The 243,847-nt window shown below is 39.0% G+C and overlaps 5 protein-coding genes and 1 pseudogene across 11 annotated transcripts in view; 2 read left to right on the top strand and 4 right to left on the bottom strand.

The window, feature by feature from the left end:
- Positions 1-700: 700 nt before the first annotated feature.
- On the bottom strand, positions 701-19,021 carry LOC115260078 (replication factor C subunit 5-like; annotated as a pseudogene).
- Positions 19,022-23,797: 4,776 nt separating this feature from the next.
- On the bottom strand, positions 23,798-211,128 carry LOC109433178 (serine/threonine-protein kinase Genghis Khan). 7 transcript variants are annotated; one of them, XM_062860822.1, is made up of 23 exons: positions 210,427-211,128; positions 142,258-142,295; positions 101,084-101,141; positions 88,669-89,478; positions 68,485-68,858; positions 68,068-68,172; positions 65,991-67,879; positions 65,616-65,930; positions 65,430-65,536; positions 47,412-47,521; positions 46,803-47,123; positions 39,147-39,542; positions 38,969-39,064; positions 37,402-38,104; positions 36,639-36,737; positions 36,467-36,577; positions 36,218-36,403; positions 36,056-36,149; positions 35,846-35,993; positions 35,711-35,780; positions 35,527-35,654; positions 28,181-28,404; positions 23,798-27,848 (listed from the first exon to the last, which is right to left on the bottom strand). In XM_062860822.1, the coding sequence occupies exons 4-22, from the start codon at positions 88,718-88,720 to the stop codon at positions 28,291-28,293; spliced, it is 5,418 nt and encodes a 1,805-aa protein (XP_062716806.1). In that variant the 5' UTR covers positions 88,721-89,478; positions 101,084-101,141; positions 142,258-142,295; positions 210,427-211,128; the 3' UTR covers positions 23,798-27,848; positions 28,181-28,290. The 7 variants fall into 7 exon arrangements, with proteins under 7 accessions (XP_062716806.1, XP_062716805.1, XP_062716807.1 ...); XM_062860821.1 differs by lacking the exon at positions 101,084-101,141 and having other exon boundaries at positions 210,427-210,684; positions 211,063-211,100; XM_062860823.1 differs by lacking the exon at positions 210,427-211,128 and adding an exon at positions 188,582-190,470.
- On the top strand, positions 203,733-208,727 carry LOC134292088 (uncharacterized). The gene is made up of 2 exons (XM_062860827.1): positions 203,733-206,445; positions 206,890-208,727. The coding sequence occupies exons 1-2, from the start codon at positions 205,580-205,582 to the stop codon at positions 207,020-207,022; spliced, it is 999 nt and encodes a 332-aa protein (XP_062716811.1). The 5' UTR covers positions 203,733-205,579; the 3' UTR covers positions 207,023-208,727.
- A 10,377-nt stretch (positions 211,129-221,505) lies between the features above and the next one.
- Positions 221,506-224,465, bottom strand: LOC115260075 (uncharacterized). The gene is made up of 2 exons (XM_029860948.2): positions 223,114-224,465; positions 221,506-222,759 (listed from the first exon to the last, which is right to left on the bottom strand). The coding sequence occupies exons 1-2, from the start codon at positions 223,812-223,814 to the stop codon at positions 221,676-221,678; spliced, it is 1,785 nt and encodes a 594-aa protein (XP_029716808.1). The 5' UTR covers positions 223,815-224,465; the 3' UTR covers positions 221,506-221,675.
- Positions 224,466-238,935: 14,470 nt separating this feature from the next.
- On the top strand, positions 238,936-239,961 carry LOC109433192 (protein aveugle). The gene is made up of 3 exons (XM_029873485.2): positions 238,936-239,094; positions 239,157-239,270; positions 239,758-239,961. Exons 1-3 carry the CDS (start codon positions 239,059-239,061, stop codon positions 239,938-239,940), a joined length of 333 nt encoding a protein of 110 aa, XP_029729345.2. The 5' UTR covers positions 238,936-239,058; the 3' UTR covers positions 239,941-239,961.
- LOC115266883 (uncharacterized) overlaps positions 239,923-243,847 on the bottom strand; it is an 11,064-nt gene continuing 7,139 nt past the window's right edge. The window contains exon 2 of the mRNA XM_029873484.2: positions 239,923-241,119. Within this exon, the coding sequence (XP_029729344.2) occupies positions 240,147-241,119 (973 nt within the window). The 3' untranslated portion in view covers positions 239,923-240,146. The remainder of the gene's footprint in view (positions 241,120-243,847) is intronic.

Raw genomic sequence — 243,847 nt, 5'->3', positions numbered from 1 at the left:
AGTGAAGAAGCAGAGGCGCTCACACCCAACCATTTTTTGGTGCTGAGCTCAAATGGTGTAAAATCTTGCTTCGATGGGGATTCGGCTACAATCCGTAGCCAGTCCGTCGAACTGGTCCGTCGAGAAATCCTGGGGAGATCCTGGGAACTGATCCAACGTCAGCTGGACGCTTTCTGGAAACGCTGGTTGGTGGAATACCTGCCGGTAATTCGTCGGCAGTCGAAGTGGTTCGATGAAACCCGAACCCTAGATGTTGGAGACCTGGTAATGGTAGCGGAGCCGGCAAAGCGGAGCGGATGGGAGCGAGGACGAATCATCCGCACTATCTCGAATCCAGACGGCCGACATCGACAGGCTGTCGTGAAGATTGGGCAGAAAAGTGTGGTGAGACCAGTGTCACGGTTGGCGCTGCTTGACCTCCGAGACAAGAGTGAGACTCCGGAGGACTCCGGACTTCACCGGGGGGAGACTGTCGGCGCAGGAGTCGGCAAGCTGGCAACCCGGCCTATCCACAATTCTGAAGGGGGTGCGACAGCTGTCAAAGCGTCGCTTCATCGCGAGTGACAGACGTCACCAGGGAGATGACGTCTTGTTAACGCTACATCCGGTCATACTTTCTTTTAGTTTGTCACATCGAAGCAGACAGAAGTGAAAAATTAGGCTCTGTTACAGCAGGCAGTAAAGTGAATTAAATTAAAGATTAAGTGCTAGAAGGAGTTCGTTTAATAGTGTTCTGTCCGGGAAAAGCGTGATAACTACACCAGAGAAATTGAATTCGTTGAAATAGTGCGTCGAACGTTGGTGAAATTTGTTCACACCACGGGTGTGCCCGAATAAGGTTAGTCAGGTTTGTCCGCGAGATAGTTAGATGCTAATTGCTTGATTTATCCACGTAGCGTTTAGTCCTGGTCGTGTCTGCAGTCAGTCCGATAAAGTCCTTGATCCGCCGTAGTTACCTGAAAAGAAAGAAAGAGTAAGAAATCATTAATTAGTGTTAATATCAAATAATATCAAAGAATTTTGATCCAGGTTTATAACCCGGGTAGAGGTTAGAACCAAGCCGAGAGGGCGTGGGAGAATAAAAGCCTACCGAATTGTAAGTTAATAATTATATGAACAAATCATTATACTCACCATTGAATTTACATTCTAGTTTGAAGCAATACAAAACCGCTATCAAAACCGACCGCTTCTTAATTCTTTCCGCCCAAACTCCGCTGACACCCTGAAAATCCCTAAAGATTCTCAGAAATTCCCAGTCATCTGGGTATTATTCTAACAAGTATAGAAAATATTCTCAACCATACATAGAAGTGAATAGCTTTATGAAAAATATTTAAATAATCCCTGAAAATCCCTAAAGATTCTCAGAAATTCCTAGTCATCTGGGTTTTATTCTAACAAGTATAGAAAATATTCTCAACCATACATAGAAGTGAATAGCTTTATGAAAAATATTAAAATAATCCCTGAAAATCCCTAAAGATTCTCAGAAATTCCTAGTCATCTGGGTTTTATTCTAACAAGTATAGAAAATATTCTCAACCATACATAGAAGTGAATAGCTTTATGAAAAATATTTAAATAATCCCTGAAAATCCCTAAAGATTCTCAGAAATTCCCAGTCATCTGGGTATTATTCTAACAAGTATAGAAAATATTCTCAACCATACATAGAAGTGAATAGCTTTATGAAAAATATTTAAATAATCCCTGAAAATCCCTAAAGATTCTCAGAAATTCCCAGTCATCTGGGTATTATTCTAACAAGTATAGAAAATATTCTCAACCATACATAGAAGTGAATAGCTTTATGAAAAATATTTAAATAATCCCTGAAAATCCCTAAAGATTCTCAGAAATTCCTAGTCATCTGGGTTTTATTCTAACAAGTATAGAAAATATTCTCAACCATACATAGAAGTGAATAGCTTTATGAAAAATATTTAAATAATCCCTCTGAAAATCCCTAAAGATTCTCAGAAATTCCCAGTCATCTGGGTTTTTTCTAACAAGTATAGAAAATATTCTCAACCATACATAGAAGTGAATCGCTTTATGAAAAATATTTAAATAATCCCTGAAAATCCCTAAAGATTCTCAGAAATTCCCAGTCATCTGGGCATTATTCTAACAAGTATAGAAAATATTCTCAACCATACATAGAAGTGAATAGCTTTATGAAAAATATTTAAATAATCCCTGAAAATCCCTAAAGATTCTCAGAAATTCCCAGTCATCTGGGTTTTTTCTAACAAGTATAGAAAATATTCTCAACCATACATAGAAGTGAATCGCTTTATGAAAAATATTTAAATAATCCCTGAAAATCCCTAAAGATTCTCAGAAATTCCCAGTCATCTGGGTATTATTCTAACAAGTATAGAAAATATTCTCAACCATACATAGAAGTGAATTGAATAGCTTTATGAAAAATATTTAAATAATCCCTGAAAATCCCTAAAGATTCTCAGAAATTCCCAGTCATCTGGGTATTATTCTAACAAGTATAGAAAATATTCTCAACCATACATAGAAGTGAATAGCTTTATGAAAAATATTTAAATAATCCCTGAAAATCCCTAAAGATTCTCAGAAATTCCCAGTCATCTGGGTTTTATTCTAACAAGTATAGAAAATATTTTCAATCATACATAGAAGTGAATAGCTTCACGAAAAATATTTAAATAATCCCTGAAAATCCCTAAAGATTCTCAGAAATTCCCAGTCATCTGGGTTTTTTCTAACAAGTATAGAAAATATTCTCAACCATACATAGAAGTGAATCGCTTTATGAAAAATATTTAAATAATCCCTGAAAATCCCTAAAGATTCTCAGAAATTCCCAGTCATCTGGGTTTTTTCTAACAAGTATAGAAAATATTCTCAACCATACATAGAAGTGAATAGCTTTATGAAAAATATTTAAATAATCCCTGAAAATCCCCAAAGATTCTCAGAAATTCCCAGTCATCTGGGCATTATTCTAACAAGTATAGAAAATATTCTCAATCATACATAGAAGCGAATGGCTTCATGAAAAATATTTAAATAATCCCTGAAAATCCCTAAAGATTCTCAGAAATTCCCAGTCATCTGGGTTTTATTCTAACAAGTATAGAAAATATTTTCAATCATACATAGAAGTGAATAGCTTCACGAAAAATATTTAAATAATCCCTGAAAATCCCTAAAGATTCTCAGAAATTCCCAGTCATCTGGGTTTTTTCTAACAAGTATAGAAAATATTCTCAACCATACATAGAAGTGAATCGCTTTATGAAAAATATTTAAATAATCCCTGAAAATCCCTAAAGATTCTCAGAAATTCCCAGTCATCTGGGTATTATTCTAACAAGTATAGAAAATATTCTCAACCATACATAGAAGTGAATAGCTTTATGAAAAATATTTAAATAATCCCTGAAAATCCCTAAAGATTCTCAGAAATTCCCAGTCATCTGGGTATTATTCTAACAAGTATAGAAAATATTCTCAACCATACATAGAAGTGAATAGCTTTATGAAAAATATTTAAATAATCCCTGAAAATCCCTAAAGATTCTCAGAAATTCCCAGTCATCTGGGTTTTATTCTAACAAGTATAGAAAATATTCTCAACCATACATAGAAGTGAATAGCTTTATGAAAAATATTTAAATAATCCCTGAAAATCCCTAAAGATTCTCAGAAATTCCCAGTCATCTGGGTATTATTCTAACAAGTATAGAAAATATTCTCAACCATACATAGAAGTGAATAGCTTTATGAAAAATATTTAAATAATCCCTGAAAATCCCTAAAGATTCTCAGAAATTCCTAGTCATCTGGGTTTTATTCTAACAAGTATAGAAAATATTCTCAACCATACATAGAAGTGAATAGCTTTATGAAAAATATTTAAATAATCCCTGAAAATCCCTAAAGATTCTCAGAAATTCCCAGTCATCTGGGTTTTTTCTAACAAGTATAGAAAATATTCTCAACCATACATAGAAGTGAATAGCTTTATGAAAAATATTTAAATAATCCCTGAAAATCCCTAAAGATTCTCAGAAATTCCCAGTCATCTGGGTATTATTCTAACAAGTATAGAAAATATTCTCAACCATACATAGAAGTGAATAGCTTTATGAAAAATATTTAAATAATCCCTGAAAATCCCTAAAGATTCTCAGAAATTCCCAGTCATCTGGGTTTTATTCTAACAAGTATAGAAAATATTCTCAACCATACATAGAAGTGAATAGCTTTATGAAAAATATTTAAATAATCCCTGAAAATCCCTAAAGATTCTCAGAAATTCCCAGTCATCTGGGTATTATTCTAACAAGTATAGAAAATATTCTCAACCATACATAGAAGTGAATAGCTTTATGAAAAATATTTAAATAATCCCTGAAAATCCCTAAAGATTCTCAGAAATTCCTAGTCATCTGGGTTTTATTCTAACAAGTATAGAAAATATTCTCAACCATACATAGAAGTGAATAGCTTTATGAAAAATATTTAAATAATCCCTGAAAATCCCTAAAGATTCTCAGAAATTCCCAGTCATCTGGGTTTTTTCTAACAAGTATAGAAAATATTCTCAACCATACATAGAAGTGAATCGCTTTATGAAAAATATTTAAATAATCCCTGAAAATCCCTAAAGATTCTCAGAAATTCCCAGTCATCTGGGTTTTTTCTAACAAGTATAGAAAATATTCTCAACCATACATAGAAGTGAATCGCTTTATGAAAAATATTTAAATAATCCCTGAAAATCCCTAAAGATTCTCAGAAATTCCCAGTCATCTGGGTTTTTTCTAACAAGTATAGAAAATATTCTCAACCATACATAGAAGTGAATCGCTTTATGAAAAATATTTAAATAATCCCTGAAAATCCCTAAAGATTCTCAGAAATTCCCAGTCATCTGGGCATTATTCTAACAAGTATAGAAAATATTCTCAACCATACATAGAAGTGAAAATCTTTATGAAAAATATTTAAATAATCCCTGAAAATCCCTAAAGATTCTCAGAAATTCCCAGTCATCTGGGTTTTTTCTAACAAGTATAGAAAATATTCTCAACCATACATAGAAGTGAATCGCTTTATGAAAAATATTTAAATAATCCCTGAAAATCCCTAAAGATTCTCAGAAATTCCCAGTCATCTGGGTATTATTTTAACAAGTATAGAAAATATTCTCAACCATACATAGAAGTGAATCGCTTTATGAAAAATATTTAAATAATCCCTGAAAATCCCTAAAGATTCTCAGAAATTCCCAGTCATCTGGGCATTATTCTAACAAGTATAGAAAATATTCTCAACCATACATAGAAGTGAAAAGCTTTATGAAAAATATTTAAATAATCCCTGAAAATCCCTAAAGATTCTCAGAAATTCCCAGTCATCTGGGTTTTTTCTAACAAGTATAGAAAATATTCTCAACCATACATAGAAGTGAATCGCTTTATGAAAAATATTTAAATAATCCCTGAAAATCCCTAAAGATTCTCAGAAATTCCCAGTCATCTGGGCATTATTCTAACAAGTATAGAAAATATTCTCAACCATACATAGAAGTGAAAAGCTTTATGAAAAATATTTAAATAATCCCTGAAAATCCCTAAAGATTCTCAGAAATTCCCAGTCATCTGGGTTTTTTCTAACAAGTATAGAAAATATTCTCAACCATACATAGAAGTGAATCGCTTTATGAAAAATATTTAAATAATCCCTGAAAATCCCTAAAGATTCTCAGAAATTCCCAGTCATCTGGGTATTATTCTAACAAGTATAGAAAATATTCTCAACCATACATAGAAGTGAATAGCTTTATGAAAAATATTTAAATAATCCCTGAAAATCCCTAAAGATTCTCAGAAATTCCCAGTCATCTGGGTATTATTCTAACAAGTATAGAAAATATTCTCAACCATACATAGAAGTGAATAGCTTTATGAAAAATATTTAAATAATCCCTGAAAATCCCTAAAGATTCTCAGAAATTCCTAGTCATCTGGGTTTTATTCTAACAAGTATAGAAAATATTCTCAACCATACATAGAAGTGAATCGCTTTATGAAAAATATTTAAATAATCCCTGAAAATCCCTAAAGATTCTCAGAAATTCCCAGTCATCTGGGTATTATTCTAACAAGTATAGAAAATATTCTCAACCATACATAGAAGTGAATAGCTTTATGAAAAATATTTAAATAATCCCTGAAAATCCCTAAAGATTCTCAGAAATTCCCAGTCATCTGGGTTTTTTCTAACAAGTATAGAAAATATTCTCAACCATACATAGAAGTGAATCGCTTTATGAAAAATATTTAAATAATCCCTGAAAATCCCTAAAGATTCTCAGAAATTCCCAGTCATCTGGGCATTATTCTAACAAGTATAGAAAATATTCTCAACCATACATAGAAGTGAATCGCTTTATGAAAAATATTTAAATAATCCCTGAAAATCCCTAAAGATTCTCAGAAATTCCCAGTCATCTGGGTTTTTTTCTAACAAGTATAGAAAATATTCTCAACCATACATAGAAGTGAATAGCTTTATGAAAAATATTTAAATAATCCCTGAAAATCCCTAAAGATTCTCAGAAATTCCCAGTCATCTGGGTATTATTCTAACAAGTATAGAAAATATTCTCAACCATACATAGAAGTGAATCGCTTTATGAAAAATATTTAAATAATCCATGAAAATCCCTAAAGATTCTCAGAAATTCCCAGTCATCTGGGTTTTTTCTAACAAGTATAGAAAATATTCTCAACCATACATAGAAGTGAATCGCTTTATGAAAAATATTTAAATAATCCCTGAAAATCCCTAAAGATTCTCAGAAATTCCCAGTCATCTGGGTATTATTCTAACAAGTATAGAAAATATTCTCAACCATACATAGAAGTGAATAGCTTTATGAAAAGTATTTAAATAATCCATGAAAATCCCTAAAGATTCTCAGAAATTCCCAGTCATCTGGGTATTATTCTAACAAGTATAGAAAATATTCTCAACCATACATAGAAGTGAATCGCTTTATGAAAAATATTTAAATAATCCCTGAAAATCCCTAAAGATTCTCAGAAATTCCCAGTCATCTGGGCATTATTCTAACAAGTATAGAAAATATTCTCAACCATACATAGAAGTGAATCGCTTTATGAAAAATATTTAAATAATCCATGAAAATCCCTAAAGATTCTCAGAAATTCCCAGTCATCTGGGTTTTTTCTAACAAGTATAGAAAATATTCTCAACCATACATAGAAGTGAATCGCTTTATGAAAAATATTTAAATAATCCCTGAAAATCCCTAAAGATTCTCAGAAATTCCCAGTCATCTGGGTTTTTCTAACAAGTATAGAAAATATTCTCAACCATACATAGAAGTGAATAGCTTTATGAAAAATATTTAAATAATCCCTGAAAATCCCTAAAGATTCTCAGAAATTCCCAGTCATCTGGGTTTATTCTAACAAGTATAGAAAATATTCTCAACCATACATAGAAGTGAATCGCTTTATGAAAAATATTTAAATAATCCCTGAAAATCCCTAAAGATTCTCAGAAATTCCCAGTCATCTGGGTTTTATTCTAACAAGTATAGAAAATATTCTCAACCATACATAGAAGTGAATAGCTTTATGAAAAATATTTAAATAATCCCTGAAAATCCCCAAAGATTCTCAGAAATTCCCAGTCATCTGGGCATTATTCTAACAAGTATAGAAAATATTCTCAATCATACATAGAAGCGAATGGCTTCATGAAAAATATTTAAATAATCCCTGAAAATCCCTAAAGATTCTCAGAAATTCCCAGTCATCTGGGTTTTATTCTAACAAGTATAGAAAATATTTTCAATCATACATAGAAGTGAATAGCTTCACGAAAAATATTTAAATAATCCCTGAAAATCCCTAAAGATTCTCAGAAATTCCCAGTCATCTGGGTTTTTTCTAACAAGTATAGAAAATATTCTCAACCATACATAGAAGTGAATCGCTTTATGAAAAATATTTAAATAATCCCTGAAAATCCCTAAAGATTCTCAGAAATTCCCAGTCATCTGGGCATTATTCTAACAAGTATAGAAAATATTCTCAACCATACATAGAAGTGAATCGCTTTATGAAAAATATTTAAATAATCCCTGAAAATCCCTAAAGATTCTCAGAAATTCCCAGTCATCTGGGTTTTTTCTAACAAGTATAGAAAATATTCTCAACCATACATAGAAGTGAAAAGCTTTATGAAAAATATTTAAATAATCCCTGAAAATCCCTAAAGATTCTCAGAAATTCCTAGTCATCTGGGTTTTTTCTAACAAGTATAGAAAATATTCTCAACCATACATAGAAGTGAATAGCTTTATGAAAAATATTTAAATAATCCCTGAAAATCCCTAAAGATTCTCAGAAATTCCCAGTCATCTGGGTATTATTCTAACAAGTATAGAAAATATTCTCAACCATACATAGAAGTGAATAGCTTTATGAAAAATATTTAAATAATCCCTGAAAATCCCTAAAGATTCTCAGAAATTCCCAGTCATCTGGGTTTTATTCTAACAAGTATAGAAAATATTCTCAACCATACATAGAAGTGAATAGCTTTATGAAAAATATTTAAATAATCCCTGAAAATCCCTAAAGATTCTCAGAAATTCCCAGTCATCTGGGTATTATTCTAACAAGTATAGAAAATATTCTCAACCATACATAGAAGTGAATAGCTTTATGAAAAATATTTAAATAATCCCTGAAAATCCCTAAAGATTCTCAGAAATTCCTAGTCATCTGGGTTTTATTCTAACAAGTATAGAAAATATTCTCAACCATACATAGAAGTGAATAGCTTTATGAAAAATATTTAAATAATCCCTGAAAATCCCTAAAGATTCTCAGAAATTCCCAGTCATCTGGGTTTTTTCTAACAAGTATAGAAAATATTCTCAACCATACATAGAAGTGAATCGCTTTATGAAAAATATTTAAATAATCCCTGAAAATCCCTAAAGATTCTCAGAAATTCCCAGTCATCTGGGCATTATTCTAACAAGTATAGAAAATATTCTCAACCATACATAGAAGTGAAAAGCTTTATGAAAAATATTTAAATAATCCCTGAAAATCCCTAAAGATTCTCAGAAATTCCCAGTCATCTGGGTTTTTTCTAACAAGTATAGAAAATATTCTCAACCATACATAGAAGTGAATCGCTTTATGAAAAATATTTAAATAATCCCTGAAAATCCCTAAAGATTCTCAGAAATTCCCAGTCATCTGGGCATTATTCTAACAAGTATAGAAAATATTCTCAACCATACATAGAAGTGAAAAGCTTTATGAAAAATATTTAAATAATCCCTGAAAATCCCTAAAGATTCTCAGAAATTCCCAGTCATCTGGGTTTTTTCTAACAAGTATAGAAAATATTCTCAACCATACATAGAAGTGAATCGCTTTATGAAAAATATTTAAATAATCCCTGAAAATCCCTAAAGATTCTCAGAAATTCCCAGTCATCTGGGTATTATTCTAACAAGTATAGAAAATATTCTCAACCATACATAGAAGTGAATAGCTTTATGAAAAATATTTAAATAATCCCTGAAAATCCCTAAAGATTCTCAGAAATTCCCAGTCATCTGGGTATTATTCTAACAAGTATAGAAAATATTCTCAACCATACATAGAAGTGAATAGCTTTATGAAAAATATTTAAATAATCCCTGAAAATCCCTAAAGATTCTCAGAAATTCCTAGTCATCTGGGTTTTATTCTAACAAGTATAGAAAATATTCTCAACCATACATAGAAGTGAATCGCTTTATGAAAAATATTTAAATAATCCCTGAAAATCCCTAAAGATTCTCAGAAATTCCCAGTCATCTGGGTATTATTCTAACAAGTATAGAAAATATTCTCAACCATACATAGAAGTGAATAGCTTTATGAAAAATATTTAAATAATCCCTGAAAATCCCTAAAGATTCTCAGAAATTCCCAGTCATCTGGGTTTTTTCTAACAAGTATAGAAAATATTCTCAACCATACATAGAAGTGAATCGCTTTATGAAAAATATTTAAATAATCCCTGAAAATCCCTAAAGATTCTCAGAAATTCCCAGTCATCTGGGCATTATTCTAACAAGTATAGAAAATATTCTCAACCATACATAGAAGTGAATCGCTTTATGAAAAATATTTAAATAATCCCTGAAAATCCCTAAAGATTCTCAGAAATTCCCAGTCATCTGGGTTTTTTTCTAACAAGTATAGAAAATATTCTCAACCATACATAGAAGTGAATAGCTTTATGAAAAATATTTAAATAATCCCTGAAAATCCCTAAAGATTCTCAGAAATTCCCAGTCATCTGGGTATTATTCTAACAAGTATAGAAAATATTCTCAACCATACATAGAAGTGAATCGCTTTATGAAAAATATTTAAATAATCCATGAAAATCCCTAAAGATTCTCAGAAATTCCCAGTCATCTGGGTTTTTTCTAACAAGTATAGAAAATATTCTCAACCATACATAGAAGTGAATCGCTTTATGAAAAATATTTAAATAATCCCTGAAAATCCCTAAAGATTCTCAGAAATTCCCAGTCATCTGGGTATTATTCTAACAAGTATAGAAAATATTCTCAACCATACATAGAAGTGAATAGCTTTATGAAAAGTATTTAAATAATCCATGAAAATCCCTAAAGATTCTCAGAAATTCCCAGTCATCTGGGTATTATTCTAACAAGTATAGAAAATATTCTCAACCATACATAGAAGTGAATCGCTTTATGAAAAATATTTAAATAATCCCTGAAAATCCCTAAAGATTCTCAGAAATTCCCAGTCATCTGGGCATTATTCTAACAAGTATAGAAAATATTCTCAACCATACATAGAAGTGAATCGCTTTATGAAAAATATTTAAATAATCCATGAAAATCCCTAAAGATTCGCAGAAATTCCCAGTCATCTGGGTTTTATTCTAACAAGTATAGAAAATATTCTCAACCATACATAGAAGTGAATCGCTTTATGAAAAATATTTAAATAATCCCTGAAAATCCCTAAAGATTCTCAGAAATTCCCAGTCATCTGGGTTTTTTCTAACAAGTATAGAAAATATTCTCATCCATACATAGAAGTGAATCGCTTTATGAAAAATATTTAAATAATCCCTGAAAATCCCTAAAGATTCTCAGAAATTCCCAGTCATCTGGGTATTATTCTAACAAGTATAGAAAATATTCTCAACCATACATAGAAGTGAATCGCTTTATGAAAAATATTTAAATAATCCCTGAAAATCCCTAAAGATTCTCAGAAATTCCCAGTCATCTGGGCATTATTCTAACAAGTATAGAAAATATTCTCAACCATACATAGAAGTGAAAAGCTTTATGAAAAATATTTAAATAATCCCTGAAAATCCCTAAAGATTCTCAGAAATTCCCAGTCATCTGGGTATTATTCTAACAAGTATAGAAAATATTCTCAACCATACATAGAAGTGAATAGCTTTATGAAAAATATTTAAATAATCCATGAAAATCCCTAAAGATTCTCAGAAATTCCCAGTCATCTGGGTATTATTCTAACAAGTATAGAAAATATTCTCAACCATACATAGAAGTGAATCGCTTTATGAAAAATATTTAAATAATCCCTGAAAATCCCTAAAGATTCTCAGAAATTCCCAGTCATCTGGGCATTATTCTAACAAGTATAGAAAATATTCTCAACCATACATAGAAGTGAATCGCTTTATGAAAAATATTTAAATAATCCATGAAAATCCCTAAAGATTCGCAGAAATTCCCAGTCATCTGGGTTTTATTCTAACAAGTATAGAAAATATTCTCAACCATACATAGAAGTGAATCGCTTTATGAAAAATATTTAAATAATCCCTGAAAATCCCTAAAGATTCTCAGAAATTCCCAGTCATCTGGGTATTATTCTAACAAGTATAGAAAATATTCTCAACCATACATAGAAGTGAATAGCTTTATGAAAAATATTTAAATAATCCATGAAAATCCCTAAAGATTCTCAGAAATTCCCAGTCATCTGGGTATTATTCTAACAAGTATAGAAAATATTCTCAACCATACATAGAAGTGAATCGCTTTATGAAAAATATTTAAATAATCCCTGAAAATCCCTAAAGATTCTCAGAAATTCCCAGTCATCTGGGCATTATTCTAACAAGTATAGAAAATATTCTCAACCATACATAGAAGTGAATCGCTTTATGAAAAATATTTAAATAATCCCTGAAAATCCCTAAAGATTCTCAGAAATTCCCAGTCATCTGGGTTTTTTCTAACAAGTATAGAAAATATTCTCAACCATACATAGAAGTGAATCGCTTTATGAAAAATATTTTAATAATCCCTGAAAATCCCCAAAGATTCTCAGAAATTCCCAGTCATCTGGGCATTATTCTAACAAGTATAGAAAATATTCTCAACCATACATAGAAGTGAATAGCTTTATGAAAAATATTTAAATAATCCCTGAAAATCCCTAAAGATTCTCAGAAATTCCCAGTCATCTGGGTATTATTCTAACAAGTATAGAAAATATTCTCAACCATACATAGAAGTGAATAGCTTTATGAAAAATATTTAAATAATCCCTGAAAATCCCTAAAGATTCTCAGAAATTCCCAGTCATCTGGGTATTATTCTAACAAGTATAGAAAATATTCTCAACCATACATAGAAGTGAATCGCTTTATGAAAAATATTTTAATAATCCCTGAAAATCCCTAAAGATTCTCAGAAATTCCCAGTCATCTGGGTATTATTCTAACAAGTATAGAAAATATTCTCAACCATACATAGAAGTGAATCGCTTTATGAAAAATATTTAAATAATCCCTGAAAATCCCTAAAGATTCTCAGAAATTCCCAGTCATCTGGGCATTATTCTAACAAGTATAGAAAATATTCTCAACCATACATAGAAGTGAATCGCTTTATGAAAAATATTTAAATAATCCCTGAAAATCCCTAAAGATTCTCAGAAATTCCCAGTCATCTGGGCATTATTCTAACAAGTATAGAAAATATTCTCAACCATACATAGAAGTGAATAGCTTTATGAAAAATATTTAAATAATCCCTGAAAATCCCTAAAGATTCTCAGAAATTCCCAGTCATCTGGGTATTATTCTAACAAGTATAGAAAATATTCTCAACCATACATAGAAGTGAATCGCTTTATGAAAAATATTTTAATAATCCCTGAAAATCCCTAAAGATTCTCAGAAATTCCCAGTCATCTGGGTATTATTCTAACAAGTATAGAAAATATTCTCAACCATACATAGAAGTGAATAGCTTTATGAAAAATATTTAAATAATCCCTGAAAATCCCTAAAGATTCTCAGAAATTACCAGTCATCTGGGCATTATTCTAACAAGTATAGAAAATATTCTCAACCATACATAGAAGTGAATAGCTTTATGAAAAATATTTAAATAATCCCTGAAAATCCCTAAAGATTCTCAGAAATTCCCAGTCATCTGGGTTTTATTCTAACAAGTATAGAAAATATTCTCAACCATACATAGAAGTGAATCGCTTTATGAAAAATATTTTAATAATCCCTGAAAATCCCTAAAGATTCTCAGAAATTCCCAGTCATCTGGGTATTATTCTAACAAGTATAGAAAATATTCTCAACCATACATAGAAGTGAATAGCTTTATGAAAAATATTTAAATAATCCCTGAAAATCCCTAAAGATTCTCAGAAATTCCCAGTCATCTGGGCATTATTCTAACAAGTATAGAAAATATTCTCAACCATACATAGAAGTGAATAGCTTTATGAAAAATATTTAAATAATCCCTGAAAATCCCTAAAGATTCTCAGAAATTCCCAGTCATCTGGGTATTATTCTAACAAGTATAGAAAATATTCTCAACCATACATAGAAGTGAATCGCTTTATGAAAAATATTTTAATAATCCCTGAAAATCCCTAAAGATTCTCAGAAATTCCCAGTCATCTGGGTATTATTCTAACAAGTATAGAAAATATTCTCAACCATACATAGAAGTGAATCGCTTTATGAAAAATATTTAAATAATCCCTGAAAATCCCAAAAGATTCTCAGAAATTCCCAGTCATCTGGGCATTATTCTAACAAGTATAGAAAATATTCTCAACCATACATAGAAGTGAATAGCTTTATGAAAAATATTTAAATAATCCCTGAAAATCCCTAAAGATTCTCAGAAATTCCCAGTCATCTGGGTATTATTCTAACAAGTATAGAAAATATTCTCAACCATACATAGAAGTGAATCGCTTTATGAAAAATATTTAAATAATCCCTGAAAATCCCTAAAGATTCTCAGAAATTCCCAGTCATCTGGGCATTATTCTAACAAGTATAGAAAATATTCTCAACCATACATAGAAGTGAATAGCTTTATGAAAAATATTTAAATAATCCCTGAAAATCCCTAAAGATTCTCAGAAATTCCCAGTCATCTGGGTATTATTCTAACAAGTATAGAAAATATTCTCAACCATACATAGAAGTGAATCGCTTTATGAAAAATATTTAAATAATCCCTGAAAATCCCTAAAGATTCTCAGAAATTCCCAGTCATCTGGGCATTATTCTAACAAGTATAGAAAATATTCTCAACCATACATAGAAGTGAATAGCTTTATGAAAAATATTTAAATAATCCCTAAACCTAAAGATTCTCAGAAATTCCCAGTCATCTGGGTTTTATTCTAACAAGTATAGAAAATATTCTCAACCATACATAGAAGTGAATCGCTTTATGAAAAATATTTAAATAATCCCTGAAAATCCCTAAAGATTCTCAGAAATTCCCAGTCATCTGGGTATTATTCTAACAAGTATAGAAAATATTCTCAACCATACATAGAAGTGAATAGCTTTATGAAAAATATTTAAATAATCCCTGAAAATCCCTAAAGATTCTCAGAAATTCCCAGTCATCTGGGTATTATTCTAACAAGTATAGAAATTATTCTCAATCATACATAGAAGTGAGTAGCTTCACGAAAAATATTTAACGTACATGAGTACACTCTAATAGTAAGCGTTCCACCAGCTACCGCCTTAAGTTGTTCACTCTCCCCTGGAGACTCGGGTCCTGGCTAGTACTTAGACTACCCGTTGAACTCATGCTCCTGGATGGGGAAGGGGGGCCAAATCAACAGTTACTTCTGTTACTAGAGTTACTAGCTGTTGTTCGGCTAGCCATTTTCTCTGTAGTTCAAGTACGATTCGAGAAACCGTGGAAGTAACGGAGTCCCACTTGACCACCCCCGTACACATCCTTTCAACACGATACATATAGGCATGCAAAATAGTCATTAGCAGAGGAAGCTTTTAGTTAATAACTAAGGAAGGTTCTATTTCTGCTTGATCGAGTAACTGTTATGATGAAAATTTCATTGTCTGCTTTGGGCTTAGGCTTACAGTATTTACTACCATGTGCTATATACGAATGCAACATGGTCTTTGGCATAGAAAGCTTTCATTAAATAACTATGAAGTGCTCATAGAACACCCAGGAAGTAAGCAGGCTTCGTCACAACCGGGACGTAACGCCAATCAGAAAAAAAAATATGTTTACCGCAGTCATATCTCCCGATTACAACTTACGTTGAATATATAACAAAGCCACACTTCGAATTTTCAAAAGCACAAATCTGAAGAACCGAGGGTTGGTTTGCGCTTAAAAGTTGATCGATTGGTCACCACCAGCAGGTCACCAAACGATCAACTTTTCAGCGCAATCTGTCTTTTGATTTCTCATATTTGTGCTCTTGAAAATTCGAGGTGTGGCTTCGTTATATATTCACCTTACATACCCGTAAATACCGGCACCTTCCGCATATCGCCTCCGGCCACTGTCATAAGCGCCATCTTCCCATCCTCTGGCACCTTTATTCCTTCGGCTTCGTTCACGTGCTCCAACCGCGGCAGAATTTGATCCGGCGCCAGGGGCGCAAATCGGAACCTAGTGCAATACGACTGCAGCGCCGGAATGCTCTTGCTCGGGTGTTACAGATAATACATAACCGCACATCTTCCGTGTACTTCTCGGTGGTTCGCCTCAGAGCGTTCTGCACGTCGTTGGTCATGACATCCACTTCGTCCGGATAATCAGCTTGTACCCAACGCTGAAAATCGTCCTCGTCGTTGGCAAAGTTCAGGATCTGATTGCGGACGATGTTGATAACACGATCGTCCGATACATTCAGCTCCGGCACCATCTGATTGTACGATTTCGGTTTGTACAGCTGCTGGGCTCACGCCAGAATCGTACTGGTTTTACCCGCTCCGGGCAAGCCGTAGAACTGCAGATGTGGAAGCCGCTCCTGCTGGATAACTTGTTGACTGTTGGAGCAAACAAAAAACACGAAATTAGGGATCGAAGCGACAATTTGAGGGCGAAGCACTTACTTTTGGAGATGATTATTGACCACAGCTATTGAAAATAAACCTGAGATAGGTATTAAACTATTAAACTGATTCTAACAAATCTAAAAACAAACCGTACTGCGACGAACAACATTTTTTTTTCTTTTTTCATAGCGGTTGGTTGCTAAAGGTTGCTAATTCGATGAGAGTGTAAACAGGCGAAACCAAACGTCAAAAATATAGCCCGGTTGGAAACCATAAAAAAAAGTGCGTGTCTTGGCTAGATTAACCATGGAGGTGTCTAAACTAAGTAGACACGAATAAGACAGGTAGATATGGCGCAGAGCGGGTGACAGCGACAGGCCAGGCACCTGACCGATACACACTCACACACACTGGCGACGACGAGAAGATGTCATTCACGCTAAACGATTTTCACACAGAAACGATTTCCCATGCTTCATATGAATTTCAAGAAAGCAACCCCAACCAGGGAGGGTGCAGGCACGTCAAACACCGACGAACCGACGTGACAGCTAGAACAAATAAATTCAAATTTGTTGTCCCCGACGCCATGATGAAAAATAGCCGAACAGTACCGCCTCCTCTATAACGGTTCGCGTTGTTTTGATAGCTTGACTCCAAACCCCCGTGTATTCATATAGGAAAAGGTTCGCGTCTGAGCTGATTTGACAGAAGGGTTCGCTCGCTTTGCTGGTCGACCGTTAAATTTAGGGGGGACACTTTCGAAACACCACTGTCACGTCGGTTCGTCGGTGCGTCAAACTCGAACAAACTACGCCTACCTAACATGCATCGAGCGGGCCTTCCCAAACAACACACTGCGATTTCGCGGGCCATCCCCATCGACAAAACAAACCGATTTCCAAGCAGGATTCGACCAGGCTTCTGGTCGCATTGCCAGTCACACTAACACACTCGCAAAAGATGAGCAGTAGGCCTACCTCGCCGCATGCGGGTCCCCTGACCCCAAAACACGCAATATCATAAACTAAGCCTTAATATTTAACTATCCAGCTTTTTACGCTGTAGTGAGGGGTGATTCATTTTTGACGGATCTTGCCTACAGCCCTTGCAGCATCACAGTTGCTGAAAATTTCAGTTCACTGCTTCAGATTTGTCAAAAATTTTCACCCGGAATGTTTTCAAAGCTGTTTGAGTAGTGTTTGAGTAGGAACCTTGATTATGATTTAAAATTTCTTTCTTTTCAGGTTCGTGATTATTGTCCATGAGGAAACCTTTGTCATGAGTACAACATTATCCAGCTTTTTACGCTTTGATGAGGGGTGATTCATTTTTGACGGATCTTGCCGACAGCCCTTGCAGCATCAATTCGTTACTGATGTGAACAGAATCCGTCGCATAAATTATTCTATTCTATTGCTCATCTGCACAAGAAAGTTTATTCTTCAAAGAAATTGTGCGCCGGAACTCGTCCACTGGTCAAGCCCCTGCCGAATTCCTGGTGCTGTATGGCTCAGAGAGACTTGACAGACGACCTTAACGAGCGGGCTGTGGTGGTGCCCCTCGTGGGGGACTACCGAGAGCCTTCGCCGTGTTGACTCGGCAAACGTTATTGTGGCGGGGATCCTCGTTGGTTGTTCTTGGCTGGCCGTGGTTTTCCCGCCGTTGTCACCGGATGGTCCGACGGACGAAGCTGTGGCGGCAATATCCACGGTTGAGACACTATATGTAAAAGGTTCCCTACCTATTCTGGCTCTAGGTACTGCGTGCATAGCCTCACAATTTCTTGGGATTAGTGGGGACTGTGAGTAATGTTTTTTATTTCCACCGGGTGCGTCAAAATTCAGAAATGTTATTCGGCAACAGTAAAAAAATGTACAATTAAAAAAAAAACAGCGACCAAGAAGTCTCGAACCAAGAACCTCGTGAATACCAGGCTCGCATGCTGACCACTCAACTATGGACCCAGTTGTTAAGGGTGGGAACAAAATGCACACAATAAGCATTTATGGTGTGACTATCACACTGCCAAAACTTGATTATATTGGTTGTGATGGTAACAATAATGGTAACATCAGGTGAAAATTTTTGACATTTCTGGAGCAGTGAACTGAAAATTTTGGCTGCTGTGATGCTGCAAGGGCTGTCGGCAAGATCCGTCAAAAATGCATCACCCCTCATCAAAGCGTAAAAAGCTGGATAAACCAGCACCCAACGACCCAACTGCATAGCATTCGGAACGTGATTCGGAATATTACTCAGTACCAGTTCCGAAGGGGATCGCCTATGATCAAATTCGGTTTGCAAGCACATTTTATTCTTAATGGATATTGGCCAGCACAAACCATCAATTTTTTTTGCTCTTTCTGCGCAATATGTCTGCCAGTTTAGAATCCGTATATTTGGGTTTCCCAAGGGGTTTTCACAGCTGTTAGAACAACCCATACGGAATTTAGTGTTTCCGTCACGGATCGCCGGCCTAACCTCTAAGGCCAGGTGGTTCGACGACTCCCAATTGATATAGGGCGTGCTGGCGAGGAGGTGAGGGAACAAGGCCACGGGAGTCGACGAAAGCCATTGGCTCACTAGGCCAATGGTCGCTGGCTCGGATGACCACCCAGAGATCTTTACATCTACGAGTATGACCGGCAGATACGGGGTATCGCTCCGATGGCCTAACAGGAGCCACGTGATCGGTTTGGGATCTGCCTTGAGACCTGGTCAATAAAAACTCCAAGGTGGGAGAGGTCGAGCCTTGTTTATTGACGCAGAACACTTAGGTTCTTATTGGAGCAAGTGAACGGATTACACGTCGATGGGACAACTTCTAAAGGTCTCAAAGTCGAATACTTAAAAAAAAAACTACTTGGACACTTTGTCCGAGAACACACTTCGGTAGACCCTTGCTCGTGATTTCGTCGTTGGTTCCCTACTGTCGCTCCCAGCTGTCCGCTTTCTGATCGCCCTTCCCAGCACTAAATTTTGTCGGGTTGTGGGTGCTGCGTTTTCCTGCATCCGCACGCCAGATTGCAGCGGTCGCTCAGCCACCCATCAATTGCGCTGTATGTTTGGAGTGTTAGTTCATCAGCCGCTCACCGATTCAAAGTGTTTGAGCCTACTGTCCCACATCGTAGTAAAAATAACACATTGCGTACGGTAACAATGTTCATATGGGTATGTAATCACGGAACTCAATGCAACCAAAATTCGGGGTTGCCACTGCAACTTTGAGAGAGAACCCAACTATATTTAGTTCTTATTTTCTCAAGATCCAACAGATAGTACTTTCAATTCAGATCCTTAAGACAAAAAGCATTCAAGGTTTCAAATTATAGAAAATGTTTTATTTATTTTTATGGTAACAATGGTAACCTCTAGGTGAAAACTTTTGACAATTCAGGAGCAGTGAACTGAAATTTTCCGCTACTGTGATGCTGCAAGGGCTGTCGGCAAGATCTGTCAAAAACGAATCACCCCTCATCACAGCGTAAAAAGCTGGATTAGGGAATACTATAGTGTCAATCGTAATTAATGGTGTTACAATGCGGCAAACCCGGCAAGCATTTTTACCACCATACCTAAAACCTTTACCGACACGCTTCGGTAATATTCTTTACCTTTGTACTTCTAAAGATATCTACGCGATTTTGCTACCTTCTTTTTGTTATTATGTTTCCAGTTCAAAACCGAATTAGCGACATTTTTTCTTTGACTTCCGCTGCTTTTGCCTTGCGTTAAACACAATGTCGGAAGTGGGGCGCTGTATTGTACACCTGGTGCTCTATACAGCGCCCCACTTCCGACATAGTGTTTAACGCAAGGCAAAAGCAGCGGAAGTCAAAGAAAAAATGTCGCTAATTCGGTTTTGAACTGGAAACATAATATCCTTGAATCTGATCGATGCAAGAAGCAAAAGTAGGGGTGATGGATATTGACCAATCCAAATTCCAGTGTGGTAGTGGTTTGTGTTCAGATTTCCCGTGTTAATCTATCTGTAAACTTTGTAAACATCTTTTGTTCTCACGTATATGGATAGGCTTGCAGTAGGTTTCGTGAGACTTTTTTTGGACAACTCAATATTCATTGCACGAATTAGAATGAATATTTAAAATTTACTATAAAATAAATACACTGATTTTTCATTTGGGCCTAACTGACATTTTCGAGTTCTCTTCATCGATCCTCTCTTTGTGTTATCACAGAATGTGTATTGAGTTTTCCAAAGATTTTTTGGTTGAAATGCGAAGAAGACGACTACATGCTGCTATAGAAACAAAAAGAATAATGATTTTGTTTGTTTTGATCAAGTTATTAGCGAAAGAGAGAGTCGACGAAGAGAAATCGATCAAATCAGTTAGGCCCTTATGAAAAATCATTGTCGAAATATCAACCCTTGCAATGCGAAATGCAGTAATCCACACTGGGGCACATTCGGTGTAGTACTTAGTGGTAATGAGCTAAATGGTGAGAATTATTCTTCGTTTCTGCAATAAAATGGTGCAAAAAGCGTGGGTATTATGATTCTTTGCCTAATTAGATGCTGTTTGAGCAAAACTTTGGATAACTATGTTGTTTTTGTTGCAAGAAATTGGTTTTTCGTATTAAGCATGTGTAAATGCAAATGTACATACAGCACATGCATTTATGTTACACTAGCTGTCCCGGCAAACGTTGTCTTGCCAAGCTGTGGTGGTTTGACAACTGTTGAGCTCATAACGTCACCGCACTCTAGATTGATTTAATTTTAATCATGCTGAATTTGTTCCCGGCTTATAAAAAATCAGTATTTTCACAATTTTCATATCTTTTTAAATGGTTTTCGTAACTTTTTCTGCATATAAACACAGCCACCATGAATACGAATCAATCCCTGCATAAGTCATCCTGATCGGTTCACCCGTTCGTGAGTTTTGTTGCCTCAAAGGGACTTCAAACTCATTTATACTAGCTGTCCCGGCAAACTTTGTCTTGCCATGCTGTGGTGGTTTGACAACTGTTGGGTTCATTGTAGCACGGCACTCTAGATTGGTGTTATTGGGATCGTGTTGATTTTCTTCCCAATTCATAAAAAATCAGGTTTTTATCAATTTTCTTACTTTTTAGATGATTTTTACAACTTTTACTACTTATAAACACAGCCACCATGAATACGAATCAAACCCTGCATGAGTCATCCTGATCGGCTCACCCGTTCGTAAGTTTTGTTGCCTCAAAGGGACTTCAAACTCATTTTTATATATATAGATATAGATGATAGATATAGATTAGTAATGGCTGTCAACGTGCTGCAATATGTGGCACTAATTTGATTTTAGTGGGGCCTTCAATGAGTTAAAGTAACGCAGCATTATATTCACAATTTTAAATATCAATACATAGCAAAATTGATGCATTGATGCACTTATATACGGCTTCGTGGTTACTTGGGGAATAACTCTCGCTGAGACCGGCCCACTATTTACACCTAGAAATGCTTAAGGTGGAGATTTTCTGAAAGTCCTCGCAAAAAAACTAAGGAAAATGCATTTAGTTACTCAAATTGATGGACCCCTCGTTAGTTAGAGCCACAACAATTTTTGCAGACCTCTCGATTTTGGTCAAATGGTACATCATTTAAACCGTCATAACTCGGAAGTTTATTCTAAAACCACCTCAAAATAAAACGTTATTGAAACGTTGGATTTTTGAATCAAAACTTTCGTTTTCACCATTTTCAAATTTTTTAAATATATTGAAGGCTGAGACATTTATCACAGACGAATTACACAGACGATTCGCTGGTTCATCTCATCCCACCCGTTTCAATTTGCCTCGGTGTATCTTATTTTCGGTGTTGATGAAATAGTTCAAGTCAGTAAATGTAAAAAAGACATGCTCTGCTTTTTAGAATGTCTTGAATTGGAACTTAGTATCTAAAAATTGGTATTCTTACGTAAGATGTTCGTAATCGCGATTTGAATTTGTTATGGATCAACGTACAGTCAGGTTTATTTTTACGCGGTTTTCATTTACGCGGCCGCGTAAATGAAAACTCCATACAAAAAAAAATTCATCGGCTTATTTTTGCATGATTCGTCGAGAAATGGTGAGACTTTTTTTACGCGGTTTTTTGGATTTTGAACTGAGTTTTTTTTTACGCGGTACGTATCCCCCGCGTAAAAAAAACCTGACTTCGCCTTTATTCACTTTGCCACTGTTTCCTGGGCTATTTCACTGGTCCAGGACTCATACATCTTCGTGTAAAAAAATAATTGAGAATATCGTCAGGAAAGTAAAATAAACGCGAAAATATGACTCCAAAATGTTGATTTTGTGGAGAATATCTTTAAAAAATCAATAGTCAGTACGAAGCTTGTCAAGAGAGCTAGCTTTTTAAGAAATCTTTGCTAGTTAATTTCTATATGAAGGGATTGAATAACAAAAAATAAAAATCAATTAATGATGTCATCATAATTCCATAACACAATCAAGATAAAAACTTGTTGAGCATACGTGAATTTTTACTTTGTATGTGTTTTTAAGAAGTTCTTATGTGACATTTTTTAGAAAAATACCTAAAAATTAAAATTTTACCAAATAGTAAATCGTGAATAACTCTAAAACGGATAGGAAAAACGCAATGCTGTCTTCAGCAAAGTTTTTCCTCATAAAATTTCCTATCTTTTTATGGAAATTGTTCAAAATTAGCATTAGGTTGAGATACTTTTTATGATGGGTAAAATGCACAGTATATCAAAAAATAACAAATTTTTAGTAAATTCAAAAATTCAGTATCAAAAAGTTACCTGCAAAACATGTCGTTAATTATTTTTCCCAAGAAGTTTGGATCCATATCAAGCTGTGAAAAATATAAAAATAGTGGGTATTGCCAATTTTTGTACGGTAAAAAATATTTGTATGAAATTTATTTCGAAAAAAGGCCATTTTTCAAAAATCTCACCGGGGCGACCTCTAAACGTCATTTCTGAAAGCTGCCGTCATACAAAAGTTTGCTTCTAACACCCTTAGCTATCATTTGCAGGGTGAGCCCCCTAGCATTTCGACCATGTGCAATTTTGGGACAACCTAATCCACAGACATAACTTCATTGTCTGTAACGTGTAAAATAACTTTATGCAACATACACAATAAACTCTAGTCGCTGTAGGTATTACATTCAAAAGTTAATAACAGTTAGGAGAATTTGCCGATTTGTCGATTTAACAAAATATTAAAAGTGTACATTCTGCTCCGGCTGCCCATGAAAAATTTATCTACGTGAATTGACGTAATCTGTAAAAGTTCCTTTATCTTGAGCATTAAAAATAATGATCATATGGCTGTGATATTCACATTTGTGTAACATTCGACCCACTTTTTATCTTTCAGTTTTAGTACTTGTATAATATTAATATATTTTGTCGTGGTAATTTTACAATTAATATAATTTTATAAAACACTAGAATTTCCGGTATATTCTATATACTGCTAATCTTATTTATTAGTGAAGTATATGTTTCCACGTTGTAGTTGTTTTCCTTGTCTTAGCTGTTACCGGTCCTTCCAGTTGTTATACCGGCATTTGCCTTTTTTGTCTAACCTCCTTCCGTCGGAATTTAGATAATTGCTCGCGTGACGCTGTGATTCGACATGAGAGGGTTTTTTTTAATAATTTTATTGTAACATGTCTCGAATATGAGTGAAATGTCACTCGTTAATAACCGTTCCGCATTGTGGTGGTAGCTTTGCTAATAGCAGCGTTTGTAGAAAGTTATTTTGAACTAAAGAAAATGCAGCCATTTACACGAATTACGGAATCGATAAAATATTCTAAAATTTCAGGTTTCAAATTGTGTAATGAAAACAGATTTGCTAGGGTTCAAATAAATTATGTAGCATTAGGTGGTGATGGGATAAATAAATACTTTTTTTTGCCATGGCCGTATCCGCCGTTCAGGCCGTTTGTGATCGGAGGTGGTGCGTTACAAAAGGTATGTTAGTTAGGATAAAATAACTTATGCCTTATTAGAAATAAGCTTAAATCATTTGTGGTTTAAATTGTGAGTGCTTTATACAGTGGTAAAATGTGTGATTCTTTTTACAACGAAGATTCAATGAAATTTAAGTTAATGGTGTACTTAATGCATTAGTAATCTTTTTACATGGTTTTCAGTAGAATTTCTTAGTTTTATATTTCCTACGCGTCTCTTCCGTTTTTCTGTGTATATAATATTAACAAATACAGTAAATCTGTATCGGAAATACTAAATATTGTCTTCAGTTTTTATCTTTTCAACGATATTTTCGTTCACTCATCTTCACGTGGCCAAGAAGCCGAATGGCTAAACCTGTTCAAGCTTGTATCAGTAAGTTCCTTATGTAGAATGATAGTAGATTTGTGTGTGTCTAAAGGTAGCGATAAATTTGATTCTGTGTTTCTTTTCGAATATTGACGGGTGGCTAGCTCCACATGTTTACCACAAATTTAACGCACAAATTATCTGCATTTTTTTTAGTACGGACGACAAGCATTCGTTATGAGAAAGATGAACAATCTACAATGGCTTGACATTACGACTAAATGGTAAAATGACACATTGACAGAGGCTTCTGAAAGCTTTCGGAAGAACTGTCGTTTTTACCTTTCCATCGCCAGCTAAATTCACTATCCAATTTGACTTTCTGTTCACTTCCAGCTTCAATGATGCACATTCTCTTACAAGCAAAAACGATCAATACACAAAAAAGCAAAATCCTCACAAGATGATCAATTAGAGCACAGGGATTAAGGTTCAATCAACAGGTCCTATTTGCTAAATGGTTTTCGTGAGTTGATGGTTAAGATGTATCGAGGTTTCTCCCCTTTGTAGTTAATGGATTTATGTATCTTGTTTACTGTTAAGAACTCGTTGTTTAAGGTGTTACTCATTTGATTATGTTTCATTTTCTGCTGAAGTTGAAATGTTTAAAAGACAATTTAGTTGCTGTGTTAGGAAATGTCTCTCTAAAATTGGAACTGTTGATCTATTCTACCGGTGAAGTTTATAATGGTTTCCTCCCTCATTGAATACCCAATCCTTGCTACGACACAATTTCCACGTTCGTATGCCTACTTATTGATATTGCACAACGATCCTTTCTACGATATCCCCCACATAAATGGCAGAATTTGATTTCCGTGTTCTAATTAGTAATAGTAATTGTTAGTAGTTGTAGGTAATAGTTAGTAGTTTAAGAGTTATTGCAGAGATGAGGACCTTGATTGCGTCCGTTTTCAAAGTAACACAACCGTTTCATAAATAGTATTTTCTTAAGAGAATTTCGGTAAGATTTCCAAGTTCAGTTTTGTATTATCGAAGAGATCAATTAGTTTTCAAAGCTCGCTTTTGCACTAAAATTCAGTAATTTGAATACCGTAAAACGGGGTGAATAGAAACAATGGGGCGAATAGAAACAAATAACTTATTGTAAAAAAGATGGCAATTATGTTTTAAAATTCATCAAAACTTAATTTTATTAGCTTGTTGGATGCTACTAGTGTTTCAATAAACCTTTTTTGAGATGATAATTCCGTTAATTTTTTTGTGAAAATTTTTAAAAGCTAAGTATCGATTTGGAGGTAAAAAAACTCCCGCCATTTAAATTGCGTTTTATCGATTTGGTATGTATTAACAGACTATAGTTATTTATGCAACAAGTTGCAAAATGATGATTTTTTCAGCACGAGTCGTACATTTATCCAACGAGGCTTGCCGAGTTGGATAAATATGACGAGTGCTGAAAAAATCGAGTTTTGCAACGAGTTGCATACAAAATTTTTTGCCATTACGAAAAATACCCATAAGCTATTTTACGAGACGTTCTACCGGTGGGCCGCTCATTGTTATTGTTTACATTTGGTGTTTTTTGTTTTCGCGAAAAGTAGCATAACATGTGATGAGCGCTAATCAGATTTTTGCTGGCAGAGATGTTTCGGTTTCTAATGCGGCATGTATGAATCCCCCGAGCTGTATGATGTCACTAGCAGATGAAAAAAAAACATCCCCACGGTCTACGGATATTAATTATAGTGGGCGGATTGACGCATTTTTGCAGATAAATGAACCCCGTTTATTGAATGGGCCTGTATCACATGTTATGCTAGCGAAAATGTAAATAAATGGGCCCATCGGTTGGACTTCAAAACTGGTAAACATTCAAAAAACAGCTGATTTGAAACGTCTCATAAAATGCCTTATTGAATATGACCTTTTCTAGCTGCACAAACATGTATTCTCAATTTAGTTGGAAATCGAAGTTTTCGACTAGCGGAGTTGGATTTTTCTATAAATCCGTGCGTCGGACCTAACTTCGGAAGTCGTGCGCTGTATAGTAAGCCTGGTCCGCTATACAGCGCACCACTTCCGAAGTTAGGTCCGACGCACGGATTTGGAGGAAAATCCAACTTCGCTAGTCGAAAATTCCGGGTTTCAACTGCACGTACAATATCAGAAGGAACCACGTGCGAGCATCCATGCTTGCCAGCGTAGGTTTTTGTTCGATCAGGTAGGCTGTGATGTAGTAGTTGTCAACAATGCTCGAGCTCCCGGCGTCATACAGTTGTGTGGAGGCGTAAGAAAAAGTCGATTCAGCAAGAGCCTCTACATCTGGTTTGCAATTTGAATCGGGATTGAAATCGTCTCGATCCGGATTCAGCAGATCAGTGGATGTAGAGGTAGTAGCTGAATCTACGGGAGGCGCGGTAGCAAGTGAAAAGTACGTTAGGCCAAAGGTGCCGAAAAGTGCTACTTTTCAGCACTCTTAAGAGTGCCGAAAAGTAGTACTTTTCGGCACACTTGCATCAGCGGTGAAAAGTAGGCCATTTCAACATACTTCAGCCAATTGAAATGTCCTATTTTTCACAACGTAATGGCAAAAAAGTATTTTTCGACATTCGACATTTTTTTCTTCACTAGGTGAATTATAATAATCTAGTGTTAGAGTTTTAATTGAATTAAAAGTTATTTCTGTCTTTAAATTGGAAAAAATATCGAAAATTGTTTAAAGCTGTTTCTATTCGCCCCATTGCGGGGCGAATAGAAACAAGCAACCTTTTTTCAAATAAGTTAACGAAATCAAAATTAGTTTTGAATCCTAATTACAGCAATTAAAGAGGGAGGAGGGACCCAAAGTTAAGACCCTTGCAACTGACTTTATTACGCACGGTTCCAGAGATACTTGCCTAAGTATGCTGGAAGGTGTTTCTATTCGCCCCGTTTTACGGTACTTCTTAGAAATAAAAGTAAGAAAAGGCTTTAAAATAAATATGAAAATTTAAAATCAAAAGCGATGTATGACATGCTAAGAGTATTCCGTTGTAATGTGTTTTGCTTTGTAACAGAGATTAGGAGATACAAACGACACGTAGGTGTAAACTTCAACATTTATTGCGCGCAAACCCCAAAATTTTATTCCCACCTTTGGGTTTCCGCGCCGAAGACCCAGCGCCAGATTCGGCGACAAAGAAAACTGACAGCAGTCGCCGGACAGTTGGCAATCCTGATATTTGACGGCGGCCGCCCGGTAGTCATGGGAGTGGATTGTTGTCACGCAAATAGATCTTTTCGCTGGAAATGCATGTGTATTGAGTTATTGTTGACAGATTTTCTGCAGTGTTAGTGTGAAATTCAGCGATTTTCTGTATCGCGTAGGCTTTCGCTGGAAGAAAACGTCATGTTGTTCAGCGAAGCAAGGAAAATTTTCAGTGTAAAAAGCAATACATGACACTTCAAATACAGAAGCGCGATAAGTGACGTGCAGGGGCGTCATTCGGGTGCTTCCACGCTTCTGGCTCGGCTCAGCTCATCGAAATGAGCCGCATTCTTACCACTAGGAATCGTAGCTGGAACTGAGACGATCATTGGTCGGCGAAGGTGGCGATGAAACCGAGCTGGAATTGTTGCTGGCGACGCTTTGCCGCGACTCGGACTGCATGTCGGCGACCTGAAAGTGAGTGCAGATTTTTAGTAATGTCTACAATAGTATCGCACGGTGTCAAAATTTAGATTATTATCGAACATTCATGTACCTCGGATTTTTCTTCGAAAATGATTAGTATTTGCTCTATATATTCATAATCGGAAAATTAGAAAATATTTCATCGGCGAAAATTTTTCCATACATTTTGTATGGGACGTTTTTTGGGCAAAAATAGTAATTATTAATTTTTAGTATGAGAAATAGCCAAAAACTCAGCTAATTCAAAATTTCCCCGATAGAATATTTTCAAATTTTGCATTTAAACATTATAGCCGAAATTCTAACATTCTATGAAGAAAAATCCGAGGTACATGAAAATTCGATAATAATCGAAATTTTGACACCGTGTATCGTAAAATCTGCCAAACATGACTGTGTGTTTTATTTATGTAGAGGAACTTAGGTATTTTCGGTAGTTTTTTTTTCGTCAGGGTTTGTTTTAATGTATTGAACTCAGTGTTAACCTCGAATCCTTCCCAACTAAACTGAATGGCCATGTTTCAGGCAACTTGACTGACAAAAACTCCTCATGACGAAGAGAACAAACCTGCCGATAATACACAAAGTCACAAAGGCAAAACTTTTCAGGGTAGTCGTGAAACTTAGAAAACGGAAAATTTTCACAGGAAATGGATAAAAGTATTGTGTTGTTCCTTGCTGAGCATGCATCGCTCCTGCATGGGGTGAGTATCGAATCGAACGTGTCCCTCTTCGATGATATGAAACTTGGTTAAACTTTTCCAATTAATTATTTTTACACGATTTTCACCATCCTATCATCTACTAGAAGTCGTTTCAGTTTTGGATGCTTTCTAAATAAATAAAATGCTTGCAACGACTTGTGATTATTGTAGTGAAGAGAGTCGCAAAATCTACAATAGCAACGGATATGCTCAATTAATCTTTGCAACTCCATCCACGATTTGTGCAAGTATTATTTTGCCGTTGGACGTAAAAATGTCACATGTTACATTTCGACATTTTTTTGGTTTTTATGTTAAGCGTAATATTTAGATAGGGTAGCAAACCACTTGGGCAGCGGCCGGTATTTTGGGCACTCTTCGCTTTGGGTGTGAATTGGCTGAGTTATAGCAGAAAAGTGCCCAAAACAGGACCCCTGCCGAGATGGTTCCACTTCCATACGCATTTTTAAAATATTCTGCCAAAATATGAATTTTAATATATTTTGATAGTTGAAATGCAACAAAGTTTATTTTGAAACTTTAAATGTGTTTTTTCTATTGTAACATGTGACATTCATTCATCCGAGGGCAGTAATGATATGCTATGATGTGTTGTGTTAGGAAATAGATAAGAACAGGAGCCCTGTGTAGTGAATAAGATGAGTAGTAGTAGTAGTAGTAGTAGTAGTAGTAGTAGTAGTAGTAGTAGTAGTAGTAGTAGTAGTAGTAGTAGTAGTAGTAGTAGTAGTAGTAGTAGTAGTAGTAGTAGTAGTAGTAGTAGTAGTAGTAGTAGTAGTAGTAGTAGTAGTAGTAGTAGTAGTAGTAGTAGTAGTAGTAGTAGTAGTAGTAGTAGTAGTAGTAGTAGTAGTAGTAGTAGTAGTAGTAGTAGTAGTAGTAGTAGTAGTAGTAGTAGTAGTAGTAGTAGTAGTAGTAGTAGTAGTAGTAGTAGTAGTAGTAGTAGTAGTAGTAGTAGTAGTAGTAGTAGTAGTAGTAGTAGTAGTAGTAGTAGTAGTAGTAGTAGTAGTAGTAGTAGTAGTAGTAGTAGTAGTAGTAGTAGTAGTAGTAGTAGTAGTAGTAGTAGTAGTAGTAGTAGTAGTAGTAGTAGTAGTAGTAGTAGTAGTAGTAGTAGTAGTAGTAGTAGTAGTAGTAGTAGTAGTAGTAGTAGTAGTAGTAGTAGTAGTAGTAGTAGTAGTAGTAGTAGTAGTAGTAGTAGTAGTAGTAGTAGTAGTAGTAGTAGTAGTAGTAGTAGTAGTAGTAGTAGTAGTAGTAGTAGTAGTAGTAGTAGTAGTAGTAGTAGTAGTAGTAGTAGTAGTAGTAGTAGTAGTAGTAGTAGTAGTAGTAGTAGTAGTAGTAGTAGTAGTAGTAGTAGTAGTAGTAGTAGTAGTAGTAGTAGTAGTAGTAGTAGTAGTAGTAGTAGTAGTAGTAGTAGTAGTAGTAGTAGTAGTAGTAGTAGTAGTAGTAGTAGTAGTAGTAGTAGTAGTAGTAGTAGTAGTAGTAGTAGTAGTAGTAGTAGTAGTAGTAGTAGTAGTAGTAGTAGTAGTAGTAGTAGTAGTAGTAGTAGTAGTAGTAGTAGTAGTAGTAGTAGTAGTAGTAGTAGTAGTAGTAGTAGTAGTAGTAGTAGTAGTAGTAGTAGTAGTAGTAGTAGTAGTAGTAGTAGTAGTAGTAGTAGTAGTAGTAGTAGTAGTAGTAGTAGTAGTAGTAGTAGTAGTAGTAGTAGTAGTAGTAGTAGTAGTAGTAGTAGTAGTAGTAGTAGTAGTAGTAGTAGTAGTAGTAGTAGTAGTAGTAGTAGTAGTAGTAGTAGTAGTAGTAGTAGTAGTAGTAGTAGTAGTAGTAGTAGTAGTAGTAGTAGTAGTAGTAGTAGTAGTAGTAGTAGTAGTAGTAGTAGTAGTAGTAGTAGTAGTAGTAGTAGTAGTAGTAGTAGTAGTAGTAGTAGTAGTAGTAGTAGTAGTAGTAGTAGTAGTAGTAGTAGTAGTAGTAGTAGTAGTAGTAGTAGTAGTAGTAGTAGTAGTAGTAGTAGTAGTAGTAGTAGTAGTAGTAGTAGTAGTAGTAGTAGTAGTAGTAGTAGTAGTAGTAGTAGTAGTAGTAGTAGTAGTAGTAGTAGTAGTAGTAGTAGTAGTAGTAGTAGTAGTAGTAGTAGTAGTAGTAGTAGTAGTAGTAGTAGTAGTAGTAGTAGTAGTAGTAGTAGTAGTAGTAGTAGTAGTAGTAGTAGTAGTAGTAGTAGTAGTAGTAGTAGTAGTAGTAGTAGTAGTAGTAGTAGTAGTAGTAGTAGTAGTAGTAGTAGTAGTAGTAGTAGTAGTAGTAGTAGTAGTAGTAGTAGTAGTAGTAGTAGTAGTAGTAGTAGTAGTAGTAGTAGTAGTAGTAGTAGTAGTAGTAGTAGTAGTAGTAGTAGTAGTAGTAGTAGTAGTAGTAGTAGTAGTAGTAGTAGTAGTAGTAGTAGTAGTAGTAGTAGTAGTAGTAGTAGTAGTAGTAGTAGTAGTAGTAGTAGTAGTAGTAGTAGTAGTAGTAGTAGTAGTAGTAGTAGTAGTAGTAGTAGTAGTAGTAGTAGTAGTAGTAGTAGTAGTAGTAGTAGTAGTAGTAGTAGTAGTAGTAGTAGTAGTAGTAGTAGTAGTAGTAGTAGTAGTAGTAGTAGTAGTAGTAGTAGTAGTAGTAGTAGTAGTAGTAGTAGTAGTAGTAGTAGTAGTAGTAGTAGTAGTAGTAGTAGTAGTAGTAGTAGTAGTAGTAGTAGTAGTAGTAGTAGTAGTAGTAGTAGTAGTAGTAGTAGTAGTAGTAGTAGTAGTAGTAGTAGTAGTAGTAGTAGTAGTAGTAGTAGTAGTAGTAGTAGTAGTAGTAGTAGTAGTAGTAGTAGTAGTAGTAGTAGTAGTAGTAGTAGTAGTAGTAGTAGTAGTAGTAGTAGTAGTAGTAGTAGTAGTAGTAGTAGTAGTAGTAGTAGTAGTAGTAGTAGTAGTAGTAGTAGTAGTAGTAGTAGTAGTAGTAGTAGTAGTAGTAGTAGTAGTAGTAGTAGTAGTAGTAGTAGTAGTAGTAGTAGTAGTAGTAGTAGTAGTAGTAGTAGTAGTAGTAGTAGTAGTAGTAGTAGTAGTAGTAGTAGTAGTAGTAGTAGTAGTAGTAGTAGTAGTAGTAGTAGTAGTAGTAGTAGTAGTAGTAGTAGTAGTAGTAGTAGTAGTAGTAGTAGTAGTAGTAGTAGTAGTAGTAGTAGTAGTAGTAGTAGTAGTAGTAGTAGTAGTAGTAGTAGTAGTAGTAGTAGTAGTAGTAGTAGTAGTAGTAGTAGTAGTAGTAGTAGTAGTAGTAGTAGTAGTAGTAGTAGTAGTAGTAGTAGTAGTAGTAGTAGTAGTAGTAGTAGTAGTAGTAGTAGTAGTAGTAGTAGTAGTAGTAGTAGTAGTAGTAGTAGTAGTAGTAGTAGTAGTAGTAGTAGTAGTAGTAGTAGTAGTAGTAGTAGTAGTAGTAGTAGTAGTAGTAGTAGTAGTAGTAGTAGTAGTAGTAGTAGTAGTAGTAGTAGTAGTAGTAGTAGTAGTAGTAGTAGTAGTAGTAGTAGTAGTAGTAGTAGTAGTAGTAGTAGTAGTAGTAGTAGTAGTAGTAGTAGTAGTAGTAGTAGTAGTAGTAGTAGTAGTAGTAGTAGTAGTAGTAGTAGTAGTAGTAGTAGTAGTAGTAGTAGTAGTAGTAGTAGTAGTAGTAGTAGTAGTAGTAGTAGTAGTAGTAGTAGTAGTAGTAGTAGTAGTAGTAGTAGTAGTAGTAGTAGTAGTAGTAGTAGTAGTAGTAGTAGTAGTAGTAGTAGTAGTAGTAGTAGTAGTAGTAGTAGTAGTAGTAGTAGTAGTAGTAGTAGTAGTAGTAGTAGTAGTAGTAGTAGTAGTAGTAGTAGTAGTAGTAGTAGTAGTAGTAGTAGTAGTAGTAGTAGTAGTAGTAGTAGTAGTAGTAGTAGTAGTAGTAGTAGTAGTAGTAGTAGTAGTAGTAGTAGTAGTAGTAGTAGTAGTAGTAGTAGTAGTAGTAGTAGTAGTAGTAGTAGTAGTAGTAGTAGTAGTAGTAGTAGTAGTAGTAGTAGTAGTAGTAGTAGTAGTAGTAGTAGTAGTAGTAGTAGTAGTAGTAGTAGTAGTAGTAGTAGTAGTAGTAGTAGTAGTAGTAGTAGTAGTAGTAGTAGTAGTAGTAGTAGTAGTAGTAGTAGTAGTAGTAGTAGTAGTAGTAGTAGTAGTAGTAGTAGTAGTAGTAGTAGTAGTAAGGATTTCTCCATACATTCCTTCAAGACTTCCGCTAGTGATTGCTCCAATAATTCCATCTGGAATTATTAGAAGTTTTTCTGCGGTTTTTTTTTTCTAGAAATTCTTTCAAAAAATTTTACCAGAGATTATTCAAGAATTATTCCAGGAATTCCTTAAACAATCCTTTAGTAGTCCATCCAAGGATTCCTTCAATTATTCGTCCAGAAATTACTGCAGACATGGATTCCTTCAGATTTTTTTACATACATAAATTCTTAAAAGAATTCGCTAAGAAAAAGCTCTCCTGGGATTTTCTAAGAAATTTCTCGAGATTGCTTCCGGGATTCCTCATGAGGTTTTTTCAAGAATTCCTCCAGAGATTCACTCGGGAATTCCTTCTGTATTTTTACTCCTGGAATTCCTTCAGGAACTCCTCCAGGAATTTATCCAAGACTTCCTTCAGGAACAGTTTAGGGGTTCCCTTAGGAATCCCTCTTGGGATTGCTTATGGCATAGGTTCCCAAACTTTTGGGTGCGGCGATTCCCTTTGGCCAGCAGACGTACTCTTCGCGACCCACCATAGAAATTCTCTCATTTGTTGTCTGTTACAGTAAAATATTCGAATGTCCTTCGCGACCCCCGTGGATGAAGGCTGGCGACCCCCCTGGGGGTCGCGACCCACAGTTTGGGAAACCATGACTTATGGGATTCCATCTGGGGTTTCTTCAGGAATTGCTCTAGCGATTCCTTCAGGAGTTCCTCTACGAACTTTTCTTAGCATTGATTTCTCCATGTATTCTTTCTGCGATTTCTACAATACCTCATCCTGGGATCTCTTCAGGAACCTGTCCTGGAATTCCCTCAGGAATTCCTCCAGTGATTTATTAATTAAGTTATGCTGAAATTCCTCTAAGAACTCTTACTAGGATTTCTCCAGAAATTCTTCCAGATATTCCTCTAGGAATTCCTGCGGGGATTCCTCCAGAAATTCCCTTAAGAATTCCTTTAAAGTTTTCTCTAGGAATTCCTGCAGTGATTCCTCTAGAGATTCCTTCAGGCATTCCTTCAGGAATTCCTTCAAGCAATCGTCTAGGAATTCCTCCAGGGGTTCCTCCAGGGATATCTCATGAAAGTGTTCCAGTGATTCTTCAAGGAATTCCTCCGAGAATTCCTCCAAAGGTTTCTCATGGAATTTATACAAGGATTCTTCAGAAAATTCATCCGGAGTTTCTTTCGGGAATTCCTCTAGACATTTGTCTAGAATTTGTCCAGAAGTTCCTCCAGGAATTGCTGCCAGGGTTCCTGCAGGGATTTCTTCAAGAATTTCTCCATGAATTCCTTCAGAAATTCCTACAAGGATACCTACAGAAATTTATGTCCAAGATCCTTGAGAGATTTCGTCAGTCCTCGAGGGATTCCTCTGGGAATTCTTCCAGGGATTGCTCCAGAAGTCTTAGAGGAATAAACATCCACGATATTTCAAGATTGCTAATCAGCATAGACAAAATGGATGATTAATTTCTGAAATATGTAGACATTTCTTAAGAAAACCTTTGGACGGGTTCCCATTATGTTTTACTGAAGAAATTGTTGAAAGAAACCATGAAGGAAATTCAGGGTTAGTCCTAGAAAGAGTTCGTTATTTCCAAAAGAGCTACTCTAAAAGTATTCCTCAAGTTATTTATCCTGAACTCTCTCTGGAAATTCTCCTGATATTTGCCAAGGCTTTCCAAAGGATTTTTTCCAGAGCTACAAGGCGTTTTATACTGATTTTCGGCATTTATAAGCTGAGAACTCATGACACCATTTAGCTGACTACTCGGCTGGCAAAACTCGGCATTCGTAAACCGAGATTCGGCATTTAAAATTAAGTGAGTACTTATTTTTTTTCATGAAATAATCCTGGAAACGCTCTAGAAGTTTCGGAAAAAGAGAAAGTGAGACATTGGAGGAAAAAAAAATGTTGGAAAAGAGCAAAAATAGTGGCTTTTTTCATCAGAAAGAAATGCTCTTTGGGCTACCGTGAAATCACCTAATTCCAATCACCTCCAAAACAAAACAAATAAGGTGAACGGAATTAGGAACCAAATAAGAATTAGGTGATGTCACGTTATTCAAGTTTCTTTGGTATCTAAATGATGTCCAACCAACGACCCATTTCGTCTGAGTAATTTTTTTTTCAATGGGTATTATCAAGTACAGAGCTTCAACCTTACCTTCAGGACATCCTGCAGGGATGACATACTGCCGAGTGGACTAGGTGATCTTGGTAACGAGGGTGGTTGATCCCGTGGTCGGGCCGGAGCCGTCCGCTTAGCACCTGGGAACGAATTATTGGAACCTTCTTTTAATGGGTGTGAGTGCAGAAACGTTCTGCAGAGAGTTAACATAAATACCAACCATTGTGGGGATGGATCATTGGGCGGGGTGGTGCTCGTGGTGGTGGCGGAGCGTGTCGCATCGTTGAGATCTGCAAGCAATGAACTCAAAGGATGAGAAAAAATGTCTGTTTTAGAGTGTTAGGGAATGCCTTACTCGATGTTGGTTGTTTTGATCCGCCGTTTCTATCGTTGTGGGCAGGTCCAGAAGCCGTTGCTTTTGAATGCCGTCTCCCGGACCCATGTGCGAGATGTGGTTGAAGTTTGTGGGAGCTGAAATCAGCTTCGAGCGGCGATCGGTACTTCTGAAAGTGGGATTGAGGGGTTAGGCTAGCGTGTTTTGATCCAATAGATAGCGTTTACTTACGTTCGTATCGTCCGACTACCCTCGTTGCGCAAAGAAAATCGTTTCGACTTTAGACGTCCCTCACGATCGCATGGCGTTAGATTAAGTAGCTCACCTGTAAAAATTGAAAGAACAAACCTTAGGGTCTCAAACAAAGAATCTTTTCTAAGTTGAACAACTTACGTGTATGCATATTGGCTAGGTAGATAACATGCGCCGCGTCGTTCAGAGTGGTCAACGAGAGGCTGCCATTGTTCATCAGTGGACGGGAACGCTTGAGTCCGATCGATTGAACCCAGTCGGCGGTTTGCGCGTTGAAGATATCGAGATGTGTTTCCGAGTAGACTAGCAGATGACCATCACAATAGGCTGGAAGGTAATTTTGATGTGAATTAGGATTTTATGTCCAAAAACTTATTATTTGGAACTTACTTATATGGGTGGGTACGGCCGGGTACATAATTTCCCGATCACGAGATTTGCGCCCTTGCAAATCTACATAAATGGCTAAGGTTTGGAATACCAATAGATATTCACCATGGGCTGAAATTGAAGAAAAAAGTTCTTGAAAATGGAGTACATATGCTTATGAAAAGAAATTTACCGTTCGATCCTTGCCCAGATTGAATTTCGATAACTCGCCATGCATCGACTCCGGAATACGCAAGGAAATTATTCAACTGGTTCTCCGGATGGACAAGAGCTGCAATATAGATATTGTTATAGCACGTTCTCTCAGTTTTATTTCATAAAGATCATGCTACGTTCCCACGACATGAAACCAACCATTACTAAAATCAATAAAGTTCTAATACCTTAAAACAGGGCGAAAAAACATGTTTCGGCATATAAGAAAGGTAAGGCTTAGCTTAGATTGACTGATATACCAGAACCAGTGCAAGTGCACGATAAATTATTGTAAAAAATGACTAGCAGTGGTAATACACTCTCTCACAGTAATTCAGCTTGTAAAAGATTCGATGGCGTCCTTGCAGTCAGTTAGAAATAAAAAAGAAATATTACTAGGCAGTATTTGCTATTTAGAGACGTTTAATTTTGCGTCCCCATAATGGTTATACAGTAAGGAAGGTTTGTTAGATCACAGGATTCTTTTTGATTTACCGCGACGCGAAATCGGTCATTTGCGAAAAATACATCGCCTTGACAAGGACAAAACACTTGAAGCAAGAGAAGATTAATACACATAATTTCGCACAAAAACTTCTCTTATGCATGGTGGATAGTTTCCATTGGATACTTACTAAATGTACGTATCGTAAACTTGAAATACTGGCATACCTAAATATAAAGTTTTGTTTCTTTTCGGCCCGTTTTACGATACATGGTTGAACTACATGGTTACTTACGCATTGCTTGGGCCTCTCCTTGTAGGCAGTAGGCCGTAAATCCACTTTGATGGCCTATCGCCAGCCGAAGATCGGACAGCATCTGCAAACTCTGCACCGGATACGCAACGGTAAACTCGCACATCTTATGATGCCGACTCCTATTTCGATTGACCACGTACACCACAATCTGCGACGTGTTCTGCCGTTTCAAAGCGATCACTATACAGAACACCGGCTGCGGTCCACGCTCGATAATTCCCGTACACGCTGTTATGCAATTCTTCGATTCCGCCACCTTTATCCACTCCACATCCGTTGCTTCCAGCGCTCGGATTGGCAAAAGCCTCAAATGACGCTGTTTGCCACACAGAATCGCCAGCAACTGCTCTTCCGCGATGTACCACAGTTGGTAGACCTTTTTACTTTCCCCTATCCGGGCGATCTCACTGCGGTCCAAATCCAAACAAAACAGACCGTCTTCCGTACCCAGCAGAATCCGGTCCGGATCGATGATGAGCGCACTCAATGCGCTCCGGATCGCCGACAGGGAGCTATCCAGCACCTCTTTCACGCGGAAAATGGCCGTATTTGGTAGGTTGTTTCGTTTCAGTATTCGATGTAACTCGCTCAGGGCCACCACCCACTTGGCTTTCTCGGATTCGGTATCCGCCAGCATTAGTGTCTGCAGCGATGGGCCACCGTCCATCAGGGAGGTTGTTATCTAAAATAAAGTTGATTTCATGTTGAAATCTTGTCGTTAGGCATAACGTATGGCAATGCAAACATAGTGTTGATATAATGAAATAGGACAAGTATGGATCGGAACGATATGCGGAGAATTTAGGAACTGTCGAACTAATGATGACGAGGCCAAAATGTCCATGAACTTTATAGCGCATTTTTCCGGGGCATAACGTCCGAACATAAAGGTACGTCACAAAGTCCAAAGAAAGAAGGCATATAGGATGTTGACGCACCCAAACTTTCACACGTTATTTCGCAAAAAAAAAAACGCGACTTAACGACCGGGACATTGTGATCCGGCCCCGACGCACAATACTGGGTAACTATCGAAGAACATCAATAGACAATGGGACAGATAGATGAACGGAGCACTTTATTTTGTCGATTAGTAAGAACGTCGATGTTCAAGAATTAACAGAACGGAACATGTGATGACACGCTTGTCAGCAGAAGGGGTTGCTGTACAGTATCATCAGAATTTAGACGAGAGATTAGGAAAGACCAACGAATCAGGCGATCCATCCGAAATATTGACAACATCAACGCAACAGGTACCGGTCAGTGATTCCAACGTGCTGGTTTGGTGTCGTATCATCACCGTGTAACGAACGAGAAGAAACGAATTAGTATCAGCAAGACAGCGTGATTGCTGAAGCGCAAGAAAAATATGGACGCATGAAGGCTGTACGCGGTGAAAGACCTGCGACGCTGAACGTCTGAGAAAATGTGATCTTAGAAGTGATGATATTTGTGTCATTATATGGTAAGTACGTGTTAAGTGTTTCAGAAACATGAGTATCATTAAATCAATAAAATAGTAATCATTTAGTAGTTTCCTTACCTTAAAGATACAAGGAACATCTTTCTTAGCTGCATGAATTACATCGCTCTCCCGAACTCCTGATACGTTGAATTCCGGGTCACGCATATCTAATACCTAAAATATCACGAAAAATATATCAATTAGCGTTGAACGTTGAACGCTTCCAACCATCCTACCATTGCCTCGAGAAACCTACCTGAGTAACGTGAACACTTGGTAATGCACTGCGGTCCGCCGAGATGTCGTACAGAAACAGCTTAAAATCACAAACAACAACAAACTGGCGTACCCAGCCACGCTTGACGGCTCCCAGCTTAGGTACCTTCACGTAGCCCTCGTACGCCGTGCCGATGCCGCGGGTCGGATCGATTCCGAGCGGCCGTTTCGTCTGGTCGGACGGCACCGGGCACTGCGTGGGCACCTTCTGGCAGCAGATCATGTGGCAGGCGAAACCGCACAGCTCGCACACCACGCCCTGCCGGGTCAGGCCAACCATGAGCGAGGTGCAGTGGTTGCACTTGGTGGGACTAGAGAACGTTCGCACCAGGAACTGGTGCACCTTCTGCTTTGGCATCATCACGCTGTGCATGCTCTGTGAATGAAATTAAAAAATATTAAAGTATTAAAGAGCGAAATTCAACAATAAAGTTTCAATGTTAATTTGGATTGTATAAGATTCTCTTGTAAGCCAGAGAGAATTCCGAAAAAAAACTCATCTAGAATGCACAATTGCACACTGTATTTTCATTTCCGAGACCATCAGAAATCAGCATCTAAGAATGAAAACGAAAGGTTTCACTCCCTGTTTGTCACAATGGGGCACGTTCGGCGTGGATCTATGACATTTGGTCGAAAGACATTTAGTCGAATGACGTTTGGTCGAACGGACATTTGGTCGAAAGCCATTTTTCGGAAAAAGAAGCATATGACATTTAGTCGAATGGACAATTCGTCGAATGGACATCTAGTCGAAAGGCACTAACTGATAAAGAGATGTGAGTGGAAAATAATATTATAGATTTCGGTTATCGTCATCTTTATTTATATGTTATTGAACAAGCAAGCCTCGTTGAATAAATGTACGACTCGTGCTGAAAAAAAATCATCATTTTGCAACTTGTTGCATAAATAACCATTTTGGCTCACGTTCAGTTCATATGCAACACTGCGTCAAAGAAAAGCCTATGTTTAAGGACAAACGTCTAGAAATCCCACTTCAACAGTGCATCAGAACTTCAGACGCACAATTCTCAAGAAGCAAGCTTCAAACAACAGTGCTATAAAATGCTGTTTTTGCTCACTTACAATAAGCTTGAAACAAGAAGATCAGGTGCGCTGGTTTTGTTTACGAAGAGATTTGTACGCTCGAAGTCGCGAGTAAGTGCCAAAGTCGGCCATTGTGGCGGCCATTTTGGGATCCTAACCAATCTGTCCTTAAAAGAAGGAAAAATATCCGATGAAAAAGTCGGCAGCAATAACATCCAAATATCAAACGGAAGAACAGCTTGTATTCAAAAGGAGAAATTTCTTCTGAAACATTCAGTAGTTGGTACAGGAAAACGCAATGAAATAAATAAACGTGAAAGAATAGCCTATGTTTCAAAGAAGGAAAAATTCATGATAAAAAGACAGCAGCCATAACATTCAAACATAGTACAAAAACGAATTTTGAAAGAATAGCCTATGTTCAAAAGAAGGAAAAATCATAGATGAAAAAATCACAACCATAATGTCCACTCTTCACTCTCAGCACAAATAATACACTTGAAAGTTGAAAAGAAGGAAAAATAGTAGATGGAAAAGCCAGTATGTTATACACAAAAACGCAATGGAATGGTGAAACTGGAAAGAAGAACCGAAACTTACACTGCACTACAATATTTTTTTGTTTTTTTTTTATGTTTGATATAATTAAACACGATTTAATTGCTATACGACTTAACGTCCGTTCGACCAAACGTACTTTCAACCAAATAAGTTCAGTAACATATAAATTATGATACCGAAATCTATAAAATTGTTTTCCATTCAAAACTCTTCATCAGTTAGTTTCGACCAAATGTCCACTCGACGAATTGTCCATTCGACTAAATGTCACATGCTTCTTCTTCCAAAACATGGGTTTCGACCAAGTGTCCATTCAATCAAATGTCCGTTCGACCAATTGTACTTTCGACCAAATGTCATTCGACCAAACGTCATTCGACCAAATGTCATTCGACGAAATGTCCTAAAGCCAAAATATGAATTACTTAAAAGGTGACCCATCTTGCCCCGCACTTTTTTCACGGCGCAAAATCGATCACTTTTTAAAACGGCTTGTTTAACATCATATTTTGTATTTAATGAACTTTTTATCGACTTTTAGCATAGCTAACTAGTGTATTAAAGAGTAGCGAACGAATGCAAACCAATCCGATTTGTATTTACAAAGTTATGGTGATCCATCCTTAGGCGACCCATCTTGTCCCGCCCCACCCTACTAGATTTGTAGTAATGAGCTGAATTTCAGTATGGTGAGAAGGTCAATTCTCCGTTTCTGCAATGAAATGGTGCAAAAAGCGTGGGTACCGAGATGTCGTTAAAACTTTGCCGAGATCTCGGTAATCCAACTTTTTACCGAGATCTCGGCAAAGTTCACCGAGACTCGGTAATGGTTTACTGAAATCTCGGTAAAAATTTTACTGAGACTCAGTAAATATTTTACCGAGATATCAGCTGTTGGGTTCTCGGTAAACCGTTTACCGAGATCAATTTCTGAATTTAAGTGTGTAGGCAAGGAATCATAATACCCACGCTTTTTACACCATTTTATTGCAAAAACGGAGAATAGGAGGCAATCAGCGAAGTACTAGATTGAAAGTAGTGAACTGGATTTTTGTATGGTGAGATGATCAATTCTCCATTTCTGCAATGAAATGGTGCAAACAGCGTAGGTTATATGATTTATTGGCTAATTTGATGCTATTTGAGCAAAAGTTTGAATAACTGTGTTGTTGTATTATTTTTTTCCTGCAACTTCAACAACACAGTTATCCAAACTTTTGCTCAAACAGCATCAAGTTAGTCAATAAATCATATAACCCACGCTGTTTGCACCATTTCATTGCAGAAATGGAGAACTGATCATCTCGCCATACAAAAATCCAGCTCACTACTTTCAATCTAGTTCTTCACTGATTGCCTCCTATAGGACAGGTCGGTGAAGTACTAGATTTGTAGTAATGAGCTGAATTTTAGTATGGTGAGAAGGTCAATTCTTCGTTTCTGCACTGAAATGGTGCAAAAAGCGTGGGTATTATGATTCGTTGCCTAATTTGATGCTGTTTGAGCAAAACTTTGGGCAACAGTGTTGTTGTTTTCTCCATTTCTTGCAACATAAACAACATAGTTATCAAAAGTTTTGCTCAAACAGCATCAAATTAGGCAACGAATCATAATACCCACGCTTTTTGTACCATTTCATTGCAGAAACAGAGAACTGACCTTCTCACCATACTAAAATTCAGCTCATTACTACAAATCTAGTACATCACCGATCTGTCCTATTCTGAATATTGGTGGCCACTGATCCGAGAAATTCGGATTATTCCGAAATAAAGCCATATTAAGAAAATTAATCTAGACCACTGCACAGTAATCCACGAACCAGATTTACGAGGAAAGATGCATCCAACGCTTTCAAATGAGTTTTTAGGCAAATATAGTCTTCTACAAAGTTGTTCCTAAAAATAAGGCCCTCTTTTCAATATACATGAAAATTAGGGTGGTCCATATTTACGAAGACATTGGAAACCAAACTTTTTTATTTGCAAGAAAAATTAATTCTTAAATTAATTCTTAAAAAATCAGTTTAAAAAAAATGTTATGATGGGTTGGGGCAAACATAAAAAATATCTTTTGCCCGCATTCAAAAGAAGAAATGTTGTTATAAAACATATCAAAAAATTAGGGGGGTGTTTTTTTGTAACACAAGTGAAAATACTTGAAAAATGCCTATTTTTTCTAGAAAATCATCAATATCTTTTGAACGGAATAACGTAGCAACATTCTCAGCGCACGAAAATGCACGTTTTTGGAAGCTCTAAAAGTGGTTCTTAGGCGACTTTAACGAGAAATTTGAAACAACAAAGACAAAGCAAATAAACAAATTTGGTCAAAACAGTTTAAACGCTTTATCTTTTTTGTTTCAAATTTCTCATCAAAGTTGTCTAAGAACCATTTTTAGAGCTTTAAAAAATGCACATTTTCGTGCGCTGAGAATATTGCTACGTCATTCCGTTGAAAAGATATTGATGATTTTCTATAAAAAATGGCACTTTTCAAGTATTTTTCACTTGAGTTACAAAAGTAACACCCCTCTTATTTTTTTATATGTTTTATAACAACATTTCTTCATTTGAATGCGGGCAAAAGACATTTTTTCTGTTCGCCCCAACCCATCATAACACCTTTTTAAAAAACTATGATTTTTTTAAAGAAAAAACGCCTGTTACTATTGAACCAAAAGAGATAACGCCCATCTCAGCGCACGAAACGACGCGTCTTCAAATGCTCTACAAGTGTTTCTTGGGCGACTTTGATGAAAAATCGAAACTGAAAAAGTCAATTTTAAAGCTACATAAAAAGTGTCTTCAGCAAACTTGCTCAAAATTTATAGATCTACAACTTTCCCGAAGAATGTATATAGTTATTCTTGCAAATAGAAAAGTTTGGTTCCCAATTTCTTTGAAAATATGGACCACCCTAATCTTCATGTATATTGAAAAAAGGGCCTTATTTTTAGGAACAACCAAATCATTTGAAGGCCCTGAATGCATCTTTCCTCGTAAATCTGTTGCGTGGACTATTGTGATTGCGACTACCACTGGCCACTGTTTCGGAACATTCGGATTAGGACATGATCGGTGAAGTACTAGATTTGTAGTAATGAGCTGATTTTTTGTATGATGAAAAGGTGAATCCCATTTTTACAATAACTTTTTTGTTTATATTTTTTCGCGAATACAACCTTCAGGACATTTGAAGAGCGAGTAATGACACGCATATTTGTTCTGAGCATTGCATGTTGCTATGTCTTGCCATTCAAATGTGACTAAAAAACAATGATGTCTGAAAATGCATTTATCTCATGGAGTATGTACGATAAAAAGTTCTTTAGGTGACATTCAAAAGGTGATATAAACTATAATGTCAAATTTGGAACAAAAAATTACAAGAACGTTATTTTTTTTCCTAAATTTCAATAAACCGACTGCAACAATTTCTTTAAAAAATAGAAAACCTACATATAATAGCGTCATACTGTCTTCGGCAAAAATATAGGTTTTTACCAACTACAAGTTGAACAAACACGATTTTTTTGGAATCATGATGTTCGGCGTCTGAAAACGGTAATGAAGAAAACAATCCAAGATGGCGTACCAAACTAATGTTACGTCTTACGTCATGAATTTTCAATTCACATTTAGACTCCGAACATCGTTTTATGTCATAGTACATTCATATTGCATGATAAGCTCTGAACTTTATCAAACTGCCGCCGTCCCGGCTTTTTTAATTATCATTTTCAGACTTCGGACTTCTTCCACATAGGGTATGGGGCACGTTCAGTGTAGTACTAGATTTGTAGTAATGAGCTGAATTTTTGTATGGTGAGAAGGTCAATTCTCCGTTTCTGCAATGAAATGGTGCAAAAGGCTAGGGTATTATGATTCCTTGGCTAATTTGATGCTGTTTGAGCAAATCTTTGGATAACTATGTTGTTTATGTTGCAAGAAATGGAGAAAACAACAACACTGTTGCCCAAAGCTTTGCTCAAACAGCATCAAATTAGGCAAGGAATGATTATACCCACGCTTTTTGCACAATTTCATTGCAGAAACGGAGAATTGACCTTCTCACCATACTAAAATTCAGCTCATTACTACAAATCTAGTACTTCACCGATCTGTCCTATTGGTTCCCTTCTTAAGCATGTGGCTCCCATTTTCATCCTACGAAAAACAAAGGATTGAAGCGCTGTTTGTTTTGTTTCTTATTTTGGTATTTTTTGTTAGAAGTGAGCACCCATGAAAACAAAAAGAACGAAATCAATCGGTGCCGTACTCGCTTGTTTTCGAATAGGATGAATATGGGAGCATGCGATTAATGATGGAACACATACCCAATAAAACTCATGGTTTTAGAGCCTTAAACTGAACGAAAGAGTCACCTCCTGCTGAGTGTTGCCCCACCGTATTAGATTTTCTGTTTACTATTTCTCAACACTGGAGATCATCCCCATACTAAATATACTCATATTACAAGGTTTAGAATCCAATTTTCACCATTTCTGGACTCTGTACGGTTATAGAAAAACAGTCGGCGTCTTCCCTATGATCCGCCATCTTGAGTAGATCTGCTATCTTGGATTTTTCGATGATCATTTCTGGACTCTGGGTATTTTACCATACCAAATATACCAATATTGCATAGTTTTAGAGCCTAATGCTTCATAAAACAGTCGCCATCTAAAATTTGGTCTGTCATCTTGGCTTTACTAGTCACTGTTTTTTTTTAAAATCCAAACAACATGCATGAGCCATGAGTATGGTTAAATGGGGCACGTTCGGTGTAGTACTAGATTTGTAGTAATGAGCTGAATTTAAGTATGGTGAGAAGGTTAATTCTCCGTTTCTGCAATGAAATGGTGCAAAAAGCGTGGGTATTATGATTCCTTGTCTAATTTGATGCTGTTTGAGCAAAACTTTTGGATAACTATGTTGTTTATGTTGCAAGAAATGGAGAAAATAACAACACTGTTGCCCGAAAGTTTGCTCAAACAGCATCAAATTAGGCAAGGAATCATAATACCCACGCTTTTTGCACCATTTCATTGCAGAAACGGAGAATTTACCTTCTCACCATACTAAAATTCAGCTCATTACTACAAATACTACTACAAGTACTACAAGTACTTCATCAATCTGTCCTATTGGCGTAATTTGACGTTTCGCATGATACGGCTTTGTTAACCCTATAGTAGAATGTTGGGGTCAATATAACCCAGACAGACTCGCTGAACGTGCACTACGCCATCGGGGCGCGTCTATCTTAACATCCTGGGAGGATTGAGTTTCATTTTTCATCGGAGCACGTGGGTTTAATTTCGCAAATTCATTTTTTTCTTTATCAAAAAAAAAAATGAATTACTGAAAAATCTACAGTTCCGGTGAGATTTGAATTTACGCGCCCCTTATAGGCTAGACAAGTGTTTTTCCAACTAAGCTACCGAGGAAATTAATGACACGGTATTTAAGTTGTATAGGATAATTCAAATATAATCGATCATGCTTCATCATTCCCTCTACTGCACCGCACTAGAGCAAATTACTGTTACTGTAGTAACTGTTGCCTGTCTTAAACCTTGGGCAGTCTCGTGGTATCCGTACCATGGTACAATTATCTAGAAATGAGCTTCATATTGATAATTGTTCTCATTCAAAATAGCGTTGGACAAATTTTCTTGACAACTTGTACCATGGTATGAATACCACCAGTCTGTCCAAGGTATTACAGGCTTCTATTTGTCAGCGACGGTGACTAGAAAGAACAACTGAAACCTGGAAGGCGAATAACGTGCCAAACGCACTCTCTTATATAGGTACAACAACAGATCATTACAGAAGAGATAGAAGCTCAGATTCTCAGTTAAAATAAACTTTTGAAATTCTCGGATTTTCATGCTTCAAACTTTCAAGCACACATAATAGAAACCCCAGTATAGGTATATTAGGTATGAGAAAATAAAATAGAATTATACAATAAAGCTATTTTTGTAATAAAGAAGCTACCATTAAAAGGTACATACCAGCGAGTGATCGCTCAGGTTGCTCTTCGAGCTGGACAGCGAATGGCCTCGGTTATCCTCGACGTCGCCTTCTTCGCTCTCCATCGAGTAGTTGGAATGGTGCATCGGGTGTCCCTGTTGCTGCTGTTGCTGTTGCTGCTGGTTGCCGTAGGTGTGCGACTGCTGTTGAAGGTGTTGCTGCTGCTGTTGTTGCACCTGCTGATGCTGCAACTGTTGATGCAGCGACGACAGGCTCTGGTTATGCTGGTTCATCGGGGTGTTGGTAAGGTTGTTCGATGACGAACTGGTAGATGTTACGTGCTGACTGTTCTGCTGGGACGGCTATGTTTTGTAATTAAAAAAAAATGCGTTAAATGTTTACAGAGTGGATAATATATTTCGATACTATTAGAATAATATCATTTGGAATGCACAAGCTTGTTCAGAACATAAATTTCAACGCAAATTTACTAGGATGGTGTTTGGGGTGAAAGTACATTTTTGTCAAAAACAATTTTGAGGATCCAGTTATGTCTTCCGAAAAGTCGTTGCAATTTATGTATGTTCCAAGCAAACAGTTGTGTAGAAGCACCCATTTTAACCAGTAAAATTAAGCAAAGCATTTCTTACCATATTCACTGCTAGCGTGGAGTTGGTGTGCGTTGTCGAGCCGGAACCATCGCGTGATTCCTTCAGGAAATGGTCCAGATAGGACATCTGCGACGAAGGCCTCTCCAAAACTGCTCGTTCGCGGGAAATTTCGGATAGTTGGAAGAGCCACGCACAGATGCGCAAATTCGACCATTTTTGGTTGTTGTTGTTGATGGTGGTGGTTTTATTTTAGTGAGTAATCGCCGTTAGTCGAATCGGTGTTATTCAACAACAAAGGATGAAGCATTTGGTTTGATTTAGAAGTGATCCGATTGATTGATTGATTGTTGGTTTGGGTGGCGGAGAAATTCGTTCCAATTGGTCGGCCACCACGTGGCGAATGGTGTTTTTTTTGTTGGGATTAGCAACAGCAGCATTATGACAAAACACACGATTGTTTGTGGGCGCGACAGTTTCAGTTTGTTTGTGTGAATATTGTTTGTTTGTTTTATTTTGGTTGGTTTTAGATTGGCACATCACAACAGTAAGAGGGCACGCGCGATTCGCAGATATTGTTTGCGATGAGATTTGTTTGTGGTTTTGTGATTTTGGCATGATAAAACAGAAAGAGAGAGAAAACGCATTTGTTAGAAAAAATGTATGATTAATATTACAGGAGACAATTTTATTGCATGAATAAGGGTTGGGATTTTGACGAACGAGGTAAAGCATCAAAAAATGACCAGTTTTTTTTATGGACTCAATCAAATGATATCATTTAATGGGGAAGCTTTCATTATGAAGCCTTAGGCATCGGGAGCTTTCTTTCATCGCTCAAGCATTAATCGCAATTCGCTGGTTAGCCAAAACGAAGGATTTGAAAATTTTGTTTGAATTCGTTGTCATTAGATTTAACGCAGTATTTGTTTTTTTTTTAATTAGGTATGAAAAATTCATGTTGAATAAGTTATTTCAACTTAAAGCACCTCTGTTTTAAAGTACTTATGATATTGTACATGTACAATGATAAGTAGTTGAAATATAGCATTTTATTTGAGTGGATGACGTATGTGTACTAGAGTTCGCGGAACAATTTAGTGTTTATCCTTAACAATTATACCGTAATGAACAACACTAAAATACAACAAAACAAAGGCTTCTTAAATCTTAAGTGTTGTTTTTTTTTTTTACTTTCGGTTACGATTGTGAATGCTTATATGCAAATGTTTTGAATATCACAAAACAAAATGAAATGCGAGCATTGGCGGCATTAGAAGATGGAAGTTAAGGAATAGTTTTTAAAATTTTCAAAATTGGCTTATCCGAAAATTGATAAAGTTATTTCCAACTAGGAAACCACTCCATCCAGTGTCTGAAGGCACAGCGTCAAAAACGTTGCAGATGTTTCACAAACACTTTACTGAAACTATTCAAGGAATACAATTGGAGATGCATCCTTCAGAAACATTTCCTCAGAAAATCTCACATTCTTGCTTACATTTGTTTTCCGAAATCATTGTAAATTTATTTGAAAATCAAATCAAAATTATTCACATTTTCTTCTTTAAGCTTTATGGGATTTTCTTAAAATTTTTGAATGTATTCCGATGAACTGGAATAATTATGTAGATTTATTAACGTATATAGTGATATATAGTATATGTGATGAAATGTAACATTTTCGACGTTCGAAACTGAACCAAATTTTCCCAACGATTTGGTAATAAAGAAAGCTTTTCGATTTTGTTCCATGTTCTAAATATGCCGCCTATGCAATAGTATTTGTTCAATGTGGAATATGTCTATTGATCTCCGTAATGAAGTAGCATTGCAAAGCGCGTCTTAGCTGATTGTGTCTACGATTTAGTATGTTACATATTCTACACAAAGACTCCTTCACATTGTTTAGCAGACAAACACAAAAATAAAGGAAAACAAAAAACGCCGTTGTCGTTTATTCTCTAACAATTTCACTATATTTTCATCTATCAGGAAAAACAGTAACAATCTTACATCTTTTTGTTTATCTCATTTTGCCAAAATACAATCTCTTTCAAAGCAATAACAATAGGAAGCAATCAGTGAAGTACTAGATTGAAAGTAGTGAGCTGGATTTTTGTATGGTGAGATGATCAATTCTCCGTTTCTGCAATGAAATGGTGCAAACAGCTTGGGTTATATGATTTCTTGCCTAATTTGATGCTGTTTGAGCAAAAGTTTGGGTAACTGTGTTGTTGTATTATTTATTTCTTGCAACTTCAACAACACAGTTACCCAAAGTTTTGCTCAAACAGCATCAAACTAGGCAAGAAATCATATAACCCACGCTGTTTGCAGCATTTCTTTGCAGAAACGGAGAATTGATCATCTCACCATACAAAAATCCAGCTCACTACTTTCAATCTAGTACTTCACTGATTGCTTCCTATTGGAACACAAAATTTTCAATTTTAAATGACTTACCAAAACAAAACGGAAAACTTTCTTATGCGCTTAACCTCAAAAAGGAAAACTTAAAAACAAAGTTAACAATTTTTGATCAAACTTCAAAATATCACTGGATGTTTTACGTTCAATAGGAGGCAATCAGTGAAGTACTAGATTGAAAGTAGTGAGCTGGATTTTTGTATGGTGAGATGATCATTTCTCCATTTCTGCAATGAAATTGTGCAAACAGCGTGGGTTATATGATTTCTTGCCTAATTTAATGGTGGTTGAGCAAAAGTTTGGGTAACTGTGTTGTTGTATTATTTATTTCTTGCAACTTCAACAACACAGTAACCCAAAATTTTGCTCAAACAGCATCAAATAATGCAAGAAATCACATAACCCACGCTGTTCGCACCATTTCATTGCAGAAATGAAGAATCTCACCATACAAAAATCCAGCTCACTACTTTTAATCTAGTACTTCACTGATTGCCTCCTATTCTCACTGCAAAGCGTATCATTTTTCGTTGCCGTTGATCTTGCACTTGGGATCAATTTCCACCGTGTTCTATCGATGTGTAATTTATGGTGTTAGATGTAGTACTAGATTGTTTTCGTGGGTTACGTTCCATCGTAGTTTGTTTATCGACAGACAAAGATGCCTTACCAGCAATAGCACTGAGTGACTGCTTTTACGATGAGATTTTCGACTGATTAGATATGTTGTAAGAATTTGATCGATTTGTAGATGAACAGGATAAACCTAGTTTTGGTTGCTGTAACGGACTTTATGTGAGATTTTCACTCCATTAAACTTTGAAAAAATAACTAGAGAAGATAGCTAATTAGCTGCGAAATCTTAGAGTAAGGTAAGATGATTATTAATCATTGCACAACATTTTAAATGCCCTTTCTACGCGTTTTCACACACATTCCGCTTCAATTACGCTTGTCTCGTTTTCTAAGTTTCTTACGTTTCTTATAACTACCTCTTCGGCGGTTTCTGTCGATCGTGATCGATCTCTCCGCGTCGTTTGCGGTTGTGTTTTGGACTAGATTATTTAGAGCCGGGGTTTCTTCCCCGGCCGTTTTTTTCGAGTAAATGTGTTTCTTTGGTGATAGATTAGGTGAAATAGGTTGTCGTTGCTCGTGTGCTTGTTGTGGTTGCTGGTGAGAGTGTCGGTGATGATCAATACTATTGGATTGTACAACTTTGCCCAAATGTTTGCCACAGTGTGTGGCTGGCCTGTTAGGAGAAAGAGTAGTACTAGATTTTTCGTTGCCGTTGAACACTACTTGGGAAGGAGTGGTGGGTGGCGTGAGCACGCTACCCATCGCGATTGGTGACGCACTAAGCGATCGTTCGTTTGCAGCAACGCATGCATTTGGCTTGGAAGCAATGAGTATTGGCTGGGGTTGTTGCGCTGCTGAATTTGTCGTTGCGATAGCCGGGGTTGTCACCGTGGTGGCATCGTTAGAGGTTGGTAAGCTACTACTACCCGAATGTTTGGCGCCGTCTTCGTCAACCCTCGTCACGGAAGTCGAGTGAGAGTCGATTATTTTTCTGTTATTTCTACTACAACATTGTTTGAGTTTATGATTGTTACAAAGATCTGGAAGAAGAACAATCGTAGAATCGCTGTAAGGGTGCGTAATATCAAGAAAAAAACATTTGCAAGGTGTGCTTGGCGTGAGCTTTGGTTTTAAGCGAGGTGTGGTAGTACTAGATCAATTTGGTTTAGCTGAATGCGTATTCAACGCGGGTGCAGTGGATGCGAGGCTGCTGGTTCATTAAAATATCTGCTAGTTTTACGGTGGTTTGGGCATGTTATTCTGATGTGAGTTTGATGTACAAGCGGTGAATAGGCAAGCATCTGGCTTTTACGAGACTTCTGAATGAGTAGTACGGTTAATTTAGCTTAGTAATCACTTTTGTCATTGGATTGTAATTAAATATTTTATCCTTAAATGTTTGTGGTCAATGAAATGATTTGAATCAATGATGCAGTATTTCACATCAAATGATCACAGGAGCACTAAAACGGGAATGATCGAATTTGTAGCATACTTTTTTTTAAACTCAGCTTAGCAATGATGGTTTTGGAAGACAAATATATATTGAATTACTTTTGCGTAGACATTATTCTCGATCTCTAGAAACATAATGTTACAATTTTGTGCATTTTTTTCAAATGTGATCTATTGCTTTGGGCACTTTGTCTTGTGGAATATACATTGCGAGTACATATTATGGTTCTCAATAGCTGCAAGCCCTGTTAAACTTTTATGTTTCGAGAAATAGCGGGTGCCGAACACTAGCGTAGGCAGTTTGTTCTTTTTTCTCACTCATTATCCTTGATAAACATGAGAAAGGGCTGGATGAAAGAAAGGGCAAGTGCCCGCACTTTCAACCTTGTGTTTGTTTAAGAAAGTGAGTACGAAATAGGCAAAGTGTCTACGCTAGTGGTGCCAAACTACTGCGGCAGAGGCAGGTATTAAGAGCACTTTTTCGAAATAACTGAATCAATCTATAACCAATAGGACGCAATCTTAGATTGAAAGTACTGAGCTGGATTTTTGTCTGGTGAGATGTTCAATTCTCCACTTCTGCAATAACTTGGTGCAAACAGCGTAAGTATTATAATTTCTTGACTAATTTTATGCTATTTGAGCAAAAGTTTGGGTAACTGTGTTGTTGCAATGCAAGAAAAACATAATATAATAACACAGTTACTCAAACTTTCACTCTACAGCATAAAATTAGTCGAGAAATCATAACCCACGCTGTTTGCACCATTTCATTGCAGAATGGAGAAAAAAAAATCCAGTTCACTACTTTCAATCTAGTACTTCACTGATTGCGTCCTATAGGACAGATCGGTGAAGTACTAGATTTGTAGTAATGAGCTGAATTTTTGTATGGTGAGAAGGTCAATTCTCCGTTTATGCAATGAAATGGTGCAAAAAGCGTGGGTATTATGATTCCTTGCCTAATTTGATGCTGTTTGAGCAAAACTTTGGGAAACAGTGTTGTTGTTTTTTCTATTTCTTGCAACATAAACAACATAGTTATTCAAAGTTTTGCTCAAACAGCATCAAATTAGGCAAGGAATCATAATACCCACGCTTTATGCTCCATTTCATTGCAGAAACGGAGAACTGACCTTCTCACCATACTAAAATTCAGCTCATTACTACAAATCTAGTACTACACCGAACGTGCCCCATTGACGAAAAACACTACTGCTGGTACTTAGCACTGGTCTAGGACAAACATATTTTGACAGACATGTGGCTGAGATAGCTACAATTACTATCTTGAAATTATATTATCTTTCCATTAAATACGGCAGCAGAGAAGGATTTTGTTTCTCTGTAGGTGGTTACGGCAAGAATAGGGTTTTTTTCTTCATTTTTTTCAATCCTAAAAGAACTAAACACCATGCATATGGTAATGCTAGGGCTGTAAACCGTTTCATAAGAAACTTTTGAAGAATTTGTATGTTAACCCGGGAGCGGTCGCGTCGTATACTGAGTACACGCACCATGAAAAATGCACGCTTGTGGTACACAGCGTTAGCGCGGCGTCGCTGCAGGTAGTCAAAGACGCGACTGCTTTTGAAGTAAACAGCCTCATTGTGACTCAGGGTTTCGATAAGATGAACTCGGTGGGTCAACACGAAACACTGCCATATGCAGCAACATCAACAGAAGGCACTAGTGCGGAACGTCAAACGCAAGGAAGAACTATGCGCGCGCCTCTGGTTGTAAAGACCACAACTAATACAATTTAAAATGATTGTTAAAAGCGTGGTCGATGGAAATTTTGCCAGTGTTATGTCTGTTTGTCTGTGGCTGGTAGGTCAGCCTAGGCACTGGTGTTCTTCTGATTTCAATTCAAGTGCTCAACACAAAACTTTTCCAATTCACCGAGGATCTCCCAAAACATCTCAACACTCGTGTCGAGTAGTAAGTCAAGAATCTCTGAAACGTCGATTGAAACCACAAATGAACTCTCCATACTATGACTATACTATGACCATACTATGACTAGGTATACCTAGAATTCTTCAAGAATTTGTTTATGAAACCTCGATCAATGATCCTGAAAGTTATCCATCAAAACTCCAGTTGAGAAAGACAATCGCACTTTGTTTCGATTTTAGCTTTATGAAGTTCAAAATTATACATCCAAACAAAGATGTGACAATGGTCACAAATCTAAGAACGGGTTTATTTGGAAAGAACTTTTCAAGAGAATTAGGGTGCCTGTACCAGTTATCGCACTACCTAAGGAAAACTACTTCTACAAAAATAAGAAGAAGACCGACGAATGTCGTCGATATGTCAAATGATAGATTTGTTTTCATACTTTACAAAAAAAATATAAAATCTGGGCCAAACCCACTTTTACTATTTACAGTGTCGGACAAAACAATAAGACCACCAGCCATTTTTCATACAAAATGGTCTAGTTTGACGATGTGATGCTCGGTTTATAGTGAACCGATTTGGCTGAAATTTTGACAGCCGCCACGGAGTTACGTGAATTTTGATTTGTATTTAATTGAGTGAGTTCTGCTCACTACATCATAAGTTACAGATATACGAAACGACAAAATAATAGGACCACTTTCAGATTGCCATTATCAAATTATATATGAGAGTATCTGATACTTGATGATTGATAAACAAGTACTAAGATTAAGGATGCCATTTAAATTTGAGGACATTTTTATTAAATTTACCACAAATATCCATCACAAAAATTTGGTGTCAGAATTTTGTCGCACCGTATATCTGTAACTTCGGAAGTAGTGAACAGAACTCAATCAATTTTATACAAATCAAAATTCCCATAAATCCATGTCGGCTGCCAAAATTTCAGCCAAATCGGTTAACTAGAAACCGAGTACCATATTGTCAAACTTGACCATTTTGTATGAAATAGGACCGGTGGTCTTATTGTTTTGTCCGACACTGTATAACGGTGTGTGCCAATGATAGGAACCCTGTACCAGTTATGGACATACTTTTTAATTTCGGTTCCACTTCGCACTATTTACATGTATTCCTTATGGGATTTGCCATAACTGGTACACTATGGCGAAATAGGGTGCAAAGAAGCCGAAATTTTAAGGAAAATGATTTATTTCTATCATAATTTGAGCAAAATGTGAAATTTGAATGAGTGCAATCATCTTTTATGAACGTGATCGATTGTTCGCATATTTTTTCTTGATGATTTGCATCGTTAAAGGTTGAAAATCAACTATGGCGAATTTGAGGTACTATAGCCATAACTGGTACACTGAGCCTATTTAAGATTATGAGCAGCCAACCTACAAAAGCGTTCAACAGGCATTTACCAGGAATCGTGCTTAGAATACGCAAATGTTTTAAATATCGAAAAACATCAGCCGTAAATATGAAAATAACAAGCTGTATCACATGTACAATCTCCGATTACGATAGCCATATATATGCGAAGAATTGGAAGAGAATCTACAAAATAGTTTGATCATCTCGATTCAGTTGTGCTCAAAATCCTGCATATTCAAAATAATAATGACGGCGGAGTGTCTAACAAAACCGTAGTCTCTAATTGATAAAAATCTTTATTTTGTAATTCTCTCGCGTAAAAAAAAAGAAGAATCAAAAACAACTTAATAGTACCATGGTTTAAATTGTTGAAGCCATAGTTGAAGGTCCGAATCATGCAATTGCATGTTTATATACTGGAATAATACTTCTCTCTGAATTATGATATACGGTTTAGGCAATTTTACCCATAATTGCAGATAAATCTTACCTAGCAATTATTATATCTACCTCTGAAATCACAATTCTGAAATACAATCCAATGACCGTTGTGATTAATGTCTCGTGGCAAATGTCATCCAAAAACCAATAGAAAATCAATTGTCCGTGTGAGATTCCAAAAACAGAATAATCGGTCAAAATAACGACTAATTGATATGTATTACTCACGCAGAATCCGGGTGGGCATTTCAAAAAATTAGGGGGGAAGAAACGGAAGGAAAAGAAAATAAACTGGTAAATATAACCGGAAACTAAGACAAAAGTCAAACAACCAATCTAACATTAAGGAAACAAAATTTTGCTTAAGCGTAGCAGCTGGGATCTATTGTAGGCGCGAAAACTAAACATAACTCATAAAGGAAAACAAACTAAAGTTCAAACATTCGAGCATTCGAAGCAAATAAACTTAAAATAAGGAACAACATAAAACAAAAGAAATGAAAAACACAAACGAAAACGGAAAATACCAAATACACTCAAACAAGATAAGAAAGATATAAAAAAGTGCAACATTACGTATATGATTTGATTAGATAGATCAAGATGCCCCAGACACACGATGTTACACCAACCCAAACAGAAAAATTTCGTCTCATCGCTCGACTGCGTTCCTGTTGTTGTTGTTGTAGTTGCTGAAGTTCTTCCTGCTCCCTAAGATGCTGCTGTTGTTGTTGGTTTTGTTGTAGCGGCAAATTTTGGTTCCCACGGTTGTTGGCCTGATTGTAGGTGCTAGTAGTGCTGCTCATGTTAGTGATAGCAACAGTGGTACTGGTAGTAGAAGGTATAGCGGTGCAATTAATGATAGTACTAGTGGTATTATGAGTATTGGCCAATTGAGCGCTGCCACTGTTAACGATCGTGGTGGCGGCGGCGGTGGCGGTGGCGATGGTGGTGCTATTATCGCTAGTAACCTTTGGCGTCGGGCTGATGGCAAACGATGGCTGCTGGCCGCCATCGGTTTCGTTGCTGACTGGATTCGGGGTCGACTCTGAGGAAACACTCGCAACCGGAATCGCGGGCAAAGGTTCAGCTTCCAGTTTTGAAAGTTCGATGCGAATTCTGTTGGCGTTTTCGTCGTTTTGAGATGCGGTGGAGCAAGTGCTTTCAATTATGTTACCGCTATTGTTATTAACTTGATCTTGTTCAAACTCTATTGTGTCGTTCGTAGGATTTTCTGTTGAATCAACAGTCGCCGGGGTAGGTGAAAATTCGATCACCTGTTTCGGATCTCGCTCCTGTTGATGATCCGTCGTAGTCAGATGACATACTGCATCTGATTTGTCCGCAATCTCAGGTTCACACATTTCTTTCATGTACTTACTTAGAACTTGCCGTTCAAAATCGGTAAGTTCTGAGTCATTGTCTTCCGAGGTGGACTGAACGGTATCATCAACTGAGTGATCGAGAAATTCTTTCAACAAGTTCTGCACCAGCATATCGTCCCCATCCGCATCAACTGGTGTTTCGTTAGCAACAGCTGAAAGGGATTCTTCCATATCTAGAATAATTAAGGGCCTCTCGTCGTCCTCATCACTCTTCGCACGTAGCAACGAGGCCGCTGTACCTTCCTGTTCACCAGACAGTGACGGGGAACCTTCTACGATGCGAGCCGCACTCGACGCCGAATGCTCGTTGTTGGCTGCAGTCGAGCAGGAACTCTTCAGAGCTGCGTTTGTGTACACGGTGGCGACATAACAAACACCATATAACAATCAGATACATGTACAAGAGAGATTAGGAGGCAATAAATGAGTGATAAGCTTAATGTGTTTTGCTGTTTTAATCAATAACACACACAGGTTTTCCTCTTCGGCGATTCCGGTCGCTTAGGGCAACCAACCATCGAACGGATGGAAATGGAACTCGGAAAAGCACTTTTTTACTACAACCATATATCGTTGCTCTTCTACAAGCGTGAAACCATTTCCATCCGTTACGATATTAGGTACAAAAGTGGAATGAATGTGTTTTACTGGAGCAGAAATATTTAAACTTTTAACAACTGTTTCGAATCATACTTTTTATGTTTGCTGATAGTATGTATCTATGTGACTCGTTCTTTTGAACCTAACGCCTTTGAGTTATTGGTTGAATGCGTTCACGATTATATTCTATTCTACACATTGCAATGCATTCTATATCCTAGGACACTTAGTTTTCAGATATGGATATGGTGGATAATTTCATTCCAGATTTTCAAAATTGTTTATGGACTATGAAAGAGTGAACCGAAAATCAACAAATTAAAATGCTTTATATTCAATTGTAGATTAATTAAATGCTTATCAAAATGGTATTCCTATACCATAACCACTTCTGATCACTTGTATACGGATCCTAATTCCGTCCGTCAAGAGTATTTTTTTTCAAAATGGATTTCAACAAATCTATCTTCTGGCTAGAGCATTGAAAATTCAAGTACACCAAAATTACCACCACTTTACCACTATTGTTGCATTCGTGTCAAAAAGGCAGTTATGGAAAGCAGCATGTTTACCAAAGTGTGAAATATTCAGTTTGATACTATGCAAGAGTTTAGATTTTGCTTACCAGCACAGAGGTTTTGCAACAATATTCTGAGGGAATTCTCTGCAGAATCCTGAGAGGATTTTAACCGGATTCCTGAGAGAAATCTCAATAGAATCCTAATACAATGCTCAGCAGAATCCTCAGAGGGGTTTCAGCAGAATGCTGAGAAGATTTAATGTAGAAGATTTAAGCAGAATCCTGAGAGGATTCATAGCAGAATTCTGAGGGAGTTCTCAGCAGAATCCTGGAAGGATTCTCAATAGTATCCTAAGCGAATTCTCAACAGAAATCTGAAAAGATTTTCAGCAAAGATAAAAGATTCTTATTAGTGTACCTAGAGGATTCTCAGCATGACCCTAAGAGGATTCTCAGCAGAATCCTGAGATGAGTTTCAGCAGAATCCTGAGAGGATTCTCAGCAGAATTCTGGGAGGATTCTCAGCAGAATTCTGAGAGGATTCTCAGCAGAATTCTGAGAGGATTCTCAGCAGAATCCTGAGAGGATTCTAAGCTGAATTTTGAGAGGATTCTCAGCAGAATTCTGAGAGGATTCTCAGCAGAATTCTGAGAGGATTCTCAGCAGAATTCTGAGAGGATTCTCAGCAGAATCCTGTGGAGTCTAAGCAGAACCCTGAAAGGATTCTCAGCAGAATCCTGTGGAGTCTAAGCAGAATCCTGAGAGGATTCTCAGCAGAATTCTGAGAGGAGTCTCAACAGAATCCTGAAAGGATTCTCAGCAGAATTCTGAAAGCATTCTTAGCAGAATCCTGAGTAGACTCTTAGCAGAATACTGAGAGGATTCTTAGCAGAATCCTGAGAGGATTCTTTGCAGAATCCTGAGAGGATTCTTAGCAGAATCCTGAGAGGATTCTTAGCAGAATCCTGAGAGGATTCTTAGCAGAATCCTGAGAGGATTCTTAGCAGAATCCTGAGAGATGCTCAGCAGAATACAGCGGGACGGAGGTACTCAGCAGAATCCTGTAAGTATTCTCAGCAGAATCCAGGAGAGGGTTCTCAGTACAAGCCTGAGAGAAATCTCAGCTATTTTCTGAGCGGATTACTATTAGAATCCTGAGAGGCTTATCATAAGAATCCTGAGAGGCTTATAAGAATCCTGAGAGGATTCTTAGCAAAATCCTGAGAGGATTTTCAGCAAAATCCTGAGAAGATTCTCAGCAGAATCCTGAGAAGATTTTCAGCAGAATCCTGAGAGGATTCTCAGCAGAATCCTGAGAGGTTGCTCAGCCGAATCCTGAGAGGTTGCTCAGCCGAACCCTGAGAGGTTGCTCAGCCGAATCCTGAGAGGATTCTCAGCAGAATCCTGAGAGGATTCTCAGCAGAATCCTGAGAGGATTCTCAGCAGAATCCTGAGAGGATTCTCAGCAGAATCCTGAGAGGATTCTCAGCAGAATTCTGAGAGGATTCTCAGCAGAATCCTGAGAGGATTCTCAGCAGAATCCTGAGAGGATTCTCAGCAGAATTCTGAGAGGATTCTCAGCAGAATCCTGAGAGGGTTCTCAGCAGAATCCTGAGATGATTCTCAGCAGAATCCTGAGATGATTCTCAGCAGAATCCTGAGAGGATTCTCAGCAGAATCCTGAGAGGATTCTCAGCAGAATCCTGAGAGGATTCTCAGCAGAATCCTGAGAGGATTCTCAGCAGCATACTGAGACGATTCTCAGCAGAATCCTGAGAGGATTCTCAGCAGAATCCTGAGAGGATTCTCAGCAGAATCCTGAGAGGATTATCAGCAGAATGCTGATGCTGAGAGGATTTTCAGCAGAATTCTGAGAGGATTCAGAACCCTGGAGGATTCAAAATCAGGACAGGAATCTCTGCAGAATCCTGAGAGGATTCTCAGCAGAGTCCTGAGAGGATTCTCAGCAGGATCCTGAGAGGATTCTCGGCAGGATCCTGAGAGGATTCTCAGCAGGATCCTGAGAGGATTCTCAGCAGGATCCTGAGAGGATTCTCAGCAGAATCCTGAGAGGATTCTCAGCAGAATCCTGAGAGGATTCTCAGTAGAAACCTGAGAGGATTCTCAGCAGAAGCCTGAAAGGATTTTCAGCAGAGTCCTGAAGATTTTCAGCAGAATCCTGAGAGGATTCTTATCTGAATCCTGAGAGGATTTTCAGCAGAATTCTGAGAGGATTTTCAGCAAAATCCAGAGAGGATTGTAAACAGAGTCCTGAGAGGAAGCAGAATCATGAGAAGATTCTTTTCAGAATCCTGCATGGATTCTCAACAGAATCGTGAGAGGTTTCTCAGCAGAATCCTGAGTTTTCTCAGCATTATTCGGAGAGGATTATAAGAGCTATTACTTTACGAGTTCTTTCTGAGTTTTCTGCAGTATTTTTTTTCTCAGGATATTCTTTTTCTTGGAATTTCGAAGGAGTTTCTTCAGGAACTCATCCATGACTTAATTCTTGGATTCTCCCAAGAGCTTCTATTGGATTTCCTCCAGAATCATCATTGGAATTTCTCCAGAAATTTCTACTGAGATTCTTCCACGAATTCCTTCTGGGAATTGGCTTCTTTAACGGTGTTGAGATAATTCCATATTCTAAATCTGCATGCAAAACTGAGCCGAAATCCAAATTTTCATGAATTTTGGTGCCCGGGAACCTATTTAAAAATCAATTTGAAGTTTGTATGGGAGCGATTTGTCGAATCACCCCTCGTCGCATTTTGTACTGGGTGGAGCTGTCAAACAGTTACCCAGCTGTCAAAAGGTGATTTGAAAAAATCTCTTTCAAATTGATTTTAGGTACCAAAATAAAGTTCTAAAAATCTGAAAAAAATCATAGTGGCTCAGAAAAAGGTGCTCTTTTGTATAAAATCAAAAAATCGATACATTTTTCTTAATTTAAAAACCCAATTCTCTTTCAGAAATTCTTTCTGATAATCCCACAGTAGTTTCATCTGAAAATCCTTCGGGAGTTTCTCGTAGGAATCAACCAAAAGCTTTTTTTAGGAATCTTTCGGTAGTTATGCTATGCCCTCAAAATTTACTTCTTACTTTGACTTGATTATTCGGGATGATTTGTTTTCAAGTACCGGATAAACGTCTTCGACCTTATATTATTCAGTTATATTGACCACTAGTTGTGGAAACAACAAATTGTTCTATTGAATTGATTGTGATTGAAGCAGATAAGTTATTTCTAGTTAATTCTAATATTGCTAAGCTGGGATTCTTCGATATTTGTTGGTGATTCAATCCGCAATATTGATAGGAGATTAACTCGCCTGGGGATGAAAATCTCATGAGAAAGAAATAATAGTAATACTAAACTTTCTACATTGTAGAATTAACAATTCAATTTTCAATTTACTCGCTTTAAAGCACCAAAATAGATACCGAAATGCACAAATTATGTATGCATGCTGATACAGACGTCATGCTTGCAACAAACGCCATGAAAAACGATAAATTCACTTTTCAATCACCAAAAAACAGTAATTTAGCTAATAATACCTTCCACACTGAAATTTCATAAGCACTTGAATTACCCCCAACAGATTATCCATTTTGATTTCAACCGCTAACTTTCATCGTATCAATTGGTACGCTTAAATTATCTCTTTACACAATCCGTTTATAATCCGCCAAAAGTGAAGAAGAGAGCAATCAAATCGATGCAGTTTTCCTCCTGCTGATTCCGAACAATAGCGAAAAAAGCGTGAGAAACGACACCCCAAACAAGCGGCGGCGGCGCGCGTACACAACAATTTCACTTATTCGCGCGCCAATGCAATTTCCCTGGCTGTGTGTCTCTGAAGTCTGAACTGAGCAGAGCCCCATAGTGGTCGGTTGGTCGCAACGCGGGGTGGTGGTAAACCGCGCCGCTTTCGGGAAGCATAATTTCATTATAGTGATTTAATTATCAACACTTTGTACGGGTGTGGCGGGGGTTCACCAGCCACCGAGCCAGCAGCGATGGAGAAACACCCCGCCGTCCGTCGCTCAATTGGAGATTAGACCTGATTTGTGATGCCGCGCGGCACACTATCATTATTAATTTATTAATTTTCGGTTCTCGCTCTTTCATCTTTTATCTTTAGGTTTTTTTCTTTTCTTCATTTTTTTATCTCTGCATGATGCATGCCATGCACGTTCCGGGTGTGGCGGTGCACATGCATGAGCCTCAGTTTTCTCCCCTATTCGGTTGATGTACGTGTCTGTATGTTTGTTGTGATTGTTTGATTTTTTTGCACTAGTTTTTGTTGTCTGGTTATTTTCTTTTTGTTTTCTTACGACGCATATTCGATTTTCTGTTTTAACACTTTTTTTAAGCTAACTAACACTGGCCGGGCGAAGCGATTGGTTTTTGAGTCTTTTGCGCGGTAGTTCGCTGTTTTTGATTGATTTTTTTTAAGCGTATGAGAAACCCATCACCAACGTTATGAAGTGAGAGTTTTGAAGGTTGAACTAGAAATTGCTTTTCTCTGTGTAAGGTAACCGGTGGTGTTTTTTTGGCATTATTACAAGGGAGTGCATCGTTCGTTCGAAAGTATGTTTGTTTGCTTCTACTTTTTTATTTGCTTTCGCTCAGAAAGGTCCCAAGGGTAATCCTACTTGTTTGAGTTTCGTTCTCATTCTCATACACACCCCGAAAGCGTTCGAGACGAATATTTTAGTAGAACATTTCACAACTTGAAAGGAACGTGACATACGATGGATAGTGATGGAAAGGAGACACATTTGAAGCATGAAAAAGGAATAAACAGTAAGGGCACATGAACGATAAGGTCACACTCAATGGATTAGGCATGTTTTCCAATGACATCACGCGAGAAAAATTAAGGGAAACCCATGGTGAGGAATTAGACTGGTTCATGAAATATTCTAATTTTTTTTAAGTATTTGCATCATATATGCTCAGCAGTTTCTAAAAAAATAGCTTAATTCCTCAAAAGATTTGTAGATTTATCTTAAAGCTGCTCATAATACCATCATTGAACCTCATCTGATGTTTTTGCAGCAATTTATTTAACCCTCGAGTGATCGTGCTGTTGTTTTTTGTACCTACAATACGTTAAAAAAATCTCGGTTTTTGTTTGTTTTGCGCGAGTTACGGAAAGTTAAGATATTGTCCTATTTTTTCTACAATCCTAAGAAGACCCACATAAACCATAACCATAAGACGTGCTTAACCACCCATTCGAGATACAATTCGAACAGTATGCAGTATTGTTGCACCGTCTACGTTATGATCCGTGTATGGTGTTGGTTTGTTGGGGTCATGCCACAAAAGTTCAACTTATTGGACGCAGTGGCTTAATTTCCCCAACAGGGAAGGAAAGAACAACATCGTCTTCCAGGAGTTCGTTTCGAAATATTTCCAGGAATTCATTCAGGTATATCTACTGAATTTCTTACAGGAAGTGTTCCTTCTGGGATTAATACAGGAATTTCTTCCAGAGCTTTGTGATTGTCCAGTAACAGAACACAGCAATTTCTTCTGGGATTCCTCAGGGTGTTCTTTCCGAATGTTGCTTCGATACGTCTTTCCGTGATTCGTTTATGAATTCCTTCAGCGTTTCTTCTAAAAATTCTTTCCGTGATTCTTACAGGATTCCAAAGTTTCTTCGGGGATTCCTCCAGAAGTTCCTTTAGGAATTACGGTATTCTCCAATAAATTTCTTACAAGATTCTTCAAAGAATTCTCTTCGAGATTCTTGCAAAAAATCTTTCCGGGATTTCTCCAGCATTTCCTTCTGGGATTCCTCCTGGAGTTCCTTCAAAGATATCTCAATAAATTAAAAGTTCCTGAGAAACCAATCAAGAAATTCCTTATGGGATTCCTCAAAGAATTCCCTCCAGGATTCTTCTAAAAGTTCCATCCGAGCTTTCTCCAGGAGTCAATTCAGGGATTCTTTACGGTAATACTACAAGAAATTCTTTTGAAATTGTTCCTAGAGTTCTTTCCGGAATTTCTGCAAGAGTTCCTGCCAATATAATCTTCCAGAAAGTGCTTCCGTGAACCATTGAGAAATTCCTTCCAAGATTCTTCCAGGAGTTACGGAATTGTTCCAGGAGTTTCTTTCTTAAAGTATTCAGGTATTCCTTCCCAGAAAGAAATCATTGAAAAATCCCGAAACTACTGAATGAATAAAAAAACTTAAGGAGAAATCCAGGAACACTCATGTAAGAGCTCCGAGGTTAATTCCTGAAGGGTTTCCGATAGGAACTCTAGGAAGAATCTCCGAAAGAACTCTAGAAAGAGTCCCGGAAAGAATTCCTCGAGAAATTCCGGAAGAAACTTCTGGAGGATTCCTGGAAGGAAATCTTGGAACAATCTTGGAAAGATTCCCTGAAATCATCACGGAATTAGGAATCCTTGATGAAATTCCATAATAAATTCCTGAAATACCAATTCCTGATAGGAATTGCTGGAAGAATCGCAGAAGGAACTCTAGGATCCCGTAAGGAGATTCTGGAAGATTCGGAGAACGCTCAGATACATCAAAATGAAAGCAAACAAGTATTGATTTACACTCGGTTAGATTGTGAGTTGGACATTGCGGAAAAAACCAGGTGATTTTTTTCAAACAATATCTGATTAGGATCTTCATCAAAAATGGCCCAATCGCTATCTTAAAATCATCTCGATTAAGCTTTTTCTTCTGAGTTTACCAAAACAAAAACACCTAGAGGAATATTTTTTCACAAATCTATTGATGACGTTTCTACAGGAAGATTTTTTAGAATTTATAGACGTACGATTGAAGGATTTTTGTGAAATATATCTGGGAGGACTTTTGAGTATTTTGTGGAGGAAATGTGTTTTTTTTTTTTTGAAAATATAAGTAGCAATGAACTACTAAAATCAAAGATTCGTGTGAAAAAAAAAATCTGAACCAGTCTAATCCTCACATTTTGCACTCCCTTGTATAATACCAAAAGATGAAAAACAAGTAGAAAACCTTATCTTCAGAGCACATGACATTTCAAGCGGATGAATGGTTGATGCGATGAAAATTCGGCGCAGAATAATGTGAAAAGCATTCAATACGGAGACGGAAACAAGGAAAATGTGTTCCGTAGCTTCTTCCGTATTAAAATTTAACTTTTTTTTTCGCTGAGTTTGCCCGTTTCAGCACATGATTATTGAATTCGACACGTTGAAGCTCGTGCTCCGAACGAAAAACACGCGCCATGGAGGAGCATTGAATTGTTTTATGGAAATCGATAAAAACGAGAGTTCGAATTTGTTGGACAGCGAGTTTGGGGAACACGTAAAAAAAAGAGGGGAAAAATCGCAGTACTTACATCCTTCGTTGGTTTCCAGCCGCTGTTGGAGCTCCTTGATTTGACTTTCTTTGCGTTTCAGTTCATTGCTGAACGACTCGCAAATCTGGCGTGCCTCGCGGAGATCCCTGTGTTGAAGCAAAATAAAAAAAATAGGAACAAGATATGAGTACATCTCTACTTTATTTCAATGAATTATGAACTCACTTTTGAGCAGCGACCAAATCCGTTCGAGTTCGCGTCAGCTCCTCCGAGATGAGGGCCTTTGCTTGAATTTCGTTCTGCAGCGAACTTTGCAGATTGAGCAGTTCCATTTTGTCCAGTTTCTGCGAGCGGCGATTGCGCCAGTTCTTGTCGCTGGAGTTGTGATTGAGCGAACCGGAGTGTTTGAGGAAATCCAGCTCCTCGGTCATCTTGGTGGCCAACGCTTGCAGGTAACCGCGAGCATCTTTCTCATCCGAGACCCACTGAATGATCTCCGAAATCTGTCTTTCCCACTGACTGAATGCTTGGCGTTTATTTCTGGAATCGGAATCAAATGTTATAATTTGTAACATTGGGTTCCGGACATCGCGTTCGAACCTCAATTCCTCATAATCGCTTTCCATTTGTAGTCGGTCGTTCTGCAGACGTCGATTCTGTTCGCTGAGTAACTCCCTATCGGCGCTCAGCTTACGATTATCATCCAGTAGGATCTTCTTTTCGCGCTCATGCCGTTTGCGTAGTTCCATGATGGTCTCCTCCGAATCGGTGAATGATTCCAGCCGTGTCGAGTCCAGCTTGTCGCGAGCCTGTTGCAACTCGATTTGTAACATCTCCCGAAGGTTGTCGGCTTCCGTAAGCTGGTCTCGTATTGCGGAGATCTCCGCATTGTACCGTGATTGTTGCAGGTTGATCTTTTCACTGTATTCCACCTCTAATCGATCGATTTCTAACCGAATCGAGTCAGATGATGAGATTCCTAGTGATGTAGACGAGCCCAGATCGGACGAACTTCTACTCCTTTCGGCCTGCAACTGTCGACAGTAGTCTTCGGATCTCTCCCGCAGCTGTCGTTCTCTGGTAACTTCTGACAATATGTCCTGCATCCTCGCTTCTAATTCCCTTCGGGACTTGTCCGTTTTCCGCAATTCACTTCGAAGCGTGTCAACCTTCTGCATCGCAACTTCGACTTCCTCTTCTTTGTCGCGTACTTGCCGAGATAGTTTCTGCTTTTGTTGCCTCAAATCCGATAGCTTGTCAGTTACTTCGGTGTATTCAGCCATCGCCAGCTTCCGCTGACTGAGGGCATCCTTCAGTTCCTTATCTTGTAGTTTCAGTCTTTCAAGTGCGTCTGCGTGCTCCTTCTGCATATCTTCCTTCTCTTGCCGCAGCTGGCGATTGAGTTTCTCATACTCTTTCAACTTAGCATCTAACTGGCCATCGACCGTATCTCCCAGCACAGAGTTTCCACTACTTCGGACGGCAAATTCCTGCCGTTCGAAGCTTTTAATTTGACTTTCCAACTCACAATTCCGCTTGGTCAGAATGTTGATTTCATCCTGCAGTTTCCGGGTGCTGTCCGGACTGAGTCGTTTCTCTTCGGAACGTTGTTGATTACCATCTAACTTGAGCGGAGCTAACGGTTGTTGTAATTGACTATTGGTTAAGTTATTAATGGCACGTGACAGTTTCCCCACATCCGATATACTGCTGTCCTTGGTGAATGTAAACCCAATGAAAGGCAGGTGATGCCCTGAGAAGGCGGGATTTGTCGTTGGAGGCACCGCATCGGACAACTTGATGTCCGTATCGTCCACATCAAAATTGGACGTATCGGTTGGACTAGAAACCTCAGGTATGTACGGCGCCTGGCCGTTTCGTATCGTATCCCAGTCGATTCCCTCGAACCACGGATGCGATTTGAAATCATCGATTCCATTCTGACCCAGTCGGTAATCCGGCGAGCAAATTAATCTCTTGATTAGATCCTTTGCATTATCACTAACTTGGAACTCTTCGTCGTCGTTGGGAAAGTCGAAGCAGTTTTTGTGGTTCATAATTTTCCCGTAAGTTTCTACTAAACTTTCCGCGTAGAAAGGTGTTTCGCCGAACAACATTTCATACATGCAAACTCCTAAAGACCACCAATCACATTCAGGCCCATATTTCCCCTGACCATCCTCCATCGCACGCAGGATTTCCGGCGATATATAATCCGGTGTCCCCACAGCCACATTCGATTGCACCGTACCCTGAGGTCCCAGCTTCAGACATGACCCGAAATCTGCCAAACGGACATGCCCACTCGCATCCAGAACGATATTATCGGGTTTGATATCTCGATGAACATACTTTAACTCGTGGATACTGTTGATGGCAAGTACCATTTCAGTGATGTAAAACCGCGCCATGTCTTCCGGGAGCCGGTCTTCGAATTTACTCAGCAGGGTAAGCAAATCTCCGCCACAGTAGTAATCCATCACAAGATACTGAGATGGGAAAAAGATGGTTACAATACATATATTCCCCTGTTCAAGCGTTGAAGTAGTGGAAATGAGAATGGCTCAATGAAAGAAAGCCAAAGTTATAACTCATGAATGACTTCCCATTTCCACTGGTACTTTAACGCAGCGTAACACCTACACATCAATCATGTGCTCGCACCAGCCTTACTTACCAGATTGATATCGTCTTGGAACGCATAGTGCAAGTTGGTAATCCATCTTCGATCACCGAATACCAGCACATCGCGTTCCTCACGAAAGCACGCCGTTTCAGCACGCTGCAAAAAAGTAACATTACGAAAAGAAACGTAAGAGGAAAAAATAAACCAAAACAATACTGATTAATGCTAAAGGACGTGGAACGTTTGACAATCTGTGCATATGCTATGTATTAAGATAAAAAAGATCAGCATTAGTTATGGAAAAATGTTTAATTGACTACTTTCCACGTGAACAGTTATGGGACTTAAGCAATTCATTCCTCAACGTGCCAAAGCTGTACAGAACCTGAGTTTTTAGCAAAATCTGAAAATCTCTAAGGAACAGTGCATCATCATAGTTGGCAACAGCCCCCAATCTCTGCCACTTACCTTCAACATCTCCCATTTGTTCAGAATCTTCATCGCGTAAATCTGACTAGTGTGATTCATCCGCACGACGCATACCTCGCCGAATGCCCCGCGGCCAATGACCTTGAGCACCTCGAAGTCCTCCCGCGAGAGACGCAACTGCTTGATGCACTGCACCACCGATCGGATCATCTCGATAAAATCGGACACAGTTTTCTCCCGGCGGAGGGACGAGTTGCAGCACTCGTCGTACAGCACCAGCATGCAGTCGAGCAGCGTTTCGATCGAGAGGAATTTCTCCGACGACATGCCGGCGCTGTTCAGGTTGTTGTTCGAGGTGACATTGTCGATGATGAGCGATTCGAGCTCGCGCAGCCGGTTGGATGCTGAGATCACTGTAGAAGGAAACAAAAAAAAAAACGTAACAAACGGTGAGTAACAGAGGAAAAAGCCATTATTATTTCGGAAGGTCGTCGCGGAAAATATACTCCACGAGACGAAAATAATCATGGGGTGCAAATAGTGGCGGCCACTAGGTCCCAGGCGGCCCAGAGGTGTTGAAATAAATAATTTAGAGTTTCATGGTATGACTGCTGGCATTACACAAGGTAAATGAAGATTGGATGCCGATCATATACATATAAATTTACAAATCTAAGCCGTAGGTCATATATGAGAGTAATGCATGCATTGAATTCGTCCTTTCGAACGGATGGACATCAGCACCTTTTCGTCACACAGGTTGTACTTTCAAGGGTTGTATGGCATTTGTCAGAATGTCATCAGTTTGACAGAACAAACCATTTCCGAGAAAACTATTTGTCAGAATTCGCCATTCTCCGGAAAGCAATTCCCCAGACTGAACTCGAAACAAGTGAGACACACAAAAAAAGGTATAACTATTGATTGCGTGCACAAAAATGGCTGGTTTTTTAATCAGGAATAGCATATTATGTGTAGTTATAATACCATAAAACTTTTATCAAAATCGGTTTAGTACTGGCGCAGATATTGTCGATACAATAAAGTGTGATTTTGGAAACTTTGGACATCCCTTTAAAAAAATGTTTATGCTATAACTTTGTTGATAGCCTATCCAAACGTCTGAAAATTTAACTGTAAGTTCTTCAAGTAAGGCATAATAAGTAATGAAAATTTCATCATATTTTTTTTTAACAATTCAAGCAAAAAAAACTGTTTTTCAAATTTTGCATTATTTCGACTGTAGAACTGGCAACTCTGTCCCGATTTTTATATAACTTTGACAGTGTAAAATTTAATTGTTGTGTTGAACAGTTTTCAGTGAAAATTTCAGCCATTTTAGTAGAATACTTTCAAAATTACAGCAGTTTCAATTTCACTATACCAAAAACCACATCCGCTTACACCCGATTCTTTTATTGCACGGGTCGTTTTTCTGCTGTATCTCGGTCAGTTTTGAACCAATTCACATGAAACTGTGTACACAGGTAGACACGGTTTGTACTACTAGTGTACGAAAAATCAAATCAATTGGTTCAAAACTGACGGAGTTATAGCGGAAAAACCACCCGTGCAAATAAAAAAGAATCGGGTGTATTGAGAAATAGTGCTATGGAGATGATCCAAAAATCAACTTAGGCTTTTTCTAAGCATTTGGTGCATTTGCCAATACAGCTACTAAAACTAGTATTGTCTCCAGTTACACAAATCTACATTTTCACTATTTGTCCGTCACAACAAATCTTATTATAATCGCTTGCCATATTATGACCCGGTAAAAACATTAGAATAGTTCAAAATAGTGACTTTTCAACAGATTAAGTTACTTGAGAGCATTTTCAGCCCAAAACACAAAAAATACAATTTTTTACTACACTCTTAAAAAAAATCGTGTAAATTTAAGTTCATTTGGATGCACATAAAAGGAGCGGCCAGTTTGACACAAATTTACGCCTTCTATCACAAATAAAGTCGAGCTAGCAATCGCTAGAGCCGAAACGAGAGATAAAATAGGGTAAGTGTACCAATTATGGCTATAGTACCAATTATTCGCTATAGTTGATTTTCACCCTTTAACGATGTAAATCAACAAGACAAATTTTGTGAACAACAGATAACGTTTACAAAAGATAGTCGCACTCATTTATACTCCACATTTTCCTCAAATCATGGTAGAAATAAATCATTTTCCTTAAAATTTCGGCTTCCTTGCACCCTTTTTCGCCATAGTGCACCAGTTATGGCTAACCCCATAAGGAATGCATGCAAATAGTGCGAAAAGGAACCGAAGTTAAAAAATGTAACCATAACTGGTACAGGGTTCCTATCATTGCCACACGCTGTAATAAATACTAAAAGTAGTTTTGGCTCCGTTTCTATATTTTTCCTGTAAAGTATGGGAACTAAGCTGTCTTTTAACTTATTGATGACATTCGTTGGTCTTCTCGTTATTTTTGTATAAATAGCTTTCCTTAGGTAGTGCCATAATTGGTACACGCACCCTATATTTAAGTAAAATAATAAACAGGATTCGAACTCTGGTCCGCTGATTGAGAGGCACGTACTATACCTTTCGGCTGTATCACCGAGTTGTGAGACAAATGATAAATGTAAAACTGTTTCTACCTATTTCGTCAGATAGGTTTGTGCAACTAACTCAAACTTACATGATGGATGTAAAATTCAGTCAAATTTGCCATGCAGTCATAAAATGTTTACGTACGTTGATGGTTTACGTCACGTGTAAATTCGTAATTTTTTAAGAGTGTAGATTTTTTTTTAATTTGAATGAGATTTTGTTCATGCGTTGGATTTCGTGAATCATTACATTTGCATCAACATATAAACATTTTTGCTAACCTAACTCTTGAAAAGGACTTAAGAAAAATACCTAATTTTGTTCTTAAAAAAATATAACTCGGAAAAAGTTTAGTGTATTCAAATGATGTCTTCGATGATGTTTGAGGATATTTGAAGGACTTTTAGTAAAAAAAAATACATTTAGAGTAATATTCATAGCGGATCTATTTTAGATGTTATATAATTTAGATTTTCCAAAAAAACTCACCTTTTGATTTTTTTAAATTATCCTTCTTCCAGCCTCAATTTTTTTTTCTAATATTTATATTTTACATCGATTTTACAAACAAGCAAAAGCGAACAAGTTTGGAAAATAATTTCTATCAAATATAGATACTTCGTATAGGTTGCAATGAAAAAACTATATATGCATTTTTTTGTACATTTAATCATACTTAAGTTATTGGGGATTTACCGGCTACTTGTATTCTACCGGTTACTTGAGTAGTCGTTGCAAAGTAGCCGTTTTCATATAAAAATCAAGTTGATTGTCAAAAAATGAATGTCGCTGAATAGCTAGTGGCAACGAGGAATAGCGCATACAATAAAAATGTTTAAAAACATTTTTAAGTTACTCTTTTTATAAAACGGCTACTTTGGAGGCCATACTGAAGCGACCGGTAGAATACAAGTAGCCGGTAAATCCACAATACAGAAACTTTGAAATATTAAAAAAAATAATAATAAGAGACATGTTTGGGATCTTAGGGAATATTATTCGAGATTTTTTTACTGTAGTTTTTTATCAAAAAAGGATCAATATTTTTTTCATATGTGAATTTTCAGACGATCACGAATAACATCCATTAATTTAGATGTAGGGCAAAAATTCTGCAAGATTTTTCATTGAAACTTGTACGTAGAAGCTATTTTTGACACAAACAAAAAACACAAAAAAAGGTTTCTGTTTGCCCGTTTTGAAAATTGATGGAAAATAAATAAAAAAAATCTAGAAAAGCAGCTGGAAGCATTTTACCATTCTCGGAAAATTGGCAAATTACATACTTAATCCCATACTCGATGTTCCGTACTTTTTTTTAGCGGTAAAATTCGTCAAAACTACGAAATTGCTGAACACTCGGTATATTTCTCGAGCCTCTACTGAATACTACACTAAATACTTCTGACGACTGCAATGTTTCAAAATTGTTTGCTGTCTACGGTAAAACTTGTTGCTGATATGCTCAGCACATCAAAGTTTTCTCCTGCTGTGGAAATATTCGGTAAAAATTGTTACTGATCAGTCAGTTATATTGACATTTTTACTGAACAGTCGTCACTTGACTGTTCAAAAGTGCTGAACGAAATGTTATTGTCGTAGCAAATCTGTCAAACAGTTTGAACCTACGCCATCTTGTTTGTTTCCAGTGCGCAGTGAACATAAAAAGTTTGACGGTTGTAAAAAGCGAAAATGGACAGCATTTTCGAACGTATAAAACAGTGTGAGGTGAGAGCAAAGGATAACTGTAAGTACCTTCATTTTGATGATATTTTATTTGTAGAAAAAGCCCAGACGACTGCAAATGCAACCCTGCCGGCGACATTCCTAGAGACGTAGATCGTTCAGAACTGGAACCCGCTGAAGTCAGAAGCTTTCATCGAAAATAGAAAAACGATATAGTGCTTCTCCGATTGTCGTGAAACTTGGTGGGCTTGTAGTTCTTCGAAAATAATTAGACCCGTATTTTTTTTATTTCGTCATTAGGGTGACCAATTTTTATATAGGGTGGTCCAAAAAATCAAGGTTTTTCAAAACTAAAAATTTTCAAAAAATCGTAACTTTTGAACCATTTGACCGATTTTAAACTTCATTTTTTGTTTGAAAGCTATTTAATTGTAGTTTTCAGGAAAAATACGTTAAAGAGGCTTAAATATAAAGAGTACTATAAAATATGCAAATATATTAGTTTTTTCACGTTTTCATGGTCTTGGGACCAAAGAGGTACCCTGGTTTTATATTTTTATCAGAAAATTTAGGAAATTTGGCGTAACATATGAAAAAATCAGAAATGTATGTTGTTTTGTTTTTGAGATATGATTTTTTGAATATAGAGAGTCATATATTTTAGTACTAGCTACTCTAAAATTGCTTGAAATTGCAAATTCTCATAAAACTATGCATAGTATTGCTTTTTAAAGTTATTCGTGGTGTTTGGTGTCCATAATATTATAAGGAATCAAAATATAATCAAATTTAACCTTCCAGGACGCGCGCCATCTAGCAACCGAAACTGCACCGCGTTCGCGCTGTATAGGACGAGCGAGGTTTTTTGGAGGTGTTGTACTTTTTACAACAGCGCGCGTGCTGAAGGGTTAAAAAAGTGTCTTGTATGGGAAAATTTGACCTTTTATTTTCAAAAAATCATATCTCAAAAACTAAAAAACATACATCTCTGTACAAAATTTCAGCGCAATCGGTGAAACTAAATATAATTTAGCGCAAGCGGTTTAAAGTTTGCATAGGATTTAGGGGGTTCAGGGGCAAGATGGCCATCTTAAGCTTAGGCGCCTTGGGAGCATATACTTTCATTGGAATATGGCTATTTAACATTGATCCCCTTTGTTTCATGTCTTTTCTATCTTATTAACACAAAAAAGCATTTTATTTTGCACTACGAATGCAAAATAAATTCATTTGAAAAATGTTACTTTCGACATAGAATTTTTGCCATATGGGGCAAGATGGCCACCCCATCGGGGCAAGATGGCCACAGAGCTAAATTTTCACAATTAGTGTGCTTTAATCCCTAAGCAACGTTCAATAAACCAAGGTCGAATCATCCGCAACGCTTTGCCTACAGATGGTGTGGTATTTGCCAACATTTTCTTTATGATAATGTTTGAAATAAAATTGATAGAAATTTCTTTGGAAATGTTCTATGATTTGGTCTATTTTTTTTCAGAAAACTTGTTTCTCTCGAAACGATTTATCTGCAGATACATTACTACTCGTTTCACGCATTATACTGTAATTCAACGTCTTGTAACGAACCCTCTTATGGCGGTTTTGGCTACGATTTTCCATCTCTGTACCAAAATATTCAATGACACCAATCACCGTTCAAGAACAAATAATGATCGATAGCTTGGGATTATAAGCCGGAATTTGTCCTGGTTGGTCGATCCTGGGGTGCCTAGGATCCGATTCCTATGCCTTGGGAATTGGGTTTCGGTTGGAATCAATTCACTGCCACTACCAGTCGGTTTAGTTAGCACAAATACACCTTTTTATTCACTAAAACCACATACTAAGGAATTAACTTATTCAAATTGACGTACTAACTTAACATTAATTTATTTAGTCTAAGCTTAAAATTCTTCCTCAACACGTCTCTTCACATGGCTATCAAATTACAGACTAATTTCTCATGGCAAAAGGCCAACTTCTTCTAGTTATATAATAGTATTGTTTACCATAGTCTTCTATAACAAAGTCGTAGAAATTTTACAAAGGCAGAGTCCAGTTGGTAGCGTGGCCGTTAGCACCGGCTATAAAAACTGTTTAGGGTGTCTCCAACATCCTCCCCTCCCCTGAAACAGCCGGAGTTTCAGTAGTTTCCTTCGGATCTGCTGCTTCTGTTTCGGCTGGATTGGCCACCGGCAGGATATAAATTTTGGTGACCGGTCTTTTAATGAAGCCGTCGGCTGTCTTGAGTGTGACGACTCTCACGACGTTGTCATCCCCCGGATGTACGGCATGAATACGGGCCATTCTCCAGCGTGTTGGTGGCTGATTATCATCACGGATCACCACCAGACTCCCGGTCTTGATTTCCTGTGGCGGTTGTCACCATTTGGTCCGGGCCTGCAGTTGGGTTAAATACTCGGACCTCCAACGCTTCCAGTAAAATTGCAGACACTGTTGAATCAGCTCTCGGTGTTGTAGTCTCCCTGGTGATATATTGGTCAAATTCTCTTCCGGTAACGCTTGCAGTGATGTAGTGACCAAAAAATGCCCTGGGGTCAAGGCCTCCAAGTCCTCCGGGTCATCAGAAAGGGGTGTTAAGGGCCTTGAGTTTAAACAACACTCCACCTGGGCTAGGAGGGTCGTCATATCCTCATACGAAACCGCTGTGTCACCTAGTACCTTCAGTAGGTGCACCTTCGTCGATCGTACGGCACTCTCCCACAAACCGCCGAAGTGGGGGGCGCCGGGCGGTATAAAACTCCACTGCATTCCTTCATCTGTACACCACTTCGCTACTGTTTCGTTGTGCTCCTTGGACCGTAGGTTCTGTAGGAGTTTCTCCATGGCGTTCCTAGCTCCAACAAAATTTGTGCCGTTGTCGGAGAACAATTGGGCACACTTTCCGCGACGTGAAATAAATCGGCGCAATGCTTGGATGAAGCAGGGCGTCGAAAGATCGGTGGCTAACTCCAGGTGTACCGCCTTCGTGGAGAAGCATACAAATACTGCCACATACGCCTTCACTGCAGCTCTTCGGTATCCGGGTCGCACGTAGATCGGGCCGAAGTAATCGACCCCTGTCGTCGAAAACGGTTTTGCTGGAACCACTCTCGGTGTAGGTAGCTCGGCCATAAATTGACGAATAGTTGCCGGCTTCGTCCGATAGCAACGCATACATTCGTGGCAGACCTGTCTCGCTACATTACGTCCCCCAAGAGGCCAAAATCGAAGCCGAACTGTGCTCAATATGAGTTGCGGTCCGGCGTGCAACAGTTTCAAATGATAATGCCGAATTATTAGTTTTGTTAGGCTATGACGAGCTGGTAGCACAATTGGGTGCTTCGCATCCTCACACTCTCCCGACTTCCCAAGTCTCCCCCCTACCCGCAACAGACCATCAGGCGCGACAAATGGGCAATACCAGCGAAGGGGTGATTGTCGTGATACACTCTCTCCCTTGCTAATGGCTTTTAGCTCTCTGCCGAAGACCTCCTCTTGTACCCGCTGTATAATTTTCGATTCGGCTTGTAGCAGCTCCTCTATGGTCAACGGTCCGACCTTGCGTTTGCCTGCCTCCTCTCGAAGGTTGCGTAGGTATCGACGACACCAAGCAGTTTGACGAATCATAGTAGTGTAGGTTGAGAATCGTGCTATGTGTTCTTCGATGAAACTTGGATTCGATGCTGTTGATGACAACACCACCTGCCGTCTTTCCTCCGCTAATCCGGTCGCCGAGAACTCCTTTTGCTTCGGCCAATGCTCCATGGTTGTGTGCAGCCACTCAACGTCCCACCACAGACGGTTGTCCAATATTTCTTCTGGTGGGATCCCACGAGAAATGAGATCCGCAGGGTTCTTCTCTCCAGGCACATGACTCCAGCAGCAATTTTCAGTCAGTCGTTGTATCTTGGCGACACGATTCGCAACAAATGTCGTCCAAGTCGATGGAGTTGCAGCGCACCAACGAAGAACTATCTCTGAATCCGTCCAGAAGAAAACATCGAAAGCAGTATCGATCGCCTCTGTGACCTGGGAAAACATTTCGGCAGCTAATGTTGCAGCACGTAATTCAAGCCTTGGGATGGTTTGTGTTTTGAGCGGTGCTATCCTAGACTTCGACAATAATAGGGCCACCTTGATTCGTCCCGAGGAGTCTTCTGTTCTGACGTACACACACGCTCCGAGGGCCTTTTCCGAAGCATCCGAAAATATGTGCAATTGGGTTCGCACAGCTAGGGGAATTATTACCAATCGTTCGATACGCAAATCGTTGAGTAGGGGAATGTGTTCGTAGAATTTTCTGAATTCTTGCTCGACCTTTTGTGGCAAAGGTGAATCCCAAGCAAGCCTTTGCCCCTTGTCGTCCAACAGCTGCCACGAAAGTTGCATAATGATTTTGGCTTGGGTAATCACTGGTCCTACAAATCCAAGAGGATCAAACAAAGTAGCAATGATCGAGAAAATTTTCTGTTTTGTGAGTGGGGTATCTGAGAGGGGTGGGGCCTTGAAATTGAAGCGGAAAACATCCGTTGGAGGAATCCAGATGAGTCCTAACGTTTTAACCATGGGATCCGGGTCCAAGTAGATTCCATCCGCCGCTTGGATTGAAAGGTCTTCGCTGGGTATGCCTTCCAAAACCGTTGCACAGTTGGACGCGAACTTTCGGAGCTTGAATCCACCGCTGTCGAGCATTTCCACCAATTGAATCCGTAGTTCCTTAGCGGTCGCAGGATCATTCGCCCCGGTTATAGCATCATCCATATAAAAGTCGTTTTTGACAGCTACCGATGCCAGTGGGAATCGCTCGGCCTCGTCGGTCGCAAGCTGTACTAGGGTTCTCGTCGCAAGAAATGGGGCGGGTTTGGTACCATATGTCACTGTTTCCAGTTCGTATGTTGTTAAAGGTTGATCGGGTGACGAACGCCAAAGGATAGATTGAAGCCGTCTGTCTGCTTGGCAAACATCTACCTGCCGAAACATTTTTTCAATGTCGGCTACCAGCATAATTGGGCGGAAACGGCTCCGGAGAATAATCGACCGTAAATCTCTTTGGATGACTGGGCCCGACTGCAAGCAATCGTTTAGTGAGAGCCCAGTGGATGTTCTAGCAGAAGCAACAAACACCACTCTCACTCGTGTAGTAGTGCTTCCTTCCTTAACGACTGGGTGATGTGGGAGGTAGCACCGATTTACTCCTTCCTCGTCGTGGGTGACTCGTGACATATGCCCTAGTGTCTCGTATTCCTCCATGAAGGACACATACTGTTCCCGTAACGATGATTCTCGGTTCAATCGTCGTTCGATTTGAAGAAACCTCCTTTCGGCGGTCGCCTTAGAATCCTAGGTTGCGCATCATTTCTTCATTTCCTGGTAGCGATACCATATACCTTCCTGAAGCTTGTCTTTGGGTTGTCCGTTGGAAATACTCCTCACATTTGGCTTCATCCCGTGACATGTTGTTCCCCAAACCAACCTCCTCATACTCCCAAAACTTCTCAATCATCTTTTCTAGTCGACTCGAAGTTGCTACATCGCATAACACAGAGGTAATTGGACCATCTATTGGGTATCGGCCTGTAGCTATCCATCCGAAAACAGAATCGACTAAAAGAGGCAAATGTTCACCCAGACTTATGCGCCGACCGGTAACGAACACATCCAAAAAGAACTCTGCTCCTATCACCAGATCGATCGGTTCAGACTTGAGAAAGTGTGGGTCCGCTAATTCAATGCCAGCTGGTAGGTTCCAATTGTTGGGGTCAACGGACGCTATTCCTGGTTGAGCAGAAAGTTTGGGCAACACATAAAATTCCATACCCTGGGCGAAATTGGAAATACAAGACCGAACAGTCACCGTGACCTTGCCATGAACCTTGTTAGATGTACCATGAATGCCTACAACTTCGACCATGCTGGAATCCTCCTTGACTACCAGCTGTTTCCTCATACGTTTGGTGATAAGGTTGCATTCCGCTGCGCTATCCAAAAGTGCCCGCGCACGCACGGTTTGACCTCTATCATCCTCCAAAAGAACCATCGCCATCGTAAGCAATAAAACACCCGTCGACGATCCTGACGCAGAATTGCAAGATACTACGTTAGTGGTTGCCACGTTAACCACTTTGGTGTTGGTTACCTCTTCGGTTGGTTGTGCTGCGGTAGTGGTCGGACCAGATTCGCCGGTGTGGTTTGACCTTCTCTCTTCAACCTTCCCCTTGAAGCAAACAAGTGTATGGTGCTTGCCCTTGCATTGCCTACAAGTGAACTTCGAGTGACAATCCCGAGCCTGATGACCACGCCGAAAGCAGTTTCGGCACAACGAGTGCGAACGCAGTAGTCCGTCCCTCTCGGAAACAGGTAGTTTTAGAAATTGCGAGCACTGGTAGAGTAAATGACTATCCGAACAAGCGACACATTTGAGTGGAGCCGATGGTTGGAGAATGGTATTGCAGACCTTCACCACATTGGGTTTCCTTGGAAATTTCGACGAACCAGCTTCTATTCTCTGCTCAACCGGTCGAGTGGGAAGTGCCTCCAGGATCTGAATTCGCCGCTGCAGAAAATTGGTTAGGTCCCTTACCGTATCGACGTCCTTGATAGAAGAATGTTCCTCCCAGCTCCTTCTTGTTGCACCATCGAGTCGAGAGCTTAGTAGATGCAGCAGTAACAAATCCTTGAACTCCGTCGCCTGGGGGGTTGCCTGATCCAACGACTTCACGATCTTCTCATAGGATTCCAAAAGGGTGTGTAGTTCTGTTGCCGATTCCTTCTTGACCACCGGTAGTTCGAACAGCGCTTGAACCTGACGTTTACGAAGGATTTTGGAATTGGAATAGCGAGTGCAGATCAGATCCCAAGCAACATTATAGTTCGCCCTGGTGAGTGGGAGCGAATCGATAACAGCTAACGCCTCACCTTCTAGCTGACTACGGAGGTAATGAAATTTTTCGATATCTGGTAGGTCAGGTTGCCAGTGTATCAGAGAAGTGTATAAATCGCGAAATGTCTGCCATTCATCAATTTTGCCACTGAATTTGGGGAGTGTTATTTGGGGTAGCCTAACGTGGGGGTTGGGTGCGGAATGAGTGTTATCGTGAGAGCGAGCAATTGGATTGAGCACAGTTTCATCGGAATTCTCCCTGATTGTGTCCAAGAGAAACGATTTCAGTTGATAAAATCAATTCTCGAAGTCTACCCGATCCTTAACGAACGATTCTTCCTCGGCTGTCGAATCTTCGTGGGCCTCTATCTCTTCGGTACTCTGGTTGATCCTGTCCCAGAGTATGTCCAGTTTCTCCAGTCGCACTTTAACCTCGGTTAGCTTCGTATCTTCGGTGTAATCATCCATAAATTTGCACATATTGTCGAACGATGTTTGGAGACCTCGTAGCCGCGACTGCAGTACCTTCAGCGACGTTTTCGATTTGCTGGGCATGTTGTGTACCTCGAAAAGTGAGACCAAAGTAGCACAATTTGGGACAGTGATAACGTTGGAGCGCCAATTACCTGCTGGCTCTTGGGATTGAGCCTTGTATTTCAATTAGAGATGCTCCTCGAACAACAGCAGAGCGGACGGTCGCTTCGCAACGATTAGGCCGGACGATCAATGCAGTGTACCTCAAAAAATGAGACCAAAGTAGCACAGTTTGGGGAGTGATATCGTTGGAGCGTTAATTACCTGCTGGCTCTTGGATATGAGCCTTGTATTTTTAACTAGAGATGATCCTCGAACAACAGCAGAGCCAGTGGTCAACTCGCAACGATTAGGCCGGACGAACGAGTAGTATGCCTCCGGATAGATATGGTGTTTTCAAGCTGTTAGCCTTCCTTCCAAGGTAAGCAGAGATGAACCTTTTTTATTCGGGTACGCAGTCACCGGTAGTGTTGATTGATGGAAGATGGTTGCCAAGTGTAGTGATGTGCCTCAGTATGATGATGAATGGGATGACGAAGGACAATGACGACGTCGAAGATAACCTGTGTCACACAAAGACCACGAGCAGTACTGGATTTTTGGATGTAGAACCTTGGAATTGCACTCACCGATTTTCCATGAAAAATATGCCTTGGGTAAGTGTACTACGTTGATTTCGGTGATCGGATGATGGGAGGTGACGTGCTCCGACGCCAATATCCAAAATGGCGCTCTCCAGTGGTTGGGCAGTGAATCAATTGGGGAATTGGAATGGCGAATTGGTTTCCTCCTTTTCGGTGCCTTCGACCAACGAATCCGGTTCGAAGGACCAACTGATCGATAGCTTGGGATTATAAGCCGGAATTTGTCCTGGTTGATCGATCCTGGGGTGCCTAGGATCCGATTCCTATGCCTTGGGAATTGGGTTTCGGTTGGGGTCAATTCACTGCCACTACCAGTCGGTTTAGTTAGCACAAATACACCTTTTTATTCACTAAAACCACATACTAAGGAATTAACTTATTCAAATTGACGTACTAACTTAACATTAATTTATTTAGTCTAAGCTTAAAATTCTTCCTCAACACGTCTCTTCACATGGCTATCAAATTACAGACTAATTTCTCATGGCAAAAGGCCAACTTCTTCTAGTTATATAATAGTATTGTTCACCATAGTCTTCTATAACAAAGTCGTAGAAATTTTACAAAGGCAGAGTCCAGTTGGTAGCGTGGCCGTTAGCACCGGCTATAAAAACTGTTTAGGGTGTCTCCAACAAATAACTTTAAAGTTTTTCTGAGGTATCATCTACATCGTAGTTAATTTTAACAGCCCCAACTAATATGAAAAAGTAATTTCCTGTGGTTTTGCAGTATCTTTAAACATCAATAACAGTTTTGAGGCTGCCTTAGATTGATTTTTGGATGGCGACATAGGCCTTACCACAGGTGGCCATCTTGCCCCGAATGATTACGATACGTTTATCATTTCTTATATGGCATAATCAATTCAAAACATTGAAATTTTATTGTCCAGGATCAACAACAGTCACATATAGACACCATTGAAAATAAAAAATAATTTTTAAAACGATGTTATTTCATTACTAATCCTTAAAATCAGATGACCTGATACTATAAGAAAACACTGTTTTTGAACACTCAAATTTCAAACACTATTTTATAGTAGATTTTTCAAACAAATAGTAACTTTTTCGCACATTATAAACATGAAGCATTGTTTATAATCACAACCCATGCAGAAAATATTTTTGTGTTGCGAATTAATGCTTAAAACACAGGGTGGCCATCTTGCCCCATATGGCCATCTTGCCCCACTACCCCCTACTATGGGAAAAGTTACACTTTCAAACAAAAAATCCTAGAGGTCACCCTTTGTCTCCTAAATTTAAATCGATCAACGTTTCTTGTAGAAGAATCATTTATGAAACTTACGCCAAATTTCCTGAATTTTCTGATAAAAATATAAAACCAGGGTACCTCTTTGGTCCCGAGACCATGAAAACGTGAAAAAATTAATATATTTGCATATTTTATAGTACTTTTTACATTTTAGCCCTTTTAACGTATTTTTCCTGAAAACTACAATTTAATAGGTTTCAAACAAAAAGAAGAAGTTTAAAATCGGTAAAATGGATTAAAAGTTACGATTTTTTGAAAATTTTTAGTTTTGAAGAACCTTGATTTTTTAGATCACCCTATATGAAAATTGGTCACCCTAATGACGAAATAAAAAAATACGGGTCTAATTATTTCCGAAGAACTACAAGCCCACCAAGTTTCACGACAATCGGAGATGCACTATATCGTTTTTCTATGGAATTGCTGTAAATATATATGTATTTATAGAGTTGTAAAAAATAGTTTCAACATCTTCTGATTAAAAAAATAGCTCCTATGGCTGATGCTCGCCAAGAATATTGAGCAACTTAATTGTTTTAATAGAAGAACAATAGGAAGCAATCAGTGAAGTACTAGATTGAAAGTAGTGAGCTGGATTTTTGTATGGTGATATGATCAATTCGGGATGGTAACATAAGGCTGAATTGCAAAAGGCTGAATGCACATAAGGCTGAATACAAAAGGCTGAAACTATGGATATGTAACAAAAGGCTGAAATTTCAAAAGGCTGAAATAACAAAAGGCTGAAAACATGGCAAATTCCAAAACCTCAAATATGCATAATAATGAACTCTAAAGAATCTGAGCTGAGGGTTTAATGATTTAAAAGATGGTATTACACAAGGTATTATAATTTCCGGAATACTATTCCCCGGAGTGGCATTTGCCGAAATGTCGTTCCCGTTGGTGCTGTGTCATTATGCCGAAGGATATCAGGCCTCAAATGCCACTAAGGCGAATGGGTTATAATGATTTTAATGCTAAGGAGGTTTACTAGGCAGCCTAGTTGTATGGTTAAATTATGATCTATGCATTTACCTCGAAAGAACAGCCTTTCTAAAAAAGCGGGAAAAATCTCTGATGGAAGAGTAAGTATTGTGGCCGCAAATAGTACAGTATAACGACCAAGCGGAAAGGTTTGATGATAATATCTGCATACTAATAACTCTCCCGTGAGTGATTTTTCCTTCTATTAAAAATAGGCTGTTCTTTTGAGGTATTTGCATATATTCTGTGTTGGCATTCTCACCAATGTGTAAAATGCAGCGAGCTTCTGCGTGCGCATATTCCTTAAAAACGATTCATCGGAGATTTCGCCTTCTTTTGAACATAGGCTGTTCTTACTGTGTTTGAATGTTATAGCTGCATCTTTTCATTATCAAAGGTTTTCCTTCTTTCAAAATGTTTAAAGAACCATAATTTAAGTTCAGGTGTTGAAGCTGCTCACTTTTTACCAGATGTTTCTCCTTCTTATAAAATAGGCTATTCTTTCAAGCAGTATTATATTCGAACAGAACGTGAGCCAAAAATGAACTGAACACTTAAAATTTTTTGGTCGACAAAGCATTGAACTTGCCTGCCAGAGCTTTTGCTGCCTAAGAGCGCCCGCTCGGTTCCCATTCGACTCTGAGTTCACATGCGCTTATCTTCATCTTTAAATCCTATGTGTCTTCTTTCCTAGGACTAGAACCTTGTGCCGCATCTACATGTTTGGACGTTATTATGTTATGTCACAGGGAAATGCATCATAGATCCCTTGGTGTCACATTGTGGTCTCGGATATTGAAAAGCTCCAGGAATTCAGATTTTTCGAAACACACGATGGTCGGACTGGTTCACTCTTCAATAAAAGGAGATTGAATTAGCCCAAAAGACTGCCAAAATTGAAGGGTGAAATGGCGCAAATATGACCATTTTAGTATCACAGATACCAGGGTAACATGTTAGTCAACATGCTACGGGTTCAGTCCTTTCCAGTTCATGCCGCGTTCAATTTGCATGTTCAAATATATTTGATCGCAGTGTGCCGAGTATGAACTTCAATGCAAATTGAACGCGTTCACACTGCAGTGCTGCAATTCGGTTCTTATGCGCACAACATTGGGAGAAATAGTTTCTGCCGATATGTGATGCTAATAAACCTGTTTAGTCACCCGGAGTTCCTTGAGAGACTTAACCAGGAATGGCCAACTGATGGACCGACGATCAGACTCTATTGGTTTAGGTCAATTTTATGATTTTCGATAATTCATGCCAATAACTCCGTTACTGTATTGTATTAAATCATATGATTAGAAATCCGGATTTTCCAAAACCCATGTTGACCGGACTGGTACGCTCAGATATGGTTTCAATAGCAGAAGAATTTCTGAATCTAATGAGCTCAAAATGTTTGAAATCTGTGGAAACATGGTGGAGGTATGGCCATTTCAGTTTCGCGGATTTCGCTAGTGTTCAATTTAGAGCTCGCACGCGTTATAAATTTACATAGAACTGAACAAAGTTTAAACATTTTTGAGCAACAGTTAGGTACAATAATTTTGGCCTCAACTACCGCTTATTACCCGAATTACCCGAACAATTGTTTACATCTAAGACTCATTCAACCTAGTTTCCGAGTTGACACACATAATACTTCAAACGAGTGGAACTAAATTATTGTTGGCGAAATCCTTTGTCAATTTGAGCTAAAATAGTTTAGTATTAGCGGGGTATTGGCCGATATGATACTCAAGAAAAGTACAATAACATAGATATTATGATACCGAAATCCATAAGATTATGTTCCACTTGAATGTCTTTTTATCAGATAGAGTTAACTCACGTGACCAGATGTCCATTCGATGAATAGTCAAATCGATTGAATGGCATATACTTCCTCTTCCGTAAAATGGGTTTTGACAAAATGACCGTTTGACCCTTGGTTTGACCAAATGTACTTTCGAGCAAAGATTCTTTTGTTTCCTATGATCATTTTCAAGTCGAGTCAAATGTTTATCAGAGACCAATAGATTAACCATAAATGTCCAAAATGTCATTTCATTCGATTCTCTACAACTTTCAAAACTTTTCAACATGTTGATATCTTTCAGCCTTTTGATATCTTTCAGCCTTTTGATGCTTTCAGCCTTTTGATGCTTTCAGCCTTTTGATCATTCAGCCTTATGTGTTTCAGCCTTTTGATCATTCAGCCTTATGTGATTCAGCCTTTTGTACGTAACCCATCAATTCTCCGATTCTGCAATGAAATGGTGCAAACAGCTTGGGTTATATGATTTCTTGCCTAATTTGATGCTGTTTGAGCAAAAGTTTGGGTAACTGTGTTGTTGTATTATTTATTTCTTGCTACTTCAATAACACAGTTACCCAAAGTTTTGCTCAAACAGCATCAAATTAGGCAAGAAATCATAACCCACGCTGTTTGCAGCATTTCATTGCAGAAATGGAGAATTGATCATCTCACCATACAAAAATTCAGCTCACTACTTTCAATCTAGTACTTCACTGACTGCTTCCATTCACATCGTCTTCAGCTAGAGGCTGCACAGACTGAACACATTACTTACACTAGACAACGGACAACACAGAACACCCAGTGGCCCAGTGATTAATTTTCGTTTGACGAAAAGTTTCCACCGACTGGAGCGGGAATCGAACCCACACTCCCTGGCCTACGATACGCCTAGATGACTGCCGCCGCTAACCGCACGGCCACGAAGTCCACGGAGCTTCGTCAATAAAAGTACTGACCTGCTCAGCTATCCACATGATAATTGCGTATGGTTTTACCGAACGGTTGCTGAACCGTCGTCATGGTATAGCAATCTCGTCGTTTGTTTTTGACAGTTCGTTGGAGTGCTGTGACTACTGAGTGCTCAGTAGGTAGTTGTTTGAATTACCGAGATGATCACCGAGCACTCAGCTGTTATAATCTCGTCAAAAATATTACTGAGGTCGGTAAAAAAAAGTTAGTGTGTATAAGGCTAGCAGACAGCTTTCTACAGAAAAATTTAAAAAAAACGAAGGGTAAGGTTTTTGGAAAATTTAAATTATAAAACATCTTACTGATTTTTGAAGTCCTTCAAATATCCTCAAACATCCTCGAAGACACCATTTCATTCCAACAAATCGTTTTCGAGTTATATTTTTTTGAAAAAGATTTTAGGTTTAATCCATACGCCAAAAGTTAGGTAAAGAATATTGCAAAACAAAAAAATAACATGAAAAAACATTTTCAGATAGAAGTTCGTGCATGAGCAAAATTTCATTTGAATAGGAAGCAATCAGTGAAGTACTAGATTGAAAGTAGTGAGCTGGATTTTTGTATGGTGAGATGATTAATAGGAGGCAATCAGTGAAGTACTAGATTGAAAGTAGTGAGCTGGATTTTTGTATGGTGAGATGTTCAATTCTCCATTTCTGCAATGAAATGGTTCAAACAGCGTGGGTATTATGATTTCTTGACTAATTTGATGCTGTTTGAGCAAAAGTTTGGGTAACTGTGTTGTTGAAGTTGTATGAAATAAATAATACAACAACAAAGTTACCCAAACTTTTGCTCAAACAGCATCAAATTAGCCAAGAAATCATATAACCCACGCTGTTTGCACCAATTCATTGCAAAAATGGAGAATTGAACATCTCACCATACAAAAATCCAGCTCACTACTTTCAATCTAGTACTTCACTGATTGCCTCCTATTCTCCGTTTCTGCAATGAAATAGTGCAAACAGCGTGGGTTATATGATTTCTTGCCTAATTTGATGCTGTTTGAGCAAAACTTTTGGTAACAGTGTTGTTGAAGTTGCAAAAAATAAATAATACAACAACACAGTTACCCAAACTTTTGCTCAAACAGCATCAAATTAGGCAAGAAATCATATAACCCAAGCATTGCAGAAACGGAGAATTGATCATCTCACCATACAAAAATCCAGCTCACTACCAATTTAGTACTTCACTGATTGCTTCCTGTTGAAAAAGGTTTCGTCTACGCGATGCGTGCGTAGAGCTGAATGAAGAGGCTCTTTAGTTGAAACCTGCTTAAACTTTAAGCAGGTTAGACTTAACCTTCACATCCCGACCCCCAACATCTCATTTTCAAAATGCTGGCAATTCGTCAATTTTCATCCAATTTTTTGAAGTTGTCTTCAATCAATCATAAATTGGTGCAAGTTTATCACACCCAAGTGGCCATGTAATATCCGGAACCACTCCGGAGATATTCCAGATTGTGTTGGGGTCAGTGAGGGTGCCGAAATGGCTAAACATGATTGTTTCGTGTGTTATTATGTTCAAACCATCGATTTTCAGCGAAATTTTCATTGCGAAAAATAAAACACAACTGCGATAATCAGATTTGAATAAGTTGACCTATTTGGATCTGGACAGGTTCCGCGGGGGCCTCATTGGGGACACTTCTGGTTTTCATCCAAAACATGTCGTGCGACATATTAAACTTCATGATTTCAAATGACTGAGTCAGAAACGATATCCCGAAGTCGGTATCAACTAATGTGGCCACCCCGGAACATCTAGCATAGGTTCCACGGGGGTGACATAAGGGACATGTCTGGATTGCAACCAAAACATGCCGTGCGACGTATCAAACTTAATGATTTCGAGATAATGGGGCAGAAAAAAATTACTGAAGTATGTAGCAACTGATATGCCCGCTCCGGAGCACCTGAAACAGGTTCCGCGGGGGCCTCTCAAACACAATAACACACACGAAATAATCAATTTTAGCCATTTGGCAAAACAGACACCTCCTCCACCTCCTGACCCTAGTACAATCCGGAATATCTCCGGAATGGTTCGGGATATTACATGGCCATTTGAGTGTAATAAACTTTCATCAATTTATGATCGATTGAGGGCGACTTCAAAAAAATCGGATGAAAATTGACGAAATGCCATCATTTTGAAAATGAGTTGTCGGGGGTCGGGTATGTGAATGTTAATAGTGACTGACCCAAGAATAGTGACCAAGTAACTAAACAGTGTTCGCAACCAGGCCTGCAATCGTTTCAAAACTTCAGAGAATCGCGTTATGCCCTGATACTGTGACTTTAAGGAAGCTCTTCACTGAAGGTGAATGTAGAACGAAGCCACACCTTGAATTTTCGAAAGCACAAATCTGAAGGACCAAGTATCGCATTAAGCTGAAAAGTTGATCGATTGGTAACCACCAGCGGGTGGCAATAGTAATTTATGTAACGAGTTGCCAAAAGTTGATTTTTCAGCACGAGTCGTACATTTATCCAACGAGGCTCGCCGAGAATTTTTTGTCAAATACATGGTAATAGAGCATGCCATGATACAGCATCTGCTGTAAATCCCTGAGATTTTTTATGGTCAATTAACTCGTATCCAAAATATTCACTTTTATTGGTTAGTTCACATATGGCATGGTTCATATACGTATGGAAAATGCTCTTTAACTTTTTGGTCCATAACATCAAGTAGAATTTCAAAGACAAAACAAATAATCGCAGAATTAAATTAATAATAATACGTAACGAATAACGATTTTCCTCATGACAATGCAAATTGCTAATTGGTTCACGGCACTCCTTCCACCGGATCAAGAAACTAACGATGATTGATTGGTACATACCCGACAGGCTGGACAGGCTTAGCCCTGCTAGGCCTTTCTTTTGATCGGTCATTTTGATGGCTTATTTGCGCCCTTTCCGCCTTTCAGCGTAGATTTTTTTTCCAAATATTTCGACCACTCGCAGCAGTTTGGGCGCAAACACACGCCAATACCCTTTCACCCGTGAATCTCACTTCACTCTCTTCTACTCCACCGCTACTTTTCTGCCGAGCTATTAGTGTGGTTCTATTTTCACAAAAATAAACTATTTTTCACCACCATCACTGCTCGAGCCAATTCTTTTCTAGCTTGCCTCCCCACACAAATACACCACAACAATATGCTTTCTTCTTTTCTTTTTTCTCAATTGCACTAAACTATATTTTGGCTTGGGATCAACTATTTGCATATTATTTCAATTTTGCTCGTATTTTCTTCACACTTGCACGTTTTAAGTGCTTCACTCGAGCCCGGATAGCACGACTGGTACGGCAAATGATAGACCCACAGCGTCGCTGAACGAAACTGGCCCACCGGTACTAATTTTACATGCCTTGCCACTACTGTAGCGGTTGGTGTTATTCCTGTTGTTGTCGGTGCGGAAATGGTCCGTGTGTACTCTCTCACTGCAGCAGCACCAACAACGAGTGTCCACCATGGTTGTTTTACCAGTGATGGGTGCGCCGATGTCCAGCAGCAGCGGCCGGCGCTTCATGGTGACCAGCTTGGCCGGACCAAGCGGCGTCGCTGGACCTTGTTCATGCTACGGCCAAGAACCAACAACGGTGGCGGCTGCGGTAGCTTCGGTTGGGAAAAAGTCAAATTAGAGTCCTGAAAAAAGAGCAACGGAGAGAAGGAACAGGATTAGTGTCTGGTTTGAGCTTTTGGCTTTCTGATGGGAAAAGGATTGTATTTTTATTCCCACTAAGTTACACCCTATGACGTGTGAAGATTAAACATTCTGATGGCATTTCATATAAAATGACAATATTGCTTATGGCAAAACTGTCATATGTGCTCCCATCAGTGTGGGCGACCCGGTGTAATGTTTTCCCATGCGAACTGTGTTCTGGCTTTTCTATTCATGGAAAAGGTTATCCATCTAATTCTACCCTATCAGCATGCTGGAGAACGCCTACACAATCATTTAGAATTTATGGATGAACAACGCCCACTGAAGAAACAGGTCATAATTTCAAAGCAGGGAGCACGAGAAACGAACTTTGTGATGCCATGGAAAACTTTATGGATTTTTCTCATATGTAGGTCTTTTTTTACTAAAACGGTTTCAGAAAAACGTAAAACAGAGATATGTTAACGTGTTACTATGTTTTATACGCTTACTTACCTTACCGGTCAGGCTAAGGCCGGGGTGGCCTCTGCTGTACATAGTAGCCGCCTCCATTCCACTCGGTCCATGGCTGTTTGTCTCCAGTTCCGCACTCTGCGTAGGATCCGCAGATCGTCCTCTACTTGGTCGACCCACCTAGCTCGCTGCGCTCCACGTCTTCTTGTACCGGTCGGATGACTCTCGAGAACCATTTTAGTCGGGTTGCTATCCGACATCCTGATGACGTGACCCGCCCACCGTAGCCTCCCGATTTTCGCGGTATGGACGATGGTTGGTTCTCCCAGCAGCTTATGCAGCTCGTGGTTCATTCGCCTTCTCCACGTCCCGTCTTCCATCTGCACTCCACCGTAGATGGTACGCAACACCTTCCGTTCGAAAACTCCAAGGGCGCGTTGGTCCTCTGCACGTAGAGTCCATGTTTCGTGCCCATAGAGAACGACCGGTCTAATCAACGTTTTGTAGATGGTTAACTTCGTGTTACGGCGAACTTTATTCGATCGTAGAGTTCTGCGGAGTCCAAAGTAGGCCCGATTTCCTGCCACAATGCGCCTCTGAATTTCTCTGCTGGTGTCGTTGTCGTCGGTCACCAGTGAGCCCAAGTACACGAATTCTTCAACCGCCTCGATTTCATCACCGTCGATATGAATTCGGGGTGGCGGGCGCGGTGATTCCTCCCTGGAGCCCTTTGCCATCATGTACTTTGTCTTCGACACATTAATGACTAATCCGATTCGCCTGGCTTCACTCTTTAGTCGGATGTACGTTTCCGCCATCGTCTCAAATTTACGAGCAATAATATCAATATCATCGGCGAAACCAAGCAGCTGAACGGACTTCGTGAAAATCGTCCCACTCGTGTTTATCCCCGCTCTTCGTATTACACCCTCCAAAGCAATGTTGAACAGCAAGCACGAAAGACCATCACCTTGCCGTAACCCTCTGCGAGATTCGAAGGGACTCGAGAGTGTCCCTGATACTCGAACTACGCACATCACTCGATCCATCGTCGCCTTTATCAACCGTATCAGTTTATCCGGGAATCCGTATTCGTGCATAATCTGCCATAGCTGTTCTCGATCGATTGTATCATACGCCGATTTGAAATCGATGAACAAGTGATGTGTGGGCACGTTGTATTCGCGGCATTTCTGCAACACCTGGCGGATGGCGAACATCTGGTCCGTTGTAGCGCGTTCACCCATGAATCCAGCCTGATATTGCCCCACGAACTCTCTTGCAATCGGTGATAGACGGCGGCATAAAATTTGAGAGAGTATCTTGTAGGCAGCGCTCAGTAGTGTGATCGCGCGGTAGTTCCCGCAATCCAACTTGTCGCCCTTTTTGTAGATGGGACAAACGATACCTTCCATCCATTCCTCCGGTAATACTTCCTCCTCCCAAATCTTGGTAATGACCCAGCGTAGTGCTCTCACCAGTGCTTCTCCACCGTATTTTAGAAGCTCGCTTGGTAGTTGATCTGCTCCAGTGGCTTTGTTGTTTTTCAACCGGCCAACCTCCTCCTCAATCTCTTGAAGGTCAGGGGCCGGAAGTCTTTCGTCCTGTGCACATACTCCTAGATCTGTTACCACGCCACCTTCGGTACTTGCAACGTCGCCATTGAGGTGCTCATCGTAATGCTGCCGCCACCTCTCGACCACCTCACGCTCGCTCGTGAGAATATTCCCGTGATTATCTCGGCACATGTCGGCTTGTGGCACAAAGCCTCTGCGCGAGCGGTTCAGCTTCTCGTAGAATTTTCGTGTGTCCTTAGCGCGGTACAGCTCTTCCATCGCTTCGCGATCTCGTTCTTCCTGCTGGCGCTTCTTCATCCGGAAGACTGAGTTCTGCCTGTTCCGCGCCTGTTTGTAACGTGCCTCATTCGCTCTCGTACGGTGTTGCAGCATTCTCGCCCATGCTGCATTCTTCTCGTTTTTCAACTGTTCACATTCGCCGTCGTACCAGTCGTTTCTGTGATTCGGAGTCGCGAAGCCTAGAGCTGCAGCCGAGGTACTACCTATGGCGGATCGGATGTCCCTCCAGCCATCTTCAAGTGTAGCTGCGCCAAGCTGCTCTTCCGTTGGTAGGGCCACTGCTAACTGCTGCGCGTAGTCTTGAGCCACTTCTACGTTACGAAGTTGCTCGATGTTGAGCCGCGGCGTTCGACTTCGACGCGTGGTGATAACTGTCGAAAGTTTTGAGCGCATGCATACAGCGACTAAGTATTGCGCGCAAACCCCAAAATTTTATTCCCACCTTTGGGTTTCCGCGCCGAAGACCCAGCGCCAGATTCGGCGACAAAGAAAACTGACAGCAGTCGCCGGACAGTTGGCAATCCTGATATTTGACGGCGGCCGCCCGGTAGTCATGGGAGTGGATTGTTGTCACGCAAATAGATCTTTTCGCTGGAAATGCATGTGTATTGAGTTATTGTTGACAGATTTTCTGCAGTGTTAGTGTGAAATTCAGCGATTTTCTGTATCGCGTAGGCTTTCGCTGGAAGAAAACGTCATGTTGTTCAGCGAAGCAAGGAAAATTTTCAGTGTAAAAAGCAATAGTGATCCGAATCTATATTCGCACTGCGGTATGTGCGGACGTTGGTTATATCTGAGAAGAATTTACCGTCGATTAGAACGTGGTCGATTTGGTTTTCTGTTTGATGGTCGGGTGATCTCCAGGTGGCTTTGTGGATATCTTTGCGGGGGAAGAAAGTGCTTCGGACTACCATACCACGGGAGGCTGCAAAGTTTACGCATCGCTGGCCGTTATCATTCGATACGGCGTGCAGGCTGTTTCGCCCGATTACCGGTCTGTACATTTCCTCCCTTCCTACCTGCGCGTTCATGTCGCCGACAACGGTTTTCACGTCGCGCGGCGAGCAACCATCGTATGTTTGCTCTAACTGCGCGTAGAACGCTTTTTTCTCGTCATCGGGTCTCCCTTCGTGTGGGCAGTGGACGTTGATGATGCTGTAGTTGAAGAAACGGCCCTTAACTCTCAACATGCACATCCTTGCGTTGATCGGCTGCCACCCGATCACACGTTGTCGCATCTTGCCCAACACTATAAATCCTGTTCCCAGTTCATTAGTGGTGCCACAGCTTTGGTAGAAGGTAGCCGCTCGATGCCCGCTTTTCCACACTTTCTGTCCAGTCCAACAAAGTTCCTGCAACGCCACGATGTCGAAGTTGCGGGGATGTAGTTCGTCGTAGATTATCCTGTCACATCCTGCGAAACCTAGTGACTTGCAATTCCATGTTCCAAGTTTCCAATCGTAGTCCTTATTTCGTCGCGTGGGTCTTTGCCGATTGTATCGAGTCGTATTTTCTCCTATGTTATTCGCAATGGGGATTTTTACGGGTGGCTTATTGGGCCTACGCCAACACTCCTGTCTCGCCGGAGGGCCATCGTGCCAGTTCTGTTTAACGTCCCAACCAACACTGGGACGACCACGCTGATGGGGCTACCACCTTGGATCTAGCTGGGCGTGGTGCAGCGTTTCTTACTCAGCCGCTGGATGCCAGAACAGACGCTGTTTGAGCCGCACCTCCTTGGTGAACAGACACTCGGATCGTACCTCCTCAATCTAGCTGAAGTCAGAAGGACAACAGTGCCCAGGCTGCACTACCAGCTAAGCACACAACTCTTAGCTGGCGGTCTTTGTCATCGCTTGACCCGTGGAAGCATGAGGTAGGAACTTGTGAGGACCAGAGCAATATTGGACGCTCTCCTTATCGACTCACCGTTTTGCAGCCCGTTTGTTTTATACGCTAATATAACTAATAATGGAAATCTGTAAAGTTTTGAATTGTTAAGTGAGCATGAGCTGAACATAGATGACCGTACAATTCGTAGTTGCTACTCCCTGCTTGACTAGAACAATCAAAATTACATATAGAATTAAAAATTGATTGGCAAACCATCCTCAAGGTATATCTTTAAGAGCTCCATCCTTTGTAAATCAATAACGCCACCAACCACGTCTTTACAGCAGTGATGGAATTACTCTCCTCATGAAGCAATTCGCGAGTGTAAAGCCAACACAAGGCTTACTCACGATTCCGAGAGTAAACAGTGTGTGAGTTTATTCGCACCCGCCTGCTTCGTGAAGCAAAACAAAAACAGAAACACTAATGAGCTTTTATTCGTGAAGAACTAGTGGAGGTGCGGGAAATGCATTTTCTTGTGGTTATAATAGCAAATCCAGTGTTTATACAACATAAACTAATGCATTATGCTTCATTGTTCCTGAAAAGCAGCACTGTAAGTCGCTTCGCGAATCACATGCGAGTGCTTGCCAGCATCGTTTACTCACGAATAAAGAAGTGCGAGTATTCTCGGGCCCCTGTTGTTCATGAGTATGTTTGTTTTGGTTTGTGTCTGCTCAGCTGCAATCTTCATCATTTTCCATCCCTGCTTTACAGTCATCCAGGAAGGGAAAAAATGTTGGTACGACAGTGTTTGAATCTGAGTGAATATTTATAAAAATACGATCAGTTATCAACGGCAGCCACCACTACGAACGATCAGTCAAAGGAGGAAAAAACCGATCCAACTGCGAACGCTGTTCCTCACCAGTTGGGTGGTTCGTGAAGCAAACTGACCGGAGGAGACCATTCGTTCTAACTTGCTGCGGTGAGTGAGAGGATGTGGAAATCATTCAGTGGATTTCAATTTCACCCTACTGATCAATTTCACCCGAAATCACGGTATATTCGAACGACGAAGAGAAAGATTGAGAGAGCCACACAGTGCTAAATTATCGTTCCTCACTCTCAGTAATAAATGTTATTGCTTCCGCTCCCGCTTACTTCAGAAGCATATAGCTACCACATTGGATTCAGAAGAGCCGATAAAAAAATTGCTTCATTCAGGAAAAAAAGGCTTCATTTTTCAAGCACTGTAGTACGATATCCGATGCCGAATTTCTGCATCTCCTTTATGGTGTATTTAATAAATATATAAATTACAACGGCTGAATAAATGCTCTAAGTATTATGTTTATTGACAGAAAGAATGTACCGTAAACCGGGGTCAAATTGATCAGCGGGGCGTAATTGATCATTTGGGTACCGTAATCCGGGGTCAAATTGATCACTTTAAAACAACTTTTGCGGATAACATCAGTGCCTGTTCAAATATTGCCAGAATAATTTCTTTAAAACCAGTACCCAGTGGATCTCCATGGAACCATGTGACAGAATTTTCTTCAACAAATTTAAACTTTAAGTTAAATAACTTCAAATAGGGTATCGGGATGCTTCGTTGGCATAGTCCCCTCGTTCGGCCTATCTCAATATAAACCAAAAACTCAAACAAACACGCATAACTGGATATCGGAAAAGCTATGCGCCAAACAACTGTAACATTTCGTTTCAATTTTAGCACTTTGGAGCATTAAAATTGAATGAAAATGTCACTTTGTTTAGCTTTTGTAGACGCCATGATTCTTCGGCTTAGTGGGTAGTCTATACACATGTTCATAAATGGCATGACTCTGGAACATTTCGAATTGACTTTTCAATAACTGAACATTTGATGCGACGGTCAAAGACGCTATTTTGAACTTGTGTATTTGTTTTCTACGCATAATAACTATTTTACAAATCGAATGTGGGCCGAATATTGAGGACATTTTTTTCACTATGTACCCAAATCTTGGTCCATCAGTTAAGTGACGTCAAAAACAGCGATAAAAAGACGTCAACAACATTTCTTGTGTAAGAACCAGAAAGGACGAACAGGAAGAAAGATTTTGTGTGCGGTGACTGTAAACATATAACACAATAATAGGGTTGCGTTGTGTTCGTTACTAAATTAAGAAAGAACTTTAGTTAAAGTGATTTATTAATAGTTTTTTGAAAATTTGGCTCCGAAAATATAATTTAAAAGTAAGATTGGTGAACAAACAGAGATAATACTTCAGCAGAAATATTGAAAAAATGAGATAATTAGTGGTTCTAGTGCATGGAAAGCAATAGGCCAACGTTGTATCCACTAATAGGCCAATTTTTGTACCATAGACCAACGTTGCATACCATTGCATCGAATCTTTTGAACTCAATTAAGTAAATTCTTGAATATTTACATTAGTTTACTTTCAATTGGTGAAACATGCATTGCCTAGAGTGTGTAAAAGGGTCGACATATTATTTCTAGTGCCATTAATCCATGAGTTATGGTCAAAATTGTCAAGGCGGCTTGCAAATTAGACCAAGGAATGGTACATATAGGGTATGTGTACCATTCCTTGGCCTAATTTGCAAGCCGCCTTGACAATTTTGACCATAACTCATGAATTAATAGCACTAGAAATAATATGTTGACTCTATTACACACTCTAGGCAATGCATGTTTCTCCAATTGGAAATAAACTTACGTAAATATTCAAGAATTTACTTAATTAAGCTGAAAAGATTCGATGCGATGGTATGCAACGTTGGTCTATGGTACAAAAATTGGCCTATTAGTGGATACAACGTTGGCCTGTTGCTTTCCATGCACTAGAACCACTTATTATCTTATTTTTCCAATATTTCTGCTGAAGTATTATCTCTGTTTGTTCACCAATCTTACTTTTAAATCACATTTTCGAAGCCAAATTTTCAAAAAACTATAAAAAAAAACACTTTAACTAAAGTTCTTTCTTAATCTAGTAACAAAAACAACGCAAACCTATTATTGTGTTATATTTTTACAGTCACCGTACACAAAAGCCTTCTTCCTGTTCGTTCTTTCTGGTTCTTATGCAAGAAATGTTGTTGACGCCTTTTTATCGTTGTTTTTGACGTCACTTTACTGATGGGCCAATATTTGGGTACATAGAGAAAAAAATGTCCTCAATATTCGGCCCACATTCAATTTGTAAAATAGTTATTATTCGTTGTAAACAAATACACAAGTTCAAAATAGCGTCTTTAACCGTCGCATCAAATGTTCAGTTATTGAAAAGTCAATTCGAAATGTTCCAGAATCATGCCATTTATGATCATGTGTATAGACTACCCACTAAGCCGAAGAATCATGGCGTCTACAAAAGTTAAACAAAGTGACATTTTCATTCAATTTTAATGCTCCAAAGTGCTAAAATTGAAACGAAATGTTACAGTTGTTTGGCGCATAGCTTTTCCGATATCCAGTTATGCGTGTTTGTTTGAGTTTTTGGTTTACATTGAGATAGGCCGAACGAGGGGGCTGGGCCAACGAAGCATCCCGATACCCTACCCTATCAAATAATTGGAAATGCCACTTTGGGGCGAAATTGATCAGTATACAATTAAGCATCGGTTGAAAAGGAAAATTTCCTTCGCCGCTTAATTTTGCTCTTCTAAAATCGAATAACGCGTCTAAAATCTTACAACTAGAGAATTTATTACTTTAAATGCAAAATCAAATTTTGAAATTTCCCCTTAAACGCCTAAAGGTAGGCAATTTCATTTAAAATAAGTGATTTTTATCATAAACAATGACTATTTCTTCATAAAATAAACTTTTTATAACTATTTCATTTTCTGATTAGCTGAATTACATCCCTACCAAGGCTCCACAAAAATGTTAAAACAGATAATTCACGGGAAGTCCTATTAGCAATTGATTGTTTAGTAGCAATGATTTCAGTTAAATGAGAAATACATTGCAAATTCCTAGAAAAAATAAGGCAAAACTAACTTTTTTCTAAAAAATCAAAAGTCTACACTCATCTCTAGACATCTACGAATCAGATGACGTAAAAAGCTTAAGATCATTACGACGCTTAAGAGTTCCTAGTATGGAATTACAATGTAGTACCCGAGTGATCAATTTCACCCCGCTGATCAATTTGACCCCGGTTTACGGTACTACATTGTAATTGCATACCAAGAACTTCTAAGCGTCGCAATGATCTCAAACTTCTTACCTCATCTAGTTCATAAGTGTCTAGAGATGAGTTTAGACTTTTATTTGTTTAGGAAAAAGTTAGTTTTGCCTTATTTTTTTAGGAATTAGCCATGTATTCCTCACTTAGCTGAAATCATTGCTTCTAAACAATCGATTGCCACTAGGACTTCCCGTATTTTTTTTGTTTTAACATTTTTGTGGAGCATTGGTTGGAAAGTTATAAAGCTATTCTGAATTTAAATAAGTTAAAAAAAGTTCTTTTTTTGACGAAAAAGTCATTTATTGTAAGGTACCCCGGGGCAAGTGAGAATCTGGGGCAAGCGAGACCTATAGCTAGTATTTTTTTTTTATTTATTTTTAAGACTAACATTCTTCATGGAAAACATAGGTATCACACCTACGGATACTTTGAATACAAAAAATGTTATTGTTTCAACCATAAACACGGTGTGTTGTGTAGAACAACTTTATAATAAAAAAATAAGTAAGTCTGAAATTTTGCCCAATGATACTTTGGGCCATTCCCTTCAATTTGCTGGGTCGGTGGAAAACATCCATCGGGGGGTCTAGAACAATTTTTTTTGTAGGTTTTTCATGCAAAAACTGTCAAAAGCGCATATTGTAAATTATTGCATCTCTTACAAATAGTCACAACTTTTATGTCTTTGAAGATAAAACCATAAAATATTCAGGCGTTTCGAAGCAGTATGCGTAGATGACTGTGTGAAAATTTCATTGAAATATGTTGATGATTTTCAAGTAATAGCAAAACTATCAAACGCATTCTAAAATACTAAGCTTAGTAGCAAAAGTCCAACAAAATATCTAGGGTAATTTTCCAATTGTTGCACGGCTAAAAATTCGCCAATTGTTGCACACCTCATAAGAATAACATGGAGTGTGCAACAATAGGCGAGTTTTTAACTGTGCAACAATTGGAAAATTACCCTATATTTTTTATATAACAAAACATGGCAAATATTTAATTCTAAGCACTTTGAGTCATTATGATGGTACTGTGGAAACTTGTTTTTCAAATGATTAACAGATACTTAATCAAATACATGAAAGGAAAACACACACACTGTCATTATGTAGCTTTTCACAAAAGTATTAATTATTTATTTCAAGAACGTGGTTTTGGGTATACATGTCCAAAGTATCAAATTGCAAGCGAAAGGCTTTAGGGGAGCGTGGCGCAATAATTTGGATTACAAAAAACTGTTTGTTATTTTTTCGAAAGATATAGATTTATGTTGGAAATATTCTACTAGTAAACGACGCCCTAACAATGATCAATCACTTTTCCTCATGCTTGGAGGTTTCAAATTACATAGAAAATATTTTTTGAGACTTCATATGCAAATCGATAAGACTATATTAAAATCATTGTTATCAAATTGTTTTTCCTAGGCTTTATTCTGAACAGCCTAATTTTCATGCTTAATGTAGAAACATTTTCAATAAGTACTCCGTTCTTTCAACTATTCATTCAGTATCAGTTATTTGTTAATAAATGGTGGCATAAGCAATAAGCATTATATTGCTATTAAATTCAAAGAAAAACTTAAGTTTAGGTCCAACAGCTATGTCAAATATCGTGGAATAATTAGGAAACTATGTCTAGTACCGTAAAATTGCCCTTGATCGAATATTGCCCAACTGAATTCTGTTTTGAATTCAGTCCTCATTATTGTGCCCTTCAAGACAATGGTTAAATGTAGACTCACACCCACAACTTCAATGTTATTATAAGGTCTTTAACAGAGTTAACTTGTTTTTATTCTTTGACTAAGGTGCAATACTATTTAATTTTGAGCTTGTAAACATTAATTCCAAAATAATTCAGTTTCTGTACTTTTTCCTGGAAACAGAGATGTTTCCCAATCCTCGAGTGCTTTCTTGACTTACCAAATAACATTCAAATATTTTTTTAGGTAAAGCCGACATGCTCAGCAATCATGATAATTGTGTTTGTTATAGGATTCGTAATAGAGGCATACTTGTACTTGTGAACATGTATGCGCAAAACCACGTTCTTGAAATAAATAATTAATACTTGAAAAGCTACATTATGGCAGTGTGTGTGTTTTCCTTTCATGTATTTGACTATGTATCTGTTCATCATTTGAAAAACAAGTTTTCAAAAGTACCGCCATCATAATGACTGAAGGTGCTTAGAAGTGAATATTTTTCATGTATTATTATATAAAAAATATAGATATTTTGTTGATCTTTTGCTACTAAGCTTAGTACAAGGTTGCAACCATTCATTTGCGAAAATTTACATTCATTTGCTATTATCTCAGTTCAGAAGCATGCTATCGAAAAACAATGTATGGATGAATTTAACCTTGTAGTTTTGTCTGAAAGTTTGCCGAATAACATTGGGGTCGCACACGCATTCCAAAGTCGTGAGCGAGTTGTGAAGGCAACTTTCCACAGCGTGAATGAAATTTACATTCACCGCGTGGAGAGTTGCCTTCACAGCTCGCTCACGACTTTGGTATACGTTTGCGACCCCAATGTTATTCGGCAAACTTTCAGATAAAACTACAAGGGTAAATTCATCCATACATTGTTTTTCGATAGCATGCTTCTGAACTGAGATAATAGCAAATGAATGTAAATTTTCGCAAATGAATGGTTGCAACCTTGGCTTAGTATTTTGGAATGCGTTTGATAGTTTTGCTATTACTTGAAAACCATTCAACATATTTTAATGAAATTTTCACACAGTCATCTACGCATACTAGTTCGAAACGCCTGATAATTTTATGGTTCTATCTTCTAAGACAAACAAGTTGTGACTATTTGTAGGAGATGCAATAATTTGCTATATGCGCTTTTAACAGTTTTTGCATGAAAAACCTTAAAAAAAATTTGTTCTTGACCCCCCCGATGGATGTTTTCCACCGACCCAGCAAATTGAAGGGAATGGCCCAAAGTATCATTGGGCAAAATTTCAGACTTACTTATTTTTTTGTTTTAAAGTTGCTCTATAAACACACCGTGATAAAGAGACCATATACGTTATTGTTGTTCATATGTAATTTTCAATTTACTAGGTGAGATTGACGTGCTCTACTACATTCGTCGTTTAAAATAGATTTGTTATTCTGCAAATACTTTTTTTGGTTTCAGGCTAGTGTTTCTAGCTCTTGCAAATGATTTCAAGCGAAAAAGCTGTATTTTATTTTTATTTATTACCTTTAGTTAACTGCTCTCAGTTGCCCCAGAGCATTTCGCTATCTGCGGCAAGTGGGACCTATGAGAATAAACAAACACAATTTCATTTAGATTTCTGATTTAGATTATGAAATTCTTGTTTAAAATGGAAAAACCTTAGATAAAACACAAAATCAAAAGCATGTATTTTTTTATGTTTTCCTCTTAATATCCCAAGTAACAATTTTAATTTTATCAAAGTTTTTTAGCGATTCAAAAATCCTAAACATAAAACCATTGATGCCGACTTGAAAATGCTCTCGAGTTCTTGTATGCCTCAATAAGCCCAAGTTCTGGCTAGTTGGCCCAGTCTTATTAGGGTCTACAGGACTTCATATGCAAACCGGCTTAGGATTTCGGGTTGTATCATAGTTTTATCAATCTTCTAAATAAAACCATCTTCTGACTTGTAAAATAATTGTTTTGATTATTTTTCACTCTCAATGTTTGATCGTCAGAATAAATTATGCTTGGTTGTTTATCCAGCCATCAATTGGAAAGATGCAGATATGGAATTCAGATTTGTGTTCCTATTTAATACGTGTTAGGAGACATACCGCGGAAAATTTGTGGTGAATGTGACTGTGATAATGACAAAAACTAAGTGCGCCACACAAACTATGCATAATTTGGAAGTTAAATGCACTTAATTTACTCGGTGGAATTGGGTGCAAAAAAGGTTTTTTCAACACAGCGTAGTTTAAAAGACTTTATGTAATTTTTCTGACAAAATAAAATGACGGAAACGTGTTGTATGGTTTAATTTGATCTAAAGCTTTACGTGAAATCACAAAATTGAGTAATAATTTTTCTGTATTTACATGAATTATCCCGGCTAGGCGACATATTTTTCTGATAAAACTCTGTGTTCCTGATGTTTCCTCCAATAGGGCTAACCCTCCTAAGGTAGTCATAACTGAGCTCATGATAGAACTAGCGGTTTTATCACCGCATTTTTTTGGTTTATGTTACGGCCACGAAATCTTTTGTTGGTTTTATGCATTGCCTCACAGTTTTGTGTATTTGTTTACAAAAAAAAAATCTTTCCGACAACAACCGCAAATGCAAGTTTTATTGAAATGGTATATAATAAGTGATAAAACCAATTCATGTCTACTTGCAAGTCTTTAATTGGAGATGTTTATAGCAGAAGTTATATGATAGTTTTAAGGAACGCCAAAGGTTCAAAGAAAAAAACTATCACATAAAACTTATTTAGAACAACTTGTTTTTTGACATGCTCGTATAAAACCAGGATAAAACATGAAAAAACCTTCAAGGCATGCTGATTGTTACTTGGGATCTTCCATTATTTTTTCACTTAACGCTGCATAATGCATTCTTCTGAGCATTCAGATATCGTCCATAACCCTTTCGTGACGAACCAGCACAATTGTGCTGTTGAGCGGTAACAGTTTTGCATATTATTTTCATCTGTTTAGACTTTGTTTTATGTGATGTAAACTGTTTCAATAATTCAGCCATTACTTATACTTGTATGTGTGCAAAAAACTTTTGTTTACGTTGCCTGTGAGATTTACCACAACAAGGTAAACAAAAAGTGGGCAAAAACCGTAAAACATGAAAAAGTTTTATCTGTCGCATATTTTTTATTTCCGATTTATCTAGGTAGTCAAAGCTAGAAATCGGAAGATAAAGAGTAGTTCTTTCAAATAAGGGAAAATAATTGCTGTTTTGTTGGGAAGTCTAAGAGTTCTGGAGAGCCAAAGTTGAGCAATTTGTATGGAAATTTCGCTTTTTTGCGCTCCGTCACGAAAGGGGTAAAAAAATAAATTAGGGAAATAGCCTTTTCAAAATTCATGATTAAAAAAACATTATTTAATGATCGTAAGATTATGTAAGGGAGAAGATATTACTGAAAATCTCGAAACCTCAGATTTACTATTGGCGAGATTTATCAACTATATAATATAGAGGCCAAGTTTTGAAATCTTTTGTCTTCACTTTATGGCGCTTTTTGTATAAAAAATAAATCAATTTATTTTGTATAAGCTGCTAGAGTTGATTTAAGTTTTTATCCCCAGCGATTTGTTAAGTGTTACGTAATTTATGCATGATACCATTAGCCTCTTCTTATTTTAATCTCTAAACATAGTCATTCATATTAGAGATTTATGATTTATGTTACCTTATTTGTTGCAACCTATATTAAGCCCTTTGAACAAAAACTCTGAATAGGTTCCACTTGCCCCGTGAAACGCAGTAAATGAAGATCTGCTACACTTTTCATTAAGGACTGTTCATTAAAGAAAGTGGACATCTGTTTACCAATAGTTTAGAGTTAAAACTAAACAAAAAATTGTGAATTTTTGCTCAGTGTGTAAAAACATTGTTCACTTCGGCAATACACTCAAAGAAAACGGAAAAAGTAAGAAATTTCGAGCGTTAGGTCGTATTAGCTTTGCGACTAGCAGATTAATTCTGAACAAATGGTGTTCCAAAAAGTTGTCGTTTCGAGAATTGGCTTACTAATACACTTCCGGGACCGCAATTTTTTAACGCTAAGCAGGGGACAGTTGTGGCGGATGATATAGGGTACATCAGAACTGAAAAATTTGGGAAAAAGTTTTAGTGTGGTAAGCCAATTGTTAATGTGGCTTAAAGAGTTCTTCGTATTTCACAACGGGAACAATCAACGGTGAAAATAACAGAAAGGAATGCATCAAAAAACGACTTCTACTTATCTACCGAAAACATACGGATCCACTTTTGTTTTAGGTGGATCTGGCATCCGCTTATTACGCTTCTTCTACACTAGAGATGCTCAATACGGGAAAAAGTCGATTTTGTCGAAAAATGGCAAAATCCACAAAACTTCTCTGAACAGCGTCCTGTGGAAAGATACTGGACAATAATTTAGCGGCATCTTAAGCAAGATGGAAGAGAAGCAAGCTCTGTTGATTGGTTCAAAAAAATTTGGCCTGCGGCACAACGAAAAGTTACGGAGAAAGTTGTGCAGAATCTAATGGGAGGTGTCAAGAGGAAAGTCCGAGCGTTCTTCCGAAAAGCGAAGTAAATGTTCAAACTCACGTGAATTTGGCCACATGTATGTTGATTGTCATTTATATAAAATAAACTTATGAATTTGTTCGAAAATACATATTTTCTATTGAAAAACAGGTGTCCACTTTCTTTAATGAACAGTCTTTATATGCAGAATATATGGAATGTAAAAATTTTGAAACAATTTTTATGCACGTTAATAAGTACAAATATACCAACAACGTCTTTTGGCTCCATTGGAATTATTAAAGAATTTGTGTTCTAAAATTGTTGGCATGACAAAACCAAATTAGCATTTTTTTAGGTCCCACTTGCCCCGGGGTACCTTAACAAAAAACACTTATTTCAAAGGAAATTGCCTACCTTTAGGCGTTAAGGGGGAAATTTCAAAATTTAATTTTGCATTTTAAGTGTCAAATTCATTAGTTGTAAGAGTTTTGACGCGTTATTTGGGTTTAGAAGAGCAAAATTAAGTGGATAAGGATTTTTATCTTTTTAACCGATGCTTAATTGTATACTGATCAATTTTGCCCCAAAGTGGCATCCTCGATTTTTTGATTTTTGAAATAATTTAACTAAAAGTTTAAATTTGTTGAACAAAATTCTGTTACATTGTTTCATAGAGATTCACTGGGTACTGATTTTACAGAAATTCTTTTGGCAATATTTGAATTGTCACTCATGTTATCCACAAAAGTCGTTTTAAAGTGATCAATTTGACCCCGGATTACGGTACTAAATGCATTTGTTTTAGTGATTAGTTGAGTTTATAATTATTATTACTATAGGAGTTGTTATGCCCGAATAATGCATACATTATACATAAGAATCAAGTATCTGATGTTCAGCAAAACGAATCGATGAGAAAACCCGACTAAAGTTTACTAACGACTTATATAGCAAGTCGATCAACAGATCCAATTTTCCCAACATTTCAGGATGATCCCTGACTTCTGCGTATGATGGCACAGCATCCGTCGTTGTGCCAGGAAAACCACAACTAGATAGTAGGAAAAAAACGGGATACTGTTAAAATATACAGTAGTAGACAAAACCGTATGAGCTTGAATTGTGGTATTTATAACAAAGATAACTCGTAAATCAACAATTCGCAACAAATTGCACATTTTCTACATCTTGACATAGTTAGAATTTCGAAACAAGCAGTAAACAGAGCTACACCATCATGACGACCAGCACTGTAAACCGTGCGGCAGATGTTCCGAACAGTTTTCCTATCTTCCGTTGTAGTAGGTACGGTGCAGTGAGTAACGTCCTGAATGTGTCACACAGCTCGGTGCAAACGTGCATGTACCAGACAGAGAAGACTTCGGTTTATATTTGTTTTGCAATTAAGCTTCTGTGCAGTTTTTGGCCGCGAACGAATGGGATCTTGCTGTTTGTTGCTGGCTGCTATGTTTATGTATCACACGCCACAGATGCAGCAGCAGCGGCAACAGCGAACACGTTTTGCACACTATATTTCACATTGTCGTCCTTGATCCTTATCATAGTGGCTGGCTGCGCACAGAGGGTCTCCTATATATCTCGTATCTACCAACTATATGTACGGTTCATCCAAAACTACGAGGTCTGTTTACAGTTTGCCGCCGCCGTTGCGAGAAGTTTGCTTATCTCGTCGACGATGTCGACGTTGTTGTCCAGCGACCTACAGCAACGTCCCTATGGTATACAGAGCTACGAAGCGACCGACGATGCTAAACCATAAAATTGCGTATGACTCTCTGTTGCCTTAGTTTTTGGATTGTGGTACATGATCCAAACATGGAATGGAAAATATAGAAATAAGGGTGAGCCGGGATAATCCGGGATGAAGTTGAATTTAATTTAATAGGAGGCAATCAGTGAAGTACTAGATTGAAAGTAGTGAGCTGGATTTTTGTATGGTGAGATGTTCAATTCTCCATTTTTGCAATGAATTGGTGCAAACAGCGTGGGTTATATGATTTCTTGGCTAATTTGATGCTGTTTGAGCAAAAGTTTGGGTAACTTTGTTGTTGTATTATTTATTTCATGCAACTTCAACAATACAGTTACCCAAACTTTTGCTCAAACAGCATCAAATTAGTCAAGAAATCATAATACCCACGCTGTTTGAACCATTTCATTGCAGAAATGGAGAATTGAACATCTCACCATACAAAAATCCAGCTCACTACTTTCAATCTAGTACTTCACTGATTGCCTCCTATTGATTTTTCTCGGCACAGCTCGATTCTATTTCCATCGCCAACATGAGTGAGAGTACCGAATCGAAATAGATCGATTTGGTGGATATTGTTTGGAGTAATAAACAAAACCTTATGTTTCTGTTTGGCTGGGAAAATACCCTTCTGTTTGTTTAAAAAGTTATCCCTGGATAAGTTTATTTACAAATTGAAGATCTGTTCCATCTGAGTGTACGTGTTTCTTTACTTCCATATTTACGTTCTAACTGAAACTCGTTTGGTGTCTCATATGAGTATTTTAGGAATTTTTATTAAACAATGTACATTTTCAGGTAGATGTGTATGGTACTGTTGCGAACTTTTATAGTATCGTATGATCCATATTTTGTTGTCGATTTTTACTTCGTAAACTACGTTTTGAGCGAATTTGGAGGATAATACTCTATTCGGGATAGTTTCATCTCCTAACAAGTTATAAACAACGTTAAAGTTATGTTAACGTAATTAAAACGTCTCTGCTTTTTAACTCAACAATATTTTGCTCTTCACACACACAAAAAAAATGATGGAATGTGCACTTACACCGAGTACATAATTGAACTGATCAAAGGAATATCCGACTACACAGGTTTAATAAAAACGGCCATTAGCAAAATCATTCAACCAGCAATCCCTGCGAACAAAATGAGTCATAATTAAGTAATTAGCACTGACAAGAGTATCGCCGTCGATGTAATCACCATGAAAAAAAAAGCTCTATCCCTGTAGGTCTCGGAAGTAGTCAAGTCTGGATACAGAGAGAAACGAGGCCATAGCGGCGCGCCTCTGCTGGTATCAACTAAAAGGAGCATGAAGCGTCATGCATACTAATATACTTGCTAGCTAGACAAATATGTGCATCACCAGTCGCCACAAACGATCGGAAGCCGCGCTGGCATCTGATGGGGAAACATTTTATGCATACGTGCTGAATTCGGTAGCGTTGCCGCGCTAGGAAAGACGGAAGCCCTCACCAACAGCATCGCGATGCATCGATGATGGTGCACAGTGGTCTAAAACGGGATGAGGTTGTCGAAATGTTAATTCAAAAATGTTATTTTAATATGTTCAATACAACTAACAAAGATTCCATGATATAATTCGGGATATGCGAGGATTAGGGCCTTGAATGGTAGAAGGCAGCACTACGAAGAACATTAGAATTATCCTGAAGATAACGGAAGAAAGCTATGTCAGAACAGAGGACGATAGAAACAAACAAACTTCCGTATTGAGCATAATGAACGATGATCCATTAATCTTGAATCCATCTGTTATACTAGTGAAACACTTGAGTATCCTGAGCAAATTTGCTTGTAATGAATAGAAAATGACGCCCATCGATATTGGTACTGAATTTTCAGCAATAGGACGCAATCAGTGAAGTACTAGATTGAAAGCTGGATTTTTGTATGGTGAGGTGATCAATTCTCCATTTCTGCAATGAAATTTGTTTATTTGTTTATTTGTTATTCCAACTGATCTTGTACAGATCTTATTGAAATTTGATATGGAAATACATAGCATATTGAACAGTCACACAAACACAATATCAAACAGAAATTTCAAGCATAAATTACTTTAAATGGTTGTCTAACAGTTATTACATGACAAAGAATTTTACTACACATTGTTATTATCCTTAGATCATAATGAAACTATGACTACGGCTCCCACAAGTAGGTGTGAAATTCTCTGAAATCAGTTCCAGTTGGCCAAGTCGATGTGCGTAACGCCAGTCCTTTTAACCCTTTCGAGCCGGAGGGGTCATATATGACCCCGGCGATGAAACCGAGCATCACAAACTTGTTCGACACCAGCGAGGTTACGTCGACAGCGGCGAAAAAAATCGGCTCCAAAAGGTTAAACGAGCCTCAATACCGACCTTGAAGGAAATATACGGCAATGACGATGGATCTTTCCACATGGGGACGAGCTTTCTAACTACTGCAGCAACATCTGGACCCAGGTTATCCACAACCATCTTGGCTATGTCGTGTTCAGTAACGTGGTTCTTCAGTCTCGTGAAAAAGAGCCAACATTTGTCATCCAATACGCCGGAAGCAACGGAAGTATTTGGATTGCTAGAGCTTCGTGTTCCGCATAACAGTCTTGATGACAGGCGTGATGACGACATCGGAGAAGACTGAGCACCAGGAGGCTCAACACTAGAGATTCGTAGAGATTGATTGTCAGCTGCAGATTCGATAATAGTACAGTTTCTAAGAGTATCCTGAATGGCAGAGATTTGTTTCTTCATCTCCAAGATTTCAACGTCGTATGACAACTTTGCTTCCATAGAATCTGGTAGGGGGCTAGCCTGATGATTATCATTCTTTTGGGGTAAACGGTCATTTCGAATGCCTCATATCTGCTGCATACACGGGTCGCAAATCCACCACATATTGGATTTCTCTAGATAATCTTTCAAATCTTCACAACTAAGATTGACACATTTAATGTGATACACATTGCCACAAAAACCTTCGCAAGCGATACAGTCGTCACCTCTGGCAATTGAAGAGATGCATTGTTTGCAGATCCTCATTGTGTTTTCTGTTGATCTCGTAAACATTCTGCACAGTGCACAGCGAAACAAACTTGGTCTCAGTGTTTGCAATGGCTGAGATTGAAAATTGATTCCGATATTTATGGAATACACACTACGATGTTGGGAAACTGATTACAGGCCTAAACTGAAGGCCACGAAACTGAAACTTGGATCGCGATCTTTCGTATATTTCAAACTTAAAAACATATCAAATTTCCGATGAAAACTGCAGCTTCAAAGAAAAACAACCGACATGTAGCGAAACAATGATACAAACAGCGTGGGTATTATGATTTCTTGCCTAATTTGATGTTGTTTGAGCAAAAGTTTGGGTAACTGTGCTGTTGAAGTTGCAAGAAATAAATAATACAACAATACAGTTACCCAAACTTTTGCTCAAACTGCATCAAATTAGTCGAAAAATCATAATATCCACGCTGCTTGTACCATTTCATTGCAGAAATGGAGAAATGATCATCTCACCATACAAAAATCCAGCTCACTACTTTCAATCTAGTACTTCACTGATTGCGTCCTATTGCAAATTTAATGGGTCGTTGCACAGGCAAAAATATAGATTGCGAGACGCAGTCGCTATCACATATGATTTGTATGCAGAAGGTCCTGGGTTCAATCTATAGCCGTTCCTTATCCCTTAAATTATTTCTTCTTACAAGAGACAAAATAAGGAACCCAAAACTGGCAAAACGAGTTATGATTCACTGATGAGTGTTTTTATGTTAAAAACACATAGAAATCGGTATACTATCATGACTCGTTTCGCTATAACATAACCTCGACGTTACATTTGTTAAATTTAGAACTAAAAATGATAACTTGCGGTATGAAATCATGCCACATGTACCCTGAATCATGACGAAAATTTATTAAATCATAAGTCTTTCATGAATAAGAACTAAAACCTAGAACTAAGACTATAAAAGAATCCAGTCAATTTGTTAGCTTCGTGTACCAGTATTAATTTTAGTACACATTTGGGACCAGATTTTCCATAATTCGAACCACTGCTCTCGTGGTTTCTGATTCGGATCGAAAAGTGTTGAAAAAAGAAGAGATCTCGACAGTCACCCTGACTTACTGACTGAGTGACTGCTGTGCTGCATTCGTGCATCATCAACCGTAAAATTTAATCTTCCTTCAAGTGTGGCCTGTATGCACACAATCTATTCAAGCGGGCCTCTGCTCTGCTGGCTGGTGGGGTATGATACGTTTTTTTTTTCGTTCCACCGAGATCCTCTGCCAATCCAATCACGTGCGGCAAAGGGTACGGTCGAGCGAGATGGAGACGAAGCGCTTCCGATACACACGACTTTGTTCTACACGACCGTGCCGCCGTGCCGTAGCTGGCTGCGAGTGTGCTGTTATGCAATTTAGAGCCACATGTACGATGATAAGTACTTATGATAAGTTGGCATGTGCGCGTGTTCTTGGCTTTCGTCTTTCATAACCGGTTCGTTCGTCCAATTATTATACTTCTAGGGGCTGGTATGTGCGCTATCATAGACAACGAGGAACAACCCGCACAGTGTCTCCACCAGACAGTTTATTTAACAGATTTGAATTACAAAGAACAGTCGTTCGTGATACAGTAGCCGTTATGATTTTGACCAAAGTAATATTGTATTCAACCACCATGCAGACCGTCATCCATCCTGCAAAGGGGTTGGCGAAAGGAATTTATAAGTGATACTACTTTCCGCAGCAACAACAAAAACTGTGTTAAGTAGAAGGGAAACCCCAGTCTGCAAGCACAAAGGTAGCACGAAAGACAACAGGCCAGTCTAGAAAGATTACCAAAGGAATGGAAGTGGGTCACAAATCTAAGTTACTGTAACACACCACACAATAGAAAACCCGCTCGCGACCCGCGTACGTGCCTCGGGTGTTGCACTTGTCTTGATTTACTACTTCAACACGGTTGCCAGAGCTATACCACTGACTGACTGTTTGCTGCTGTTTGTGTGCGGTTTGCAGTTAGCAGGAGGAGTCGCACTTCGTTACCACAAGAGTGACGTTCAGAATAATATTTCATCCCATATAGACTCGGTTACAAATACCGTGAAAGCTTTGCACGCTGGCGCTGGGTGGTGTCGAGTGAGGAATATGAAGTATTTTCAAACAATTAGCATGTAAGCATCCAGCACGTAACGCACGCAAGGAAGTCACCTGCTGCTGCTATGAATGCGATGTGTTACTCTACTCCACCGCTTGTCTGCGATCCAGCTCTAGCATGGGATCGCGTGTCATAAATTTGCTGCATGTCTTTTTTTTTTTTTTTTTTTTTATAGAAAGAGGAAATCTGCCTTTACAGATACCCGAGAGGTGGGTCCTCAGGTTATGTGGGGTCGACACTAAAACCTCTTTCTCTCTTCTTCCTTACCTTCGCGGTACGCCCGTTAGGGATGACTTCGAGAAGGGGGGATGACTTCGTACAATGAGTACACTCTAATGGTAAGCGTTCCACCTGCTACCGCCTTAAGTTGTTCACTCTTCCCCGGAGGCTCGGGCCCTGGCTAGTGCATAGACTACCCGTTGGGCTCAAGCTCCTGGATGGGGAGGGGGAGCCAACTCAACTAGCTGTTGTTCGGCTCGCCATTTTCTCTGTAGTTCAAGGACGATTCGAGATACCGAGGAAGAAACGGCATCCCACTTGTCCTCCCCCGTACACATCCTTTCAACAATGTTGTCGGGAGTGATGTCTCTACCGCATATCTCCTGCATACTCGACCTTTGCTCCACGAAGCGTGGGCATTCAAAGAGCACATGCTCCGCGGTCTCGTCGCAATCTGCACACTCCGGACATGAAGGAGAACCAGCGTGTCCGAATCTGTGCAGATACCACCTAAAGCACCCATGACCTGACAGAAATTGTGTCAAGTGAAAGTTCACCTCGCCATGGGGCCTGCTCGTCCACTTGGACACGCTCGGTATGAGCCTGTGTGTCCATCTACCCTTGCTGGAATTTGTCCAATCTCTCTGCCATTTCAACATCGACGATGTTCTGGCAATCCGTCTCGCGCCTCTTGTGCCTCGACTCGCAAAGCACTCCTCGTCCTCTGACACCACAAGTGCTATGGGCATCATACCCGCCAGCACGCATACCGCGTCCTTTGACACCGTACGGTATGCGCTGATGACCCTAAGGGCCATCAACCTGTGTGTACTTTCGAGCCTCTCTACGTTTCGCTTGGCCACTAGCGCGCTCGACCATGCAGCGGCACCATACCGTAGTATGGAGACCGCTACTGTCGCGAGAAGTCTACGCTTACTCGAGACAATTGCCGAGCTATTTGACATTATCTTCGATAATGCCGCAATCGCCATGCTCGCCCTCTTGCAAGCATATTCCACGTGACTACTAAAGTTCAGCTTATCATCGATCATGACTCCGAGTTGCCTCAATGAGCGCTTGGAGTTGATCTCACACCCGCCTGTGGTGACCACCGCCTGTTGTTCCGACTGACGGTTGTTCACCAACACCACTTCCGTCTTGTGGTGTGCGAGTGCCAGCTGACGTGACCTCATCCAGTCCTCTATTACGCCAATTGCATGCTCCGCTGTCAGTTCCACTTCCTCTATCGACTCGCCGCATACCGTGAGGGTAATGTCATCCGCGAAGCCGACCAGCTTTACGCCCGGTGGAAGTGTGAGCCTCAATACACCATCGTACGCCGCGTTCCATAGTACCGGGCCCAGGATTGACCCTTGTGGTACTCCCGCGGTGATGTTGTACCTCTTTTCGCCCTCATCTGTGTCATAGAGTAGCACCCTATTCTGGAAATAACTCTCCAGTATCCGGCGTAAACTATTCGGGACACCTAAGTGTTGAATGGCACATTCAATAGCCGCCCAACTGACGCTATTGAAAGCATTCTTCACATCCAACGTGACTACCGCGCAGTAACGAATTCCTCTACGGTTATTCTGGAACGCTATCTCGGCCGCTTTAGTTACGGCCTTAATAGCGTCCACCGTCGATCGACCCTTACGGAAGCCAAACTGGTTATCCGAGAGCCCAGAGTCATCTGGTTTCTCGGTGTAGACCAGTAGCCTCGACAGGATGATTCGTTCCAACAGTTTCCCGGAGGTGTCTAGTAGGCAGATAGGTCTGTATGCCGACGGGTCGCCGGGTGGCTTCCCGTGCTTTGGCAACAGAACCAATCTTTGCCTTTTCCACCTCTCCGGAAATTCGCCTCTATCCAGGCACATCTGCATAGCCATTCTGAACATATCAGGGCATGCCTCGATGGCCGACTTGATGGCTACCGTTGGGATACCGTCCGGACCCGGAGCCTTGTTCAACTTGAGCGACTTCGCAATTACGATGAGCTCATCGTTCGTCACTGGGGCTACCTCCCCCTGGTCTATTCGGCCAGGGGGGATGGCAGCCCATGGTCTTGTATCGTGGCGTGGAAACAACGTTTCCACGATCCTCTGTAGCATCACGGGTGAACGTTCCGGGGGCGCAGACGCCCCTTTCGTTTTGGCCATGACTACCCTGTAGGCATCGCCCCAAGGTGTCGTGTTGGCTGCCTGGCAGAGATTTTCGAAACACGCTCGTTTTCGTGCCTTAATCTCTTTGCTCAGTGCCAGTTTAGCCGCCCTATAGACCTCGCCTCTTTCCGCTCTACCCTCATCGGTACGAGCTCTTTGCATCCTCCTCCTCGCTCTTAGGCAGGACGCTCTGAGTTCTGCGATTTCAGGACACCACCAGTATACCGGTTTTCGTCCATTCCTGGGTAGCGCGCGTCTAGGCATCGCGGCATCGCATGCACGGCTTAGAGATCCGACTAGATCATCACTGGACAGATCGTCGATGTTAGGCTCCATACGCAACCTTTCGACGAATGACGCCTTATCGAAGCGCGAAGTCAACCATCCTCGATGGTTGTCTATGACCTTCGGCTGCGTCCTCCTACCACCATGTTCCACCCTATAGCGTACCGCTAGATGGTCACTGTGCGTGTACCCATCATCGACCCTCCAATCTGAGCTAGGGTTTAAACCCGGGCTCCAGAAGGTCACGTCAATGATGGATTCTCGACCGTTCCTGCTGTAGGTCGTTTTTTCACCTACGTTCGCTACCTCTACATTCAGTCTAGCCATGGCTTCGAGTAGTGTCCAGCCTCTCGCGTTAGTCGATCGGCTACCCCACTCAATCGCCCAGGCGTTGAAGTCTCCGCCGATGACCAAGGGACTCAACCCTACTAGCGCGTTTGTTAACGCATCCAGCATTGCTGAGAACTGGTCTATCGGCCACCTGGGTGGGGCATAACAACTACAGTAGTACACCCCATTTATCTTCGCTATTGCGAAGCCCTCGTGCGACCTAGAAATTACTTCCTGGATCGGGAAACGACCGGTTGTACAGATCGCTGCTAGCTTAGCCTTATCCGCTACCCAGTTCCCGTTGTCGGGTGGGATGCAGTAGGGGTCAGCTAGCAGGGCGATGTCTGTACTAGACTCCGAGACTGACTGCCACATCAGCTGCTGCGCAGCTTCACAGTGATTCAGGTTTAGCTGTGTAACCTGCATTATCGCTTAACACTTCGACCTCCTCGCGTGGCTGGGCATTTAGGCCCGCCCGTCATGTGGCCCTTGTTCGCCGTGCAAATCAGGCATTTTGGTGCCGAGTTGCACTCCCTGGCGAAGTGGCCTTCTACTCCGCACCTTCTGCAGAGTTTGCTCCGGTCCGGGCCTTTGCAAGCCCAGGACTTATGTCCTTGCTCGAAGCACTTGAAGCACGCCAGCGGCGGCTCGTGTATGCTGAGCGGACACACTGACCAAGCTAACTTGACGCTGCCGACTGTTACCGCCTTGTTCGCCTCCCCTACGGGGAGTTTGAACGTGGCAATCTGCGTACCAGCCGGACCCTTTCGCATGTGGATCGATGCACTTGGTACATCTACATCGCACTGCTGCTTAAGTACGGCTGCGAGCTCCTCTGCGCAGGCGATCTCGTCCAGGTTTTTACACTGGAGAGTTGCCTCCGCAGTTAGAGCTCTTACCTGTACTTTTCCTCCGAGTACCTCCTGGGCTAGTGCCTTGTAGGATGCGCCTTTCTCGGCCGCATCCTTCTTCAGCACTACCATCATCTCTCCGGTCCTGGTGCGTCGGATGCTTTTAACATCCGCGCCCATCGGTGAGAGACGGTTTTCGCCCCGCATGGCCTTCAGCACCTCGGCGTATGTGTCCGCCTCGGCTTTGATGACCAGCGCGTCGCTCCTTACGCGCTTGCGGGCTGTTTTCCCTTTTCTCGGATGTTTTCTATTTCCAACCGTGATCCAAGGGTTCTCTTTCCCTTGGTCTGGTTGGCTACCACCCCTCTTGGGATTGGCCTTACCACGTGCGCGTTTCGCAACCGGTTTGGATGCCTGGTTGCTCACGCCGGCCGCACCCTTTACCTCCCTCTGTGGTTCTACTCCTGCCTCTGCCTGTCGTTGCTTAGGCCGTGGCTTAACGACAGGCTTCGTACGTGCAGCTTGGGTCGTAGGGCGGCTTGACCGCTCCGCTACTGCCCCGGCGAGCTGCATGGTCTCGTGCTGTTTCGTCGCTTTATCCGCAAAGAGGACGCTGTCCGTCTGCGTGGACCGTTCCTCCTTGCTCGCGTCGGCAGCACCTCGCTCCTCTGCCAGGAGATCGAACTCCTTCTTGGCCAGAGCTAGCGATTTTCGCAACTTCAGAAGGCCCTGCTTCAGGTCCTTACTGATGTTGTGACGACCACTTGCGTAGCCGATCAGCTCGTCTAGCTGTTCGGCCACTACTACCATCTTTGGTAGCCCGCTTCGGTTGCGGTTCAGCGCCCGCGTGAGGTCAGCCCCCGTCATCTGGGTTTCCTCAGGCACTGAACCACTTTTCCCTGAACTCCCCGCTTTAGGGTCGCTGGTGGATGCACCAGCCCCTCGTGGTGGCGATCTCGCCAAGCCACCACGCGCAAACGGGTTCAGTTCCCCTTCACTCTCGACTTCAACGCACTCGGTCACTGTTTTGAATTGTTTTGAATTCATGTCTGTTGGGCCCCCCTTAGAGCCGCTATCCCTCGCTGTAACTGAGGTAGTCGCCAAGGATCCTGGTGGTTATCTATGCAAGCAGGGAGGCCACCCGAGGGTTGGCCCAGGCCCTTATGGGGACTGGGCTCAGAGCCGGATCAGCGCTAATCAGGATACTTCAACTGAACCTACTTCCACCCAGTTAGTTGCCTAAGCTGGGCACAGGTCGGGAACGTACTCTAAGGCCATGCCACGGTTTTATGGGGCGGAAGACAGCGTCGACATTAGCCTACCCGCCGTTTCAAGTCAGTGTCACCCGACTTTACTAAGAGGATAGAATGCCGTCACCATCAGCTCACTAGTGCGTAGTTACCTAAGCGTGTACCATCTCAAACCAAAAACTAAGCGTGACCAGTATGCCGTAATCAGGAACTTACTGGCATCGTTCCTGATGTGCCCGAGGCACTCCTAGCTGGGCTGTGACACTTTGAAAGCGGTGTCAAGTCGCTTGTACAGAGCTTGCTTCCGGATGTGTGGGATTTCTGAAGAGGACCAGCAGAGCCCACTGCAGGTCCCCCCCCACGCCTAGGCGTACTCCGCTTGAGCAAATCGTATTTCCCGGTGCTCGGTCACCTTCCGGTGCCAAAGGTGGTAATCCACACTGACGTGCGTATATGGTTCGCTTAGGAATAAATCCTAGGCTCCCACCTACTGCATGTCTATGCGGGGACTAGTGTATAACAATTCAGCATCCATCAGCGCAATATTGTTATTTTCACTAAACGCCGTTGTACCACACCAGCAGTAGCTCTTAATGCTGAAAATTAATTAGCAGCATGACAATACCGGAAAGTTGCACCAGTCTCAATGGAAAAATGAGGCGAAACATTATTGTAGTGTTTCCTGTGCATGTCAAGGAATGGGGCACGTTCGGTATAGTACTAGATTTGTAGTAATGAGCTGAATTTTTGTATGGTGAGAAGGTCAATTCTCCGTTTCTGCAATGAAATGGTGCAAAAAGCGTGGGTATTATGATTCCTTGTCTAATTTGATGCTGTTTGAGCAAAACTTTGAATTACTATATTGTTTATGTTGCAAGAAATGGAGAAAACAACAACATTGTTGCCCAAAGTTTTGCTCAAACAGCATCAAATTAGGCAAGGAATCATAATACCCACGCTTTTTACACCATTTCATTGCAGAAACGGAGAGTTGACCTTCTACCATACTAAAATTCAGCTCATTACTACAAATCTAGTACTAAACCAAACGTGCCTAATTGACCTTCTCATTATACAATAATTCAGCTCATTACTATAAATCTAGTACTTCACCGATCTGTCCTATAAATAGAATCTCCACGCTTCCACATACCAAACCTATGGTATAACTTTTTCATAAATAGCGTATCAATTAGTCGGAGCGTTCTTCGACAAAGTTGTTTCGTTTCTGTTCTGGTGGTAGAACTTTGTATGTATTTCTGGTCTGCAGGTTTATGTGTTTCATATAAGTGAGAGCAACTCTAATACCAATGTTAACTTTATTTTGTACTCGAAATCATAATAATCTGGTGAGGTCTCGCGCGAGCAGAAACAACAAAAAAAAACGGCGATGCCAGAGCAAAATTACTCGAATTATACCAATAAAAACGGTTGAATGTTGATGATCAGCGGTAATGAAGCTTCAAAGCACGGCCTACAGAATTCACCTGGCCACCGATGTTTACTACTACATACCCGTGCCGCTCCCACTGTTTCAATACCCCATGGAACCGAATACCCATCACGCCACACCGTAATTAATAGTCTCAAATGGGCATAACAGTTTTATGAACTCGTTTGTTTACTCATTGCACCGAAATTTGCCATGCTACCGTGGAACTTCCATCAAGCTGTGGTGTGTTGTGAAAAACATCTAAATTATCGGTTTATTAGCTTACGTGTCCAATTACACTATATACCCGCCCAGGTTAGTCTCACCGAAACAACCATAAAGTGATATTTGAAACCACCATAACAAGAATTTCAAACACATAATTATTATTTTGAATAGTTTCCTACCAATAGAATCCACCTTATTTCCCATCTTGCCGATTGCAATCTGCAAATTCGAGGAGAAATCATGAAATTCAGTTACCGCCGTCGTCATAAATATGTCGCTAGCCATAAATCTGCACATGATCTGGACATTTTCCTATTCCTATGTGACTCAACGGCCAAGTACACGAAATATCGGATTTAGCAAATAAAACGTGAAATAAAACCGAAACAACACCGCCGTCGCCGCCGCCGTGCTGATGTTGATGTTTCCTACTAACTAGCCGTTCGTTGAGGCCTCTCAGGAATTTCGCTTGTTTATTAGTCGCAATGTGTCGTTTGTCGCTTTTTCCGTTGCTGGAACGGGGCCAAAATAGTTTCGGGCATTCGTCATCTGTTGGCCGCGTTGTTGGTTGGTCGGTACCAGGTTGCGGTATATGGGTTCAAGTGCGATACAAGTGCGGAAAAAGTATGGTCGAAAGTAAGTTTGTATTGATTTTTTCTTGTAGCAAACTATATATTTTCTTTATATATTATGGGCACTAAGAAACAATCTTCTTTGTTGGCATTTTCAGTACCCTCCCTAGACCTATAATTTCCTTTTCAATTCCACTAGGCTTGCCAAACTTTAGAAACTGCGGGTCACAATCACAGAGCAATATTTCAATTGTCAATTTCTCGATTTTTGCTTAGACTAACCAAGCTAAGTGGAAATTACAACGTTTGATTGCCCTGGCATTCATACACGCAACAGAAGCTCGTGTTTGATGAGCGAATTGTGATTTGAATTATAAAAAGAAATGCACGTGCTCCGGTGGGAATCAAACCACGACTCCCAATTCGGTAGACGGGCGCTTCTTTCCTACAAGCTACGGAGCCACTTGACCATCTCCGTCCCCCGAAGACACAGAACTGACATTCATGCACATTGCACACAACAGTGAGGTTTGGATTGTGAAAAGGAACAAACCATGTGCATTAGTGGAATCTAGTTCAGTTTTGTAAACAGTATGGACCATAATGATATGTGGTAATTTTACGAAGATGTCAATGGTTCAGGGAGAAAAACAGCACTGTCATGTGAAATGACCGGGGTGGTAACTTGCTGACAGATAAAACTATGGTAGCTGCCAGGTGTAAAGAGCACTGCGAAACTTGTTTGAATGGCGAGAACGTTAGCGCGACGAAGAACAGATTAAGCATCAGTGACGATGGACAAGCTGTGGAACCCCCGGACCGACACTAGACGAGGTAAAAAAAGGGCTGAAGAAAAGTAAGGCTGCTGGAAAGGACGAGCTTCCGGCTGAAACGCGGTAGTGAACGGCTGGATGAAATACATCACCATACTCTGTTGAAGATATAAGGCAGATGATGGTAGAGCACGGGGGGCATCCACAATCACTCAATATTCCTAATCGCCGCTTGACGCAAAGTCACGAAGAGATGTCGGTTTTTGAGCATTTAGTGAATCCAATTGGAAATCATTGGAGATATATCATGACCCCGTGCGGCTTCCAATATGACATCGAAAGGCACGTTGTCAAAGGCACCCTCGATATCTAAGAAAACACCCAAGAAGGATTGCTTTTGAGCGAATGCCTTCTCGATATCGTAAACAACTTTGAGTCACAGTGGACTTTCCAGATTGGTTCACATGAAGAGGCACATTGGCCAGATGAACATCACGGATGTGATGATCGAGAATGCGTTCTAAGCATTTCAGAAAAAAAGAGGTCAAACTGATAGGTCTGAAGCTCTTTGCTTCTTCATACGACGCACGACCTACTTTCGGAATAAACTTTACGGTAATATCCCGCCAGGATTTGGGAATATACCCTGTAGCAAAACAGCAAACAAGTAGTTGTTTCAAAACATGTTTGAAATGATCAAATCCCTTCTGAAGCAAAATAGGATAAATCCCATCTGCCCCAGGAGATTTGAAAGGAGCAAAGCTATTAACTGCCCACTCAATCGATTCTAAAGTTATGATACTCCGAGCCGAAGCTAAAGAATCATAACTACAAGAAAAGACATCAGGTTCATCCGAAGATGTAATATCCACACATCCGGGGAAGCGTGTACTGAATAAACATTCCGAAACTTCCTCATCAGAGAAAGTGGAATCACCATTCACATGATCGTTGGTAAACAGCGTGAGGCCAATAGGAACAGCCTTCGTAACCAGCTGGAGTTCCGTTTGGGCGAAGGCAAAACTCGCGTTGTATAAGACACTGATCCTTCCGGTTTCTCTAGATGACCAAGAGACATGGACGTTGAAGGATGTCGACCGAAGAGCATTAGGTGTCTTTGAACGTGAGGTGCTGCAAACAACAATCGGCGATATTGAACAAACTTGATCGGGCGACGTAGCATGGAACAACCATTTAGTAGAGAAAAAGGGAGAGACCGGCGCCTCCGTTGCAGACCGCGTTCGAGGTGGCTGTATGCAATTGAAAAGTACCTAAGCGCACTCAACGTCCAGTGCAACTGGAAGCGTTTGGCGCACGACGGAGTTCAGTGGAGAAGGTTGCTGCATTCGGTGTAGATTCAACGAAGCGTATTGTAGCCCACCAAGTGTCCTAGTGAATATCCAGAGGTGCCCCCACGGGTTTCATGAGGGTTTCAAGGCATTTCAGCGAATGTCAGAATTGTTTCATACAAGCTTCAATTCGTTTTAATAGAGAGATTTTAGAGTTGCTTCAGGGTGTTTAGAATAGTTGAAAGGGAATTGTGACAGCATCAAGGCATTTCAAAAGGATTAAAGAAACTGTTCCGGGTGTTTCATGGGGATTTCAGGGAGTTTCAGAGCGTTTCAGGGGGTTTCATAGAGGTTTCGATGTGTTCCAGAGGGATCTCAAAGATTTACACTATTACCTATACTCGAGGAAATTCTTGGAAACCTTGAACGAGTTCTAAAATATCCATGATCTCCTTACCTGGCTGAACTTAGAAGGTTTTCTCTCTAAGAACTTCGTTCAACTTTACACCAGAACCTTTGGAATGTCGCAGCAATTAATATCAGAACACTGGCAAGTTTGTGAGGAAATTTGAAAGGAAATCATTAATTTTTTTTTTCCTAGGTTTCTAGCTGCACTCTGAATAGAGTTGAAACCTCTACACTAGACCCGAAGATAGAAAAGAGTACGTAATCTTTCAGAAGCAGTTTGCCAGCCGTACGCGGAAAATGATATCCATTAAGACACTGTTGCAACTGACTCAGAAAGATACGGTAGAAGATTGGAAAGTTTTCAATTGGTCAGTCAGTCAGGATTTGCCTATGTAGTGTTATGGTCACACGGTTTGTGTTTGTCCCCTTGTTTGATTTTGCGGTATGGTTAACTATGTTTTCTCCTCGTTAAGTCAGTTGTCGTATGTTGTTTTTTTTTTCATCGAATCAATCGAACCCTGTATGTTAAAATATAGTCGATCCTGTGTCAAATTGTTTTCTTGATTTCGCTAACCGTTTTCTACTTGTGTTCATCTCTTGTGTCCTTAAATTGTCATTGGTCCAAAATCCACAGAAACCTGTTACTGAACTTCTGAACATATAAGAGATAATAAAAAATACGCCAAGTTGGTCAGTTGATTGCAATAAAATTTTAAAATAATAAAGATTTCATGTCAACTTTCATCCCGCTACAAATACTATTAAAAATATTCAAATTCGTTCAATTGTCCTATCGGTCCTACCTAGATAAATCATGTAATTTTCTCAAGCGTAGCCTAGAAATGTCAACCTAGTCATACACAAGTAACGTTGTTCAGTTAATATAAAGCAGTCAGTTTTTGTCCAAAATGTCACGTCGAACGCATTGACGTCAACAATCCCGAGCAGAGGAGAATAGCAAGTTAATAACTACGAAATCACATAGCCTGTTTCAATATCTTGTTTTGTTATTATTAAATTATCATGGCATAGCATTTCCATAACAAATTTTGTTGGACAATCTCATTTTGTTACAATCAAGCTATTGATGTACATTGACTGAATTACATTTAAATAATATGTTTTGTTGAATTACAAGTTTAGTTATTATTGTAGTATTGATCCAATTATCAGCAATAGCACAACAGTAACAAGATTTGAAATCACAGCAACAATTCCACAATTATGACCTGTCCCTTTGTATTGTTAAATTTTTGTATTCAGTTAAGAAGGAAATTTCTGAACGACTCCTTTTAAGAATTCCTTAAATAATTTTCGGATAAGCACTTGGAAGTTCTGGAGGAACTTTCGATGAATCCCTGGAGAAGTCTTCAAGAGAACTCCTCGCGTAATTTTCTTAGAAATTTCGAAGGTAATTCTTCTGACCAATTATTAGAATTCTTGGCAGAATCTTTTGAAAAATTCCTGGTGAAATCCTCAAAGAAATTTTCAGAGAAATCTTAAGATGAACTTCCAGACTAATGATCACAGGGAAATCTGAAGAAATCCTTGAAGGGATTCTATGCAGTATTCTGGAAGAATTTCTAGAAGATTCTTTGAAAATCCATGAAAGATTCCGTAGAAGAACTCCCGGAGAAATTTCTGGAAGATTTTTGGTGTCATTTATGGAAAAGTTTATGACCAAATCTGTCGACGAATTTCTAGAAGAATTTTATGACAAAGTCACTTGATAAACATATAAGGAGTTTTGGACGGAAACCATAGAGAAATAAATAGAGGAATTTTAGAAAAACAAATATTGCAACAAATTCTGGTGAAAGTCCGGTAGGAATCATCAGAGGAAGTTCAGGAGAAATTATAGAAAATTTTTTGGTGAAATCCTTGTAGAATCCAAAAGGAATATTCGACATAATTCTTGAATCCAGCGAAAAATCGGAGGAATTATAACAAAGTTTTCAGAAAAAAATGTAATAATCTGTACAATATTTCCAATATCCCAAAAATTTTCTGCAAAACTGTTGAGCATTCTTCAGTTTATTTGCTGAAAAAAAAAACAAAACAAAAGTCACAAATTGCTATCGCCGATCAAACTTTTTCAAGTACACGTGTTGATTTCAAAACCGTGCTCCGAAAACAATTAAACTAAAACAGTTTATCAATTACAGGTGGAAATCGAAGCTCGTCGTATTTGATAATGTAGAAATTACTTAAGTTCGATTATCTTGGGACTTCAAATCTCTTTGAATGAATTAAAAGCTGAATATAGTATTTTTTGATCATTTGAAAATATTTCTTACGTCAGAGTGATAAAATAATTCATCATCATGTAATTAATTCATCGTCATCATGTTATTGGCGGGCTTGTGAGACAAAGCGAACAATTTTATATAATAAGTATTATAACTTATTTAGTAACGAGTTTGATATCATAGCAAATTCTGCTTTCCGATTATTATCAATAACATATTAATATCAAAATTTGTTATTGAAATATTTTCCGAATTCACTGTTATTAAGTTGTTATTGAAACTAACAAAACAAGTTATCGAAATGGTCTCCCAGAAACATTTTTTTGTTATGAAATTTGTTATTTTGCCGCTTATGACAGACAAGTTTATAACACAATATGTTGTGGTAATAACCTAGAAATAATCGCTTTTATTATTCAGTTATTTTGCTCAAATAACACAGCTCCTTATGCTGTTGTTATTCCCTTCTGCTCGGGATGCGTTTAAGTGTTCGCACGTTAGCTTTGAATCTATCAGCACAATTAAGTGCTGCAAATCTCCTTCCCACTATTGATTCTTCGGTCGATTTTTATTGCTTTATTTAAAGAAAATATGACCAACTAACATTGTAAAATTCGAAAAAGCGACTATGACATTAATAAATTACTATGTAATAAAAATCAACCGAGAAACGTAGGAAATAGAGCCCACACAACATTTTGAAGTCAGATGGCTGTAAAAGGTTCCAAAACCTGTCACAAATCGTATAATACTTTTATTAGGATTTGTAACGATCATCAAAACCTTCTCAAATCCAACCGACTTGGAACTATTGCTTGGGAATAGACTCTACTGAGCCCCTGCGGTTCCTTCTGCTTATCGAGCATGTCTGATGCATATATGATCAGCCATACTCCATCTGCAGCAGCCGGTTCGTGATGAACCGTTGGAGGCGCATTAAAGTGTTAAAAAGGTGATATGTTTCACTAAAGAACACTACATTACAATAATCAAAATGAAACTCCTTCACTTTAATACCGTCAACCCCTGCGAACTTGGCCAGGGTGAAAGGAAATCATTAATTATAAAGATTTATGTATTTTTCAGGTCTCAAAATTTATTCAGTGTATTTCCAAGAAATTTCGCGACGTGTGCACTAGTCTTTGGCATGTTTTGCTGTTTTTTTTTCTGATGGCTTCTGACAAATATTTCTTCAGGTACGTTTTGTGGATTGCTTTATTTTTTGAATAAAATTGAGCATATATTTTACATGAATTTCTTTCAAGTTTAAAAAGTTGGTTTCTTACACTTTTTTGAATCAATTTTATGGTGTGAGGTATGTGAAAAACTTGGCATAGAATCAGTCACAACAACTTCTGCAAAGAAACACGAAAATTGATATAGAGAGTTTCCATTGGAAGCTCCGAACGTTCTCTCTGAAACTGATTTTTTGCTAGAACAGATTAATATAGGGCAAACTGTGTATTTTCGACAGTTTTGTTTCCTTCGTCATTAGGTTTTTTTTTAAAGCTGTTGAACTCAGAATTGGCTTCAAATCCTTCCCAAAATCCAAGTTGAATTATACGTCCCAGTTTCAGGGAATTTGTCCGAGAAAAACCCCTCATGACGAAAAGAATAAACCTGCCGATAATACCCATCGTCATCCTATTCCAATACAAATTCTCCAAACATTTTTCTATAAATTCCGTCGAACATTTCTCAGAAGTTATAAGTATGTCTGGGAATTTCATCAGGAGTTCATACGACAATTTCAATAGGATTATTTGAAGGAATGTTGTTAAAGCCTTCCTAATGATAATAATTCTTACTACATGGTTTGAATTAGAATGTTACTGGTAATTTCTCTGAGTGGTGACTTATTTTTCCGTATTTTTTGTTAAACATGTCTTCCGTATTTTTTGTCACATGTGACTAAGGGCCAATTTCTTCACCCTGGCTTAAGCGTTAAACCAGGTTTAACTATATGGGTAAGCCTGGCTTACCGGTTAAGCCGAGGTGAAGAAATCGACCCTAAGGCATTTTCCGTTCGTATCGATCGATTTCAATGTCTCTACGATGCAGTGTTCCACGACGAGTGGGAACTTTAGCACTTGAGGAAGGAGGAACATTTGGCTCTATTTAACGACACGGAGCCACGGACAACACCGGCACGGCGCGGCGCGGCAACGATGGTAATGAAAGTGAGGTGAAGTCGCAGAAAAAAAAAAGCTTTTTACCACCACCTTGACCCTCAACAACAACAGCATGCTGTCGATCTCGAGTGAAGGTGCGCGTCCGCGGCGGCGGCGTTCGGCGCGTTGGAAATCGAAATGAAGACGATGTAAAATGCTTGGGTTCGTTGTGACTTTGGCGTAGCTCCGATGGAAACGACGACGACGACGCATACAGAATACCATGTTGTGTCTTACGTTTTTATAGGCATGCAGTTATTCGGTGTCGATGAATAAATGGAAGTCGTGTGGTCGCCGTTCGAGTGGAAAACGCTGTTTTTTATAGCACCAAGTGGAAATGGGTGAAGTTGGATTACCTACACCTCAATGAAGGAAAAATTGCAGCTTGTAAAGCTGGGTAACTCGATATGGTGGCCCTCGACGAGAGTGCGGCCAAGCCGGTGAATTGAGTGTAAACCAGAAAATAGTGCAGCAGAGCAGAGTAAGACATTATTCTGTCAGTTCGATTTACGAATATGACGTGCGAAGGAAATAAAACATAAAAACTAAAAGGGGAGAAAAGTGAGCTATCGACCGTAGATTTTGATGGCAGACCGAATGGAACCGGGTTTCGGAGTGAGGAGGAAAGCGATGACTAATTCCGAAAGCAAACGGCATTAATTTATGGCATACATTTGCCAGCAATAAACACGGAGGGGATTCAATTTGCGGTCGTTTAATTATGTTTTGTTGGTTTGGGCCATTATTTGTAGCTTTTAGGTCCTTGCAAATGTGGATTGGATAACTTCAAGTAGGGGGATAGGGTCCGTGTTAGTATCGAATCTCACTCAGAAATTAAATAATTTAAAATATGCTCTATTTCCTTTAATTGTGAAAACTGAAAAATAGTAACGTCTGGCAACTCCATGCTAAACACACTTCGCATAGTTGTTTGATATCCCAAGTGTCTTATCTACTCGCTAACTTCACTTCTATTGTTGAGTTTAGCAAGTTAACTTCAACTTTCAAAGCAATACTGATAAGGCAACTTCTGTGCAATAAATAAACTCCGCATTACAAATTAATCTGTATTTGAATATGAAGAGAGCTTATGCTCTTTATCATCAAACATCGATTACCATCCCGAGCAAAGGCGGATAACAAAGTGATATTACTTTTATAATAAACTGTGTTATCTGTGCTAGCGTTTTGATGTAATTTAACTTCTTATCATTTTGGTATTCAATTACCAAACGAAAGATAACCAGGTAACAGAACTTGCTATCATTTTGTTATCCGCCTTTGCTCGGGATGTGCTTTGGAATGTTTGAGAAGTTGTACCAACTTTTTCGAGATTGAATGAATTGCTGAATTTCTTTCGAACAAAATGTGAAGAAGTCTGAATTTGGTAACATCCTGCTTGTGCAAATACTAGGGTCCCAATAGTTGTCAGTAGATACTAGCAGCAATAGTTCCGTTCTAACGCAGGTCAATTGTAGAAAGGGTAGGAAGAAACTCACTTTAGAGGAGATCCAGAAGTCCTTTGCACCCCTACGAGAATTTAAAATTTGCTGCTTAGGAAATGTTGAAATAAAGAGGAAGGTTGTTTAAAAACGTCACCCTTATCTAATCCGCAACGCGTCGTTGGTGGAAAGATAATACTGTCAGTACGTACTGTAATAACATCAGTGAACATTCACACAGTTAGAAGTTGTTAGCTTCCTATGGCCACTTTATGTAATGGCCTTGATATAAATTTCCACCGATGAAACAGCCAAACACCTACAAATTGATGAAAATGTAAATGAGGTGCCTTCTCCAACTACAGGAGATGACAATGACAAGATAACATTCGCAGATGATAACGACGAACACGACGGGCAAACAAATATTCGATACGCACGTTTTCACGCACTACGTGCATGTACGGTACAACTACGACCGGTGCGTACAAATTTCGATTTCAGCTTTGCGCTGTCGACCACGGGCGGCGGTCGTCCACCGAAGACAAAGCTGCAGTGGAGGGGAAGTGGGTGAAAATCAACACCGCCCAATGGCGGAAATTGACGGTCGTCTCGCGAAACAGAATATCGATCTCGGCGGTGATGGCGTCGTCTGATCGGAGGACGATGAGGACAGTATGGTTGGCATCCCGGTTCAATAGTAGGACTACGACTGTAGGCGATATACGTTGGGCGGTCGTTGACATTCGATGGGTAAGTAGGTGTACGCTTTTGTATCCAAATAACAGCGCATTAGAAAATCAAATGGCAATGTACGTACGAATCCGGCAAATTCTACCGTGCTTTCTGCACTCTTGCTCGAGTATGTAACTAGTAATACATGTACTCAAAAATGGCACCAATTCTTCTGAAATTCTCCTAGAGAACTTCCAGACCAATTAAAATTTCGATTTGAAAGTGTTCTAAAAGCTTTGTCATTTCAATTGAAATGACAAAGCTTTTAGAACACTTTGCAATCGAGGACATTTTTGTTTAATTCCAATGAAGAGTTTATCATTCTTTTAAGATTTTATTGAGTTTTTCTCCAACTATCTTTGAAGATCTTAAAAAAAACAAAAGACGTTCGTTCTATAAAAAAAACTTTCACTGAGTTTCCTCCAAGAATTACTTTACCTTTCCCTTCCCACGACTTTGAACGGCAATTTATATGCCAAAAAGCGTAGTAAATCAATAGTTTTGTGATTGATTATCAATAGTTTAACTATTGAAACAATTAGTTAACATTTGGATTGGCTTAGTGACTTAGGGGCCGTTCATAAACCACGTAGACTTTTTGGGGGGGGGGAAGGGGGGGGGGGTGTCTGGCCAAAGTCTACGCTCCATACAAATTTCAAAATTTTTGTATGGATAAAAGTCTACGAGGGGGGAGGGGGGATCTGAGATTGCCAAATTTTGGTCTACGTGGTTTATGAACAGCCCCTTAGTTGAGATCGTCGAAAAACAGTGGTGCTCTAGAACAACCTTGGGAATTAAAGGGTTAAGAAGTTTTGCCCAAGATTTCCCACAGGTTTTTTCGAAGTTTTGTCCAAGAATACCAGCCTAGATTTCTCTAGGGATTCCTACGAGCTTTCTTAAAAGAAATTTCTCCGAGTAAACTTTCAGGTCTTCGTGTAAAAGTATGGTTTTACAAAATACTCCAAGGATTCTTCTCCTGATCGATTGAATTGGATCTCCACGGATTGCTCCTGAAATGGTCCCAAATATCCCGTAATAAATATTCCAAGGACTCCGGCATAAGCTTCTCCGAGGGCAAAACATATAGATTTGTGATGGTTTGTCCAGAGATTCCTCAAAGAGTACTTCTAAAATTTCCTTAAATTTTAATGTATTCTGTCGGAAAATCTACCAAACATTCCTCTAGAAATAGTTCCTAGAATAGCGAAAAAGAAATATTTCCTTCAAACCGTTGTGAAAATTTCCTAGAAATTCTTTCCAAAAAACCTACCATGAATATCTTCGAGGTATCCTCAAGAATTGCTCTGAGATTTGCTCCTCTAAAAATTGCTCCAATAAACAAACAAACAATTTTCATCTATGTTTTTTTAAGGCTGAGAAAATTTGTTTAAGATGTCAAAAAAATAAGGTTAAAATACACATTAATAAAAACAAAAAAAAGTACATTTGACACAGAAACGGAGGCTATCCAGTCGTTCCCAAAAAATGTGTGAAACGTACACATGCCTGTGTTGTTTTGTTTTAGGGCGTAACAGCATGAATCTCTGGAGAGAGGTGTGATACCTGATATAATCATTTAAGCGATTTATGAAGGGATCTGGCAGAGCGTTAATGATTAATCACAATTTTAATCATGATTAATGATTAAAAATAGTGATTAATCGAAAGTTTCATTGATATATAGTGAACTTTTTGATACCGTCGATGGGGGTGACAATGGGTCTGGGGGGTGAGATTGGGTCAAAACGGAGAAACATAAAATTTGAAATAGCTCATCAACTATCGCTAATTTATGTTGAAAACTTTATATTATTTCAAAGAGGAGATGTTTTTACACGTCATGATGCAGAATAAGATGTTTAGCAATAATGGTTTTTTGTTAAATTTATGGCTAAACTTATATGATGAAACTACTGGTAAATCACTCTGAAAAAAATTCTCTATCATAATGTTTCACACGAGTGCCTAATCATAAATTTTCTTATAAGTGGATAGCTGTAGGTATTACCTGGTTGATGTAATGAAAAAGCGGGCTGTCATTGCTCTTTTTGTTTGGAAATTCAATATTTCCGACCCAATGTCTAAATATTAAGAATGGGGGTGAGATTGGGTCAGGCAAGTTATCGAGTGCACATAACCTTAACTAAAAATTCAACTTGTTATCCAGTCCCCATTTGACGTTAGAGTGGTGCCATGTTTACCGTATCTTCATAAAAACCCACTTTTCTTCGAAAATATGTCGAAGATGTGGCAAGCGGGAGCGTTCATAGGTTTAGTGCCTAAAATCATTTATAACAATAAACCTATGCGTTTAGTCAGAAGAATAAGTCTACTAGAACACATACTAAATTTATTTTAAAAAATCCGCTTTGATGTTATTGCGGGAGAGGGTCTTATAATGTGAAATGTTGTGAAACACAATATTTAAACGACCCTCTATCTTGAGATGGAGTGGTTTGCTTTGGCAGTATAGAGGCCAATGATCATAAGAGTTTATAGCGGGTTTGGTTAAACATTTCTTATGCAGTATACTAAAAATATCATGTTTTTTTTTCAATCGATTTTTCAATGCGCCCCTCCCTCGTTGTAATCCTCACCCTCCTCTCATGGAGGTTGAAACATTAGATGAGGATGGTGGCTAAAAATGGCGATACAACATACAAACGTCATTTTATCAAATTTCAACCATTTTTTCGGTTGTATTAGCCCTTTTAGGTGGATTAATCATCTTTTAAAATTACCTAAGTTTTTATTCGTCATGGTTAAATTGTATTTTAAGAAGTTTCGCTAGATATGTTCAATAAAATTAACTTATATTCTCAGATAGGCGATTTCGAATACATTGACCCATTTTCACCCCCACTAAGGGGTGAGATTGGGTCAATTTTCAATCATTTGTAGTTTAGCAAGCAATTCATAAAAAGTGATACTTTCTTGCTAAACTGTCATTACCAGATAGAAGAGTATACATACCGAATAAAAAGTTTTTTTTTCCTTGTTGGGGACATAATGCCACTGCGACCATTGATTTGATCTATTGTGGCGTAAAACAAATAAATAAATAAAAAGTTATTCCGACTTCAATTGTATTTGTTATTCAACAAACGTTCTTTGAGTGTCCTTTTTTGACCCATTCTCACCCCCAACGACGGTACTTTTATTTTGATCACATAAACTAGGCATCATGTGTTACTATGTAATCCATTCATTGCATACATACAGGCGATATATTCATACCTTATAATCATATGAAAATTTTTAATCAATGATTAATCAGTGATTAAACGCTTTTCGAGTGATTAAATGAGCTAAAAGTCAACAATTTGCGCCTAAAAGTATACAATGAACGAGTTAAATACTAAAGCAAGATTGCCATTTTATGTGATTAAAGCAAATTTACATAAAAGTTTACTATATATTTATGAAAACTTCGATTAGTCACTATTTTTAATCAAAAATCTGTGATTAAAATTGAACCCTCTGGGATCTGGATAGATTTGTCAAGGATTCTGTGAATGGATTTTTGAAAGATTATCGCTAAGCAAAAAAAAAAGAAATCATTGGAGGGTTTTCTGATGGAATCCCCGAACAGCTTATTGAACCAATCTCTTAAATCACTTGCTTTTTCAGTAAAAATTTCTGAAGGAATCTGGATCTTTGGAGTGATCTCTGAAGCATTCAAAGGTAAGATTCTCGAAGGAATCTTCATTAGGGTTCCTGCAAAGACTCTCTGGCGAGATTTTTGAAAGACTATCTGGAGAAATTCCTGTATGAATCACTAAAAAGAGATTTAAAAGGACGTCTTTGGAGGAGATATGTAGAAATCTGGAGTGATTTGCGGGGTGATCAGTGTGGATTTGAGGGGCTCTTTCAAGGATGTTCTAAAGTGGCTCCTCAAATAAACTGATACAATTTATGGAAGAGATTTGCAAATCAACCCCTGCTGGAATTATTGCAAGAAACTTTGAATGATTCTCTGGATGAATTCTTGTAGACATTTCCGAAGAGATTATTTAAGGCCTACGGGTTACTTCAGGAATCTCTGGAGAGATTGGTTATGAAATCGCTGGAAGACATCAGGAATATTTTTTACAAACAATGCCAAATCTTTGAAAACTGGACAGATTTTGAAAAGATTCCTGAAAGACTATCTGGAGTTCTCTCTAGAAATCATTTGGAAGATTCCTAAGGTTTCTTCGGAAATATGCCTAATAGTTGAAAGCATTTCTAGGGGTATTTCTAAAGGAGTCTCTGCAGTATCTATCAGTATTCCGATAGAATCTTCGAAGAGATTTTGAAAGCATCATTGAAAATAGATTTATGAAGATTTTTTTGAAGGGAAGGCTTCTTGAAAAAACTTTTAAAGAGTGTTTAAAGGATTTTTTTTTTATTCTTTATGGAATTTCGGAAGCGATATCTGAAGAACATTCTGAAGGGATTGTTCAAGAATTCGCTGGAATAATGTGTGAAGTTTTCCTTGGAGCAATCCCTCAAGAAAACTTTGGAGGGGTCTCAGATGTGATCTTCGAAAAGATTTCAGAAGAGTTTTCTCAAGGACTCAAGGGAGTCCTGTAGAAATCTCTAGAAAGTTTTGAATGCCTTCCTGGAAAGGATCTCTAGTAGAACACGAAAAGAATCTCTAAACGAACTTCTGAAGGACTCGCTGGAAGAATTCTTAAAGTATTATTTGACGAATTGCCTATTAAAGGGACCTTGAAGGCTTTTCTGACGAACTTTAAAGGAATTTTTAGAACTCTCTTACCCTAAAAGAATTTATGAAAAGATTCCCAAAGGACTCTGTAAAAATTTCTATATAAAACTGTATAAGTATTCCAAAAAACTGGAGTGATTTTGGGGTGGATTTCAGAATGACTTTCTAAGGAAAATCTCAAAGGATTCCTTGAAGGGAAAGGAATTTATGGACGGATCATCAGAAATTTCTGAAGGACAGTATGAGGTGTTCCTTTTTGGTATCTCTGAATGGACCCCTTTCTTTGGTGGGGTTTCTGAAGGAATCTCTGTTGGGCATCTTGAATTACAATCTAGAGGAATTCCCGAAGGACTCTCTTGAAGGGTTTCTGAAGCGATTCCTGAATGATACTCTGGAGAGCTCTGTGAAGAAATATGGAGGGATACCTGGAATTCTGGAGGAATTTGTAAGTAATCCAGTGAAGAAAATTGTCAGACAAAAGAGGCACAAAACAAGCAACAAAGAAGACGCTGCGATTACTCTTTATCCCAACTGGTAACAGATAATGACATGATCTCGAAAATTTTTGATGCAGACAAAATGGAAGCTGAATTTGTTGCGTACTTTTCAACTTGTGAATAATCAATTATTACCAACCCAAAATCGAACTTTTCAGAGATTACTTTCATGGTATGTTTTTGAAGGGATTCCTGAAGGTTAAAGGAATCTTAGCAGAAATTTCTGGAAGAATACCGTCGTGCGGGGCTACTTTTGTAATGCGGGGCTACTTTGGACACTTTTGAATATGGATTTTTTGAATTCGAAATATGGTTCAAATCTGTTTGATGTCTTTGGGACTATTATGAAGCAATACTTTTCCCTCAATTTGGTTGGAATTATTTTTCAAACAGACCGTTTATTGCTTGTCAGGACGCAAGAAAACATCGAATAAATCAATAAAATATACATAACGTATCAGAACATTTGGTCTGTAAGCATTGTTTCTACAGGTCATAAATTTCAAAGGGTTGATCAATTCATTCAAAATTTATCAACGTAGCATATACAATCGAATATTTATATCGTTATATATTATAAATGACCATTTCACCCAAATAAAGGATTGATGGTCCCTTTTTTCAGGCTATTTATATAGCATTATCACGCTGCTCATAATAGCAAAAGTAGCACAGAATCATCTTCAAACGCATAAATTTATTGAAATCATGTCTGATATAGTATATTAAATAAACCTGAAATTTGAAATGTAATTTTGTTATAGATAAAAATGTTCAAAGTAGCCCCCATCCGGTGCTATATGAGATGTGTCCGATTGGTATATGAACAACTTTTTTGTTTATTGATGGATTTAGTTCAAATTTTGCATACATCCTACATACATACTCACGATTATTGTGTGTAAAAATTGCAGAAATCCATTGACTACTCTGGGAGTTATAATGTCATAAAGTTGAAAAAAAACCGTGGAAAATGTAAAAAGAAGCCCCGCACGACGGTAACTAAAATGTTTCTAGAATAATCTCTGAGAACACAATCCTAGAGGAATCTGAAGATAAACTACAAAAAAAAAAGACTCTGTAGGGCCCCCATAGCCACAGCTGTAAAGGCGTGGGGTCTAGGTATCCAGCATGATCATGCTCGGGGTGACGGGTTGGATTCCCGGTCGATCCAGGAGCATTTTGTACAGGATATTTCCTTGACTTCCTCGGACAGAGTATCTTCGTGCCTGCAACGCGATATACACATGCAAAATGGCCATTGGCATCGGAAGCTCTTAGTTAAAACCTGTGGAAGTGCTCATAGAACACTAAGCATGTCCCAGTGGGGATGCTACGTCACAAAGAAGAATCTCTCTGGGAATTCTTCAAATTATCTCCGTATGAATGCCTGAAGAAAAATCTGTCTCTGAACGAATATGTACATATATATATATGTCTAAGAATTTCTGGAGAAATTTCTGTAAAGATCTCTGGAGTTTTTCTCTGCGGAATTGCTGAGCATGTGATTTTACATTTTTTTTTGTAGAAATTCCTGAAGGAATCTCTGTTGCAATTTCATTAAAAAACCTCTAAATGCATTACTGGAGGAGCCCCTGAAGAAATTTCTGGAGAATTTATTGAAGGGATCTGTAGAGAAATTTCTGGAACAATTTTTGAAAGAACTCCTACAGAATTCTCCCTAGGAATTCCTTAAAAAGTATCTCTAACCAATGTCTTTGGCCAAAAAAAATAAAAAATTTAATATGAACAAAAGTCTACAAAGGGGCGAGGAAACGATTAAAAATAAATCTACGAAGCTTATGGACAGCGCCTTTGAACCTAGAGCAATCTGTCTGCATACAAATTAGAAATGATTTTAACATTTGAGTTGTTTCTCAGATTGACAGATTGAAATCAATGTATGTTAAATTTTCAAGCAATTGAATCCTAAATCATTGTTCTGGACAATCGATCTCTCACGAGAATTTCGCATCATTCGAGCAATTGCCAAGGGCATCAAATTGATGACCGCCATCATCGTTAGCATCCATTCGTTCAACGTTAATTTAAATGCAATTTTAATTAGACACACACGCAACAATTAAAGAAATCTGTTTCTGCATGAGGAGAGCATGCACTACACTGGTATGGTGGGGGCGTTCTTTCACATACGAGCCGACTCAGCCAGGCCAGAGCAGTCTCGTTCTTCACTCAGCGAGACGAGCTCCGGAAAAAAGGAAGGACGTTGTATCCGGCGCTCGATTTGCACGTGTTGGAAATTTAAAAGATCCACCCGCACCGTACCACATCGTGACGTTCATTATTACGATGGAACGAGTTAGCACCCATCAGCTAGCAAGCTACCCAGCTAGAGATAGAAAGAGTGCACTCATTTGTGCGGGCCTTTGGTGGAACCAGCTAAACGGACAGTTTTGCGGCGGCCCGCGGTAATATCTGGCACAATAGGGGCATCGATTTGCATACAATAGGAGCTGAGCCGAGGAAATAATGGTTGCACGGCAAATTGGTCGATAGCCTTATATTGGCGTGCAGAGCCCTCGTTCGGCGGCAGTGTACACCTAAGATAGCTTAGGTGATCTTTCCCATGGTGGTGGATCGGATTGTAATTAAATGTAACATTCAACCAACTGATGCGTATCACGTTGAAAATGGATAAGCTTCGATTGTTTGCGGCACATGAGAGGGTGTATTGACGTCTATTGGCCATGGGGATGTGTTTATGATGCATTACTCATTTTTCCTCCGTGGATTTAAGATTTCTACTGTTATCGTTGATAAAAGCGGATAAAATGTTAAGAGATCTTTATCGACTTAAATTTACGAGTTTTATCATCCTGTTCAACTAATTAACTAATAACATGGATTGTACTCTTACAAAAAAAATTCACAATTGTCAAATATTGGCCTAAAATATCTAAATCAAGCGGTCATTTGAGCCACAGTAGATCGATAGAAAACTAAAACAACACGACGAGACTGAATCCAAAAGCGAACAAACAGAAAGAAAGTATATGTCGAAACGAAATGCGACCATCATCCCGTGCTGCTTTAAAGTTGCCTCTGATTGGGTTCGCTTGGTACACTGTAGTGCATATTTATGCCACCGCATCCGCATTGTGTAGCCCTCCCCTTAGCCCACGCCACTGAATCACAAGCCAACGAGCCACCGAGCACACTATTTCGCATTTAAATAAAATTCATTTCATTATTCTCAATTTCGAATAACAGTAAAACCAATGACACTCGTCATGTACGCGGTGTAGCGACGACAGCAGCAGCAGCGTAAACATATTTGGCACAAGCGACGAACAACGGTACAAAATGCGAAGAATGGTCAGTTTTTTTTCGAAATGGGCTCACTTGGTTGGTCTGTGCTGATTGTTTGCTAATGCAGTTTGAAAATTTGTCACTTCGAAATCGTGGGATGTGATGGAGAGAAATACGAACGAAACGCAATCAAACATGTCAGTTCGGTATGAATACAGGTAAAAATATTGGAGCAAGTTGGATTTTAGAATTTGTTATCGAATTCCTCTTTCGAATCAATTATGGTAATTCGATGCATGTAGTGTTCAAGGGACCCCATTAATTTTATTAGAAAAAGGAATACCTCGATTTAGTGCACCTCGATTTTATGTACATTTTTTATCGATTTTTTATCGATCTCGTTAAACACTATTTTTAGACAACTTATTTTTGAACTGCCATATCTAGGAAACCAGTGAACCGAATTCAATGAACTTTTGAACGTTTATCAACAATACATTGATGCTTCTCTCATGTCATTAAAACATAGGTACTTTTTGAACGTTGAAAAAAGTTATCATGGATTGAAACTTTTTGGAACTTTCTCGAAAAAATGTATTTTTTTACATCAATGCCATTATGTGTTGATATCCACAGATTTTGTACTTCTGTTCTCAAGATATCTCTGATAAGATGTATAAGAGCCTATTTGAATTGAAAGAATAACACATTTAGTAATTTTTGTATGATATTGTAAATTTGACTTATTTTCCTCTATATGGGTAAAAATGTCAAACCGGTATAACTTTATTCATCGTGAGAAAATATTACATTTTATAGCGTCGCATCAAGTATCAATATATAGTTGATAAACGTTAAAAATTACATTCAATTCGGTTCACTGGTTTTCGAGATATGGCAGTTCAAATATTAGTTGTCTAAAAATAGTGTTTTACCAGAACGATTCTAACTTCGCGAAAGAAAGACCAATCGAGCTCAAATTTGTACCAATCATTCACATATAATAGGTGAACAAACAGTCAAAATTTGAGAATTTTCGATGCTCTCTATGAAAAGTTACAGCATGTTGAACGTTTTTGTGAGAGAAAAAAAACTTGCCTATGTCAAACATTTTGGGCATGTATATTTACCTTAATCTCATACTTCTTTTTCTGACCTCATTTTTTTTCATAAATATCTCTCGCCTTGTCGATGATCACGATGAGCGGAGTATATGGGATAATTTGCTGGCGAGATTTCTTTACAATTCCCTTAGCAATGGCAACATTTTTGGCGGATGCATGTAAACTGAACATTCGCCAGATTTTTCCTAAAAGCTTGCTCACAAACTTCTTTCAAGATTTCTTATGATTTCCTGTCCGAGAACAGTAATATATTCCCGACATTTTTAGTAGATGCCTTATACCTACAGCATTGTATTGTAGAAAATTCCATAAAAAGGTCAGTGTACTGCTTCGGCAGATTACTGACAAGATATGTGATAAATTATTTCCAGTGCTGTCCAAGGGTATGTCATAGTAAAATCAGAGCTAGTTAGTCAAGATTCCCCGATTTCAGCGCCCATTCACTGGAAGGAAGGGGTAATCTGCCCCATTCACAAGAAAGGCGATCATTTGGAATGTGAGAACTTCAGGGCGATCACTATTTTGAATGCTGCCTACAAAGTGCTATCCCAGATCATCTTCCGTCGTCTGTTACCTAAAACGAACGAGTTCGTGGGAAGTTATCAAGCCGGCTTCATCGACGGCCGGTCGACAACGGACAAGATCTTTACCGTACGGCAAATCCTCCAGAAATGCCGTGAATACCAGGTCCCAACGCATCACCTGTTCATCGACTTCAAAGCGGCAGGCATACGACAGTATCGACCGCGCAGAGCTATGGAGAATCATGGACGAAAACGGCTTTCCTGGGAAGCTGACTAGACTGATTAAAGCAACGATGGACGGTGTGCAAAACTGCGTAAGGGTTTCGGGTGAACTATCTAGTTCATTCGAATCTCGCCGGGAACTGCGACAAGGACTCTCATGCCTACTCTTCAACATCGCTCTGGAAGGTGTGATGCGACGAGCCGGGCTCAACAGCCGGGGAACGATTTTTACAAAATCCGGACAATTTGTGTGCTTTGCAGACGACATGGACATTATTGCCAGAACATTTGGAACGGTGGCAGAGCTGTACACCCGCCTGAAACGCGAAGCAGCAAAGGTCGGACTGGTGGTGAATGCCTCAAAAACAAAGTACATGCTGGTAGGCGGAACCGAAAACGACCGGATCCGTCTGGGTGGGAATGTTACAATAGACGGGGATACTTTCGAGGTGGTGGAGGAATTCGTCTACCTCGGATCCTTACTGACGGCTGACAACAACGTGAGCCGTGAAATTCGGAGGCGCATCATCAGCGGAAGTCGGGCCTACTACGGGCTCCAGAAGAAACTGCGGTCGAAAAAGATTCACCCACGCACCAAATGCACCATGTACAAAACGCTAATAAGACCGGTAATCCTCTACGGGCACGAGACATGGACCATGCTCGAGGAGGACCTGCAAGCACTCGGAGTTTTCGAGCGACGCGTGCTAAGGACGATCTTCGGCGGTGTGCAGGAGAACGGTGTGTGGCGGAGAAGAATGAACCACGAACTCGCTGCACTTTACGGCGAACCCAGCATCCAGAAGGTGGCCAAAGCCGGAAGGATACGGTGGGCAGGGCATGTTGCCAGAATGCCGGACAACAACCCTGCAAAGCTGGTGTTTGCAACTGATCCGGTTGGCACAAGAAGGCGTGGAGCGCAGAGAGCACGATGGGCGGACCAGGTGGAGCGTGACTTGGCGAGCATCGAGCGCGACCAGGCCCCTGGCATCAATGAAATATATCGTAGCCAACATCTAACTGCCTTATACTCATATTCGTGCAAATTGAAACGAGCGTGTAATCAACAAACGCAGCTTTTGTTTGATGTTGTGAGCCACACAGGAAATCACATTCATAATGCGTGTTTGTTGGGTTGCTTTATTCAACTAATCGCATGCTCCTCTTACCGTACATTAATATTAAAGCGAGTTTGAAGTGTTTTGTGATCATAACAGGTGGAAAAATGATTCCAAAAACTGATCAACAAACCAAAATAAATGTTAAACAAAAAATTGTTGATGTTTTCGCATTTGACAGTGGGCGCTATTTATTAGCGCCCAGGACATCCTGTCTACCATGATTCCAATGCATTGATATAGACCGTGTCAGGGGCCTGGGCGCGACCGAGGATGGAGAGCGGCAGCCACGAACCGTGTATTATGGAGAAATATTGTTGATTCAGTTTTATCTTGAATTTGATGTAATACTAAATAAATGAAAAAATGAAATCACTGGTCCATTCCCATCATGGATAAATTTCTGGAGGAATCTTTGAAGGGATCGCTAGAGCAATTCCTGAAGGAACTGCTGGAACAACGTTTGAAAGAATCCATGGAACAATTTTTGAAGAAATCCCTGTTGAATTTTCTGAAGTTATTCTAGGAATATTGAAAAAGTCTCCTAAGATGAATTTTTCAGAAGAAATTCCAGCAGGAACGCTTGAGATATATTTGAAAAAAAAAAATGCTGGAGAAATCCTCTAATAAAAACCTAAACAATTTTCCAATGAATTCCTGGACGAATCCATAGAGAAATTCCTAGAGGTACGCTTGGAGGCAATTCTGGAGTAATTTCTGAGAAAATACATGGGAGAATTTCTAATGAAATCTCTGTGTGAATTTATGCAGGAATATCTGCAAGAATGTCTCCCATCCTTTCCGTAAGAATCCTTAAGAATCTCTGAAAGAATCTGTAGACAAATTTTCTAAGACTTTCTTTAGAAATCCCTGGAGCAATTTCTGGAAGAGAAATGTCTATAAGGAATATCTAAAAGAATGTGAAAAAATCTTGGGAATGTCCTTAATAATCTCTTTTAGAATATCTAAAGCGATGATTGGAGAAAAAATTTTAGAAAGCTTCTGAGACAATTTTGAAAGAGTTCTGAATTACTGATGCCAATGTATCCGTTATTTCTAAATAAAATCCATGGAGTAAATTTGAGAAAGTTCATGGAAGGTTTTCTAGATAAATACTTTGAAAAATGTATGAAGGAATCTCCATGAACAAAAAAAAAATCTTAAGAAATTCATTGATGAATTTTTGGAACAACATATGCAAGATTTTGTGAAAGGAATTCTTGAAGAATTTTCTAAAGAAATCCATGTAACATTTTCGGAAGCTATCCGTGCACGACTTTCTTAAGGAATTCTTGCAGAAATTTTTGGAAGACATTCTGAAGTCTAAAGGAATCCCTATAAAATTTTGTGAAATAATTTCTGAATGACTGCTTGGTCTCTTTAGGATTTCCTGGATATTTTTTAAAAGTAAACCTACGAGGGGTTTTCAAAGGAGCATCTGAAAGAATTTCTTCAACAATTCCTGGGAGATATTTTCAGGAACTCGCGAGATATTTTTTAAATGAATCCTAGGATAGATTTCATCAAAGATTCATGAAAGAATTATCGAAAAATCTGTGGAAGTTTTTTCAAAGTAATCCTTAGAGAAATTTGTAAAGAAATCTCTGGAGTAAAATCTGGAGATAATTCTGAAAAATAATATAAGTCGAATTTATAATAAAAGTTCTCGAAAAAAATGTGAAGGGGAGTTTCTATAGGAATTCCTGTAGAGACTTCCCGAGTGGATCTAACGAATTATTTTCAAATGATTCCCTGGAGATATTTCTAAAGCAATAACAGAAAAAAATTCTGACAAAAATTCAGATTTTTGATAAAAAGCAATTTTTGAAGAAAATCCCGGAGAAAATTTAGGAATAAATCCTTGGAAAATCGTTTGAGAGAACGTTTAAAGGAATTTCTGAAGCATTTTTTGGAAAAAAATAGAAAACCCCGAAAAAAAACCCTGAAGGATTTACTAAAGAAATTACAATAGGAATTTCTGCAGAAACTTATATTCAACTTTTTGTGAAACTAAAGAAGGAATCCCTAGTGGAATTTCTGGAGAATTTGGAAGTTGCTGCGTGATGTCTTTGGAAATCCTTGGAATAATTTCCAAAGAACCCTAGTACATATCGGAATAGCTTCTAAAGGTATCGCTGAAAGTTTCACTAAAGGATTTTCTGGAGAAATTTCGGAATAAGTGTTCAAATAAATTACTGAAGGAATATCTGAAAGAAAGAATCCCAGGAGGAATTTCTGCTCAAATTTATGTTTTTTTTTGGAAAAAATGGAGGAGGTTCAGAAGTAAATCATGCAATATGCTTTGAAAGAATTCTTTGTGGAATTTGTAGAACAGGAGTAATTTCTAAACAAATCCCTGAAGAAAACTTCCGAATGAATCAATAGAAGAGTTTTTGAAAGAATCCGTAAATTTTTGGCCGAATAGTCAGAAAAAAATTCCGAAAGATTTCATTTAGAAAGATTTTTTAGAAAAATTTGAGAAGAATTTTTTGGTAGAATAGTTTCTCCGAACGAATGCCTAGCGAAATTTCTGGTATGATTTGTGAGTGAATAATCATGGAGGAATTGAGTACACTGGCCACTTTTCCGGATGTTCCGGAGACCTGGTGCCCCCAAGCAAGTGGCCACTTTTCAATCAGTTCTGGAATCTAGCTTGCGACATTTCAAACTTCATGATTTTGCAAAATAAGACTACACAGATAAAAATAATGAGGTTTACACGTCATGTAAACTTCATTTTAGTCATGTAAACTTAGTGTTATGATGGTTTACATGATATATCATGTAAATTTATGTTATATGTCATGTAAATTCTCAGGGTCATGCTGAATTACATGACATATAATGGAAGTTTACATGATATTTCATGAACTTTACATGATATGTCATGTAAACTTCTGCAATATCCCACGCTCCAATTATGTGCATCATGTCACAGAATTTTACACTCTTTTTTCGATCTGTGTATTAATACATGTTTCACGAGATTTTGAGTACACTGGCAGCTTCTGGAGCTTCAGCAGAACACTGGATGTTCTGGAAACCTAGTGCCCCTTTTTGATCAGATCTGAAACCTAGCTTGCGACATATCAAAATTCATGATTTTGCAAAACAAGACGCAGAATAGTTGTCCCATTCTCATTGAACACGGCAGACAGAGTACTACTGATATGTACATGTTTCAAGAGATTTTGAGCACACTGACTACTTCTCCGGATGTTCCGGAAACTTGGTGCCCCAGGGAAGTGGCCACTTTTTTTAGCACTGTTGAAGCCTAGATTGCGACATACAAAAGGGGGGAGACTCCGTCAGAATTTTTCCCAAGCACCGATTAGTCGACGCGGACATTATACTTACTTTCTTCTTAAGCTTTCCCTAGTTGATTATTCAGAAGCCTGAAAGAAAAAAAGACAAAGGTGACTAAGTTAGTATTCTGATTGTTATGCTTAATATGTAAAAGTTTCAGAAGAACAGTTTTAGATAATAGAGTAAAAAATGCATTAATCTGATTGAAATAAGTTTGACAAGATTTGAGAAAAACATATTTTTATATCCTTCAAAAGAAGAATATTAAAGATGTTGACAAGTCCAAGGCTTGTGCAGTCTCTGCTGTGTGGTCCAATGACCACACGTATTTATACTACCTTGGGTAGACATAATGAAACATACCTAGACATTTAGGTACTGTAATGAATAGTATTTCATGTAGGTAGATATCCTATACACACAACCATTAGGTAGACACTACAGTCCTTTCCCCTTTAGAAAACTCAGAAAGTCGTTACCAAAATAATTCTTTACTTTACCAAAGAGTACAAATAACACAAATCCATTCACCAAAACATAATATATGACAATTCCGCCACAAAAGAACAATTTCGTTCACCACAAAAAAATAACATTTCGTTATTACCAAAACAAAAAGACAATTTCGTCAATGCAACATCGGCCAAAAAGAACATTCTGTTCACAATAAACCATAAAACCAAAAAAGAACAATTCCGTTCTCCACAAAAATAACAATTTGTTATTACAACAATTTGAAAACCAAAAGGAAATAATTTCGGAATAACTCAAAAGAAATTACACGTTCCTTGATCCTCGTCGCCACTTTTATATCCTTCAAAAGAAGAATATTAAAGATGTTGACAAGTCCAAGGCTTGTGCAGTCTCTGCTGTGTGGTCCAATGACCACACGTATTTATACTACCTTGGGTAGACATAATGAAACATACCTAGACATTTAGGTACTGTAATGAATAGTATTTCATGTAGGTAGATATCCTATACACACAACCATTAGGTAGACACTACACATATCAACTAGTTGTTGATTTAAAATCGTTGAAGTAACTGAAGTTCGTAGTCCTCACAAACAGATGAAGCAACATGCTTTTGTCTGAGAAAACAAGTCATTCTAACGGGTGTAGGTTAATTCTCACACATAGTGACATTCGTCATACAATAACATGCTGGATTCATAAAGTACGGAATAACAAAACATATGGCACACAGGATATCAACATGGGGATGGTAACATAAGGCTGAATTTCAAAAGGCTGAATGCACATAAGGCTGAATACAAAAGGCTGAAACTATGGATATGTAACAAAAGGCTGAAATTACAAAAGGCTGAAATAACAAAAGGCTGAAAACATGGCAAATTCCAAAACTTGAAATATGCATAATAATGAACTCTATAGAATCTGAGCTGAGGGTATAATGATTTAAAATATGGTATTACACAAGGAATTATATTTTCCGGAATACTATTCCCCGGAGTGGCATTTGCCGAAATGTCGTTCCCGTTGGTGCTGTGTCATTATGCCGAAGGATATCAGGTCTCAAATGCCACTAAGGCGAATGGGTTATAATGATTTTAATGCTAAGGAGGTTTACTAGGCAGCCTAGTTGAATGGTTAAATTATGATCTATGCATTTACCTCGAAAGAACAGCCTTTCTAAAATAGCGGGAAAAATCTCTGATGGAAGAGTAAGTATTGTGGCCGCAAATAATACGACCAAGCGGAAAGATTTGATGATAATATCTGCATACTAATAACTCTCCCGTGAGTGATTTTTCCTTCTATTAAAAATAGGCTGTTCTTTTGAGGTATTTGCATATATTCAGTGTTGGCATTTTTACCAATGTGTAAAATGCAGCAAGCTTCTGCGTGCGCATATTCCTTAAAAACGATTCATCGGAGATTTCCCCTTCTTTTGAACACAGACTGTTCTTACTGTGTTTGAATGTCATAGCTGCATCTTTTTTTTATCAAAGGTTTTCCTTCTTTTTAAATGTCGAAAGAACCATAATTTAAGTTCAGGTGTTGAAGCTGCTTACTTTTTACCAGATGTTTCTCCTTCTTATAAAATAGGCTATTCTTTCAAGCAGTATTGTATTAGAACAGAACGTGAGCCAAAAATGAGCTGAACACTTAAAATTTTTTGGACGACAAAGCATTGAACTTGCCTGTCAGAGCTTTTGCTGCTTAAGAGCGCCCGCTCGGTTCCCATTCCACTCTGAGTTCACATGCGCTTATCTTCATCATTAAATCCTATGTGTCTTCTTTCCTAGGACTAGAACCTTGTGCCGCATCTACATGTTTGGACGTTATTATGTTATGTCACAGGGAAATGCATCATAGATCCTTTGGTACGACATTGTAGTCTCGGATATTGAAATACAGCTCCAGGAATTTAGATTTTTCGAAACACACGATGGTCGGACTGGTTCACTCTTCAATAAAAGGAGATTGAATTAGCCAAAAAGGCCAAAAGATTACCAAAATTGAAGGGTGAAATGGCGCAAATATGAACATTTTAGTATCATAGATACCAGGGTAACATGTTAGTCAGCATGCTACGGGTTCAGTCCTTTCCAGTTCATGCCGCGTTCAATTTGCATGTTCAAATATATTTGATCGCAGTGTGCCGAGTATGAACTTCAATGCAAATTGAACGTGTTCACACTGCAGTGCTGCAATTCGGTTCTAAATTCTTATGCGCACAACATTGGGGGAAATAGTTTCTGTCGATATGTGGTGCTAATATACCTGTTTAGTTACCCGGAGTTCCTTGAGAAACTTAATCAGAAATGGCCAACTGATGGACCGATGATCAGACTCTATTGGTTTAGGCAATTTTATGATTTTCGATAATTCATGCCAATAACTCCGTTACTGTATTGTATTAAATCATATGATTGGAAATCCGGATTTTCCAAAATCCATATTGACCGGACTGGTACGCTCAGATATGGTTTCAATAGCAGAAGAATTTCTGAATCTAATGAGCTCAAAATGTTTGAAATCTGTGGAAACATAGTGTAATTATGGCCATTTCAGTTTTGCGAATTTCGCTAGTGTTCAATTTAGAGCTCGCACGCGTTATATATTTACATAGAACTGAACAAAGTTCAAACATTTTTGAGCAACAGTTAGGTACAATAATTTTTGCCTCAACTACCGCTTATTACCCGAATTACCCGAACAATTGTTTACATCTAAGACTCATTCAACCTAGTTTCCGAGTTGACACACATAATACTTCAAACGAGTGGAAATAAATATTTGAAAGATTCTTTTGCTTCCTATGATCATTTTCAAGTCGAGTCAAATGTTTATCAAAGACCAATAGATTAGCCATAAATGTCCAAAATGTCATTTCATTCGATTCTCTACAACTTTCAAAACTTTTCAACATCTTTCAGCCTTTTGATATCTTTCAGCCTTTTGATGCTTTCAGCCTTTTGATCATTCAGCCTTATGTGTTTCAGCCTTTTGATCATTCAGCCTTATGTTATTCAGCCTTTTGTACGTAACCCATCAACATGAACCGAAGCTTCAATATGTAGAGTAGATACATAAAGCAGGATGGCATAATACCAACTGTCTACACCTCAATCGCCAAGTGCTTTCGCTTCCTCAACATTAACAACAAGAACAACTACTGTATGATCCGTGCAAGCGGAAGACAACACACGGGCCAGAACGAGAACAAACGAGATGAGGAAATGTAAAAATTACGTCATTCGAGAGAATTCCTCGCATACATAGGTATGTCCTATATAGGTAGACAAGTGAACGACACGGGATGGTGACGACACCAGAGATTTGCAGTGGTGCAAAAATGTCGAAATACCATCAGGAGAGCATCGAGATACCGGCTACGTTAGCATGGGGTCGTCGGTGGATCTCCGCGAGAGGGATTGACAACGTGTGTTGATGTGCGATTTGTAATGCCTGCGGAAACTTTACGAGAGAATGTTGTCGCCATGCCACGCCGGGTGAGGCGTCGAAAATTATCTAAGCATAGAGAGGGAAGCACCATGATAGTCATCCCCATCGGGTACTATCATTGGGCATTGGGAAACGGAATGAGAATAGACCAGCTCGAGGTAAATGCAGCACTTTACCATATGTATGACAACAGGCGACTTCATAAGTGTAGTTCAAGTGCTTTCGGGCAAGTGTTCTCCTCGCAGTTCCCCATGAAACACACTGCTTTTGCAGGTTTGGCTGTGAGTCATCGTAAACAGTCAGAGCGTGTCTAGGAGCGTGTGCATATTAGCGAATATATGCGAATGAAACTATTCAACCTTTCAATTAGGACTAACCGTTTCTAACCGTTTATTTTTCTACTACGACACTACATGTTATTTGAAACATTTTCTTTCAAAAACTCATGTTTTCCAAGAAATATTTTTTTGTAAATAAAAATGTGACATATTTACTTCAACCTTAATTCAAAACTATGTTCAGCACAACTACTACGATTTAAAAAGTTTTATGAGTCATCATACACAAGTGCGACACGAATGCACCCTGGTGTCAAGTGTCGAAAATAAACAAACAAACAAAACATCATACACAAGTAGTTGGTAAGAGGTGATTGTTTTAGACACAATCTTCAATAATGCTTTCCACTGAATTGTGTCAAAGTTATTCTATCGAAACAAAATTGTGGCTTCCAAAGCGGCGAAAGGGCATGGGTCCAGAGCCGTAGCGTGGTCCCATGGCGCCCCTGGCAAGCATTCGGAATGGCGCCCCACGACAATTGGCTTCTTTAGCGGTGTTGAGATGACTCCTGAATCTGCATGTCAAACTGAGCCGAAATCCAAATTTTCATGAATTTTGGTGCCCGGGAACCTATTTAAAAATCAGTTCGAAGTTTGTATGGGCTCGATTTGTCGAATCACCCCTCGTTGCAAGCAGTTGTTCAGCTGTCAAAAGGTGATTTCAAAAAATGTTATGAAATTGATTTTAGGAACCAAAATTAAGTTCTAAAAATCTAAAAAAAAAACATAGTGGCTCAAAAAAGGTGCTCTTTCTTTAAAGGCTGGTTTTGGTGTTCCGAAGAAACAGATTTTCCCCGAATTTTTCTTTTTTCTTAGAGTATTTTTCAATTGTGTATTTCTTTAGGTGTTTGGAACGACTTTTTTAATTATGAATTTATCTTTAGAGGCTTTCCACGGACCAGCACGAATCCATTTTAGTCGATGTTTTTTAATCTACTGGATACTTCTGTATACTATTCCTTTTTATATGAGAAACCATTTTTTTCATATCAAAAGTTCATATTTTGTCTCGACTAACTTTCAAATAGGGCCTATGAAAAAATGGAACACAATCAAATAAAAAATATAACACGGAAACGGCTTGTTCGATCGGAAAGGTGTCTTCAGCAAAGTTGTAGAATAATATATGGCGGCTCTCAGAAAAATACACATTGGAAAATTTATTTAGTTTTTCTTCTGAAAAAACTGAATTTTGTTACTAAAAATTAAATATCTTAAAAAGCTATTTTTTTACCTTCGTGTTTTTTTTTTGTGAGAATAAAGTTCATTCTGTTAGCTATCATCTGTAAAATTTTTATAGTGGAAAAAAAAATGTACAAAAAAGTTATGGCACTTTGAACATTTTTGGTTACGTGTTTTTTAGAGTGCATGACGAATTTCCCGCAAACTAGATTTTGGGGTTGGCAGCACCCTCTCAGATTTCAATGGAATTGTGTAGGTATGAAAACTATGTACTTTAAAGCAACGTTGCATACTTTGTTGTTTTTTTTTAATTTATCTACACTAATATTTGAAAAGGGCTTAAGTTTTTGACCGTTTTTTTATACCAATGTAACTTAAAAATAACATGACCTACAAAAAAGTGTGGTATGTGTGACTTTAAGGAGTTTGTGTGAACTTTCAAGTAAAAAATTGAAATATTGAAAAAACGATCACGCTAAAAAAGTTAAAAAATAAATTGAAGTCAAATTGGAGTACATGCCCAATTGCGAAATTAAATTAATCCTATTTCGGAGAACCAAACCTCATACCAACCATTAAGAGTATAACTCAAAATGGATCAAAGTAATTAAATTGCTTTTATCTGAATCTAACTCAACACAAAATGTTTTTTTTAGTCAAACCAATTTTTGGGTATTTTTATACAAGGATTTTCACATATTAATATTGAACATAGCTTCATATGTTTCAATTATAAATCTATCCAATACAAAGAATATAATTTAAGATTCTCTTTTGAACCAGAACACCAGATCTGTTACACAGAAATTTAGAATATCAACCAGAAGTCGAATTTCAACTTAAAAGTTTCCTTATTCATAGGAGAATAAAATAAATACTTTGCATTAGATAGACTTGTGAATCAAACATATGGAGCTATGTTTAATTTAATATATGAAAATATCTGTAAAAAACACCCTGGATAAAAACTTATGTTTTCTACCGTAGATAAACACGCAAAATGATGACATGAAGTATTTTTTGTTAGGAACCGTCCATAAAAGACGTAGCATTTTAGGGGAAGTTTATGATATTGCTAGGAGCCTTCTATTAGGTATGGGAGAATATACTTTAAGAGGGGAGGAGCTGTCAAAAATTTTCCACTAATGCTACCGTGATTTCGAATGCAGCGATATGGTCAAACTCAAACATAACAGAATCATTGAAAAAGGTCCAATAAAGACCGAAACGTTGGGTTAAGAAAACATATAGTTGTTTTTGATTGACCAAATTAGACTGAAATGTTAATTAAAGATATCATCCAACGTACAGTCGATCACCCAAAAAAAGTCAAACTCAAAGCAATACAAGAAGTACGACCACGATTCTCATCAGTCAACGAGATAGAAACTTTTATTACAAATCATTTTATTGCAATAGGTGAATATCATTTAAAATAAAAAATCAATAATTTTGCTTTCGGGATGCAATTGATCAGTAAATGAAATACCTTTGCATGTGCCAAAAATATAGTTTCTACCTGAATTAACCACCCCAGAATGCGAAATGCTACGCAATACTTTTACAAATTTTCTCAATTTTTAATTATTCAAGTTTTAAATTTAATAAATTTCATGAAAACGCCTTAAAGTATACAGTTTTCATACTGAAAAAGTGATTGATTGATTTGTCTTTATTAGAGAGACTTTCAGCCCTTGGCTGGTTCGTCTCTTCTGAAAAAGTGATTACTTCCTGAAAAGTGCAATTTTATGTATAAATTTGATTTTTTTTTTAAATTTGGATGATGAAATCAGGTTTAGCAAATACTTGGCAGCTAAAAGCATCCATTCGAATATTCATTACATGTGCGATACAGCCATGGTAACAAAAGTTTGAAAGGGTATTTGAGATTCGCCAAACACGCAATTACGGAAAATATATTGAATTTAATACAGAAATATGTGACTAATTGACTGTAAAACATGTAACTCATCATTCAATAATCCTTTAGTCGGATGGTCATTTTCTACAAATTGTTTTAACTTTAAAACAATATTTTTAACAAATAAAAATGACCCTCACGTCGATCAATTTCACCCCACTGATCAATTTCACCCGAAATCACGGTACCTCAGAAATGCTTTTCTTCATTAGTGTCCATCTTGCGAAATATGGCAAAACTTTCAATAATTATAAAAATGTCATTTTTTGCAAATTGAAATATTTTTTCTTATTTGCATTTTTTGACTTTTAAAGCGTATTGACATTTTTCAATGTTATGAAAGTTCACATGATTATCTAAAATTTGCCCATACATAACTTTTTGTAGGTAATGTTATTTTTAAGTTATATTGAGTAAAAAACGGTCAAATACTTTAGTCCTTTTCAAATATTAGTCTAGATAAATAAAAAAACAACGTATGCAATCTTGTTTAAAATACATAGTCTTTAAACCTAAGAAATTCCATCGGATTCAGTTTGCGTGAATTCGTGGCGAGTTTGCGTGAATTCGGCATACACTCTAAAAAATACACAACCGAAAATGTTCAAAGTGTCACAACTTTTTTGTACATTTTTTTACCATCATGAAATTTCAACAGATGGTAGCTAACAGAATGAACTTTATTCTCACAAAACATCACGAAGGTAAAAAAATAACTTTTTGAGATATTAAATTTTTAGTAAAAAAATTCAGTTTTTTTAGAAGAAAAACTTAATAAATTTTTCAATGTGTATTTTTCTGAGAGCCACCATTTATTAATCTACAACTTTGCCGAAGACAGTTTTCCGATCAAACAAGTAGTTTCAGAGATATGATTTTTCATTTGCATGTGTTCCATTTTTTCATAGGCCCTATATGAAAGTTAGTCGAGACTCCATAAAAAGTTTTAATATGAAAAAATGATTATTTATATTGATTAGAACAGCTGTGCAAAATTATATGCAAATCAAAAATGCAAAATTAAAAAAAAAATGATTTTTTTCGTGCTGCTTCGTGGAAAGCCTCATTTATTGTTATTTACAATCAAATAAGCTTTACCAAATAAATTTACCAACGGCTTCTTCTGAAGTTTAATCAAAATATTTCCCAGAAAAAGGTGAATTTTCAGTAATCTTTAGACGCACCATGGACATGAAAGAATGCCGGGAAAAATTCCTGTAGAACTCTCTTTCTAAGTTTTTTTGTTGAAATCTCCAGAAGAAGTCCTGCTGGAATCACTGAATGAACTACTGAAACTCTGGAGGAGTTACCTGATGAAAGCCCGGGAAAAAAATCAGCAATAATTTTTAATTCCTTGAAATCCTAAAACAGTCTGTGAAGAATTGTCTGTAAGAATTTGTGGAGACCCACTGAAAATATTTTTAAAAGAATTTTTGAAGTAATTCCTGATAAAAAAAACTTAAGGATTCTGTGGAGGATATTCTAAAAATCCCCAGAAGGTTCAACGAAGAAATTCCCTGGAGGAATTTCTGAAGAAATCCATGTAAGGCTTTAAAAAAAAACCTTTGGAGAAATTTTGGATGAAATCAATGGCAGATTTTCTAACGAAATACCTGGGAAAATTTATGAAAAAAAATCCAAGTTCATGATTTTCTGAAGGGGTTTATGGGAAAAATCATGGTTTTATAGAGGGACTCCAGCAGAAATTTATGGAGAAATCTTTAGTGAACATGGAATAATTTTGGAAGAAATCAATGGTAGATTTTCTAAGCGATATGAGAGATTTCCTCTCAGAGGCATTTCTGAAAAAATCCTGGGTGGGATTTCTAAAGGAATCTCTAAAGGATTTTCTATAGTAAAAAAGGAAAAAAAAATGTGAAATAGAAATATGGAGAAATAGAAGCTTAAACCCCTAGAAAATTTATAGAATCTGTGGAGAAATTTCTAAATGTATCTTGAAGGAAATTTCCAAATTTATCCACGAAAGATTTTTTGAAAGATTTTTTTAGGGAACTATGGAAGTTTATCTAATAAAATCCTTAGAAAAATAGTAGAAGAAATCCTTTAACCAATTTCTGAATGAATTACTAGATAACTTTTTCTTCCTAGAGGAGTTTCTGTAAGTATAATTTCGAGAGAAATCTCCAGAAGAATTTTTGATTTTCTGTTTTGAGTTTTTGTAAGAATTTCTGGTAGAATTGTTTGAGAAATTTTGAAAAAAATCCCTAGAAGAATTTCTGAAAGAATTTTTGTGAGATTTTCTGAAGGAAACCTAGCAAGAAATTGCGAAGAAATACTCAAAATCTATAAAATAAAATATCTTCATTCTATTTTCTTCTAGCCCTAGGCGTTTTCGGCGCCCCTCTGAGGCTGGCGCCCTTGGCGGGGGCCAACCTGGCCAACCGCACGCTACGGCTCTGCATGGGTCTCATAGTAATAAAGTTTCCACCAGCAAGAGGCGCCCTTGTTCCCGTCAATTTGCCCGAGCTGTGTGTCGTCGTTCCATGGGATACGGTGTTGCGATCGATGTTTGCATCAACTATGTTCTGTTCTGTACATTAAGATGGATATTTATTGGTGAGCTTGTTCTATCTTATTTAAAATGTATGAAATAAAATACCAAGTTATATATTTTTTCATGTGACTATTTATCCAGCAAATGTTGAAACGTTCGCCACGCCAATCATTGGTTCAAGATGTTGAGTTAGTTTTCATTAGTTTTTCAAGCATGGTGTCGACCATGGTGTTTTATGATTAGACAAAATGAAAATAACTGCTTTGATTCAAACAGAGAAAAACTAGCTTCCAGCTCCGTTTATTAATTCTTTGTGTGGTTTTGATTGTTCCAAACACGGAACATAAACTACTATTCTCTTGCTCATGATTGGCGATAAGTAATGCTGATTTTTTCTACTTTGTTTTGCTTTTCCAATTCCTACTATGCATAATTCATATTTCCAATTGAAATAAGTTTTAGCTACCCAGTAAAATATTTTATAGTTATGGAAAAAAAAAATCAACGACCAGCAATCGGCCATATCCCAACCTACAAGCAATCTCCAGCCAAAACAAAATATTATATCGTCCGGTTCCGAGTGCCGAGGATGGAAATATTATCATAATTTATCCCTCCCCATTGCGTGCTATCCACTCTCTCCCGTCTGCAAACTGAATATAAAAATTCAAAATCTCCTTCCTGGTGCAAACCGAACCAGCAAAGCACGACATGATACGCCGCTGGCCGCCTCTCCCATTTGGATGTCCATCCGGTCGTCGCCGTCGTAATCCCGTTCCGGAACGAATGAACGGACGTGTATCGGAGAGCTCGGTTGCAGTCCCTTTGCCACTACACGGGAGTGGATTGAAGGCTAAATAAACCATAAAAACGCACGAAATGGAAAGTCAGTCTAGACGGGAATCTACCGGCTGATTGCGCACAACGCCGCACGCGCTTGCCGACAGATTGTCTGTATATTTATTGCCAATGGTCTGCCCCGAGTGGGCTCCGTAATGACTGTTTGTGTCATACGTAGACGTTCTGGAGCTACCGTGAGGGATTCATGGACTGTTCTGTGAATTTTGGTTTTCGACTGTGTACCAAGCATTACTCAGTCAAAGTTCTGCCCGTGTGCTATCAAGACCGAAAACTTATGCTGGCAGTTCTGACCTCAAAATCTGGCACCCAAATTGCTTGGTAATGAATTTCTCTTCGTGGGCGGGTGGTAGACGTCGCTTTCAAAAATGCTTTCGTGCTTGGAAAATCAATATGCCGGTAGCCGGTAAAATTATGCGGCAATGCGTGGGGTAAACTGGATGAGGGTAAATAGGAAATGGTCGAATGGGAATGACGGCTTGTTAGGTTTCTTCACATCCACATCCAGTGCTACTTCTTAGATTTTCTGTTTCCTTTCTGTAATTTCGTGTTTGTAGGTGTGAATATTTAATGATTAGTTTTCTATATTCGACGTCCTACTTTCTGATTCTGATATAATTTAGACCAATTTTTCTTGCATCTGATAGAAGGAAACAGCACTGATTGTAAACATAGGAGATCATTTTTTTTTTATTAATGCCAATCTTAAAACTGATCTTCAGAACTTTGTGGAAATCTAGAATGCATAAAATTCCAAGGCGCCGTGTTTGTTTAATTGACAAATAGGACGCATTATTTTTTTCCTTGCAACTTAAACAACATAGTTACCCAAACTTTTCCTCAAACAACATCAAATTTGGCAAGAAACCATAATACCCACGCTATTTGCACCATTTCATTGCATAAATGGTGAGTTGATCGTCTCACCATATAAAAATCCACCATTAGGTGGTCTGAAAAGATCACCATGGTGGAATACCATGGTCTACTGAGCTATCAAACACAAACAGCTAACAATCCTTCCCTCGATATCTAAGAAAACACCCAGACAAGACTGCTTTTGAGCGAATGCTTTCTCGATATCGTAAACAACCTTGTGTAAAAGAGTCACAGTGGACTTACCAGATTGGTAGGCATGTTGGTTCACATGAAGAGGCACGTTGGCCAGATGAACATCACGGATGTGATGATCCACAATGCGTTCTAAGCATTTCAGAAGAAAAGAGGTCAAACTGATAGGTCTGAAACTCTTTGCTTCTTCATACGACGCACGACCCACTTTCGGAATAAACTTTACAGTAATATCCCGCCAGGATTTGGGAATATATCCTGTAGCAAAACTGCAAACAAGTAGTTTTTTCAAAACATGTTTGAAATAATCAAATCCCTTCTGAAGCAAAATAGGATAAATCCCATCTGCCCCAGGAGATTTGAAAGGAGCAAAGCTATTAAGTGCCCACTCAATCGATTCTATAGTTACAATACTCCGAGCCAAAGCTAAAGAATCATAACTACAAGAAGAAAAGACATCAGGTTCATCCGAAGATGTAATATCTACACATCCAGGGAAGTGTGTGCTGAATAAGCATTCCAGAACTTCCTCATCAGAGGAAGTCAGATCGCCATTTGGCAAACGAAGTTCGTTCACCCGGAAATCCTTAGATTTCACAAGGATTTTGTTTAACCGACTGACTTCACTCAAGCTGGAAACATTTGTACAAAGGTTTTTCCAGCCGGATCGTTTAGCAGACCGGAGAGCTTTCCTGTAGGCCTTGCGAGGCGACCTGAAAGCCTCCAAACCAGCCGAACGTCGTCTGTTCCAACTCTTTCCACATTGTTTCCTGAGTTTCGCCAGATCAAAGTTCCACCAAGGGGTTCCTTTTGTGATCTTTACAGACCGTAGAGGGCATGCTTCTTCAGAAGCTTCCATGATGAAGCTCGTTGTAGTATCAACGGCATCATCTAAATCACTTGGAGAGTCAATGGATGGTGAGTATCCATGAAATTTGGCCGCGACCAAATCAGTAAAATGATTCCAGTTTGTTGACCGAGGATTCCTGAAACGCAATGTTTGCGAAGTAACATTTAAGTTTTCAAAAAAGATATAGCGATGGTCAGATAAAGATTCTTCATCTGACACATGCCAATTGGTCAGCTCGTGACTAATTCTGCTAGAGCAAAGCGTTATATCTAACACTTCCTCTCTAGCAGATACCATGAAGGTTGGGCGGTTGCCTATGTTAACCCTTTGGAGCCGGAGGGGTCATATATGACCCCGGCGATGAAACCGAGCATAACAAACGTGTTCGACACCAGCGAGGTTGCGTCGACAGCGGCGAAAAAAATCGGCTCCAAAGGGTTAAGTAATCCAAGATCTGTACTGCTTAAGTATTCCATCAAACTGGAGCCTCTCAAGTTAATGTCTGAGCTGCCCCAGATGATATGGTGAGCATTAGCATCACTGCCAACAATTAGCGGAAGGCCTTTTGAAGTACAGTATGCGATGACTTGTTTGAAAGCATCCGTAGGGGATGGTTCATCATGCGGTAAATAAACCGAACAATAGACGTATTTCCTGTTGAGGTTTCCAACAGATACATCAATTGTGATAGCACATACATCTCTGGTGGTTAGTTCAGAGATGAGTGTAGCAACTATTGCGTTGTTGTCAAGCACACAGGCTCGAGGCATGACACGCGAGTTTGCCATTTCATGTTTACTGTAAGTAGCAAAAACCGGGTTCACAAGGTTTCCTAGATAGAAATTTCCCTTACGAAAGTAAGGTTCTTTTACCAAGGCCACTTGGGCTGTACCATTTTGCATAAGTCTGCAAAGATTGATCGTTGCTGTTCTTTTATGCTGAAGATTGATCTGAGCTATCCTAACCGTAGCCACTACCCAAACTAGGTAAGATTAAACTCTTCGCAACAACAGCACAACAAAGAACAGCAACAATAAAACCAAATCGGTATCGATTGGAAAACGCCAAAGGCGAGGATACACAGAATACACTGTGTAAATCGCATAATGCGAAACCATATAGGTGAAAATTTAAACTAATTAACAACATCTTCATAATCCCGCCCTTATTAAGCCTCAAGTGAGACTAAAGAAGGGCAGCTGATTGTCTCGGAGAAACACAAGGTCCACCGCGCTATTGCTCAGGTTAGCGCAGTAAGGGCTACATACTGTTGAGGGCGCCCTGGTACTCCACAGGCTCCGTTAGCGGTTAGGTTTTTATAAGACTCCCCTAGCCATTCATTTCTAGGCACGGTAAGCATAAAGCCGCATCACACCATGAACTAGGGGTCACCTGTTGGTGGATTCTTACCACCGGAACGGTGCTATTCTTAGCCAATTAACCCTAAAAGGGATACCTTCATGGCCTCAGTTTCGTCACCTCGCTGAGTGTGTTCCATCAAAGACGAGCTCTGAAAGTCGCCTGAGGTCCAATGGGTTAAGACAATCGCTACCGACACTACACAGCTATCTAGGCTGATCGAGAAAAGAAGTTAATATTGATGATCAACTTCATACGGACTCGAACAGCCGTCAAAATGGTGAGTTGATCGTCTCACCATATAAAAATCCACCATTAGGTGGTTTGAAAAGAGCACCATGGTGGAATACCGAGGTCTACTGACCTATCAAACACAAACAGCTAACAGTCCTTCATAGGCTGGCACATGATGACCCCGCAAGGCCTAGTTTGCTGGTGCCAGGGTCAGGAAGATCATCTGGGATGCCAAAGAAGGCACATGGACTGATTTCACAGCGAAGATCACTAAGACCAGTAGTTCAAACTATGAAGGAAAGTCAAAGCTATCAGTAGTGCTACACACTAAAAAAATCTCAATTTTAATAGTGACACAATTGATCGAACTGCCTGAAAAAGCTTTGACATAAACATAAATGTGCCACATTTTCACACTTTTTGTGACGTTCGTATTAAGTTTGTATTGTTTGAGTTCTTCCAGCCATAATTTTAAATCACAGAATTGATAATTTAGTTCTCTGTGCTGTAAATTTACGCGATATGTTACAGAAACATAATGTTTACTGATGTTGAACTGTCAAACAGCACCTTACAAAATCAGATGAAGACTGCAGTCGATTGGAAATTAGTTTATTACGAAGGTGAAACAGCATGTAAACCGCTCATAAATTTAACACCGAGTTGAGCCACAAACTTGGAAATGACAATCCGTTGCCATCAGCCGATGCAGTGGTAAACTGCGATGCCGGCTGACGCCAGCAGTGACGACGCGACAGCCGAACCGGCAAGTTCGTTTATGGTAGAAGTTGTTCATCTTCGACTGCCTTCTCTTCAACTTGGTGAGTCAGCCGAGAGAGCAAGATCGAAAACTGACACTCTGAGGATCGAAGTTCGATTCCCGAATGGAACTTTTTGTATTTTTTTGTTTCAATATTCGGTGCTATAAATAGCACAGTTCTCAATCATGTATACAAGCAGCCGACGCGCTGAGCTGTTGCGGTAAAATTACATGAGTCCAACATTTTCCGTTTCCTGTAAAAATAAGTTCGCACACAATTTTGCGTCAAATGTGTTGCTTTTATATGTCGGACTTATATGACACAAAATTACAAGATTTTTTCGAAGTGTGTAAGAACTAACATGCGGAAAAGGTTATAAAAGTAGAGCACCTCAACAGGCCGGCAAACAGTAGTTTCAGCGAATTTTTCCTGCATGTCCAGTCATTTGTGGAAGCGGAGTTTTGATACTCCATTGTTCTTTTTCTAGGTATAAGTTGACGAGTATACAAAAATCACTGGTTCAAGTACCATTTTGAATACCGTGAATTAGCAGCAAAATATCCATGCAAAAGCCGTTCTCCAAATGCAACAAACCATTTGACCGGCACTTGACTGCATCATTAGGTAGATGGGGAGGCCAACTGTTTACTAAAGGCGATGATGTTTCGAAAGCTAAAATAAACCAGATAATTTGCTGGAATCGCAAACCCAACGCAAACGCCCCACAGCGATGGAACAGTTCTCTCGTTTTCGCCCATCACCACGCAACGGCCTTGCGGCTTTCAGTGGTTGAAGATGAAAAAACATAAACACTCGTGCGAAATTTATATGAGCACGTGGCTGTATGGTTTGCTTATGTTCGTATCGAATCTTTCCTTGTGTTAGGAAAGTACTTCAACTGCTTGGTATGACTTGATTTTGGGATGAAACATTAAAAAAGAATCTACTTCCAAGTCGTTCAAACATATTACCCGAATGTTCTGTAAAATGTATTCCAATAGAAGGTTTCGTTACATTAAATTGTTCCACATAAGGACAAAGTAAACGAGATTTCCAAAAATTTTATGTTGAAACCTTCAAATTTGATGAATTCATATTTATTAAACTTTTTATCATATGGTGATCAAACTAAGTATAATTAGCAATCAAGAAACAAACAGTCCTTCATGTTATGGCCAAAAGGCAGCACTACAGCTGATATTGAGAATATTACAAAGGAACGTCTAAATCTAATCTAATCTAATCTAACACATACGCAGCCAGTACAAGAAAGCATCCTGGAAAATAATCGGGTTAGATTACGCCCGATTACTTTTCTTGTCAGTATTGATGCTTGCAGCATATCAGAGATATGACACAAGCGTCAAAGCGGCCAGGCCTACTGCGTAGCGTTTACCGCAAAGATGATTCTTTGAAATATTTCGAATTCATTGCATTTTTTCAATAGAAATACACTAGAACTCCAATGGCGCTGTAGTCACTTTTCTCATTTAATTATTTTAATAACTTTAATTATAATAACTTACTATTTTGAAGTGGCCATCTTGTTGAGGACCTTTTGTTTTGGTAAACAAATTTAACTTGACACTTCTAGTACCGCTGCTGAAGCTGTAAGGGCGTGGCAAACTAGATGTTAGTCACATGAACAGTCGCGACATTGGACTTCTGTGGCTAGTTATTCTACTATTTTTTCTTTAACTTCGAATCACTTCATGAATCTACAGGGAAGGAAGGATGCGTGGACATACCGTACCAAACGCTCCGATATATAAGAAATCATAATGTTGTATGTATATAATAATGAAAATAAAAGAGCAAAACATGTATCATGAAACATTCTCACCAAATTTGAATAATGCATCGTTGGATCCGCTAAGGGGATGGGGAGGGGTTGATTTTCTCTGCTTCAGTGATGTCCAGTTGCTAAATCTTGATGATTGGTTTCATTTTGGGTCGAAAAATTCACCACTTTTGATTAGGCTTGTGTGCAGTATTTCAGAATTTGTTATAGAAATTCTCTTGATGGAACACGTTTTTTCACATTTAACTCAAAACCCACTCGAATTTCACGAAAAATACAGCTGGTAGACTACTACAAATCGCCTCAACAACGGAATAAAACTATAACCCGGCACTTAGGCATTTTAGATTGCGAAACGTGTAGTCTTGCGTGCGGTGGACACATGAACACTCAAATTTCCAATTCATTTTTCACTAAAAAAAAACAACCGCCACCGGAACGTCGCACAATTACCCGAAGGAACCGTATAGAGCATTTCACATTTTTTTCCTTGCTCTCTTCATATTTTTCTTCATGGCGATCAAGCGGCGTTCAGCGAACTTGCGCGACAAACATTTCACCAACTCACAAAACTTCCCGCTCGTCGCGACCACACTCGATCCACTCCCGCTCGAGCCCGGATCGACGCACCGGAAGGACGACATTTTGACGATACTTTCCGCAATAATACGCCGAATCGAATTTTACGGACACGAAAAAAAAAGTCAGAGAGCGAATATTACAAAGGAACGTCTAAAGACAGAAAAAGTGCTGTCATTTCTAACTGAACAGTATATGTAACTTCAAAACAGAAATGGTTCGTCAGTTTGGTTAATTCGAAAGATTTTAGTCGTAGAAGTCCCGTCTGAACAGTGTAATAATGCTTTCATTTATTCGCAATCTGACTGTTTGTCAATCGGATGTATCTCAAAGCCTCTTGTTATGTTTAACACACCTCTAGCCATTTATTTATCGACGTTTTTTTTCACAAGACACTAATCTCGCTCATCATGGCACGTTTGACAACCACACTAAATTGATGCCTCTGAAATCGCTATTTGATTGTAAACGTATTTTTCGCACTAGACTGCGAGTATTGCACACGACACGCTGAATGCTGTTATTATTCCATTTAAAACGATTATTCTAAACATTCTGCAAATTGGTGATAATTGGAGTGCACGAAAGCTTGCGATAGAGATGAGATGAGGCCTGATGGCTCTGGCATGGTTCGACGTTTTAGCACACAACATCAGACTGACGACGGGGTGGCGATAGAAGGGGGTGTGTGAACGTCGTTATGCAATGCACCATCATATAGTACTGCAATCGAGGTCCAAGCCACAGGCCGGTGTGGTATGGCATTGGCGGAGGTGAGGCAGCTATTTAAGCTTTTTTTGGAGGTCAGTACGGTTTTGCATTGAATCGTCGTCGTAGGCATTTTTCAATCGCTACCTTGTTCACACAAGAGTGGTGAAATATGGTGCAATCGAGTGTAAAGATGGATGCTGTCTTGCAAGGTGAGTGTCCTGCTCGTATGGCCTCTGCCGCTCGTTGTTGGTAGGTTACACATGTACGGAATGTGGCGCAGCCCGAAAGGAGCCCAGCACACGGACTAGTGCGCACGAACATGCTATCGGTGGAGTGTAAGACATGTGTGTGTCTTGTGGTGGACGATGAAGAAACCACCTAACTATGTATGGTACATATGTAGAGCACTTGTTTGGAATGGGGAGACATATACATGCTTTCGTACATGATAGAGAGTAAATCAAACCACGTGTTCGACCGAGCCGGGATCCACTATGTCTGAGATCGATTTGTTCAGGCACGCGGAAGAAAGCATGCCTGGCGTTCCAACGACGTTGAAAGTGGAGCTTTAACATTCATAGAGAAACTGCTAGATTGATGGTGTAAAAAACTACGCCAAATGTTCGAAAGATCGATGACTTAAATTTTAGCTTTTTAAATTAATCACAGCTATATTTGTCTGATGCTATCTTATGAATTTAATGGGGTACGAGTGGCATAAGTAATCTCACGCTCAAATATGCGATTATGCCACCGATTGATTCCGTTCTTTGTGGTTTCATGCGTCCTCACTTCCAACAAAAAATACAAAAATAAGAAACAAGACTAAGTGCTTCTATCCTTTGTTTTAAGTAGGATGAAAATGGGAGCCGCATGCTTAATAAGGGAACAAATATCCTATGCATATTTCCAGTTATTAAAATATTTGTTCTTAAAAGCTTTATAATATTCACACTAAGAAGCAGGATAAGAGAGCAATTTCTGTCACATCTCAGACAAATACATGCATGTTTGCTGTATAAGACGTCCAAACGGATTAATCGTTATTGCCAAAGGGTATATTGCGAAAAACTTTTAATTTTTATAGGGAGAATTCCTTGGATGTACATAATTTAAGCAATTTCTTAAACATTTTCAAACTACAGTACTGGCAATAGAAAATGGTCAGATTTTGAGAGCTGTATGAATTCCAGAGAAACAATCGTCCTGAAATTTAAACTGCAGCACAGAAATAACTTAAAAATTTATCTCTGTGAATTGTATGTCTTTCTTTACAATTATTTAAAAATATTTAAAAACTGCTACTTTAAGAAAAACACTTCAAACATTGTTCAATTTAAATAATTAAAATGTTTAGGACAATACAAACTTCCACAATTTTGTTCACTCCAATAATACATAACAACTTTGAAGAATACATTCTAGAATACAGAATCTCTAAAATTGATTGTTTTCAAAATATTTCAAAAACAATTTTTCACGTTTTTTAATGGTACTTATTAAAAAAAGTTTTTGAAGAGGTATAATTCTAATAGTTTTCCGCCAATGAAATTTTATGTACTTTCAAGCTTCAACACGGAAGTTCTACGAAAAGCTTAACGCATACCGCAAAGGCTGCGTGCCGCGATTCAAAATGTGCATTGATCAGGACGGTAGCTGTCAAGATGCTGAGGACGTGAGGGGATCGAAAGGTGGAAGCAGCACTACGATGAACACCTGAATGATGCGAGGAGCGCAGACATGGAGGACCAAGGCAGCGGGATAAATGACTACTGCAGTACAGCAGAGAGCAACAGCGACCCAACTGCCATGTTTATGGAAAATTTATCCACTAGCTCAAGAACAACACGTCAGCTGGTAGCAATCATATCGGAGCTGAACTCATCAAGATGGATCCGGAAAAGTTGGCCACCAATCGAACAGTTACCGGAGGACCGAAACAAAGGGATAATTTGCCTCATCCACAAGAAATGCGACCATTTGGAATGTGTGAACTTCAGAGCGATCACCATTTTGAATGCCGCTTACATCTTCCGTACTCTTTCACCCAAAGCAAATGAGGTTGTGGGAAGTTATCAAGCCGGCTTTATTAATGGCCGCTCGACAACGGACCAAATCGTCACCATGCGGCAAATCATTACCTGTTCAACAACTTAAAGGCGGCGTACGACAGTATCGAGTAACGACCCAGACAATCAGTAACCGTATAAGATGTTGCATAAGATGATGAAGTGGAGGCCTTATGCGTGCATGCCTTCATTTAGGCGCATGTAAAATGTACGCATATCGCCTCCACTTTAACATCTTATGCAACACCTTACACGAAGACTGGTTGACTGGGGATACTCGATCGAGAAATGATTTCAATGATTACCTGCGAGCTTAAGGCCAACGGATCCACAAGAGTAATCAGTGATCTATAGGTGCATTATTCCGGAGCGTTTTGTACAAGTCCTACTGCGGCTATTTGCTGCGAATCAGGTCAATTGCCTTTTGAATACCTTGCTTCACTGCTCGAATCCAATCTGGCAATAAAAATGATGGAATTGGGACGCACAGATCATGATCTAGTGCTAATACAAAGAGCTAGTGCCTCTTATGAGGCCATAACAGGACAAATATTTCCTAAAGTTATTCCGTTATTCAGATGGAGTAGTCAAAAATGGGACCTTGAAACTCCAAGAGTAGACTGGTCCTTGGCTAATAAACTTAGGGCTGGTTGCAGCGCGACTGAAGCTCAGGCTTGTTTCAACGAAATCTCCAACACGAAATACAGAACGTACCTTAAAATTTACACAGATGGATCGAAAGGTGATGGTAAAACAGGATATGGAGTATATTCCGCAACATTTACAGGTAAGGGTCAAATTCATGATGAATGTTCAGTATTCTCTGCAGAAATAAGAGCGATATGGTCAGCCATAGAGAAAGCTCCTTCGGCTACTAAAAACGTTATATTTACGGATAGTGCAAGTTATATAAGAGCATTGGAAGGGGGTTGTTTAAAACATCCTTGGGTTCAACAGTGCGAAGAAAGTTTAAAATCCAAAGATGTTAGGTTGGTATGGGTCCCTGGTCACGCTGGGATACAGGGCAATGGATATGCTGATAAAATAGCAAAAGAGGGTAAAAACAGTGATCTAGCTAATGTGGATCTTCCTGCAAACGATGCGAAAAAAATGATCAGAAAAATGATTTGGAAAGCTTGGCAACTAGATTGGAACTCGTCAAATCCAGGAACACAGTTGAATTATGTAAAGAGGGATGTTTTTAAATGGATAGATCGTAAGGATTGCTACGAGCAAAAGGTATTAAGCAGAATCAGGATCGGACATACACGTTTAACCCATGATTTTCTGTTAACTCCTTATGCGGACTTCCCTGCATGTTCAAGCTGCAAATGCAAACTAACCATCGAACACTTACTAATTGATTGTACTAAATTCAAAAGAATCAGAAAAACAATTGGCATTTCCGGAACACTAGAAAACATCTTACAAAATAGTAAAGAAAAAGAAAACAAAGTTATAAAGTTTGTAAAAGAAATAGACCTATATAAAACATTGTGACACTATGTAAAACATGTAAATATTATGATTATGATTAAATAAAGCCAGACGCGAATGACCCCTGTGGTTAAAACGTCTATAATAGAAAAAAAATAGGTGCATTATGAAATCATGCTTATGCTGCCTCATGTAGTTATGCAGCCATTCCATAGAAAGACGATATAGTGCAACTCCGATTGTCGTGAAACTTAGTGGGTTCGTAGTTCTTCGAAAATAATTAGACCCATATTTTTTTTTATTTCGTCATTAGGGCGACCAGTTTTCAGATAGGGTGATTCTAAAAATCTATGTCTTTAAAAACAAAAATTTTCAAAAAAACATAACTTTTTGACTGTCAACTTGTTTCACAATAATCGAAGTTGCACTATATCGTTTTTCTATGGAATAGCTGTATGTAGACATAAGACTGGGTCAACAAAGTCGTTTTTTTGGAACAAAGCTTTTTCGATTCCTTTTAGCGTAAAAAAAGCAAAATTAGGGAGCGATTGGTTGCGTCCCCGTATTCCGCATTGAGATTGAAATTTGTATGGAATTTAGAATGGAAAAACGTGATTTTTTGCATTTTCCTCATAAATCGAAAATTTTCGTCTAAAACGATCTAACTAATGAACTAATTGAAGTATAGCCCAGGATATTCTGAAAAATTTTGCCGAAGACCGCAAAGTGATCCGACACTTCTGAAAAAAGTAATTACGTTCAGATCGTCTGATTGTGCTAAACATTCAACACATAAAGGAATAACAACAATAATAAAATATCAATTTTTGGCCTAAGTTACCAAGCGTATAACTTTTTTCATGAGCGTCAAATCACTTTGCGGTCTTCGGCAAAGTTTTTCAGCATATCTTAGACTTCACTTCAAATTCATTAGCTACATGGTTTTAGACAAAAAAAAAATCTGAACTTATGAGTAAAATACAAAAAAATACTTTTCCTCATACTAAATATCATACAAATTTCAATCACAATGCGGAATACGGGGACGCAACCAATCGTTTCCAAATTTTTCACAGTTGTTTTGGACGCTAATATAGATTGAAAAAGCTTTGTTTCGGGTTGATGCGATCAAAGTTTAATTTTCCCCATACAACGTTGACCCACTCTTTGAAATGTTACGATCGACGTGCCTCACGGATTAACGCATTCAACTTGAGAGGACTCAGTACGCCGTGACAGGAAGTTGGCGACGGATATCTCGAGATGAGCCGTCCGTCCCGGTCTGCCTTGTCAATACTCAATGCTCCAAGTCTTGACACAGTAGATGGGGGAGTGTACGGCTTGCGACAAAAGAATATGGGTCAAGATATGGGAAGTGGTCACAATCATGAAAATCGTAGTCGACTTGCCATGCAGACCCACCCTGTGGTAAGATCCAATCTATTCGGTCTTCCATCATTCAGTGCCGAACTACATAGCATATCCAGTAGGCTACTGGCAGTAGCTGACGTATTCCGCTCACCTCTCAGATACGTCTACCTTAAGCGCTCTCCATAAACTACGTAAAATCATTTTTCTGAGATCACCCTTCAGATCAGAAATTTAAATGAACTGTAGAATTTTGCCAGAAACCAACCTCCCCTCCTTCGAGTCTAGGTAGTATATGAACAGGCCCTTATGCGATCCCCGCCTCATGATGAGCAGCTATTGGACGACGTCCTGCTGTATATATATAACATTGCTTTTCTAGTCCAACCCTGTTCTTTGGAGTCATGTATACACTTGCAAAACAAGGGTCACGTGTATGGGATTCAGACTTGTCTAGTGTTAGCGACTGTAGAAGAGCGAATCAGAAAGCGCAATAAAAGGGGTTTTCCGTTTGTATCAGGGACTAGAACGCTGCGCTGGTGGTTCACGGTGCAGGTCTTGAACTTGATGACTGAGTAAGACAATCCGAAATTGGGTTTTTGGCAAGTAACAACAAACTATTCTGCTTTCAGATACTAAGCTAAGATATTTGAAATCATGTAGTTCTTCAAATTATGTTTAGAAACACCTTTTTTCTTTTTAAAATATGTATTTGGGCAAAAAATACTACAAATCAGTAGCTCAGCATAATTCTACACAGATATTTAAATTTCAAATATATTTGCCCGATAATAACGAAAATGCAATGCCTCAAATGAATAAATATAGTATGAGAAATCGAATAAAGCGACAATTCCAACTGCAACTCATTGAATGCGTTTTGACCTTTGAAGCAAAAGATTCGAAAGAATTTATCAGAAAGTCGCATCTAAAGGCATCACTGATGTATACGTCTTCGTGACTGTCATCTGCAAATCACAGCCGAAAATGTTCGGAAAACAAAACATACCCGTGGCTATATACCTAGCTAGATGTTTCGGTTTATGGTTTACTCTAGATTTCTTTCTCGGTCTCCCCGCAAATGAATATTGAGACCAGATTACACTTGACGTGCGGTTAGGCACAGCTAAATTCCGGTGCGCACGGAAATCGATTCTCTCGAATTGTAACTTTTTCGTTCCATATCTTGTCCCATGTGATAGTGTCAGAATCGTACTGCCGTACTCAATCGATTGTTCCCAAACCGAAGTTGCATCGTTTCAGAGAGGGTGGTTGCCATATCAAATATTCAGATAAGATACGACTTTTTTCAACAAAGCTGCAGCTCTCGGTCTCTCTAAAAGTCTAAAGTTTCACTGCACCAGTTTAATCTAGAGGCGACATTTTGTGACAGACAGGGAAGAGAGCGAATTCCTGATGCAAGCGCAACAGACTGGCGGAGAAAAGTTTGCCAACTTTTACAATAGCCTAGTGCCGGCCGGAGTGTCAGCCGTCATTGGCTTACGAACCAAACCGCTTTTGTGCTATTTTCGAATATATTTCGAACGCGCTCTGGCGTAAGAGTTGGTATTGTTGTCTGAGTTGGGTCCTCTGGGAGGCAGCAAGTTGGGAAAACTTTCATCTGTACGGGAAGGGGCTTGAGGGGGGTTTACAATGTCCACATTTTCATTTCACTTCTGCATGACGGAGCATCAAACGTGAAATAGATGAGGGAGAGGTGCGGCGCAAGTTATGGTGTTCATAATTGATTGAATTAGTTATGCCGGCATGTTGTGCAAAGGGAAAGTGGTTCAAAATACCATATTGCAAACTACCTATTTCCCAAAATTTAATATTTTTTAAAATTATTTCTGAAAATCACAACAGCTATGTCCACATGATGCTACCCACGAGATTTCTGCGTTTAGCTATTTATACCATGAGTGCATCTTAAACCATTTTCCCCCAAGTACCTATAGAATGCAGTGCAAATGGAGAGGGAAAAGTTTGCAAAAAGTCTGCAGCCGGTTCAGTATGTTTGGATAGGCTAGACACCTCTTGATTAACTTACTCTATCTATCTAGAGGGTGTTGCCGTCAGAACATTACTACGGACACTATGGAGAAACCGAAGCAACAGAAAAATGGAAGTTCCGACAGGTGCCAATGTCGAAGTTTGCCAATTTCACTATGGTTGACGTGGTGAGAATTTGTTGGAAAACTGAAAGCTTCATTAACTTTGACCGTTAAACACAAACTGATACGTCCTTGTAGAGGTTCGACTCGAAAATTTATTTTCATGGTATTCAAAATAGTGATTTTTGAGGGTTGCATTTACGATATATTGAAAATATCATCAAAATATTTATACCTACTAACGGATCTGTTTAAAACAATATCCAAACGTAAACAAATTCATTGGTATTACCAATTAGAGTAAAAAATTCAATGGTAAGCCCGAAGTTCAACATCAATCATGGAGAGAAATTTCCCCTGCCACTGCAACATCAAACAAAATCAATTTAGATTTAGATCCAACACTTATAAATTCAAACATCAAAACCATACAGAAGCTTGTTTTGCGTCAAATCACTCAAATCAAAAGAATAAACAAATCGCTACAGAACATCGACTTGTTCAGATCAGCTGCGTGCAAAACATGGCACCCATGAACCCCCACAAAGGAAAGGTAAAAACTCGACCGTGTACAATTATACCCGTCGCGATATTTAAAAAGTCGCCACCGACGTCATCCGTAGAACGACCGTATAGCAGCGAAAGACCATGCGTCCTCGCACAAATGGGTTCACGCGAACGGACAACACTACCCTACCAACCTACCTACTAGTGTAGTGACTCTGTGTGGTTATTTCGTACTTTGTGTTTCCATCGTGTTTATTTATTCGGTTTTTAAAAATAATATTATTTTACGCGTTTATAGACTTTGATGGCGCCCCAAGCTGCCTACCTACTGCCGAAACGACTACTTTTAGCTGCTGTTGTTGCTTGCCAAAGCAGCTACGAAGCAGTTGTGCTGCCTCCCGATAGGCGCTAATAACGTCAACCTTCGTTGAAACAGCTCTGCTGTAAAGTGGAAACGTTCCGTACTTAGAATGCAAAAGAATCTTTGCTCAAATTCGATTGTACCAAACATTTCTGCCTTTCCAATGGGGCACATTCGGTGTAGTACTAGATTTGTAGTAATGAGCAGAATTTTTGTATGGTGAGAAGGTCAATAGGACAGATCGGTGAAGGTACTAGATTTGTAGTAATGTGCTGAATTTCAGTATGGTGAGAAGGTCAACTCTCCGTTTCTGCAATGAAATGGTGCTAAAAGCGTGTGTATTATGATTCATTGCCTAATTTGATCCTGTTTGAGCAAAACTTTGGGCAACAGTGTTGTATTTTCTCCATTTCTTGCAACATAAACAACATAGTTATTCAAAGTTTTGCTCAGGTAGCATCAAATTAGGCAAGTAATCATAATGCCCACGCTATTTGCACCATTTCATTGCAGAAACGGAGAATTGACCTTCTCACCATACTAAAATTCAGCTCATTACTACAAATCTAGTACTACACCGAACGTGCCCCATTCTCCGTTTCTGCAATGAAATGGTGCAAAAAGCGTGGGTAATATGATTCCTCGCCTAATTTGATGCTGTTTGAGCAAAACTTTTGATAACTATGTTGGTTATGTTGCAAGACATGGAGAAAACAACAAAACTGTTTCCCAAAGTTTTGCTCAAACAGCATCAAATTAGGCAAGGAATCATAATACCCACTCTTTTTGAACCATTTCATTGCAGAAACAGAGAATTGATCTTCTCACCATACAAAAATTCAGCTCATTACTACAAATCTAGTACTTCACCGATTTGTCAAGCATTAGATGAAGTACTAGATTGATTGTAGTGAACTAGACTTTTGTATGGTGAGATGATAAATGGGGCACGTTCGGTGTAGTACTAGATTTGTAGTAATGAGCTGAATTTTTGTATGGTGAGAAGGTCAATTCTCCGTTTCTGCAATGAAATGGTGCAAATAGCGTGAGCATTATGATTCCTTGCCTAATTTGATGCTGTTTGAGCAAAAGTTTGGGCAACAGTGTTGTTGTTTTCTCCATTTCTTGCAACATAAACAACATTGGAAGAAAGGGACGAGCCAGAGATTGAACTCAGAACCTTCTGCATATGAATAAGAAGCGGTAGTTACTGACACATTCTACGGGCCCCGTATCATCAATACCAACTTTTCAAAGTTGAGTAATGACATATTTGACATTTTTATCACATTCTACATTACTTTTGTCATCCAAAAATGTATTCGACATGATATTAGTATGACAATAAATATAAATTGAACGACGATTAAGATTAGCATTAAAATCGTGATTTAAAGTCTTTTAGGCACACTTTTCATCCAAACTATCGTATTTTAAACACCAACACACTGATTTTTCAAAAGTATTCCATCATTTGTAGATAAATGTATGTAGATTTTTTAGCAAAAAAAGATTTTTAATCGGAAGACTTTACAACTTTGAAATATGGCTGATCATAGTATGGGTTTTTATTGCGTTGTAACGTCACGAAAAATCAACATTTTTAAATTTTATTCAAATACGGAAAACGTTACAAATATGATATTTTGTTTTCTCTTTGTACTCGAAAAGATCTTTCAAATGAGCTAAAAAAAAAGAAAATCGGTTCACGGAAGTCTGAGTTTCACCTGGTTGAAGTTTGCGTTGTAACGTCACGAAAAAAAGTTCTGTGGAAAAGACCAAATCTTTCTGGCTTGGACGGCTTCTGAATTGGACAAACGTAGTTCTATATTCAAAACAATTTCGTTCTCTTTGTGTATGAGCTCTTTTTCGAGATATCGTTTATAAATTGCGTACCATTGCCGGCTAATAAACTACGTAGATTTTCGAAGAACGGGGAGATGGTGTTTGACCAAAATCTACGATGTAATTGTACTGCAATAATGTAAAAACTTTTAATCGTCATCTAATACCACTCAAACCGAAAATTTCTGTGATATGAGTGGCCAACAGGCGAAACACTGACGAAACTACAAAGTTATTGAGTTGGTCAAAGACTTACAGTTGATGGACAGTTTGATTTAAAGTTCCACCAACAGGCGGCGCTAGAGAACTTACATATTTTAAATTTCATACATCTCAGGATCCCTTTTACATAAAAATACGATTTCTTCGGTAACGTTGTTTGGTAAATAAAGGACTTTCAGTTGATTTACCAATAGATGTGAGATTTTGCCATTAGAAGAAGTTAGTTTCCATTTTGCAAAAGCAGGCAAGGGGTTAGAATTTCTTGAAAAGTATTCTACAAGCTGGAACTTTATTCACTTTGGACATATTGTATTCAAATCAAATTGTAATCAAAGATCAATATATAATTCTTAACTCTCAAAATTTAATTTGATTTGATTCACTTATTCCGATATAAGAGTTAATAGAACACAGTCAAAAATATGATTCTGCTTAAAGCGCTCCATCTTTGTGTAGAGCTAACAAACCAAGTCCAAAATTGTAGAAATTACAGATAACAAGATGAGGAACTATCAGTCAAAATTTGAGAATTTTTGATATATTTTATAAAAAGTTACGGCTTGTTGAATGTGTTTTGGGTAATTATTTAAAGTGGCATGCCTTTGAAAATTTGCAACTGCTACCACTGTGTGGCAGAAATTAATACCATGCGGCTATTAAACTGAAAGTCTAGTGATCTACCAAACAACTTTAATGAAGCAACCATCTTTCCAATTAATCACGATCCTAAGATAAGTGAAACTAATAATGTGTATGCCCTCTAGCGCCTCCTAATCATACGACCCATCAATTGAAAGTTCTTGACCAGCCAAACAATTTTGTCGAGGACACCAACTGTCTAAATAGTTAGGATCTTGAAATATATGGGATGGATATTACGTCAGTGTTACATCTATTTTTGATATAACATGAATCACCGACAAACAGACGTAACACCTACGAAATTGAAACTCATATATCTCGGGACTCTAATTACTTAAACTTTAGACTTTTAGAATGTTGATGTCTTTGGAAAAGTTGTTTATCTTGTCAAGAATTTTCAGTTTAAAGGCCGTTTGGTTCATGTTTCTAACTGACTAGTGGTAGTTGAAATTTTGAAAAATAATGCACTTTATTTTTATTCAAAAAATATTCAACATGTTGTAACTTCTTATAATGTGCCCAAAGATTTTGCCAAAAAATAGTTGCTCAACTAATCAAAATTTGTTGAAAACTTTTTGGAAAATTCTACTAAACTATTGTAAACTTTTAATAAACGTCGCCCAGTGTGTCTGAATCTCACATCAAATAGTAAATCAGATGAAAGTTTTTGACTTATCAAACAACTTTGCCAAAGACACTAACTCTCTAAGTAATTATGACTCTGACAAATATAGGATGGGGCCCGTGGCGTAGTTGGTCACACGTTCGCTTCATATGCGGATGGTCATGGGTTTGATTTCCAGCCCCGGCACTTGCAATTTTTCGTCAGTTGCTCTTCACCGAGAGTGGCTGACACTGACCCTCTTCTGAGCCCCATGGCTCAAACGGACCCGGACACCTGGACATCGGCGAACTGCTACTCATAATGGACCCCCAATCGGACTGGAAAAGAACAACGGCCACCTACCATCCTTGTGCTCATCATTCTACCTGGTAGAGTAGAGAAGTGAAAGCAGCAGAAAGGCAACCAGTTCGATAAAGTATAATAGAATACATCTAGGCCCTGTACCATACTGTAGGTACAGCTGTCAATTGAAATCGCTCACGTAGTGCCCTAGTGGACAATAGAGCTGTAAATTAGGTTAAGTGATTAAGAATAAAAAAAAATATAGGATGGATTTTTTTGTCAGAATTAGGTCTATTTGTCTCTGGATCACAGAAATTGATGCCCCTAAGCAGGGATGCCAGGTCAATTTTGGAAAAATCTGGATGATTTAGGAAGATTTGTCTGGAAAAGTCTGGATTTGCGTAAAAACCTTACAAATTCCGGGCAAAAACCTTACAAATTCCGAGCAAAACCTTACAAATCCGGAAAACAAATGTCTGGATCTTCCAGACTTTTGTTAAATGAGACCTCAAAAATCTGGATAAATCCAGATAAATCTGGAAGGTTGGCAACGCTGCCCCTAAGTGGTATGCAGATCCTCAGGTATGTCTTTGGTTCAATAACTGCTCGCACATCTTAAAGCGTTTTTAATTGAATCAATGACATTGCATAAATTATCGAAACAATGTTTAATTCGACGGCGTGATTAGTTTTATGCTGCAAAATCTAAATATCTGGCGGTGTGAAGTAATGAATATCAACGGTTTAGTCTTTGAAACAATATTAGATGAATATGGGTGATACTAGGCCGAAGATGGGTACCATTAACCTTCATGAAGGAGTTTTAATACTGCTGATAGCAATAACTTGGCCCTCCGAGCCATTTATCACAAAACGGATTTTTAATAGAATAAAGTTGCTCTTGGAACAGTAAAAATAAAGCAATAATATATTCACAAATTCGGACAATTTTGTCTGATTATTCTGATTCAAAAATGATGTGCATTTTCGTGACGTTACAACGCGAGCAGAACCCTGTTTGAAACTGAACGGGCGTTGTAACCTCACGAAATGTAAAAGTCGATTATCCAAAAACGAATCCGAAATGTATATGTTTTATTTCACTGCATTGAAGAACAAACCAATAAATTTCAATGGTGGGAGAAATTTTCAGTTTAAAATAAAAATCCGAGCAAATTTTTCAAGATGTTGGTTGCGCGGTAGAGGGGGTCGAATTCTAGCGCGTTGTAACTTCACGCTACAAATACGCATTTTAAACAAGATTTTCCAATGAAAATTAAATGTTAAATAGGTCAAACCTATCGGAAATTTTACAAGGAATCTGAATATAATAAAATATTTTGAGGTTTACAGTCGTTTTTATGAATTATAGTGAAAAGTCTGACTACGAATGCGTAGAAACGTTGTAACGTCACGGTAGAATGTGCCTTATCTCAACGGCGTGATGAGATATGCTGAAAAATTTAAATATCTGGCGGTGCGAAAGCGCGTTAGTCTTTGGAACAAAACTAGAAGAATATGGGTGATACTAAACCAAAGATGGGTGCCGGTGTCATTAACCATCATGAAGGAGTATTCATACTATTGATAGCAATAACTTGGCCCTCCGAGCCATTTATCACAAAACGGATTTTCAATAGAATAAAGTTCCCTTGCAGCAGTGAAGATAATGCAATGATATATTCACAAATTCGGGTAAATTTGGCTGATTATGCTGATTCTAACATGATGTGCATTTTCGTGACGTTACAACGCGAGCAGAACCCTGTTTGAAACTGAACGGGTGTTGTAACGTCACGAAATGTAAAAGTCGATTATTCAAAAACAAATCCGAAATTTAAATGTTTTATTCCATTGAATTGAAGAACAAACCAATAAATTTCAATGGTGGAAAAAAAAATCAGAATATCATAAAAATCCGAGCAGATTTTTTGAGATGTGGGTAGCGCGTTAGAGAGGGTCGGATTCCAGCGCGTTGTAACGTCACGCTACAAATACGCATTTTGAACACGTTTTTATAATGAAAACTAAATGTTCAATAGGTCAAATATATCAGAAATTTTACAAGGAATCCGAATATCAAAAAATATTTTGCGGTTTACGCTCGTTTTCATGAGTTATAGAGGAAAATCTGACTATGAATGCGTCAAAACGTTGTAACGTCACGGTAGAATGTGTCTACTACACCACCAAGCCCGTCTACATGTCTTATGTGGAGAAAATCTCGGGAAAAAATCCTAAAGAAATACATATCTGGATGGAACCACTCGATGAATTTCAGAAGAAATAACGGAACGAATTTACGATTGTCGGGAGGTATCTCTTGTGGAATTTAGGAATTTATACAGATGTCCCGAATGAAATGAATCCAAGAATGCAGGAAGATCCCTAGAGAAATTTCAGAAGAAATTGCGAGTTGAATTTGTTTAAGAATTATGGAAAAAATCTCTGGAGCAATCACAGGATAACTTTATGTAGAAAAACCAAAAGAAACCTGGGAGGAATCTCGGAAGGAATATCTAGAAGAATTCTGGAAGGAATCACTGCAACGAAACTTTATAGAAGTGTGTTGGAGTAATCTTTGGAGGAATGGTTCCCGACAGTAAACCCTCCTTGTGCATCCGGATCGTTTTTGACTCAAACCGTGCACTTCGACAGCGAGCTGTTACACAGCGTAACATTTTTTTGTCTCAAGAACAAACTTATGTGTCTTATGCGATTTTGGGCTTTTTTACTGCATGCCATTAGGCATGGACATATTTTTTTTACGCAATCAAAAGGTAAATTGGTCAAATAACATCTATTTTAGCGACTCACGCATAATATTTCGTTTTACCGAATCAAATATAAAAGATTTAAGCATTTTATGTGAGAAAGTAAACTTGCATGCAACTTTTGATGGGTTACTTGTATGGGAAATATCGTACCTAACATAAACCGCTTAAAACTATCAAATTCAATTTGGTAAAACGAAATATTTTGCATGAGTCGTTAATTTAGATGTTATTTGTCTTTTGATTGCTTAAAAAATATTTCCATGCTTAATGGCTTGCGGTCAAAAAAGCCCAAAATCGCATATTTTGCACTATAAATTGATGTATAGCTCAAAAGTGTGACGTGTTGGAGCAAATCTGAGCCCGGATTCGGACCCAGACAACCAGGAATCGCATAAGGATGCACGCTATACACCGTATAAAGTACTATTTTAAGTCACTATCGCATATATGTACGGCTGAGGGACAGTTTTCATCGCATTTGATGTTATTTTTTGAACTTACTGCGATGTATCTGGTAAAATCATATAAGAGTGCAAATTAACTTTTATAATGCATGACTACAGCGTAGTAGACGACATTCCGATGTTTTGTTGCGACGAACTTTGCTTATTCGCAAAAGCGTTCGAGTGAACTCGCAAAGTGTCAATTGCCTTCGCATAATTGCGTACTGCGATGATTATACGACTTCGCTTGGTGCTTTTCTAATTATGTCAGTTTAACTCGCATTGGTGTACAAACTATATCGCATAAAAGTGAAAATAAACTCGTTCAAATGTACATACAAACTCGCATAAGCTAGAATCGTTAACGTTGGCATATTGCGATGTGATATGTGATAACAATGAAAGAGGTGCTGTTGGAGTGCCAAAAAGTTAAAAGAAAGTGAAAAGTCATCATTATGGTTACAAAACAAGTAACAAGGTCATCATTTTTGTTTTTTTGACCTTATAATTAACAATGGGTGGTGCTAGCAAGGAGGAGAAGTGGTAACTGTGCGGGAAATCATGCCACATAATTTTGATTTCCAAATAGCCTGCCGAACACGTACAGCGCACGGAAACCAAGTGCATTCCAACAAGCACTGAGGTGAGTTAGAATGTCATGACATTTAATCAGTGTGTTTCATAAGTAGTGTTTGGTGCTAAGTGTGAAGTGCGGCTCGATAATCCAATCGCTTCAAGTCATATAGCGTCATTATTTTCCCGGCAATGCACGTATAGCGCCTTCCACTTTTGTACGCATAAGGCACTTTTACTGCATTTTATGCGATGTAACTTTACAGTATAAAAGTACGTATAGCATGAACATAAACTTCAATATACGTGCAAATTGGTTGTCTGGGGAATCAGCGGCCCAAAATCTGTCAGAGACACATAAATTTACTCTTGAGACAGACCAAAAGTTAATTTTTGTTACGCTGTGTTACCAATGTGACGCATTGGGAAGGTTGATTGTGTGGTTATTATTAGCTTATTCCAAGTACTTTGCTGCAGACGCCACACGCATGCATGCGATTCCATCGATCCCGTTATCGCACGATCAGATGCGTGCATCGGAATGTATGGGAAAATGGGAGGTCGCCTAACGTTTTAATCGATATATCATCGTTGCGGTCAATGCACACCTAAAATTTTGAATGTTTAGGAAGCTTAGACTCTCAGGTTTCAAATGATGAGTTCGGATTTGAAATCGGTGGTTGCGAACACAGCGAAAATCGCAATTTAATGATAAAATTCAAAATGGCGACCAAATCCAAGATGGCTGCCAAAAATGGTTTAACTTCAAATGAAAGGCCTATTCTTTCCCTTCATAGAAAAGTGAAGTTTTGTATATGTTACAACATTGAATTTTGAGATATTATGCGATAAATTAGGTGTAATTTGATGAAAAATCGTAATTTTTGTCACCTTGTCAGCCCCTTGCCAAGCGAGAGGTCCATTAATTTAACCCAACAAAAGTGGTTTTCTTCCTTTTTCATCATATTCTAGCGAATAAGCAAGAAAAAATTGAAATCCCAGACTTTATGTAAATGGCGGCCTGGTTTCAGCGAGAATGTTTTAACACATGTAAAAGTTTTAACACATTAGAAGAGTTTTAACGGGTTCAGATTTTGCTAAACAAAATTTACATCACGTAGTTTCATGGAGATCCACCGGGTACTGATTTTACAGAAATTCTTCTGGCAATATTCGAATTGCTACTAATGTTATCCGCAAAAGTTGTTTTAATTCGAAACTGGATCCATTTCCTCACTTTTTGGTTTTTGATTTTTTATAAAATAACGAAACAATATTTTCAAAATCGGTTTTCGTGTACATGGATCAGTATGGGTCAAGGGACCCCGTAACGTGGGTAGATCACCTTAGAATGGTCCGTTGCGGTGTAAGATCTACCAAATCAAATTTTGATCTTGATATTTACCGTATTTTTAAGTATTCCAAGATCAAAGTTTGATGCTCTTTTTTTGTGTTTTGTAGTATTTGTGTTTCAATGTACTGCTAATTAACATTTTATTTCAGAAGGATTCAGGTAATGTATCGTACGATATAAATAATATTTTTAAAATATGTAACTGTGGCGAGCGTATCACTAATTTGTAGCTTATTTGACGTGCGATGTTAATATTATTTTATATTTCAGATTATCAACCGAAGAATCTAGTAATTCGACCAAATGCCAACAAGATGACGAGGATGAATTGGGCAGACAACTGATTCGAAGCAGTCTAACAATGGTGTGCCTGAACGTTAACCAAGCGTATCCTTTGGAGTACCCTTCCACTAACAACACCCAAATTCCCGTGACACCTAGGCCTAAGAGATCGTAGAGTTGTCTACATTTTTCATAGGAGTCCAAAACTAACCAGCCTTTCCCATTCCTCAGCAGTCGCAAGGACGAGGCCAGGACAGTGCTCGACCATTGGAGGATTGCGTCAGTCTTGTCCAAGAGTCAGAGATTAGTCCCAAATCTTTGTGCTTTGGTTCAGACGGGAAGGGGGCAACCCTCATAACAGCGGTCTAGGACTGTACCACCTACGAATTTGTGCGACTCGCTTAATGCTAATGCTAATGCTAATGGATCAGTATGGGTCAAGGTATCTCCTGATTTTTTTTTCGTGGTGGAAAATGTTTTTCGTTTTTGCAGAAACCATTTTTGAATATTATTTCACAAAAAAATGGTTTCTGCAAAAATGGAAAACTTTTTCCACCATAAAAAAATTCAGAAGATACCTTGATCCATGCTCTACATGTGCACGAAATCCGATTTTGAAAATATTGCTTCGATATTTAATAAAAAATCAAAAACCAAAAAAAAATGAGGAAATGTTTCCAGTTTCGCCTTAAAGTGATCAATTTCACCTCGGATAACGGTAGGGGAGACTGAGGAGACTTGATCCCTGGGGAGACTTGTTCCCCCCATATTTGCTCGGAATCAAAAACATTGTTCTTCTAGCATATTTTTTTCCAAAACTACTCCTGGACGAACGACTATGTTTTGGCTACAAGTGATTTCGATTGTAGGGTATGTGTGCCATCAGTAATCTCATGCTCCCATTTTCATCCTATTCGAAAACAAGCGATTACGGCACCGATTGACTCCGTTCTTTTTGTTCTCATGGGTGCTCACTTCTAACAAAAAATACAAAAATAAGAAACAAAACAAACAGCGCTTCAATCCTTTGTTTTTCGTGGGATGAAAATGGGAGCCACATGCTTAATAAGAGAACCAATACCCTATATTGCATTATTTTTTAACGGCTGATGGTTTGTTTTCAGCCCTCTAGAAATCTTTTAGGCGATTCCGAAGAATCTCAATAACTTTGTGAAAATTGAACCAAATTGTATCAAAATTGAACAGCACATAGTTTAAATAAAATACTTTCCAACTTATTTATCCAAATAAGGCTGTTGTTAACATATTTTAATTAATTCAGCTTAGTATACACAACAGTGACATGGGGAGACTTGATCCCTCGAGGATTACACACACATTATACATGTGAAAAATAAAATTCTATTCGGAAGCCTCTATTTACTAGGAATTCTAGTCTATTCAACGATAAAATGTGTCAGATAATTATAACTTTAGTACAAACCAAGAAAAGGGGGATCAAGTCTCCCCATTTTGAAAATACGGCATATCCTTAAAAATTTAAGGAAATCTTACAATTTCAAACACTCCATATTCATCGAAAATACGAGAAAACTCGAAAAGAAAATGAATAAGAAGACTCTGGAATTATTTTCCCTTTAAATAAACCATGTGCTCAAAGGGGATCAAGTGTCACCGATTTTTGAAAAATACATCATAAGACATGCCTCAATAAAAACACAGTTTTGAAAACTTTAACAATAATTTGAAGGCCTTCTGTTGTGTATTTACTTGCAATAGATGTTTACCTGCCATTTTGTACGGAAATCGGAACTAGTTTTGTGTTTTTTTTCTTAAAGTTTCAGGTAAATTAAGAAAAAGGGATCAAGTCTCCCCTACTTATTCTGTTCGCAACAGTATCCATATTATTTTCACCGACTCTTTGCATATTCTTAGCATATGCGGCACTATGAGACATAGACTCAGCTGAAATATTGGAACGCCTTAATCTTTACGCTCTGGAGAGAACCATTCGTCAACGTAGTTTTCTGCAACTTGAGCCACGCCATACAGAATATGGTCTTCATGAACCAATCCGCTTCGCATCTGCTAGTTTCAACGAAATTTTTCAATTATTCGATTTCAACTGCTCCAGTACTATTTTAAATGGCGTTTGCAAGTTAGAAACACATTTCCGATGGGAAACAGGTGAGATTCTGTCAAGTGATTTTTATGTTTGTTGACGGTGTTACATAATGTTTTTTTTTTATTGCTGTCGCTGTCATCCCCGAGCCTCCTGCATATGGATGTATCCCGAGAACACCTGCAGTACACTAGATTTAAGTTTTATATGTTGACCTAATGTAATATTGTTTGAAAAGAAATAAGGTTTTTACGCCTATTTGAGAGAGACGCACGTTGCTGGTCTGCTCAAATAGGCATTTCCTCATATTAAAGCTTCATTAAGCGTAAACAGATGAAGCTAAAGAAAAATAAAATGAAATAAAATAAAATAAATGTAGGGATCTAAAAAATTCCTCCACGCTTAGGTAGCATCCATTTATTACGTAACGATTAAATCGACATTTTTCAACCCCCCTCCCCCCAACGTAACGCTTTTTTGTATAAAAATTCTAAATTTTTAGCATGGGCCGTAACGCTTGGCCATACTTCTCCCTCGATCTAGAGCGTTACGTAATTTATGGACGGCGCCTTACGTAAATCCTGCAATGTCCCTCGAACATGACACATTAGCTTTTCACTTTTTTAAACATTAGATTTTTTTTCAACCACAATTTTTTAAAGGGAACTGTTTTTTTAGCAAAATCCTTTCTAATGTTCCAGGTAACACGTAGTTTTTCCATGTCTTGAAAATTCGGAAAATTTTAAGAAACCTTGGTCCGAATGCACTGCCTGGAATGGATAAGAGCTTATCGAAGCTCATCTTGATTATTGCTAGCCTTCTACAAGTGAATTTGAAGATATTTCGACAGATTTTTTATTTTTTTTTCTAAAATATTACTTTAAAAAATTCCAGCAAAATCGCTGTAGCAAAATCTATAGCGCTATCTTTGGAAAACATACTTGAAGAAATCTGAATAGAACGGTAACAAGTTTATGTATAAATGTATATTATGTTAGAAGACTTCCTAATTCGAGCTCATTGAATTTGAGCTGGAAAATCTCAGTCAGACATTCTCGAAAGAATTTTTAAATATGAGTCCTCCAGGGAAGATACCTGGAGAAAATACTGGAATATGCTTAGCAAAATTTCTGGGGAAATGTCGTATCAAATACTCAGGTTCTTCTCCTCAATTAGATTACTAGAAAAAAAATCCTCAAAGAGATTATTGAAGCAACTATACCGAAGGGTAATGTTAAACACTTTCAAGAATATCTTGCTGGCGTTTAAGATTTTCTTAGTAAGTTAGTTTGAAATTCCTTCGAGATTACCCAGGATTTTTTCTCCAAAAATTTTTTAGGTTCTTGAATTCTTGAAAGGATTGATATGCATTTCTAAAATTTTTTCCAGGATTCCAACAGTTTTAAAGTGTCTCTAGAGAACAAACTATATGGTAGATCACTGTGAAAATGATTTGTGAAGGATTTTTTAAACATATTTGAAACTAGTATTCTTCATAGATCATAAAATATAAAAATGCACATAATATTGGTAACAGAAATTTTGGAAGAATTGTAGATTTTTTTTGAGAGCAAACAAATTCAATGAATTTCATTCTATTGTATTAAGGGATTGCCCTAGTAATCCACCAGTGATAATTGCTATAGTTATGCCAAAAACTCTTTCGAAAAATTTTCCCCAGTATTTTTTTCTGTTTCTGCAGAAATTTCTCATAATAAATAAATTCAGGCATATCGAACGAAGATAATTTCTTTTAGGGCAGGCATTTCGAACTAACACAATTATTTTTAGGGTATCAAAAATAATGAAATTTTGGATATCGAATATTTTTTGGCTGGAGATTCTAATAACGAAACAATCTGGATACCCTTAAAGAGCCTAGCTGATGAATCCGATTCATCTGATTCCGGATATGATTTGCCGAAAACAATATTGGCCCAGAAAACAAGACGAAAAGTTCAATGTACAGCAAAAATAAGTTCTGATTTGAAATTTTCAATTCAAAATAAATGATGATACTTCTGTTTTAGTTACTTTGAAAAACATTGAAAACATTGCTAGGTGGATCGATAGATGATTTTTTTTTCTACCCGATCGACCGCCAATCATTCGGTTACGGTGACGGTCATTCTTGTTGTTCGCAACGCGACGCCGCCGCCATCGCCACCACGGAAGGTCAGTGTGGGAAAGTGTTTATAATGCACAGGCAAAATTGCTCCGTGGAGGCTACACTCCTCCGTGAATAAAAGTGGACCGCCCCAGTTCACATGGGGGTAGGTACCTTCGGAACGTGAGGTGCATAAACTGCGCGTGTACAGCTTTTCAAGAGTGGTCCAAAAATTGAAATAGGGTCTAATAAATTGTGTGATGAAGAAATTAGTTGGAAAGCGATTAAAATATCCACGATTATGAGACAGGAGAAAAAATTGATATAAATCCTATCATTCATTATATTTTAATTAGTTTTTCCACTTGATCTTGATGGAACAAAAACCCCTGATTAGAGTTCAGTCGAACATGCTGCTAAGGCTTAGCGCTATCGCCTCCGTCACTGCTAGGATCGAAATTTGCGGAAGAGATTTTGAAATTCCCTTTCATCGTTATCAGCGCGGATTCTACGGCAGACTTGCTGGCGCGGCGCGCACTTGAGTTAATCCTTTGCTTACGCGATATTTCATTGCCTTCGGCTGGCCTTTGTCGGACGTAAGAAAATGGATACCACCCTCACTCAGTGGGTATAATACCATGCAGATAAGCGCAAGCAGTAGGCATCATCATCGTGGCGGAATGTGACACAGCAGCTGGTATATCAAAACAACAGGCCAAGGAAGGGAAGTCGCTTTCGTTTTTCTTTGGTCTGACCGGCCGACCGACGACGGACGACCGATGCGATGGAGGTGGCAGTGGTGGTGATAGCTTTCTTATGTTCATTTTGCAAGCGGCCCGCATTATTGTGACCAACGCAACGGTTTGTCGCTTAAAATATGAGGCCTGAACGTGGCCCACAGAGCAGAACTAGTGGAACGTGGTGTAGAAGCGGTTTGTTGGTAATATATGGGGACTAACCTAATAATAAATTGTGTTTACTAACAGTGCGATGTTTACTTTCGAGTGCCTCGGGTGTGTCGCCATTTAATCGAATCAAATCGCTAGAGGCGGGAAGACAAGACGAATTCTCTGTTTAGCATTTCGAAGGCATAAAGAATGTAGGTTACGGGATGTGATTGCAGTTTTTGAGAAACATGCAAAGAAATACCATTGAAATTGACTAATCTTCACAAACTACGTCGGTTTTGAAACTCATATAACGTAGATAAATCGCAGATGTGTACAGTATGTAATCAGTGATAAAAAAGCTAGGACCGAACGAAACTTATGCTCAAAACAGGTATCGTTGCATGCTTTTTAAAATAGGACCTAATCAATGAAGTACTAGATTAATAGTAATGAGCTGAATAGGGCACGATCGGTACTAGAATTGAAGTAATGAGCTGATTTTTTGTATGGTGAGAAGATTTCTACAATGAAATGGTTAAAAAAGAGAGACGTTTCTACAATGAAATGGTTAAAAAAGCGTGGGTCTTATTATTCCTTGCCTAATTTGATGCTGTTTGAGCAAAACTTTGGGTAACATTGTTGTTGTTTTCTCCATTTCTTGCAACATAAACAACATAGTTATCCAAAGTTTTGCTCAAACAGCATCAAATTAGGCAAGGAATCATAATACCCACGCTTTTTGCACCATTTCATTGCATAAACTGAGAATAGGATATATCGGCGAAGCACAAGATTTGTAGTAATGAGCTCAATTTTTGTATGATGAGAAGGTCAATTCTCCGTTTTTGCAATGAAATGGTGCAAAAAGCGTGGGTATTATGGTTCTATGCCTAATTTGATGCTGTTTGAGCAAAACTTTGGGTAACATTGTTGTTGTTTTCTCCATTTCTTGCAACATAAACAACATAGTTATCCAAAGTATTGCTCAAACAGCATCAAATTAACCCTCGAGCAGTCGCGTCTTCGGCCACCCTCAGCGACATCACGCACACGCTGTGTACCACAAGTGGGCTTTTTTCATGGTGCGTGTACTGAGTACACGACGCGACCGTTCCCGGGTTAAGCAATGAATTATAATACCCACGCTTTTTGTATCATTTCATTGCAGAAATAGCGAACTGACCTTCTCACCATACCAAAACTCAGCTCATTACTACAAATCTAGTACTACACCGAACGTGCCCCATTAAGCACGAAATCAAAATAGAGTTCTTCTTTGTGGCTCTACGTTTCCACTGGAACATGGCCTGCCCTGCTTCAACTTAGTGTTCTTTGAGCATTTCCATGAAAATTTGCCAAATGATCCATTGATAACTTTTCAATATTCCAAAGAGGCATATCAGAAAACCATAAAGCAATCATTTGGATCCATAAAACATTGTCGAGTGCTCCCTTCTCTTCGTAAAATTTAACATTAAAAATATCAGAATTTTATGAACCGCGCCATGACTGAAACGATGCATAAAATGATCCATAAAAACATAAGAAACGATTCCTTTTCATGGATCGTTTGAAAAAACTATCAAATCTGATTATACATGTCAATGGTTGCTCCTCCGTGATTGACTTGAGCTGGTACCAATTGCACTGAGATCCAAATGAGTAAGGGCTGGGACACTCCACTTATTCTCAAAGTGCAATTTAAGCAGGTCATAGATTTTTGACCAATAACGACGCCGGCCACGTCCTAAATATTCAGTTGGGAAGGAAAAGAAATGTTAGTGTGTTGGTTGTTGCTATGTACTAAAGACCGAGAGCACCTCTGCATCTCCACAACCAGCACGTACTAAGGTATTTGTTAGACGGAAAGGATGGGAAATCTGGGAGTCACCGTAGGGTCGGTGATGCGATCCATGGATTGAGGATGTACGTAAGGTGATAGATTGTGTGGTGATTACCAACAATGGACCAACTTGAATGGAATATTTGATTTTTTTAATGTTCAATATTATTAGGAAGGCTTTAGGACATTTGGTCGAAAGACATTTGATCGTATGACGTTTGGTAGCATAACGATAGGTCGGAAGTAAGTTTGGTCGAAAGTACGTTTAGTCGAATAAACATTTAGTCGAATAGCAATTTAACCATATGAACAACAAACAATCAAATGTGTCATTCAAGTTTTCTACTAGCATTAAAAATATGAACTTTTTTCGAAGTGAGCTAGTAAAATGTATAAGCAAAATATAATCAAGTTGTTATTTTTGTTTACAAACAGCATCCCTTGATCATGCTAGAAAAATTGTTACAGGCCGTTAACCTTTCAGGATGCGCGCCTGTTTAATTCTAAAACCACACCGCGCGTTTTGAGAGTGTTGTACTTTTTACGACGGCGCGCATCCTGAAGGGTTAAAGGCAGTTTTATTAAAGTTAGTGAGAACGTTGGTTGCAATAGCCGAAAACAAACGTGTTGACATATTTTTCGATATTTTTACCATTTTAAGGTTTTTGTCTATGAAAACTATAGGGGACTGCATGAAATTCTCTCCTTCTCTTTCACTCCTATAGAAATTTTGTAAACAACAAGGCCAAGAAACGTCAAAATCCCATACAAAATCAAAACAATGCAGTGCCCTATTACATACTAGCTGTCCCGGCAAACTTTGTCTTGCCGTCTTGTGGTGGTTTGACAACTGTTGAGCTCAAAATAGCACCGCATTCTAGATTGATTTCATTCCGGTCGTGTTGATTTCCTTCCCAGCTCATAGAAAATCAGTTCTTTTTCAATTTTGTTACTTTTCAAGTTGATTTTCGTATTTTTTTTACTTATAAACACAGCCACCATGAATACGAATCAAACCATGCAAGAGTCATCCTGATCGGTTCAGCCGTTCTTGAGTTTTGTTGCCTCAAAGGGACTTCAAACTCATTTTTATATATATAGATTTATTTGCGTATAATCCTAATTTTTTGCCCGAAGTGTAAAAAACAGCAAATTTCTACTTGATAATTATGTCATGCTAATCGTTGTTGATTTATGTCGAAATAGAACATGGCCATCCTCATAATATTTTCGAATGAAGTAGGGATATCTTCCGTGAACATTTGGTGCAACTAATGCAAAAGTTTACCAAATTTTTGAAGAAAATTTTATTACCTAAAGAGAAATATGAATAAAGGGCTGCTCTACTTCGAAGCCCTATAATAATCAATGTGATATAATCACAACCATCTTAGTTTCCCATTATTCATCAACCATGAAAAGATATATTCATATAAATTTTTGAACGATTTTATCTCAATTGGAGCAATGCATCACATGACTTTATTAGAAAATCATTGAAAAAACTTGGTATTTTCCAACTATGTTTCAAATTTATTAGAATAACTTCAGAATTAATGCATACATCGTTAGGCGTTAGAAAATTTCCGTAGAATTACGAGAATCCGGAGAATATAGAAACCGCTGGAGAAAACCGCAAATGATCTTTAAAGACACTTTTAGAGTAATGTCTGCAAAAAATTCTGGAGGATCAAACAAATCAAGTCAAAGCAATCCCTGGGAAAATTCCTAAAAGCAATTTCTGCAGAAATCGCTGAAGGAATCTCAGGCGAAAATGTTATGGAAACCCCAGCAGGAACTGTTTATTTAAGATTTTTTTTGAGGCTTTAAATTTATTAATTTTAATTCATTCGCCTCCATTGTTTAAGATATTCCAGCTGAAATTACTGGAGAACCCCCAAGAGGTATTCCTGGAGGAATACTGGCAAAAATTCCTGGAGGTACCCTTGGAGAAATACCTAGAGAAAGCTCTGAAGGTATCCCTAGCGGTATTTTTGAAGAACTGCCTAGAAAAATCCCTGTAGGAATCTCCAGATAAATCTCTAGAAAAAATCTTCTACAGGAATCCCTGAAGGAATCGCTGAAGAAATTTTACGTCATTGACCAAAAGTTTGGGATCACCCCTTTCGTTAAACATGAACAAATGATTTGATGATATCTGTGTCATCTTTAGTCGGTCGGCGTTCAGTCAGAGTGGACTACGCGATTTTTTGGGCAGGTGAAGATAAGCGAAGGAATTTGATAACTCTGAACTTTTTGATGTTATTTTGATGCAGATGTATCATTACATAGAAGAATTATAGTATTTCAGAAAATAATGCGTTTGATTTGATAACCTAAGTACTTGCAGGACATTTTCCAAAATCATTGAAAAACGGATGGTCTGGTCTGACTTAACGCCGACTAGTTCAATTTTAATTCTATTTGCTCATTTCAAATATAATAAACTAAATATACGTTTGATGTCTTTAAGTTAACGTATTCAACGATTTTTATATATAACAATGTTACTTAAAGTTAACACATTTCAAAAAATGCAATTTTACGTAAGTTTTAGTATGTAAATATGTGTAGTTCAATGTCTATGCAGTAAGTACCATTCATCATGTTTCAAATAAACCAAGAAGAATTTAAATTGAATGAAAGACGACAAAGATATCAACAAATCACTATTCCATGTTTCACGATAGTGATCCCAAACTTTTGGCCGATATATCATTTTGAGGGGTGACCCCAAACCTTTGGTCAATGACGTCAAGATGTAATTTACTTAATACCTTTTTTTCTAAATTTTTTAGCTAAGCTCGGCAAAAATCAGATGAAAGCGAATAGAAAATAGGTTTTATTACCGCTCTCATCTTGAAATTTGGTATACACAATTTCCAGCGACATTACCGAAAGTTTATATTCATTTTTTAGAAAATTTGGTAACTTAAGCTTAAGTTTACATACAAACATATTTGATTTTTTTTTCAAATCATGTTCAAAGTTTCTATGACTTATCATCTTTTGAATGTGACCAAAGGGTTTTGAAATTGTAGTAATGAGCTGAATTTTAGTATGGTGAGAAGGTCAATTCTCCGTTTCTGCAATGAAAGGGTGCAAAAAGCGTGGGTATTATGATTTCTTGCCTAATTTGATGCTGTTTGAGCAAAACTTTGGGCAACAGTGTTGTTGTTTTCTTCATTTCTTGCAACATAAACAACATAGTTATCCAAAGTTTTGCTCAAACAGCATCAAATTAGGCAAGGAATCATAATACCCATGCTTTTTGCACCATTTCATTGCAGAAACAGAGAATTGACCTTCTCACCATACTAAAATTCAGCTCATTACTACAAATCTAGTACTACACCGAACGTGCCCCATTGGCGGAGATATGGGCCTAAAAAATAACATGTCTTTGAGAGGTGATCCAAAACTGTTGATCGAGACTGTACCTCTAGTTTACGATAAACGCCAAGTTCCTAATACCTGGGAAATACCTGGGGACTCCCAGGGGGAATCCCTGGGAGCATCGCTCGAAAGGAGGTGTGGCGGGGTCTTATTAAAATCATTACTTTTAAAAACAATTTACTTCATTAGAAACTGTTCATAAATCACGTAGAACAAAATTTGGCCATCTCAGACTCCCCCTCCCCCCTCGTAGAATTTTGTCCATACAAAAATTTGAAAATGTGTGTGGAGCCGAGAGTTTGGCCAGACCCCCCTCCCCCCAAAAGTCTACGTGGTTTATGAACAGCCTCTTATATGTACAGTGATATATTTACAGAAATAAGCCGTGTGCAACAATTTCATTTAAATTGATGGAAAATTTACTGAGTTATGTCGAAAAGTATCGAAAATAGGACCCCTTGCCCCAGTGGTCCTACATTTCGTCGTAAATATTTTTTAAGCGACTTTACCGCTATGTCCTACATTATCATTTTAAATTGAAATGTGACCGGGAGTTTGAACAGTACTATCAGGAAAAAAATAAATAAACATAGTAACATGGAACGAGCTTAATCATTCATAACACCAAAATGGAAAAACAACGATTTTTATGGGACTACCATGAATTTCCTTTACAGAGATTTTCCCAATTTCGATAATCCGAAATCGAAGGACGTGGCGTCTAGTTTTATTCCCAGACAGGCACTCCAAGTTTCATTCAGAAGGCCATCTCAAGATCATTAATCATGTGTAAAGCGTTTTTCTGCTCGGTTTAGCGCACAGCACGTCAGATACAAATCCGAAGCTGTTCTCGGCTTATCCATCAATAGGCGTAGTTTCTGTCCGGCAAAACATTCACACATTTTTCGCAATAAGTGCTTTCGTTCTTGAGCCGAGCACACATTGATACCCTTTTCCATTACCTGGTCATGGATATCTGTATCGTGCAAGAAACGAATACAACTCAGAACCCAACCTTCTCACTGTTCGTTCACACTCACTTGTTGGCCGTTTCGTTCGCCGTCTGACGAGTTGTTGTCGCTGTTATTGCTGGGTCACGTCTCACCACTGCCACTATATCTGCTAAAAACTTGAACTATCTCACTAGCTGTCAAGCTATCTGGCAAGTACTTGTAATATTTGGACCCAAAACTGCCTCCGGCGGTGGCGCTCCGACTATTGCTGTGACTGGTTGGCACTATTAGAGATGCAGACACACATACACATACGGCACCACCTAGATATTTCTCGTTTTTTTTCTTTGCTTAGTTTTACGAGGAAAATATTCACTATTGCTATTTCTTCCTCCTACAGCCAGTTTCGATAGCTTTCGTAGTTTCACTATTTTCACTGTTACATTAGTAGATCACATTTGATTGATATACTTTGCGGTTGAGAAACTTTACGGGATCATTTCTCGAATCACTCGAGGTAACTCGGTGATTCGGATCGACAACATCCATCGAGCAATCAATCGATTTGAATATTGATGTCTACTCCATTTCCGAGTGATCTCACTCGATAATCTTTGTATGTGGCAACTCCGCTGTCAAATATTTTCTTGAATTGAAAAAAAAATCACATCTCTTGCACACTCACTGATATCCAAAATGTCCAATCGGAATCCGGAACTGAACTGTCTCATGCCCGATCATTGTGGCTCCGACGACCTCACAAAAATAGCTGGGTCTTTTCCTTTCACACTCTGTCACTTCGAATCGAATATGCAAAAACCTCCTTCATTAGCCAAAATCACTCAAATACACTGCCTTCACACCGTCGTCGTCGTCGCCTTTCTTTTCTCGCTGGTTTCGCTCGACTACGCAACACTACTAGAATGCTTCCAACTCGAGTGCTCTGCTGCTGCTGCTGAGACTGAAATTTACCTATTCCCCCCACCCACTCCGAATAATACGCGACGGATGGTTCCGTCTTTACCACGACCGTCGTCGTTGCCTTCTAATAAACTACTTTCCTAGCCGCCCGTAGATTGACTGCAAAGCCGACGAACAACACTGACTGACTCAACTCGACTGACTGACTGATGGCGACGGAACGGAGCACAGCGTGATCTAAGCAGAAACAGAAAATTTCACACGTTCACCTTTGCGACGACTCTCGCTCGTTTGGTTATCAAAACGCGAACATGGTGAACGCGTTGAACAGGGTGAATGCGACTAGGAGAATACGAAAAAAAAAACAGTGCTGAGTTGCACTGTTGAAAATGCTTTGACATCCATGTGCACAACAGAACATGTGCTCGATGAACAAATTGAGATTTGAAATTATGAAAAGAAATCCACGTACTCCGGTGAGACTCGAACTCACGACTCCCAATTCGCTAGACGGGCGCTTCTATTCCTTCAAGCTACGGAGTCACTCGACTATCTCCGTCGCCAGCAGGCCTAGAACTGAACTCGATTCCACAATCGCACATGGTTATCTTCTTTTCACAATCCAAACCCCCTACGGATGGGATTAGATGAACATCTAACACATTGTCTGTTGTGCACATGTATGTCAAAGCGGGAGAGGAAGTTATTTTTAATTGTCGACAGCTTCGGGCACTGCCTTCCAATCACTTATTGGTATGGCAATTAGTGTGCAGTCGGACTCTCGACGGGTCGGTCCTCGGCCGACCGAATACGGTAAGGGTGACCGTAGCACCTTACAAATGTCAATTTCTTGATTTTGCTTTGGCTGACCAAGCCATGTGGGAAATTACACTGTTGAAAATGCTTTGACATCCATGTGCACAACAGAACATGTGCTCGATGAACAAATTGAGATTTGAAATTATGAAAAGAAATCCACGTACTCCGGTGAGACTCGAACTCACGACTCCCAATTCGCTAGACGGGCGCTTCTATTCCTTCAAGCTACGGAGTCACTCGACTATCTCCGTCGCCAGCAGGCCTAGAACTGAACTCGATTCCACAATCGCACATGGTTATCTTCTTTTCACAATCCAAAGAATGAAAAGAAGATAACCATGTGCGATTGTGGAATCGAGTTCAGTTCTAGGCCTGCTGGCGACGGAGATAGTCGAGTGACTCCGTAGCTTGAAGGAATAGAAGCGCCCGTCTAGCGAATTGGGAGTCGTGAGTTCGAGTCTCACCGGAGTACGTGGATTTCTTTTCATAATTTCAAATCTCAATTTGTTCATCGAGCACATGTTCTGTTGTGCACATGGATGTCAAAGCATTTTCAACAGTGTAATTTCCCACATGGCTTGGTCAGCCAAAGCAAAATCAAGAAATTGACATTTGTAAGGTGCTACGGTCACCCTTACCGTATTCGGTCGGCCGAGGACCGACCCGTCGAGAGTCCGACTGCACACTAATTGCCATACCAATAAGTGATTGGAAGGCAGTGCCCGAAGCTGTCGACAATTAAAAATAACTTCCTCTCCCGCTTTGACATACATGTGCACAACAGACAATGTGTTAGATGTTCATCTAATCCCATCCGTAGGGGGTTTGGATTGTGAAAAGAAGATAACCATGTGCGATTGTGGAATCGAGTTCAGTTCTAGGCCTGCTGGCGACGGAGATAGTCGAGTGACTCCGTAGCTTGAAGGAATAGAAGCGCCCGTCTAGCGAATTGGGAGTCGTGAGTTCGAGTCTCACCGGAGTACGTGGATTTCTTTTCATAATTTCAAATCTCAATTTGTTCATCGAGCACATGTTCTGTTGTGCACATGGATGTCAAAGCATTTTCAACAGTGTAATTTCCCACATGGCTTGGTCAGCCAAAGCAAAATCAAGAAATTGACAAGTGCTGAGTTGCTGATCTCGGTAACCGTACTGAGCAAAGCCATTATCGAAGTTATGCTATAAACTTGATAAGTGGTGAGCTCGTTCCAATTTATTAGATCATATTAATTTCTAACATATGTACAATGGATACAAAGTGGAATGTCAGGTTTTGCGAATCACGTTGCACATAATTGTTTCTCGGAGTCCACAGTACATAACAGAATAGTATAGTACTATTTGTACGAATAAATAAGTTTCCGTACTTTTAAATATGAGTCTTTACTTTTATGCGTATTTGCAACTGTGCACATTGATCAAGACCATGCTGTGGAGAGGGAGACGGGATCAATTCCCGATCGATTCTGGAACTTTTCGTTATGCAAATTTCCTTGATTTTCTTGGGCCTTGAGTATCTTAGTGCCTGCCACGCGAAAAACAAATGATAAATGGTCATTGGCAAGAAAGTTTGGATAAAAATCGATATGTTTACGCTGTCTTATGTTGGTCGCTGATATGTTCACATATTTTTGTCCTAATTTCATAACGAACATGTGCAACATTTATTTTTTTTTCTAGTAGATGTGACAAAATGCGGCTGCGAACGCGAAAGCCAACAATAGGACAGATCGGTGAAGTACTAGATTTGTAGTAATGAGCTGAATTTTAGTATGGTCAATTCTCCGTTTCTGCAAGGAAATGGTGCAAAAAGCATGGGTATTATTATTCTTTGCCTAATTTGATGCTGTTTGAGCAAATCTTCGGGTAACAGTGTTATTGTTTTCTCCATTTCTTGCAACATAAACAATATAGTTATCCAAAGTTTTGCTCAAACAGCATCAAATTAGGCAAGGAATCATAATACCCACGCTTTTTGCACTGTTTTATTGAAGAAACGGAGAATTGAGCTTCTCACCATACTAAAATTCAGCTCATTACTACAAATCTAGTACTACACCGAACGTGCCCCATTAAGGTGAATATATGACGAAGCCACAACTCGAATTTTCAAGAGCACAAATCTGAAGAACCGAATGTCGGTTTGAGCTGAAAAGTTGATCGATTGGTCACCACCAGGGGGTAACCAATCGATCAACTTTTCAGTTCAAACCGACATTCGGTTCTTCAGATTTGTGCTTTCGAAAATTCGAGGTGTGGCTTCGTTATATATTCACCTTAATTATTGAGACATATCTGGCACATCATGGAAAAAACTGTGGAAGATTCGAATTTCGAATACAAAAATATTCTAAACTTACATACGAATTTCAGCACTTTGAAAAATGTTACTTGTGCTGTTTGTGAGATGCTTTCCTAAGTGCATGCAGAAAATCGTAACGTATCCACATCACTATGTCAATACCTTCGCATGGATCGTAGAGCGTAGAAGGTGCATGCAGCAGATCCATACGCCTTCCTTCTTTAGATTTTGCAGCTCACTCTCGTACGTATGCGCTGTTCACGACACTACTCTAACCATAGCAATATGTAGTGGCAGACGAGAAGCAGACCCCGTTCTCGGTACGGGTACGGTTTCCTCTACCCTGTTTCGTCCGTCAGTTCTCGCCGTATTGGTTCTACGTTTTCGGCTTTGCGTGAGAAATGAGAATATCGTGAGCTTACGAGAAGGTACGTACGTACTACAACGTCCAGCAGATTGTAGCAGATGTATGAACGTATTGATGTATTAATATCGTAAAACAAACCATAGAAGGAGCCTATACGAATACGAACATAAATGGTAGATGTGGTATGGTGTGTGTAATACGATGAAAACCCGAGCAAAAATGTATTGCGCTAGAACCATTTCGTTCTGGTGAACACAACTTGAATAAATGCAATACATAAATGGAATGAACTGCATCATAGTATTTTCAGTATTTTGAATAACTTCGTAGTTCCTGCCAGATTTAGATTTTAATTATAAGAGTACAATAAATAAGCATACATGACCGTACTATTCGTAGTTGCCTTATAGAACCAATTAACCCTTAAAGGATGTGAACAACTTTTTTGCATAGTTATACTTATAGCTTTTGACCCAGTGGGTGGATTTTCAAAACAAAATGTTTCTATCAAGGGGATTAGTTGTGCTATCATATGTATATAGGGTATGTGTGCCATCAGTAATCTCACGCTCCCATATTCATCCTATTCGAAAACAAGCGATTACGACACCGATTGATTCCGTTCTTTGTGTTTACATGGGTGCTCAGTTCTAACAAAAAATACAAAAATAAGAAACAAAACAAACAGCGCTCCAATTCCTTGTTTTTCGTAGGATGGAAATGGGAGCCACATGCTTAATAAGGGAACCAATACCCTATGGAGATTATGTTATGCTAGAACATTTTGGAGATATACACTCCCGATCAAAAGTTTGGGGTCACCCCCTCAAAAACATGTCATTTTTTAAGCCCATATCTTCGCCAATTTGCGTTCGATTTCAAAACCCTAGGCCTCATTCAAAAGATAATAAGTCAAAGAAACTTTGAACATGATTTATAAGAAACTTTTTCAGTAAAATTTGTATGTAAACTTAACCCAAAGTTGCCAAATTTTCTAAAAAATGAATATAAACTTACGGCAGTGTCGCTTAAAATTGGGTCGACCAAATTTTAAGATGAGAGCGGTAATATAACCCATTTTCTATTAGCTTTCAACTGCTTTTTACAGAACTTAGCTAAAAAATCTAGGAAAAAAGTAATTAAGTAAATTCATCCTTGATGTCATCGACCAAAAGTTTGGGGTCACTATCGTAAAACATGGAAAAGTGATTTGTTGATATCTTTGTCATCTTTCATTCAATTTTAATTCTTCTTGGCTTATTTGAAACATAATGAATGATACTTACTGCATAGACATTGAACCACACATATTTGTTGAAATTTACATACTAAAACTTAACGTAAAGCTGCCTCATTTTTTGAAATGTGGTGAAATGTGTTAACTTTACATAGCATTTTCATATACAAAAATCGGTCAATACGTTAAGTTAAAGACATCAAACGTAAATTTAGTTAATTATCTTTGAAATGAGTCAAAAAGAATCAAAACTGAATCATAGATGACGAAGATATGATCAAATCACTTTTCCATGTTTTACGAAAGTGACCCCAAACTTTTGGCTGATACATCATATTGAGGGGTGACCCCAAACTTTTGGTCGATGATATGAAAAGTTGATTTAATTAATAACTTTTTTTCTAGATTTTTTAGCTAAGTTCTGTTAAAAGCAATTGAAAGCTAATAGAAAAAGGGTTATATTACCACTCTCATCTGAAAATTTGGTCGACCCAATTTCCAGCGACACTGCCGTAAGTTTATATTCATTTTTTAGAAAATTTGGCAACTTTGGGTTAAGTTTACATACAAATTTTTTTGAAAAAGTTTCTTTTAAATCATGTTCAAAGTTTCTTTGACTTATTATCTTTTGAATGAAACCTACGGTTTTGAAATCGGACGCGAATTGGCGGAGATATGGGCCTAAAAAAATGACATGTTTTTGACGGGGTGACCCCAAACTTTAGATCGGGAGTGTAGCTGCAAATGTAGTGTAGTGTACACCACTTGTTATTCGCTCGATTTCGGGTAATATTTCTATGCAAATGTGATATATGTTAGTGAAAATTGCCCAAAACTCCTTGTTTGGGCTGTAGCTGTTAGATAGAATGAGTTGTGTCCTTATACAGCTGTTACATAGATCTCCAAGTTATCCAAAACGTCCAGAAGTTTTGAGCTCTGTCTACTGAATACAAATAGTTATGTTTACTTTTAAAATCACTTGAACTTGAAGAATTACATTCAAATAGGGTAAGTGTACCAATTATGGCACTACCTAAGCAAAACTATTTGTATAAAAATAACAAGAAGACCAACGAATGTCACCAAAATGTTGAAAGATAGCTGAGCTAGCATACTTTACAGGAAAAATATAGAAACGGAGCCAAAACTACTTTTAGTATTTATTAAAGCGTGTGCCAATGATAGGAACCCTGTACCAGTTATGGCTACATTTGTTAACTTCGGTTCCTTTTCGCACTATTTGCATGCATTCCTTATGGGATTAGCCATAACTGGTACACTATGGCGAAAAAGGGTGCAAGGAAGCCGAAATTTTAAGGAAAATGATTTATTCCTACCATAATTTGAGCAAAATGTGGAGTTTAAATGAGTGCAACCAAATTTTGTGAACGTGATCTGTTGTCCATATTTTTTTTCTTGTTGATTTACATCGTTAAAGGGTGAAAATCAACTATGGCGAATAATTGGTACTATAACCATAATTGGAGCACTTACCCTATACATATTAAAACGTGAAATGATGTTAGTCATGACCTGGTGATGTTCTAGGCAACTTATAAAAGCTCTGAAGTTGTGATTGTAAGGCCTTTTCCTGTAATAGTATATCAAACTAATGTATGCATGCCAGAACTGATTTCATTAGATCCATATAAATAAATCAGAGTATGAAAGACTAACTGCACATCAATGGCGATACCTTAGGCCATCCAAATCATTCTGGAGTTAAGGCATTCATAACTACACCGGTAGTAACGCATCGGTTGCATTTCAAACTTAGTATAGTGCGTTTTGGTAGTCATAGAAGATCGAACTATTCTGAAGTTGAGAAATATGGTTTGAATTTGAAATGGTGTACCAACGGAAGTGAACAAACATAAGGTTTTGCCCAGAGGGAGCTCTAGGAAGAAAAGAAAAAAAATTTCTGGAGGGGCTTCAAAAAATAATAATTTTGGAGGAATTCCCGTAGGAAATTTTGAAGATTGGAGCAACTCCTGTAAGAATTGCGGAAGGAAAATACAGATCAATCTTAAAAGTAACTCTTGAATTAATTTCAAGAGGTTGTCTTGGTTTAAACCCAGAATGATTTTCTTGATGAATTCAGATTCCGGATCGAATTTCTGAAAGAATCCCCCGAAAAAAATCCAGAACTAATTTAAGAAAGGACACAGGATAATCCGAAAAGAAACTTTTGGAAAAATCCCAGATGTAAGAAACTCTTTCCTCGAAAAAATCTCATCGAATTCCAAGAGATAATCAGGCAGTACAAAAACCTGGAGGAATTTCAGAAGAAACTTCTAAGAACATCCTAAGTTCTGTTCTAAGAAAATTCCAAGTGATTGCACAGGCGAATTCCTTAGGATTCAACAATACAACAAGTTGTTACTCTTAACAACAATTTTTCCCGGTAATCATCTGAAATTCCCGGCATTTTCCCGCTTTTTTACCGGTCGTTTCAAATTCCCGTTTTTTTTCGGGTTTTCCCGTTTTTTCCCGGTTAGGTGGCCACCCTGAATCTGGAAACTTGGATTTCACTCATAATGGACGACCCTTAATCGGACTGGAAAAGGAACAGCAGCCACATATCAGCATTCTCGTGCTCATCATTCTACCCTGGACAGGGTAGAAAAGTGACAGCAGCAAAAAGACAACCAGTTCGATATAGTAGAATTAGAATAAGATACATTCAGGCGCTGTACAAAGTGTGAGTGGAATCACTTACGTACACACTAAGATTCAGATGTTCCAGCTCAGTAATTTTTTCACTGAATTCAGTATTTTTTCCATCTTTTTACTGAGTTTTCAACAGCAGATTAATCTCGGTACACTCGGTAATCGTATTTACCGTTCACCAGTAACGATATTTACCGTGCTTCAGTAACTTTTGACAGTTTCTTAGCTGAGCTCGGTAACTCATGTACAGAATATCCGCAAAATAAACAACCGTGCGTACCGAGTTAAATCTGCTGTTGAGAACTCAGTAAAAAGGTGGGAAAAATACTGAGCTGATCTTAGTGTGTAGGGCCCTAGTTGACAAACGAGCTGTAAATTAGGTTAAGTGGGTAAGAATAAAAAAAGTTATGCGATTCATGTTTAAAGCGTAAATTTTTGTATAAAGCTTCAACTTTACGAGTATGCTTCTTATTCTTCTTGGCTTGACGTTCCAAAAGGAACTTGGCCTGCCTCTCTTTAACTTAATGATCTTTGAGCACTTCCACATTTAATAATTGACGGGCTTTTTTTTGCCTGCCAATGCAATGTATGAATTTGTATATTGTGAAGAAGTCGAGAAAATTTCCCCGACCGGAACGGGAATCGAATCCGCCGCGGCGTTTGGATCGCCGGATTCCAAAGCCTTGCCACTAGGCTAGGTGGAAACCCGAGAATGCTTAGCAATAGTAAGTCGACACTCCTGGTGACTGGTTCAAATATTTCCATAAATTAGAAAATAATAAAGATCACACAGGTATTTTCAGATGAGACACGTTTGGAGTTTACACCGACTTGCAGTTATGTGCAGTGAGGACCCGATTTTATCAGCCCCCGATTTTGTCAGCCTCCGATTTTGTAAGCCTTTTTTAAAGTTTTAAAGTATTTTTCACTCAGCATTACCATTTTATAATCAATATTATTTCAGTTGATGTCTTTTGGCATCATATAAAAATTACGGAATGAACAAATCTCGTGTAACGTTTATGACCGGCCATTTTTTTGCAAGCTATCACATTTATGCCGTTTGAACGCCCAACCAACCAATAGCGTTTTAAATTGCTTAAAGATTTTTTCTCTATCTCTCTTTCTCTACTTGGCGTAACGTTCCAATTAGGACACATCCTGCTCCTCAACTTAGTGTTTTAGAACTTTCTCAATAGGAGGCAATCAGTGAAGTACTAGATTGAAAGTAGTGAGCTGGATTTTTGTATGGTGAGATGTTCAATAGGAAGCAATCAGTGAAGTATTAGATTGAAAGTAGTGAGCTGGATTTTTGTATGGTGAGATGATCAATTCTCCGTTTCTGCAATGAAATGGTGCAAACAGCTTGGGTTATTTGATTTCTTGCCTAATTTGATGCTGTTTGAGCAAAAGTTTGGGTAACTGTGTTGTTGTATTATTTATTTCTTGCAACTTCAACAACACAGTTACCCAAAGTTTTGCTCAAACAGCATCAAATTAAGCAAGAAATCATATAACCCACGCTGTTTGCAGCATTTCTTTGCAGAAACGGAAAATTGATCATCTCACCATACAAAAATCCAGCTCACTACTTTCAATCTAGTACTTCACTGATTGCTTCCTATTCTCCATTTTTGCAATGAATTGGTGCAAACAGCGTGGGTTATATAATTTCTTGGCTAATTTGATGCTGTTTGAGCAAAAGTTTGGGTAACTTTGTTGTTGTATTATGTATTTATTTCATGCAACTTCAACAACACAGTTACTCAAACTTTTGCTCAAACAGCAACAAATTAGTCAAGAAATCATAATACCCACGCTGTTTGAACCATTTCACTGATTGCCTCCTATTATTAACGGAGATCCATCCCCCACTGCCTATTTTGCACATGTATATTGCGTGGTAGTCATGAAGATAGTTTATACACAAGAAAGTTCAGAGCATTACTATAGGACAGATCCGTGAAGTACTAGATTTGTAGTAATGAGCTGAATTTTTGTATGATGAGAAGGTCAATTATCCGTTTCTGCGATAAAACGGTGCAAAAAGCGTGGGTATTGTGATTCCTTGCCTAATTTGGTGCTATTTGAGCAAAACTTTGAGCAACAGTGTTGTTGTTTTCTCCATTTCTTGCAACATAAACAACATAGTTATCCAAAGTTTTGCTCAAAAAGCATCAAATTAGGCAAGGAATCATAATACCCACGCTTTTTGCACCATTTCTTTGCAGAAACGAAGAATAGGACAGATCGGTGAAGTACTAGATTTGTAGTAATGAGCTGAATTTTAGTATGGTGAGAAGGTCAATTCTCCGTTTCTGCAATAAACTGGTGCAAAAAGCGTGGGTATTATGATTCCTTGCCTAATTTGATGCTGTTTGAGCAAAACTTTGGATAACTATGTTGTTTATGTTGCAAGAAATGGAGAAAACAACAACACTGATGCCCAAAGTTTTGCTCAAACAGCATCAAATTAGGCAAGGAATCATAATACCCACGCTTTTTGCACCATTTCATTGCAGAAACGGAGAATTGACCTTCTCACCATACTAAAATTAAGCTCATTACTACAAATCTAGTACTTCACCGATCTGTCCTATAGGAAGCAATCAGTGAAGTACTAGATTGAAAGTAGTGAGCTGGATTTTTGTATGGTGAGATGATCAATTCTCCGTTTCTGCAAAGAAATGCTGCAAACAGCGTGGGTTATATGATTTCTTGCCTAATTTGATGCTGTTTGAGCAAAACTTTGGGTAACTGTGTTGTTGTATTATTTATTTCTTGCAACTTCAACAACACAGTTACCAAAGTTTTGCTCAAACAGCATCAAATTAGGCAAGAAATTATATAACCCACGCTGTTTGCAGCATTTCTTTGCAGAAACGGAGAATTGATCATCTCACCATACAAAAATCCAGCTCACTACTTTCAATCTAGTACTTCACTGATTGCTTCCTGTGGTAGTTTGGTGACAATAATCATAACTGAGTAGGCCACGCCGTTGGTGAAAATTATTATCATTCGATCTGTCAAGCCGGGAAGTACCACATTGGCGACGAGAAGAACCCATTTGCTGAACTCAGAAGCGGAAGTGTGGAGAACCAACAAGAAGACCAACTTGAAGAAGCGGATATTCCACTGGAAACACGGTGGCGATCTATCGGCTACACCTCGTGAAGATCAACGAAAACAAGGAGGAAAACGACAAAAGAACAAGAGAGTGTTTTTCCTGCTGGTTGAAACTGGGTGAACCAGTTGAAGCTTTAGGTAACTATAAGTAGTCTGTTTTCCGACGGATAGCATCTGTTCGGATCAGACATGAGGGAAGTCGAAATATCTCGCCTCGAAAGAGGGAGATGCCGAAACGACGGATGAAAATCCGGCCGTAGACGGCAATAATGTCTCGCCTCAGAGAAGGGAGACGCCAAAGCGGCGGATGGAATTCCGGCCGGGGCTGGCAATAATGTCTCGCCTCAAAGGAGGGGGACGCCAAAGCGGCAGATGAAATTCTGGCCGGGGCTGGCAATAATGTCTCGCCTCAGAGAAGGGAGGCGCCAAAGCGGCGGATGAAATTCCGGCCGGGGCTGGCAATAATGTCTTGCCTCCAAGGAGGGAGACGCAAAAGCAAAAACGTCGGTTGACAATTTAATCGGCTAGGCCGGGAGGTAGAAAATAAGGTTAAACTAGAAGAGGGGAGTGAAAAGTCTAATAAGATATATCTTCACTTATATGATAAACTCGATGATAAAGCAATAGAAATGCTTCTTAAATAGTAAAGATAATTGAATTAGTTATATCTTCCAACACACATGATCGACAGATGTAGTTATTTTTTAAAACAAGTGATGATAAATATTATTTTGAAAGATTTTGATAAACAAATTGCAAAAACAGTGCAACTAGTTATACATACTAGAGATAAAAAAATCCCATTTGACAATTGACAGATGCAGTGCAAACGGTGACAAAAGGAGATGTGGTAGTTTGGTGACAATAATCATAACTGAGTAGGCCACGCCGTTGGTGAAAATTATTATCATTCGATCTTTTTTTTTTTTTTTCCTTCTAAACCATAGGGGGATAATCTGCTCAACAGACACCCTAACAGAAGGTTAGGGTAGTGTAGGTCTGACAGGCCGTCTTCTACAACAAAAGTAAAATCCAGGACTACTCTCTCCTCGTACCCACTAAACCATTCCTATGGTCGCCAAACCCTACGTCTCTCCGGAACCACCAAGAAGGTATTGCTTCAGAGAGGGGCTAGTGCACATCGCACCCACAAGGTTAGCTGCGTAGCCTGCAGCAACGAACATCGATGACTCGCTTTGGAGAGTCCATCACGGTAGCATGCTGGCGCTTAGCCAGTTTCCCGAGTGGTCCTCGCCACTCCCTTTGTCCTCGGAAGGCGGGCAGAGTCAACCCCGCCCGCGCCCTACTGCTGAGCGGACATCAAGAACTGATGCCCACATGCAACCCGATCTGACCTGCCCGCAAAGGAAGGGTATCACTACCCTTCAGGCCCTATCAGATGCATCCGTAGGTTGCTGACGGCAGGGTCTCCACCTGCCCCGACCCTTGCCGGGGACCCCTTTCCAACCGCGGGCTTGGATCCAACCCAGTAGACCGACGCCACGACAGCACCGCTACCGGGACTTCCTCTCCGCGGCCACTTAATCGTTGTAAGGGTCGATCTCGACCGCAGGGCACCGGTATGACCTACGAAGCCGACTCCGAACCCCTGGACCACCTCTTGTACTGCATCTGGACTAGCCATTCTCCGAGTCCACGCGCCACCTCCTCTGTAGCTCCCAGACGATGTGGGTAATAGCCGTTGAAACGGCGTTCCAGCCAAACTCATCCCTACACATCCTCTGGACCAAGTTGTCCGGAGTTGTGTCCTCCCCGCATGTGGCAAGCATGCGGTCACGCATTGTGCGAAAACGCGGGCACACGAACAAAACGTGTTCCGCCGTTTCCTCTAAACCATTGCACACTGGGCATTCGGGAGAATCCGCATGCCCGAAACGGTGTAGATACTGTCGGAAGCAACCATGACCTGTAAGGACCTGTGTCAGGTGGAATGAAACTTCCCCATGGCGCCTATTAATCCAACTATCTACCCTCGGTATCAACCTATAGGTCCACCTTCCTTTGGTGGAACTGTCCCACGCGCGCTGCCATTTGACCATAGAGGCCATCCTGACAGTCCTGCGTATGCCTCTTGTGCCGCGCATTTCGAAGCACTCCATGTCCTCACTGATAAGAATGCTGATAGGCACCATACCAGTAATGACGCAGAGAGCGTCGTGTGACACGGTACGGTACGCGCTCGCAACCCTCAGGCACATAAGCCTGTAAGTACTTTCCAGCTTCCGTCGGTAGCATTTAGTTCTTAGCGCGGTGCCCCACGCCGGGCCGCCATACCTAAGTATGGATGTAGCAACACTAGCCAGAAGCTTGCGCTTACTGGCGTACACCGCAGAGCTATTGGACATCATCCGGGACAGTGCCGCAATAGCTGTGGAGGCTCTTTTACAGGCATAATCGACGTGGCTACCGAAGGTAAGCTTATCGTCGATCATCACGCCCAAGTGTTTGACGGAGCGCTTTGACAGGATAGTACAGTCTCCTACACTGATCTCCGTCTGCTGCTCCGACTTCAGGTTGTTAACAACCGTCACCTCTGTCTTGTGGTGAGCCAGCTCCAGTTTCCTGGACCGCATCCACGCCTCCACAACCTTGATCGAGTGGTTGGTAGTCAACTTTACCTCCTCGATCGTTTCACCGTAGACTTCGAGCGTAATGTCGTCGGCAAATCCGACAATCACCACTCCCACTGGATACTCTAACCTCAACACCTCGTCGTACATGACATTCCATAACACCGGACCCAGGATGGAACCTTGCGGGACTCCTGAGGTTATGTGAAAGCACTTCCGACCCACCTCCGTGTCGTAGACTAGTACACGATTCTGAAAGTAACTTCCGAGAATCTTGTACAGGTACTCCGGTATCCCCAGACGCAAGAGCGCATCGGCAATAGCAGACCAGCTAGCGCTATTAAACGCATTCCTTACATCCAGAGTCACTACCGCGCAAAAGCGAATTCCCCTCCTCTTAGGCTCGAGTGCTTTCTCGGCGGTTTTTGTAACCGACAAGATAGCGTCTACGGTGGACCTCCCCTTCCGGAAGCCGTACTGGTTACTCGAAAGACCATTTTCGCCCTCGGTGAACCGCAACATTCTATTGAGGATGATCTTTTCGAGCACCTTCCCCGCCGTGTCAATCAAGCATATTGGTCTATATGCCGACGGGTCTCCGGGTGGTTTCCCCGCCTTTGGCAATAGTACCAGGCTCTGCCTCTTCCAAGCTTCTGGGAAAACTCCCTCGTCCAGGCATTTCTGCATAGCAGACCTGAACATCTCGGGAGCCTCTGCAATAGCTACTTTTAAGGCCAGGTTCGGAACTCCGTCCGGACCTGGGGCCTTACCTACGCTAAGGGCTATCCCCGCAAGTTCCACATCGGTGACCCTCTCCTCATCGCCAGCCCCAGTCCCCGGCTGTCCTACGAAAGGAGGCCAAGGACTAGGATCATGACGCGGAAAAAGTCCTCCAATGATCCCCTCCAACATCTCTGGAGATTGCTCTGTAGGAGCCATCACACCTCTCGTCTTGGCCATAACGATCCTGTAGGCGTCACCCCACGGGTTCGTATTGGCACTTTGACAGAGACCCTCAAAGCAGGCCTTTTTGCTTGCTCTTATCTCGGTCTTAAGCGCGGCTTTTGCAGCGGCGAACACCACCCGCCGTTCGTTTCGCTCTTCCTCTGATCGTGCTCGCTGAGCAAAAGTTTGGGTAACTGTGTTGTTGAAGTTGCAAGGAATAAATAATACAACAACACAGTTATCCAAACTTTTGCTCAAACAGCATCAAATTAGGCAAGTAATCATATAACCCACGCTGTTTGCACCATTTCATTGCAGAAATGGAGAATCGATCATCTCACCATACAAAAATCCAGCTCACTACTTTCAATCTAGTACTTCACTGATTGCCTCCTATTACAAGTCTAACAAGTTACTTCTTCTTTCCGGCATCTCAGGAGTTTCTCTAGCTTTGATTGTTGGGATTACTCTAGAAATTTATGACGAGATTTATGGTGCAGATTTGCTTGAATAGGACACGTTCGGTGTAGTACTAGAATTGTAGTAATGAGCTGAATTTTTGTATGGTGAGAAGGTGAATTCTCCGTTTCTACAAGGAAATGGTGCAAAAAGCGTGGGTATTATGATTCCTTGTCTAATTTAATGCTATTTGAGCAAAACTTTGGGTAACTGTATTGTTTAAATTGCAAGAAATGGAGACAACAACAACAATGTTGCCCAAAGTTTTGCTCAAGCAGCATCAAATTAGGCAATGAATCATAATACCCACGCTTTTTGCACCATTTCCTTGCAGAAAAGGAGAATTCACCTTCTCACCATACAAAAATTCAGCTCATTACTACAAATCTAGTACTTCCTGATTGCGTCCTATTGCTTCAGGAACTGATTTTGGGTTTTATTCATTAGAGATCCTTTCCTTAGGGCATTCTTCGTGATGGGATTCTTCCAGAAATTCTTTGTGTGATTTCTTCAAGAATTTCTGATTCGTTTCTAGTAGATATTTTTGCTGGTGTTTCTCCATGAGTTCCGCCGGAAATTCTTCCAGAAATTCCATAACGATCCGTTCAGATGTTTCCATATAATATTTTTCCAGGCATTCCTCCTGTGGTTGCTCCAGAAGGCAGTATATCATCAGGCAGTATAGTTCTCAAATCAGCAGCTGTTTAACAGCTCAAGAACATATTTGTACCAAAGCGCTATTTGATTAAAAAAATCCTGATTTTGTTGTCCTTAACCGTTTTAATTTAATGTTTGCATATTGGCTATCTCGGTATGAAGTCGGTCCAATAGGAAGCAATCAGTGAAGTACTAGATTGAAAGTAGTGAGCTGGATTTTTGTATGGTGAGATGATCAATTCTCCGTTTCTGCAAAGAAATGCTGCAAACAGCGTGGGTTATATGATTTCTTGCTTAATTTGATGCTGTTTGAGCAGAACTTTGGGTAACTGTGTTGTTGAAGTTGCAAGAGACGAATTTCGCGCCAACTCGACCAGTGGTTGGCAACACCCTCTCAGAATCGAATGAAACTTGGTGGGCATAAAGACTAGGTTTTTATAAGCAACTTTGCATACTTAAATTTTCGAAAATTTTCAAGAGTAACATTTGAAGAGGGCCTAACTTTTTTTCGAAGAATTTTTTAAAATCGATGTAACTCAAAAATGACAAGACCTATAGAAAAGTGTTGTATGGGGGACTTTTAGAGAATTGTCCAAGCTTTCATGAAAAAATATTTTAAAAATTCTAAATACATTTTTACACGCTAAAAAATATATTTTTAAAATTAAAAGTCAATTTACAGAAAATGCCCACTTTTTTATGTTTTGAAATTTTTTTTCCAAGAAAGTCAATATTGTTGCCTAACTTTCCTGCATACATCACAAGATGGGCACTTTTAAGGAAAAAAAGTTTTTCTAACAAAAACTTTTTCATGTTATTTTTTTTAGCGTGTTGCGCATTAACTCGTACAGGATGTATCAAGAATCCTTATACCCATTTAATAACACTCAATGGGCATTACAACTTTGTTTGATTGTGTGCCTTCTTTTTCTTGGCGTTACATCCCAACTGGAATAGAACCTGTTTCTCAGCTTGTTTTGATATCTGAATGCTTAAAACAGCATTATGTTTGCTGAAATTGTATTATTGTGTGCCTAGAACCAGTGAACTAACATCATTATTAGAAGCGAATGATAAAGAATCGGTTTTATTTCAACAATGGCTAACCACTGATCGATGCAATTTGGAAACTATTACTAAGACTATAGACGAGTTTGTTCCGTATTTTGTAGAAAAAGTTGATAAGCTTATAACTCATGATTTCATTTATAAAGAACAATCCTCATTTTTGCGGGATAAAAAAGATTCTCTTAAACAGGGTGAAGTATTAACAATTTGTGACTTTTCAGAAAATTATTCATTTATCATTCAAAATTCAGCTCAAGGTTACCATTGGAATAATTCTCAAGCTACCATTCACCCCTTTGAAGTGTACTACAGAAAAGAAAATAAGTTGGAAAACTTGAGCTTTATAATAATATCTGAAGTACTTACACACGATACAACAGCAGTTCAGTTATTTATATCAAAACTGCTGGATTTCATTAAACAATCGATTGATTTCTCAAAAATTACTTTCATGTCAGATGGAGCAGCAGCTCATTATAAGAACAAAAAAAAATTTGCCAGTTTGTGCAGTTTTCGGTCCAATTATGGATTGGAAGCAGAATGGCACTTCTTCGCAACTTCACATGGCAAAGACCCATGTGACGCTGTTGGAGGTACTCTCAAGCGAATGGCAAAACGAGCAAGTCTTGCTCGAGATTATGGAAACACAATCACAACTCCTCGAGAACTGTATGACTGGGCAGTTAAACAGTCAGATATACATATAACAAAATTGAATTTCTGCTTTATTTCAAATGAACAATATGCAAAAATGACGCATGAACTTGAAGAACTATACACATACAGGTCGGACTCGATTATCCGGGTGACTCCAAAATTATTTCACCCCGGATAATCGAATTACCCGGATAATCGAGCCATGCTTCTTTTCTTTTATTTTTGATGTTCTTCAATCAAAAACTTTTCGTTAAACATAGAAACTAACATACATAACGTTGTAGTGCCTAAACTCAACGTCTAGTATTATTACAACCATGTTTTTTGAAAATGAAATTTTAGCTGAAAAATGTGAAAAAATAAAAACAATTTTAAATAGGCTAAATCCTACTTACAGGTGTTGTATTTGATGTTTATCATATTTGTTGACATATTGAAATCTAAAAATTTGTAAACAAAGCAAAAACAAACTTTTCCCCGGATAATCGAGCCATTTTTCCCGGATAATCGAGCCCCGGATAATCGGGCCCCCGATTAATTGAACCCCCGGATAATCGAGTCCGACCTGTACAGTCACGTAAAAACAATACCTGGTACACAAAAATTTCATTCATTTGTGCCAATTTCTGAAAATCAAATTGAAGCGAAGAAGTTTTCGAATTCAAAAGATAATCCAAAAAAGTTTACATTGTTTCAGATAGACTAAAGATCTAATATTCAAAAAACGTTACAATAGAATGTATAAAAGAAGAATGTATATATTGTACAAAAGAAAATAATTGAATACACATATACATATGCACATATTTCGTCAATACACAAGCGTTTTCATTGATATAAAACCCTAAAAGCAAATTTGTCTTGAGCCCTTTCCAATATCAAGCACGTTTTCAATGTCAAGCACGTTAAGATATTAAAAAAGTAGTTGAGCCCATTAAGTTTTAATGGATTGTCATTAGGATTCTGGATACATTACTGTACGAGTTAATGCACAACACGCAAAAAAAAAATAAAATGAAAAAGTTTTTTTAGAAATTTTTTTTTTCCTAAAAAGTGCCCATCTTGTGATGTATGGAGGAAAGTTAGGCAACTATATTGTCTTTCTTGGGAAAAAAATTCAAAACATAAAAAAGTGGGCTTTTTTTGTAAATTGACTTTTAATTTTGAAAAGATATTTTTTAGCGTGTAAAACATTTTTTTATATTTTTTAAACATGTTTTCTTGAAAGCTTGAACAATTCCCTAAAAGTCCCCCATACATCACTTTTTTGTACAACTTATCATATTCGAGTTATATTTTTTGTGAAAAAAAAACGGCCAAAGCGCAACACGCTAAAAAAACTAACTTGAAAAAGTTTTTGTTAGAAAAACTTTTTTTCCTTAAAAGTGCCCATCTTGTGATGTATGGAGGAAAGTTAGGCAACAATATTGACTTTCTTGGAAAAAAAATTTCAAAACATAAAAAAGTGGGCATTTTCTGTAAATTGACTTTTAATTTTAAAAATATATTTTTTAGCGTGTAAAAATGTATTTAGAATTTTAAAAATATTTTTTCATGAGAGCTTGGACAATTCTCTAAATGTCACCCATACATCACTTTTTTGTACATCTTATCATATTCGAGTTATTTTTTGTGAAAAAAAAACGGTTAAAGAACTTTGACTCTTTTTAAATGTTAGTCTAGGTTAATTTTGAAAAAACAAAATACGCAAAGTTGCTTGAAAAGGTAAAGTCTTGAAACCTACAAAATTTCATAACATTCTGAGGGGGTGCTGCCAACCCCGAAGACGAGTTGGTGCGAAATTCGTCAAGAAATAAATAATACAACAACACAGTTACCCAAACTGTGATGATCAATAGGACAAATCGGTGAAGTACTACATTTGTAGTAATGAGCTGAATTTTAGTATGGTGAGAAAGTCAATTCTCCGTTTCTGCAATGAAATTATGCAAAAAGCGTGGGTATTATGATTCCTTGCCTAATTTGATGCTGTTTGAGCAAAACTTTGGGTAACAGTGTTGTTGTTTTCTCTATTTCTTGCAACATAAAAAACATAGTTATCCAAAGTTTTGCTCAAACAGCATCAAATTAGGCAAGGAATCATAATACCCACGCTTTTTGCACCATTTCATTGCAGAAACGGAGAATTGACCTTCTCACCATACAAAAATTCAGCTCATTACTACAAATCTAGTACTACACCGAACGTGCCCCATTCTCCATTTCTGCAATGAAATGGTGCAAACAGCTTGGGTTATTTGATTTCTTGCCTAATAGGAAGCAATCAGTGAAGTACTAGATTGAAAGTAGTGAGCTGGATTTTTGTATGGTGAGATGATCAGTTCTCCATTTCTGTAATGAAATGGTCCAAACAGCGTGGGTTATATGATTTCTTGACTAATTTGATGCTATTTGAGCAAAAGTTTGGGTAACTGTGATGTTGTATTATTTATTTCTTGCAATGGGGCACGTTCGGTGTAGTACTAGATTTGTAGTAATGAGCTGAATTTTAGTATGGTGAGAAGGTCAATTCTCCGTTTCTGCAATGAAATGGTGCAAAAAGCGTGAGTATTATGATTCCTTGCCTAATTTTATGCTGGTTGAGCAAAACTTTGGATAACTATGTTGTTTATGTTGCCAGAAATGAAGAAAACAACAACACTGTTGCCCAAAGTTTTGCTCAAACAGCATCAAATTAGGCAAGGAATCATAATACCCACGCTTTTTGCACCATTTCATTGCAGAAACGGAGAATTGACCTTCTCACCATACTAAAATTCAGCTCATTACTACAAATCTAGTACTTCACCGATTTGTCCTATAGGAGGCAATCAGTGAAGTACTAGATTGAAAGTAGTGAGCTGGATTTTTGTATGGTGAGATGATCGATTCTCCATTTCTGCAATGAAAAGGTGCAAACAGCGTGGGTTATATGATTTCTTGACTAATTTGATGCTGGTTGAGCAAAAGTTTGGGTAACTGTGTTGTTGTATTATTTATTTCTTGCAACTTCAACAACACAGTTACCCAAACTTTTGCTCAAACAGCATCAAATTAGTCAAGAAATCATATAACCCACGCTGTTTGCACCTTTTCATTGCAGAAATGGAGAATCGATCATCTCACCATACAAAAATCCAGCTCACTACTTTCTATCTAGTACTTCACTGATTGCCTCCTATTTCAACAACATAGTTACCCAAAGTTTTGCTCAAACAGCATTAAATTAGGCAAGAAACCATATAACCCACGCTGTTTGTACCATTTCATTGCAGAAATGGAGAACTGATCATCTCACCATACAAAAATCCAGCTCACTACTTTCAATCTAGTACTTCACTGATTGCTTCCTATTTGATGCTGTTTGAGCAAAAGTTTGGGTAACTGTGTTGTTGTATTATTTATTTCTTGCAACTTCAACAACACGGTTATCCAAACTTTTGCTCAAACAGCATCAAATAGGAAGCAATCAGTGAAGTACTAGATTGAAAGTAGTGAGCTGGATTTTTGTATGGTGAGATGATCAGTTCTCCATTTCTGCAAAGAAATGCTGCAAACAGCGTGGGTTATATGATTTCTTGCCTAATTTGATGCTGTTTGAGCAAAAGTTTGGGTAACTGTGTTGTTGAATTATTTATTTCTTGCAACTTCAACAACACAGTTACCCAAAGTTTTGCTCAAACAGCATCAAATTAGGCAAGAAATCATATAACCCACGCTGTTTGCAGCATTTCTTTGCAGAAACGGAGAATTGATCATCTCACCATACAAAAATCCAGCTCACTACTTTCAATCTAGTACTTCACTGATTGCTTCCTATTGTAATTGTTGTTTATTAGTTATACTTCGGTCTGTTTACACCGTTTACATTTTCAAAAGGTTCAGGGAGAGAGTTAGGTCAAGTCCTTGAAATAATTAATAATGCTCTTGTAATTATATTATTAATGTTCGCAAGAGAAGTTTATCTTCCAGATTCGTGTTGGGTTTAAGTGCTTTTGAGCGCACGATTTGTGAACTTCATTCATACATAAAAAATATGACACGCATAAGAACTGCATACATAAAATAATTCACATATCTTATTAGACAGTGATCAAAATAAAATCTTACCTTTGCAATCTGCCAGCCGCTAATATCGTATTGTTTCGTAGAGAACACCACACACAGTACCGCAAGCAACACCGTACACTCCAAAGAAAATACTATCCCAAAAATTCTCAATGAATATTCCTTTCTCACACCAACAGAGCAAAAAAGCAGCAGATTCTAACTCTGTCTTTCACTGGCAAGAGATCAATCATTCGCTATGCATATCTCACTCTCCCCAACAATAATCGCCCATCTGCTTTGTCTTTCTTTCCAGCTGAGCTGCTCAAAATAACAACTGCTACACCCACACACATCCAGACATCATCCCGTCCCGAACCCGTCTCAATTTCTCACTCGCGCTTGTTCACTGAGCACTCAGCCAAAACCCGTTGTGATATGCGCTAGCTGCTGTGCGGGTGAGAATGCGAGACGGAGGGATTTTTTCTCGATTTCACTTTGACGATCATTTTTTTGCTTCTTTATTAACTTTTTTCACATTCTTCATGCTCGCAATAAGTGGCAAATCCCGCACAATTTTAAACTTCTACAGCAACAGTGCACTTCAATACAATCCGTTGGTTCGAAAATTCCAAAAGAAAAGTCCAAAAACGACGACGATCTGCAAATTTTTCAGGTCCACAAAACGAAATGGCCCACCTCAAGATTCAGTGAGACCCCACCAGACGCACGAAATCGAAAAACACGCACGCTCCCGACTGTGGCTCGACTACGAATGAGAGAGATTGCGCTCGGCTCGCTCGGGCACAAAGTATTTGCGTTTGTGGTGCGTGCTTGTGTGATTTGCGTCTCACTCGATGTGAAAAGTGAGGTGAGAAGGTGACCAGAGAGTGAGTGATGATCAAGATATCAAAATTTGCGAAAGGTGGCAGAGATATTGTTGTGTGAGTTCAAGAAGCAAAAAAACTGAATCAGGGCGTTTTTTTTATTTTACACGTGTATTTTAATATTATGCAAATTCTACACTTACGGCGCTGACATAGTGCCGCTTCAAAGTGAGAGTGAGAGTGCGCGTCCAAAGGATTTTCGTGGATTTGCTGTTGTTGATATTCTTTTTTGCGGCTTCGCACACGCGCACTCCCACTCTCACGCGTAACTATAACGGCACCCTTAGAAATCAGAGCGTTAATCATGATCAATCATCAATGATAAAGAACATAAAGACGTTGATAAAAGATTATCATTCATATATTGTGGATTTACCGGCCACTTGTTAACCGGTTAAATATTTAAAGACCGTTTGCAATGCTGTTTTATTTTGTATGGCGAGTTTTAAAATTTTTAAAACTCGCCATACAAAATAAAACAACATTGCGAACGGCCGTAGCCGTTACAAAGTAGCCGTTTTCATGTTACAATTCTCCGTTTCTGCAATGAAATGGTTCAAAAAGTGTGGGTATTATGATTCCTTGCCTAATTTGATGCTGTTTGAGCAAAACTTTGGATAACTATGTTGTTTATGTTGCAAGAAATGGAGAAAACAACAACACTGTTGCCCAAAGTTTTGCTCAAACAGCATCAATTTAGGCAAGGAATCATAATACCCACGCTTTTTGCACCATTTCATTGCAGAAACGGAGAATTGACCTTCTCACCATACTAAAATTCAGCTCATTACTACAAATCTAGTACTTCACCGATCTGTCCTATTGGTAAGTACATATTGGATTGCTAGCCATTTTAAGCCTAAATATTGATAAAAGTAACAAAAAATGTCCCGATTTTAACATGCCAAAATACGACCAGGGGCTGATAAAATCGGGTCATCACTGTGGTTGTTTCGCCATTTTCACATGTTGGTCCAGAAAAGTAAAATAATTGTAATTGTTATTTATTAGTTATATTTCGGTCTGTTTACACTTTCAAAAGGTTCAGGGAGAGAGTTAGGTCAAGTCCTTGAAATAATTAATAATGCTCTTGTAATTATATTATTAATGTTCGCAAGAGAAGTTTATCTTCCAGATTCGTGTTGGGTTTAAGTGCTTTTGAGCGCACGATTTGTGAACTTCATTCATACATAAAAAATATGACACGCATAAGAACGAACAAGGTTCTGATGAATATTGAACGTGGTCAACAATTTCTCTCGGATAAACTGGATGACTTCAGTGATCAGATAGTCAAGCTTAAGTCTGAGGTCAGAAAGCTAAAGGCCGAAAACGAACAGCTGAAGGCTGCACTAGCTTCTATCTCAAGCAAAACTCAGACAGTAACTGATGCTGTGCACAAACAGGAAGCCGAGTTAGACTCCCATCGTCGATCTGAGTTGTCATCCAATGCAATAATAATGGGTCTTCCAAGGGTACCGAATGAAAACACTGAGTCTCTTGTCGAGGCAATGTGCCATACCCTAGGGATCATGAATGAGAAGAACTCTATCATCTCATGCACCAGATTGTCAGCAAGTAAAGAGGGTAATAACCTAATACGAGTGAAATTCAATGACGTCCATGCAAAAGAGTGGTTGCTAGCCAGGAAAAAGCAATTTGGCTCTTTAACTGTGTCCATGATCCGGAATGTTCGTTGGCCATCTGGGTGGACTAACAAAGTAATCATTCGAGATGATCTTTCTCCGCTCTCGATTGAAATTTTCAAAGCAATTAAGTTACAACAGCCAAAGCTGAAGTTCCGATACGTATGGCCTGGGAGGAATGGTATAATTTACGTTAAATATGCTGCGAACTCTCAACCGATTAAAGTTCGATCCCGTGCTGATCTTCACAAATTGACCTCAAACATGCAATAGGGGCTATAGTAGAGCTGTTCTAGGATAACAAATAAGATGGAACTGAATAATTTAGCCAAAAATTACCGCATGAACTCCTTTGTCGGTTCCAACGATTCCGTCGGACTGAATATGCTGCAGATCAATATCCGTGGTCTGAATCAACTAGATAAATTCGATTCGCTCCAAATTTTCCTACAAAGCAAAAACATATTGGTGGATGTACTGGTGGTTGGAGAAACGTGCATTAAGAATGGTAGATCACAATTCTACAATATTCCAGGCTTCCAAAGTATTCATTCGTGTCGCAACAACTCCTCTGGTGGTCTAGCTGTTTTCATCAGGAATGGCATAAATTTCGAAATAAAGGATGTAACGCAGGATAATGGTTACCATCACATTGCTGTTAAGATTGTCGGGACTCAAACGCAGGTCATGGTTCATGGGATCTACAGACCGCCCGGTTTCTCTGTGAATCGTTTTGCTTCGCTTATCGAGGACATCGCATCATCGTTAGATACAAGAATACCTTGCTTTCTCCTTGGTGACATGAATTTGGCCGTCAATAACACAGAATCTCGTGGTGTTCAGAAATATCTGCAACTCTTGAAATGCTACAACTTGGTTGTAACCAACACCTTTGAAACACGGCCGGAGAGTAACAATCTGCTTGATCACGTCATCTGCCATGTCGACGAGTCCAAATGTGTAACTAACTTCACGTTGGATTGCGAACTTAGTGACCACAGTTATATTCTGACGCAGTTTAAAAAAGCTGTTGGTAAAGTCGAGAAAACACTAACAAAAACCTTCGTTAATACGTATCAAGTGAACAATCTTTTCCGAACATTTCTCGAGTCGTACGATTTTGAACATCTCCAACCCAACGAGCGAATTTTAGCAATAACGAGCCGTTATAAACAACTAAAAGATACTTTTTCTAAGACTGTATCCGTCAAAGTAAAAGTGAAGTTGGTGCTCAACTTACTGATAGATTGTTAAAAATGATTTTCTGTATTCCTTTATGAATTTCTTTACATTGATAAATCTATACGTGTAACTACGAATGATCGCGCTGTTGTATTTTGCACGAAAGGTTGAAAAAAAAAAATCGCTTTATTTACTCAGAATTAGCGTGATGCTGGCGGCGGTGCTCAACTTACTGACGGTTTGTTAAACATGATTTTCTGTATTCCTTTATGAATTTCTTCGGGGAATCCTGCAAGGATACATTCCGGAGTTCCATCGATGAGCGTAAGACATTTTTCTAAGAAAAATTGTCGAAAAATTCTATAAAAAAATATTTGAAAATTGCACTAAGTAATCCTTTAGGAATTCCTTCAGACTCTTTCACCGTTTTCTTTGAGAACAGACTTCAGAATAATTTATCTTCAAGAATTTTAAGTGGTGAATGCAAGGATGCTATTCAGTCTCCAAAAAATTCAAAATTTTCAAAAGTACTTTAGAGTCCTTCACAAAATTCTTGCAAAGGCTTCATCGAGTAATAGGACAGATCGGTGAATACTAAATTTGTAGTAATGAGCTGAATTTCAGAATGGTGAGAAGGTATATTCTCTTTTTCTGCAATGAAATGGTGCAAAAAGTGGGGGTATTCTGGGTTGACAATAGGAAGCAATCAGTGAAGTACTAGATTGAAAGTAGTGAGCTGGATTTTTGTATGGTGAGATAATCAATTCTCCATTTCTGCAATGAAATGGCGCAAACAGCGTGGGTTATATGATTTCTTGACTAATTTGATGCTGTTTGAGCAAAAGTTTCGGTAACTGCAATGTTGTATTTTTTTATTTCTTGCAACTTCAACAACACAGTTACCGAAACTTTTGCTCAAACAGCATCAAATTAGTCAAGAAATCATATAACCCACGCCATTTGCGCCATTTCATTGCAGAAATGGAGAATTGATCATCTCACCATACAAAAATCCAGCTCACTACTTTCAATCTAGTACTTCACTGATAGCTTCCTATGGGGCACGTTCGGTGTAGTACTAGATTTGTAGTAATGAGCTGAATTTTAGTATGGTGAGAAGGTCAATTCTCCGTTTCTGCAATAAAATGATGCAAAAAGCGTGGGTATTATGGTTTCTTGCCTAATTTGATGCTGTTTGAGTAAAACTTTGGGCAACAGTGTTGTTATTTTCTCCATTTCTTGTAACACAAACAACATAGTTACCCAAAGTTTTGCTCAAACAGCATCAAATTAGGCAAGGAATCATAATACCCGCGCTTTTTGCATCATTTCATTGCAGAAACGGAGAATTGACCTTCTCACCATACTAAAATTCAGCTCATTACTACAAATCTAGTACTACACCGAACGTGCCCCATTCTCCGTTTCTGCAATGAAATGGTGCAAAAAGCGTGGGTATTATGATTCCTTGCCTAATTTTATGCTGGTTGAGCAAAACTTTGGATAACTATGTTGTTTATGTTGCATGAAATGGAGAAAACAACAACACTGTTGCCCAAAGTTTTGCTCAAACTGCATCAAATTAGGCAAGGAATCATAATACCCACGCTTTTTGCACCATTTCATTGCAGAAACGGAGAATTGACCTTCTCACCATACTAAAAATCAGCTCATTACTACAAATCTAGTACTTCACCGATCTGTCCTATTGTCCTTCTCATCATCACAGCGTGAAGATAATAATGAAACAATCTTCATCCGAAAAACCAACGGTGACGATTAGCCTTTTCATCGCCGACTGCCGGCTTCACGACGAAGCTCAATCATAAATAATAGGAGGCAATCAGTGAAGTACTAGATTGAAAGTAGTGAGCTGGATTTTTGTATGGTGAGATGATCAATTCTCCATTTCTGCAATGAAATGGTGCAAACAGCGTGGGTTATATGATTTCTTGCCTAATTTGATGCTGGTTGAGCAAAAGTTTGGATAACTGTGTTGTTGTATTATTTATTGCTTTTTTCATTGAAAATTTTCAATGCTTCGTTGAATTTAATGACGTTTTCTTCCAGCGATGGCTTCCGCGATACAGCTGACCGATAAGTTCTACACTAACACAGCAAGAAATCTGTCAATATTTACTTAATACACGTGCATTTTCAACGAAATGCTCTATTTGCATGAAAACAATCTACTCTCACAACTAACGGATGACCGCCGTCAAATATCAGGATTACCAACTGCCCGGCGACTGCTGTCATGTCTCTGTGTCGCCGAATCTGGCGCTGGGTCTTCGGCGCGGAAACCCAAAGGTGGGAATAAAGTTTTGGGGTTTGCGCGCAATATTTCTTGCAACATCAACAACACAGTAACCCAAACTTTTGCTCAAACAGCATCAAATTAGGCAAGAAATCATATAACCCACGCTGTTTGCACCATTTCATTGCAGAAACGGAGAATTGATCATCTCACCATACAGAAATCCAGCTCACTACTTTCAATCTAGTACTTCACTGATTGCCTCCTATTATAATCAGCGACCAACTTTTTCGTCGTCCTCTTTGCTCCTTAGAAGCGAGCGACGACGGGCCAAGCGAACGCCAACAGGGAATAACTTTTATTGGCGTTTCAGCACTTAGGTACGTTGGTGTGATATCTCACTAGCTCAGATGGTAAGAGTGCTGAATTGGCAATCTAGAGGTTCGTTGTTTGATTCCAGGTGCAATTTTTTTTTATTAAAATCTTTTTTTTTGTGTTGCTAGTGCCAACATTGACTTCGTCGTCTAGGCGCACTTGGACAAAGAGCAAAATAAAACGAATGAAGATTTTGTTTTCGTCACGACGCAAGCCCTTCACGACGATTCGCTGGCTAAAATGAGTCATCCGATGTGGAACGAGCAACGATGACGGTCTAGTTTTCGTTCTCGTCGTCGACTTTTCTGCTCATACGGCGACGATTTCCAGCCTTGATTCTGATTCCTTGCCTAATTTGATGCTGTTTGAGCAAAACTTTGGGCAACAGTGTTGTTGTTTTCTCCATTTCTTGCAACATAAACAACATAGTTATCCAAAGTTTTGCTCAAACAGCATCATATTAGGCAAGGAATCATAATACCCACGCTTTTTGGACCATTTCATTGCAGAAACGGGGAATGACCTTCTCACCATACTAAAAATCAGCTCATTACTACAAATCTAGTACTACACCGAACGTTCACCAAATATTTGTTCAGAAAGTCCATCTAGGATTCTATCAATAATATCTCTGAGCATTCCTATAAAACCACCCAAAGAATTCTTGAGAAATTAAGAAGGTTTAATAAAGACAAGTCTGGGTATTAAACAACTACCATCCCCCCACAATCACCGACGCTTCATACGCTAGGCGCCCCTCCGCCTTTTGCCGAAATAGGAAGCAATCAGTGAAGTACTAGATTGAAAGTAGTGAGCTGGATTTTTGTATGGTGAGATGATCAGTTCTCCATTTCTGCAATGAAATAGTGCAAACAGCATGGGTTATATGGATTCTTGCCTAATTTAATGCTGTTTGAGCAAAAGTTTGGGTAACTGTGTTGTTGAAGTTGCAAGAAATAACAACGAAACGTGCAGTTACCCAAACTTTTGCTCAAATAGCATCAACTTACGTTGATTATTAGTCAAGAAATCATATAACCCATGCTGTTTGTACCATTTCATTACAGAAATGGAAAACTGATCATCTCACCATACAAAAATCCAGCTCACTACTTTCAATCTAGTACTTCACTGATTGCTTCTTATTGGGCAAACCCCCTCCCTTGGCGCCACTTCTGTGCATGGGCCTGCTCCAAATATTCTTTTAATGATTTCTCCACGGACAGTAGTACATCTCCATAGATTTTTCAAGGATTTATCAATGGGGCACGTTCGGTGTAATACTAGATTTGCAGTAGTGAGCTGAATTTTAGTATAGTGAGAATGACAATGGGGCACGTTCAGTGTAGTACTAAATTTGTAGTAATGAGCTGAATTTTAGTATGGTGAGAAGGCCAATTCTCCGTTTCTGCAATGAAATGGTGCAAAAAGCGTGGGTATTATGATGCCTTGCCTAATTTGATGCTGTTTGAGCAAAACTTTGGGCAACAGTGTTGTTGTTTTCTCCATTTCTTGCAACATAAACAACATAGTTAACCAAAGTTTTGCTCAAACAGCATCAAATTAGGCAAAAAATCATAATACCCAAGCTTTTTGGACCATTTCATTGCAGAAATGGAGAATGGGGCACGTTTGGTGCAGTACTAGATTTGTAGTAATGAGATGAATTTTAGTATGGTGAGAAGGTCAATAGGAGGCAATCAGTGAAGTACTAGATTGAAAGTAGTGAGCTGGATTTTTGTATGGTGAGATGTTCAATTCTCCATTTCTGCAATGAAATGGTTCAAACAGCGTGGGTATTATGATTTCTTGACTAATTTGATGCTGTTTGAGCAAAAGTTTGAGTAACTGTGTTGCTGAAGTTGCATGAAATAAATAATACAACAACAAAGTTACCCAAACTTTTGCTCAAACAGCATCAAATTAGCCAAGAAATCATATAACCCACGCTGTTTGCACCAATTCATTGCAAAAATGGAGAATTGAACATCTCACCATACAAAAATCCAGCTCACTACTTTCAATCTAGTACTTCACTGATTGCCTCCTATTCTCCCTTTCTGCAATGAAATGGTGCAAAAAGCCTGGGTATTATGATTTCTTGCCTGATTTGATGTTGTTTGAGCAAAACTTTGAATAACTATGTTGTTTATGTTGCAAGAAATGGAGAAAACAACAACACTGTTGCCCAACGTTTTGCTCAAACAGCATCAAATAAGGCAAGGAATCATAATCCCTACTCTTTTTGCACCATTTCATTACAGAAACGGAGAACTGACCTTCTCACCATACAAAAATTCAGCTCATTACTACAAATCTGGTACTTCACCGATCCGTCCTATTGACCTTCTCATCATGCTAAAATTTAGCTCATTACCCAAGTAACCACGATGCTGAAGCCTTATTGCATGCAGATATACGGTGTATTTAGAGCAATCATTACTTTATATGCAAACTTAAAGTTGATTTAAAGTGGAAATGGGCAATTATGCGACTGCTTCAAGATTATACCAGTATAATCTTAATTTGATTCTATAATTGCCCACTTCCACTTTAAGCACAAACTTATTTGGGTTATATAACTTATAATGGGTTTGAGCTTTAAGTCAACCTTAAGTTTGCATGTAAAGTAATGATTGCACTAAATACACCGTATATCTGCATGCAATAAGGCGTCACACCGTGGTTACTTGGGTACTACAAATCCAGTACTACACCGAACGTGCCCCATTTAATGCTGTTTGAGCAAAAGTTTGGGCAACTGTGTTGTTTAAGTTACAAGAATTAGGCAAGAAATCACAATGGGGCACGTTCGGTGTAGTACTAGATTTGTAGTAATGAGCTGAATTTCAGTATGGTGAGAAGGTCAATTCTCCGTTTCTGCAATGAAATGGTGCAAAAAGCGTGGGTATTATGATTCCTTGTCTAATTTGATGCTGTTTGAGCAAAACTTTGGATAACTATGTTGTTTATGTTGCAAGAAATGGAGAAAACAACAACACTGTTGCCCAAAGTTTTGCTCAAACAGCATCAAATTAGGCAAGGAATCATAATACCCACGCTTTTTGCACTATTTCTTTGCAGAAACGGAGAATTAACCTTCTCACCATACTAAAATTCAGCTCATTACCACAAATCTAGTACTTCACCGATCTGCTCTATACCTACGCTGTTTGCACCATTTATTCATATCATATCATATTAATCAAGAAATCATAGTACCCAGACTTTTCGTACCATTTCATTTCACAAACGGAGAATTGATGATCTCACCATACAGAAACCCAGCTCACTACTTTCAATCAAGTACTCCACTGATTGCGTCCTATTCGCAGTTCATGGGCCATTGTATTATGTGTCGGCAAGTTTCCATCACGGTTGTTGCACATGACGGAAGAAGGCGCTGTTTTTCTCCTGGTATTTCTCCGCACGTCATTGACAGTTTCGTAAAACTTTCGCATATCGTTCTGCTCCATACCTTCCTACGCCTGAGCAATCACATTTTCCTCATGGTCTATTTTCTTTCTCCGTTGGATTCGTTTTCACTAAAGATACTATACGCAAAGACATGAAATGTTCCAACCCAAGGAACAGAACTAGCTGAATAGCAGTTTCTTAGGCTAAAATTTGCTTCAGAGTCGTTTGTCCCACTCTTATATAGCGAAAATGTTTGTTGGGAATAGGACGTAGTCATTGAAAAACTAGTTTGAAAATAGTGAGCTGGATTTTTGTATGGTGAAATGAACAGTTCTCCATTTTTGCAAAGAAATGGTGCAAACAACGTGGGTATTATGATTTCTTGCCTAATTTGATGCTGTTTGAGCAAAAGTTTGGGTTACTGTGTTGTTGAAGTTGCTAGAAATAAATATACATGGATCCAGCTTGATAGTCAGCTATAGCCTACCGTCTGCTGAAAAACACTGGATATTGAAACGCATCGATCGCCGGTTCTAAGTGTTCAACACGATTGATAACCGAGCTCGAATCTTACGAACTACGGGGTAGTGATCTGATTCGATGGTCCCTAAAAGTTCTAAAATCAATGACGCCCGAGAAGTGTCGGCTATCTACCAGCACATGGTCGATTTGGTGGCAAGCTTCACCGCCCAAGTAACCACGGTGTTGAAGCCTTATTGCATGCAGATATACGGTGTATTTAGTGCAATCATTACTTTACATGCAAACTTAAGGTTGACTTAAAGTGGAAGTGGGCAATTATAGAATCAAATTAAGATTTTACTGGTATAATCTAGAAGCAGTCGCATAATTGCCCATTTCCACTTTAAGTCAACCTTAAGTTTGCATGTAAAGTAATGATTGCACTAAATACACCGTATAAACAGCATCAAATTAGGCAATAAATCATAATATCCACGCTGTTGCATAATTTCATTGCAAAAATGGAGAACTGAACATTTCACCATGCAAAAATTCAGCTCACTACTTTCAATCTAGTATTTCAACGACTGCTTCCTATTGTGTCCAATAACAGAGGAGCAACGGCGGGCGGTCAACATTGGCGTAGCTTGCTTTTTCTTTTATCTCACTCACTCTCCTAAACAAACACGAGAAAGAGAAGGATGAAAGAGGGGACACAGGCTTCGGGCCCCCACATTTTAGGGCCACCCACAAAGACTTTTTTTGGTTATAACACATCAACTTTATGTTTTATATTGCTCAAATACTGTTTGAAAACAAAGGAATTTTTTTATGCCCATCGCCAAGGGGCCTCCACATCCGCTCGGGCCCCGGGCCCCCACAATCCTTAATCCGGGCCTGAATGGAGGTCATAAATAAAGCAAATGTACATTTTTTTCTTCTTCCTTTGTAATGTTTATTAAATAGCCACATTCGTACCGACATGAGTGATATATTTGAGCATAGCTTGATACAACTCTCTGAAATAAATTACGAGATCATTGACTAGAGTATTACGTTGCGAACGCGCTCTGAACGGTTCGTTATTCAGTCCGAATCACTTATCACTTCCGCTTTGATGGTGTCGATTACCGGAATCAGCCCACTGACCGGTGGTGCCTCTTGGCTAATATCATTCATCCTGGAGTCGGCCCCATCAAACTCGTGGGTTGTGGCCGGGGTTGGTGAACCGCAGCCAAACTCGTCGCCGATATTGACGGTACTGCTGAATCCTTGCAACATGTTGTTCAAATCGTTCAGGGCCTCCACCAGCGAACAGACGATCTGTTTCTCGTTGTTGAAGCGTTCCTTTTCCACGTTGATTCTGCTGCGCGATAAGGCAAGGTTTTCACGCTGTATGGATACCAACTGTCCCAGGAGGGATTTAATTCCTGCCTGTTTTGGGGTGGGGGGTGCGGTTGTGACTGGTGGTGGAGGATCAGGCTTCTTCTGGGGGATGGCCATCAGACTAGTCGCTGCGGTTATAACGGGTTTGGGCTGGATGGTTATTTGAGTTGCAGGGGTAGTTTTCACGATCGGTGTTGGAGTGGTTGTGTAGATGTGCTTTGATGGAGTTATGATCTGTTGCTTCTGGCTGCCAGCCGTGTTCACGAAGAGTAGTTTCATCGGTTGGACAGCACTGGAGGCTGGAGGTGGTACAGCAGAGGAAATGGTAGCATTGTTGGCGATGGATACGGTTGGTTTGGTGTATAGCTGAATTGGGGAGTTGAAGTTGATCTTTGGGGGTTGAGGTTTAAGAAGGAAGTTGGTAGGTACGAGGGATATTTTTCCAGGGGCATTAGTGTTCGCTGTGTTAGGAGCTCCAGGAAGAATAGTCACATTTTGACCTGAAGACTGGGCAATGATGTTCGAGTTGGGCACAATCGTAGAGAAGTTGATTCCAGAGTTGCCCGTGTAATTGATTATTTTTATAGTTCCAGGGGCTGGAGGTTTACTCGGCGTTGGAACAGTGGTTATCGTCGGTATAGTGGTGGTTGGAGCGCATGTTACCACCGAAACAGTGGGAGCAGAAGTAGTCACCGGTGGTGCGTTTGTTGGTTTATTTGTCTGATTATTCACCTTGGTTGGCTTACGCGCTGTTCTTCTACGTAAACGTGCTTTTCTGCGTTCACTGGAAATAAACGAAACAGATAAACCCAATGTTTAGTTAAAATGAATATCACCTGTTGCTCGGAGCACGTGTTTGCCGGCAAGTAATGAACGTAAAACGACACGAAACCCTCATTTGCGCAATCGCAACCAAGCTGTAGCTATTCATTGTATGGACTTAAGAACCGAATTCATTTGAATCACAACCTCGTGAACACAAGCTGCAATTTGCGCGCATGTGCATTGCATAGTTGTTGTCTGCTACACACCACCCTTCCTAGGGAGGTTTTGACAACGATGACATCAGGAAGGGTGAGTAGCAGACTGTACCACCCGTGCAAGCTATGTAATAATTTATGATCATAATCATACTTACTCGTCGATGTCGAAATCCGATTCATCACTTTCCTCGCTAATACTGTCCTCTTCGTCGTCTCCATCATTTTCAAAGTCTGGATCATTAGGATCATCATCGTTGTCCTCATCCATTGGTTCGTCCTTCGGTATCAACAAATTGGGCTCTTTGAGCTCGACTTGCTCTGCATTTTTCAGTAACTCATCCGTTCTGATTTCTTTGTCGTCGTCGGCACCTGGTTCCAGCTTTATTTGCACTTGATCAGACGTTGAGATATCCTCATTCGATGGGCCACCTTCGCTGTTTTGCAGTTGATTGTTACCAAAAATTGGACGGGTCATGATTTCATCCATGGCTTGAAAATGCTTCCAAGATGTAACGATGCCGGATTCGAGGTCCTTCTTAATCCGATTGTAGAAGCATTTAATGTTCTTGATCCTCGTATTAATTTCCTCTGCTGATCGATTATACCCATATTCGCGCATTTTTTGTGCCAACCTTGAAATTACGGGATGTTTCTTGTGGGATGTTACCAGCGTTTTCTGAACTTCAGGATCTCCCCATAGCGAAATCAGTAGCTTGGTTTCCTCGAAATCAAAGTTGGGGTTACGAAGATGAGGTTTTTTGGGTCCACCCACCGAACCGATCAGCACTTTATTAGTTGACACCCACATGTTGAAATTATTTCCATCTGCTGTACTACGTTTAGGACGTGAGCTCATTGCTTCGACGCTTAAACATTCGTTCAAAAATCCTTATATTCACTCCGAAATCCTAAATAAAAACTAATTTTCTTCCTTCACTAATAACAAGTACACTACACAGCGCAATAGGCACAAATCCACTATGAAAAATCGATAATTTGTCGTTCCTACCCCATCCAGTCAGAGCACCAAGCGAGCAAAGAAAAAAGTTCACGCTTGCGAGCAGAGAACATGCGCCATCAACGCCAGCCGGTGCACCATCGAAGACTGACTTGCTGCAAGCAGGCAGGCGGCCACCACCGAGCAGGCGTTTAGGAGAGGGCTTGGGAAAAACAACCCTCGAGGGTGGCTGCGATGGTTGAATGAAAGTGTGCGGTGCGCAAGACGCACATGCCCAGTAATCCTGGTTTTGCTGCCGCGTGTGCTGTGAACTAGATATAGCATATCGTTCGTCGGGTTCGTTCTCCTAGTGTATAGAGCATAAATTTATTGCACTGATCATGTAAAGCACTCGTCGCATGTTTGTTTGCAGATAGCGTCACTCTGAACAAACTGGATGAAATTTCACAAGCCTACCAACGTAGGTGCGCAATGAAACGTAGGAATTTTTAGTCTGTCGCTAGGTGATTACCTTTTAAAATGAAAAGCTTTATAGAACCAGTGCACATTGTGCTCTATGTCTGGGCGAACTATTTTTTTTGTTGTAAGACACCCCTTCAGCTTCAACACTTAAGCTACCGCGATAAAAAAAAGTGGGAACTAAAAGTTTGAACATCTCGTTCTCAGCCGTTTGTTAATCGATTTTCAATTTTCTTTAAACGATTTTTGACCCAACATTTCTACATTTTTTTTATGCAAAAATTATATTTCTAGGGATGCTCGTTTTCCCACAGTATAGCGTGAGTTATATCCGATTACGATTACGATTTGCATGCCAAGTTTTAGCGCTGGTGACAACAATTCATGTCACAAAACGACAAATCTATCTACATATCTTCTGTATACATATAAAAATGAGTTTGAAATCCCTTCGAGGCAACAATACTCATGAATATTTGAACCGATCAACATGACTCTTGCACGGTTCGAGCAAGATGCAAAATAAATGGCCGAGAATCAAATGGTCAAAATCTATGTAAAAGTTGAAAGTTGAACCTATTTTAATTAGTCTATGGTTGAACTGCAAAACAAGGAGAAGCTCGGCTGCCAAACTTTGACGAATACTTCGGTGATGCATTACCGAGAATGTCAGCACTTAATATTACCGAAGTTCATTAAATTATTATTTTCTTATAATCCTTATCAATAAGGAAAAGAAAAGCAAAATAAATTGCATAATCAAGTTTTATTACTTTTTATTCCTACAGAAAATAATATGCAATCAGGTATGAAATACACTACTAATAAAAACACTCCCTCCCGATCAAAAGTTCTGGGTCACCTCCTCAAATATATGTAATTTTTTTAGGCTCATATCTCCGCCATGTGCGTCCGATTTCAAATCCCTAGGTCTCATTCGAAAAATAATAAGTCAAGGTGAACATGATTTAGAATTTAGATAAAACTTTTACAAAACTATTTGTATGTACTTACCTTACCGGTCAGGCTAAGGCCTGGGTGACCTCTGCTGTACATAGTAGCCGCCTTCATTCCACTCGGTCCATGGCTGTTTGTCGCCAGTTCCGCACTCTGCGTAGGGTCCGCAGATCGTCCTCTACTTGGTCGACCCACCTAGCTCGCTGCGCTCCACGTCTTCTTGTACCGGTCGGATGACTCTCGAGAACCATTTTAGTCGGGTTGCTATCCGACATCCTGATGACGTGACCCGCCCACCGTAGCCTCCCGATTTTCGCGGTATTGACGATGGTTGGTTCTCCCAGCAGCTGATGCAGCTCGTGGTTCATTCGCCTTCTCCACGTCCCGTCTTCCATCTGCACTCCGCCGTAGATGGTACGCAACACCTTCCGTTCGAAAACTCCAAGGGCGCGTTGGTCCTCTGCACGTAGGGTCCATGTTTCGTGCCCATAGAGGACGACCGGTCTAATCAACGTTTTGTAGTTGGTTAACTTCGTGTTACGGCGAACTTTATTTGATCGTAGAGTTCTGCGGAGTCCAAAGTAGGCACGATTTCCTGCCACAATGCGCCTCTGAATTTCTCTGCTGGTGTCGTTGTCGTCGGTCACCAGTGAGCCCAAGTACACGAACTCTTCAACCGCCTCGATTTCATCACCGTCGATATGAATTCGGGGTGGCGGGCGCGGTGATTCCTCCCTGGAGCCCTTTGCCATCATGTACTTTGTCTTCGACACATTAATGACTAATCCGATTCGCCTGGCTTCACTCTTTAGTCGGATGTACGTTTCCGCCATCGTCTCAACGGACGGCTGAACGGACTTCGTGAGAATCGTCCCACTCGTGTTTATCCCCGCTCTTCTTATTACACCCTCCAAAGCAATGTTGAACAGCAAGCACGAAAGACCCTTGCCGTAACCCTCTGCGAGATTCGAAGGGACTCGAGAGTGTCCCTGATACTCAAACTACGCACATCACTCGATCCATCGTCGCCTTGATCAACCGTATCAGTTTATCCGGGAATCCGTATTCGTGCATAATCTGCCATAGCTGTTCTCGATCGATTGTATCATACGCCGATTTGAAATCGATGAACAAGTGATGTGTGGGCACGTTGTATTCGCGGCATTTCTGCAACACCTGGCGGATGGCGAACATCTGGTCCGTTGTAGCGCGTTCACCCATGAATCCACCTGATATTGCCCCACGAACTCTCTTGCAATCGGTGATAGACGGCGGCATAAAATTTGAGAGAGTATCTTGTAGGCAGCGCTCAGTAGTGTGATCGCGCGGTAGTTCCCGCAATCCAACTTGTCGCCCTTTTTGTAGATGGGACAAACGATACCTTCCATCCATTCCTCCGGTAATACTTCCTCCTCCCAAATCTTGGTAATGACCCAGTGTAGTGTTCTCACCAGTGCTTCTCCACCGTATTTTAGAAGCTCGCTAGGTAGTTGATCTGCTCTAGCGGCTTTGTTGTTTTTCAACCGGCCAACCTCCTCCTCAATCTCTTGAAGGTCAGGGGCCGGAAGTCTTTCGTACTGTGCACATACTCCTAGATCTGTTACCACGCCACCTTCGGTACTTGCAACGTCGCCATTGAGGTGCTCATCGTAATGCTGCCGCCACCTCTCGACCACCTCACGCTCGCTCGTGAGAATATTCCCGTGATTATCTCGGCACATGTCGGCTTGTGGCACAAAGCCTCTGCGCGAGCGGTTCAGCTTCTCGTAGAACTTTCGTGTGTCCTTACCCGGATAAAAAATACAATAGAAAAACATAGGATTCTAATGTAACAGAACCATTGAAAACAATGCTCTCACAATAGAATTCAATGTTAAAATAACAATAGAAAAACAATAGGAGGCAATCAGTGAAGTACTAGATTGAAAGTAGTGAGCTGGATTTTTGTATGGCGAGATGATCAATTCTCCATTTCTGCAATGAAATGGTGCAAACAGCGTGGGTTATATGATTTATTGACTAATTTGATGCTGTTTGAGCAAAAGTTTGGATAACTGTGTTGTTAAAGTTGCAGGAAAAAATAATACAACAACACAGTTATTCAAACTTTTGCTCAAATAGCATCAAATTAGCCAATAAATCATATAACCTACGCTGTTTGCACCATTTCATTGCAGAAATGGAGAATTGATCATCTCACCATACAAAAATCCAGCTCACTACTTTCAATCTAGTACTTCACTGATTGCCTCCTATTGAATCAAATGTTTCTAACAATAGAATCAAATGTGAATGAGCATTTCACATTGAATTGTATAGGTTGTTAAGTATCGTAACAATACAAAAAAAGACTTTTTTCCATACAACTTTTTTCACAAAACAGAAAATTCTAATGTTAATGAAATGTTGTAAATACCAATACGTGAAATGGAATATACCGTAGATTTTTATGTATTTGTATTGTTTTGAACAGTTAAATATGCCGAGAACTGTCTGTTTTGAACTGTGAATTTACATTAGATTCAATGGTTTGGGGATGGTTTTCTATTATGATACAGATGATTCTTATGTTTATGAATTGTTGCAAACAGTGAAATGTACGGTAAACGTACCGGTTTAGTAGTGATTTTATTGCTAGTTCCACATTCGATTCAATTGTTTTGAAATTGTTTTCTAATGTGAAGCATACTGTTTGTACTGTTTTTACAATGAAGTCAATGGTTTGAGTATTGTATTACAGAGTTTTCTATTGTGATATAGAAAATTCTTATGTTTTCGAATGGTATAAAACAGTGAAATGCACGGTTAACGTATTGTATTGGTAGTGATTTTATTGCTGGTCCCACATTCGATTCAATGGTTTGGGAATTGTTTTCTACTATAATACAGAAGATTTTTATGTTTTTATATTGTTCTTAACAGTGAAATGTACGATAAACCTATTGTATTAGTAGTGATTTTATTACTGGTTCCACGTTAGATTTAATTGTTTTGGAATTATTTTCTATTGTGATACAGAATATAATATTTTTACATCAAATCCAATGGTTTGGAAATTGTTTTCTATTGTAAATCAGGAAATTCTTGAACTGCTTGAACAAATCCTGAACGAAGCGACACTAAACTATCATTATGCATTTGGTCTAGAAGCTTGTATATGTTAGGCTACATTTCAAAAACACAGATCGAACAATTATCTAATATTTGGATCAATCATGTCGTAAATCGAGTAATGTTTAATTGCATTAATGATTGAAGCTTAGGCTCCCATGCCCCACTGGCCAGATAACTGGGTTTAGCAGACTTAGCATTATATGTGGCAACACTATAAGCGGCATGTTGGAACCGTGCCGGAGCGCGCTAGTGTTATTAGACCACTAATGTAGTTGCATTTAGTGGGTGATGAGGTACAAAAGTAGCATTACAGCGTGCCTCACCATTATTCTAGCTCTTAAATATACTCGATATACTACAACTTGAACCTATACTTGAAGCACCGACGAACCGACGTGACAGCTAGAACAAATAAATTCAAATTTGTTGTCCGCGACGCCATGATGAAAAATAGCCGAACACTATCGCCACCTCTATAACGGCTCGCGATGATTTAATAGCTCGACACCAAACCCCCGTGTGTTCATATAGGAAACGGTTCGCGTCTGTGCTGATTTGACAGAAGCGATCGCTCGCTTCGCTGGTCGACCGTTAAATTAGAGGGGGACAGTTTTGGATCGCCACTGTCACGTCGGTTCGTCGGTGCTTGAAGATCGTTCGAAGCGTTAAAATGCAAAATATTGCATAGATTAAGTTCGTTAAATGTTGACTATACACAAGCTTCTATGTAGTTTGAATAGTTCTTCAAATACTCGAATCGCTCATTTTATTGTTCAAGAAACGTCTAATTGCATTAATGGTTGAAGCTTGGGCTCCCATGTCCCACCAGCCAGATAACTGGGTTTAGCAAACTAAGCATTATATGTGGCAACACTATAAGCGGCATGATGGAACCGTGCCGAAGCGCGCTAAGTGTTATTAGACCACTAATGTAGTTGCATTTAGTGGGTGATGAGGTACAAAAGTAGCATTACAGCGTGCCTAACCATTATTCTAGCACTTCTAGACATTAAATAAACTGCAGCTTGGAGAACAACCATACAATTGAGTCAAATTTAATAGTTGTCTCATGAGAAAACTTTTAAATTGGACTCAACAGCATGCATGCTTTCCAGGCTGAAAGAGCGAACCTATATAAGAAGACCTAGCAAAGTGGCCAAATACAAAACAATAATTCAATTTCAGTAACAAGCTTCACCAAGAGTTTGGTATAAATGAGTCAAACAATGCTATATATATATATATTCCCACAGAGACCAATCTAATTCTATTTCATCGGAAAGATTCCCGTCGATGTCACCTCAGGATGTGATCGAACAAGTTCTGGGTTAACTGCTCCTGCATTGGCTTCACGTCCTTGCTGAGGAATGAGAAAAGATGGTTAGTTGGACACTTACTTAAGAACAATGAAGATTTTACATTTTGAAATTTTGTATGAAGCGTAACACAACGCTAGACCCCCTCCCTCTGTCATTTGCGTTACGTAATATTTGAACGAGCCCTAATTGTACAGTCCTGAATAATTTGACGATACAATGACATTTTCAGGTCATTAAAAAGTTATCACAAAAGGAAAGTGATTTCCGCTCACACAAACTATAAACATACCTACAAACCCCATTTTACGGTAACTGCACAACTAGATGTAAATTTTGAACCTCGTTTTGAACATGTAAAAATCTGATTTACTTCGTGAATCATTTTCACGCATAAGGCAGCATCCATTCATTACGTAACGCTAAAATCTACATTTTTTGACCCACCTCCCCCATCCGTAACGCTTTTTTGTATGAAAACCCTCAAATGTTTATATGGGCCTAGAGCGTTACGTAATTTGTGGACGGCACCTAAGTAATTCAACAGATCCAATAAACTAGCAAAAACTAAAAGATCCTACCTTCGTGCAATGACATTGCGGTTCGTTTCACCTGCAGCTCCCCCGCTGGAAACACTACTATGCGCTTACAGAAGCTTCCGTTGCTTTGCTCGAAAATTCGCCAACTTCTCCGGAACACGAACAGCCACCATCCCCACCAAACTTTCCGTCCTGCTAGAAAGCAATCGGATCGGTTAAACACTTTCAAATTCCTCCAAAAATAGTTGGTCAACACTACTTACTCAAGCCCCGCCATCACTGCACCTCCTTTGCTTCCAACGGGAAACACTCCTGTTTCGGCCCATGGAAGTGCGATACCACCGGGTAACGTTTATCACTGGTCCACCGGATCCCACTGCAAGGGATTCCCTGCGGCGTCAGTGCAGGTTCGATGAAAGGCCCCCGGGAAAACGATAACTACGCGGAGGTTGCTACTTTTTTTTCTGCTGCCGCTGCGCTGCGATCACAACAAACACGCTTAAAAATCAAAACACTTAAATGCGTGAGTGCTACCCAAAATCAGTCAATGCAACTCATCTGAGTGTCATGGAGTTCGGTGTGAAATATATTGATAACAATGAAATCTAATGTTACTCTATTGTACGCCCATAGAAAATATTGTAACAGTGAAATCAAATGTTCATCAATTGTAATTGCTTCAAAGATTGAAAAATATTTTACAATACATTTACAATAGAATTCATGGTTTACATAAGAATCTTCTGTTTTTTTACAGTTTTTCCAACAGGTTTAATGGTTCATTTTTTTACGAGTAGCGCGGTACAGCTCTTCCATCGCTTCGCGATCTCGTTCTTCTTGTGGGCGCTTCTTCATCCGGAAGACTGAGTTCTGCCTGTTCCGCGCCTGTTTGGAACGTGCCTCATTCGCTCTCGTACGGTGTTGCAGCATTCTCGCCCATGCTGCATTCTTCTCGTTTTTCAACTGTTCACATTCGCCGTCGTACCAGTCGTTTCTGTGATTCGGAGTCGTGAAGCCTAGTGCTGTAGCCGAGGTACTACCTATGGCGGATCGGATGTCCCTCCAGCCATCTTCAAGTGTAGCTGCGCCAAGCTGCTCTTCCGTTGGTAGGGCCACTGCTAACTGCTGCGCGTAGTCTTGAGCCACTTCTACGTTACGAAGTTGCTCGATGTTGAGCCGCGGCGTTCGACTTCGACGCGTGGTGATAACTGTCGAAAGTTTTGAGCGCATGCATACAGAGGGACTAAGCAGTGATCCGAATCTATATTCGCACTGCGGTATGTGCGGACGAAATATCTGAGAAGAATTTACTGTCGATTAGAACGTGGTCGATTTGGTTTTCTGTTTGATGGTCGGGTGATCTCCAGGTGGCTTTGTGAATATCTTTGCGGGGGAAGAAGGTGCTTCGGACTACCATACCACGGGAGGCTGCAAAGTTTACGCATCGCTGGCCGTTATCATTCGATACGGCGTGCAGACTGTTTCGCCCGATTACCGGTCTGTACATTTCCTCCCTTCCTACCTGCGCGTTCATGTCGCCGACAACGATTTTCACGTCACGCAGCGAGCAACCATCGTATGTTTGCTCTAACTGCGCGTAGAACGCTTCTTTCTCGTCATCGGGTCTCCCTTCGTGTGGGCAGTGGACGTTGATGATGCTGTAGTTGAAGAAACGGCCCTTAACTCTCAACATGCACATCCTTGTGTTGATCGGCTGCCACCCGATCACACGTTGTCGCATCTTGCCCAACACCATAAATCATGTTCAAAGTTCATTGGTGGTGCCACAGCTTTGGTAGAAGGTAGCCGCTCGATGCCCGCTTTTCCACACTTTCTGTCCAGTCCAACAAAGTTCCTGCAACGCCACGATGTCGAAGTTGCGGGGATGTAGTTCGTCGTAGATTATCCTGTCACATCCTGCGAAACCTAGTGACTTGCAATAGGAGGCAATCAGTGAAGTACTAGATTGAAAGTAGTGAGCTGGATTTTTGTATGGTGAGATGATCAATTCTCCATTTCTGCAATGAAATGGTGCAAACAGCGTAGGTTATATGATTTATTGGCTAATTTGATGCTGTTTGAGCAAAAGTATGAATAAGTGTGTTTTTGTATTATTTTTTCCTGCAACTTCAACAACACAGTTATCCAAACTTTTGCTCAAACAGCATCAAATTAGTCGATAAATAATATAACCCACGCTGTTTGCACCATTTCATTGCAGAAATGGAGAATGGAGCACGTTCGGTGTAGTACTAGATTTGTAGTAATGAGCTGAATTTTAGTATGGTGAGAAGGTTAATTCTCCGTTTCTGCAATGAAATGATGCAAAAAGCGTGGGCATTATGATTCCTTGCCTAATTTGATGCTGTTTGAGCAAAACTTTGGATAACTATGTTGTTTATGTCGCAAGAAATGGAGAAAACAACAACACTGTTTCCCAAAGTTTTTCTCAAACAGCATCAAATTAGGCAAGGAATCATAATACCCACGCTTTTTGCACCATTTTATTGCAGAAACGGAGAATTGACCTTCTCACCATACTAAAATTCAGCTCATTACTACAAATCTAGTACTTCACCGTTCTGTCCTATTGATCATCTCACCATACAAAAATCCAGCTCACTACTTTCAATCTAGTACTTCACTGATTGCCTCCTATTCCATGTTCCAAGTTTCCAATCGTAGTCCTTATTTCGTCGCGTGGGTCTTTGCCGATTGTATCGAGTCGTATTTTCTCCTATGTTATTCGCAATGGGGATTTTTACGGGTGGCTTATTGGGCCTACGCCAACACTCCTGTCTCGCCGGAGGGCCATCGTGCCAGTTCTGTTTAACGTCCCAACCAACACTGGGACGACCACGCTGATGGGGCTACCACCTTGGATCTAGCTGGGCGTGGTGCAGCGTTTCTTACTCAGCCGCTGGATGCCAGAACAGACGCTGTTTGAGCCGCACCTCCTTGGTGAACAGACACTCGGATCGTACCTCCTCAATCTAGCTGAAGTCAGAAGGACAACAGTGCCTTGCCCAGGCTGCACTACCAGCTAAGCACACAACTCTTAGCAGGCGGTCTTTGTCATCGCTTGACCCGTGGAAGCATGAGGTAGGAACTTGTGAGGACCAGAGCTATATTGGACGCTCTCCTTATCGACTTTATAGTAGAACTTTATAGTACTAATCAAAAAGGGTGTAGTTTTGCATTCTAGGTTTATTTGCTACCAAATGATCCCAAAAACGTACGTTTGAGAAATCGACCGGCACTATATACGCCTTTACGGCAGGTCATGAAATGCTAATTTGCTCCATATGCGCCATAAGTGCTACTTAAATGCAGGTTTTGGCCCAATATACGGCTGATTTAATGCCTAAATTTCCTATCCCCCAAATTGTCAAAAATAAAAACAAAAAATTTCCCCTGCCCATTTTACGGCCTCTCTTTCTCTTCTATTTTTATCTTCACTCTCCTGTGCAACTTTTGAGGCTTGGGGGCACGTTTTGAAATTCTGTTCTTGTTTTTTTTGCTGATTTCGGCGAAATTGGGATTTGATCGCTCGTTCCTCGGGTTGACGATGATGCTGAACCTCGCTACGATGTAAGCTATAGATGATTAGATATGTGCGTTGGTTTTTTGATCAATTTAAAACTTGAATATTACAACGGCAGTAGCTTCGTCAGATATGCTATGTGCCCAGCATGTGCTGATAATTAAATCGAGCATTGGAAAGTAGCCAAAACCATGGCATTTATTTGCCAAAGCATGTTTTTTTAGTTGCTATGTACTCTATAAATGACAGGACAAGCGAATGATAATGGCATCTACATCCGGGGCGGGGCACGTAAATAGGACAGATCGGTGAAGTACTAGATTTGTAGTAATGAGCTGAATTTTAGTATGGTGAGAAGGTCAATTCTCCGTTTCTGCAATGAAATGGTGCAAAAACCGTGGGTATTATGATTTCATGCCTAATTTGATGCTGTTTGAGCAAAACTTTGGGCATCAGTGTTGTTGTTTTCTCCATTTCTTGCAACATAAACAACATAGATATCCAAAGTTTTGCTCAAACAGCATCAAATTAGGTAAGGAATCATAATACCCACGCTTTTTACACTATTTCATTGCCGAAACGGAGAATGGACCTTCTCACCATACTAAAATTCAGCTCATTACTACAAATCTAGTACTACACCGAACGTGCCCCATTAAAAAGTGGAAATGTGTTGTGGGTTCAGCATCACTCCTCCCACTTACCAGTTTTATGGCTCTAATGTAGCAGTTATGCTGCTTGTTGACCAAAACATACCGTGCATCTGAAATGCTACATAACTGCTGTCAAATTTTAAATAGCATTTCAATTGCTAATATAGGACAGTTTAGCCGTCGAACTGCTATCATACGACAGTAAGCAGGTCAAATGCAGATATAAAACAGAAATACGGCTTATTCAAATGCTTATTGGTTACCTGGGTTGCCATACATGAGTCTTCATGATTCATACCTTCAATGACTACGAAATCAATAGGACAAGTAGGTGAAGTACTAGATTTGTAGTAATGAGCTGAATTTTAGTATGGTGAGAAGGTCAATTCTCCGTTTCTGCAATTAAATTGAGCATGAGCATGAGCATGAGCATAGATGACCGCACAATTCGTAGTTGCTGCTCCGTGATTGACCAGATCAATCGAAATTGCACAAGGAACCGATGAATAGGGCTTGGGACTAGCTTACTATTCTCAATGTACACAGTTCGAGAGCTCTCAACTTTAATAAGGTCAAAAACAGCGCCGGCCACGTCCTTACGGTCATCGAGGATGGGAGGGAATGTTAGTAAGACAAACGTTGTTATAAAGACCGCGAATCGCTGCATCTCCACGTTTGTCTCAGGAAGGATTTTTCTGTAAGTAGGGTAAGGTACATTGTCAGTCCGGGAGTCACCTATGGTTGGTGATATGATTTGACAATGGATCAATATACACAAACCGCCGTTAACAACCGACAACGTTTCAACGCAAAAACTAGCCAAAAAGAAAATTCTATCGCGCGTCTCCACTCCACTAGGGAGCAGAAACCTTTAGTCTATTCCGCACAGAAATACACTGAACGCGACTCACTTGTCGGCGTCCGGATTTTTTTCTCGACCGGCGAGCCCGAACTAACATTTTTCACTCTTTTGTGTAAATGCTAATCAACTAAAAGTGTATTGGGAACTAGCGCCGACGAGAAGCGAAAAATTGGGAACCGACTCGAGCCACGACGCGTCCACCGCACACTGAATTCCGAAAAGCGGCCTGTACACTTTGCCTCCAAAAACTCACTAACTCACTCTCCGTTTCTGCAATTAAATTGTGCAGAAAGCATGGGTATTATGGTTCCGGGTCATTTGGCCGAATGCCGTTTGGCCGAAAAAGGTATGATGAACTTAAGTGACCATATCACTGTTTCCTGTATCAGTATAACTCAAAAGAACAGCCTATGATTCAAAGAAGGAAAAATCTCTGACAAAAATTTTCTTAGTTTCAACCAGGTTTCAACGCCAACTATTTTCTTAATAGTAAAACTAAAAAGAATAGGCTATGATTAAAAGAAGGAAATATTTCTGATGACCATATTGGCAGCTAGAATGTTATTCAGAGTTCGCATACGTCTCCAAATACTTTTGATAATAATTCGGCCAAACGGCATTCGGCCAAACGACCCTTTCGGCCAAATGGCATTCGACCAAATGGACGGACACCGGTATTATGATTCCTTGCCTAATTTGATGCTGTTTGAGCAAAACTTATTTAAGTTTGTGCTTAAAGTATATATAAAGAGATGGATATAGTGAAGCGAATAAAACACGGCAGGCTGCGGTGGGCTGGGCTCGTATACCGGAGGAATTACAAGCTAAAACCATATTCAGCAGAAAACCAGGAAGGGGTCGTCGGCTTCGTGGGAGGCCGCGCACACAGAGGCTTTTTGCAGTTGACGAGGACCTAAGGGCTCTAAACGTTCAGGGTGACTAGAAGCGATTGGACCAGGACTGAGACCAGTGGAGGTGAATGCTTCATTCGGCGAAGACTCACCGCTACGAGTTGTAGCCCATCAAGTATCAAGTAGGGACTGGGACCATTTGAGCAGGAGCACCTATTTTGGGCACTTACTGCTACAACTCAGTCAAATTCAAACCGATTGACTTGAATGTTTACACATGGCTAGATACTGTGTGTATGTGATCGTGTCTCAAAAATCAAGTCAATCGGTTCAAAATTGACTGAGTTACAGCAGCAAGTGCCCAAAATAGGTGCTCCGGCTCAAATGGTCCCAGACCCTAAGTACCCCAACAACATTTCTTTCCAGCTCAAAGCAGCTGGATTTAATTTAATTGTTGAGGTATTTGGTCGTGAAAACTTTTCCCTATCAGCGCATTTTTATTTCTCTGTTCGAGACATAACCACTGCGACCAAAATTTGATCTATTGTGGTATAGTCTATTTTACGAGCCGATTTTATGAATGAATGTTGACAGGAGGTAGCGTCCAATAACCCGTGAAAATCAATATCATTATCAACATTGTTGTCACTTCGTAAAATGGCTCATACCCCTTCTTCTTCTTCTTCTTTGTGGCTCGACGTCCCGACTAGGACTTGGCCTGCCTCGCTTAAACTTAGTGTTCTTTGAGCACTTCCACAGTTATTAATGAAGGGCTTTCTTTGCCTGCCATTGCATGAATTTGTTGTGGGGCAAGGACAATGATACACTATGCCCAGGGAGTCGAGAAAATTTTCCCGACCGGAAACGGGAATCGAAACCGCCGTCTCCGGATTGACGATCCATAGCCTTAACCCATATAGCCGAGGCGGTAAACGCACGGGTATTCAGCATGACCATGCTGAGGGTGACGGGTTCGATTCCCGGTCGGTCCAGGATCTTTTCGTAAAGGAAATTTCCTTGACTTCCTTGGGCTTAGAGTATCTTCGTGCCTGCCACACGATATACACATGCAAAATGGTCATTGGTAGAGGAAGCTCTCAGTTAATAACTGTGGAAGTGCTCATAGAACACTAAACTGAGAAGCAGGCTTTGTCCCAGTGAGGACGTTACGCCAAGAAGAAGAAGAAGAAGAAGAAGAAGAAGCCTTAACCTTAACTTGAGACCCCAATATACCCCGTGTCCTTTGTATACCCAACAAACATTTTTGCTGTACAAAAGTGGAACAAACCACTCTTAAGCAAACTTTAGCTGAAGAAACTGTTCTTCAGCTAGTTCTGTTACTTGGGTAGTGCATGCCGTATTACTTTATCACCATTGAGAAGTTATAAAGTATTCGGTTTTGTTACAGTAGCTATTTTTAACTAGTTCGCAAGGAAGGATTCTGATTGATAGTTTCCGCATTTAACACGCTCCTTTTTCAGTCAAAATCGGATCCCTTAACGAAAAAGTCAAGAAATGATACCGATATTGACCATGCATCGGAACCCTAGTCCCTACTGCCTCAAACCAGTAAATACCGAATAAAAGATTAGGATTACTAATCCATTTTTTCCTTAGTGCAAGATCCATTTCGGATTTTGAATGGAAATCACTCAAGGGGGCTTTTCCCTCTTTCAAAATTTACAGTTAAAATAAATAAATAAGATCCATTTCAGCCAGACCAGAACCAAACCGAGACCTATCACTTTTACCAATGTAATGTATTGCTGACTGCACCCCAAGTTGGACTGACACAATAGTGTGCACACACCTTCGAAGTGTGATTACAGGGCAGGGATACGTCGGATCGAATTGAGGGCTTCGGTGCACTTATTCCTTGTAAATGGAGGAATAAGTGCACCAAAGACGTCGAGACGATCCGAAGCAAATGTGCACTTTTATCACACTTTTTAGGCGTTCCAAAAAAAGTGTGATAGTCCAATTTGAGATGTAGTCTGCAATAATAAGCACCAATTTTTTTCCTTTACCTTTCCTTTACTACTTAAAAAGGCTGTTCCATAGTTGGATGCAGAGGTTGTTCGCAATGCTGTTTTATTTTGTATGGCGAGTTTTAAAAATTTGAAAACTCGCCATACAAAATAAAACAGCATTGCGAACGGTCAGGACTAGGGTTCGGTTTGGTAGATCTTTCGCCGCAACGCAACCCAAAAAGGTAATCTACCCACGCTACGGGCTCCGTTAAAAATCGAGCATGTTTTAAACCCCCTCAACCATTCATTCGCCGGACACTTTGGATTGGAGTTACCTGTTTGGTGAACTATCACCCTCGGAACATGTGATCCGTAGTGCTATTCCAAGCCGGCAGCTACACGGACAATCAGTGCAATACTTCCGACGTTGTGTTTCGCATAGAAAAGGCACCGGAAGTCACTGAAGTTAACTTATTCCCGACAATCCACAATGAGCCTCTGCACGAATCTGGCCTACTGCTCACTCCCACAGAAAATATTGAAAACAGCGCGCACAGTAAAAGTCAAATTTGACTTTTACTGTGCGCGCTGTTTTCAAATGTTCTGTGTGAGTGAGCAGGACAGGGAAAATTCGTACAGAGGCTCATAATACAAATTTAAAATACTGCATGGATGGCGAATGGATCTCTTCGAGTGAGAATGTGAGAGGATGAGCAAAACGGCTGCGTCCGTTGATTGTTTATCTCACGTTTGTTTACTCATGCTCCCAGCGCAGCGCAGTCAAAACAAAAGTTCGGAAAGAAAAGCAGATCAATGAAATCGTGTAAAGTTTTGTTTCATTCATAAATTTATCTTAATCATCAAACCCCGTTGCACGATGGTTGAGGAAACTGTTCCCGTGGCTAAAACTAAGGTAAGGTTTCGTAAAGACAATAAAGTTTTCCCGCAATTGTTTTTTTTTTTTCGCTTTTCAAGACGAAAACAGCACGGCCGAAACCTGTTTACCTTTGGACGGTGGCGGATACCTTGAAATGGCTCCGAAGGCACTGCAGTGAACAATCGGGCAAATATAGCGACCTGTTTCAAAAGGTAAGTTTTTTTAAATGGTAGTATAGGTAATTTACTCTTAACTTTAAAGGTAATCTTACCAATACTGGTACTAGAGTGACGTTGGGCATTATCGACAGGTTTGTTCTGTTCGTCATGAGGGATTTTTGTCGGCCTAACTTCCTGAACCTTGGTCCTTCAGCTTTGTTGGGAAGGATTTGAGACTAACTCTCAGCTCACCATGACGAAGAGAGCAAAACTGCCGAAAATACGTAAATTCCCCTAGGGGCGATTCAAATACATATGACGTCCAGCATTTTTCAGGAATTTTAGATCCCCCCTCCTCCCTCTATCAAGCTTTTTTTTGTAAAGCCAATACATTAAGTGTCACACTTTCTCAAACTCGGCCTCCCCCCCTTAATGATGGACGTCATATGTGAATGACCCCCTAGATAAAACATCATCGTTTTAATTCCGATGCATAATTTGACCACTTCCATTGTAAATGTCTGATTTTTTTAATTGACAGCACGAAATCACGGGCCGAGCGTTGCTCAGGATCACTGACGATTCCCTCGGCCGGATGGGCATTGACGGCAACAAAGACCGTGAGGACATTCTACGGGAAATCATCAAACAGCGACTGAAAACCGACATTATGGAGATTCGTGATATGGAACTGATGAACAACGTGTACGAAAACTGTTACTAGAAATATAGCGGGCTTTTTTTATTCTTTTATATTTCATTCAGATGTGTCAAATGTTATATCTAATGTAATTCAGCAAACTATTGTTAAATTCAAGCCTGTTGCTAATTTACAGCAATAAATTAAATAAATTATAAACTCGTGAAAAAGAAAAACAAACAAAAAAGTTAGGTACGATGAATAGTAGAATAACTTCAAAGAAATCCATTTCAGTTGTCGTCATCACTTATCACTTCCGTTTTAACCGGTTCCGTGGTGGTAACAGCCGACTGTTGTGACCGTTCGGCACTTTCCTCAGTTCGCCGTTTCTTAGCAGCGGGTTGTTCGTTTTCCTGGCCACTGTTTCCGTTGAGCGCCTGCTTCTGTTGCTGCATGGCATGTTGCTGTAGGAAACCGTTGAAGAAACCGCTCAGGCTACGCACCACATCGACCAGTGGACCTCCGATCTGTTTTTCGAATTCGAGCCGCTCTTTTTCGAGGGCTAGTCGCGCCCTGGAAACGGCGAGATTTTCCCGCTGGACCGCTACCAGCTGACTGAACATCTTCTTGAATCCGGGGGATTTATCTCCGGTTACCGCGTTCATTGGCTTTGGCTTCGCCACTTTTGGTGCTGCCGTCATAGGAGGCATCACGCTGATGGACTTCTGCGGGACGTTGATTGCGGGAATGCTTACGGTCGGTGGTTTCGGCGCGATCGGGATTATGGATGGCTTCGGTTGAAGCATCGGGGCCGGTCGCATCTGCGGCATCTGGGGAATTTCCGATGCGGGGGTAAGAATTTGCTTGGTGGTTCCATCCTTCGAGACGGTATTCACCAGGAGCAGTTTCATCGGGGCCATCCCGGGGGCGTGCTGTGCGGCGGATGTGATGGTTGTCTGAGACGTGGAAACCATGGCGGTGGGAGCTCCCAAGCTCATGGTAGGTTGAGTGTAGATCTGGATCGGACCGCTCATGCTCATGCTAGACGTAGGAGGCTTCAGCAGAAGGTTCGTTGGAACGACGGATATCTTGCCTTGAGAGGGTGCGGGGACACTGGCTTGCAAGGTTGGTGCAGCTGGAGTGGGTATTCTGGGAACATTGTTCACCTGTGGGCTGGATCGGTCTTTTGTGGTTGTGTCAGACGACGGTTTCGATGTGACTCGTGCCTTCGAAAGTATTTCGTCAAGACCATCGTTGAATTCACTGGAGTTAAGAGAAACAATTAAAATAGAATTAATAAATTAGTTCACTTGAATTAAAGGAAACAATATTAGACATTAAAATAGTATGGTATGTTGCGGCAAGATGACTTGGTACCGTTTTTAACCGTGTTTTTGAACGATTTGAAAGTTGAATCGTTATTACTTTTTAAATGCAATTCGAATTAATTAGTTTTCATCATTTACTGCATAATCAATTAGTTAGTGTTGCTAAAAATTGATAAAAAGTTCATAAAACACGAAACATGCATTTCAACAAGCAGCTTTCAAAAGTTTCAAATTTTGCTCCGCGAAAAAAAAACGGGACAAACTGGGTCACAAAAACTCAAATTTTAGACAGATTGTGTTTTAACCCGTAAACACCCGGGACGATCTTTTTTTGGTAGAAATGCAATATATTCTGTGTTTAAAAACATTTTACCCTGGACTTTTTTTTACGTCAAGGGGGATAGTTGTGCTAAGAAATGCATGGTACCTTAGAGCCTCAGAGTGCAATTCTAACTTAGCAACATTCACTTGGCGATCTACATGATCCAAACCATTCTGGAATTAAGACCTTCAAGTTCTACAAGCTCTAGTCTTGTAACTCTTTACTTTATCGGTGTAGTACCTCCAAAAAATCCTTCAGATATTCCTTCAAAACTTTTGCCAAGAATTCCTCAAAGAATCCCTCCAGGTATTCCTCTAAGAAATTCTACCAATCTTTCCTCCAAGAATTGCTCCAGGAATTTTTCCAAGAATCCCTCTAGGAGTTTCTCCAGAAATTCCTCAAAGAATTTCTCAAGAAACCTGCAGAAAATGCTCAAGAAGTTCTTCGAAAAATTACTCCGGGGATTCATCCGAGATTACTTTCAGGCATTTCTCCAAAAATTTCTCCAGGATTTCGTGAAGAAATTTGTCAAAGAATTTCTACAGAAATTACTTCAGGATATCCTCCTGGAACTTCTTCTGGAATTCCTCGAAGAATTCTTTCAGGAATTTCCCAGGGATTTTTTATTATTTTTTTTTCAAGAATTCCTCCAGAAATTTGTACATAAATACCTCAAGAATCCTTCAGGAAACCTTTAGAAATTCCTCAAGAAAATACTTCTGGGATTACTCTAAGAATTCCTTCTGGGATTTCCTCAGAAAATCGTCCAAAAATTTTTCAAGGAAACACGCCAAAAATTCCTCCCGAAATGACTCCAGGAACTCCTTCAGAATCCTCCAGAAATTCCTAAAAGAATGCCCCCTGAAATTCCTCCAAGAATTCCTTCAGGAAACCCTGCAAGAATTCCTGCAGGAATTCTTCCAAGACATCCGCAAAGAATAGGACAGTTTGGCGAAGTACTAGATTTGTAGTAATGAGCTGAATTTTAGTATGGTGAGAAGGTCAATTCTCCGTTTCTGCAGTGAAATGGTACAAAAAGCGTGGGTATTATGATTCCTTGGCTAATTTGATGCTGTTTGAGCAAAACTTTGGGCATCAGTGTTATTGTTTTCTCCATTTCTTGCAACATAAACAACATAGTTATCCTAAGTTTTGCTCAAACATCATCAAATTTAGGCAAGGAATCATAATACCCACGCTATTTGTACCATTTCATTGTAAAAACAGAGAACTGACCTTCTCACCATACTAAATTTCAGCTCATTACTACAAATCTAGTACTACACCGTGCCTACACCGTGCTACACCGTGCCCCATTCCTCCAACAATCTCTTCCAGAAATCCCTTCCATGAATTGCTTCAGGATTACCTCCAAGAATTCTTTCAAGAATTCCTCCAAGAATCTTTCTATGAATTTCTCCAGGAATTACTTGAAGATTTTTTTTTCAGGAATTCCTCCAAGAATTCCTATAAGAATACTTCCAGGATTTTTTTTTCAAGAATTTATTGAAGAAATATCTGGAGGAATTCCTAGAGTACTTCCTGGAAGAATTATTGTAGCTCTTTGTGAAGGAATTTCTAAAGAATTTCCTAGGGGAATTCTGAGAGGAACTACTGATAGATTTTCTTGAGGAATTCCTGACGGAACTGCTGGAGGAGTTTTCGAAGTTTTTTTTTCTAATTTTTGAATTAATTAACGCTAGGTAATCTTAAAAAAAAAATCCTGCAATAAATGGAATTAGAGGAATTTCTGAAAAAAGTCCTGTAGTGATTCCTACATTTCTGCAGTTATTCCTGAAGAAATTCCTGGAATGTTTCTTGTAGGAGCTCCTGGGGTTATTTCCCGGAAAAATTCTTAGAGGAATTCCTGTAGTAATTCCAAGAGGGATTCGTAGAGTAATTCTTGGAAGAATTCCTGAAGTAATTCCTGGAGGAAATCCTGGAATATTTGCTGAACGAATTTCTGTAATAAATCCTGGAATATATCTAGGAAGAATAGGAAGCAATCAGTGAAGTACTAGATTGAAAGTAGTGAGCTGGATTTTTGTGTGGTGAGATGATCAATTCTCCGTTTCTGCAATGAAATGGTGCAAACAGCTTGGGTTATTTGATTTCTTGCCTAATTTGATGCTGTTTGAGCAAAAGTTTGGGTAACTGTGTTGTTGTATTATTTATTTCTTGCAACTTCAACAACACAGTTACCCAAAGTTTTGCTCAAACAGCATCAAATTACCCTTCCGAAGGAAGAACTCACGTTTTGTGATTTTGTCGGGAGCGGGTATCGATCCCAGGTCCTCGGCATGATAGTCAAGTGTTCTAATCATCACCCCAGGTCCGCTCC

Source organism: Aedes albopictus, chromosome 3 (assembly GCF_035046485.1).
Source record: "Aedes albopictus strain Foshan chromosome 3, AalbF5, whole genome shotgun sequence".
Taxonomy (NCBI): Eukaryota; Metazoa; Arthropoda; class Insecta; order Diptera; family Culicidae; genus Aedes; species Aedes albopictus.
The sequence above is the reverse complement of the archived record's forward strand: the minus strand, read 5'-3'. Positions and strand labels throughout refer to the sequence as shown.

Bases quoted from the DNA above. Each gene is read 5' to 3' on its own strand.
- LOC109433178 (XM_062860822.1), bottom strand. From the start codon at position 88,720: ATGACCGATCAAAAGAAAGGCCTAGCAGGGCTAAGCCTGTCCAGCCTG. The intron at 36,578-36,638 runs GTAAATTTCTTT...CTTCAATTTCAG, and splicing joins ATCTGGGCAAGGATCGAACG to CCCATGGTGAATATCTATTG. The intron at 35,994-36,055 runs GTAAGTAAACGC...TCCCACTTTCAG, and splicing joins GGTAGTCGGACGATACGAAC to AAGTACCGATCGCCGCTCGA.
- LOC134292088 (XM_062860827.1), top strand. From the start codon at position 205,580: ATGCTTAAAACAGCATTATGTTTGCTGAAATTGTATTATTGTGTGCCT. The intron at 206,446-206,889 runs GTCGGACTCGAT...CGACCTGTACAG, and splicing joins GAAGAACTATACACATACAG to TCACGTAAAAACAATACCTG.
- LOC115260075 (XM_029860948.2), bottom strand. From the start codon at position 223,814: ATGAGCTCACGTCCTAAACGTAGTACAGCAGATGGAAATAATTTCAAC. The intron at 222,760-223,113 runs GTAAGTATGATT...GTTTATTTCCAG, and splicing joins TCGGATTTCGACATCGACGA to TGAACGCAGAAAAGCACGTT.
- LOC109433192 (XM_029873485.2), top strand. From the start codon at position 239,059: ATGGTTGAGGAAACTGTTCCCGTGGCTAAAACTAAG. The intron at 239,095-239,156 runs GTAAGGTTTCGT...TCGCTTTTCAAG, and splicing joins TTCCCGTGGCTAAAACTAAG to ACGAAAACAGCACGGCCGAA. The intron at 239,271-239,757 runs GTAAGTTTTTTT...TTTAATTGACAG, and splicing joins ATAGCGACCTGTTTCAAAAG to CACGAAATCACGGGCCGAGC.